The 288,358-nt window shown below is 39.2% G+C and overlaps 4 protein-coding genes across 6 annotated transcripts in view; 3 read left to right on the forward strand and 1 right to left on the reverse strand.

Annotated features, from left to right (window-relative positions):
• The first annotated feature begins 5,337 nt into the window (after window positions 1–5,337).
• LOC126412737 (sodium channel and clathrin linker 1-like) lies at window positions 5,338–124,314 on the forward strand. 3 transcript variants are annotated; one of them, XM_050082468.1, is made up of 11 exons: window positions 5,338–5,839; window positions 14,594–14,642; window positions 51,470–51,634; window positions 65,136–65,258; window positions 65,332–65,521; window positions 84,721–84,969; window positions 119,492–119,634; window positions 123,239–123,474; window positions 123,604–123,729; window positions 123,831–123,935; window positions 124,016–124,314. In XM_050082468.1, exons 1-11 carry the CDS (start codon window positions 5,754–5,756, stop codon window positions 124,182–124,184), a joined length of 1,641 nt encoding a protein of 546 aa, XP_049938425.1. In that variant the 5' UTR covers window positions 5,338–5,753; the 3' UTR covers window positions 124,185–124,314. The 3 variants fall into 3 exon arrangements, with proteins under 3 accessions (XP_049938425.1, XP_049938426.1, XP_049938427.1); XM_050082469.1 differs by lacking the exon at window positions 123,604–123,729; XM_050082470.1 differs by lacking the exon at window positions 84,721–84,969.
• Window positions 124,315–131,612: 7,298 nt separating this feature from the next.
• LOC126412984 (uncharacterized) lies at window positions 131,613–132,242 on the forward strand. Its single transcript, XM_050082876.1, has one exon. The coding sequence runs from the start codon at window positions 131,613–131,615 to the stop codon at window positions 132,240–132,242; it is 630 nt and encodes a 209-aa protein (XP_049938833.1).
• Window positions 132,243–165,253: 33,011 nt separating this feature from the next.
• Window positions 165,254–166,394, reverse strand: LOC126412302 (vacuolar-sorting protein SNF8). Its single transcript, XM_050081823.1, has one exon. The coding sequence runs from the start codon at window positions 166,168–166,170 to the stop codon at window positions 165,418–165,420; it is 753 nt and encodes a 250-aa protein (XP_049937780.1). The 5' UTR covers window positions 166,171–166,394; the 3' UTR covers window positions 165,254–165,417.
• Window positions 166,395–166,529: 135 nt separating this feature from the next.
• The window catches only part of LOC126413339 (probable E3 ubiquitin-protein ligase HERC1), a 722,413-nt gene continuing 600,584 nt past the window's right edge, over window positions 166,530–288,358 (forward strand). The window contains exons 1-11 of the mRNA XM_050083249.1: window positions 166,530–166,997; window positions 187,507–187,678; window positions 187,757–187,933; window positions 198,998–199,263; window positions 217,980–218,180; window positions 235,759–235,984; window positions 236,104–236,280; window positions 247,326–247,597; window positions 257,156–257,475; window positions 261,223–261,357; window positions 288,222–288,350. Of these exons, the coding sequence (XP_049939206.1) occupies window positions 166,626–166,997; window positions 187,507–187,678; window positions 187,757–187,933; window positions 198,998–199,263; window positions 217,980–218,180; window positions 235,759–235,984; window positions 236,104–236,280; window positions 247,326–247,597; window positions 257,156–257,475; window positions 261,223–261,357; window positions 288,222–288,350 (2,447 nt within the window). The 5' untranslated portion in view covers window positions 166,530–166,625. The remainder of the gene's footprint in view (window positions 166,998–187,506; window positions 187,679–187,756; window positions 187,934–198,997; window positions 199,264–217,979; window positions 218,181–235,758; window positions 235,985–236,103; window positions 236,281–247,325; window positions 247,598–257,155; window positions 257,476–261,222; window positions 261,358–288,221; window positions 288,351–288,358) is intronic.

Raw genomic sequence — 288,358 nt, forward strand, 5'->3', positions numbered from 1 at the left:
GATATCAAATTGTTGTAGAATTTTAGAACATATTCTGAACACAGACATAATGAGGTAACTCTAACAGAATGACCTCCTCCATGCTAACCAGTGTGGATTCCAAAAACATCAATCACGCAAAGCTCAACTCATACTTTTCTCACATGACATTCTGAAAGTTTTGCATCAAGGCTATCAGCCAGATGCAGTATTTCTTGGTTTCCAAAAAGCATTTGATTCAGTGCCACATCTATGCTTATTGTCAAAATTATGATCATATAGGGCACCAAGTGAAATTTGTGATTGGATTGAGGGTTTTGCAGTAGGGAGTATGCAGCGTGTTATCTTGGATGAAAGTCATCCTCAGATGTAGGAGTAGCATCAGTGACAGCTTACTTCAAAATTTCAAGGGCCAAAATTAAGTGAAGAATCTAGAGATATTCTTCAGCCCCCTATGTATTGCCCTTATGTATTGCTGTTCATGTTGTATATTAATGACTTTACAGATGATATTAATAGTAACTTCAGACTTTTTGCAGATGACACAGTTATTTGTAGTAAAACACTACCTGAAAGAAACTGCATAAACATTCAGTCAGATCTTAATAAGATTTCAAAATGGTGCAGAGATTGACAACTTGCTTTAAATGTTCTGAAATGTTGAACTGTGTACCCCACAGAATGAAGAAGCATAGTATCCTATGACTATAATATCAATGAGTCACAGTTGGAACCAGCCAACTCCTATAAATTCTTGGGTGTAACATTCCGTAGTGCTATGAAATGGAATGATCACATAGGCTCCATTGTGGGTAAAACAGATGGTAGACTTCGGTTTGTTGGTAGAATACCGGGAAAATGCAATAACAAATCACTCATGAAACCCATTCTGGAATATTGCTGAAATGTACGGGACCCATTCCAAATAGGATTAGCAGGGAATATTGAATGTACACAGAGAAAGGTAACAAAAATGGCCACAGGTTGTTTGACCCATGGGAGAATGTCACAGAGGGGCAAGAAACTGAACTGGAAGACTCTTGAAGCTGGAAGTAAACTATCCTGAGAAAAACTATTTATAAAGTTTCAATAACTGTCTTTAAATGAATCTACTACAACCAACCATCATTCTTATAGACATCATGAGGACAAGGTCAACTAATTACAGCAGACACAGGCATTTAAACAATCATTCTCTACGCTGTCAACATGTGAATGGAATAGGAAGAAACCCTAATAACTGGTAAAGTGGGACGTACACTCTGCCACATACCTCACAGTGATTTGCACAGTACAGAAGTAGATGTAGATGTCAAGAGTTTGTACAGAGAAGGTTGATGTGGGTAGATGGGATGAGTGAGTATTTGTATAGTAGCTTAAATTGAGGTTTGCTGAAGAACAGAATCAATATTAGTTATGTCGTCAGGATTTTAGCTTCTTATCTGTGTGTGGATAATGATGATAATGATGTTTGGTTTGTGGGGCGCTCAACTGCTTGGTTATCAACGCCGATACTAATTCCCAACCTTTGTTCAGTCCAATCTCGCCACTTTCATCAATGATGATGAAATGACGAGGACAATACAAACACCCAGTCATCTCGAGGCAGGTGAAAATCCCTGACCCCACCAGGAATTGAACCCAGGACCCCGTGCTCAGGAAGCAAGAATGCGACTGCGAGACCAAGAGCTGCGGACCATGTGCGGCTGTACTGCTGGTAGGCATTTGAGTTGGCATGATTGTAATTGTGGATTTGTTTGGGAGGGAAGTTATGGGATCAGTTTTGTTCATATGGAGAGCTGCTGAGGATTGAAAGGTGGATTGATTCATGATTACCTCTAATCAGATCAAGGACATCTTCATTTATGTGTCTATTTTTGTTAGCAGATGCTATTACTGTATCAGGTGTGGCAGGGAAGAGATACAAGGTCTTCTGCAAGGAAGGCAGTAAACTGCTAAGTTCAGCTGAGCAGTGACTACTGATTTTGAGGTTGGTGGAAATAATGTAAGGGGGGGGGGGGGGGGGAGGGGGGAAGATATTGGTCAAATTTGAAGTAGAATTTATATAGGATGGGATGGCTCATACAAATATACTGTGTGTGTCTTCTAAAAAGCGACAATCACATTTTCCTAGGAGTTTTGTGAGATAGGCCTATTTGCAATTTTTTTTTTTTTCACAGTATGTATATGTAGTCAACCCAAACAAGTACTGCTCATCTATTGATTTGTTTCTTGTAACAAACAAAAGTTTTTAAAGTGAAATTTTATATTTAGATTTATTTATTACCATATTTAAGCATTAACAAATGCAGTTAATGACATTGTAAGCGTGCACGAGCTCTTACATATACAATTACATAAATAACATATGAGATGTAAAAGATATTTTAGATCATTATTGTCTACCAAAATATGAAATTATCCATCATACTGCACATGATATAGGCCTACCCAATACATTCACATAAATAAGTTGAATTTAAATGAAACTACAATAATGCTTAGTGTCATCTTTAGGGCACATTTTGAACTCTTCTATTGTATAAAATGCTTTTTTCACAAAGCTATTTCTGCATGACACTTCCAAATATACTCAGTGACGCATTGCGTGTCTGTACTGACAACATGTTAAATAGTTTTACCCCCATGTACCTCTAGCTTTCTTGAGTTTCCTTAAGTCTAGTGACTGTGATATCAGTCTGTTACTTTTTGTATATATTATTTTGATGAGCAGTTTGTCATAATTTGTGACTGTGTTGGTATTCTTTTGTATATATTAGACAAATTATTTAAAAAGGGACTTACCTGTTTGTGTGTTTTCAGTTTTTTGAAATGTTGTCGATGAGACTCATTATTTCTGACTCCACAAATGGATTCGACTGCCTTCTTATGCCAACCAAGAACTTTTTTTGAATGCAGGGTAATTCTCCCATAACAAAATGGCATATGTCAGGTGGGTGCATTGTATGCATTCAGCAATAACTTATCACTAACACAAGACCTTAGTTGACCTAACAAATATATTGCAAGTGCTAACTTAGCACAGATGCAATAGGCTCTTCCATGTTAATTTCAAGTCAAGATGGCACCTGAATGGTTTAGCTGAAGCAAAATCACTTCTATTATCATTAATACATACGCTAAAGAAGAAATTTACAGTTTTTCATGATTAATACTCAATTCATTGACTTGGAACTACTTATTGGCTGCTCTGAGATGCTCCCTACTTTCCTGCTTTAATGTTCATAAGTCTTTCCCAGCTGTAACAAAACTGGTATCATCTACATAGAGTATGGATTTACACAACATAGAGCTGGGAAAGTCACTTATACAGGGTGTTACAAAAAGGTACGGCCGTACTTTCAGGAAACATTCCTCATACACAAAGAAAGAAAATATGTTATGTGGACATGTGTCCGGAAACACTTACTTACCATGTTAGAGCTCATTTTATTACTTCTCTTCAAATCACATTAATCATGGAATGGAAACACAGCGCAACAGAACGTACCAGCGTGACTTCAAACACTTTGCTACAGGAAATGTTCAAAATGTCCTCCGTTAGCGAGGATACATGCATCTACCCTCCATCGCATGGAATCCCTGATACGCTGATGCAGCCCTGGAGAATGGCGTATTGTATCACAGCCGTCCACAATACAAGCACGAAGAGTCTCTACATTTGGTACCAGGGTTGCGTAGACAAGAGCTTTCAAATGCCCCCATAAATGAAAGTCAAGAGGGTTGAGGTCAGGAGAGCATGGAGGCCACGGAATATGGTCCGCCTCTACCAATCCATCGGTCACCGAATCTGTTGTTGAGAAGCGTACGAACACTTCGACTGAAATGTGCAGGAGCTCCATCATGCATGAACCACGTTGTGTCGTACTTGTAAAGGCACATGTTCTAGCAGCACAGGTAGAGTATCCCGTGTGAAATCATGATAACGTGCTCCATTGAGCGTAGGTGGACGAAACTAAAATGTCCTCTAACATGGAAATTAAGTGTTTCCGGACACATGTCCACATAACATCTTTTCTTTATTTGTGTGTGAGGAATGTTTCCTGAAAGTTTGGCCGTACCTTTTTGTAACCCCCTGTATATATTACAAAGAGTAAAGTTCCAAAAACAGATCCTTGTGGCACACACTGCATGATATCCAAGACATTTGACCTCATACACCCATTCCATAGAGAAGCCTCATACTCAACAATATGTGTTAATACGCGCTGCAAAACATGAGTAATAACCAACGGAAATGTTGAAAAGACTGAATTGGCAGATTCTTGAAGAAAGAGACAAATTACCCAGTGAGAGCTTACTTCACAATTTCAAAGGCAAATACTAAGTAAAGAATCTAAAGATATTCTTCAGCCCCCTTTGTTTTGCTGCTATAGGAACAGTGAAGATAAAATTAAAATTATTACAGCACTTACAGAGACATTTAACCAGATTTTCCTCCCGCACTCCATACTGAGTGTTTTTCTTATTTAATTTTCATCCGGAAACTGAACACAATTCAATTCTTTCACGGACGATGTTCTCAAGCACACAAAAGGCGTGACATCTCAAATCAAATGTATCACCGAAACTTTTACGGCACTTATGCAGTTTAGCAGGTACGGAAAAAATTTTTCAATTTTTTTCAAAATTTGATCGATTACAGACAAATTTGATACGCTGATTACGAATACGATATTTATTTTCGCCCCAGTCAATTATTTACATCAAAAAAATTGTTTTACATTTTTTTAAATTTTTTTATTTTTCAATATTTTGTCGATATAGTGAATTCTGATGCGCTGATTTCGAATATAACATCCATTTTCATTTTGCCTTGACCGTCGGCGATATCTTCTGCCCGATAAGCGCGGCGCTGCCGATGACGCAACATTGCGTAATACACTAACTAATCAGTATTTTCAAATCATAGGCGGCCGCTGCCGCATTCCAAAAAAAAAACTCCCAACCTAACCTCAAGTGGGCTACGCTACAGATCACTTTATTTATGAAAATACAAAGTACAATCACCAACAAACTTTACATATTCACCCACAAAGCTCTCCAAGCCAGATACATTTGGAATGAAAAATTTTTTCCGTACCTGCTAAACTGCATAAGTGCCACTTTTACGATAAGCGATACTCTAATGTCAAAGAGAAGTTTCGTGAGTCCGTTTAATATGCGACGCACAGGTTTGAAAACCGAAAAACTCAGTACTTTGGACGAAATTCATTTTGAATATTGCCGCTACGAAGTGCCACAGTGCAGTGAGCAGACTGCAGAGACGTCTATTGGTCCGCGCTTGCTGCCTTTCTTTTGTCAATCATCGCTTTTGCCTGTCTTTCTAGGCGGGCGGGTCGTAAGAATTGCGCTGAGTTTGCGCCGCAAATGTCAGTTCTATTTCGAAATACAAAAAGAAATATTTTTTTGACAGGTGGTTGAGCGGTCTGCTTAAGACCAAGACGACCAATCGCTACCATTACCAAATTGATATGAGTTGTTACCGTCATGAAAACAGGTCTTGTCATCCCATATCGTTACCATGGCAACACGAAGTAACTGTTGCGTCTCAAAACACGTAAATTAAATGAAACAGTAGTGTGGTGAAGTACTTTGGGACATGCGACAATGCCCTGTGCTGTTTGGGTGATGTGTGATATTGAGCGCGATTGTAATGTGGTTGATTTGTGAAATTAGAGCTGAACTTTGGAATAAACCAATGAGTTGTCGATATCAACCCGTGCCCAGCTGTGGACTGTTGCTAACGAAAAATGAGTATTTTAACAAAGTATGACAAAGATAACATTAAATCTAAAAATTCAGTGGAAATAACGGATGAAGTGAATGTGAAAGATGAGTACGTTAACAGTGTTATTTTGTCCTGTATCTGTTTCAACACTTCTTAGTTTTGTGTAGACAGAGGGTAATGCAACGATTTTGAGCTCTCGGGAACGTTTATTTATGATCCGTTAATTATCCTCTGCTTGGCTTGTCAAACTATTCCAGTTCTGGCCGTTTTACAGTAGTACTAGCCCTAGAATGAAAAGATAGTGCACGAGTTATTCGTAACATCAATACTTAAATCTGACACTACAACCAAAATTTCAGTCCACGAGGGGGTAGGGCTGTTACATTACTTTATGTTAATATTACATTAGTCGTATTCTATAGATACCATGCAGAGAGTGGCCTTGGGATGTGCAAAGAAAACGGAAATGTACATTTAATTTTATTTCTTTAATTATTTACACAAGTGAAAATTTATTCCAGATTGTGGGATACAGAACAACGCCGTAAAGATACAGATTATTTCAGCGAATACATAAAGTTTTGCATTACCCACAAAAGAGTTTGCACTACTTGCAGTAGCTGCACTGTCTTGTTCTAAGTCTATTGTATCTCAAATGTTCTAAAAATTCTATTTCTAAATAGAAGCAATGATCCAATAAGAATGCCCTTAGGCTTTTACAAAAGGATGTGATTGCCCATACGGTTTTAATCTTATATGAAAGACTATTGTAAATTTGTATACCACTGTTTGTTGTGGAAGTTTTGTAGGCTGATGTCTTTATTGACTGGGTATGAGGCTTTTACTATTGTCTTGTATCATGCTAATGGAGATTAACATTTTCATTTATGTCTTTGAAATTCATTGTGACATATTTCTTGTTTGTACATAGAGAGAAGCTAGAGAATTGTAAACTTATGAATGAGGTGTTTGCAGGGATCTGTTTGTTGAACATGTGGCATTGCTCTTAGTTCTTTTATGGGTTAAGAAAAATGAAAATGAGCATATGGCGTTGTTGGTTAGGAGGCCCCATCCAGGGAACTTAAGCCGCTGAGGGCAAGTCTTAGTACAGTCAACGCCACATTGGGCAACTTGTGTGCCGGTGACGAGGATGACACCCAGTCCATGAGTGGAGAAAGTCTCCAGCCTGGCCGGGAATTGAATCTGGGTCCGTCGCATAGGAGGCAAGCACGTTACCACTGAGCTAAGCAGGTGGACTGGGTTAGGAAAATCAGTGAACTAGGCCTATGTGGTGCATTACCCCAGAATATAATTCTGTAAAGTAGGATGCTAAGGAATTGAGCAAAGTAGGCAATGTGGGCAATGCTTAAACTTGCTTTAACAGAGAGTAATTATAGACTATAACATATTTTATTTAGTGTTCCATTTATTTAGTTTATATGTGTATGCCACTTGAAGTTATTGTGAAGCCATATGCCTAAAAACTTTGTATCCAGAGAAGATAAAATTTGGTTGGAGTTTATTGCCACATTGGTGTTGTATGTGTCACTTCTTGAACAGAAGTTCAGAATTTTTTTGTGTTTATTGGTAGTTTATAGCCCCCAAAAGAACTGTTTAAATGTGCTGTAGTTTTATCTACAACTGCTTGTAGTCGACTTGCGATGGTTCCTGTAATAAGGATGCATGTTTCATCTGCAAAAGCAGTATTTACTTGTGACTCAATGTTTAGGTCTAAATCATTTATATACAGGAGAAAGAGGGTTAGCCCAGGATTGGATCCCTGAGGGACTCTTTTTCTTTTTTCTTCTCTTACTCTCAGAAACATATCCTAGTATTTTCCTGTAGTTCATGTTTTATTTGTATTTTATGTTCCTGCTTGTCAAGTATAATATGAATCATTTTAGCGTTGTACCTCGCCATATACTTGTAGCTTGCTGAACAGTATTTTGTGGTTGAATATGTCAAAGGCTTTACTTAAGCCTGAAAAATGCCATTGGCACTTTGTTTTCTGTTCATTGTTCGCAGGACGTTGTGTATAAAATCATTGATGGCACTAGTTGTTGATTTATTTTTCATGAATCCATTCTGAATATCTGTGAGAGTTTCATTTTTCTCTAAAAATTTCATTAACCTGTTATGCACCACTTTTTCTATTATTTTACTGAAGCCTGATAATAAGGCAATTGGTCTACAGTTTCCTATATTTGATTTGTCTTCTTTCTTATGAATAGGGACCACTTAAGGAATTTGTAAACAGTCTGAAAATGTGCCTGTCAGAAGAGGTGAATTGACTGCATATTCAAAAGGCATTGAAATGTTTGTAATACATTGCTTTACAGTGCAGTTGGGAGTACCGTTAATTCCTGATGACGTTTTCTTAAGAGTTTTACAACATGGATGGTTACGTCTGGAGTTCTTCCACAGACATAGATTGAAGAGGAACATGATCACACTTTGTTTTTCTGTATCTTTCTAGTATCAGGTTTGCCACTATTAAATTATATGTGACATCTGCATAGTAACACCTGAAAAGTTTTGTGCTGTGTTGGGGATTATCATTACTCTCTTATTCTCATGGTTCAGAATGATATGTTCTATTTTAGGGTACACTTTATTTGCTTCCTTTTTATTACTTCCCATACTGCTTGGCTTTTATTTGTGACTCTCTTATGAACTTATCTTTGACCTCCCCACCCCTACGTCACTCTTTTGTAGATTTGACTGTATTTCTGTTGTAGATTTGGATGTATTTCTGAATGTAGCTATTCAGAAGTGGTAGTATGTTATTGTTTTTTCTGTATCTGAGTAATTCTCTTTTCCTTGCTCTTGAGATTTTGTTACTTGTTGGTATCCATCTCTTTTTTGCTTTTGGAGTTTTGCTTGTTATTACTTGTGTTTTGAGAGGGAAAGCAATTTCAAAGTTAACCACTCAAGATTTCAGTACACTTCTCGAACATTTGGTTGGTGTCATACATTCGTAAAACTTCGTAACACATCTCTCCTGATAATAGGGAACTGAATGTTTCTATATTATGTGTGTTGAAATTTCTTGCTGTTACAGTTATTTTGTAGTTCTGGATGGGTAGCAAGTATCTTTGGAGGGTAACAACTGGTAACAACTTGAGTTTCATGATCACTAAGGCTTTACTTATACATCTTACATTATAGTTTGTATCCACAAATATCTGATTCAGGGTTATAGAAGAAATAGGAATAGGACATTTTCAGACAGTGTGGTTTTGAATGTGGAAAACAGGTTTGATCTGCTGTCGCAGTTGGAAACTGATGAGCCACAAATAGATGTAGGGGTAGACAGGACAAAACAAACTTTCAAAAAGTGTTTGACAAGTAAAAAGTCAGAAAAAGCAAGTTAGGTAGTTCACATGATATAGGTCTTGGCCAACTGTTGCAGGATGTACTAGGGTCAGATTACCAGGTCACAAGCTTTTTTAAACCTAATGCAAGTCTGGGTCAGGTGATAGAGGATGTAGGTTCACTTTGTAAAGACTTCACAAAGGGAGACACCGTGGTAATAGTAGGTGGGGCAGGCAACAGCATAGATAGTAACCGAAATTATTCAATTGAGAGTGATCCGGTAAAGGTAGCTTCAGCAACGAGACATACTGGTGTTGGGCTTGTGCCTGTTCTGGTCTCCATGACCGGGCCCTTTTAAACTCTTCTGTTAGGAGAGTTAATTTAGAGGTGGAACTGCTGCTTGGAACAGGCATGAGGTCTCATATCGGTGTGGTTCCTGTTGACTCTATCAGCAGGTTGGACTATACTAGGCATGGCCTTCACCTCAACAGGAAAGGGAAGGGAAAACTGTGTGGGCTAATAGCAAATAACTTATTGGGGGGGGGGGGGGGGGGGGGAGGGTTGCTGTGTCACAAGTGGTAAAGCACCAGTGGTTACAAGTGACAGATCAGCAGTTTTTTAGGGTAGGAAGGGCAGAAACAAAAGTTGTTAAGAAACAGGCTGAAAATGACATTCACATTGATAAAACAGGCAGCCAGAAAGCAAATTTTTATATACACAATTCAGGCAGATAGCCTCTGATTGCAACTAAAGATACTAAAAAATTGGCTGGAAAATTAGGTTCATCCAGTTGTAATTCAGCCAGTGCACAAACTCAGCTATCATTATTGCATCAGAATATCCGAGGACTAAGGGGTAAGCTTAATGAGTTGCTTATTTGTGTTGAAGAATTAGCAAACCAGTTGATATAATCTGCCTCTCTGAACATCATGTGACCACTGGTACAGATATGTTAAAGGATTCAAGTTAGCTTCTAATTTCTGTAGAGGAAATATGGAGACTAGAGTTGTCATATTTGTCAGAAACTGTTTTGATTTCAAGAATATTGATATTAATAAATTTTGCTCAGAGCAGCACTTAGAAGCTTGTGCAACAGAAGTAGTATTTCATAGTAAGTCCTTTATAATAGTAGATACATACAGATCTCCTTCAGGAAATTTTAACCTCTTCATAAAAAAACTGGAAGCTCTGCTATCCCACCTCATGGCAAAAAATAAGGAAATAGTGGTTGCTGGAGATTTCAATGTGGATTTATTGAAAAGCTCTGTCAGTGAACAATTATTTCATTAATGAAGTTGCCTCCACATTTGAGAATTGTTTTCCCTGTTTTCCCCTGAAGGTAACTCAACTCACACACAAGTCAAAAAATAAACCATGGATTACACAAGGAATAAAGATATGTGAGACAAAAATGAGACACTATCTACTATCTAGGAACAGCTCTGAGGTTAGAATTGTAATGCATTACAAAGAATACTGCAAAATATTGAAGCAAATAATCCAGAAATCGAAGCAGCTTTATTATGAGAAAAGGATAATTACATCAGGTAACAAAATAAAAACTGTATGGGATATTGTGAAGACAGAGACAGGTGGGGCCAAAAAGGAAGAGGAACAGATAGCTCTAAAAATAAATGAAACTTTGGTAACAAGTACCGTTAGTGCTGCAAACCTCTTAAACAACTACTTCATTTCTGTTACTGACAGCTTGGGATTATCAGGTTCGGTCAACAGTGCAATGGAGTATCTGAGACCAGTCTTTAAAAGTAACTTAAGTAAAATGGAAATGACACATCTCCCAAAGAAGTAGCATCCATCGTAAAATCCTTAAAAATCTGAGAATTCCAGTGGGTATGATAACATATCAACAAAGCTAATCAAAGAGTGGTCATGAGAATTAAGTTCTATCTTAAGTTATTTGTGTAATCAATCCCTTATCAGCGGAACATTTCCAGACTGGCTAAAATATCCTGAAGTCAAGACTCTATACAAGAAAGGGGATAAAGAGTTACCATCAGACTATTGACCAATTTCACTTTTGCTGGCTTTCTCAAAAGTATTTGAAAAGGTTGTGGTCAAGTGTCTTCCTTAAGCATCTTGACTGCAAATGATATATTGTCCAAGTCACAGTTTGATTTCTGAAGGGTTCTGATATAGAGAAAGCTACTTACAATTACACTGAGAGTGTATGTAATGCATTAGATAATAAATTAGAGGCTACTGGTATTTTCTGTGACCTGTGAAAAGCCTTTGACTGTGTGAAGCCTACCATTCTCTTAAGTAAATTAGAATATTGCCATGTCACTGGCAGTGCTGCAAAATGGTTTGAGTGTTATCTAACTAACAGGAAACAAAGGTTGTTGTTGCGAAATACTGGTGCAGTAAGCAGTCAGTTTTCATCTGACTGGGAATTAATTACATGTAGTGTTCCTCAAGGTTCCATTTTGGGTCCGTTGCTTTTTCTTGTGTATATTAAAGACCTCTAATCTCTTACATTGCCAGATGCTAAGATTGTTTTGTTTGCAGATGATATAAACATTGCAATAAGTAGCAAGCCAAGTACAGATTATAAAAAGAGCTGCTAATCACATTTTCACTGACATTAATAAGTGGTTTAAAGCTAATTCTTTGTCATTAAACTTTGAGAAGACCCACTATATGCAGTTCAGAACCTGTAAGAAATTTCCTTCCAGCCTGAGTATAACGTATGAAGACATGCAGATCAAAGAGGTTGAAAGTGTTAAATTTCTGGGATTACAACTCGATAATAAATTCAGATGGGAAGGGCATACCACAGAATTGCTTAAGCACCTAAACAAGTATGTATTTGCAGCAAGAATGATGTCAGATGTAGGAGATATAAATATGAAAAAAAATATGCACACTTCGCTTACTCTCATTGTATTATGTCATACGGGATCATATTCTGGGGTAACTCATCAAACCGAGCAAAAGTTTTTAGCATCCAAAAGTGTGTAAATTGCCAGATTGCCATCCAGCGTATCTATAACATATGAAGACATGCAGATCCAAAGAGGTCGACAGTGTTAAATCTCTAGGATTACAACTCGATAATAAATTCATTTGGGAAGGGCATACCACAGAATTGCTTAAGCACCTAAACAAGTATGTATTTGCAGCAAGAATGATGTCAGATGTAGGAGTTATAAATATGGAAAAAAATATGCACACTTCGCTTACTCTCATTGTATTATGTCATACGGGATCATATTCTGGGGTAACTCATCAAACCGAGCAAAAGTTTTTAGCATCCAAAAGTGTGTAAGTTCAAGAACATCATGTAGAAACCTGTTGAAGGAACTTTGTTTTCTAACCACTTCTTCTAGGTATATCTGTTCCTTAATTAAATTTGTTGCAAGTAATATATCTCTTTATTTATTTATTTGTCCATATACATCTCTTTTTAAGTACATATATTGTACACAGGATATTGAACAGAAAACCTTTTTAGCTATTGGTTTTTCAAATGTCAAATATACATTTTATAAATTTTTATGACAAATTGGATCCATACAGTTAATAATTACAAATTTTTGAAATACTGTATATTTATAACGTATTACTACAATTAAAGATACAAATTACATTTTTTCTTGTGTAAGATACTGTGAGATTGAATATTTCCAACCAATAGCTTGATACGTAATATCAATACTAGGAATAAGAATAATCTACATAAAGACCTAAAATCACTTACCTTTTCCGAAAAGGGATCCAATATTAAGGAACACACATTTTCAATAAATTACCAGCAGCCATTAAAAACTTGGTTTCAGATAAAGCACAGTTTAAACAGAGTTTGAAAGACATTTTGATGGGAAACTCCTTCTACTCTATAGATGAATATCTTGACAGAGACTGGTAGGCCAGCATCGGCAAAAATGACCGTTAGATTTCTATTTTGACAGCACTTGGTCACAACAGTCAAGATTAGGTATTTTGTGTATGATAAATTTATTAATAGTGCATAACAATATTTCATTCTGACAGCATATTAATTCTGTAAATATTAGCTATTACAGTTTACTGTATTGTAGTCACCTATTTTGACAATGTCCTGACAAATGATCAGGATAGTAAGTATTATATTCTAATGTTTTATGCTTTTTTATGTTATACTTTCTGACATGCTTCACACCCAATGAGCATCATCTAATTTTTTGAGTCTATGGAACGAAAACTGTATCTAATCTAATCGAATAATAGAGAATGGACATATGCAGAATAAATCAGTTTCTTCATTTTTAACTTTCCTACAGCAGTGATCATGCCTACTGCAAACACAGCTGAACCAAGGCGCTTCATTAATTCTAGGCAGTGTATTTATCAGCTGAGGTAGTGATGCGTCTGTAGTTCCTGAAACTTACAGTAATGCTCTCCATTTCTTGAATTTCATTGTTTGAGAAACTCACATTTGCAGTTTGTGGCATTCTGTGTGAAGTACTGGACTGTGTGTATTAAGTCTTGTTAAGATTCAGTGATAATCTGTTTGCCTTAAGCCTTGTAAGATTCCGTGATAGTCCATTTTCCATGAACCATTGTTCACATTTTCAAATATTTCATTACCTGCTTTTTCAGGAAGGGGGTGATATTATTATTATTTTTTTTTTTTTATTTCTGTGCTTGTATCATTTGCAAAATGTGTAAAATTTGCATCTTCTGAAACGGCAAAACAAAGATAAATTATGTTATCAAAAACAACAGTGGACCCAAAAGTGAACTTTATGGCACTTCATATCTGATTGCTTCAAATTCTGAGAGCCTATTATTATGTGATTGACATGGACTATCACATTGTAACCCAAAGGAGCCCATAAGCTGTAAAAAATAGTCTACTCAAATATTGAATACAAGAAGCAGAATATAATTATTTAGAACCACAGATTCTACTACATTTGTAGTACACTTGATTACTGCTATAGATGATTTAAAAATGATGAAACTAGTTTATTCTGTATGTTTCCACTCGATTCAGAATTACATAATAATTTTCGGAAGAAACTCATCTTGATGTTAGTTGTGGACATGACATGGATTAAAATTAGTCTCTACAAAGATTTCAAGGAGAAAACTGTGATGCCTGAAAGAAATCAGATAGATGGATACACATGCGTTCAACTATCAGCCAGGACATATAAAATAATAATAAAATAAAATAAAATGTCTTGTGGATAATGTGATGAACTAAAAATTTGAATTAATAACTTTTATTTTGGGCAATTTTTGCTGCTCCGTCCAAGATTGAACAGTATCATCACACAAACTTTTACAGACAATGTTTTAAGTTTTTTATAATTACCGTCAACATTGTAATACAACAATATTTCATAATTTTATGTCATTACATTATATTCTGCTTTAATAAAATGAACACATTTGACTTCTTTTCACCTCCCAGAGTGTCCTCTCTGTGAGGTCCATGGAAAATGGCTAATGTAAAGTACTGAACGTGTTGGTTTATCTCTGTAAATACAGTAGGAGAAATGAAAGAAGCAACCACTGAAACATTTCTTGTAATTATTACAGATATTATAAAGAATATCTCGAACTGCAGCTGCAAGTGGCTGTGTGTAAGGTAAGGAGCATGCCTTTTGAAACATGCAAACTGTTTAATGGTTTAGTTATTTGCATGTTGCATGGATCATAAATGAGACTCTTGTTATGATGTGGAATGAGTTAGTATTTTAATTGTAGAACGCTTCCTGGTGAATAGAATGGCAACATTCCGACCAGTTGTATGGTTGTCTTAAGCAATTTTTTAAATGTTATTTTAATTTCTTGAATTCTGAAAAGCATTTGACTCAGTACCACACCCACAGCTACTGTCAAAAGCATGATTATATTGGGTATCAAATGAGATTTGTGACTGGACTGAGGACTTTTTGGTAGGAAGGCTGCAGCATGTTTCATGGATGGAGAGTCATCATCAGACATAGAAGTAACTTTGGATGTGCCCCAGGGAATTATGTTGGGATCCTTGCTGTTCATGTCATATGTTAATGACCTTTCCGACACTATTAATAGTAACTTCAGACTTTTTGCAGATGATGCAGTTAACTGTAATGAAGTACTGTCTGAAAGGAGCTGCATAAATAATCAGTCAGAACTTGGTAAGGTTTCAAAGTGGTGCAAAGATTGGCAACTGGCTTTAAATGTGCAAAACTGTAAAATTGTGCACTCCACAAAACAAAAAAAAACATAGTTTCCTATGACTGTAATATCAGTCGCTTACAAAACACTCCTCCAATCAGTTCTAGAATTTGCTCAAGTTAATGTGACCAAATAGGACAAACAGGGGGTTTGAACATATACAGAGAAGGGCAGCACAAATGGGTACAAGTTTGTTTGATCTGTGGGAGTGTGTCATGGAGATACTGAAGAAACTGAACTGAAAGACTTGAAGATAGATGTAAACTATCCTGAGAAGGTCTACTAACAAAATGTCAAGAACCGCCTGTAAAAGATGACTCTAGGGATATTACAACTCCCTACCTATGGCTCATATGGGATTGTGAGGATAAGATTAGAATAATTACAGCACACACAGAGGCATTCAAACAATAATTTTTCCCACACACTGTACGTCAATGGAATGAGAGGAAACCATAATAACTGGTACAACGGGACATACCTTCTGCCATGCACTTCACAGTGGTTTTCAGAGTGTAGATGTAGACGTATATCAGAAGTTTTCTTTTTGAATTCAATCCTGTCCTATCCAGCATAGCCACTTCAAAGTGAAATTGTGTTGGTTGTCATTTTTGCTTTCTGTTTGCAAACACCCAGCACTCGAGTGAAGAAACTCTCAAGTCCTTCTGGGGATCAAACCCGAGACCTTGTGATCTAGAAGCATCAACGCTAACCACTAGTGGATGAGCTGCTGACTGTATCTTAATAAATTGTGGTTAGCGGAAACACCAGCAAAAGTTACATATTGAAACCTCCTTGCATTCTTCAGTATGCCATGGATGTAAACCTCAGGTTTCGCTACTGATCAGTTTCTTTATGACAGCATATATTTGGCTTTTACATCCATTTGCTTCACCAGCTCACAACCAGATTTTCACATTTCAACCTAACCTAGAACTTGGGCTGCACAACACATCAGTCTGTCACCATGACCAAGATTTCAGGCTGGGTCTAGTACCACACTTTAACATAAACACCTTTGTAATTACAATAGTGCTAGTTGGTAAACTCTATGTTCTACAAATCATATTCACAGTAAATATTATGGTGTAAAACATGTGAATGGAGTAAATGTTTGCAGAGACTTAATGTGCTGGTCCTTTACAGGTTTGTATTGAGTTGTTTATAAATATCATCAGAATTTTGGGCCAGGTCAGATGTTTCCCACACTTTTGATTGTTTTTTCCACAGTACTTTTTTCATCATTACAGCATTAAACAATTATTTATTTTTATTTCTATGCAGTTTATTTCTGTGGATGCTTGGTTCATAAGGCTGTGCTTGTTAAGTTAATGTGTACGTAATATCAAATTCATATGATATTACTCATAAAATATTTTGTGAGTAGAGAATTATGTCAACATATACACTCTTCAACCCACTGTGATGTGCATGCCATGCATTAAAAATAATATAAATGTAGGCAGTAGGAAGAATGTTTAAGCATTACAGTAACAGAATTGAAGGTATATGTACCACAGCCTTTGTATTCCCCCACAGGAATGAAGGTATAAGAGCAGAACTATTTGTAACCAGCCATGAAAATAATAAATTAAAAAGGCTTAGATGTGAAGTAATTTTTTAAAAAAGTATTAGTGTTCTTGTATACCTTGGTACAAAAATGGTTGGTGGTCAGACACTTGTCTATGATACATAAATTCAGATTGATCTGCATGTGTGGCCAAGGGCATTAACATGCCACTTCTAGAATTCCAGGAGGTGAACATGTTCTAGATCAAATCCACTTCATGGATTAACAATCAGGGATGGCGAGCCGTCAACTCTGAATGTGGTCTTTACATCATTTCCCACATCCAACTAAGTAAATACTGAGCTGGTACCCACATCCCACCTCAGATACACACTACACAAAGATGTAGAAAACACTCTCCCACTCGAACATGAGATTACTCTAAACGCAGACAGATGGGCTACATAAGATCTATTCTGAGGGGGGAGGGGGGGGGGGAGTGGTGGCATCATGAAGGCATCCAGACACCAGCACTACCATTTACATAACCCATACAACTATGGCAACCCTATAGAGAAATGGAAAAAGGCAAGAAGGAAAAAGAATAAGACACAGATTGAGATTAATAGCATCAAATCAAACTGAAATGTCAAATCTCACATTGAAAGATGTTATTTGAGTAACCATCACTCTAGGACAGAGGAATAGTGAATCTTTTAGAAAGTGGTAGAACAGATTAATTCAATTAGAACATTCCATAAATCATACATCCAGTTTTATTGGTTACAGAGATAAGTTTTCATTATGCATGTTGGTATTCCAGTTGCTATGGGTTTAGCAACTGATTGTCATATTGGATTTGAAGTTCAAATTGCTATGGGTTTAGCAACTGATTGTGATTTTTGATTTGAAGTTCAAATTGTAAATTTGTGTTAGAGTTTAAATAACTGAAATTTTGAACTGTGATTGTGATTATGATTTGTTGGCCAATTCTACTGTATCATTTAACCATATTGCATATATTTACGAATGATAAGTGTGCCAGTGTAGTATTTGTGTAAGAGTTTTGTAATGAAAACACTGCTACAGCTTGTAGGGAATATGGTAGACCAGGGAAAAACAAGAATTTGGCATGTGAGAAAATCTCTGGCTCATGTGCCGTAGCTCACTTGCCTGTCTGCACAATTCCCACACAGCTACGCCATGGAAGATGGGAAACTACAAAAGTGTTGCATTGAAATGGCAATACAGTTGCATTGCATTTGAATTTGTTAATATTTTTGAACAACACAGCTCACAAATGAAACACACTTTCAGTATTATTTAATTATTTTTGGTGTGCTGAAGATGTCTTATAATTTTTGTCTGGTACACATAGTCGGCATATGGACAGCTTTAGACAATTTCACTGATTCTCTCACTCAGTTTGCCATGCACTTGTGATTTATTTAGTGTCATAATTGAAAAAAGCCTTACATGCACATATGTTGATCGAAATATTTTATCATGTTTGCGACCTCATTAAGGAGATGTGGAAATTCTTCCTGAGGAAAACAGTTTTAATGTTAGAGAATTTGTCTTTTAAATGAAAATTACATTTGTAACAATATTGTGAAAAGAAAAGTTACTACTCACCGTATAGTGGAGATGCTGAGTGGCAGATAAGCACAACAAAAAGATTGTCACAAATACAACTTTCGGCCATTAAGGCCAGTAACACACACACACACACACACACACACACACACACACACACACACAAGACTGCAGTCTCAGGCAATTGAGGCCAGTTTTTACGTATTTTGACAATCTCATGACATATGGTCAAGGAAGTGCGTATTTATACAAATGTTTTTTTTGTTATACTTTCTGACAAGTTCCACACCCATGAGAAACTTCTCAATTTTGGATCTCTGGAACGAAGACTGAATCTATTCTAATCTGATCGAAAGTAATTGATCAGTTTCATTTGCTCATGCACAGAAGCACTTTCAACTGAAATGGCAAATTGTCTTAAAAAGAGGTGTAAGATTGGCAGTGCTTTCATTGTCACAATGAATTCTTCAAACATCATGTTTTCTTTAATGCCAGTGAGCTTAGGGAAATGGACATTATCTTTGGTCAGAATTTGTCTCTTCCACTTATTGTCTTTTGTCAGAATTTGTCTCTTCCACATTTCAATTTTCTTTTCAAAGGTATCAGATGAGAAATAAGCTGTTTCTTGTTCTTGCTCTCCTTTTTCCTTTGTAAATGCAACAATAGCAGTTTTTAAATTAAAAAATCATTCCAGGCATGCCTATTGACTTAACCAACACACTTTTCAGTAATATATAAAGTCTCCATGCTCTTTGTTTATTTCCACTGAAAACTGACAGTGGAATATTGCTTGTGACTTCAGAAAATTTGCTATTGATACCACCAATTTCATCATGTGCTCCATGTCTGCAAATTTAGTGCAGAGTCCTTATTGATGAATCCTGTCTGTCAATTATTGTACTTTTCTGCTCTTTCATTGTCAAATAAATCTTGAAATTTATCTACAAGATGCCTCTTTTTTGTACAAATGGCTGCTGGTCGTGTAAACTTCTTTTATGCCACAAATAAATAGTGAAGGGTGATCAGTGCTAACACCATGATTCTGCAGAACTGCAGAAAATCGTGCCAACCAGAAAATGCCGCATTGCGGTGCTAAATGAAATATTACTCCGTATGGGGTACTTGTGAGATGTACCAAGCAAAGATGAGATAGGCTGAGCCTCTGCCCACATCCAACCTGCATTGTGCTCGCATGCAGTTTGGAAAGCAGTGGCTGACCCTGTGGTAGACAATTTCCTAAAGGCAGAGTAACAGATTCAAGAGTGTTCACTCTTGTTTTCACTAAACTGCAAGAGACTGGTACTGTGCTCAGCAGTCATATTTCATCTGAAGGTGCAAATGAATGGAGTATGGATGAAGTAGAAGGCGTCATTCAGGTGACAGAACATAGTCCTCTAACAAGTTCATGCAGATATTTTGCACGTACTGGTGTTCCACATACAAGAATATGGCGAACAACATATACATAGCCTATTTCCTTATCGTTTACAATGGATTTAATATATTTGAGAAGGACAAGAAAGTAAACAACTGGAATTTTGTCATTAGGTATTTGCAAATTGCTGAGTAATCTCATTAATAATGTTTACTGATGAAGCTGCTTTCTTTTCTGATGGTATCAATATCACTAATAATTGAGTGACTGTAGAAGGATACAGTGTGACTTAGAAAGAATCTCAGTCTGGTGTGATGAATGGCAGATTTCTCTAAATATTTAAAAATCTAATTTAATGTAGATGAGTAGGAAAGACAATCCTGTAGTGTATGAATACAGTATCAGTGGACTGAAACTGGACGCAGTCACATTAATTAAGTATCTAGGCACTACGTTGCAAAGTGATATGAAATGGAATGGGCATGTATGTATAATAGTAGGGAATGCAAATGATCGACTTTAGTTAATTAGAAGAATTTTGGGAAATTGTAGCTCATTGATTAAGGAGATGACGTATAAAACACTAGTGCAACTCATTCTTGAATACTGCTTTAGTGTTTGGGATCTCCATCAGTTCAGGTTGAAGTAAGATATCGAAGCAATTCAGGGCCATGCTGCTAGATTTGTTACCGGTACATTCAAACAACAGAAAGTATTACAGAGATGCTTCATGAACTCAAGTGGCAATCTGTGGAGGGAAGATAAGATTCTCTTTGTGAAGAACAGTTGAGAAAATTTAGAGAACCAGCACGTGCAGTTGACTGCAGAATCATTCTATTACAGCCAGTGCACATTTTTTGTAAGGACCGCAAAGACAAGATAAGAGAAATTAGGGGTGTTACAGAGGCTTATAGACAGTCACTTTTCGCTCACTCCATTTATGAGGGGAACAGGAAAGGAAGTGACTAGTAGTGGTACAAGGAATCCTTTGCCATGCACCAGACAATGTCTTATGGAGTAGGTATGTAGATGTATAAACAGATGCAAATAACAATTAGATCGGTGGATATATGAAAACACGCATGCCTCTGTGGAGACATGTTTTCAAGAGCACTTGTCTTAAATGTATGGTGTGTGTGACAGACAATCACTTACCTGGGCCTATTGTGTTACTGCATCATCTTGCAGGGTCCATTATCTAGATTTTCTTGAAAATGAGCTTCCTGAATTATTGGAAGAGGTTCCTTTGGCTACAAGGATGGGTATATTCTTGCAACATGTCAGAGCCGTTGCACATTCCAGTCACTATCTGTCACATCATCTAAATCTAACATTCCTCAGAAAGGAATGGTTACTTTTCTTGACCATTAAGTCCTCTAGAGCTTAGCACTATAGCCTTTTGTCTTTGGGAATAGTTGAAAAGTGAAGTCTACAAAGAAAAATTAAACGCAAGGGGCAGATTGATCGCTCTGATTATGAGTAGTGCTGTCTTCGTGAAAGAACACCAAGACAGCCTCGGAAGAACTGCATGTAATGTTGTCAACATAGTTGGAAAGTTCATTGAAATCAGTGGGAGAATTTATGAAAAACAGCTTTTGACTTAGTCATTTATCTTATCTTAACAGAAAACTGTGTAATAGGTGCAGAATGTGTCATGAATAGGAAGGTAGAGCAGAGAGTAAGTTACTGCAAACAGTTCAGTGAATGGATTATTCTTAAGGGAATCAACAGCAAACCAACACCAACAACAATTGTTCAGGACAAGAAGAAGATGAAGAGAGGAGACAGAATGTGTAATTCAGTATGTAAGTTAGATGAAAATCTAATAATTAAGAGTGGTTGGAGAACTGAGATTTGGAAATCAGGTATTTGATTGTAAGACATGCCCAAGACTAGAACTGTCATAAATTTATGAACATAGACATTCATAAATTTTGCCTAGAACAGCATATGGAAGCATGTGCAACAGAAGTAGAATTTCACAAAAAACCTTCATAATATTAAGTGTATATCGAGCACCTGCAGGTAACTTTAATCTGTTCGTAAACCACCTTGAAGCTGTACTGGCCCATTTAGCAAACAAAAACAAAGAAATAGTGGTTGCTGGTGACTTCAATGTAGATTTCCTTAAAGACTCTCCCAATAAGAACTTATTTGAGTTAGTAACACTATCATTCAACTTAATTCCCACTGTAAAGTTCCACGCTAGGGTAGCCATTGATAATATCAGCCATTGATAATATCTTTATAGAAAAGTCCAATGAACAAAATTATATTACAAAACCAATAGTCAATGGCCTCTCAGACCGTGACATGCAGTTTCTTATGTTAAATGTTAATACTGAACAGGATATAAAATCTGTTAAATCTGAGCTCAAGAGTGTAATCAATAAGCCAAAAATTGATTATTTTAGGACACTCCTCAGAGACATTCACCGGACTGATGTTTACAGTGCTCATGGCATGAATGAAAAATATAACACTTTTGCTAATAAGGTGCTTACCTTATTCGAACACTGTTTCCCCCCAAAACTTACCAAGGTTAGAGCAAAGTCCACAAAGAAGCCATGGATTACTCAATGAATAGGGGTATCTTGTAAAACAAAAAGAAAACTGTATCTCAGTCTGAACCAGTTCCGATGTTGATGCTATAGCACATTACAAGAAATACTGCAAAATATTAAAGACTGTAATACGGACATCAAAGCAAATATATTACAAGGAAAAGACAGTAATATCAGATAACAAAATAAAGACAAATGGGGTATAGTGAAGGAGGAGACCAGTAGAGCCAGACATGAAGAGGAACAAATAGCATCAAGAGTAAATGATACATTGGTGAGAGATGTGAATAGTGTTGCAGAACTTTTTAACAAACATTTTATTACTGTTACTGAAAAGATGGGGTTGTCAGGTTCGGTAGATGCTGCTATGGAATACCTCAGACCAGGCATTTCAAGTAACTTCCATAATATGAATTTGACCCTCACTACCCCAGCAGAAATAATGTCGATCGTAAAATCTTTAAAATCAAAAACATCTAGTGGGTGTGATGAAATATCAACAAAGTTAATTAAAGAATGTGATTCTGAGCTAAGTAACATATTAAGCTATCTGTGTAACCAGTCGTTTATCAGTGGAATATTTCCTGCATGGTTGAAATATGCTGACGTTAAGCCACTGTTTAAGAAGGGAGATAAAGAAATAGCATCAAATTTCCGTCCAATTTCACTGTTGCCAGCATTCTCAAAAATTTTAGAAAAAGTGATGTACAATCGGCTTTATAACCATCTTATCTCAACTAACATAATGTCAAAGTCACAATTTGGATTTCTAAAGGGCTCTGATATTGAGAAGACTATCTACACTTACAGTGAAAATGTGCTTAATTCATTAGACAAAAAATTGCAGGCAACTAGTATATTTTGTGATCTGTCAAAGGCATTTGACTGTGTAAATCACAATATCCTTTTAAGTAAATTAGAATATTATAGTGTAACAGGAAATGCTGCAAAATGGTTCAAATCTTATATCTCTGGCAGGAAACAAAGGGTGTTATTAGGAAAGAGACATGTATCAAGCTATCAAGCATCATCCAATTGGGAACTAATTATATGTGGGGTCCCACAAGGTTCCATTTTGGGGCCCTTACTTTTTCTTGTGTATATCAATGACCTTTCATCAGTAACATTACCAGATGCCAAGTTTGTTTTGTTTGCCAATGAGATAAACATTGCAATAAATAGCAAATCAAGTGTAGTCTTAGAAAGATCAGCTAATAAAATATTTGTGGACATTAATCACAGGTTCCTAGCCAATTCCTTGTCACTAAACTTTGAAAAAACACACTACATGCAGTTCAGAACTTGTAAGGGGTGTCCCACGAGTATATGCCAAACATACAATGACAAACAGATAGAAGAAGTGGACAGTGTTAAATTCTTGGGATTACAGCTTGATAATAAATTCAACTGGGAGGAGCACACCACAGAACTGCTGAAGCGTCTTAACAAATCTCTATTTGCAATGTGAATTATGTCAGACATAGTGGATATAAAAATGAAAAAGCTGGCATGCTATGCTTACTTTCATTCCATAATCTCATATGGAATTATTTTTTGGGGTAATACATCAAGCCAAGCTAAAGCTTTCCGGGCACAAAAACGTGGAGAAAGAGTTATATGTGGTGTGAACTCAAGAACATCCTGCAGAAGCCTGTTTGGGGAACTAGGGACACTAACTACTGCTTCCCAATATATTTATTCCTTAACGAAATTTGTCATTAAAAATATACCACTTTTTCAAACCAACAGCTCAATTCATGGGATCAATACTAGAAATAAGAATAATCTTCACAAGGATTTAAAGTCACTTAGTCTTGTACAAAAAGGCGTGCATCATTCAGGAACACACATTTTCAATAACTTGCCAGCAGCCATGAAAAGCTTAACAACCAATGAAATTCAGTTTAAGAGAAGCCTAAAGGATTTATTGGTGGCCAACTCCTTTACTCTATTGATGAATTTCTCAGTAGAACTAACTGATTTGTGTGTGTGATATTATAACTTCTGCACAATTTCAGTGCAGTAATGTATTCATTGTAAATATATATGTGTGTGTGTGTGTGTGTGTGTGTGTGTGTGTAAGTACAATCTAACTTCTGCACCATTTCAGTGCAGTAATCTGTTCATTATAAATAAGTATTATAGTAGTTGTATTGCACGTTTATTACCTTATAAATAAATAAAAAACTTTTTTATTTTAGATTCAGTGCATTAGTATTTGTAAAATGACTCTTTCATATAGTGTTCATTAAAAAATGTCGATCATTCCACTTGGGACCTGTGGAGTGGTACATTAGCTTATTTGTTTTAGTTGTAAGTATTTGTCATGAATTATTGGTTTTCTGACATGTTCTACATCCTGGAGGACCTCCTCACTACGGATCAATTGAATGAAAGTATATCTAATGTAATCTAATCTAGATATAGACTCAGATCACAGTTTAGTGATAGTGAAGAGTTCACAGAAGTTTAGGAGATTTGTCCAGAAGAATCAGTGTGGAAAGAAGTGGGGTACTGTAATACTGTGAAATGATAAGGTGTGTTTAAATTTCTGTAGATCAGTAGATACTGTGATAATGAATCCTACAGTAGGCAATACAGTTGTATAGAAATGGCTACGACTAAAAAGGGCAGTCACAGAAGCAGAACAGACAAATATATATACAAGGGAGAAATCTGGGAAGAAACCTTGGGTAACAGAAGAAACACTACACCTGACTGATGAAAGAAGGAAGAACAAAAATGTCTGAAAATGAAAGAAACACAACAGTATAGTTTTCATTGCAACCGGGTCTGCAGCTAAACAAATTTGTTGAATGAGTACATGATGCTTTCAGCTGCTGTTCTCCTTATTTCGGTGTAAGGCCATTTTCAATAACCTCAAATGGTAGCACTAAACATTGGATACATGAGTGGTACTTGTGATTTTAAGATAGGAACCAGTCATGTCTCTAGATAAACTAGGCGCATTATAACTTACTTTATGGATGGTTCTTTAGTGGTTTATATGCCATGTACATCCTTGCTCCTATGACTGCATGTAGTTGTTATAAAAGGTTGTTTGCTGTGTTAGGAGCACATTACTTTTGATCAGTTGTTGAAAAGCTCTTATATAAGTGGTTGATGTCTTTAACATACTTGATATGACTTGTTCCTGTGTTAAAATCGAAGATGACACTAATGCACCCATTTCTAATGTTAAGGCCAAAATTGTACCATCTTACATGAAATAAAGAGAATGGCAGCTGAAGGCATCATGAAATCATTAAAAAAAAACAGCAATAGAAATCAACAATGTAGGAAAAGATAGATTGCTACTTATTGTAAAAAAGACACGTCAAGTTGTAGACAGGCACAATTAAAAGACACTCACTTATAATTTTCAGCCACAGCACTTGTCAGTAAAGAGGACACACACGCAATATTCATACACACACAAGCATACCTCATGCACACACAACTGCCGACTCCAGCATCTCGGGCCAGAAAGCTAGCATTCTGGCCTGAGACCATCACAAATGAAAGCAACCTCATTAGTAAACATTATTAATGAGATTACTCAGCAATTTGCAACTAGCTAATGACAAAATTCCATTTGTTTACCTTCCTCTCCTTCTCAAAGATGTTAAATCCATTGTAAACCATAAGGATAGAGACTATGTATAAACAATATTTTCCATATTCTTGTACATGGAACACCAGCATGTGCAGAATTTCTGCATGTACTTGTTAAGGGACAATGTTCTGCCATCTGAATAATGTCTTCTACTTCATCCACACTCCATTCATGTGTACATTCAGATGAAATATGCATAATCGATGGACACCAGTAATTTACTATGGAATGAAAGACACAGGCTTGATTAAAAGACATTCACTGTTAGCTTTTGGCCACAACCTTTGTCAGTAAAGAGGGCACACACACACACACACACACACACACACACACACACACACACACAAGAGCAAGCACATCTCATGCACACACGTCCGCCAATTCCGGCATCTTGGGTCAGAATGCCGGCATTCTGGCCCAAGTTGCTATATTTGGCGGTCGTGTGTGCATATGGTGTGCTTGTTTGTGTGTGTGTGTGTGTGTGTGTGTGTGTTCTTTTTTACTGGTGAAGGCTGTGGCCTAAAGCTATAAGTGAGTATCTTTTAATTGTGCATGTCTGTAATTTGACATGTCTTCTTTACCGAAGTAGCAATCTATCTTTTCCTACATTATTGATATTCCTACCAGGAGTTCCCATTGTTTGATTTTTGCTGAACCATAGAAGCCAATGAGGAATGAAATAAACACACACACACACACACACACACACACACACACACACACAAGAGCAAGCACATCTCATGCACACACGTCCGCCAATTCCGGCATCTTGGGTCAGAATGCCGGCATTCTGGCCCAAGTTGCTATATTTGGCGGTCGTGTGTGCATATGGTGTGCTTGTTTGTGTGTGTGTGTGTGTGTGCGTGTGTGTTCTTTTTTACTGGTGAAGGCTGTGGCCTAAAGCTATAAGTGAGTATCTTTTAATTGTGCATGTCTGTAATTTGACATGTCTTCTTTACCGAAGTAGCAATCTATCTTTTCCTACATTATTGATATTCCTACCAGGAGTTCCCATTGTTTGATTTTTGCTGAACCATAGAAGCCAATTAGGAATGAAATAAATAGGAAATGCAGGGAAGCCAAGACAAAGTGGCAGCCGAAACAATGTGAAGAAATGTAAATATAAAATGGTGCAAGACATTGGAAAGTCTCAGAAGGATTTGTGTAAACTATAGGGGAAGATGTGTTTTCTGCAATACATATAAGAACCAAGAAATCTCAGGAGAGAAATGAAAACTCGGATATGAGTATCAGCTGCTGCCGCTGACGATAAGAACCAAGAAGGTATGATAAGAATGGAAGATGAGTAATGAAGTGCTTGGATTAAAAAGGGCATAAGACAGGGATGTAGTCTGTCTCCTGTATTGTCCAGTCTCTACATCAAAGAAGCAGTGGTGGGAATAAAAGAAATGTCAAGGGCTGGGATTAAAATTCAAGGTGAAAAAATATCAATGGTAAGATCTGCTGTCGATATTACTGTCCACAGTGAAAGCAAGGAAGAATTAAGGGACATAGTGAATTGAATGAACAGTCTGTTGAGCATGGACAGGTTTTGGAGAAAATCAAAAAAAGACAAACATAATGAGGGCTAGGAAAACTGAGATTTGTGACAAGCTTACTGTTCTAACCCATGAACATTTTAAATTTATTATGTAAAAAAGCATAAACACATGAGAGACAAAGTACTTCCAATGGACAACACACAAGTGGCCAGCAGAGCCTGGCGCTCTGGCCTATATAATCTTTAGTTCTAACAGGGGGTGCAGGTGGCAGGCTGCACACACAACTACTGTCGCACTAGCAGGCCAGGCAGCTTCTAGTGGTCAAATCAAGCGCATACTTTATGCATGAACTGTGGAATGGCGCACACGCAAATCTGGTAGTTACAGCAGTCCTCTTCCATTGTGAAGAAGTGAGAACTGTGCTTATGTCCATTTCTTCTGTTTTCAATGTTGGTTGTTGAGTCACGTGACATGCTGCCACCGGTCTGAGGGTCGGAAGTGGCGTGAGTGTGGACGGGTGCTGCAGCTGCCCCACTGTGAGAGACCTTAATGGTAGGATAGTGTACTCTGTAGTGACTTGCATTTTCATGTCCAAGTCCAACCCCGGAGAAGGAGGCTGTGATAAAGGTGACTCAATTTTCCTCCTCGCAGCAGTGCGAATGGTGCTGAGGCATAGGCCACAGTGGCGCTTGATGACCGCTGGCACCCATTTTGGTCAGCAGCCAAAACCACAAACCCAAACATCTGTGCCAGGTTGGAAGCATTGCAGTGCCAGTGTAGGCGTATGTCCTGGAAGGGGGTGTAGCTAACAGCCATGTAACAACTCTGCCAGATTCTAATCTCCAACAGGGGTAAACCTATAAGAACTGAGGAACTGGTCAAGAGCCACTTCTGGTAACACATCTGAAATGTATTTTTTCATCTGAGCCCTGAAGCCATAAAAAGCTTAACAACCAATGAAATTCAGTTTAAGAGAAGCCTAAAGGATTTATTGGTGGCCAACTCCTTCTACTCCATTGATGAATTTCTGAGGAAAACCAACTGATTTGTATATAAGTACAACATAACTTCTGCACAATTTCAGTGCAGTAATGTGTTCACTGAAAATTTGTGTGTGTGTGTGTGTGTGTGTGTGTGTGTGTAAGTATAATCTAACTTCTGCACCATTTCAGTGCAGTAATGTGTTCATTGTAAATAAGTATTACAGTAGTTGTATTACATGTTTCTTACCTTATAAATAAATATAAAACTTTTTTATTTTAAATTCAGTGCAATAGTATTTGTAAAATGACTCTTAGTGTTCATTAAAAAATGACGATCATTCCACTTGGGACCTGTGGAATGGTACATTAGCTTATTTGTTTTAGTTTAAATATTTGTCATGTATTGTTGTTTTTCTGACATGTTCCACATCCTGGAGGACCTCCTCACTACGGATCAATTGGAATGAAAGTAAATCTAATCTAATCTAATCCTACTCATTCTACGTTGCCATTTGACTGAGGGTGGAAAGGAGAAGCCACTTTTCTTACAAAAATCTTCAATTCCTGAGACATGAACCGGCAGCCGTTGTCTGTAACTTAAGTATACAAAAGAGCTTCCATTGCAAAAATTTTTGATAGAGCAAAAATTTTGGTCACTGCAGAAGTAGACTGCACACCAATATGGAAACTTAGAAAATGCATCAATTACACAAATTGCTATTTAACTTTCTAAGCTGTAAAACAGAAAGTAGAACACGAAGGTTCCACAAATGTTCCTCTGTACAGGCAGCAGACACTACTGTGTCATCTAAATAGTTGATGCAGCCTGGAACAGATGCAATAAGTTGCTCTGGAAAGCATTGAAAACTAGCAGGTGCACTTGCCACATCAAAAGTCAAACACTGGTATTGATAAAGGCCAAATGGTACATTGATAACTAGAAGGCATTAAGAATCCCCATCTAGCGGCAGCTGTAAATATACATCTGCTAAGTCAGTCTTTGAAAAATAACGACCCCCTGATAATTTTGCCAACAGCACGTCAGGGTACTGAAAGGATAGGTATGAATGATGGACTGAATATTAATTGCTTTTTTAAAATCTCGAAAGAGGCATAATTTTCCTGTAAGTTTTCTTACTATCACCATTGGTGTTGACCAATAACTGGAAGAAATAGGCTAAATAACACCAAGGAATTGAAGACAATCTGATTCTGCTTTTACTTGATCCCATAAAGTTACCGGTACAGGGTGCCTGGAAAAAACAGGGGTGGGAAGACTTTCATCATCATATGGTGCACAACCCAGTCCTGGAGAAAATAAAGAGGAAAATTCGGGACAGAGTCCATGTAACTGTTGATATGAAACTTAATCAAAAACCAAATGCACTTCGTTATTGATGGAGAACCCAAAAAAATTAAAAATATCCAAACCAAACAGATTTTCAGTGTAAGCATTGTCCACAACTAGGAATGTTAATGATCAAACCACAGCCTTGTAAGTCACAGGTGCAGAAAACTGTCAAAGAATGGGTATCTATCCTAGATAACAGAACGCAGCATGTCATTCTCAATGGAGAGAAGTCTTCCGAAGTAAGAGTGATTTCAGGTGTGCCGCAGGGGAGTGTCATAGGACCGTTGCTATTCACAATATACATAAATGACCTTGTGGATAACATCGGAAGTTCACTGAGGTTTTTTGCAGATGATGCTGTGGTGTATCGAGAGGTTGTAACAATGGAAAATTGTACTGAAATGCAGGAGGATCTGCAGCGAATTGACGCATGGTGCAGGGAATGGCAATTGAATCTCAATGTAGATAAGTGTAATGTGCTGCGAATACATAGGAAGATAGATCCCTTATCATTTAGCTACAAAATAGCAGGTCAGCAACTGGAAGCAGTTAATTCCATAAATTACCTGGGAGTATGCATTAGGAGTGATTTAAAATAGAATGATCATATAAAGTTGATCATTGGTAAAGCAGATGCCAGACTGAGATTCATTGGAAGAATCCTAAGGAAATGCAATCTGAAAACAAAGGAAGTAGGTTACAGTACGCTTGTTTGCCCACTGCTTGAATACTGCTCAGCAGTGTGTGATCTGTACCAGATGGGGTTGATAGAGGAGATAGAGAAGATCCAACGGAGAGCAGTGCGCTTCGTTACAGGATCATTCAGTAATCGCGAAAGCGTTACGGAGATGATAGATAAACTCCAGTGGAAGACTCTGCAGGAGAGACGCTCAGTAGCTCGGTACGGGCTTTTGTTAAAGTTTCGAGAACATACCTTCACCAAAGAGTCAAGCAGTATATTGCTCCCTCCTACGTATATCTCGCGAAGAGACCATGAGGATAAAATCAGAGAGATTAGAGCCCACACAGAAGCATACCGACAATCCTTCTTTCCATGAACAATACGAGACTGGAATAGAAGGGAGAACCGATAGAGGTACTCAGGGTACCCTCCGCCACACACCGTCAGGTGGCTTGCTGAGTATGGATGTAGATGTAGATATTATAACTCACCAGCAACTGTGACACTGGGGTCAGATGGGGAGAATCCAAATCCACTTAAGTTTGAGAATTCACAATGTTGCTCCTGCACCTGTGTCCACCTGCATTCTCAATGGTTTGTTAATCACATACATTTCAATGTATACCTTGCTGGGAGGCACCATTACTGCTGACACACTTTTTACGTTTGTTTCATTGTCACTCAGGTCTGGAAGAACTTGCAAATAGAAGCAATCTGTCCATTTTTATGGCACCTATTACATGCGGCCCAGCCACTTGGGGCACATGGTTCATTCATGTTGAATGAAAAAAACAGTATGGGCATGAAGGCAGTAGAGCATGAGGCTGTTACTGTCGTGACACGGACAGTTGTTATTGCGAATGACGATTACCTGTATGACGCAAGTATCAGTTGGAGTGCTGCAGTAGCTTCTCCATTCCCCTATGAACTGAGTGAAGGCTGGAAGGGGTGAAGAAACTGATTTCTGAAGCTTTGGACCAGGCTTCTGTCTGGATACCTGCAGCCTTTGGTACTGTAAATGGCTGAGCTGTGTTTAATACTTCCAAAAGCACAGCATTTTCACAGTGTAGAGCTCGCTCTCGAACTTCCCTATCAGGAGCAAGACATAAGATTGCATCTTGAACCATCTGATCTGTACATGATTCCATACAAACATTTGTCACAAAATAACGACTTCAACTAAGTCCATGTAATTCTGTTGCCCATGCCCTGTGTGACTGTTTTGGCTGCTTTTGGCAGTGGTAAAACTCCAAACTAGTAGTAGTAATGTGAATACGTTTACAGTGATAGATAGAAACTAACTCGTACATCTGATCAAAAGAAGGACTTGAAGGTTCTTGTAAGGGCGTGAGCTGACGCAAAAACTGATATGCAAGAGGGGAGAGCCACGACAAAAAAACACCCTTGCACACATTTGCGCCTCTTAACCCAAATGTCTTTAAATGTTGTTGCAGTCATTGTTTGTAAGTGTCCTAATCTTCTGCTGTGATATTGTGCACAGGGAATGGTGACGTGGTTAAACTGGAATTAGCTAATGTCAGCACCTGCAGTTGCTTGAGAAGAGATTTAAGCACTGCCTCTATGGAAATTACTCTCAAAGGACCAATGAGGTTAATATTGTACTTGTTGCGGAGGTGTCCTAATCCAAGAACACTGTAACTTTATGACATGGAAAAGCATAAACACATGAAAGACAAAGTAGGCCAGCGGAGCCCTGCTCTCTGGCCTATATACTCATTAGTTCTAACAGGGGGCACAGCTGGCAGACTGCACATGCAACTGCTATCGTATTAGCAGGCCAGGTGGCCTCTAGTGGCTGAATCAAGTACAAACTTCAGCACGAACTATGAAGTGCTGCACACACAAATTTAGTAATTACTGCACTTACTATCATAATTGATCTCCTGAGGTAGACAAATTGAAGGAATTCTGCTACCTTCAAAACAAAACTGTTATAACCAGGAATAACACAATAACCTCGTCAGTCTGATTTATTAAATCACAAGTCACTTTTTAACAATTATGTTAGCCAAGCGTCTACCCAGGCTCACACTCAGAAGTAATGCATAATTAAAGTTTGGTTATACCAATGTCCAAATGTGCATAGTGGGGTGCACGTCCTGTAATTATTCCCAAGTCCAGTGAAGTTCAGTCTCTCCAAGTGAAGTCGCTAGATTTCCGCCGAGCAACCAGGTAACCTCGAGTGGTGCGGCGAGTCATCCACAAGCAGCTAGTTAATGGAGCCGTCGGCTGGGGTTGCTGTTTTCCAGGGAAAACCAATCGCAATGTTTCCTGGCATAGCCAATTGCTGTGTGCTGACAAAGGCGCACGCGCGAAGGCGGCCAGCGATGGTAGCCACGAGCTGCCCGGAGAAGTGCGGCCAGCGATGTATTTCTCGGCCACATAAGGGAGCGTGCGTGTGAAGACGGCCAGCGATGGAAGCAGCGGGCTGCCCAGAGAAGTGCGGCCAGCGATGTATTTGGCGGCCGCGTACTGGAGCGCGTTGTTCGGTGTTTGTTAGAAGTGGTGTATACCACAAAAACAATGCAAGATGGATGGACCAAGGAGGATATAAAAAGCAAACTAGCACAGACAAAGAAGGCATTCGTGGCCAAAAGAAGTGTATGAGTATGAAACATTGGGCTTAATTTGAGGAAGAAATTTCTGAGGATGAGGCTGTACATTTGGAACACTGCCTTGTGTGAAAGTGAATCCTGGACTGTGAGAAAGCCAAAATGAAGAGAATCAAAGCATTTTAAATGTGCCACTATAGAAGGATGTTCAAAATTAGGTGGATGGATGAGATGAGTAGTGAGGAAGTTCTCCACAAAATCAGTGAGAAGTTCATTCCTCTCCAACTATACTGCCTTCTGAGCTATTCCTTATTGTCCTATCTATAGCCTTAGAGAACTTCAAACTTATATCTTCATAGCTTAGCACTTCTGTATACCAGTTCTTTGTGTATTGATTCTTCCTGACTAATCTATTAAACTTCAACCTACTTTTTATCATGACTAAATTGTGATCACAAAATCAGTGAGAAGTCCATTCCTCTTCAACTGTTCTGCCTACTGAACTATTCCTTATTGCCATATCTATAACCGTAGAGTGCTTCAGTTGTATATCTTCATCCCTTAGTACTTCTGTCTCCCACTTTTTTATGTATTGATTCTTCCTGACTAATCTATTAAACTTCAACCCACTCTTCATCACTACTGAATTGTGATCTTAGTCATTATCTGCTCCTGGGTACGTCTTACAGTCCAGTATCGGATTTCGAAATCTCTGTCTGACCATGATGTAATCTAACTGAAGTCTTCCTGTATCTCCCAGCCTTTTCCAAGTATACCTCCTCGTGTGATACTTGAACAGAGTATTTGCTATTACTAGCTGAAATTTATTACAGAACTCAGTTACTCTTTCCCTTGTATCATTCCTAGTATCAAGCTCATATTCTCCTTTAACCCTTTCTTCTACTCCTTCCACTACAACTGCATTATAGTTGCCCATGACTATTAGATTTTAATCTCTCTTTACATACTGCATTATTTGTTCAATATCCTCATATACTTTCTGTATCTCTTCATCTTCAGTTTGTGATGTCAGCATGTATACCTGAACTATCATTGTCAGTACAGTTTTTTCTGCTGTTGATACTACCTCGTACCATCTGACCAGAAATCCTTGTCTTCTTTCCGCTTAACTTCCCTGACACCTAGTTTATCTAGATTGAACCTTTGCATTTCCCTTTCCAGATTTTCTAGTTTCCCTACCATGTTCAAGCTCCTGACATTCCACACCGCGGCTCGTAGAACATTGTCCTTTCATTGGGGATTTAATCTTTTTCTATTGGTCACTTCCCTTTTGGCAATTCTCTCCCGGAGACCCAAATGAGGTACTATTCTAAAATATTTTGCTAATGGAGAGATCGTCATGACAAGTTTCCAATTACAGGTCAAATGTCCTGTGGGTAAACATTATATGTCTTTAATGCAATGATCTCCATTGCCTTCTATGCCCTCATGCCGTTATTCATTGCTAATTCTTCCGCCTTTAGGGACAGTTTCCAATTCCGAGGGCAAGAGAGTGCCCTGAACCTCTGTCCGCTCCTCTGCCCTTTTTGACAAGACCGTTGGCAGAATGAAGATGACTTCTTATGCCAGAAGTCTTTGGCTGCTAATATATCCTACATCCCCCCCCCCCCCCCCGTCCCTCCCTCCCCAACTCACTCCATCTAACCTCCCAACTGCACCTCACTCCCCTACCCACTCTCCACCTCGCCCCTATATGCTTCAACAAGCAGCACTTTACCATCCACCACCCCTGCCTACTGACCTTACCCTTCCCCGCCCCATCCTCCTCCTTATCATCTTACCATCCAGACTGCTTCTCCCATCATGCACTGTTACTCTTAGTCTGGCCTCAGCAGCCAGAGATAGTGGTCATGTGTGTGTGAGTTTTGTTTATGTGAATGTGTATGTGTATGTTTTCTTATTCAGAAGAAGGCCTTTTGTCGGAAGCTTACTTATTTAGCTGTCTTTCTGGTGTGCCTGTCTGCAACTCAACATCTCCATTATATGGTGAGCAGCAGTCTGTCCTTTTCATAATATTGTCATTATTTCTTCCTGGATGGTCCATTGTTTGAATTCTTTTTTATGTCTATATTCTTACATATTGCATGTTCATGGACATTAAGTTACATATTACAGGTTCAGGGACATTATTTGACAATCAAGGGTTATTTTAGACCTTCATTTACAGTGTAATAACTCGTATTTAATAAAATATTTAAGCTTTTAGACAGAATCCTTCTTCTAAAGTAGAAAACAAATTAACATTCTCACAAGCACAACTCTCTCTCTCTCACTCTCTCTCTCTACACACACACGGCCACTGTCTCTGAGCACTGGAGCCTAACTTCAAAAGCATCTCAAGTGAGCATCAACCTGCTGGGCTGGGTGGTGGGAGCAAGGAGGAAGTATATGGTGGGTAAGGGTTAGGATAGCAGGATCTGTGAGGAGGAAGATCCTGTACTGCCTGTGGAAGCGTGCAGGGACAAAGTGATGACAAGATGGGGCTAGGCTAGGTGCAGTGTTGGGAGACGTGCAAAGGGGGGGGGGGGGGGGTGTTAAGGGGGTAGAGGAGAAGTAGTGAAGGTGCTTAGGTGCTTTGTGGGGCTTTGTGGGACAGAAGGCAGAAGGCATTCGTAGTTCTGGAATGGAGAAGGGAAAGGGGCAGGTAGGTGGAGGACAGGGACTAGCAAGGGTTGAGGCCACTCCATGGGGTTACAGGAATGAAGGCTATGTTGTAGGGAGAGTTTCCAACTGCGCAGTTCAGAAGCACTGGTGTTGGCAGGAAGAATCTAGATGGCACAGGCTATGAAGTGGCCATTAAAGCAAAGTAGATTCTGTTGGTTGGCATGTTCAGAAACTGGGTTGTCCAGCTGTCTCTTGGGCGTAATTTGATAGTAGCCATTCATTTGTAGAGACAGTTTGTTAGTTGTAGAAAGTGGCACAGACCGTCGCCTAGTACCTCCCATACACCCAATGTCCAGCCTGAAAGAAACACTCCTCTTGTGAGTCAGTAGCTCCCAGGACTGGAGCAGCTGAATCACATTCTCCACCAGGATTTGACTGCCTCTCATCATGCCCTGAAATGAGCAGTATCCGTATCACAAGACAAAGACATATGGCTCCAGCAGTCTAAAATATTATTTTAATATTCTATTGTTTACATTGTTACGTATTCAGATCATTGGTAGCCATAACTTTATTTCACCAATTTTGTGGACATACCATTGCATTAGGTGGCACTTTCACAAACTGACCTGAAGGGAGAAGCTGAAGGAAGATGTACAGAAATATTCTGGCAATTTGTATGGCTCTTCAGGTTTCCCATCGCATTATGTAAGAAAATTATCTGGATTAACAGCTAGATGATCATGGCAAACATGCACAATATTTCAACAAGAAATCGAGTAGCCATCATTATGCAGACTTATGGATTGATGATGGTAAGCTGGAGCACCAACAACAAAATGGAAAGGGTAATTTTGGGTATGCTGGACAGAATGGAAGAGCCACTCTGCCTGCCCATTGGGGATGCTGGACAGAATGGAGGAGCCACTCCGGCCTCCCTACATCAGTATATTGTGAGGGTTTATGCCAACGAACTGGAATATAAATATCTCTGTGTGTGTGTTTGTGTGTGTGTGTGTCTATTTTCGACAAAGACCTTGTTGGCCGAAAGCTTATATTGTGACAGTCTTTTTGTTGTGCCCATCTGTGACTCATCATCTCCTCTAAATGCTGAGTAGCAGCTTACCTTTTCATAATGTTGTTATATATGTAAGAGATCAGATCAGAACTGCTCATTCACTGGAATGACTCACCACCCACTCCCAAAATAAGTAAAAGGAAGGCACATTGCCTTTTAATCCAGGTTACTAAACCTGTATTTTTATCTGATTTGGTCCTGTTTTGAAAGAACATATCAAGAGGAGTAATAATTTTGTGTTACGTCCCTAGTAATATTGAGATATAAAAGTTTTAAATATTGTCTGCTGTAAAAATTATAAATATTACAACAAAATCCTAAATATTTTTTGTCAAGTGGAAAAATTTTAAGAATGAAGACTGATCTTGTTATATTTTGATACTTTTATTGGAAAAAATACAGTATAAGAATTACAGCATCACTGTAATCAGTGTGTGTTTTCTGTCAGCATTTGCAGTCAGTATTATCAATTATGTACCGAAAGAGGAAAAGTTATTCAGCATTGTGTTTTATAAATAAAATCTGATCCATTTTAGTCAATGTGAGTGTGTTCTCCTCTCAGTGCATATTTGTCGTACTTTTGAAAATATTTGTTCACAGGGCATTGATGTTGTTGTGACTTTTAGAACCAATTGATACAACATTAGCCACAGCAATTTTCTTGTTTTCCCTCAGTTTCTAGGCAAATATCTCTCTGCTAAATATTTGTCCAAAGTCGACAGTTGCCACACTTTTCGGGTCATGACTTGCTTGAAGCTGACCTATAGTTTAATCAAACTCCTCCCAGGTTGAAAAAGTGTCAGGCATTACAGTGGTTACTGGTTAAGAAATGACCTGTGTTTCTTCATGTTGAACAACCAAAGCAGGTAGAAATAAATCAGGACTTAGTCCAGAACCTGATGAGCTGGATGCAGCTTGAGACCCTATTTGCCTTTCTCAGAGGATAACTTCACCCAAGGTGGAAGCAGACGCCAGTGAGGACAATTCACGAGAAATGATTTCTTGAATCTCTGCATTGATTGATGGCAATCTTCATCTGCTTCCTGACCCACATCATTCCAGAGGATGCTTCGATTTTAGATATCCCTTCAGGTTTGATGGTGAGCCAGAAGCCATGGAAATTATCTCCTGACAGTAATGGCATTTTTGTTTTTCTCCCATTTTGGTAAAATGGTACCATACATCACTCATAATTCTTCTAGACGAAGGGGATGTGGCTGGCATATTGTTGTGCATCACTGAAAAGTAGGCTGGAAAAATTAAAATATTTACTGTTAACGTAGATGTTTTAAATTGTAAAAGCTTAAAGTGAAAATAAATATACATGCAGTACATTATATAATCAGAAGTTATAGAGTAGGATGTAGGACGTTATGATCTGCGAAATCTGGAGCCACAGTCATGAAGTTTTTATCATATACAAAAAGGTTTGAAATAGGCACATTAATTAAGGAACTCACGAGACAAGTCTGACAGTATGCGAAGATTTCACTGCTGAAAGATAAAAATTTTGAGTAATATGATATCCATACTTGGACTGCATTGTGTGTGAACAAGAGATGGCCAGATAATGGTGGCGATATAAGCTGGAAAAAAGCAGTGCAAATGAACTTTGAAGACTTCCCTTTAGTAGCTACAAACTTGTCTACTCGTGCAGCCATGGGTTCTGCCAGTGTGTCTGTATTGTTACTGCAGAACATAGTTGGCCATCACCTTCAACTCATTTCAATGAATTCTGCCATATATTTCAGAGTGTTGACATTCATGTCTTTCTTCTAATGAATGTGGACACGTGGTTCAAGCCAAGCATGCCCTCCAGTTCTGTAAATTTAGACTGCATTGTCCTAAGACACCACAGAAGTAACAGATAAGGAGCTGCAGTAGCAGCATACAAATGCTTTGACTTATTACTGCCTGCACTACTCACATCCAATACTAATGAAGACAAACAAGTCAAACAAACATACATAAACATCAAAAGACAAACAAGTCAAATATATGTTTGTAAATTTCAAGTCCCGTAGCAAAATTTGCCTAATCTGCGTCCTCCAAAAGTGAACGAGGTAGCATAATGCTCGTAACACTTAAATATGCTGCATACAAATATTAGCCACGGAATCCAAAAGCAAAGAAATTCGTACCTGTAATCGGCTCACAACATTATTTTCATGACTTACTCTAAAATATCCAAGGAATAAACTGGAAGTGACAGCATGCAGGAACTTACAGTGTGTCATTGTACTTGAATTTGCGTCAGAGATGCAATAGATAATTTGGAAGAGGACTTCCATTCCATTCCTGGACTTGAAAGACAAGCTTCATGGATTTACTACCAAACTAACTCAGTTACACAATAAATATGCTCCCCCAATAACTGGAAACCCGAATGGAAAACCTGCACCTTGCCTAATGGAAGAGCTAAAACAGTTCATAAATCTCGGAGACACTGCACGTCAGACTTATAAACGAACTTCTACTGTTGAAAATAAAATTGATTGCAAGCAAAAAGGAAACAGAGTCAATCAATATGAGAGAAACAATAACTAAGGCATGCCAATACATTCATCTAAAACATAGAGACCAGATGCTCTTTATGGAAAAGCTTGTGTGATCTAGAGAATTATAAGCAAGGTACAAGCTGCAGCTGATCCCTTTGTCCCAACCAAGGAGTTAGACCAGTACTTGACTTTTAGCAATAAGTGTCATTGTCCCATAAACAAAGCAACAAAGCATAGACTTACTGATTATTTCATGGATGTATATGACAGTAGTCGCGAAAAATTCTGTCTTGAGGTGACAACTTCAGATTTTCATTTACTGTACAGGACAGCGTCACAATCCAAATGATGAAACTTACTGTTGGCCCGCTGCTGCTCACAACTGCTGCTCTCTAAACATTGAAGCTCTTGCCTGGACAACACCGCAGAAACACTCAGTCCCATCAAAATACAAGCACTAGAGATCCAATTGCTAAGAAGAATAGCTGGGTACATTTTTGAGTTCTTGAGATGATAGTACTACCCAGAGGGCAGAAGATGTTTAAGCCAGGAAACTACCTCAAATTGGCTTACAATACGTATATACATCCCAGTGCTTACATGTCATGTGAGATTTTCATTATTATCTCTCTTTATGCGAGGTATTAAGTCCTAGAGAAAGAATGAATAGTACTTTTTTTATAGGAAATTTAATGTAGTTTAATTTTAGTCTGTGACACATTTTCGCTACAGGCCATGGATTTTGAGTTTTTCAAGGGAAACATATGAAAGTAACTTTAAATGTGTTCTGTCTCAGAAAACTTTGGAATAGAGCATATGTGCATATTTAGCTTTTTCTTCAAATGATTGTTCCTGTCATATCCCTGAATAATGACCATTCTTCCTGAGGCAATTGGTGTACATGGACTAGCATATACGTTAAAATAAGTATGTGTTACACATACAATTATTTTTATAAAAAGCTTAACTCGGATGGAGAGATGTTCAGTCAGGAAGGCGAGTTGCAAGCTGTATCCCCGTGCCAAGAGTGCAGAGAACAAAGTGACATCTCAAGTCACCATTTGATCTGCTCCGTGTGATCTCATCTGCATGTGAGAGTGGTGGGGAGCAGTAAGCTACCTTGCAATCCGATCTATAAGAGTTGTGGGGAGAATTGAGCAAGTGAACTACCTTGTGATCCAATCCCTGAGAATGGTGGGGAGAAGAGAGGCATTGAGCTACCTTATGATCCAGTCTCTGAGAGTGGTGGGATGCTGTGAGCTAGTGGACAGCTTACGGTCCGATTGGTGAGAGTGTTGAGAGATCCGAGCTATTGGGAGGGGAGTGATGCCTGGGTTGCCTTGTGATATGCTCATACCGCATGGTGGCTGGAGACCACATCTTATATAATCACTGAAAACACATTCCGAATGCGATGCTAAGTCAAAAGATAAGAAGTAACATATCTCTCGAAAGTATGTAAATGCTTATTGAGCTTCTGAAATTTGAGGTTATCTTTTTGAATGAAGCATGGAAACATGATGTGGAAAGAGTTTTCTATCTCAGTATACCATTCTAAAGAAGCAGTCAGTCATTAGGCTATGGTAGCTGCTCAGTCAGGGTGGCGGATTACCAAGTGAAGAGACCCAGGTTCGATTCTCGGCTAGGTCAAAACTTTTTTATTTTTTCCACTTGGGAACTGGGTATTGTATTGTGCTTACTTTCATAGTGTCATAATTGACATTACTATTGAGATGACAGAATGGACACGTCCTTACAGCCAATAAATTGAAAAATAAAAAAAATAAACGGAGCTTTCTGTGTTTCCGGTTGTTTTCGTGGATGAGAAAAGCTTCACATACTAACAAGGTATGCAAATTCACATGTGCATTTGGTCTATAATACATTTTTTTAGCTTGGGAAACATTTTCCTAAGGATGTAGCAAAGGGCAGCATTGCAGCATTTTCATTTTGTCCATTATAGTGATCAGAGATGCATTCTGAAATTAGATGAGCTACCATTTATTTTTTCTGAATCATCTATCACCCCCTCCAGAGAAGGATTTGGCTCTTTGAATCAATTCAGGAGTGGACTGTCCATCTCTCTGTCTCTCTTTATATTTATATGAGTTCATAGGAGTTTTTGGTTTATTTTCACATGTAGAACCACCTCACAAATTATGTGACATTACTGCTGAATCAACCTGTGTGTGTGTGTGTGTGTGGGCACATGTGCACATGCCTATACACAGTGCAATTCAGTAGTAGTGATTCTAAAAGTGAAAATAAACCAAGAAAGTTAAACTGTTTAATGAATACTGCCCAGTGTGTTAACCAACTATGCAAAAGCTTACTTTTAAGTAGAATGCTAATGCACTGTGTTCACTGTGCACGATTGTTTCATGTCCTGCTAATAAGTATCTGAAATTCTTAAGTGACCAAACCACTGCTAGTGTCTCCTTCTTTGTAACTTCACAATTCCTCTCAAGATATGTTAACAATGTACTAGCAAATGTAATTGGGCAGTGTTTCGTTCCATTTGAGTAGGTATTTCACAATGCAGATGGATCCAGTGTCATACTCTGATGCATCGGTAGCCAGATGAGAAGGTGGTTTAAAGTTTGAATGTACTAGCAATGGTGACTCCGCTAAACTATTTTCCTATTATTAAACTCCAACATACAATCTAGCAGCTGCTGCCAAGGTGTGTTCTGCTTTAGAAACGCTTATAAATGATGTGCATTCAAAACCTCTTGTGTTAGAAACTTCCTGTTATAACCCAGCATTCCAAGTTATGATTTTAATTGTTTTTATTAGATAGTTCTGTACATATGCTTATCTACAACCAAATTGCAATAATGAAAGCTTAATAGTTATTCCTTGTGAATATAATATTGTCAAAAGTTGGTCTAATGTTTAAAGGTGTTCATTCCAAGTTTTCAAAGTGACTACACTGTCTTCCATATAAAATAACGCCTTTTTACATAGTTTCTTGCCTGTGGTTTTGTCCAAAAGTCTAATAATTGCAGATCTACCTTCAAAAACAAATGCTTTATACTTCCTGGACTCTGCATGTAACTAAACCTGCCAGTACTCTGAAGTAAGGTCCATTGTGCTTATATATTTCATTTCTGTAAATTTCAGCAGTAAATCTTCAATGACTGGAGACCAATCCCATTCTGGTTCTATGATTTTGTTCATTGTTCTGGCATCTGATAAAACCATACCGATCCATCATATTTTCTTACAACTACCAATGGCTTGTTATAATAACTAGTTGATGATCCTATTACATCCTGTGAGACTATTCTACTAATTTCTTCTTTTACTACATCTTTTGCTGCTATTGCTATGGTATAAGGTTTTACAAAAAGCGGTTTGTGTGGCTTTACCTTCAGTATACCCTCAATTTCTTTAATCATCCCATGTTTTAAAGAAAAAATATCTATGTGTTTAATCCACAGTAACATTAGGTCTGACTTCTCATGTAATGACATTCCCGGAGCTTTGTTAACTATACTTTCACTAATCCTTCCACATATGTCATAACAATAAGTGTCATCACAGTTTTTATTGCGTAACATTGCTTTAATAATACTTTTCAAGTTATTGCCTTTCTGTTTTAAAATAATTTCTTTTCCACTGATCAAAACACCCCTTCCGTTTCTAGGATCTCCTTAACTTTCATATTATAATTATATATAAAATTCTCTATACTGTTCTGCATAACTGTTTCAGCAGTGTATGATATTTTATCGTTACTCAGAACAGTTGTATCTAAATATAATGTCACACTTGTCTTATTTATCTCATAAGGAAATATCAGTACGCCCTCTTACAATCCAATATAATCCTATGTTCTGATAACTAATTTACTCCTATAATTACCAGTACAGTTAAACCTGGTACTAAAAAAATGGGGTATTCAAAGGCATATCTTTGTGGACTAAATTTTACTAATAATTCGGTATAAATTTGCCTACCTGCTGCTCCTGCAATTCTTGCTATTTTTACCCTGTTTACAGGTAGTCTGCGGAACTTGTAGAACATGTTGTGCTGTTCCAAGAAGTATTGATCTGTACCACAGATTTCACTACCAGAATCCACAATGTTAGTCACCAGAATGGTGCCTACAGTTCTATTCAATTTTAAGTGTATATGTCTCTTTGGATTAGTACTTCTGGATTCTGTAGGTCGGAATTTCCTATGATTATTGATGTTGTTATTGTTATCGAGATTACCTGTCCAATGCTGTCTATGCTGTGTATTCCTCTGTTAATTATTTTCAGCTCTAACGTTTCTTGGTCTTTGAGTGTTATTATTATTCCAGTTTTTCTCAGACTGGGGTATGTTCCCATCAGAATGCCGCCACTCCAATTGAGTGTCTGCAATGTCTAATTGTTCAAAGCAGTCTAAAAGAGGATTCACCTTTCCCCAACCTCCGCCCAAGAGTTTATCCCTTACTCGCCAAGGTAGTTGTCCTATAATTACTTCCAGCAAATGTTTTTATCTGATTGGATCAGCTAGATACTTAGCTTTATTGAAGTGGTGCTACACAATGTCTCATTAGCCTTTCCAATTGCCACTATTTTGTGAGTAGCCCAGATGCAAAGCTATTAAATGCATTTTTTTGTCAATTTTGAGTTGAACACACTACTGTATAGATTTTTTCAGTGCCTACACTATGGAATAGGTTTCAGGGTGCAAAACTCATTATGAATCGTTGAAATTGGCTGCAGAAAATCGTGTTCAATTACAAAAGCTGTTAACAGCACACTTGGATGCAAAGCCCGCTAAATGTCCAACATTTGCAAAACCCGCCAAGTTCAACAGGAATTGCAGTCACCGTACCATGTCCAGATGCAAAGCCTCCCAACTAACGGCAGACTTACCAATCTAGAAATTCAAAGCTACTTTTCAATTTAGAAGGGATATTGTAGGGATATTTTTCTTACTCAGAGTTAGGTTGGTTGCACTGCAGCGATCATGTACACAACAATGAAGCTCTCGCTGCCAATGCATTGTCGAAATATACACAAGCACAGTTCAGCTGATCGCTAGAATGTTTGTTGACATATTTGTGTGAGCGTTTTGAAGAAAATAAGTGATTTTGTGGACGGTTTAAATGAAGAAGATGGTACAAACAAAGTTGGAGTAATTGAAATAGTAGGAATTCTGCAAGAAGTCGAACCCAACATTTAAATTGCAAATGGCTAAAACAAGACCAAGGGTGACGTTCCCTCCTAGAAACGGAAGGGGCGTTTTGATCAGTGGAAAAGAAATTATTTTAAAACAGAAAGGCAATAACTTGAAAAGTATTATTAAAGCAATGTTACGCAATAAAAACTGTGATGACACTTATTGTTATGACATATGTGGAAGGATTAGTGAAAGTACAGGTAACTGGGATTTCCAGATTCAAAAAGCCAAACAAATCGTGTTTACAAAAAGCAAAAAACAAGATCTGTCTAGTTCGCGGAGAGCCCTTTTACAACTTTGAAGCTGAAGAGGGGAAGAGCATCCAGGAAATGATCCAACACCAATCGCAAGTGGTATAGAACTTTCAGAAGCCAAACTGGGAGACATCAGAAAGTTTTTGGTGCTGCACTTTGGTGAAGATTGGGCGACCAATGACAAAATCAGATTCTACACAGAGGTGTTAGATGAGCAGGAAGGCACTCCTAGAGTCGCTCCTACCGTTGCTGGAATCAATTTTGAGTTGATGGGCAGTGTTGAGGTTTGTTGTTGTTGTTGTTGTGGTCTTCAGTCCTGAGACTGGTTTGATGCAGCTCTCCATGCTACTCTATCCTGTGCAAGCTTTTTCATCTCCCAGTACCTACTGCAACCTACATCCTTCTGAATCTGCTTAGTGTATTCATCTCTTGGTCTCCCTCTACGATTTTTACCCTCCACGCTGCCCTCCAATACTAAATTGGTGATCCCTTGATGCCTCAGAACATGTCCTACCAACCGATCCCTTCTTCTGGTCAAGTTGTGCCACAAACTTCTCTTCTCCCCAATCCTATTCAATACTTCCTCATTAGTTACGTGATCTACCCATCTAATCTTCGGCATTCTTCTGTAGCACCACATTTCGAAAGCTTCTATTCTCTTCTTGTCCAAACTATTTATCGTCCATGTTTCACTTCCATACATGGCAACATGAGGTTTATGTCACTTAAAAGCAATTTTCAACTAATTTCATTTTCTAGAATTTTTTGTCTTTCTACAATGTCTTGTGATGTAAAAAAATGCAATGGTATATTTTGTTTTAAAAAAAAGTCTTGTGTTGAACTTTCATCTTTGTTCTCTTTTTGAGATTAAGTAAGTGAGTTTTTCGTAGTAAAATAATGTTACCTTCACATTTTTATATGCCAGTTTTGTAGAATTTTCAGGCTTCTCTTTGAAATAAAACGTATTCTGTATATATTCACAATAAGTGAATTCACTTTTCTGTCCTTCCTAGCATCTAACATATCACCAAATAGCGGATTTTGCAAATGAATGTTTATTTTGTAATTGGTTCAATATGTTTGCTAAATCTCCAAACTGCATAAATCGGATGCAAGAGGTGCTGACATAGAGGTAACAAACATAGATTTAGGATTGTCTGACCACAATGCTCTCACCATTGAAATCCCTTTAAGGTCGAAGGAAGATAAAGGTGTAAACAATATTTACAAAAGAAACTTCTCTGTGGACAGCTGTAATCAGTTCATAAGTATCTTAGAAAATGAAAATTGGTTAGATGTTATGAAATAGTCAAGTACAGATGAGGCATATAGTGTATTTGCATCGATTTATATGATGAACTTTGAGATGTGTTTTCCAAAGAAACTGACCAGAATCAAGTCTACTGGATACGTAAAACCAAGTTCATGGATGACTCTTGGAATTAAGGAATCATGTGAAAACATGAAAAAACTGAATTCAGAGTTGAGGGAGTGTACAAATATTGATTTTATAGAATATGTAAAGAGGTATAGGAAAATATACCGCAGAGTAATTGCAAATGCAAAGTTATTAAGTAATAATATGGAAATAAAACAGTCCAGAAATAAAATTAAAATAGCATGGGAAATTGTGAGAAAAGAAACCGGGGTACCTACCAAAGACAAGGAAATTATTCTAAAAGATGAGGAGAATAAAATGGTAGATAAATATGCCATGCCTAATTATATAAATAATTACTTTTTAAATGTACCCCAGACATTAAGCAGGAATCTTGGGGAGCAGATTAAGATTGAAGCACCCAAGGCAGCCAGCAGTATGATGGCAGTTCCAACAAACGAAAAGGAAGTTTTAAAAGTGATTAAAAGTCTGAAGTCCAAGATGTCAGCTGGAGTAGATGAGGTGCCAATAATATTAGTAAAGAAAACAGCTAATCAGATAGTGAAACCATTGGCACACATAGCAAACTTGTCAATGGCTGAGGGCGTGTTTCCACAAAAACTGAAAATTTCTAAAGTCATTCCCCTGTTAAAAAAGGGTGATAAACTTAAAATAGAAAACTACAGACCTGTCTCACTCCTCTCAACTTTCTCTAAAGTTTTAGAGATACTAATGAAATATAGAGTCACACTTTATCTTAATATGCACAACCTGATAAACGGTAATCAGCATGGATTTCAAGCTGGGAGAAGCACCGAAACAGCTGTACTAGAATACACAAAAGAAATAATCACTAAATTGGAAGAGGGAAATAGTGTAGTTGGGATAAATCTAGATTTGTCAAAAGCCTTTGACACTGTTGACCACAGCATACTTTTGAAAAAGCTTGAAGCTATAGGTATCAGAGGACTGGTAAAAAAGTGGTTTGAGTCTTATCTGGAAAAGAGGATGCAGGTGGTTGAAATTACAGCACCAAATATTAATCAAAAAATTAAACTAAGATCAGATCCAAGGGAGGTCACAGTAGGAGTACCCCAAGGAAGTGTATTAGGCCCCTTGCTGTTCCTCATTTACATTAATGATATCAGGTGTCAGAGAGAAAAGCCAGAATCATGTTATTTGCTGATGATACTAGTTTAATAGTTATGATTATAATAGAGGGAAACATTCCACGCAGGAAAAATATATTTAAAAACAAAGATGATGTGACTTACCAAATGAAAGGGTCTTCAAATATGTCTGCTTGTGTCTGTATATGTGTGGATGGATATGTGTGTGTGTGCGAGTGTATACCCGTCCTTTTTTCCCCCTAAGGTAAGTCTTTCCGCTCCCGGGATTGGAATGACTCCTTACCCTCTCCCTTAAAACCCACATCCTTTCATCTTTCCCTCTCCTTCCCTCTTTCCTGATGAGGCAACAGTTTGTTGCGAAAGCTTGAATTTTGTGTGTATGTTTGTGTTTGTTTGTGTGTCTGTCGACCTGCCAGCACTTTCATTTGGTAAGTCACATCATCTTAGTTTAATAGTTAGTGATACGAAGCAGTCATTGCACAGTACTGTGAACCATGTCCTACAAGATATACAAAAATGGTTTAGTGCTAACAAGCTAACACTGAATACAAAAAAAACTAATTATGTGCAATATGGAAAAATAAGTGAACGGGACGACCTGAATCCCACCATGGAGGGCAAACAACTTGAAAGAGTACAGTGTGCAAAATTCCTGGGTATGCACATTGATGAGAAGATTAATTGGAAGGACCATGTGGTGAACTTAGCACTAAAACTAAATTCAGCATGTTTTGTGCTTAGAATAATTTCAAGAGTTTGTAGTAATGACTGTACCAGATTAGTATATTTTGGCTATTTTCAATCCATTGCATCCTATGGGATAGTATTCTGGGGAAAAACAAATTGTCGTCTAAACGAGATTTTCAAATTACAAAAACGTGCTATTCGGATAATGACCCACAGCCCACCTCAAACACATTGTAGGCCCCTTTTTAAAGCACTGAAAATTTTAACAATTCCATCATTATACATTCTGAAATGTCTGTTGGTAATCAAAAGAAATCAGGACAAAATGAAAGCCAATACAGACTTCCATAATCACGATACACGGCAATGTAAAGATCTCCACATACAAGCTGTAACAAGGACCCGAAGCCAGAAACATGTATGTAATCAAGGCATCAAACTTTTTAATGCACTACCAAAACATATCAAAGAGCTGGAAAATGAGGATAAATTTAAAACTGTTCTAAAGAACCACATGCTTGACAAATGCTATTACAGCATAAGCGAATATCTCTGCGCAACTGTATAAAATATATGTTTAAGTTAATGTGACAAATGAAATTACATCAGTGCATAATAAATTATGTTATAAAAACACTTATTAGTTGTATATTGTATTAAACATAAGATAAATTAATATGAATTCAGCACAGATACAAATTTTGTAAAGATATTATATAGTTGTTAAAATGTACCCTGACGAATCCTATATCACAAATGTGATCATTGGGATGATGATAAATAAATAAATAAATAAATAAAGAACTGCTAAGTCAGTATTTAACTTAAGATTTTAAATCATAAAACATAATCACAGATTTCAGCCATTAATTCTGTGCAATTAATTATTTTTACTTATTTTTAGAAAAGAATGAAGTCTTTAAATTTAATAGTTTGAATAGGAAGAGTTTTTCGCGATTATATCAGTTACGTGTGTCATGCAGTTAACGGATTTTGCATCTAGGCTACTCATGTGGTTTGGACCCTAATAATTCCAGAAGTAATTTCATCTGAGCTCTGTCACTCCAATATTTCAAATTTGCACTTTGAGTTGCTGTAAGTTCTAAATTCCTGTAATTTAAGCATGCTTCATTGTGCGCATTTCCTATTAAATGACTGAAGACAAAACATATCTTATTATGCTCACTCCACATATTTGGTTATTTCCCTGTGACAGTTTTCAAGAAAATCTTAGGCTTGTATCACCAGATTGGGGAAACTTTAGAAATTTATGGTTTAATGCCGTACTCAGCACAGTGGAAAAATAATTTTATTTATAATATGGTGACTTATCTTTAATTAAATCAGCATTTTGGTTCTTTCTTTCTTTGTGATGTACAAATTCAGAATTCAGTGTGACATTATTTGTTATCTATATGTGTGCTACTGTTGGTTTCTTTTGAGTTGGCTGGAATCATTTGAATTCCCATCAGTAATGAATTAAAAGCTGTATCTGCCAAGGTTTTTATAATATCCTTGCGTTAAATATACATACAGCTAATCACAAGCTTCCTTTTACATTCTAGCTTCTGTATTCTGTGTTCTAAATCATTAATCGTGTAATTGTATCTACATATCTAGTTGTTACGTTGTGTAAATTAATTTTTGCTTGTAAAAGTTCCTTCTCAAACCTTTCTGTCCTCTTAAGTAAATCATCTTGTGTGCCTTCGTAGCATACACACAGATCAATTTGCTGTCTAGTTTACTGGTATCTCGAACTGTTCATCTATCTCTTCTACTTGATTGAAACCCATATCTAACTTTTGTTCTAAATGATCCATTCTCCCATTTATCTGTGATGTAAAAGTGGACATTTTTTTTCCACGGCTGAAAATATATCATTCATTCACTCTTCAAAATTTATGAATTTGTTATCCATGTGTGTTCTGGTGACCTGTCACTGGAGACAGTTTTGAGTATCAAGCCAACACGGTGTACAAGGATGTATGGATTTTTACAGTTGTGCAGACACACACACACACAAACACACACACACACACACACACACACACACACACACACACACACACACACACACCGCTGTCTTTGCAGCATATTCTGTACGAGCTATGGGGTACTGCTCGAAGAAACAGATTTTACAATAACTGATCATTCCGCCCTATTCAGTTTACTTGCGTGTTGGTATTGTATCTCTGGCATCAAGATGTACTGGCACTTATTTGCACATTTCCACATAGTTTAGTGTTTGTAATTATGTGAACTTGGTGTAACACTGATCTTTTCTGTTCGATAAGCAGACATTGTTGGACCTACAAATGGCAAATCTTTAGCTGTTGCTGTTACAGTATTCTGCACATTCCTGAAGTTTGGATCCATTCTTGGATGTAGAAGTTTTCAAGAATGTTACTGTAAGCATGTTGAAGTGGGTACTAAAGTAAGTCTGTATACACCGGGAGAACAGTGATGACATATTTTTGATTATTTCTGTTACTGTCTTTATAAATGGGCAGGAAAAAAATGTTAATTGTTATCCAAAATTTTTAATAATTGACTGAGACAAAGTGATCAGAAGAAAGTTTGGTGAATATTCATTTTGACACTGAAGAGTTTTTATCCTAGTGTAAGTGCTGGATGTGGCTTTAAATGTATAAAAATTGTGACAAAATTATTTCATGAACACTGTTCAGGTATTATGAACCTCTTGTGGAATAAATCGTACTTTACAGATATTTTGGAGTTACTGTGAGGAACATGTGAAATGAAACGTGCATGTTAACTTAACTGTAGCAAAATGAGATAGGTTCCTTCAGTTTGTTAGTGGTTTGTTCAAAGTAGCAGAGACTTGTTCTGGAGTATGAAGTTATTTATATTTCTTGAGTTCTCAAAAAAAAAGAAAAAAATAAAATAAAATAAAAAAAACCTACAAATCTAAAACACTGGTATATCAGTTACATTCGGAAACAGTGCATCTTTTGTTCAGCTATGATGTGTAAGTATGTCGATACTTACACATCATAGCTGAACAAAAGAACAGCTTTCTCGCTCTTTTATTTATTTATTTATTGTAAAGAGGGGGTAGCTTTTCCTTTAATAAGTATTTTAGGCATACTGAGGTGTAGGTTGTGCTTTGTATAGCCCACCATCCATTAGGACTAACTGATGCTTTGGTTAGTGCTGATTCAGTGTTGAGTCTGCCCTTGCATATTGATAAAAGTATGTAGATACTAATGGAAACATATTTTTGGTATACGTTTACCACCTTTTTTGAAGATAAGCTATATATATTGTGATTGTTCACGTTCAGAATCTCATTTCTCTTTCTCTGTATGGCATGTCTCTCCTGTCACACAGCATATTATGAATACCTTTTCTTTAGCACTTGTTTGTCATAGATCTTAGTCTGTGTTTTCCTTTTCCTAGCTTTTTGGTTTTTTTTTCCCCTGTTTAGTTTTCTGTTCTTCATCCATCTCTTTCAGCTAATGATGGAACGAATTGTGGTTTTTAGCCCTGCTCCTCTTTCAGAAGTTGCAGAAGAAACCTTTTCTGTCTGACTGAAAGGGAACAAGTTTTGTGTGAGCAAAACATTTCTGTCTTTGTCACATGTTTATTGTGTCCCATATTTGTATCTTTTGTCTCACTTACATTGCGTATACTACATCTAACCTTTTCCAGAGAGAACATGCACAGTTGAAGAATGAACTTAAGAAAGTTCTTCATGAAAATGATGTACTGTCTGAAAAGCTGAAAGTGAACCTGGATTCAAAAGTATGTTCCAGAGACCACAAGAATTCAGATCTTGTGTCAAATCTGGAGAAGCAGCTCCAGGCTGCACTTCAGGTACAGTTGAATTAACTAATTTACAGTACATCTCTTAATTACACACAAAATAAAGAAAAGGCAACCATTTGCCTTTAGAACACTAACATGTGCAGCATAGACAATGTAACACGGTATTAACTAGCTTTTGATCTCTAGCTCTTTTTATGGTGGAAAGTACAAAAATTCACACACAAAACAGTACAGACACCCAAATGCTCACTACCATGGCTCCTTGACATTTCTTAACCAATGGTTTAGATATAATTATGTACTCAGATATTGTACTGTCTCATAGGATATATTTTATAGTAACTGAGGTAAGTGACCAGAATGGCTAAAAAGTGCAGAGCTGCTAGGAATGATATATATTGCATTATAATAGTATTGCCGAAATATATCACATGTAGCAGTGATTGATGAATTAAAACCACGACAGTTCTGGTGGAAGTATATTTCCATGTTATCAAAAGCTTTCTGCAGTATTACTATTGGTTGAAGAAGTACTGCATCTATAGTTTTGTAGGAGCAGTCATATTTGATCCCATACTGTAATATTTATTTCTCTAATCTTGATTGGAGGATCATTGATTGTTATCAAAAGGCATCTTATTCAGAGAAAACTAAATCTGAATTTTTGGAATCGCTGCAGTGTAAAAATCAGTCAACATTAAGATTTTTTACTATCTTTATTATAATATTTGTATTACATTTTCAATAATATTAGATTTTGTTCAACAGAGTTGAATCTCAGAATTGTATTTCTTCAGACATTTAACATTGCTAAACATTAACAGATCTATTGATGAGAATCAAAGAGCAGATACTGTGTGACATCTTGAATAAGTTAAAAGTTACATGCCACAAACTCCAATTATCTAAAATCTAGCTATCCAGGTCATCTATTATCCAGATTGCTTTGAGGGAAAAAAATGTACAACTAAAAATGTTGGTTTTCTTTGATATTTATTACAGTATATAGTACACTATAAACTAATTTATTGTTCTGAAATTAATCTGAAGCAAATATATTAAAAGACAAAAATCTTCCAGTGCACAATGAATACAGTGCAAATTGTTGTACACACAATGTGAGCACTGTTGTGTGTATGGCGCTCATCATATTGTGACCTATATCAGTATGTGTCGTGTCCTTAATGTATAGACTGATTTGTCCCTATATATTCCATCTTCTGTGTCTTTTGCTTTGCTTTGTGGACATGGTTTACTTTACCGCCCAGCATATGTCCTCTGGAAGGAAATGAATTGTTTTATTGTTGGCAGACAAAGTAAATGTCCTTGAACAATTAGGCAAAAGCATGAGTGGTAAGCAGTTAGGTGAGATGTTTAATGTGGGAACATCTTCAGTTTCAGACATAAAAAACAAATCCTCAGTTTTAAACTTTGTGTTTGTCCTTGAGAATGAAGATGGGATTTCATCGAGCAAAAGCAATGAAAACAGCAGGGGGAGGGGGGGGGGGGGGGAAGCTTGATCTTGATGAGGCTGTGTTCAAGTGGTATTTGCAGCAGCGAGCATTGGCAAACCCTCTTTCAGTGCCATTTGTTTGCAAAAACCATCTTTTAGCTGAGAAAATTAACAGTTTGTGTTAATTTAAAGTGAGCAATAGCTGGCTACAGAATTTCAAGGCAAGGCACTGTATTAGTAAGTTGGAGTTTAATAGTGAAAAACTATCATACACTTAAAAGCAGCAGAAAATTTTATTGAGAAATTCAAAATTTAAGCAGATCCTTATGACCCTGAATTTTCGTTCAACGAAGATGTGAGGCTTTACTTGGAAGGCCTTGCCTAAAACAACTTTAGCTTCTAAAAGGAAAACTATTGTTTCTGGGCATAAGGTTAGTAAAGACTGTGCTAATTCTATGGGAAATCACAATATACCCCTTCTGTAGATAGGAAAATCGAAAAAAAACACAGGATTTCAAATATGTCAAAAAATTTCCCATCTTTCACAAGAATCAACCAAAGGCCTGAGTGATTCCTACTTTTTTTCGTAAATGGTATGATTCAATTTTTGCAACTGGTGTAAAAAAAAATACCAAAAGACCTACTGCCAAATGTAACGAATTTTCTCCAGCCAATGGGTCAGTTAGTTACCATATTACAAAAGACAACTGTTGAGGAAGCTTTTAATAGAAGTAAATGAAGGTGGCGTTGCGACTCATCACCAACAATTAAATATAAAAGACTGCTCTCAGATGGTGGCAGAAACACGGAGTATGATGAAGACAACCACATTAAAAAGAGCTTGGAATAAATTGAAAGGCATTTCAACCAAAGATGAGGTACAGAAAGACAAAGGTGAAAAGAAGAAGCATGAAAAGGAAGAGGAAGAAACAGAAGTGGTAGAGGATGAAGAATCACTTGAGAAAATAAGAAAGATCCTTTTAAAAATTCCTGGACATTCAGATTGTGGTGCAGAGGATATAGGTGAGTTACTTGGTTGTGATTCTTCGGACCTGGATTCCAAATTCTCATTGATGATGAAATCATTCGGATTGTGAGAGAAGAAACTGATGGCCAGGTGGGTGACAGTGTCGCTGAACCAGATGCACGACCTTTAGCTGGTGAAGCATTTGCGTGTCTAACTTGGGTGAGGTAGCAGCCTGAGTCTGACAATATACAGCTGCTCACCATCAAGTGGATGCGAGACATGGCTGGATGGAAATGACTGAAGACAGCAAAGTAAGTGACTCTCACTGATATGTTCAAGAAGTAATACTGCATAACTACTGTACTGTACAAAATCTAAACAACATTATTTTGCAGTCATTAAATTAATATTACAGTAGTACGTTTATACAAATTTAGCTGTTTTAAAAAGAAATTACCTGAGTTCATGATTTATTCAATTATCTGGATATTTGGTTATCCTTATCAGGTCTGGTACTGAGTCATTTGAATAAGTCGAGTTCTACTGTGGGTTCTTTTGGTATCAGCAGCTTATTCACTAATATATACGTACAGGAGGGCATAAACATTCTTAGACTTGCTAGGTAAATCAGAAGTTAACCCAAGTTTCACAGGTGACATAAGTTTAGCAACACATACTTGACTAAAAAAAAAAACCTGGAGTGAAAGCAAGTGCTGGCTAATGGTTGTGCAGCAACTTATGTACTCCTGTGCAAAGATTTACTTGAGAGTCTCATGAGATGAGGATGCATATCATGTGGCACACAGGAGAAAAGTAATGCTGCATCTGCAGCACTGCAATCAGCTGCATACACTGCTCACTGGCGATGCTGGTGCCTGTTGGGAGGCTGCTGGAGTCTGACACATACACAGAGGGACGTTTATGTTGCTGTTGTCGTCTGGTATGAACACAGCAGGATGTGTGTGACCATAGTTCGGATTGCCGCATGTATCTGGCTTCAGCAGAGGACACTGAAGGTACGGCAGTCCACCTGCCACATGTGTGTTCTGTAGTGGTACATTGCCAGGTGAGTGACCAGAAATCACAGACCCTCTCCCCTTCAAAAGAGATTGCGAAGCCATCGGTCACAGACGGCTGGGAGGGGGAGGGGGAGGAGGAGATGAACGAGAGATGGAGAAGGGGTGCTGAGGGCAATAGAGGCACCAAAAAGTGGAGAACGGGATGAGCACACAGTGAGTTTGGAGGGGGAAGTAGTAATCCATAATGTGAGTGCGCTAGGGAGAAGAAGCCGTTGGAGGCTGTGGCACCGATGATGCAGAAGGAGGAAATGGATTGGAACATGTGAAGGAAAGGCACTGGAGGAAAAGGAAAACCTGTGCACAAAGAAGGCACAGAAGAAAACATTTGCATCAGAGATTCACAAATGGAAAATGGAAGACCCATCCAGAAAAGTTAGTGTCAGACTGGCGAGGAAGTGGAGCAATGCCACGCAGACTATGGGCCAAGTTCCAAATGCAGAAGCAGCAACAGGTGCAAAAGGCTGCAGTATGGTAGTGGACTCGCATGGTGGGGTGTGTAGGAGTGCAGTGCTGCATGTAGGAGTTTGGTGGCGCATGTAGGAGCACAGTGGCATGTGTAGGAGTGCAGTAGGTTACATAGGAACATGGTGGCATGCGTAGGAGTGCAGTGCCAACCCAGATTGTATTGTTGGGAACAATCAAACAAAAACAGTCAATTCAGTTGGTTGTTGAAAAATAATCAACTCTACATATCAGTTGGATTATTCATTCATCCTTTTGAGTGAAACCAGTCTATGGGAGCAACCAAATGGAAAGGCAAAGGTCCCGAGTTCGAGTCTCGGTCTGGCGCACAGTTTTAATCTGCCAAGAAGTTTCAAGTTTCAAATGGAAACAGCTGACACAATCTGGTGGTGTTTTGTGTGCTGACTGAGTTATTCATTGTTCCTTTTCAAATGAAACCAGTCTTTAGTTTTTGTGCTGGTTAAAGCATATATTCTTTTGTTCATTCAACTGAAACCACTGTTTAGTTGTTTAGTTGACTGAATTATCCAGTTATTCTTCTGAGTGAAACCAGGTGAAGTAAAGCAGTGGCATATGATATAAACTGGGGTATGTATACACCCAGAGAGTAGCCCCACACCAGGTATACATGAAGGCATCTCAGTGGACGTGTCAAAGTTAAAATAAGCATACAAGTTCTCATTTAATTGTGTACTGAAAGACTAATTCTTCTTTTCGCAATATAAAATTGATATATAAATGGATGTGAATTACATTTTTCCAGGTGAAATTAACAACACGTAACTAATAAAGCTTTATTGGGAGTACAAACTTGAATGAGCACAGAAGTTCTGTTAGGGGTATGCGAAGAATGCAAGCCAGATTTTTGCAACTGTTTGCAGGCTGTTTTACCGAAAAGGTGCAATGATCCATTAATTATAAAAAGGAGCCTCTGAGCATCCTGCATGCTCCTGTCAGTATTCTGTTGCAGCCATGGCCAGGGCAACAGATGGCAGAAGGAGGTGGCCAATTGCCACTAACGTAGGTCCCGGCAGTGCTGCGCTCGTGCCGGTCACTGCACCACCTCCTCATGCTGGCTGCAACCTCGACCCTGGCATTAGTAGGAGGAGCCTGTGGCGGTTGTGCCACATGCCTGTCCCAATGACCGTTGCCCTCATGGTAAAGGGTAAAAAAGTATGGGAGTGAAATCACTCAAACAGAGACTGAGAGAAAATATTCATATAACTGGTGCAAGTGACAGATACTTGTGGCAGTTGGTTGTCGTAGTTGGTTGTCTCACATCTAAGGAAACCACACAAACTAGACAAGTGAGCAAAAATGTTCTGCAATGGCTGCAGTTGACAGAGAGCCGCAGTCAACAGCGACGTATGTCAGCCGGTTGTCTTGCATGGAATGAAAACATTCAGACCCGTCAGTGAGTGAAAACATTCATATAATGGCCACAACCAATGGAGACTTGTTTCAGTCGGTTGTTGACTGAAACCACTTAAACCCAGTGAGTGAGTGAAAACATTCATATAGCCAACTTTGCCACAGAGAACAGTTTCATTTGGTTCTTTCATTCAACTGAAAAAGTTGACTGAAGAAAAAAGCAGTTGGCTGGCCAGTCATTTGTTGAAAACAGTCAGTCGTCCCATCACTACGATATGGAGGCGCCAGAAGGCACTGAAGCAGGAGGCAACTGAGTAGGAGGCACCAGAGCAGCAGGTACCGGAGCAGCTGGCACCAGAATAGAAGGCACTGGGGCAGCAGGCACAAGAGTAGGAGTCACCGGAGCAGGTGGTACTGGAGCAGGAGGCACCAGAGCTGGTGGCAGTGGAGCTGATGGAACCAGATCTGAAGGTGCCAATGATGCTGAAATTGGCAGGGGCCGTTTTGCAGGAGCTGGCAGGGCCTGCAGAGCTGGAGCTGCTTTGGGGGAGGCTTCTGGGGTGTAGGAATTGGCAGAGCCTGAAGAGACAGGATTGTTGGAGAGGGTGGTGAAGCCAAAGGATTTGCCAGAATTGGAGAAGGCAGCAGAGGCCGAGGAAGTGCTAGAGCAATAGGGAGCAACAAAACCTAAGAAAACAGCAATGTAGGCAGTGATACTGAATACAGAGGAGCTGGGGGCAGCCAGCAAAGGCACATTGAGAAGCCTAGAGACGTTGACAAACAGTTTGAGCCAGTGGGTCATGAATCTGAAGCATTGTCCAGCTGTGGAGGATTGACAATAGCTGCACCGTGTCCTGAGCTGGGGGTGGGCTTCGGAACAGTTGAGACTCTGTCAACGAAGCTCAGTAGTGCACAGGAAGTGCCATTCAGGGTGGAGAAGCCGTGCTGTTCTGTCTGTCCGTCTGTAGTAAGTGGGGCACTTATCACCGAACAGTGGTGAGTCGAGTGAGAAATGCCCTGGGATTGACGGCAGCTGCACTGTGTCCTGACAGTTGCACTGTGTCCTGAACTGGGGAAGGGCATCAGAACAGTTGAGACTCTGTCGAAGAAGCTCAGTGCCGTGCAAGATGGAGGAGCTGTGCTGTTCTGTCTGTCCGTCTGTAACATGTAGGGCACTTGTCATCAAACAGTGATGAGTCAAGTGAGCAATGCCTTGGGTAAGATGTTACAAATGCAGACCCTGTAACTGGGGAAGTTGCAGGAGTGAGCATTCTAATCCAGGACAAGCCTTGGAGATCATGACAATGAGAGAAGTGTCCGTGAAAGAAAAGTCACACATGTAAGACCATTCCTCATTGTCACACGTATAAGACCTTTTTTCATTGCCACCTTTAAGTCTTGGTCTTCACGAGTTGGCGAGGACAGCACGTAATGAAGTTGGTCCACAGGTTACAATGAAAGAACATTTTTATTGGTAACACACAGATGACTAGTTCACAGTTCTGACATTAAATGGACAATAAGAGCCACTTCTGGTAGAATGATGAAGTTCTCACTATAGTCCAAATCAGTGTCCTAGGACAGTGTTTGGTTGATGTCTGGTTGATGTCCTAGATGATGATCTGGCTGGGGTCCTACTCTGTGTCTTGTGCAGACACATTAGAGTGTTGGACAGAGTCCTGGGCCATATTGGGTTAACACCTGGTTAGAGATTGGGTCAACACTAAAGACTGCTAATGAAGATCACTACCAACGGATGAGCTGGTGTTATTCATTGTTTTTCCCATGACTGTGGTGCACTGTTCTATTGCAAGCATTACGATTTTTTCTTGATCTTCAATTAATAATTTGGAACTGTCACTGATTGATTTGAAATAGAAATACTATATGCATACAAGTTACTAAACATAAAAGTACTCTACTCTGTTGCTAAAGATCGTTTGCAGGACACGGCGTAGAAAAAAAGTCTGCTCACTCTATATAGAGCTTCTTGACATATGACTAGGTAACGCTGCACTGAATGTTGCTGGGTTCATGTGTGTTTCACTGTGGACAGTATGCTGCTAGTTGGGTGATGACTTTAGCTGTGGCAGGGAAATTGCACTGGGGCAGCTGCACCGTGTTGTAGAAACCCCTTCTCACATGAAACCTGCTGAACTGTGTTCCAGTTACTGCATCATATTTTTGCTAGGTATTACGTGTTGTCGTGTCGACCTGTGTGATGTGTTTGTTGAAGCAGCCATCATTGTCATAAAATAGGTCCATTAGCCTTTGTATAGAAAACTGCTAGGATAGTTTCCTGTACTTTTCTGTGTGTTTGTCTGCAGTATATACTAAGGATATCTCCTCCTAAAGGTCATTACTGGCTAGCCATTCTTTTTCATAATTTAAATTTTTTTCCAAGTGAACTTTTCTTACGACACAATTAATTTGCTTTTGACTCCATGACTTTGGAAAATTCTTCTTCCTACTGGGATCTGCAGAAACATGTGCTCATATATGTGTGTTGTGTGTGTGTGTGTGTGTGTGTGTGTGTGTGTGTGTGTGAGAAAGAGAGAGAGAGAGAGAGAGAGAAGCAGTTCACTGCCTTTAGTTTTCATGTTGAAGTTATTAGTTGTTTTTTGGTAAGGAGTGTAAGTCATTGGGTTCATTTCAACAGGCTTCAAAACTCTACCACACAGTGTGACTTCACTTGGCTAAATTATTGTTCCAGTTTGGTAAATGTTCCTTATTTCTCATAAATGGTGTTATAACGTTTTCTTTTTTTAAGTAAGGTTTTTGTTTGTCATTCTAAATATCAAGTGATCATCCCATTATATTTAATTTTTAATATATAGAGCATAACTTACTGCTAAATTTGTAGTTTGTCAAAGATTGTTTCATTGGACATTTACTTTATTTTCTGCCTTTACTTGTTGTTGTTGTTGTGGTCTTCAGTCCTGAGACTGGTTTGATACAGCTCTCCATGCTACTCATCTTGTGCAAGCTGCTTCACCTCCCAGTACCTACTGCAACCTACATCCCTCTGAATCTGCTTAGTGTATTCATCTCTTGGTCTCCCTCTACGATTTTTACCCTCCACGCTGCCCTCCAATGCTAAATTTGTGATCTCTTGATGCCTCAGAACGTGTCCTACCAACCGATCCCTTCTTCTAGTCAAGTTGTGCCACAAACTCCTCTTCTCGCCAATTCTATTCAATACCTCCTCATTAGTTATGTGATCTACCCATCTAATCATCAGCATTCTTCTGTAGCTCCACATTTCGAAAGTTTCTATTCTCTTCTTGTCCGAACTATTTATCATCCATGTTTCACTTCCATACATGGCTCCACTCCATACATATACTTTCAGAAACGACTTCCTGACACTTTAATCTACACTCGATGTTAACAAATTTCTCTTCTTCAGAAACGCTTTCCTTGCCATTGGCAGTTTACATTTTATATCCTCTCTACTTCGGCCATCTTCAGTTATTTTGCTACCCAGATAGCAAAACACCTTTACTACTTTAAGTGTCTCATTTCCTAATCTAATTCCCTCAGTATCACCCGACTTAATTCGACTACATTCCATTATCCTCGTTTTGCTTTTGTTGATGTTCATCTTATATCCTCCTTTCAAGACACTATCCATTCCATTCAACTGCTCTTCCAAGTCCTTTGCTGTCTCTGACAGAATTATAATGTCATCGGCGAACCTCAAAGTTTTTATTTCTTCTCCATGGATTTTAATACCTACTCCAAATTTTCTTTTGTTTCCTTCACTGCGTGCTCAATATACAGATTCAATAACATCGGGGAGAGGTTACAACCCTTTCTCACTCCCTTCCCAACCACTGCTTCCCTTTCATGTCCCTCGACTCTTAAAACTGCCATCTGGTTTCTGTACAAATTGTAAATAGCCTTTCGCTCTCTGTATTTTACCCCTGGCACCTTCAGAATTTGAAAGAGAGTACTCCAGTCAACATTGTCAAAAACTTTCTCTAAGTCTGCAAATGCTAGAACGTAGGTTTGCCTTTCCTTAATCTTTCTTCTAAGATAAGTCATAGGGTCAGTATTGCCTCACGTGTTCCAATATTTCTATGGAATCCAAACTGATCTTCCCCGAGGTTGGCTTCTACCAGTTTCTCCATTCATCTGTAAAGAATTCGTGTTAGTATTTTGCAGCTGTGGCTTCTTAAATTGATAGTTTGGTAATTTTCACATCTGTCAACACCTGCTTTCTTTGGGATTGGAATTATTATATTCTTCTTGAAGTCTGAGGGTATTTTGCCTGTCTCATACATCTTGCTCACCAGATGGTAGAGTTTTGTCAGGAGTGGCTCTCCCAAGGCCGTGAGTAGTTCTAATGGAATATTGTCTACTCCTGGGGCCTTGTTTCGACTTAGATCTTTCAGTGCTCTGTCAAGCTCTTCACGCAGTATCATATCTCCCATTTCATCTTCATCTACATCCTCTTCCATTTCCATAATATAGTCCTCAAGTACATCGCCCTTGTATAGACCCTATATATACTCCTTCCACCTTTCTGCTTTCCCTTCTTTGCTTAGAACTTGGTTTCCATCTGAGCTCTTGAAATTCATACAAGTGGTTCTCTTTTCTCCGAAGGTCTCTTTAATTTTCCTGTAGGCAGTATCTATCTTACCGCTAGTGAGATAAGCCTCTACATCCTTACATTTGTCCTCTAGCCACGCCTGCTTAGCCATTTTGCACTTCCTGTCGATCTCATTTTTGAGACGTTTGTATTCCTTTTTGCCTGCTTCATTTACTGCATTTTTATATTTTCTCCTTTCATCAATTACATTCAATATTTCTTCTGTTACCCAAGGATTTCTACTAGCCCTCATCTTTTTACCTACTTGATCATCTGCTGCCTTCACTACTTCATCCCTCAAAGCTACCCATTCTTCTTCTACTGTATTTCTTTCCCCCATCCCTGTCAATTGTTCCCTTATGCTCTCCCTGAAACTCTGTACAACCTTTGGTTTAGTCAGTTTATCCATTTCGCATCTCCTTAAATTCCCACCTTTTTGCAGTTTCTTCAGTTTTAATCTACAGTTCATAACCAATAGATTGTGGTCAGAGTCCATATCTGCCCCTAGAAATGTCTTACAATTTAAAACCTGGTTCCTAAATCTCTGTCTTACCATTATATAATCTATCTGAAACATGTCAGTATCTCCAGGCTTCTTCCATGTATACAACCTTCTTTTATGATCCTTGAACCAAGTGTTAGCTATGAGAAAGTTGTGCTCTGTGCAAAATTCTACCAGGCGGCTTCCTCTTTCATTTCTTACCAGCAATCCATATTCACCTAATACATTTCCTTCTCTCCCTTTTCCTACCGCTGAATTCCAGTCACCCATGACTATTAAATTTTCGTCTCCCTTCACTATCTGAATAATTTCTTTTGTTTCATCATGTTGTTGTTGTTGTGGTCTTCAGTCCTGAGACTGGTTTGATGCAGCTCTCCATGCTACTCTATCCTGTGCAAGCTTTTTCATCTCCCAGTACCTACTGCAACCTACATCCTTCTGAATCTGCTTAGTGTATTCATCTCTTGGTCTCCCTCTACGATTTTTACCCTCCACGCTGCCCTCCAATACTAAATTGGTAATCCCTTGATGCCTCAGAACATGTCCTACCAACCGATCCCTTCTTCTGGTCAAGTTGTGCCACAAACTTCTCTTCTCCTCAATCCTATTCAATACTTCCTCATTAGTTATGTAATCTACCCATCTAATCTTCAGCATTCTTCTGTAGCACCACATTTCGAAAGCTTCTATTCTCTTCTTGTCCAAACTATTTATCGTCCATGTTTCACTTCCATACATGGCTACACTCCATACGAATACTTTCAGAAATGACTTCCTGACACTTAAATCAATACTGGATGTTAACAAATTTCTCTTCTTCAGAAACGCTTTCCTTGCCATTGCCAGCCTACATTTTATATCCTCTCTACTTCGACCATCATCAGTTATTTTGCTCCCCAAATAGCAAAACTCCTTTACTACTTTAAGTGCCTCATTTCCTAATCTAATTCCCTCAGCATCACCCGACTTAATTAGACTACATTCCATTATCCTTGTTTTGCTTTTGTTGATGTTCATCTTATATCCTCCTTTCAAGACACTGTCCATTCCATTCAACTGCTCTTCCAAGTCCTTTGCTGTCTCTGACAGAATTAAAATGTCATCGGCGAACCTCAAAGTTTTCATTTCTTCTCCATGAATTTTAATACCTACTCCGAATTTTTCTTTTGTTTCCTTTACTGCTTGCTCAATATACAGATTGAACAACATCGGGGAGAGGCTACAACCCTGTCTTACTCCCTTCCCAACCACTGCTTCCCTTTCATGTCCCTCGACTCTTATAACTGCCATCTGGTTTCTGTACAAATTGTAAATAGCCTTTCGCTCCCTGTATTTTACCCCTGCCACCTTTAGAATGTGAAAGAGAGTATTCCAGTCAACATTGTCAAAAGCTTTCTCTAAGTCTACAAATGCTAGAAACGTAGGTTTGCCTTTCCTTAATCTTTCTTCTAAGATAAGTCGTAAGGTCAGTATTGCCTCACGTGTTCCAGAATTTCTACGGAATCCAAACTGATCTTCCCCGAGGTTGGCTTCTTCTAGTTTTTCCATTCGTCTGTAAAGAATTCGTGTTAGTATTTTGCAGCTGTGACTTATTAAGCTGATAGTTCGGCAATTTTCACATCTGTCAACACCTGCTTTCTTTGGGATTGGAATTATTATATTCTTCTTGGAGTCTGAGGGTATTTCGCCTGTTTCATACATCTTGCTCACCAGATGGTAGAGTTTTGTCAGGACTGGCTCTCCCACGGCCGTCAGTAGTTCCAATGGAATATTGTCTACTCCGGGGGCCTTGTTTCGACTCAGGTCTTTCAGTGCTCTGTCAAACTCTTCACGCAGTATCATACGTTGCTTCAATTTCTTCGTCATCCACAGAGCTAGTTGGCATATAAACTTGTACTACTGTAGTGGGTGTGGGCTTCGTGTCTATCTTGGCCACAATAATGCGTTCACTATGCTGTTTGTAGTAGCTTACACGCACTCCTATTTTTTTATTCATTATTGAACTTACTCCTGCATTACCCCTATTTGATTTTGTATTTATAACCCCGTATTCGCCTGACCAGAAGTCTTGTTCCTCCTGCCACTGAACTTTACTTATTCCCACTCTATCTAACTTTAACCTATCCATTTCCCTTTTTAAATTTTCTAACCTACCTGTCTGATTAAGGGATCTGACATTCCATGCTCCTATCCGTAGAATGCCGTTTTCTTTCTCCTGACAACGGCATCCTCTTGAGTAGTCCCCACCCAGAGATCTGAATGGGGGACTATTTTACCTCCGGAATATATTACCCAAGAGGATGCTATCATCATTTAACCATACAGTAAAGCTGCATGCCCTCAGGAAAAAGTACGCTGTAGTTTCCCCTTGCTTTCAGCCGTTCGCAGTACCAGCACAGCAAGACCTTTTTGGTTAGTGTCACAAGTCCAGATCAGTCAATCATCCAGGCTGTTGCCCTTGCAAGTACTGAAAAGGCTGCTGCCCCTCTTCAGGAACCACACGTTTGTCTGGCCTCTCAACAGATACCCCTCCGTTGTGGTTGCACCTACGGTAAGGCTATCTCTATCGCTGAGGCACGCATGCCTCCCCACCAACGGCAAGGTCCATGGTTACTTAAATGTACCAAATTTCTGTGAATTTTTTCTAAAATTTATTTTATGGGTTAAAAAAATATTAAATTAGTTAATCAACATTCGTCTTGAAAATGTAGAAATTTGTGAGTGATGATCAGTCCTGCAGAACAGAATTTTGCAGTGTTCAACTGTCACTTATTTTTTATAAGGCTTCAGTGTAAAAGATTCATTGACATACATTTTAAGACCCACATGACAGTCGTGCAATGTTGAGTAGAAATGTGGCTGATGTGTGAGGAAAGAAAATGGGGTGGGCACTGATAAGTGAAGGAAAAGAGCTTTCTTCTATTTCTGTAATGGTGCCTTGCAGGTATTCTGAAAAAGGGAAGCAGTATATGAAAGATGTTATTTCTTTTAGTGAGCATATATACATTTTTATACCAAATAGGTCAGTTCATGTGGTTTGAATTAGTCTTATTTATTTAGTGTGTTGTTATTGCATATTGTATGTCCAGTTTGAACTAAACAGACTTTTTGTTTATAACAGGAGAAGGAAGTAGCTGTTGATATGTGGCAAGTATCTGTTAAAGAAGTTGATATTTTAGAGAAGGAGTTAAAGCTTTATCAAAACAGTACACATGTGGAAACAGCCTACAGGGAGCTTAATAAGGTGACCCACTATTTGTGTAAATGATTTATAGATGTAATCATATGTTATTTGCCTAATTATTGGATGATTGCAGACAAAGGAAGAATACTCTGTTGCTCTGAAATTCTTAGAAGCAAAATTGGTGGAAGTTAGTAGGGATGAAAGCAAAGAAAGGCTTAGAAATAAAATCCTTGAAAAAGATTTAATAGAAGTTAAAAATCAAAAGGAGGCTCTATCAAAAGAAGTACAAGAAAATAATTTACTGCTGAAAGAAGTTTTAGAAAGTAAGTGTAATATTTTTTCCCTTTATCAAAATATCTGGGAAAGTATTCCATAAATCTTTAAACTCCTTTTGTCAACATCCTGAATCTTATTGTCAGTGACTTACAGTCATAAAAAAGTATCTTGTGTGTGAATTTTTAAACTGTTACTGCTGTTATTATCAGTTTCACTGACTAACATAAGACAGCTGACAGTGCAGTTATTAAATTAGTATTTTGTGAATTATGCTTTGTGCTAGTGGATTAACTGCTTCCATTTCTTGATTCTGTGAAGTTTTTTCCTCTGAGTTAAACATATTTTAATTTCCATCATTAAAGAAATAGATTCCATGATTTAAACAATGGAAAATCCAGGATGGAATGTAACAATATAACGAAAAGGGTAGTTGCTACTCACCATATAGCAGAGATGCTGACTCGCTGAAAGGCACAATGAAAACACTGTCAGAAAGTAAGTCATTTTGTTGTGCCTAGGGACTTACTCCTTGCACACTTCCCGTGAGACCCACATTCCCAACTGTCCACAATCTACATACGTAACGTACCTAATAGATATTTGCCCATCCACTCATTACTCGCACACACTAAGGTGACAATTCCCGTAAGAGTTCGAGCAAGCTGTGCGCTTTCACACAGGTTATCCTCGGTGGCTCAGATGGATAAAGCGTCGGCCATGTAAGCAGGAGATCTCGAGTTCGAGTCCCGGTCGGGGCACACTTTTTCAGCTGTCTCGATCGAGGTATATCAACAACACCTGCCGGCAGCTGAGGGTTTAAATTAATTTCATTTATTCTAAAGAAGCTGCATGGTCATCAGTGGTATCTGTTCTTTCGAGAACAGTTACTATCTTCATATATATATAGTTAAAGGCTACCCAGCCATTGACCGTCATCTGTGCGAATGCGCACAGGTTGCCCAAACTCTTACGGGAATCGTCACCTTAGTGTGCACGAGTAATGAGTGGATGGGCAAATATCTATTAGGTACATTACGTATGTAGATTGTGGACAGTTGGGATTGTGAGTCTCACGGGAAGTATGCAAGTGGTAAGTCCCTGCAGTCGCACTATCCATTTGTGTCCTCGGTGGCTCAGATGGATAGAGCATCTGCCATGTAAACAGGAGACCCCGGGTTCAAGTCCCAGTTGGGGCACACAGTTTTAGCTGTTCCCATCGAGGTATATCAACAACACCTGTCGGCAGCTGAGGGTTTCAATTAATTATCATTTATTCTAGAGAAGCTGCACGGTCATCAGTAGTATCTATTCTTTCGAGAACAGTTACTATCTTCATATACTTTTCATTAGATTCCATGATTTGAAATAAATAAGAGCCTAAGCAGAAAAATGTTGCATTCATTTAATGTATTTGTGTCTGTCGCACCCACAATGAAGAACATCTTTAACAAATACACCATTTCATTCAGTTACTCCTAATGTGCAATTCTGTTATAGTTGTACATGCTTGGAACAAGTTAGCTTAGTAATATGAAAAATAATTACGTGCTGTTCATTTAGTTTAACCACACTTTTCACTACTCACCATACATGTTTGAATATGACTTTTGGACACTTCTGTTAAGTCTCCATGTTTTCCCTTTTGCCTGTATGAAAAACTCAACATTCACTCAGAGGGAGTGAGATCTGAGATGCTGAAGTTATGATACTTTAATAGGCACTAATAATGACATCTTTGACACCTATCCTTAGTTCTCTAAGTAATCTTTAATTGAGGAAAATCCAGGATTGAATAATGACAATAGTATGAAAAGGAAAGACTACTACTCGCCATATAATGGAGACGTTGAGTTGCAGACAGGCAGAACAAAAAGACTGCTACACAAGTAAGCTCTTGGCCAAAAGGCCTTTCTGAAGTAGACAACACATGCATACACATTCAAGCAAACACAACGCACACGAACGTGACCACTATCTCTGGCTGCAGAGGCCAGACTGCTAATAGCAGCGTATGATACGAGAAGTGGTCTGATGGCAGGGTAAGGAGGAGGCTGGAGTGGGGAGGCAGAAGGATAGGAGGGTAGGGGTGGGGAACAGTAAAATACTGATTGTCGGAGCGTACAGGGATGAGATGGGAAGGTAGTAGGCCAGCTAGGTGCATTTGGGAGGTTAGACGGAGGGTAGGCGGGAGGGTGGTGGGTGAGGGGAGGAGTGGAGGGGGCAGCAGAAAAGCAGAGAAGTAAAAAGACTGTGTGCATTGGTGACTGTGTAGTGCTGGAATGGGAACAGGGAAGGGGTAGGTGAGTAATGTACAGTGACTAATAAGGTTTAGGCCAGGAGGCTTATGGGACTGTAGGAGACATTGCAGGGAAAGTTCCCACCTGCATTGTTCAGAGAAGCTGGTCTTGATGGGAAGGATCCAGAGGGCACAGGTTGTGAAGCAATTATTGAAATGAAGAAAATCGCCTTGGGTAGCGTGCTCTGCAATACAGTGGTCCAGCTGTTTCTTGGCCACTGTTTGTCGGTGGCATTCATGCAACAGACAGTTTGTTGGTTCTCATGTCCATGTAGAACACAGCACAGTGGTTGCAGCTTTGCTTGTAGATGACGTGACTGCTTTCACAGGTAGCCCTGCCTTTGAAGGGATACATGACGCTTTTGACTGGACTGGAGTGGGTGGTGTTGTGGGAGATCTCTTTTTGTATAAGGTTGAAAGGATAATTTCAGTATGTGTAGGACTCGGTGAGACCATTGGTATATTTTGAAAGGGACTGCTCATCACTACAGATCCAATGGTCAAGGGTAGCTAGGTTCTGTGGAGTGTACTTATTGGAATGTGCAATAATTTGGGTGAAGGTCACGGTTAAAGCAGGCTCAGACATGGTAATTGGATGTCTCTATAGGCCCCCTGGCTCAGCAGCTGTTGTGGCTGAGCACCTGAAGGATAATTTGGAAAATATTTCGAGTAAATTTCCCCACCATGCTATAGTTCTGGGTGGAGATTTTAATTTGCCAGATATAGACTGAGAGTTTCAAACGTTCATAACGGGTGGCAGGGACAAATAATCCAGTGAAAATTTTTTAAGTGCTTTATCTGAAAACTACCTTGAGCAGTTAAACAGAGAACCGACTCATGGCGATAACATATTAGACCTCCTGGTGACGTACAGACCTGAACTATTTGAAACAGTTAACGCAGAACAGGGAATCAGCGATCATAAAGCGGTTACAGCATCGATGATTTCAGCCGTAAATAGAGATATTAAGAAAGGTAGGAAGATTTTTCTGTTTAGCAAAAGTGACAAAAAGCAGATTACAGAGTACCTGACGGCTCAACACAAAAGTTTTGTCTCAAGTACAGATAGTGTAGAGGACCAGTGGACAAAGTTCAATATGCGTTAGATGAGTATGTGCCAAGCAAGATCATAAGAGATGGAAAAGAGCCACCGTGGTACAACAACTGAGTTAGAAAACTGCTGCGGAAGCAAAGGGAACTTCACAGCAAACGTAAACATAGCCAAAGCCTTGCAGACAAAGAAAAATTACGCGAAGCGAAATGTAGTGTGAGGAGGGCTATGCGAGAGGCGTTCAATGAATTCGAAAGTAAAGTTCTATGTACTGACTTGGCAGGAAATCCTAAGAAATTTTGGTCGTATGTCAAAGTGGTAGGCGGATCAAAACAAAATGTCCAGACACTCTGTGACCAAAATTGTGCTGAAACAGAGGATGACAGACTAAAGGCCGAAATACTAAATGTCTTTTTCCAAAGCTGTTTCACAGAGGAAGACTGCACTGTAGTTCCTTCTCTAGATTGTCGCACAGATGACAAAATGGTAGATATCGAAATAGACAACAGAGGGATAGAGAAACAATTAAAATTGCTCAAAAGAGGAAAGGCCGCTGGACCTGATGGGATACCAGTTCGATTTTACACAGAGTACGCGAAGGAACTTGCCCTCTCCTTGCAGTGGTGTACCATAGGTCTCTAGAAGAGCGTAGCGTTCCATAAGGATTGGAAAAGGGCACAGGTCATCCCCATTTTCAAGAAGGGACGTCGAACAGATGTTCAGAACTATAGACCTATATCTCTAACCTCAATCAGTTGCAGAATTTTGGAACACGTATTATGTTTGAGTATAATGACTTTTCTGTAGGAATCAACATGGGTTTCGAAAAAGACGGTCGTGTGAAACCCAGCTCGCACTATTCGTCCACGACACTCAGAGGGCCATAGACACAGGTTCCCAGGTAGATGCCATGTTTCTTGTCTTCCGCAAGGCGTTCAATACAGTTCCCCACAGTCGTTTAATGAACAAAGTAAGAGCATGTGGACTATCAGACCAATAGTGTGATTGGATTGAAGAGTTCCTAGACAACAGAACGCAGCATGTCATTCTCAATGGAGAGAAGTCTTCCGAAGTAAGAGTGATTTCAGGTGTGCCACAGGGGAGTGTCATAGGACCGTTGCTGTTCACAATATACATAAATGACCTTGTGGATGACATCGGAAGTTCACTGAGGCTCTTTGCGGATGATGCTGTAGTATATCGAGAGGTTGTAACAATGGAAAATTGTACTGAAATGCAGGAGGATCTGCAGCGAATTGACGCATGGTGCAGGGAATGGCAATTGAATCTCAATGTAGACAAGTGTAATGTGCTGTGAATACATAGAAAGATAGATCCCTTATCATTTAGCTACAAAATAGCAGGTCAGTAACTGGAAGCAGTTAATTCCATAAATTATCTGGGAGTACGCATTAGGAGTGGTTTAAAATGGAATGATCATATAAAGTTGATCGTTGGTAAAGCAGATGCCAGACTGAGATTCATTGGAAGAATCCTTAGGAAATGCAATCCGAAAACAAAGGAAGTAGGTTACAGTACACTTGTTCGCCCACTGCTTGAATACTGCTCAGCAGTGTGGGATCCGTACCAGATAGGGGTGATAGAAGAGATAGAGAAGATCCAACGGAGAGCAGCGCGCTTCATTACAGGATCATTTAGTAATCGCAAAAGCGTTACGGAGGTGATAGATAAACTCCAGTGGAAGACTCTGCAGGAGAGACGCTCAGTAGCTCGGTACGGGTTTTTGTTGAAGTTTCGAGAACATACCTTCACCGAAGAGTCAAGCAGTATATTGCTCCCTCCTATGTATATCTCGCGAAGAGACCATGAGGTTAAAATCAGAGTGATTAGAGCCCACACAGATACATACCGACAATCTTTTTTTCCACGAACAATACGAGACTGGAATAGAAGGAGAACCGATAGAGGTACTCAAGGTACCCTCCACCACACACCGTCAAATGGCTTGCGGAGTATGGATGTAGATGTAGATGTAGAATGGGTGACAGCTGTGGAGGTATTGCTGGTGGGTGGTAGGTTTGGTTTAATTGCAAAATTTGGCAGATGCTGAGGAAGCAGAGGCTGTTGTAGTCTTGGTTCAAAAGGGAACTCATAAATGATGACAAGCGAAGGTTAGTAGAGATTCATGCATCTGTGAAAAGATCTATGCGTGAAACATACAACAACTACCACTGTCACACTTTAACAAAAGATCTTTCAGAGAACCCAAGAAATTTTGGTCATATTTGAAATCACTAAGCGGGTCTAAGGCTCCCATTCAGTCCCTTGTTGACCAGCTTGGTGAGATAGTTGAAGATAGCAAAACAAAAACCAAAGTCTTAAATTTCATACAGGAGAATCGTTCAAACATACCATCATTTGTCTTTTGGACAGACTCCTGTATGGGTGACATAGTAACAAGCATACTTTGCATGGAGAAATAACTGAAAGACTTGAAAGCAAATAAATCACCTGGTCCAGATGAATTCCTTTTGATTTTAGAAAGAGTAGTCGAAGTAGTCTAAGGCCTTGGCCCCTTACCTAGCTTGAATTTATTGTCTGTGTTCAGTTTCATTCCATTTTTTACTGTAGTGTTTTCTAATCCTTGCAAGTCTTGTACCTTGGACACATATGCGTTTACCCCAATCTTAAGTTCATTGGGACACATGTCTGTTGGGTTTTTCCTTGGTTTCATGACAGACAAAGATTTGAAAGTTACAGTTTTGTTCATTACTGACACATACTGACTTTGGTTTCGTGGTCAAAACCAACTTTTTGACTTTTTAAATTTTAAAAGGAAGCTTAGATGGATCTCTAACACAGGATTTAGCTTCTGCCTTCCAGTCTTGATTGGCCCTCGTTTCCTAAAAGTTTGATTGTTCCATGATTACTAAATTTATCATGGCGCAATGGAAATTGTCAACAAGATCATATTTTTGTTTTGACCTGTACACCAATCTGACACCAGCCGTGCATTATCTTTGCCTTGAAAGTAGGTGGTTGTAGATATATTCAACTTCCTCAAACAATGCAGAGTTTAATTCATTTGATGACTTCTCCACTTAATGCTCTGCCCAAGAATAAATTGCTGCATTCTCTTTACACAGAGCTCACATCCACTAGAACATCCAGTAACCACTGTCAAATCATAGTAGTATAGCTGCCTTGATTAGCATATGCTTTGATCTAGAATCTTTGGTAATGGCTTGTTTTTTGCATGTCATATGACATTGCAGCTACATTATTTTCTACTTCCTTCATAGCATGAAAAAATCCTGATGCAGAACACACTGCTCATTAATATGTCTCTAAAACATGATGAGATTGTGATGTCCCATGACAGAATTAAGCCTTGTGATTGGTGCTTTGTGGAGGTGACTGTTTCTGTCACCAACATAATTTAGGGCTGGCCAGTAGAACCAAGGCAAATATTCAAAAATAATTTTAAAATGGTTCTGGCCATTTTTGTCACTATAGAATGCTACAATTCGATTCCCAGTGGTATGTGCTCTTGAAATCTGTCATTATCTCAAATTGTTAAAGAAATGGAGTTGGCCATCTTTGTATCTAAGCTACAGATGTATTTATTACAGTGTGTCAGTTGTGTGCATTTGAGAGGTTCATTTGCTTCCTCAGCTAGGAGGACTGTAACATTACTGTCAAGCACTGAAATGTTACTTTCATCAGCAAAGATTATTTTTTTCTCCATGTCTCGTATTGTCTGCAAAATCATTGACATCATTCCTAATGTACTCTCCTGAGGAACACCTGTGTTAACGTGTTTTCGGTGTAATTATGGCTTCACTAAAAATTCAGCTTCACCTAGAGTGTGGGCCATCTCTGGCTTTTGACTTTGTTTGCTGTGTATGAGTGGTACCATTCATTAGCTATTCGTTTCACATCTACATCTACATTTGCATCCATACTCTGCAAGTCACCGAGAAGTGCATGGCAGAAGGTATGTGCCATTGCACCATTTATTAGGGTTTCTTCCTGTTCCATTCACATATGGAGCATGGGAAGAATGATTGTAGGCCTCTGTGTGTGCAGTAATTATTCTAATCTTATCCTCACGATTCCTATGTGAGCAATATGTAGGGGATTGTAGTACGTTCCTAGAGTCACCATTTACAGCCGATTCTTGAAATTTCATTAACAGACTTTCTTGGGATAGTTTACGTCTCTTTTCAAAAGTCTTCCAGTTCAGTTCCTTCAGTGTCTGTGACAGTCTTCCATGGATCAAATGAATCTGTGACCGTTTGCGCTTCTGTTTTCTGCATATGTTCAGTATCCTCTGTTAGTCCTATTTGGTATGGATCCCAAACACTTGAGCAGTATTGTAGAACCACTCACATGAGTGCTTTGTAAGCAATCTCCTTTGTAGATTGATTGGATTTACCCAGCAAAGCAAAGTATACCACCTGCTTTACTCATGACAGCCTATGTGATCATTCCACTTCATATCCCTAGACTCTGTTACACCCAAATATTTGAGTTTGTTTAGTAGCATTTTATGGTCAATATGCCCGACTGTGTCAAAAGTCTTCAGCAGTTCGAAAAATACATCTGTAACACAGTCATTCCTATTGATAGCTTGAAGTATTACATTTATAAACTCTGTTATGGCCTATATTGTATATCTGCTTCCTCACAAACTAACCTGTACTCAGTAAGAATATTGTATTTTTTCAGGTAACTCATTACTCTGCCCTTCAATATTGGTTCTATTGCTTTTGAGGCTGATGAGAACAGGGAAACTAGCCTGCACTTAAATTGTTCTCTGCATTACCTTCCTTTAGCTGGAGCACAATTTGTGGGTACTTTAAATATTCCAGAAAAGTACTGAAACTGAAAGAGTAATTTATTGTGCTTATCATCAGGGCAGAGATTGGCACCTCATCCATCCCTCCTGCCTTTTAATTTTTATTTGTTGATTTCTTGCTCTATTGTGGGATACATCATTATGCTGGTTGCATAATTTGTTATGCATGTTACACTTGTTCTACGGAGAGTTTGTTGCAACTTCCCCACAATATCTGAAAATTAGTAATTTACAGAATTTCAACAATATAGAAAGGATAAATTGCTACTCAGGGAGACAATGAATCACAGTCAGTTACAACAAAAGGGAATAGTAGACATATTTAAGGTTTCAAACAAAGTCCTTCCTCAGAAGTAGATCTTTCACACATTCACACAGCAAGAAACCATACACACACGGCTACTGTGCCCGGGTGCTAAGGCCTGACTGCGACTGTGTTGCTCACATCAGATGCAGTCACAGTCAAACCTTAGTGCCAGGAAACAGTAACCGTATGCATGTGACTTCTTGTTGTGGGAATGTGACAAGAGTTCTACTTCTGAGGAAGGACTTTGTCTGAAACCTTAAATATTTTTAGTATTCTTTTTTGTTATGTGTGTCTGTGACTAAGGCCTCCTTTGTGTGGTGAGGAGCAATGTATCCTTTCCATGTTGTTGTTATTTCATCCTAGATTTTTCCATTGTTTCATTTAAAAAATTTCCTAGCACTCATGGATTTTCTATTGATCTATGCCCATCTTTATCTCATTGTAATTGTTTCTCCATTATACAGTTTCTTGTTTATGAAATACCATACTGCTTACTTTCTGTAATTTTTCTGTAATTAAATGATATTTTTGCAGCAAGCCATATCTCCTGCATTCTGCTTTGTAATTGTGATGATACTTTAAAAACTATTGATTAGTACAGAATTTTTGTAAAGAATTGAGGTATTTAAGATCCTCAGAGGATTTAACAATGGAGTATCCAGGATGGAATAATGACAATATTATGAAAAGGATAGATTACTATTTACCATAGAGTGGGGATGTTGAGTTGCAAGCAGGCATAAGAAAAAACTGCCAACCAGAGACAATGGTCATGTGTGTGTGAGTTGCATTAGTGTAAATGTATGTGTGTGTATGTTGCCTCATTCTGAAGAAGGCCTTTTGGCTGGAATTTTTCTTCTACATTGTTTACTGTATAGACTTCATCCCAGGTTTAATTAGCCAATTGTATCTGGCAGTAACAACCTGGGAGGACAAAATGTATTATGTGTGGCATAGAGCGCCATAAATATCGATATTTGTTCAGTGTATAAGGGTGCTATCTTTGAGGAGAGGGCTTTGGGAGGATGTTGGCCGCTAACAGCAGTTAGCCTCCGGACTTGTATCTGTGTAGAAGCGAAGTGCTAATAAATCTGTATCTGAGAGAATTCTAGTTGTTTACCTACAACTATATCCTATTCCCTCACTGGTGACCCCATTTTTTGTGTAATATGCGTCCGAGTTACCGCCCGAAGGTTATTTACGCGCCTACCGCGTCGGGTTTCTTCGCGATCGCGAGGGCTGTTGTTCAGCTTCAGACAATGGTCTTTCAGCACTCACCGCCGCCTGGAGTTCAGCAACATCTCTCCAGCACTTCTGCCGTCATAGTGGACATGCCGCAAGACTCTTCGGAATCCTTCAGCCCGAACATGCAATGGAATTCATCGAGTGCCGCCAGTTTCTTCCAACTGCCAACGGTCGTGGACTCTGGCTTTGTTAGCCTAGACCTTTCCACATGTTCTCCACAGAGTGTTGTTCGGAACATTCCTACTCCTGTGTCGAACGCACAATTCAATGCAGTTTGTGGCGTCGAGCGAAGTTTTGCTACTTTGGAAAATCCAGTAGTAAATTCAAACTCGAATCAGTTCCTGCCACGTGTGTATCCTTCCACCCCAGCTAGTCAACAGGTGCTCAATGCTCGCCAAACAGCAAATATCACACCGAGTGTGCATCCTAGTGGACATGTGTGGAATCCTTGAATTGCTTCTAATCAAGTCAACAATTCTGTGCTGGACAGTAATTACCCGGACATCTACAACCAGCCCCACCACTCACGGTTGAGTGAATACAGTGTGCATAACGGACATTCACCGGTGTACGTAAGTACTTGTGGCTCTCTCTGAGCTACCACGCCAATGAGAATGCACATTTTGACTACGATCCTCACACTGTTCGAGCAGCCATTGCTTCTCAGCCCCCCCCCCCCCCCCCCCCTCCGACGTCAATTGAATTTCACGATACCCGCATTACGGGACGCCAATAATTCGCTATCTTCTGCATGCTCTACTTCTGTCCGAAGAAATAGGCGCACCTCCGCAGTGACTGCAATGTCAAATCTGCCGAAACTACCAGACTTCAAACCCGCTCATCCGGAGTTCAGGTTTAACCTGGTTGAGCAAACATTCAATGTCTGTGCTTTGGATGACGACGCACGCTTTGCCTGCCTCATTTACGTCATAAATACGCCATAAATATCGATATTTGTTCAGTGTATAAGTGTGCTATCTTTGAGGAGAGGGTTTTGGGAGGATGTTGGCCACTAACGGCAGTTAGCCTCTGGACTTGTATCTGTGTAGAAGCGAAGTGCTAATAAATCTGTATCTGAGAGAATTCTAGTTGTTTGCCTACAACTATATCCTATTCACTCATATGCACTGCAGCACATAATATTTTTTCTTTGCAGTTAGAACTAAAATTTTTGGATTCTTTTAAATACTGTGTTGTACGTGAGGCAGACTGCATAGCTATGAGTGAATCTTTGTGTTTCATTATTTCATTGGTTGACCTGCTATGCATTGCTGTTTGGTAACTTTCACTTTGCATGTGTTTTCACTAACAGAATACCTATTGTTGTTAATACCGATAAAAGGTGATGCAGGGGTCTTTTATACCAACACTGTTGCAAAAATATTAGATAGGTGATAAGTTAAAAGGTCTTCAGTTATATTGGCACCATACAGAAATGTGCCGTGTACTGAGCGTAAAAGAGAGACCAGGTCAAGGAGAGAGAAAATAATCTTATATTGGATGCATCTCATATCAGTGTGTCTTGTAACAGGAGGTAATAACCTTTGAGCAAAATAAATCTTGTAACTTAACAGTTTGTGCATTTTATTTTCAATGTTCCATTTTTATCTCTGAAATGTAGGTTGATTATATTAAAAAAATCCACCCGTTCATATTTCCAAAACATGACTTAATGACACATGCTTTGTGCATTCACCATTCAGTTTATAGTCACTGATGTGACATTAAAATTCAATTGCAGAAGTTCTGTTAGGAGGATGAATGATGATTCAGAAATCAGAAGTCCATAGACTGCATAGCATCTTAATCAAACATGTTATTTATTTCTCCTACAATCTTTTTCAGATCTAAGTTGTTTTACTCCATAATGCTTTTTTTCTGCCACACATGGATATTTACAGAAGACAGTAACAATAATTCTAAGAAGTGCATTTGTGCTAATAACAATTAGTCAGTTGACTTTTAACGTCATATTAAATTGTGTATTGTTTCCTCTTTAGTGTTTTGCATTGTATGTATTCTTTATGTCTTCACTGAGTTTTACGTTATCAGAGTCTTGCATAGTGGAATGACAGAATAAAATACTTTTCATACCAGGCTAATCCAAATAAAATTTTTGAGATTTTCACTTCTGTCAGTGTCATTGTGTTCAGATGTAAACTGCTGGCTGCTGTGAATGATACAATGTCCACTTTATACGTACATGAATCACCAGTGTCCATAACTTCCCCGATATACAAAGATGGAGAAGATGATTAAGCACTGTATGGTAGAGCCAGTCCATTGTGCACAGGAGGAAGGAAGGTTAGGGTTCAAGATTCCATTGGCAGTGGGTTCTTTGGAGATGTAGGACAAGTTCAGATTGAGGAAGGAAGTCAACCACTTCCTTTCAAAGGAACCATCCCAGAGTTCACCTGACACGATTTAGGGAACTCATAGAAAATATAAATCTGGATAGGTGGATACAAGTCCATTGTTTTCCAACTGTGTCACCTTGCTTGATCCAACTCATTGTGAGGATATGTAATGTCACATTTTTGTCCCGAGAATCAACTAGCATCATTCTTTGCTTCTGTCCGCTCGCCAAAGACTGCCCTGTGATGTACAAAGTGCATAATTCCCTAATCTTCACTGAATTAATTGTATTGTCTCAGTTAACTCAGTTAGTAATATTATTGTGTTATGAATTAAGTATCATCTTTTCAAACTGTATTTTGTGACTATTCTCTAGGGAAAAATAACAGAATGAATAGACTGGGAGTGGTGTCACTTCTGAATAGGCTGTCCATGTATACTCTTTTAACTCAGGCTGTTCCAACTCTGTCCCGTGAGTCACAGGTGCCTGTGAGCACACATAGCTCATCTGCTGGCAAAGCACCCTGCTCTTTCATGTCTACACAGATTCTCATATTTGTATGATAAATAATTTAAATAAATTATACAAATTGCCCCAGAAATGATGCAATAGATTTTGAGGAACAAACCAAGAATAGGAACCCATGTCCAGAAACATCATCCAATGATGCTACAGAGTGCCAAAGTTTCTGTGCTGGCTCCTGCCGCTAGTCCACCTCTTCAGCAGCGAATATGACTTTGTTTGATGATGGACCGCAGTTAGAACATTTCACAGTGTTGTTTGTTATTCAGTGATTGCGACAGGTTGCCACGATTACCAGTGGAGAAGATGGAACTAGCTGTTGTGTAGAAAGGCCTTGTATCCTATGAATGTGATGCTCTGTTGCTTTGATAGATAACGATTTCAGACATGGGTTTCTGTCTACACTTTATTTTCCTACTGGATCCTCTGAAATCTCCAGCATTTTTCAGTATGCAGGAGAAAAGTAAACTGCAGATGGAAACCTGTGCTCGAAACCATCATCCACCAAGGCAATAGAGCTTTGCATTCATAAGAGACAATACATTTCATGCAGCAGCTGGCTTCATCACCACCACTGGTGATCATGGCAATCAGTCGCGATCATTGAATAACAAACAAGATTGCGAGGTGTTCCACCTACAGTCAGTTCGCCTACAGAGTCAGGTTTGCTGCTGAAGGGGTGCCCTAGTGGCAGGTGCTAGTGCCTATAACTTCAACATTCTGTAGCACTGCTTGATGACATTTCTGGTCTCAGGTTTCTATGCTCAGTTTGTTGCTCAAGACACCCATTACAGTGACTTGAAGTTCGTCACATCATTTCTGGGACACCCTTTATGTGACAATACAAGTGAAAGTTTTGCTGATTATTAATTTTTATGATAAAATGAATGCATTCATGGCTGAACTGCACCTGTTTCAAAGGCAGCTTGGTACAGGAAACACAAATGCCGCTCATTGTTCATGTTACCTCCAGACACATGTTTCATGGTTTATTAACAAAAAATTATGCAGTTTTGTCAGAGGTTTTAGGCAAAGATTCAGGATCTGATTCCCTAATGCCTCAGAATGTGTCCTCTCATCCAATCCCTTTGTTTAGTGTGGTTGTTCCATAAACTTCTTTTTCCCCAATTCAAGTCTGTACCTCCTCATTAGTAATTCAACCAAATTGTAAAACTCATATACTACTTTTAGTTTCTCATTTCTTAATAGAATTCACACAGTACCACTTGACTAATTTGACTATGAGAAGGAAACATAGTAGGTGAATATGGATTGGGGCTAAGAAATAAAAGAGGAAGTCGCCTGGTGGAATTTTGCACAGAGCATAACTTAATCATAGCTAACACTTGGTTCAAGAATCATAAAAGAAGGTTGTATACACGGAAGAATCCTGGAGATACTAAAAGCTATCAGACAGATTATATAATGGTAAGACAGAGATTTAGGAACCAGGTTTTAAATTGTAGGACATTTCCGGGGGCAGATGTGGACTCTGACCACAATCTATTGGTTATGAACTGTAGATTAAAACTGAAGAAATTGCAAAAAGGTCGGAATTTAAGGAGATGGGACCTGGATAAACTGACTAAACCAGAGGTTGCACAGAGTTTCAGGGACAGCATAAGGGAACAATTGACAGGAATGGGGGAAAGAAATACAGTAGAAGACGAATGGGTAGCTCTGAGGGATGAAGTAGTGAAGGCAGCAGAGGATCAAGTAGGTAAAAAGACGAGGGCTAGTAGAAATCCTTGGGTAACAGAAGAAATACTGAATTTAATTGATGAAAGGAGAAAATATAAAAATGCAGTAAATGAAGCAGGCAAAAAGGAATACAAACGTCTCAAAAATGAGATCGACAGGAAGTGCAAAATGGCTAAGCAGGCGTGGCTAGAGGACAAATGTAAGGATGTAGAGGCTTATCTCACTAGCGGTAAGATAGATACAGCCTACAGGAAAATTAAAGAGACATTTGGAGAAAAGAGAGCCACTTGTATGAATATCAAGAGCTCAGATGGAAACACAGTTCTAAGCAAAGAGGGGAAAGCAGAAACGTGGAAGGAGTATATACAGGGTCTATACAAGGGTGATGTACTTGAGGACTATATTATGGAAATGGAAGAGGATGTAGATGAAGATGAAATGGGAGATATGATACTGCATGAAGAGTTTGACAGAGCACTGAAAGACCTGAGTCGAAACAAGGCCCCGGGAGTAGACAACATTCCATTAGAACTACTGACGGCCTTGGGAGAGCCGGTCCTGACAAAACTCTACCATCTGATGAGCAAGATGTACGAGACAGGCGAAATACCCTCAGACTTCAAGAAGAATATAATAATTCCAATCCCAAAGAATGCAGGTGTTGACAGATGTGAAAATTACCGAACTATCAGTTTAATAAGCGAATTATTTACAGACGAATGGAAAAACTGGTAGAAGGCGACCTCGGGGAAGATAAGTTTGGATTCCTTAGAAATGTTGGAACACGTGAGGCAATACTGACCTTATGACTTATCTTAGAAGAAAGATTAAGGAAAGGCAAACCTACGTTTCTAGCATTTGTAGACTTAGAGAAAGCTTTTGACAATGTTGACTGGAATACTCTCTTTCAAATTCTAAAGGTGGCAGGGGTAAAATACACGGAGCGAAAGGCTATTTACGATTTGTACAGAAACCAGATGGCAGTTATAAGTGTTGAGGGGCATGAAAGGGAAGCAGTGTTTGGGAAGGGAGTGAGACAGGGTTGTAGCCTCTCCCCGATGTTATTCAATCTGTATATTGAGCAAGCAGTAAAGGAAACAAAAGAAAAATTCGGAGTAGGTATTAAAATCCAGGGAGAAGAAATAAAAACTTTGAGGTTCGCCGATGACATTGTAATTCTGCCAGAGACAGCAAAGGACTTGGAAGAGCAGTTGAACGGAATGGACAGTGTCTTGAAAGGAGGATATAAGATGAACATCAACAAAAGTAAAACGAGGATAATGGAATGTAGTCGAATTAAATCGGGTGATGCTGAGGGAATTAGATTAGGAAATGAGACACTTAAAGTAGTAAAGGAGTTTTGCTATTTGGGAGCAAAATAACTGATGATGGTCGAAGTAGAGAGGATGTAAAATGTAGACTGGCAATGGCAAGGAAAGCGTTTCTGAAGAAGAGAAATTTGTTAACATCGAGTGTAGATTAAAGTGTCAGGAAGTCGTTTCTGAAAGTATTTGTATGGAGTGGAGCCATGTATGGAAGTGAAACATGGACAATAAATACACTCCTGGAAATTGAAATAAGAACACCGTGAATTCATTGTCCCAGGAAGGGGAAACTTTATTGACACATTCCTGGGGTCAGATACATCACATGATCACACTGACAGAGCCACAGGCACATAGACACAGGCAACAGAGCATGCACAATGTTGGCACTAGTACAGTGTATATCCACCTTTCGCAGCAATGCAGGCTGCTATTCTCCCATGGAGACGATCGTAGAGATGCTGGATGTAGTCCTGTGGAACGGCTTGCCATGCCATTTCCACCTGGCGCCTCAGTTGGACCAGCGTTCGTGCTGGACGTGCAGACCGCGTGAGACGACGCTTCATCCAATCCCAAACATGCTCAATGGGGGACAGATCCGGAGATCTTGCTGGCCAGGGTAGTTGACTTACACCTTCTAGAGCACGTTGGGTGGCACGGGATACATGCGGACGTGCATTGTCCTGTTGGAACAGCAAGTTCCCTTGCCAGTCTAGGAATGGTAGAATGATGGGTTCAATGATGGTTTGGATGTACCGTGCACTATTCAGTGTCCCCTCGACGATCACCAGTGGTGTACGGCCAGTGTAGGAGATCGCTCCCCACACCATGATGCCGGGTGTTGGCCCTGTGTGCCTCGGTCGTATGCAGTCCTGATTGTGGCGCTCACCTGCACGGCGCCAAACACGCATACAACCATCATTAGCACCAAGGCAGAAGCGACTCTCATCGCTGAAGACGACACGTCTCCATTCGTCCCTCCATTCACGCCTGTCGCGACACCACTGGAGGCGGGCTGCACGATGTTGGGGCGTGAGTGGAAGACGGCCTAACGGTGTGCGGGACCGTAGCCCAGCTTCATGGAGACGGTTGCGAATGGTCCTCGCCGATACCCCAGGAGCAACAGTGTCCCTAATTTGCTGGGAAGTGGCGGTGCGGTCCCCTACGGCACTGCGTAGGATCCTACGGTCTTGGCGTGCATCCATGCGTCGCTGCGGTCCGGTCCCAGGTTGACGGGCACGTGCACCTTCCGCCGACCACTGGTGACAACATCGATGTACTGTGGAGACCTCACGCCCCACGTGTTGAGCAATTCGGCGGTACGTCCACCCGGCCTCCCGCATGCCCACTATACGCCCTCGCTCAAAGTCCGTCAACTGCACATACGGTTCACGTCCACGCTGTCGCGGCATTCTACCAGTGTTAAAGACTGCGATGGAGCTCCGTATGCCACGGCAAACTGGCTGACACTGACGGCGGCAGTGCCCAAATGCTGCGCAGCTAGCGCCATTCGACGGCCAACACCGCGGTTCCAGGTGTGTCCGCTGTGCCGTGTGTGTGATCATTGCTTGTACAGCCCTCTCGCAGTGTCCGGAGCAAGTGTGGTGGGTCTGGCACACCGGTGTCAATGTGTTCTTTTTTCCATTTCCAGGAGTGTAGTTTGGACAAGAAGAGAATAGAAGCTTTCGAAATGTGGTGCTACAGAAGAATGTTGAAGATTAGGTGGGTTGATCACGTAACTAATGTGGAGGTATTGAATAGGATTGGGGAGAAGAGAAGTTTGTGGCACAACTTGACTAGGAGAAGGGATCGGTTGGTAGGACATGTCCTGAGGCATCAAGGGATCACAAATTTAGCGTTGGAGGGCAGCATGGAGGGTAAAAATCGTAGAGGGAGACCAAGAGATGAATACACTAAGCAGATTCAGAAGGATGTAGGTTACAGTAGGTACTGGGAGATGAAGGAGCTTGCAAAGGTAGATTAGCATGGAGAGCTGCATCAAACCAGTCTCAGGACTGAAGACCACAACAACAACAACAACAATTTGACTACATTCCATTAGCTTTGTTTTACTTTTTGTTGGTCTCTTTTTGAAATACTATACACTCCATTAAATTGCTCTTCGTAGTCCTTTGCCATCTCTTACAGAATTACAATGTCATTGGCAGACATTAAAGTTTTTATGTCTTTTCTCTAAATTTTAATTCTCTTTCCAAATTTCTCCTTGGTTTCCTTTGCAATTTGCATGAAGTGTAGATTGAACTACATTGAGAAGAAACTACTACTGTGTCTCACTCCGTTCTCATTACTGCTTCCCTTTCATGTCCTTTTACTCTGTGGGTCAATATTTCATTGTGGACATGATAAAAACTGCAGAAACTGCAGGTAGGTCCCAACTTCAAGATCCATCATAGATGAGCATTCTGCATTTTGCGGTAAAATGGAGTCTGGCACAAAATATTTCATCATTTGTAAGTAAAAACATAGATTGTATTCCACAAATGTAAAAAAGTTTCAGTACCTTTGGTTTAGGTTGAATTTCTTTATGTGGTTTAGGTTGAATTTTTTTGTTTAACATGTGCTGTTTCCATAATATTTTTGAAGTTATTGTCAACTGCCTAGTCAGTATTGATGTGTGTAAAGTGTTGACTGCAGGCCATAAGTCGCTTGCCCACCCCTGACTGTTAGCAGGTGGTTGCCTGGCCTAAATGCATGAGCAGTTTGTTCACCTCTGCCTGTGAGCACCTGACTGCCTGCAGGTGAGCACTGAAGCTGGAATAATCTGTTTTAGCTGAACAGTTTCCATGTGCTATCGTCAAAGAGTTCCACGACCCTGTAACCACAACAAACCTCTTGTACAGTGATTAATATTAAAAGAATAGATAATAAGAAAGACAGTTGTTGTGTTGATACTCCTGTCACTGACTGTATGAATTATTCATGAAATATTTTGAACAGTGAGCTGTCAACTGCACATATCGCTTCACAAAATAAGCTTTCAGCCAACAATGCCTTCGTCAAAAATAGCTGACACACACACACACACACACACAAACACAACTCATACACACATGACTGCAGTCTCTGGCAGCTGATGCCACACTGCAGTGTGACAGTCTTTTTGTTGCGCCTGTCTGCAACTCAAAGTCTCCACTACCGCAGTGAGTAACAATTATCCTTTTCATAATATTGTGACATCCTGTCCTGGATTTTCCATTGTTTAATTTTATGAGTGTGACATACAGATGATAGGATCAGTAATGTATAGCTACAAAATTAATGTATAACATTGGAGGAAACTCACTGTCACACAGCAGAAATAAAAATACAGACAATACTCATAGTTATGTAATGCCATTGTGTGAGAACTCCATCATCATAGAACTGTTTATAAAGTACTAATAAATTATGTCACATACTTTTAACTTCTCAGATGACATTGGTGACCATTATTTAAAGGTTGAACATTTTATTTCAACTGACATCTGTTCAAAACAGAGAGAGATTGATTTAATGTGAGCTTTGTTTCATATCTTGTGATTCAGAAATATCTTATTCTATAAAAATATTGTATGGCATTTTACAAAGTGGAATAACTTTCATATTCTTCTGGCTCTACAGGAGAGTGTAAACTTATGGAAAAACTGCACTGTTCAGGAAACAAAGAGATGGAGCTTATTCATAAAACTGAAACATTGAATGCCACATGTAAAGATTTGGAAGCTGCTCTGATGACTTGCCATAAAAATATGGAAGATCTTATAACTCGTGAGTCAGAGGCTCAAGAGAAAGTGAGAGAAGCTATCACTCTCGTTGAAGCAGCTATTGCAGAAAAAGATTCTGCCTTAATGAGGGAAATGCAAATAAATCGTTAAGTATTTACATATATTTACACCGATGAGCCAAAACGTTATGACCACTGCCCACCACGTGAGTGAATGCCACCTGCTGGAATTATGGGCAGGTAATGTAGTAAGGAAAGTAGACAGAGCAGAGGTGAATGGAGAATCATTCTACTGATGATATGGACCATAAATGGGGAAACTCACTGATGTAAGCAACTTTGACAAGGGACTGATTGTTACAGCCCAGCTCCTGGCAACGAACGTGTCGAAAATGGCAAAACTGGTCAGATTTTAGCAGGATACTGTATTAAGCATCTATTAAAAGTGGTTGAAGAACAATGAAACCATGGCAACAATGTGTTGGACATCCGTGCCTCATCACAGAGACTTGCTCACTCTCTAAAGCAAGACAGACAGTGATCTATTGCAGATTTGATGACAGAGTACAATACTGGTGCAGGCATAATTGTTCATAGCACACCAATCAGTGCACATTATTGAGCTTGGAGCTCCACAGCAAACAGCCACTACCCATTCCCATTTTGATCCAATGACAATGTCAGTTATGATTGCAGTGGGCATAGTATCATTAAGATTGGTTGTGGATCCCTAGAAATGTGTCACCTTTTCAGATGAATCACTTTTCTTGTTACACCAGGTCGACAGTTGTTCCCGGATACTTCTCCATCCAGAAATCAGGCCAGTGTGGGCAGGACTATGCTATGTAGGACTTTCACCTGGGCTTTTATGGGACCTTATTAGTAATCGAACGCACCATGACAGTTGTGGACTATGTGACCATTATTGCAGACTGCTTATATCCATTCATACTTAAGGTCTTTCCTCATGGCAGCGGCATTTTGCAACAGGATATCTGTCCCAGTCACAAGGACAGAAGGTTTGAGGGACATTATAGTGAACTCACATTGCTGTCTTGGCCATCAGTTATGCCTGATCTGGACCTAATGGAACATCTTTGGGACACTGTTGGACACCACCTCTGGGTGGAAAACTGCCAGCTCCTAATTTACGGGAGCATAGAAACCTGGTGCCACATACCTCCAAAAAAACTACCAAAGATGCCATCAGGATCACTGATTTATTTCATTCCAAGGGAAGACAAAATGTTACTGAGCAGGTGGTCATAATGTTTTGGCACATCATATGAAATAATGTTATTCTGATGAAGTACCTTAGTAATTTTAAAATATGTTCTCCCCTTCCCCCTTTTCTTCTGTTTATACATTTCCCCCCTAATTTCGTTGTTAAGTAAACAATGGCAACTCATTATTCAAACTGTCACATGCTAATTAATGTATATGTGTATCTTGGAACTTGCACCATTATTATGCATACTTATTAGGATGACCCCTTGAACGGAAGTCAGTCCCTTGCTTTAATATGTTAGAACAAAGAAGGAAACCAAAAACTTCAAACAAAGAGGAAGATGAACAGGAATACAAAAATCCTGAAAAACTGGATTATCTGAGAGGCAAGGCAAGCAAAAGAAATATACTTGACAGTGGAAGATTATATGAAAAATGATGGAGTTGCAGTATTATGGAATCAGAACATAAAGAAACTGTTTATCAACAGCAGACTGTCTTAAATTATTATAAGAAAGAAACAGAAGTAGATGCAGGCTGTATGGGGAATTTGTCTTCAAAGAGGCCCATGGGTTTGACAGAAACCTTGTAATTCCCATCTCTAACAAATGAGGAAACTCCCATCACCTGGACACAAACAGATGAGAACCAAATACACAACTGAAAATCCACACTTACAGGGCTATTACAAATGATTGAAGCGATTTCATAAATTCACTGTAGCTCCATTCATTGACATATGGTCACGACACACTACAGATACGTAGCAAAACTCATAAAGTTTTGTTCGGCTGAAGCCGCACTTCAGGTTTCTGCCGCACAGAGCACTCGAGAGCGCAGTGAGACAAAATGGCGACAGGAGCCGAGAAAGCGTATGTCGTGCTTGAAATGCACTCACATCAGTCAGTCATAACAGTGCAACGACACTTCAGGACGAAGTTCAACAAAGATCCACCAACTGCTAACTCCATTCGGCGATAGTATGCGCAGTTTAAAGCTTCTGGATGCCTCTGTAAGGGGAAATCAACGGGTCGGCCTGCAGTGAGCGAAGAAACGGTTGAACGCGTGCGGGCAAGTTTCACGCGTAGCCCGCGGAAGTCGACGAATAAAGCAAGCAGGGAGCTAAACATACCACAGCCAACGGTTTGGAAAATCTTACGGAAAAGGCTAAAGCAGAAGCCTTACCGTTTACAATTGCTACAAGCCCTGACACCCGATGACAAAGTCAAACGCTTTGAATTTTCGGCGCAGTTGCAACAGCTCATGGAAGAGGATGCGTTCAGTGCGAAACTTGTTTTCAGTGATGAAGCAACATTTTTTCTTAATGGTGAAGTGAACAGACACAATGTGCGAATCTGGGCGGTAGAGAATCCTCACGCATTCGTGCAGCAAATTCGCAATTCACCAAAAGTTAACATGTTTTGTGCAATCTCATGGTTTAAAGTTTACGGCCCCTTTTTCTTCTGCGAGAAAAACGTTACAGGACACGTGTATCTGGACATGCTGGAAAATTGGCTCATGCCACAACTGGAGACCGACAGCGCCGACTTCATCTTTCAACAGGATGGTGCTCCACCACACTTCCATCATGATATTCGGCATTTCTTAAACAGGAGATTGGAAAACCGATGGATCGGTCGTGGTGGAGATCATGATCAGCAATTAATGTCATGGCCTCCACGCTCTCCCGACTTAACCCCATGCAATTTCTTTCTGTGGGGTTATGTGAAAGATTCAGTGTTTAAACCTCCTCTACCAAGAAACGTGCCAGAACTGCAAGCTCGCATCAACGATGCTTTCAAACTCATTGATGGGGACATGCTGGGCCGAGTGTGGGAGGAACTTGATTATCGGCTTGATGTCTGCCGAATCACTAAAGGGGCACATATCGAACATTTGTGAATGCCTAAAAAAACTTTTTGAGTTTTTGTATGTGTGTGCAAAGCATTGTGAAAATATCTCAAATAATAAAGTTATTGCAGAGCTGTGAAATTGCTTCAATCATTTGTAATAACCCTGTACAATGAGGAAACTCCCATCACCTGGACAGAAACAGAGGCAGCCTTAAAATCTATGCCTAAAGGAAAATCTTCAGGTGCAGATGAAGTGAACGCAGACATGATAAAGGCTGCAGGTATCCAAGACACACAGTGGCTGCACCGAGTACTCAGTGCCATATGGGCAGATAACAAAATACCTGTGGATTGGAGCAAGGATGTAATAGTTCCCCTGTTTAAGAAAGGTAGCAGGCAGAAACCCACCAGCTATAGAGGAGTAACCCTATTGTCTCATGGGCTGATGAGTTAAGGAATGAGGAGGTGAGGAAAGAAGCCGGAATAAAGACATCCCTATTAGATGGAATTCAATGTGTGGACAGAGCAATCAGAGAGATAAAGGCCTGTATTGAAGCAGATGGGAGGGAAGGTGTTGAGATTTTGAAGGAATGATAATACGGTGCCTTGACCCCGAGTCCAGATCATGAAGACATCATCAAGGAGACTGAATCAGAAAAGAAATTTGTTGTTTTGGGAGGCTAGCAAGATTTCCTCTAGATGGCTGATAAAAATGTTGGTGTAAGGAGGGTGCCATGCAGGTGGCCTTGGTTAGTTTTCGGGTGGTTGATTGGATGTGTTGGGCAACAAGAATAATTTTATTGCAGTAGGAGTACTATAACCAGCTACAATGGGGCATCCACGATTGTTGGGCTTATGAATTTTGGAAAGACTGTAGAAGTTGTTTGGGTTGGGTGTGTGGGGTGATGGACATGGGGGACATGGTTACAGGATGAGCCTGTGGATTTCATTAGGGATTGGAGGCTGTGTTGAACTTCTGTGATATGATCACTGTGGCAGAGCTTGTAGGTAAAGGAGTGAGGGAGCTGGAGGAAGCCTTCTGTCAGTTAATCACTGTGTTTCACCATGACATGGTGGAGCCTTTGTCTTCAGGCAGTATGATTAGGTCAGAATCTGTTTTGAGGTTGTATATAGCTGTCCTTTCTTCTGCTGAAAGGTTAGTGTTCATAGGAAGGGACCTGAGAAGGATGGTGAGGCCAGGTTGAAGGTAAGAAATTCCTGGAAGGTGACCAGGAGATGGGAAAGGGGGAGGGTCACAGTTGGATGGTGGCATGAACTGGGAGAGGCATGGTTCAATAGTGTGATTATGTTAGCTACAGTTGGAGGGATTTATGGCAAAGAAGCATTTCCACTGTAGGGATCTGGAGAAGGAAAGTAGGTCTTTGACAAATCCAACATGGTTAAAATTGAATGTGGGACTGAAGGTGAGGCCTGAAACTTCTGTGGGATTGAGGTATTTGGTGGAAAGAGTAACATCAGTCTTTTGGGTTTGCCTGGGTTCTGGATTTCATGTAGTGTTGGAAGGGAGATTTGGAAGATGTGGAAGTTTGGAAAGGTCATATACACAGGGCGTGGGTGCTATAAGCGGTTGACAAGGTTATTCACTGTGGTGCTTGAAGGCAGGAGTAGAATCATTTTGTATGTACAGCAAATACATGCAGAATTAACACTTTGAAAAATATTTAATTTTGGTCTTTCCCAGCAAACCTACCCACTTATGAGCAGCTAAGTCAAGCACTTGTTTCAGGACAGACATTTGATGTTGGTCACTTTTATCTCTAGCTTCAAACCATCACAATGCATTACCTAAAGATGTAAATGCTTCAGAAGCAGCTGGTATATTTTTGTCTTCATTTTCTGAACCACTAGTTGAAGAGATGCTGGTGGCATCAGATTTATCAGTGACAAGGTTAAGGTTTCGCTATCCTGAATGATTTTTGTTACATCTGTCAATGTTGACTTACCACCCCAGTATTCATTAGATAACTTGGTTGCAAATTCACTTTCCTACAATCTTTCTTTTATCTTGTATTTATTTCTCGTAGAAAGAACGGCACATTTACTCCACAGCATTTCATATCACAAGTTTACTTTATCCTGCAAAATTTACACAAGTTACTATTTGGTTACTATTCACAACTCAGTGTTGGTGTGTGGTAGGAGGGTGGGGAGGGGGTGGGGCAAGACCATTTGGTGGGGGGATAATGCCATATGCAAGCGTGTATCAGTTTGGATAACTGGTTGCTTGATTGATCAGCATTCAGATAATCAACACTCTGCTGTAGCTGCATTTTTAGTAATCATACACAACCACCTGTTTGACAAAAGGTCCATACCTACAGACTGGAAAGTTGTACAGGATACAGTAATACACAAGAAAGAAAATAAAAGTAATCCTCTGAATTGTAGACACATATCATTCACATCAATTTGCAATAGAATTTTAGAATGTATGCTGTGTTCTAACATTTTGAAATACCTCAAAGAAAAAGATCTATTAACACATAACCAGTGTGAATTCTTGCGAAATACAGCCTGGTTATCAACAGAAGTCATCAAGGTGATTTCATTATTTCTAGATTTCCAGATGGTTTTTGATATGGTTCTTCTTCACAAGTGGCTTGTGATCCAATTGGGTGTCTATAGAGTAATATCTCAGTTTGGATTTGTGATTTGTTACTAGGAAAGTCACAGTTCATACTGACTGATGGAGAAGTCAGCTAATGAAATTGAAATGATACCTGCATTTCCCCAAGGAAGTGTAGTAGGCCTTCCTGTTGTTCGTAATGTATGTATACAATTTAGGAGAAAATCTGAGCAGTGGTATTACATTGTTTGCAGTTGATGCTGTTATTTACTGTCAGTTGAAGTCATCAAAAACAATTGCAAAATGGTGTAGATAAGACATCCACATGGTGAAAAGTGGCAATTGACCCTAAACAATAAAAGTTACGAGGTACCCCACATAAGTACCAAAAGGAATCTGTTATCTTGTCGTTATATGATAAATAATGCAAGTTTAAAGGTTATCTATTTAACTAAATACCTTGGCATTACTGTCAATTGAAGTCATCAAAACCAATTGCAAAATGGTGTAGATAAGATATCCACACGGTGAAAAGTGGCAATTGACCCTAAACAATAAAAGTTACGAGGTACTCCACATGAGTACCAAAAGGAATCTGTTATCTTGTTGTTACACGATAAATAATGCAAGTTTAAAGGTTATCTATTTAACTAAATCCCTTGGCATTACTTTTACAAAGAATTTAAATTGGAACCATCACACAGAAGAAGTTGTGAAGAAGGTGAACAAATGACTCTGTTTTATTGGCAGAACAGTTAGAAGATGTAACAAATCTAGTAGACTGCCTACATTGTGCTTGTCTGTCTTCCTCTGGAGTATAGATGTGCAGTATGGCATCCTTAGCAAATTGGGTTGACATAAAAAAGTTCAAAGAAGGAAAGCTTGTTTTGTATTATGACAAGGTAGGTGAGACAGAGTCTCAGACGTGTTGAACAACTTAGGGTGGTAATCATTGAGACAGCTGGTTTTCATTGTGAAGATATCTTTCACAAAATTTCAGTCATCAGCTGTCTCCTCTGAATGCCAAAATATTCTTTGAACAATAGGAGGATCTGCATCAGCAAACTACCTAGAAGGCCCACTACCAGTCATTTTGACCAGTGAAATTTTTGCTCTCTGTTTCCAGTTTTACTTGTTAAGGTAGTTGAGTACGGTTACAAATGCATGTTGCATAAAATTTTTGTAGAAAGTGTATTTAATTAAATAAGAAAGACCAAAATAAGGAATACATTGTAAATACAAAATCAATTTAAACTAAACTTTAAAATGCAAAGAAACATATAATTTTACAATAACATCTTTTATCTGTGTGATCTGTACTCATTCATAGCCCCAAATAGGTCATTAACATGTATTTAGTCTGAAAAATAAACAAAAATGAACACACATTACTGTAGCAATAATGAGAAAATAACATTTTTTCTCCCTGTGACACCTTTTCAGTCTAAGCCGCCATCTTCATCAAAACACGTTGCACACATACTGAACACTTCCAGCACATGGACGACGTTCAAATTTCTTCCTCTGCACACACTGATTTTTAGTGTTGCTCAAAATTTGCATCCTCCTATCTGGCAGGTCTTCCGTATGATACCTTACATATTTCAGGGGTCACAGTGAATGTATGAAAAGGTCATTTCCTTGAATATACATATGCAGAGGAGAGTTCTTCTGCTAATTTGAAAAGAAATATTCACCGGCTAACTTTTTCTCCTGTTGTCTCTCTGTAAAGGAACCAGGTGTTGATTCCAGCAAGGTCTAGGATGTTGAAAATATGTGCATAGGCCATCTGCGGCAATTAAACTTGACAGTGTACAGACGAGATATCAGGCCCAGAATGTCAACTCCAAATTTAATGGAATTGTAGAAGCTCACAGTTTTAGGGAGTTTCTCCTGTGTTTGTTCATCCACTGCAACTGGCTGCTGCATTGTGCTCAATAGAAGAACATTTTTGTTGGTCTTCCTCTTATGGGAAGTAGCTGTTGTGACACCAGATTTGTATAAAATAGTATCATACAAAGATCCAGCAGTAGACTTTGCTAATGGTGGAACTTTTTTTCGGGTTCTGTTCATTTTACCCATCATGGTTGTGTTCTCCCACTTCAGTGCTCTGCAAGATGTTTGGCTGTGAAGATATTGTCACATGTTACATTTCTTCTATGCTCTGCATCAAGTATGTTAGTGGGTCTTGCACTTTGTTTACCCAAATAAGAAAACCCATTCACAATATATTTACAACTGGCATCTGCTGCAAGCCAGAACTTCAAACCAAATTTGTCTTGTGCATTACTCATGTATCGTGTATAGCGGCACCAAGCTTTGTGTGGATAGAGCTGCTTATCCACGGGTATAAATGCACCTGGTTTATAGTTCTGGATAAAGATAGCTGCAAATGAATTCCAGACTGGAGTAGCTGTTGCAAAGCATCAGTCTTGGGTCTTTCGGCGTGAGTGTGTTTGTCATTGAATCTCAAAAATTCAGGCTGTATACGACCCGGGACAACCAGGAGATCCGGGAAAAACCCGTGAATTTTTTCAGCCGGGAGAAAACCAGGAAAAACCCGGGAATTTTTTAGAATTCCGGGAAGTTTTCATTGTTTTTGTTTTCAGTTAAACTTCTGTAATTTTGACTGGCAGGAACCGATACTGTAACAAAGGCAGTGCTCATACAAGCGTCTGCCAACAGCAAAATGTGTCAAAGGCTTTAGGAAGACTATGCAATGTTCCGTAACAACACATTGCCTCTGATGAATGTGACGTCACAGCTGTTTACATTAGATTCATTTTAGCAGTTACGAACGGGAGCATGTGCACGCGCAATTGAGTAGTACCTTCTCCTGCTTCTGGCTACAGAAATGTGGCTGTTGGCTGTATAATAAGCACTCGCAGCAGGCAGCTAGATGCTACCGGGAACATTTTTACTGGAGCGCCCAAGCTGCTAGATTCTTGCATGCACAGCTGGCCCAGTTCTAGGAGGGGGTAGGGGGCAAATTCATACTATTGAGGGAAAAACCTTGTTTCACAAAGTAGCATCCTGCGCACGTTAGTCTATCGATTATTCATATGACTTTGAAATGCATCCCTGTCAGTTTTTGAACATTTTTGAACACATTCTAAGTTGATTTCTGAATCAGTCGTAAGTTGATTTGTGAACGTGTGCATAGTGTACATGATGTCTCTGTCAGGGGAATCCTCGTCGCATGTAGAAACAAAGTTTCCTACAGACAAAAGGGGCTATATGAGCTGAGTGGAGTAAGGCCAAACGGATGAATGACAACCGCTGTCTGATTGTGTGGTTGATTGGGTTTGCGAATGATGAGTGTTGTTATAATTACTAGCTAAATCCATAGATTCAGACTACAGGAGTGGAAATAAATGAATAACAGGTAACAAAGATTACGTATTACCTGCTCGGTGTATCTAAGAAAATGGAATTTTGACAGAAAATTTTTGGGCAGATTGCTATACTAGTAAGGGCCAGCTGTACAGTCCCCGGCTAGCAGCCGCTTTAAATTCTATTCTGGAAGTAGCGTGGAATACGCGTTGTACGAACATGTAGCAATGCCTAACCGGAGAATAATCGCGGGATAACTAAACCGGTGATTCTGGCAGAGTTAGTGGAGTTAACCTGCGAATAAGCTTTGACATTGGCAGGAACAGTTACAGAACTAGTGCTAACAAGACTGTTTGTTAGAATGAGGAAGGAGAAGAAACAGGGACATCATATAAATTATGGAACAATATGGTGATTCCAAGTTTGTATAAAAATTTCATTTTACTACTTTTCGAGCTCATACTTGAGAAACTGGAGCGTATGAATGAAGTTTGAAACTACTTCCTAACATAAGGCTTTTTGCTTGTAGTAGGCCTAATAGGCACTTGATATTGGTACTTTGTGAATTATATTCTGTCGTTACAAAAAAGACCGTTTGTGCCAAAACAGTCTCGTTTATTTGGTGTGTATTACAATTGCTGCAGTATTAGCAAGGCCTACTTCGTTTTATCAAGCAGAGAGTGACAAAATAGACATAATCAGATTGGGAAACCACACCAGTCTTGGGTCCTATTTGCATTAATGGCTTTTTCAGTATTAGACAACGACATTTCGACTTTTCTTGTAGCAAAATATTTCACGAACTTTGATGAGGTAATAGATTCTTTCGCAGAAAGGAAAGTACGCCACGTAAAGCTATAGCAAGATTAAAGAGAAAAAAATTCTAGGAGCTAAGGATTGAAGAAATGTGTATTGTCTTGCTTGTCTCGTGAATTCACTGGGTTTATGTATCCTATATTTAATTTTATTTCACACAGGGCAGCAAGTTGTTAGCTGATACGGAATAAAGAGTGCAAATTTTCTGAAGAGGGACAAGATTTCAAACCGGCCAATTGTAAGCAGGAGAGGCACCACAGGACATTTTAATTTCCACTGTCCTGAATATGGTTTGATGGCATCCATTACAAAATATACAATTCCACAGAGCGAAGCACACTGACATACGACAGAATAATGCTGTGTGAGGAGGCGAGGCACTGCCCTTCGACACACTTACGACCAAATAACATGTCTTACATTTCCTCAAACACACGTTTTATGCATCAGATTCTTCAGAAAAGTGTGCGCTACAAAATGAACATATTTTTGAAAATACAATTTTTTTAAAAATTTTGACGCCCTATCTCAAACACTCGAGGGAGTGGCGGGGTATTGTACCAGTTCGGAAATATCGTAGATTCGGGGCTGATGCGCAGAGCAGTCTGAGTTACAGTGGGGTAGTGGGTAGTCTCCACGTGACCCGTTTTTACATTTAGTGATTTTGCTGTTTCCTCTTCGTTTACTGCTCTCATGTCAAATGAAAACGAAACAGATTTCTGATTTCCACCTTTCTGACAGTCAAGCATTAATTGCCTTGCAGAATAATGAAGTTATTTTTGTTGGTTTGCTAAAGAAATTTTCTTTTTAATTCCACACACTGTTCGCTGCATTTCAAGTGCACGTTTTCAACTTCTAGCATGTATGGCATTATGCCACAATTATGCCAAACGTGAGATAACACAGTACTGGTACTCCAAGAAAATTTACATCCCAAACACCACATTGAAAAGCTTAATATCTGGTCGTGGCCTACTTAACTGGGAATATGCACATAAAAATATGCACTTTAAATGTGGATATTTTAGTATGGGTCTCAAAATTCCGATGCTCTTGGAGTATCCTCTGATGTTTTGTTTCTTCTATGACATAATGTACAATCTTTTAATGTTTTACACGTACGAACATACAGGCTCCCTGTGACATCGTAGCTGCGCAAGTGCTGTAACACCTGTCATCTGGCGCTCTCTGGCAACTGCGGAAATGAACCTATTTCTAACAGGTCACGGGAAAATATTCCGAATGGTGGTTTGAAATGCGTTACCATCAAAGTACCATTCTGGCAGTTACAACGGAGCTATGTGCGATAATGTACGATGAATTTCTTAAATCACAGAGCGTTTGACTCTCATTTAAAAATCAACTCTTTGATGACGAGCCATTTAGATGAATTTCGAGCCCAGAAGATCAGACATTTAAGTCGTTATTAAAATTTGTACGATCACATTTGTGTGATATATCTTAAATTGTAATACGCGCATAAAAGACCAACATTGTACATGAAAGCTTAGCTTCTCTTGCAGCATATTAATCTTACAGACCAATATTATATGTGAAAGCTTAGCGTTTTGTGTAGCAACACTATGTATATTAATTTAAACCATTAACTTTTTCTGTTTGTGCGTTCGCGCTACTTAACAATGATGCTGCTACTGGCTGACTACATCACGTGTCCTAAGCCGTGAATACCCGCTGTCATCGGCTGGCGAGATCACGTGACATGAGCTATGACTGGCTTACAAAAACGCACCGCAATCTCGATTTCAATGCTTCGGAAAGTAACATGCGGTGTTTGGTGGAATTCGAATTTATACTTTCGTAATACGAAAATATGCAGCGTATATGTTGCTGCACATCAAATATCTTTCCAAAATGCGTTTTCTTCCCTGTGTTTAGTTTTATAAAGCGCCGGGAAATTCTACTCCCGTGTATAAAACCATAATCATACAAAGGACTTATACAGTTCCGAGAGAAGATATACTGTCAGTTAACAGAGAAAAAGTATGTTTTCATCTGGGAGAAAGTGTATTCTTAACCGGGAAATCCGGGAGGAATCCGGGAATTTTTTTTCCTTGTCCACGTATACACCCTGAAATTGCATGACATCTATGAACTTATTTCTTCCCACAGTGCGAGAAAAAATCCCTGGTTCCCACACTTGAGACGGCAGAAGTTTCAGGGGAAAATTCTTTCCTCCATACACTCCACATGCTTACATTGCAGCAATGGCAGCTTCTAATTGGGCAATATCAAATAACCATGAGGCATACTGGAGAAGTTCTCGGCCTCTAATTTCTGTGAAGCTTTTTATATTCTGTAGAATATTATTGTCTATCAACACTCATCATACACTCGAGTAACTGCCTGAGACTACAGGTTAGCTCAGGAGTTTCTACCAACACATTGTGATGCACTAATTTTCCAGGTGCATTCCCTCGTGCAATTCAAGTTCACACTGTTCCGTTGACTGCAGTCTGTGCACTTCCAACTTCCAGATGGTGAGATGGATGCAATTTTTTCTGTCCTTTTCTTCAACTGTGAGTAGGAATTTGTGGTGTCACTGGAATCTAACATCTAAGCACCGGGTTATTCGTATATTGTTGTACAGTTTCTGAATATTCATCTTCCGATCCTAATGATTCGCCTCGTTCTGTTTCATGGGGCTGACATTTCGTATCATCTTTATAATCTTTGTCATCTTTATCATCCAACTCATTACATTCAAAAATAACTACTCTTCCAGAATCCTCTTCTGGTAAACTGTTCATGTAATTCAGTAATTCTTCATCAGAACATAATAATGAAGAGAATGCTGAACTTCTTCAGAGCACAACTGCGTATGACAGAACAGCAACTAAAGTATGTCCACTCTTCTACTAAATAGAGTAAAATGTGAAGAGAGAGTGGGAACGACATCATAACAATGAACAATGGATGAAAAATCAGTTGTTGTGCCTTTACAGACATGAAATGTACACTACTGGCCATTAAAATTGCTACACCATGAAGATGACATGCTACAGACGCAAAATTTAACCGTCAGGAAGAAGATGCTGTGATATGCAAATGATTAGCTTTTCAGAGCATTTACACAAGGTTGGCGTCGGTAGCGATACCTGCAACGTGCTGAAATGAGGAAAGTTTCCAACCGGTTTCTCATACACAAACTGCAGTTGACCAGCGTTGCTTGGTGAAACGTTGTTGTGATGCCTCGTGTAAGGAGGAGAAATGCATCCCATCATGTTTCCGACTTTGATAAAGGTAGGATTGTAGCCTATCACGATTGTGGCTTATCGTGTCGCGACATTGCTGCTTGCGTTGTTCGAGATCCAATGACTGTTAGCAGAATACGGAATTGGTGGGTTCAGGAGGGTAATACAGAATGCTGTGCTGGATCCCGACGGCCTCGTATCACTAGCAGTCGAGATGACAGGCATCTTATCTGCATGGCTGTAACGGATCGTGAAGCCACGTCTCGATACCTGAGTCAACAGAAGGGGACGTTTGCAAGACAACAACCATCTGCACGAACACTCCGAGGACGTTTGCAGTAGCAGCTTGGAGACCATGGCTGCGGTTACCCTTGACGCTGCATCACAGACAGGAGCGCCTGCGATGGTGTACTCAACGACGAACCTGTGTGCACAAATGGCAAAACGTCATTTGTTCGGATGAACCCAGGTTCTGCTTACAGCATCATGATGGTCGCATCCATGCTTGGCGACATCACGGTGAACGCACATTGGAAGCGTGTATTCGTCATCGCCATACTGGCTTATCACCTGGCATGATGGTATGGGGTGCCAATGGTTACACGTCTCGGTCACCTCTTGTTCGCATTGACGGCACTTTGAACAGTGGATGTTACATTTCAGATGTGTTACGACCTGTGGCTCTACTCTTCATTCAATCCCTGCGAAACCCTACATTTCAGCAGGATAATGTGCGGCCGTATGTTGCAGGCCCTGTATGGGCCTTTCTGGATGCAAAAAAATGTTTGACTGCTGCCCTGGCCAGCACATTCTCCACATCTCTCACCAATGGAAAACGTCTGGTCAATGGTGGCCGAGCAACTGGCTCGTCACAATACGCCAGTCACTACTCTTGATGAACTGTCATATCGTGTTGAAGCTGCATGGGCAGTTGTACCTGTACACGCCATCCAAGCTCTGTTTGACTCAATGCCCAGGCATATTAAGGCTGTTATTACGGCCAGAGGTGGTTGTTCTGGGTACTGATTTCTCAGGATCTATGCACCCAAATTTCGTGAAAACATAATTACATGTCAGTTCTAGTGTAATATATTTGTCCAATGAATACCCATTTATCAATTGCATTTCTTCTTGGTGTAGCAATTTTAATGGCCAGTAGTGTAAAAAATATCTCACCAGTCACAATGGCCGACTGCGATCCTTTAAGGTAAAAACATTTATAATTTGTTCAGATTTTGTAACAGACATATAGATGTATGTTTTTTACAGAAATTATAAACTGTCAAGATATATTGAAAGTCATAACAAATAAGGTCCATAAATTAAAACATACACTATTTATTAAATGGTAAACAACATTAACCAGTGTGCTCCCTGCCGCTGTTGGATAAGCAGCTGAGCAGCAAGTCGTATACTCCTAGCTCACTCATTTGTTACATAGTTTAATTCTTAATTTCTTTGCGTGTTTTTGGTACTTGCATTGTTTAATTCATAAATTTCGGGCGTATTATAGTATTTGAGAGTTGTAGCATCGCGTTTTAGTACCTGAATAGTGTAAATTCACGTAGTCGTTTGTCTTCTGTTTTTGTTTTGAACGGCCAGTGTCGGTTGGTCAGTCAGTGTACTCCCTGCCGCCGTTGGATAGCAGCTGCAGCAGCAAGTCGTATACTCCCAGCTCACTCATTTGTTACGTAGTTTAATTCTTAATTTCTTTGCGTGTTTTTGGTACTTGCATTGTTTAATTCATAAATTTCGGGTGTATTATAGTATTTGAGAGTTGTAGCATCGCGTTTTAGTACCTGAATAGTGTAAATTCGCATAGTCGTTTGTCTTCTGTTTTTGTTTTGAACGGCCAGTGTCGGTTAGTCACAGTCAGTGTGCTCCCTGCCGCCGTTGGATAAGCAGCTGAGCAGCAAGTCGTATACTCCTAGCTCACTCATTTGTTACATAGTTTAATTCTTAATTTCTTTGCGTGTTTTTGGTACTTGCATTGTTTAATTCATAAATTTCGGGCGTATTATAGTATTTGAGAGTGTAGCATCGCGTTTTAGTACCTGAATAGTGTAAATTCGCGTAGTTTCCTTCCGCCGCCGAGCAGTGTCAGCAATGCGCAAGTAGCAGCATTACTGCATTTACTAGGCAATCTCGTATTTTAATAACCGTTTAAATTTTGTTGATTTGTTTGCGCTCTCTGTAGATTAGTTCAGACGTTCTTTGCAAAACAGTTTTTAGCATGGATAGGGACTGCAACTGCTGTGTTCGGATGCAGGCTGAGTTGGCATCCCTACGCTCCCAGCTTCAGGCAGTGTTGGCTTCGGTCACACAGCTTGAGACTGTTGCCAATGGGCATAACTGTGGGGGTCCGGATGGGGGTTTGTCGGGGACGGCCAGCACGTCCCACGCATCCCCTGATCGGACTACGACTGTGGTTGCCTGGGATACTGCCCGCATTGAGGCTGATCCCTCACCTGTGGTAGAGTGGGAGGTCGTCTCAAGGTGTGGCAGGGGGCGAAAGACATTCCGGAGGGCTGAACGGAAAGCCTCTCCAGTTTGTCTGACGAACCGGTTTCAGGCTCTGTCTCAGGCTGATACTGATCTTCGGCCTGACATGGCTGCTTGTCCTGTTCCAGAGGTTCCCCTCAGTCGGCAAGATCCGGGCAGTCGCAGAGGGTGGGCTTACTGGTAGTTTGGAGCTCCAACATCAGGCGCGTAATGGGGCCCCTTAGGGAAATGGCAGCAAGAGAGGGGAAGAAAACCAATGTGCACTCCGTGTGCATACCGGGGGGGAGTCATTCCAGATGTGGAAAGGGTCCTTCCGGATGCCATGAAGGGTACAGGGTGCATCCATCTGCAGGTGGTCGCTCATGTCGGCACCAATGATGTGTGTCGCTATGGATCGGAGGAAATCCTCTCTGGCTTCCGGCGGCTATCTGATTTGGTGAAGACTGCCAGTCTCGCTAGCGGGATGAAAGCAGAGCTCACCATCTGCAGCATCGTCGACAGGACTGACTGCAGACCTTTGGTACAGAGCCGAGTGGAGGGTCTGAATCAGAGGCTGAGACGGTTCTGCGACCGTGTGGGCTGCAGAATCCTCGACTTGCGCCATAGGGTGGTGGGTTTTCGGGTTCCGCTGGATAGGTCAGGAGTCCACTACACGCAACAAGAGGCTACACGGGTAGCAGGGGTTGTGTGGCATGGGCTGGGCGGTTTTTTAGGTTAGATGGCCTTGGGCAAGTACAAAAAGGGCAACAGCCTCAACGGGTGCGGGGCAAAGTCAGGACATGCGGGAACCAAGCAGCAATCGGTATTGTAATTGTCAACTGTCGGAGCTGCGTTGGTAAAGTACCAGAACTTCAAGCGCTGATAGAAAGCACCGAAGCTGAAATCGTTATAGGTACAGAAAGCTGGCTTAAGCCAGAGATAAATTCTGCCGAAATTTTTACAAAGGTACAGACGGTGTTTAGAAAGGATAGATTGCATGCAACCGGTGGTGGAGTGTTCGTCGCTGTTAGTAGTAGTTTATCCTGTAGTGAAGTAGAAGTGGATAGATCCTGTGAATTATTATGGGTGGAGGTTACACTCAACAACCGAACTAGGTTAATAATTGGCTCCTTTTACCGACCTCCCGACTCAGCAGCATTAGTGGCAGAACAACTGAGAGAAAATTTGGAATACATTTCACATAAATTTTCTCAGCATGTTATAGTCTTAGGTGGAGATTTCAATTTACCAGATATAGACTGGGACACTCAGATGTTTAGGACGGGTGGTAGGGACAGAGCATCGAGTGACATTATACTGAGTGCACTATCCGAAAATTACCTCGAGCAATTAAACAGAGAACCGACTTGTGGAGATAACATCTTGGACCTACCGATAACAAACAGACCCGAACTTTTCGACTCTGTATGTACAGAACAGGGAATCAGTGATCATAAGGCCGTTGCAGCATCCCTGAATATGGAAGTTAATAGGAATATAAAAAATGGGAGGAAGGTTTATCTGTTTAGCAAGAGTAATAGAAGGCAGATTTCAGACTACCTAACAGATCAAAACGAAAATTTCTGTTCCGACACTGACAATGTTGAGTGTTTATGGAAAAAGTTCAAGGCAATCGTAAAATGCGTTTTAGACAGGTACGTGCCGAGTAAAACTGTGAGGGACGGGAAAAACCCACCGTGGTACAACAACAAAGTTAGGAAACTACTGCGAAAGCAAAGAGAGCTCCACTCCAAGTTTAAACGCAGCCAAAACCTCTCAGACAAACAGAAGCTAAACGATGTCAAAGTTAGCGTAAGGAGGGCTATGCGTGAAGCGTTCAGTGAATTCGAAAGTAAAATTCTATGTACCGACTTGACAGAAAATCCTAGGAAGTTCTGGTCTTACGTTAAATCAGTAAGTGGCTCGAAACAGCATATCCAGACACTACGGGATGATGATGGCATTGAAACAGAGGATGACACGCGTAAAGCTGAAATACTAAACACCTTTTTCCAAAGCTGTTTCACAGAGGAAGACCGCACTGCAGATCCTTCTCTAAATCCTCGCACAAATGAAAAAATGGCTGACATCGAAATACGTGTCCAAGGAATAGAAAAGCTACTGGAATCACTCAATAGAGGAAAGTCCACTGGACCTGACGGGATACCAATTCGATTCTACATAGAGTACGCGAAAGAACTTGCCCCCCTTCTAACAGCCGTGTACCACAAGTCTCTAGAGGAACGGAGGGTTCCAAATGATTGGAAAAGAGCACAGATAGTCCCAGTCTTCAAGAAGGGTCGTCGAGCAGATGCGCAAAACTATAGACCTATATCTCTGACGTCGATCTGTTGTAGAATTTTAGAACATGTTTTTTGCTCGAGTATCATGTCAGTTTTGGAAACCCAGAATCTACTATGTAGGAATCAACATGGATTCCGGAAACAGCGATCGTGTGAGACCCAACTCGCTTTATTTGTTCATGAGACCCAGAAAATATTAGATACAGGCTCCCAGGTAGATGCTATTATTCTTGACTTCCGGAAGGCGTTCGATACAGTTCCGCACTGTCGCCTGATAAACAAAGTAAGAGCCTACGGAATATCAGACCAGCTGTGAGGCTGGATTGAAGAGTTTTTAGTAAACAGAACACAGCATGTTGTTATCAATGGAGAGACGTCTACAGACATTAAAGTAACCTCTGGGGTGCCACAGGGGAGTGTTATGGGACCATTGCTTTTCACAATATATATAAATGACCTAGTAGATAGTGTCGGAAGTTCCATGCGGCTTTTCATGGATGATGCTGTAGTATACAGAGAAGTTGCAGCATTAGAAAATTGTAGCAAAATGCAGGAAGATCTGTAGCGGATAGGCACTTTTAGTGCAGGGAGTGGCAACTGACCCTTAACATAGACAAATGTTATGTATTGCGAATACATAGAAAGAAGGATCCTTTATTGTATGATTATATGATAGCGGAACAAACACTGGTAGCAGTTACTTCTGTAAAATATCTGGGAGTATGCGTGCGGAACGATTTGAAGTGGAATGATCATATAAAATTAATTGTTGGTAAGGCGGGTACCAGGTTGAGATTCATTGGGAGAGTCCTTAGAAAATGTAGTCCATCAACAAAGGAGGTGGCTTACAAAACACTCGTTCGACCTATACTTGAGTAATGTTACTTAAAATCCATCTTGATTGCAAATTTTTTTTTTTTTATTATTCATATGACCGGTTTCGGTTCATTCAGAACCATCTTCAGATCTGTAAAAATAATTATACTAATTTACTATTTCACGGAAGCAAATCTTTTTCATCCTATCTTATCAACATCAAATGTACCAGAACGTACCTGATATTTAAGTTACAGGAGTAACCCGTCCAATTCAGCAACTTTCACATGCTACGTCACATAAAATTGGTTGGCACAGTGCACGTCATTTATATTAATTATAACACTATTACCGACAGGTGGCGTCTGGTACATTTGTTACATTCCATTTGCACATACTGTATTCAGTAGATCTTTTTTATATTAAAAATATTTAATTAAAATATGTAGATGTCAAAGCTAAAATCTGTACTTGTCAGGATTAAAAAACAGTAAAATTATCATTTTTATACGATCTAACAGGCATAGGGCGATTTATATATCTATGGTGCTGGTGTGAACTTGTTTTCTTCTACGGTCTGCTTCCGTGGTTCCCGCCACTTTGGTGTTGTGCCGCGGTCCGCTCAGTCGTCTGCTGTCCATCGCCGCGGGCAAGAGGGCCGCACAGGAGGGCCCCGTCAACGACGCCAGGCGTCGCACGCGTCTTCCGGCTTCTCCACCGCGCACCATCTCTCATCCCTCGGCCGGGATCTCCATACGCAACAGTTGTCATCTTAGTAGGTCGTCATAAATGCTAAAATAGGCGTTATGATTGAATTCGCTTTGTTCGTTGAGGATTAAATCCGGATCTTTATTTTTGTGGGTGTATGTTTCGATCTCTTCTAAAATGTTAAGGAACCGTCCCTTGTGAGCTCTATGCAGGATGTCTAAGTTGTTTTCAATATTCGTGACTGAGTGCTTTGTCGCAGCCATATGCGCCCCAAAAGCTGTTTTGTTTTGATAGTAGGTGTGCTCCCTGAATCTGGCTTCAAAGTTCCTACCAGTCTGCCCTATATATTGCTTACAGCAGTCATTACATTTGATTTTATATACACCTGAATCCTGAAATTTATTCCTACTATTACACATTCTATGCCGGAGCTTCAATTTTAACGTGTTATTTGTTCGGAACCCTATTTTAACGTCGGATTTACGAAAGCATCTTTCAATTTTGTCTGCAATTCTTCCATTGTAAGTGAGAGCTACATATTTTTTCTTGTTGTTCCTCTTAACTGCTACTTGCCTTCCTTCTGTTTGTTCCATTTACCTCTTCTTTATCTTCCTATAAATATTCATCACCTGCTTACACGTATATCCGTTCGCTACGGCCACTTGTTTTAAAATAAAATGAAAGACAAGTTAAATAGAGAAGCTTTTAATCTTCACTTGATTTTAGGTGACATTTTATCTCCATTACAGTTCACATACGTAAGCAGAGAGATTGAAAATAGAATTGGTAGGGAGCGAGAATTAACTCTTAACAGACATCAGAAGAAGCTTTTTAACCTAGGTGTAGATTTTAATACTGATAACGAAACGGCGTATAAAAAGTTGCATATTTTTTGTGAGAGGGTCGTGAACTTAACTGAGATAGAATTAACAAAAGATGAGCAGAATCTTTTAAATAAAGGCCTGCAACATAACCTAAATCCCGCAATTAACTCAAATACAATAAAAAAGACTGTCGCAGAAGTGAAAATTGCATGTGATATCGCAAATATGAATAGATACGAACAGACAAACACGGCAATTAAAGTAAAGAAGTCGATTATAGATGATATGCACTCTGCTCACAAGAACAGAAACGAACTACTAACTCTTAAGGGCTTGAATAAGAAGTTAGAATCACGTAAGGCTATCGTCACAAAGGCAGATAAGGGCGGCACTATGGTTTTAATACACGATACAGACTATATAGAGAAAACTGAAAAGTTCTTTATGGAAAATGGAATAGTAGAAGTCAAGAAAGATCCAACCAAGAAATTTCAAACGGAAATAAGGAAACAAATAGATAACAGTGTGTTTCTATTCACAGAGGAGGAAAAGTTTAAACTGAAAGTAATGAATCCGCGAATCCCCGAATTACGATCACAAATAAAGCTCCATAAAGTTGAAAAATCGATTCGCCCAATCGTTAATAACACCAGCAGCCCAAGTTATAAATTAAATAAAGAGCTAAATAACAGATTGAAGGCGTCATATACATATCGTCGGACTTTCAACATTAGCAACAGCTACGAATTTGCCGAGCAAATTAAAGACGTACTTATACCTCAGAATGCGTCACTAGCTTCATTGGATGTCACCAATCTGTACACAAACATTCCTGTAAAAGAAACGATTGAGATCATTAAGAACAATCTCCTCACTCATGGTAAATTGGCACTGGGGGAAGTGATTGAACTAGTGGAAATGTTGGAACATGTCTTGTCGTTCAATTACTTTACTTTCAATGGTAAAATTTATCAACAGAAAGACGGGCTGGCAATGGGGAACAGTTTAGCTGGGACGCTGGCTGACACTTTTGTAAATCACTTAGAAAACAAATTCTTTGATGAGAATCCTAATATCGCTGAGAAAATTGTATATTACAGGAGATATGTGGACGACTCCATTTTACTATACAAAAGAGATAAAAATGATATCGAAAACTTAGCACAAAAAATGAGCTCTCAACACCCGAAAATTAGATTCACCATGGAATTTGAAGAAAACAACCGTATAGATTACTTAGATTTAACACTAATAAAGAAAAATGGGAAGCATGAATTTAGCATATTCAGAAAACCTACGTGTACAGATCTAGTTATCAACGAGCGCTCTTGTCACCCACCGCGATACAAATGGGCATATTTTACTTCGATGGTATACAGGCTACTAAGATCGCCACTAAGCCAACACGAAATAGAAAAGGAGTTAAGTATTTTAAAACAAGTGGCCGTAGCGAACGGATATACGTGTAAGCAGGTGATGAATATTTATAGGAAGATAAAGAAGAGGTAAATGGAACAAACAGAAGGAAGGCAAGTAGCAGTTAAGAGGAACAACAAGAAAAAATATGTAGCTCTCACTTACAATGGAAGAATTGCAGACAAAATTGAAAGATGCTTTCGTAAATCCGACGTTAAAATAGGGTTCCGAACAAATAACACGTTAAAATTGAAGCTCCGGCATAGAATGTGTAATAGTAGGAATAAATTTCAGGATTCAGGTGTATATAAAATCAAATGTAATGACTGCTGTAAGCAATATATAGGGCAGACTGGTAGGAACTTTGAAACCAGATTCAGGGAGCACACCTACTATCAAAACAAAACAGCTTTTGGGGCGCATATGGCTGCGACAAAGCACTCACTCACGAATATTGAAAACAACTTAGACATCCTGCATAGAGCCCACAAGGGACGGTTCCTTAACATTTTAGAAGAGATCAAAATATACACCCACAAAAATAAAGATCCGGATTTAATCCTCAACGAACAAAGCGAATTCAATCATAACGCCTATTTTAGCATTTATGACGACCTACTAAGATGACAACTGTTGCATATGGAGATCCGGGATGAGAGATGGTGCGCGGTGGAGAAGCCGGAAGACGCGTGCGACGCCTGGCGTCGTTGACGGGGCCCTCCTGTGCGGCCCTCTTGCCCGCGGCGATGGACAGCAGACGACTGAGCGGACCGCGGCACAACACCAAAGTGGCGGGAACCACGGAAGCAGACCGTAGAAGAAAACAAGTTCACACCAGCACCATAGATATATAAATCGCCCTATGCCTGTTAGATCGTATAAAAATGATAATTTTACTGTTTTTTAATCCTGACAAGTACAGATTTTAGCTTTGACATCTACATATTTTAATTAAATATTTTTAATATAAAAAAGATCTACTGAATACAGTATGTGCAAATGGAATGTAACAAATGTACCAGACGCCACCTGTCGGTAATAGTGTTATAATTAATATAAATGACGTGCACTGTGCCAACCAATTTTATGTGACGTAGCATGTGAAAGTTGCTGAATTGGACGGGTTACTCCTGTAACTTAAATATCAGGTACGTTCTGGTACATTTGATGTTGATAAGATAGGATGAAAAAGATTTGCTTTCGTGAAATAGTAAATTAGTATAATTATTTTTACAGATCTGAAGATGGTTCTGAATGAACCGAAACTGGTCATATGAATAATAATAAAAAAAAAAAAAAATTGCAATCAAGATGGATTTTAAGTAACATTATAAAATCACTGATTGCGGTTGTCCCATAAGACATTATGTCTGTTTTTGCAAAACTATACTTGAGTATTGCTCATCAGTGTGGGATCCGTACCAGATCGGTCTGACGGAGGAGATAGAGAAGATCCAAAGAAGAGCGGCGCGCTTCGTCACAGGGTTATTTGGTAACCGTGATAGCGTTACGGAGATGTTTAATAAACTCAAGTGGCAGACTCTGCAAGAGAGGCGCTCTGCATCGCGGTGTAGCTTGCTCGCCAGGTTTCGAGAGGGTTCGTTTCTGGATGAGGTATCGAATATATTGCTTCCGCCTACTTATACCTCCCGAGGAGATCACGAATGTAAAATTAGAGAGGCTTTCAGACAGTCGTTCTTCCCGCGAACCATACGCGACTGGAACAGGAAAGGGAGGTAATGACAGTGGCACGTAAAGTGCCCTCCGCCACACACCGTTGGGTGGCTTGCGGAGTATAAATGTAGATGTAGATGTAGATTGACCATTACAGTCCTTTTTGCCACCTACAGGGGAAAAAATGACCATTGTAATAAAATAAGAGGTTGCACAAGGAGATTTATGTGTTCATTTTTCCCAAACGCTATCCAAGAATGGAATAGTCTATAAATACTAAAATTCTGATAAAAACAGTCTTGATTGCACTTTCATATTTTTATTCTTTAGCAGCCGGTTTGGCCCTTTCCTCAGACCATCTTCAAGGCGCCGTCGAAGTAAGGATGTCACTGCAGTGCCATCCTTACTTCTATGGATCTCGCTCTATCTGCTGCCACCAGCAGCCAAAATGGTGGGGAAAAGTTTGAAGATAGTCTGAGTAAAGGGTTGAAAACATGATCAAGACTGTTTTTATTTGATTTTTAGCATTTTGTACCAATTTCTGCTTCTCTCCAATTACAGAAATGTTTCCAAAACTTTAAAGTCAAGGAATAGTCTGAAAGTTTTCTGCGAACACTCTGCCAAATACTTAAGTCTGAACTGCAGAGTAATTGTGTAAATGCAGATCGTGGACAACCATTTTACTTGTGCAAGTCTGTATGATAAACCCAAGAATTTCATCAATTTAAGTTGATTTTTATTCTTCGTGCTTAATGTAATGTTGTCAGAATTGATTTTCCAAAAGAATGTAGAGGCTGCTGAACATTTTATTTTATTTTTTGTATTGTGTAAGGGTTTAATGATGCTTTGTAGTAGCTTCTTCACAATATTTGCATAGTAAGTATTGAATATATTTTAAATTTACTGTGGGTTTGTGGCACTGAAGTTGTTGAGAATGAAAGCTGTGTTCTTGTGTTCATGAATCAGTTGATTTGTTTTAATTCCTACAACATAGCACATTGCCTTTGGTTTGTAAAATGTAAATTTTCGTGGCTTGGAAGGTCACATTTATTAAAATGTTCCAGGCCATTATGCAGTGGTTGTGTGAGTTGTTTGTTGAAACCTAATGTTTCATCTCCGTATGCGGAGGATGTCTTCAAGGGGATGGAGGGAGGGAGAGGGGGGTGTTGTAGCTTTTTTGAAGGCCTGATGCACATCCTAGCTTGCTATTGACTACTGCTCTCATGTGGATCAGGTGTGGCAGAAATGACTTGTAGCCAGGAGACCACCAGTTCCTGTTTGATAAGACTTAGGTACTGGCAACCACATGTGAGTATTATGAAAGGCAGCACAGAGAAGTCATAGAGATTAATAAACACATTTAAATGTAAGGAGGAGGGTATGGAGCTGAAAGCTATTTGGATTCCAGTACTGAAGAAGATCACCACACGTTGATAGCAGTAGTGGCTAACAGCAATTGATAATGACCAATTGCTCTTGAGTTTTCAAAATGTTTGATGTCATGCAATTTCAAGGGAGCACATGGAAGTGGAATTTTACTTCAGTCAATAGCGAGCTTAAATATTTTAGTAAGTGTGCCTTTGCTTTGTTTCCAGATGTTGCCACATAATTGACATTAACCATGCATTTGGCTTGTACTATAACTTTCTTCTGGATTTTGACACATTGCTTTATGTACTGGTACCTCTCATTTTGGCAGATGATAGATTTTTTTAGTATTTTTTTTAGATTTAGTATTGGAGGGCAGCACGGAGGGTAAAAATTGTAGAGGGAGACCAAGAGATGAATACACCAAACAGATTTGGAAGGATGTAGGATGCAGTAGGTACTGTGACATGAAGAAGCTTGCACAGGACAGAGTAGCATGGAGACCTTCATTAAACCAGTCTCTGGACTGAAGACCACAACAACAACAGATTTTTTCCTTTCACAAGAAATTTGTATGCCATCTGTTAAACGTTTGGCTTCCTTTTACGTTATTTTGATTTAATATGTTTCAGTTTAAAAGGAGAAGCAATATGGAATTAGTAAAGGAATGTATTCAGATCCCACATTTTTGCGCTGTAATACACTTCACACCATTTTTCTATTGGTAGTGAATTGTTGAAGGTTTTTGTACTTTTGCTGCTGTAATTTCTTACTTCAGTTGTCCAGCTCTTATTACAGTTTGAAGGGAGAGATATTTAATGAATGATCCAGTGATTGTTCTACAATGGTGTAATCATACAGTAAAGACTCTTTCTACCTATTCACACGCAATACTTCACACTTGTTTATGTTGAAGGTCAACTGTTAATCCCTGCACAAAGTGTTGATCTTCTGCAGGTCATCCTGTATTTTGCTACAATGTTCTAACATTGCGACTTCTCTGGATAAAACTGCATCATTCATAAAAGCATGTGGTGAAAGTCTACTTACAAGAACCAACTTTAAATGAGTAATCTAGGAATATATTACAACCCCATACAAACTGATCCTGTAGGGACCATGAAGAAAAGATCTACATCTACATCCATACTCCACAAGCCACCTGACGGTGTGTGGCGGAGGGTACCCTGAGTACCTCTATCGGTTCTCCCTTCTATTCCAATCTTGTATTGTTTGTGGAAAGAAGGATTGTCGGTATGCTTCTGTGTGGGCTCTAATCTCTCTAATTTTATCCTCATGGTCTCTTCACAAGATATACGTAGGAGGGAGCAATATACTGCTTGACTCTTCAGTGAAGGTATGTTCTCGAAACTTCAACAAAAGCCTGTACCGAGCTACTAAGTGTCTCTCTTGCAGGGTCTTCCACTGGAGTTTATCTATCATCTCCATAACGCTTTCGCGATTACTAAATTATCCTGTAACGAAGCGCGCTGCTCTCCATTGGATCTTCTCTATCTCTTCTATCAACCTTATCTGGTACGGATCCCACACTGCTGAGCAGTATTCAAGCAGTGGGCAAACAAGCGTACTGTAACCTACTTCCTTTGTTTTCAGATTGCATTTCCTTAGGATTCTTCCAATGAATCTCAGTCTGGCATCTGCTTTACCGACGATCAACTTTATATGATCATTCCATTTTAAACCACTCCTAATGCGTACTCCCAGATAATTTATGGAATTAACTGCTTCCAGTTGCTGACCTGCTATTTTGTAGCTAAATGATAAGGGATCTTTCTTTCTATGTATTCACAGCACATTACACTTGTCTACATTGAGATTCAATTGCCATTCCCTGCACCATGCGTCAAGTCGCTGCAGATCCTCCTGCATTTCAGTACAATTTTCCATTGTTACAACCTCTTGATACACCACAGCATCATCTGCAAAAAGCTTCAGTGAACTTCCGATGTCATCCACAAGGTCATTTATGTATATTGTGAATAGCAACGGTCCTATGACACTCCCCTGCGGCACACCGGAAGACTTCTCTCCATTGAGAATGACATGCTGCGTTCTGTTGTCTAGGAACTCTTCAATCCAATCACACAATTGGTCTGATAGTCCATATGCTCTTACTTTGTTCATTGAATGACTGTGAATAACTGTTCGAACGCCTTGCGGAAGTCAAGAAACACGGCATCTACCTGTGAACCTGTGTCTATGGTCCTTTGAGTCTCGTGGACGAACAGCGCAAGCTGGGTTTCACACGACGGTCTTTTTTGAAACCCATGCTGATTCCTACAGAGTAGATTTCTAGTCTCCAGGAAAGTCATTATACTCGAACATAATACGTGTTCCAATACTCTACAACTGATCAACGTTAGAGATATAGGTCTATAGTTCTGCACATCTGTTCGACGACCCTTCTTGAAAACGGGGATGACCTGTGCCCTTTTCCAATCCTTTGGAACGCTACGCTCTTCTAGAGACCTACGGTACACCGCTGAAAGAAGGGAGGCAAGTTCCTTCACGTACTCTGTGTAAAATCGAACTGTTATCCCATCAGGTCCAGCGGCCTTTCCTCTTTTGAGCGATTTTAATTGTTTCTCTATCCCTCTGTCGTCTATTTCGATATCTACCATTTTGTCATCTGTGCGACAATCTAGAGAAGGAACTACAGTGCAGTCTTCCTCTGTGAAACAGCTTTGGAAAAAGACACTTAGTTTTTCGGCCTTTAGTCTGTCATCCTCTGTTTCAGTACCATTTTGGTCACAGAGTGTCTGGACATTTTGTTTTGATCCACCTACCACTTTGACATAAGACCAAAATTTCTTAGGATTTTCTGTCAAGTCAGTACATAGAACTTTACTTTCGAATTCATTGAATCCCTCTCGCATAGCCCTCATCACACTGCATTTCGCTTCGCGTAATTTTTGTTTGTCTGCAAGGCTTTGGCTATGTTTATGTTTGCTGTGAAGTTCCCTTTGCTTCCGCAGCAGTTTTCTAACTTGGTTGTTGTACCACAGTGGCTCTTTTCCATCTCTTACGATCTTGCTTGGCACATACTCATGTAACGCATATTGTACGATGGTTTTGAACTTTGTCCACTGTTCCTCAACACTATCTGTACTTGAGACAAAACTTAAAAATTGTATTACTTAAAGACATTCAGAGGCATTTAAGACATTATTGTTCCAGTATTCCATATGCAGATGGAATGGGAAGAAGCGCAAATAAGTGTTACAATGGGAACTATCCTTTGCAATGCAGTTCACTGTAGGTTACCAAGTAAAGAAAGTCGATATCTAAAAAACCATTTACAGATAGCTTCTCAAATTAGATATTCCTGAGGTTTTATAAGGAGTAACCAATTGTTGTCCATATCAAACTCTTTGGATCGATCAGGAAATAAACCTAAGCAAACTACATGTGATTTATTAAACTTGCTATTTTGTCAAGAAATTCATAGAGGGCAAGTGTGCTAAACCAATTTTTGTGAATCCAATTATGGAGGTGAAGTAATATTGTTTGTGTTAAACTTTAGCTTTATAGCTCTAGCTTTACAGCCATTAAACATTCACAGATCTTTACAGAAAACTCATTTTACAGCTGTTGGTTGATAATTGGTTGTATTAGTGTTTTCCTCTCTCTTATGCACTGGTATAATTTTTATTACTTTAAACTGGTCATATATATTCTCTTTTGAAGAGATACAATAACAGTATTGAACATAGACTTGCTGAGGTAGCTGACACTTTTCATGGCGGTTGGGGGGGGGGTCAGCGTAGGGACTTATTTTGTGCCCAGCAGGCTTAATTTTCTCGGTATTTTGTCTTCAAATACTTTCAGTATCACAGTCTGTTGAAAGAGATGAAAAAAAAGAAGTGTAAAGGAGTACTGTTGGTGGAATTATAGGTTGCTTATTCATAGAGTCATGCAGGCTGTTACTTGCATTTTGTGAAAATTACTCATTAAATTGACTGGCAATTTTGTGCAAGTTTTCTACCATTTTCCCCTTTTATATTCAATGCAATTTCTTCGTTTTGAAAACATTCCTTCCAATCTGGTCATTTGATACCTGATAATAACTTGCATTCCTTTGAAGAGATTCCAATAATGGAATTATTATGAGCCCTGTTTGCAGCTTTGATCACTTTCTTGTGAAGGTGCTTTTATTTTTTGCAGTATGACTTAAATGCTACAGAGTTGATACAAACTATTTTGCTGATTCTGTTTAGGAATCTCATCTTACAGAAGTACAGAGAAAAATAAAATTTACAGTTGAAAGTAATAATCTGAGTAAGAATGAACATTGCCTGCATTTAAATCTTAGGTAACAGGCTACCAGTAATAAATAAATATCTTCTCATTGATTTGCAGACCACTTTCATTGTGTTTCTATCCACTTTCATAGTTGAACAGTCTTCTCTTTGTGTTGAGTGATATTTTTTGCTTCATTAATAGACTAGTTTTTCTTGCATTGATACTGTTTTTCTGAATTTGGTGGTTTTCTCTCATGCCTTTGAAATCTTATTTGCTTTTCAGTGACGTCAACAGTACATTTAACAACCGTCTCATGTTTCAGTTTTACTGTCTATGTTCTGCATAACCTTACAGCGGTCAGTGAACTCTTTGCAATTGTGCAGGGGAAAATAATATCGACGATTGATAGTAATGAATTCAGTAAGAATGAACATTGCCTGCTTTTAAATCATAAGTGGTGATCTTTTCTCCATTTTCAGTGATTTTCTTCATTTTTGATGGCTTTTCTTCTGCACTTAGCTATCTCTTTTTAACCTGTTTAGTAGTCCACAGCATCTCTTTGTTTGACTATATTTATTCTTTATTTAGCAATCTTTTTTCTTTGTTTGGCGATCTTCTTTCTTTCTTTGGCAATCTTTTATTCTACAACTGGTGATTGCCGTTCTTTGTTTGACACTTTTTAGTTCTTTAATTATCTCATTTCATTGTTTAGCAATGCATTTCTTTGGTTGGCCGTCTTCTCTCTATGTCTTTCGCTCATTTTCCCCTGTTTATCAACAACTTTCCTTATTCGGCTACTGTGTTCTGTATGTTTAACAACTGCCACTTTTCTGTTATATTGTGAGCATTCTTTCAGTGTTGCATTTGTCCTTATTCAGAAACCCTTCTCCTTGCTCTAACTTTTTTTCTAATTTAAGTTTACCATTCCAAGTCATCTCATATTTTTTTCAGTAATCTCACAGATTTCCTAACTCTGTATGTAAATATCTGCATTTCTTCTGGAAACCTGCTGCTTTCACCATAACCTTCGGTACTGTTCCCAACGGCATTACTTTAAAATAATACATTATGATACTATATGATAATATATATTAACAATGTTAACTAATATTTTCCGACATCTGCAACACACTGTGTACCATCAGATCACATGGAATAAATAAATAATATAATTCCCCATCTCTGGCTGCACCTCATATTTCAACAGGCTTTCTTTAAATTGCAGATTGATTGATCTTTAGCTCTTACCCACCTTGTACTTGACCATTAAAGTGCCTGTACCCTCCACCACTCCCAACATCTACTCTCTCTTTTTTTATCTCCTTGAAATCACCAACATCTCATATTATCTTGTTAGTCAAATACATCACAAGTCATGTCTCTTTCTCTCCCACTTTTACAACTAGCATCCCCAACACTGCCACCAACAAAACCCCTCTTCCTGGCGAAGAAGCCCAGCCTGACCTCCTTACTCAACTCCAGCACACCTTCCATCCATGCCCAACTATATCCCTAATCAATCTTCAAAACCTCACAACCCTGGCCCTCATTCAATCCTTAACCTCTCGTCCAGATCATTTACTGATCCTGAGACATTCATTCTTTCCAAAGGCCCCATCTTGAACCCCACATGCAAATGTAATGAGAACCACAACTGGAAATACTACTTCATCACCTAATCCTAACCCAAAATTGCCAGGATGAGCATGAAATCCAGTCTATAAGAGGTCTTCCCAAATCCCAAAGGGATACCTTTTCTCTTCCCCAAAACCATCCACTCCAGGCATTCCATAAGTTTTTCACTTCCAACATTGCCCCTCAGACACTCCTGAGAAATATCACTGGAATTCCAAACCTTTGACCTGAGTCCGTAGCTTTCTATTACCTGAAGGCACACCACTCTGTCATTATTTGCCATATGGATAAGGGCTTGACTACCGTAGTACTTGACTGGGGTAGGTGAAAGAGCAGCACTATCAATTCTTGGACTCCTTCAACATACAAATTTCTTCCTAATGACTCCATTCCTTCCACCCAGGCTGAGCAGCAGGAAATCCTGCAAACCCTAGGTCCCTCACAAGGACTCATAACTGCTTTTTAAAGAACTCCATGCCCATCCTGATCAACACACATCCACTTTCTACCTACTTCCTAAAATACGCAAATACAACCATATTGACCATCTGCAATAGCTGGCATTAAAGACCCCACCAAACACATTTCAGTCCTGGTTGACCAGCACCTCCAACTCATCACACAGAGCCTCCCACCCTACTTATAGGACAACAATAACTTCCCCAAGCATCCATTCCCCTCCTACCTGTAATCCTCCTGGTCACCATCAATTCAATCTCACTTCAATTGAAGCTGACAGACTTACAGAAAATCTTAACTAGCTCTTTGCGAAATTGCTCAGCAATAAATTTCACTGCAGAATCATTAAATATTTAAAGAATAACAATTTCGTCTGCGCTGCATCTACAGTATGCAGCAATACAAAGTATTATACAGCAAAAGGTTTACCAATGTTATGGAAGTAAGCCCTACAACAGAGATACAAGAAATTGTTATTAGTTATGAATAGACATAGAGATATGCAGTAACAACTCCTTATGTCTGCAGATTGCTTGACAATGGCCAAGAAGTTGAAATAAGTTTGTATCACCAGAAAATAAGTCTTTTAAAAAGTCTTTGAATATCTCAGTGGTTTAGCTTACTATGCATAAACTGTAGCACCAAAGAAACTGGTATATACACAGACATTTTAAAATACAGAGAGCTAATGACCACTGTAGTTGTACACCCTAAAACCACCACCACCATCAAATACAGAGATATGTAAACAGGCAGAATATGGCGCTGCAATTGACTATGTCTATGTAAGACAGCAAGTGTCTGGTGTAGTTGTTAGATTGGTTACTGCTGCTACAATTGCAGGTTATCAAGATTTAAGTGGGTTCGAGTGTGATGCTATAGTTGGTGCATGGGCGATGGGACACAGCATCTCCGAGGTAGTGATGGAGTGGGGATTTTCCCATATGACCATTTCACGAGAGTAGCGTGAATATCAGGAATCTGGTAAAACATCAGATTTCTGACATCCTGCAAGAACAGGACCAATGGCAACTGAAGAGAATCATTCAACCTTCTGCAAATTGCTCAGATTTCAGTGGCTGGGCCATCAACAAGTGTCAGCATGTGAACCATTCAACGAAACATCATTGGCATGGGCTGTTGGCGAAAAGGACCACTCATGTACCCTTGATGACTGCATGACACAAAGCTTTACACCCTGCCTGGGCCAGTCAAGAATGAAATTTGACTGTTGATGACTGGAGACACGTTGGCTGGCCGGACGAGTCTTGTTTCAGATTGTATCAAGCAGATGGACGTTTACTGATACAGAGACAATCTCACAAATGCATGGATCCTGCATGTCAGGGGGGGACTGTTCAGGCTGGTGGAGGCTCTGTAATGGTGTGGGGCATGTGCAGTTGGAGTGATATGGACTCCCTGATATATTTAGATACGACTCTGACAGGTGAAATGTAAATACGCATCCAGTATGATCACCTGCATCCTTTCATGTCCATTGTGCTTTCTGATGGTCTTGGGCAATTCCAGCAGGACAATGTGACACCCCACACATCCAGAATTGTTAATGAGTGGCTCCAGGAAAACAGTCCTGAGTTTAAACACTTCCACTGGCCACCAGACTCCCCAGACATGAACATTACTGCGCATATCTGGGATGCTATTCAGAAGAGATCCTCACCCCCTCATACTCTTATTGATTTATGGACAGCCCTGCAGGATTCATGGTGCGAGTTCCCTCCAGCACTACTTCAGACATTCGTCAAGTCTATACCACATTGTGTTGCGGCACTTCCGCTTGCTCGCAGGGGTCCTAAACGATATTAGGCAGGTGTACCAATTTCTTTGGCTCTTCAGTGTATAATGTCCTTACAAGACATCTATAATGCTGCAGATCCAGAAGAATTTAAAGTACCTCCCAGATCTTATTCGAAAACATATCTCTCGAGCTGTATCCTACTCTCACACTCTTGAGTAAAACAGTTCCCACTTCCAAAAAACTGAGAAGCAACCCCCCTTTTCACCTAGTACTGCCAAAGCTTTGACTGCTTCAATAATTTACTCCATCAAGACTAACATTCTCAAATCAAATCCTGAAATGAGACTCTCTCTCACTGTTATTCTCCCCACATTACACACCTAATGTTGCTCTGTTAATATCCTAGTTTAACCATAAGACCATCCCAAACCATTATCCTTACCCCAAGGTTGCTACCCATTCAATCATCCCCCGCCCCCATTCTCCCTGTAGAACTTGCTGCAGTCACCCACTAACCCACTACCATGTAGTCCAGCCCCACCACTGGTAAATCCTCTAATATCAAAGACAGAGCAACTTGCAAAATAATTCATGTATATCAGCTAACGTGTTCACTACATAGCATTTTATAAAGGTATTACCACCACTAAATTGACTGAAGGATGAGTGAAGATAGAAGAGCTGTCCTCATTGGACACCCTGTACCAGCCACTGAACATGCTCTGCAGCATGACTCTTTACTTCTCACTCTGCTCTTATTGTCTCTGGACTGAACCTGACACAGTGGTTACCAATATACCATATCTGGCCACTTTCTCAGAGAGATCCCCCTTCATCTTTGTCTACCCTTCTCCTCACTGCAGTTGAGTCTCCCTCATCTTGGAATACATGTCCTTCCTTTTCAACCTTCTTCAGCCTATCTCTCACTCCTTTCCAATGAAGGAACTACTAGTTCCAAAAGCTAAGTAGAACATCTCGTTTATTTATATACATGTGTGTTGGCAATACTGTACATTACACCTCCTGAAGTTAAGTACTGGCAAACATTTCTCTCTCACTATTTATTTGTTTTCTCAGTTAAATTTCTCTTTGATGCAGTTTCACTGTAACTCAAATATTAGATTATTTCACTAATATTCTAGAAAAATGCTTGGTGGTATAGACTTTAGTAGCTTTTGATGAATACTAGGACGGTTCCTGTGAAAGTGCACAGCCAATTTCCTTCTATATCCTTTCTGAATCTGAACTTGCACTTTGTGTCATCGTCCATACTTTTTTTTTTTTATACTGGGTTTTGCCAACAAGCAGACAGTACTGCCTGCCAGTGAAACTTCCCAAATGCAGTGTAAACACTTTTTAGTTTTACAGTTTACTCCCTCTAATTAGATATCAATCTGGGTATCTCTCTGGTTGTGTTGCAAGTTCTACTCAAACTAAAAACTTAAAAGGTTTCAGTTTGTACGACATTGACACCACATCTGGAAGTAGGCAATAATGCTTCATGTTTGACAGTGAACTGATAAGATTTTCAACAATTTGCATGTCTTTGAAAGTCATATCTGATAATAAAATCGATTTACGTGTAGACAAGAATAACAACCAAACGGTTCAAATGGCTCTGAGCACTATGGGACTTAACATCTATGGTCATCAGTCCCCTAGAACTTAGAACTACTTAAACCTAACTAACCTAAGGACATCACACAACACCCAGTCGAATAACAACCTTTTCAAAGTCACTGCCAATTATTATTTTATTATTATTGTCACTATTACTATTGCTATTGTAATTGTTCACTGTACTTAATTATTATTCATTTAATTTAATGATATGTACCTAGATTGGAGCAATGTTATGCCAATTCTAAGGAATAAAAAATAATGAAAATGCAGTGTTGTTCAATCAGTGACTTTTATTTATCTTTAAAAAACAGAAGAGAATGTTCAGCTCCAGAAAGCTCTGCAAAATGTATCTGAAGAAGTTAACAAGAATGTGAAGAAGGAAACTGACTTAGTGAAAAAGCACTGTAATTCTAAAATGGAAATTTTTCTTCGCGATATGAGAAACCTTGAAATGGTAAGCTGTAATTAGGACCCAGACTTTAATGACAAGTCATATTTTTTTCTGAACTTTAGAGTGAATTTTACAACAATTTATGAATGAATCTGGGTATTATAGTACAGAAAAACATATTTTTATTGTGCATATAAAGTCATATTTAAGCCTTTTTAGTGATAGTTCATATTTCTGCAAACTTTTGCCGTGATAAGCTATATTTTGGCCAATTTTGATCAACGATGCATATATTTGTCATATCCATAAGGATGCAAGAATATAAACATGAAAATGTTGCTCAAGTGACAATCCTTGTAGGATGGAAATAATAAATAAAAATGAGGATAGACAAATTCATTTGTAGCAAATTGATGGGTGGCCTCTCATTGCCCATTACATCAGCACCTCTTGCTTGCCTGGCACATTATACTTCTCAGCTGGGGCAACTGTGCTAAAAGATCAAGGTCACGGTGTTGCAGGTGGTTACATGTGTTTATTATGACTGTGTAGATGTAGGGACAGGAAAATTTCATGAAAATGATAATGCAAAATTAGCAGTTTTTAGCAAAGTAATGCAAAATTGGCAACTTTTATGATATATTGCATAATTTATAGCTTTGCAGTGTATAAAAATATTATAAAAATAAGGTCAGCAATTTTCTAATACTCATAACTGATAGTTACTGAATGTTAAAACTGCATATTGGCTTCTCACCTCTTCAAGGCTGGGGGTTCATATATGATCTTAAAATGAGTTCGGTTTCCTGCATAACAATTTCTGTTTTGGCGGCATATATAGCACAGAAATTAGGAAAAGAACTACCAATTTGCCAGAAAGTGACACCAAATTTGACAAAAAAACTCCACCAAATTGGACAAAAAAAGCACCACTAAGTCCAGCAAAAATGCCATTGAATTTGAAAAAAAATAAATAAATAAATAAATAAATACTGAATTTTGTAAAAAAAAAACCTCTAAGAACTACACAGATTTGGCCAAAACACAGAAATTCACAAAAACACTGAATCATCCCACTGATTCACCAGGTTGAAAATACCCATTTAGTAAAACAGTGAATCCAACTGCGCAAAAACATCCGTAACTGTCTGCTGCACATCCTCATTCAACAGGAATTGTTGACCCTTCGAAGCCTTTTTCAAAGGACTGAAGACATAATAATTGCGCGGGAAGAGAGCGTATGTAGAGCAGGTGTTTGAATGTCTTTCATTTGAGTTGGCTGGCCTCCCACATCAACCGGCATCTTGTGTTGAATTGCAACCAGCATGGAACTCGGCACATCATTCCCTAATAGCAGTTTTCAACAGACATGCTGCACCATACACATTCTTCGTTCTCTGATTGCTGTCTGCTGGTGCTTGTCCTTCAGCAGCCATGAAAATGCTTGGATGCATTTGGTAATAATGTCGTTTTAGTTCACATTTTCCCATTTACTGCACACTTGTTGGAAAGACTCGAATGCCATACCATTCACTTGGCTACAAGTCAGTGCTTATACACATCTACATACATACTCTGCAAGCGACCATATGATGTGTGGCGGAGGGTACCCTGTACCACTACTAGTCATTTCCTTTCATGTTCCACTAGCAAATAGAGTGAGGAAAAACAACTGTGTATATGCCTTTGTATGAGCCCTAATTTCTCATCTCTTATCTTCGTGGCCCTTACACGCAATGTATGTTTTTGGCAGTAGAATTGTTTGGCAGTCAACTTCAAATACCAGTTCTCTAAATGTTCTCAATAGTATTTCTTGGAAAGAACATCACCTCCACTCCAGGGATTCCCATTTGAGTTCCAGAAGCATCTATGTAACACTTATGTGTGGTTTGAACCTACCAGTAACAAATCTAGTGGCCTGCCTCTGAACTGCTTCGATGTCTCCCTTCAGTCTGATCTGGTACGAATACCAAACACTCAAGCAGCACTCAAGAATAGATTGCACCAGCATCCTATATGCGGCCTCTTTTACAGGTAAACCACTCTTTCTTAAAATTCTCCTAATAAACCAAAGTCGAGCATTCACCTTCCCTACCACAGTTTTCACATGCTCATTCCATTTTATATCGCTTTGCAACATTATGCCCAGATATTTAAACGACTCGAATGTGTCAAGCAGGACACCAGTAACACTGTATCCGGACATTATAGGTTTGTTCTTCCTAATCATCTGCATTAACTTACATTTTTCCATGTGTAGAACTATGTTTTATTCATCACAGAAAATAGAAATTTTAGGTCTAAGTCATCTTGTATCTTTTGGCAGTAACTCAACTTCGACCCCTTACCATACGCCACAACATCATCGGTAAACAACTGCAGATTGCAGCCCATCCTGTCTGTCAGATCATTTAAGTGTACAGAGAACAACAGCGGTCCCATAACATTTCCCTGGGGCACTTCTGACGATACCATTGTCTCTGATGAATATTTACCATCGAGGACAACATACTTGGTTCTATGATTAAAGAAGTTTTGGAGCCACTCACATATCTGTGAACTTATTCCATATGCTCATACCTTTGTTAACACCCTGCAATGGGGCGTCATGTCAAATGCTTTCTGGAATTCTAGATCTATGGAATCTGCCTGTTGCACTTCATCCATAATTCACAGAAAAGTGCAAGCTAAGTTTCACAAGAGCGATGCTTTCTTTAACCTTGCTCATTCAAGGACATAAGCTTCTCAGTCTCAAGAAAGTTTAATAAATTCAGACTGAGAATATGTTCAAGGAGTCTGCAGCAAACTGAAGTTAAGGGGCATTGGTCTGTAATTTTGCAGATCCATTCTTTTACTCTTCTTATATGCTGAAGTCAACTGTACTTTTTTCCAGTCGTTTGGGACTTTGTGTTGGGTGGGAGATTCATGGTAAATGAAGGCTAGGTAGGGGGCCAGTTCTGTCGAGTACTCTTTGTAAAACCGAATTGGGATTCCATCCGTACCTGGTGATTTATTTGCTTTCTAATCTTTCAGTTGTCTCATCCATACAGGACTCTGTCTGATGGTCGAATGATGGTGTGTTTACATGTTTCTCCAGTGCAAATGATTTCTTGAATGTCTAATTTAAAACGGCACTGGAGTCGTGATACGTTGCATATACCGCGCATACTGTATTAGGCTTTCAAAAAGTGATCAGTTGGTACAACAGTGTACTTTCCTAAAGTATTTACACATGCAACTGTCTCCTTGTAACATAATTAGGTAAGGATCCATAGAAAATCACTGTAATATTATAGTTATAAATGTATAGATTTTTTTATGACGATACTAACTGCACATGAAAATGTTCAAAGGTGAATAAATATTCTATTCTATTCCTGTTTCTGCAGGAATGTCCTCAAATGGAAACTTTTTGATTGCCACTTATACATACAATATATGTGTGTGTTGGTGTGTGAGAGTTGTGCAGATTATCAAATCCTCACTGGTGTCTCAATAGTATAAACCATGTCTTCTGTCACACCCTTGTTTTTATCTCAAAATCTTATGTTAATAGTGTGGAAAAGCCAATATTTTGATTTTGTTTATGCATTATGTTGCAAAAGCTTAGTACTAAGTAAATGAAAGTGATGTTTATCGTGTATAATGTAGTATGAAATATTAACAGAATCTTAAAGAACAAAGTGAGAAACTTGAAAAGGCTCAGGAGGAATGCAAGAAGCTTGAAGAAGAACTGAGAAAAGTACACACAGAAAAAATGATATTTGCAGTAAATAGCAACAAACACACAGAAGAAAATCTCAAAGCTCTATATCAACAACTACATAAAGCAGAGAAAGATAAGCTGCAGATTTCCAAAGAAAAGGATGAGCTCCTTACAAGAATTCAGCACATCCAAGAGAGGTAATTGAATCTGGCAAAAAAATTTAAAAATGATGGTTTTGTACATAACATGATACGACTTAATGTCTCTCAGAAATCTGATGCCTCTGTGATATCTCATGAACTTTTTCTCTTACTGATGGTAAATAGGCACACATTGGAGATACAGGAACAAATGCAACAGTATTTAAGCTTAGAACAGCATGTTGCAGAACTAACTGTAGCATTATTAAAAGCACAGTCTGGCGAGAACAAAACAGCTCTTCATAGCATTAAGTAAGCTGAATATGGTCAAGTGCTGCTCATTTATATTAATTTGTTGAAATTTATCTATCAATCATTTTCATTCAAAGAACTAATCTCATTTATGCTTACAGGGAAGGCAGTTTATTAACTAGTTTACAGGAACTAAAGAAAAAAGAATTGGTGGCAACTAGTGAACTTCAGCATCACCTCAATGCACAAATATCTTTAAAAAACAAGTAATAAAAATTTATTTTATGAATATGAAAATTCCACAGACAAATAACACTTGATATTCAACTTCAATTAAATCTTTCAGGTGGGAGAACACAGTATTAAGCCTCACCGAGAAATTTGAATCTCGAATAAAGAATCTGCAACGGCAAAGAAATGAACTGAAGATTCGAAATAGATTTTTAGAAAAAGAATTGCAGAGAACATCACGAGAGATGGCTTTTGACCATACTCGGTTAGACAATAGTACCTAATGTTCTTGTGTTGTAAGTGCATTAGTCTTTTATTCTTCCTTATTTTCTCTTTTGACACATAATCTAATGAAAATAATGCAGGGATATGCTATTCTAGTGATTTTCTAATAATTGCATTGTAATTTATGTACTATCATATGTTTTTGTAATAAAATAAATAATCATGAAATTTATTGAATAAAAATGGATTATTAGTTAAATCATCTCTCTGTCTCAGAAATTAGGGGTAGGTGGTGATTTAAGTAAAATTTACTATAGGATAACAGAAGCTAACTTTAGAAACTGGTGAGTCCATTGTGCAAAAAAGAAGAAAAGGCTGTAGAAAACAATACTACTCAAAAATTAAATAAGGAAATTGCCCTTACACTATTGATTGCACTCACTGTTAATACACCTCTTGCCACGCCCAACTGCCTCTCCCAGACCAGTCTAACATCCCCATTTGGCACTTGAAGCCAGTATAAAAACCCTCTACCTTTCATTAATAGCGGGATGTTAAAAGCTCTCTGGTAACTGGTGGACACTGAAAATTGCATCTACAATGCAGGTAGCAACTTAATGATGTCTGAATAAAAGCAGGTGTCAGCTATTTAACTCAACAAAATGGTTTTATTCTTGCAAGCACATACAACAAAAGATATCTCATTGCTGTTCAGAGTTATTTGTCTTATGAGAGAAGTGGGATGTTTTAAGATGGAGGTAACAGTTTTTCCAGAATCAAATTTTAACCTTCTCTCCTAAGGTCAGAAGATTGAACTTAAAATTCCACTTTCAGATACATTGGGTGTACAGGTAATTTACCTAAAAGGGGATGGCTAAGTACAATGCTTCAGAAAATGCATTTGTGTGGAATATTGAAAGAATGGTGTGCTTTATGATTGTCTTAAGTTATCTTTATCCCTCATTCTGTTGACGTGTTATTTTCACTGTGCGTGTGTGTGTGTGTGTGTTCAGTTATTCTCTCTTTAATAGTATACACATTCAACTAGTTACAAGTGGTTTCGTTTCTGATTAGATAAGATTCTTGTGCAAACCATCATTTTCCTGAAGAATCTAATCTTCTGCCCCTTGTATTTTGGTGTCATCTTTCTTCTTATTTATCCAACTCTTGCTTCCATAAACCAAAAAAAGGCATCACTACAGTTTTGTAAAATTACACTTATGCATCTTTTTGGATTTTGAAGGTAAGTGTTCAAAATCAAACAGGAAAACCAAGAATGGAATGTAGCAATGTGTTCTGTTTGTAGTTGTATGCGTTAGTGAAGATCTTAATTGTACGAGTCTGACATCTGACCATCACTGTAGAGTAGGCTGTTCCAACAGAGCTCCAGGGAGCCGGAGCGCTCACTGCGGCAGCTCGGAGCCCACGTGGAGGGGGAAAGCGAACTCACTGCCCCCTGGCCGCATGCAGCCGCAACTGATGCAATAATCCGTGTTCAATGACAGCTATGACTAGCTGCGAAAGCCCTGTACCTCTATTGGAGGATACCTTTCTATTCATTGAGAGGGATAGTCGTCCGCAGTGTCTTGTATGTGATAAAGTATATAATTCTGCGAAGAGGTACAATATACAACGACATTATATACGTCTTCACGCAGCGCTCTACGATCAGGTAGAAGGCGCTGCACACAGAGAATTGGTAGCCAGGCTTAAGAACGACATACCAGGAGACGTACGTTTAAAAACGGTTTCGTAATACGGAGGGTATTAAAACATCCATTACATTCTGTAATGCGTTTATAATTTTCAGGTGAATGGGAGCGGAAAAAACACTACTGAGTCTGCAATTCGAGCAAGCTACAGGGTCGCTATCATCATTGCGACGAGTGGCAAGCCGTTTTCGGTGGGACCACTCGTGAAATCGTGCATGGTAGCGGTTCCAGAATGTTTGTTTCCAAGGGAGGTGCAGGCAGTTGAAAGGGTTTGCCTGTCGAAGCAAACAATATCTCGTCGAATCCTGGACATGACAGCGGATCTAGAGACACAGCTCAGGAAAAAGGCGGACAGCTTTGTTGTATTTTCGCTAGCGCTTGATGAAAGCACTGACATGTCGGACTACTTGCAGTCTTTGAGCGTGGTGTCGACATGGAGCTGCAAGTAACTGAAGAACTCTTGGATGTGGTACCACTCGATCACATCGCAACAGGACGTAACATTTTTGAAGCTGTTTGTAAATCAGTGGACAATATGAATTTTCCGTGGGATAAGCTCCATTCTGTAGCGACAGACGGTGCATCACAAATGATCGGGCGTCACCAGGATTTTGCTTCTCGTTTGAAAAATAAACTCAGGGACGAATTCAGGAAAGACATTTTGACTCTTCATTGCTTTATTCACCAATAGGCACCGTGTGCAGAAACAGTAGAGCTAGGTGGCGTAATGAAAGATGTCGTGAAGTGATGTCGTGAACTGTGTGAATTTTGTGCGGCGTCACAGTATGAATCATCGCCAATTCAAAGGATTCCTGAAAGATATGGAAGCGGAGTATGGGGATATACCTTACCACAGTACAGTTCGTTGGCTGAGTCAGGGAAAAGTTCTTGATGTTTTCTTTGCTGTTCGTGAGGAAATATCCCTTTTTCTTGAAATGAAAGGGGAAGAAATGCGTTGTCTGAAAGATATAAAATGGATATCAGACCTAGCGTTCCTAGCTGACATAAGTATGCATCTGATTAATTTAAATCTGTCATTGCAGGGCAAAGGGCAGCTAATCATTGATGTGCACGACCAGATCAAAGCGTTCATGGAAAAGTTAAGTTTATTTGAGAGGCAGATGAGTAATGGACATTTAACGTTCTGCAATCATCTTGCTTCTTTAAAACTACCTGAAGGTACTACTTTCGGCTATTACCAAACAAAGTTAAAGCAGCTCATCACGTCATTTGAAACATGATTCCGAGACCTCACTAGTTTGGAAATGAAACTTAAGGTGTTCAGCACTCCTTTTTCAGTTTATCCCGATGACTTGTCATCGTCACTTCAATTGGAGATAACTGATTTGCAAAATTCAACTTTGTTGAAAGAGAGGTACTACAACACATTCGATTTGTCATGATGGTATCGTCCATTACAGCAAAAAACATTTCCCAAGCTTCACAACGATGCCGCTCAGATCATGTGCATGTTTGGATCTATGTTTTGTTGTGAGCAGCGTTTCTCAGCAATGAAGAGAGTAAAAAGTAAGGAACGATCGTTTCTTCAGGATGCAACAATGAAGGCCATCCTCCGCACTTACCCTTCGAGCACTTTGACGCCTGATATTTCTGATCTTGTAATGAAAAGAAAATGTCAAGCTACAGAGGCCCAATAAATTTAGTATGCAATTTCTTGTAAAACAGTTGTTTCTTATTTATTTCCTGAACCTTGTATTTCCTGGTGTAGCATGTCACCACGTCTTAGCAGCTAAGAGTATGAGGTTGTGGATCTTATAAGACGCAGGTTGTGGATCTTATAAGACGCAGCTGGTACATCAAAACGCTCGCCTTGCCGCCTGCCTCAGCCAGCCGTGCAACGTGCCGGCCCAATTGAATGGTCACAGCGAGTGACACGGCTCCCTGGAGCAGGGAGCGCTCCGCAGCTCACAACGGAGCCGACGAGCTGGAACAGCCTGCTGTAGAGTGTATTAAGGTGGGATGCACCAATGCACATTTCAGGCACACAGCCTCATGTGTAATTCATGGTTTGGGGCAGCTGCATTTATGGATATCAGACAGTTCTCACTTTTTGCTAGGTAATTTGATGGTTATGTGCTAGTAAAAGAGAATCCTCCTGTTGTCCAGCCCTACCAACATTTTTGCAATTGGAATGTCTTTTAACAGATAATGCTTGTGCACTCCAAGCCTCAGGAATTGACCGAATGGAATAGAATGTGGAATCTACTGACATGAACCATAGTAAATTCACTTGGGACACATTGAAATTTGCTGTATGTCTGCACTGGAACCTTTCTTACACACTGGGTCCCTGCAGGAAAGCTACCACCAAAACTAAGCCAAGCTTGAGATGCAACGATCTTGTGAACAGAATGCTAAGGATGATGTTAGCATGTTACAATGCATATCACACAGTGTGTAGGGAAGCAAGTTATTCAAGGTTATTGGAATGATGTGCACTTTCAGACAGACTGCCTTTCCTTTAGTTATTGTGTTGTCTTTATTTGACAGTGAAGTTAAATTTTGGTGGTTTCATGAAGCTTATTCCTTCTTAACCCCACCCGCCGCCTCATGGAACTGAAGCCCACGAAGTTTACAGATACCAGGGGTTGTCATAAAATTTTGGCTGTTCAGGAAATGTTCCACCTCAAAAATCACTTCATAGCCATTCTTAAAATGTCTGCCACACAGTCGTTTATTGTCTGACTGTCTTGTGCAGGATGACTGGGCATTGTCATGGAATGGAAACATTCCCTTGAGCAGTTTTCTGTGACTCTTAACACCCGCGTGTAACCAAGCCAGATGTCAATAATATGCTCCTGCAACGTTTTGCTACTTACAAGCAAAATCTCAATGATGGTTCAGTCATCTTTTTTGGCAAAGATGAATCCAAAAATTTCCATTGCCTGCTTTACTCCCTTGTGTCAGGGCCATAGTAATGCATCCAGCACTCATCCTTGGTGATTAGGTGACTTACGGAGTCATCTGAATTGCTTGACACAGCTGCAACATTTCGGCTGCTGCATTGGTTCAGCAGGCTTTTTGGTTGTATGAGCAATCACAAAACCTAGCATGTGGAGACCTTCGTTGTGTTCAAAATGTTATGTAAGACGAAAACTGATTCATGATTGATTTTTAATTTTTCCACCTTAACATTGATTATGGTACACAGGTCTTTGAGCACCAGATCCTCCACCTCATTTGTGTTGCCCAATATTTCACAGATATGCACTCTGGCACTTTGTTCTCTGTCTTCACACTTGTTTGCCCACTGTGGAAGTGTGTATGCCAGCTAACCACTGTGGCATATGATGTACATTGTTGTCACGCACTTCCATGCACTCAGCACGGATTGCTGTGGTGTCATTCCCCTTCAAATGCAGATAATGAATTACCGCCAACAATTGACTTTATTGATAGGCTCTGTCGTTTTGTTTTGACTTCTCTTGCAATGTGCTACAGTACAGTGTCATGGAGAGTTTTGTGTATACCAGGTTTGCAGACATGTGCCTGCTAAAAAGCAAAAATTAATTATACAACTTTTTTTTGTGCTGGTAGTTTAACCTTTATGGCAATGCTCATTTGCTGCTGTCATTGACAGCAGGAAGCTCTTAAAAGGCAATCTTCGATGCTCTGTCTCTCACAATAGTGGTTGAATGTTTGAATGACATTGTTGTGGCACACTGTAATTAGGCAGATGACTTGTTGACAATCCTTTGTGCCAAAAAATGCTAATATGTGCACAATCTAAGCTTGAAATCAACTTTTAGGTATGTCAACAGACCAAACAGTGTACCCAAGGCACATTTTATTACTGACTGGAAAGCCAATTGACTAGGATTGAACTGAAAATGCAGGTTTACTTTTCCTGCACTACATGGCTATATAGAGATGTCCTGTGATCAGAAGAATATTGAGTAAGAGGTTTCTGACAGGAAAAAGGAAACACAGACTGTGCTAGTCAAGGGGTTTCAGAACACTTTTCGAGCAATTTATTTAGTTTAGCTATTGTACTGCCAACTGGGATTGTATTCTTTTTCATGTATTGTTTATTTATTATATGCAAATGTCACTGACATTGACACAATTTCATTCTTGTTTAATTGCCCTATTTCCAACTTGATCCAAAGTGTTTTCTAAATCTATAAAATCAAATATGTTTTTTTCAGACTAAATTCCTTGTATTTCAATGTAAAGATGCTTTTGGGAAACTTAAAAAAAAATTAACTTAGATTTTATTCCTTGGAGAATTGCATCAGATGGAACTGTTATTCTATTGTTCAAGATGTTTGAATATACAGCAGACTAACACTTCTAATTTCCTTGAGTAGAACCATGCTTAGTAAAGTGCGGCAGTATTCAAACTGGGATAGTTTTACCTCAGACATCTGAATCTGTTCCATCAGGGACAAGTACTATCAGTAGTGCCTTAGTTTTACCACCATTTGTCAAGCAGTATTGTTATAAGGCAGCAGTGTGTGTTTGTGCATATAATAAGCAAAAGGTACCAAATTTTGAAAATATAGTGCTGTTTTTGATTTGTAATGGTGGTTTCGTATTTTCTCCTTGGTGTTGCTGAGCATATGTTTGTGGGACTTTGTATAACCAGAGAAGCAGCAGCTTTTTTAGAAATTAGCAGCTTTTTGCTCATTTACTTGATTAAATTTAACCATCATATGCATAAACAGACAAAATGCTGGACATTAGAAAACTATTATTTACTGTATTCATTAGAAAATAAATTTAACCATCATATGCATATACAGACAAAATGCTGGACATTAGAAAACTATTATTTACTGCATTCATAGATTAGAAAAGCCTTCAATAATGCAAACTTGAATATGTCTGTTGGCCTACATTTTAGAGCCAGACAAACAGTAAATGAGCAGTGTAAAACCCAAAGAGGCAACATACATACAAACAATGAGGGCCAACAGCAGTCCTATGTTTAAAAAGGAATATGTGAGGTGCATAACTCGTTACAGTTTGTGCAATCTGTGCACTGAGAAAGGCATTGGAGAATGTCAAGAGGATATGGAAGAGTAAAGTGTGATGGAATGGACATCAAAATGATAAGTACTGTTAACTACTTAATGGGCAGTTCAAATGTATGTAGAATAATGGTAGCTGTAGGAGAACCCAAAGTATTGGTATAAGACCCAAAGAAATGTCACTCATGGATGAAATGATTAAAATCATAGTGAACAAATGCTGATACATTTGCAATAAAGTCCCAAATTTTGCAGTAGTCAAAAAGCAGTGTGTGACATAACTAGATGGATTCTTCCCACTTGGTTTATTTTTTTCCGTCCCATAAATATAACCAATTTTGTTGCTAATTTTTTGTTATTTTTAATACATTTATTGATTGGCTTGTAACATTTACATGAAAATCTCAAAATCTCATTTAGACTTAATTTCACATGACTTTATTGTTCAAGAGATCATTTTGGTTGTCAGAGGGGATCTAAATGGTCATGTTGGTGGAAGGAAAGGTGGGGAAGAGAGGTGGCATGGAGGATGCGGGTATGGCAAGAGAAATGAGGAAGGAATAAATATAGTGGAGTTTGCAGTGGCTTTTGATCTAGTGATTATGAATACCTACTTCCAAAGAAAAAGAGAAAAACTAATAACATAAAGGAGTGGCGAAAATAAAAGCCAAATTGATTACGTATTATGTAGAAGGAAAAATAGTGGGAGGTGCAAAATACTAAGGTCATATACGGTGAAGGAATAGCAACACAACTTCAGTTGATTGTAGCGGATTGTGAGATGAAAGTATGTGAAAGACAGAGGCGTATAAATCAGTGTGAAAGGAAAATTAAGTGGTGGAGATTAAAGGACAAAAATTTGAGAGAGGAGTTTAGTGAAAAAGTACTGGGAAAGGTAAAATTGACAGAGAGTGTGCAGGAGTGGTGGAAAATAAATAGTGCTGTTATAAGGAAGACTAGGGACGAAGTGTTTGGGTTAACATCTGGGAGAGGGATGCCAAAAGATAAGGATGTATGGTGGTGGAATGAAGAGGTGCAGAAGGTTGTGAAGGAAAAGAAAGACGCTAAGAGGAAGTGGGATATGTCTGGAAGTGCTGAGGATGGGCAAGCATACAAAAGTGCAAAGAAGGAGGCAAGACGAGCCGTGGCTAAAGCTAAAGCTGAATCAGTATGGGAGGCATACGAACAACTGCAGAAAAATCAGGGTATGAGACAATTGATATGGATAGGCAAATCAAGAGGTAAAGCTTCTAAGGATCTAACAGCAATAAAACAAATGAAAGATGAAACAGGAATAATTCTGCATGACCATGGAAAAATAATCCAAACGTGGTTGAATTATTTTGAGAAATTGCTGAATGAAGAAAATGTAAAAGTGAAAACTGAGGAAGGAGGGCAAACGAAGGATTAACGATGGATATAAGTAGGGATGAAGTCGAACGGGCAGTTGAAAAGATGAAAGATGGGAAGGCAGTTGGCCAAGACCAGATCCCCGTTGTGGCATGGAAGTGCCTCGGTAAAAAAGGGAATTGAGCTCTGTTGGGATTTAATGAAGAAGATTTGGCAACAGGAGGAGATGCCAGACGAGTGTAGAACTAGTGCACTAATCCCAATATTTAAGGGAAAGGTGATGTGCAGGACTGCAGTAACTATAGAGGTATTAAACTGATGACACACACAAGGAAAATTTGGGAAAGAGTTATAGAAGTAAGATTACGCAAGGAGACTGTGGTGTGTCAAGAACAGTTTGGGTTCATGCCTGGAAGAGGAACGACTAATGCAATACGTGATTTAAGGCGGATAGTGGAGAGACACGGGGAGCTGTAAGCCGATCTACATATGGCTTTCATTGATTTGGAGAAAGCATATGACAGAGTCCCAAGGGACGAAATATGGAGAAGCACGAGAGGGCAGTGCGTGCCAGAGAAGTATGTGAGGTTAGTGAAGGAAATGTACAGAGGAGCAATGACACAACGCAGGTGAGAAGTAGTGTGGGCATGACAAAGGAGTTTCCAGTAAAAGTAGGGTTACATCAAGGGTCTGCACGTAGTTCCTACCTCTTTGACCTGATTATGGATGTGCTGGTGAAAGATGTGAAGAAGGAAGTGCCGTGGAATACGAAGTTTGCGGATGATGTGGTTCTTTGTGAGCAGAGCATTGATAGATTTGAGGAAAAGCTGGAGGAGTGGAGGAAGGCACTAGAAGAAAGAGGGATGAAAATTAGCAGGACAAAGTCACAATATTTAGCACTGAAGGATGTGCAGATGAGGTCTTGGAAGATCCAGGGTGATGAGCTGAAATCGGTCTGCAAATTTAAATACCTGGGGTTGTACATACAGAGGGACGGAGGACTGGAAAGTGAGATACAACACTGAATAAATTGCGGCTGGAACAACTGGGGGAAAATGAGTGGGGCGTTGTGTGACAAGAAGGTAAGCATTGGGTTGAAAGGGAAAGTGTAAAAGTCAGTGGTAAGGCCTGCTAAGATATACGGGGCAGAGTCATGGCCAATCACAGTAGCCCAGGAAAGGAAGATGGAAGTGGCGGAAATGAGGATGCTGAAGTGGATGTGTGGGGTAACAAGGAAGGACAGGATTAGAAATGAATTTGTTAGAGGAGCTGTGAAAGTGGGACCCATGGGGTAAAAGATACAAGAGAGCAGACTAAGGTGGTACGGACACTTACAGAGAAAAGGGGAACAGTATATCGGAAACAGAGTTGAAGATATAGAGATTGAAGGAGTGAGAAGGAGAGGAAGACTGAAGATGAAGTGGAAGGATAAGATATCTGGGGACCTAAGGGAGAAAGGAGGGAAGAAGGAAGAGGCAATGGATAGTGTACTTTGGAGGCGAAGGATCTAGAAGAGCAACACCAACCCTATGTGATGTGGGACAAGTCGATGATAAAGAAGAAGAAGAAGAAGAAGAAGAAGAAGAAGAAAGAAGATCATTTTGGTTGTTCAGGGTGTATACGACCCGGGACATCCGGGAAAAACCCGGGAATTTTTTCATCTGGGAGAAAACAGGGAAAAACCCGGGAATTGTTTAGAATTCCGGGAATGTTTCATTGTTTTAGTTTCCAGTTAAATTTTTGAGATTTTGATTGGTAAGAACCAATACTCCAACAAAGGATATTACTGTATCCTGCGTCTGCAGGATAATACTGCAGCAACAAAACATTAACAAGACGAAGAAAAAACGAAAATAAAACTTAAGTCGCAAAGGAAATCCGCCATATACAACAACAAAACATAGTGGTCATACAAGCGTCTGCCAACAGCAAAGTGTGTCAAAGGCTTTAGAAAGACTATGCAACAATTCATAACGACAAATTGCCTCTGATGAGCGTGACGTGACAGCTGCTGACATTAGATTCGTTTGAGCAGTTGCGGGCGGGCTCTTGTGCATGCGCAGTTGAGTCGCGTATGGGTAGTACCTTCTCCCACTTCTGGCTACGAAAGTGTGGCTGGGCGCCACTATCTAGTATTGTCCCGGTTCGGAAATATCGTAAATCAGGGCTGATGCACAGAGCAGTCTGAGTTATGGTGTGGAGGTGGGTAGTCTTCATGTGACCTGTATTTATGGGACCGATGACCATCGCAGTCTGGTCCCTTTAATCCCACAAACCAACCAACCAACCTGTGTTTATGTTTAGTGATTTTGCAGTTTCCTCTTCATTTATTACTCTCACATCAAATGAAAACAAAACGGATTTCTGTGCCCGGGAGCTATCAAATGAATAAAAATACGTTCACATAATTACGGAAGGCTAAAATATGTTATTATTTTCAGGTTTTATTTCCACCTTTCTGACAGTCAAGCATTAATCAACTTGCAGAACAGTGAAGTTATTTTTGTCGCTTTGCTAAAGAGATTGGGCTTTTATTAATCTTTTGGCCCCCCATGAACCATGGACCTTGCTACTGGTGGGGAGGCTTGCGTGCCTCAGCAATACAGATGGCCGTACCGTAGGTGCAACCACAACGTAGGGGTATCTGTTTAGAGTTCAGACAAATGTGTGGTTCCTGAAGAGGGGCAACAGCCTTTTCAGTAGTTGCAGGGGCAACAGTCTGGATGATTGATCTGGCCCTGTAACAATAACCAAAACGGCCTTGCTGTGCTGGTACTGCAAACGGGTGAAAGCAAGGGGAAACTACAGCCGTAATTTTTCTCAAGGGCATGCAGCTTTACGGCATGGTTAAATGATGATGGCGTCCTCTTGGGTAAAATATTCCGGAGGTAAAATAGTCCCCCATTCAGACCTGTGGGCGGGGACTACTCAGGAGGACGTCATTATCACGAGAAAGAAAACTGGTGTTCTACAGATCGGAGCATGGAATGTCAGGTCCCTTAATCGAGCAAGTAGGTTAGAAAATTTAGAAAGGGAAATGGATAGGTTAAAGTTAGATATAGTGGGAATTAGTGAAGTTCGGTGGCAGGAGGAACAAGACTTTTGGTCAGGTGAATACAGGGTTATAAATACAAAATCAAATGGGGTAATGCAGGAGTAGGTTTAATAATGAATAAAAAATAGGAGTGCGGGTAAGCTACTACAAACAGCATAGTGAACGCATTATTGTAGCCAAGATAGACACGAAGCCCACGCCTACTACAGTAGTACTGGTTTGTATGCCAACTAGCTCTGCAGATGATGAAGAAATTGATGAAATGTATGATGAGATAAAAGAAATTATTCAGGTAGTGAAGGGGGACGAAAATTTAATAGTCATGGGTGACTGGAATTCGAGAGTAGGAAAAGGAAGAGAAGGAAACATAGTGGGTGAATATGGATTGGGGGAGAGAAATGAAAGAGGAAGCCGTCTGGTAGAATTTTGCACAGAGCATAACTTACTCATAGCTAACACTTGGTTCAAGAATCATAAAAAAAGGTTGTATATATGGAAGAATCCTGGAGATACTAGAAGGTATCAGATAGATTATATAATGGTAAGACAGAGATTTAGGGACCAGGTTTTAAATTGTGAGACATTTCCAGGGGCAGATGTGGACTCTGACCACAATCTATTGGCTATGAACTGTAGATTAAAACTGAAGAAACTGCAAAAAGGTGGAAATTTAAGGAGATGGGACCTGGATAAACTGACTAAACCAGAGGTTGTACAGAGTTTCAGGGAGAGCATAAGGGAACAATTGACAGCAGTGGGGGAAAGAGGTACAGTAGAAGAAGAATGGGTAGCTCTGAGGGATGAAGTAGTAAAGGCAGTAGAGGATCAAGTAGGTAAAAAGATGAGGGCTAGTAGAAATCCTTGGGTAACAGAAGAAATATTGAATTTAATTGATGAAAGGAGAAAATATAAAAATTCAGTAAATGAAGCAGGCAAAAAGGAATACAAACGTCTCAAAAATGAGATCGACAGGAAGTGCAAAATGGCTAAGCAGGGATGGCTAGAGGACAAATTTAAGGATGTAGAGGCTTATATCACAAGTGGTAAGATAGATACTGCCTACAGGAAAATTAAACAGACCTTTGGAGAAAAGAGAACCACTTGTATGAATATCAAGAGCTCAGATGGAAACCCAGTTGAAACCAAAGAAGGGAAAGCAGAAAGGTGGAAGGAGTATGTAGAGGGTCTATACAAGGGCTATGTACTTGAGGACAATATTATGGAAATGGAAGAGAATGTAGATGAAGATGAAATGGGAGATACGATACTGCGTGAGCACTGAAAGACCTAAGTCGAAACAAGGCCCCGGGAGTAGACAACATTCCATTAGAACTACTGGCGGCCTTGGGAGAGCCAGTCCTGACAAAACTCTACCATCTGGTGAGCAAGATGTATGAGACACGCGAAATACCCTCAGACTTCAAGAAGAATATAATAATTCCAATCCCAAAGAAAGCAGGTGTTGACAGATGTGAAAATTACTGAACTATCAGTTTAATAAGTCACAGCTGCAAAATACTAACACGAATTCTTTAGAGACGAATGGAAAAACTGGTAGAAGCCAACCTCGGGGAAGATCAGTTTGGATTCCGTAGAAATGTTGGAACACGTGAGGCAATACTGACCTTATGGCTCATCTTAGAAGAAGGATTAAGGAAAGGCAAACCTACATTTCTAGCATTTGTAGACTTAGAGAAAGCTTTTGACAATGTTGACTGGAATACTCTCTTTCAAATTCTGAAGGTGGCAGGGGTAAAATACAGGGAGCGAAAGGCTATTTAGAATTTGTACAGAAACCAGATGGCAGTTATAAGAGTCGAGGGACATGAAAGGGAAGCAGCGGTTGGGAAGGGAGTGAGACAGGGTTGTAGCCTCTTCCCGATGTTATTCAATCTGTATATTGAGCAAGCAGTAAAGGAAACAAAAGAAAAATTCGGAGTAGGTATTAAAGTCCATGGAGAAGAAATAAAAACTTTGAGGTTCGCCGACGACACTGTAATTCTGTCAGAGACAGCAAAGGACTTGGAAGAGCAGTTGAACAGAATGGACAGTGTCTTGAAAGGAGGATATAAGATGAACATCAACAAAAGCAAAACGAGGATAATGGAATGTAGTCGAATTAAGTTGGGTGATGCTGAGGGAATTAGATTAGGAAATGAGACACTTAAAGTAGTAAAGGAGTTTTGCTATTTGGGGAGCAAAATAACTGATGATGGTCAAAGTAGAGAAGATATAAAATGTAGACTGGCAATGGCAAGGAAAGCGTTTCTGAAGAAGAGAAATTTGTTGAGATCGAGTATAGATTTAAATGTCAGGAAGTCGTTTATAAAAGTATTCGTATGGAGTGTAGCCATGTACGGAAGTGAAACATGGACGATAAATAGTTTGGACAGGAAGAGAATAGAAGCTTTCTAAATGTGGTGCTACAGAAGAATGCTGAAGATTAGATGGGTAGATCACATAACTAATGAGGAGATATTGAATAGAATTGGGGAGAGGAGGAGTTTGTGGCACAACTTGACTAGTAGAAGGGACTGGTTGGTAGGACATGTTCTGAGGCATCAAGGTATCACAAATTTAGCATTGGAGGGCAGCGTGGAGGGTAAAAATCATAGAGGGAGACCAAGAGATGAATACACTAAGCAGATTCAGAAGGGTGTAGGTTGCAGTAGGTACTGGGAATGAAGGAGCTTGCACAGGATAGATTAGCATGGAGAGCTGCATCAAACCAGTCTCAGGACTGAAGACCACAACAACAAAATAATCTTTTGGGCTGAGGTAGTCAATTTATTTGAAACTAAGTGTTTAATTTTACACTGTTGGCTAGTTTCAACTGTTCGCTGCATGTTTTCCATCTTCTAGCTCACATGGCATTATGCCATAATAGAGAACCAAACATGAGATAATACAGTACTGGTACTCAAGAAAATTTACATCCGAATCTGGACATACGAATGTGCACTATAAGCCCAATTATGCATTTTAGTATGGTTCATGAAATTCCTATGAACTTGAAGTGTCCTCTGATGTCTTGTTTCTTTAGAGACATACGGCCTTCCAGTGTCATCGTAGCTGCGCAAGAGCGGTGGCACCTGTTATCTGGCGCTCTCTGGCAACTGCTGAAACGAATCAGTTTCTAAGAGGTCACGGGAAAACATTGCGGATGGTGGTTTGAAAAGCGTTACTTTCTAAGTAAATTTCCTTTTACACAAGATGAACTGTATGCGAGAATGTACAATGATTTTCTTAAATCACAGAGCGTTTGACTCTCAGTTAAAAATCAACTCTTTAAGGACGACCATCTAGAAGAATTTTGAGCCCAGAAGATCAGACATTTACGTCGTTATTAAAAATTTTACTGGCACATTTGTGTGATGTATCTTCAAGTGTAACACGCACAAAAAAGATCAACATTATATGTGGAAGCTTAGCTCCTCTTGCAGCTTATTAATCTTCAGACTACGATTATATGTGAAACCTCTGTTTTTCTTGTAGCAACACTATGTATATTAATTTAGAACTATCAACTTGTGTGTTCGCGATACTTAAGAGTGATCTTGCTATTGGCTGACTACATCATGTGTCCTATGCTGTCATCAGCTGGTGAGATCACATGACATGAGCTATGACTAGCTTACAAAAGCGCGTCGCAATCTCGATTTCAATGCCTTGGAAAGTAACATGCGTTGTTTGGTGGAATTCGAATTTATATCTTCGTAACACGAAAATATGCAGCTTACATCTTGCTGCTGCACATCAAAGATCTTTCCAGAACGTGTCGTCCCCTCCCCCCCGTTTCGTTGTTTAAAGTGCCAGGAAACATTTTTAATAACCATTTTTAAGTGTTTTAGAGAAAATGGGATCCAGCTATTCATTAGAAAATGCAAGGCAGTATATGGAAGAGACAGTACCTATGCAATTTAATAAAACTGAAATTCAACCGACCTCTACTACTGAAATTAGGAAAATAATAAATTCACTCAAAAGCAAAAGCTCACATGGAATTGATGGCATTTCCAACAGAGTACTAAAAGCTTGTTCCCAACAAATAAGTAGGATTCTCAGCCACATATGTAGTAGCTCACTGAAACAGGGCATTTTTCCAGATAGACTGAAATACTCTATTGTTAAACCATTGCATACAAAATGGGATAGGTCAGATGTTAATAACTACTGCCCAAATCTCATTTCTGACAGCTTTATGCAAAATCCTTGAAAAAGTAATATATTCAAGAGTAGCATCACATATTTTCAAAATGAAGTACTAACAAAATGTCAGTTTGGTTTTCAGAAAGGCTTTTCAACAGAAAATGCTATATATGCTTTCACTGATCAAATATTAAATGCATTGAATAACTGAACATCACCCATTGGGATATTTTGTGATCTCTCAAAGGCTTTTAATAGTCTGAATCATGAAATTCTTCTAGATAAGCTTAAGTAATGTGGTATGAGTGGGACAGTGCACAAATGGTTTGATTCATATTTAACTGGAAGAATGCAGAAGGTTGAAATCAACAGTACAGATAGTTTGCAAAAATCAGCACAGTCCTCTAACTGGGGAGGTATCAAGAATGGTTTCCCACAGGGCCCCTTATTGTTCTTAATATATATTAATGACATGCCACTCTATATTCGTGAAGATGCTAAGCTACTTCTTTTTGCTGATGATACAAGTATAGTATTCACACCCAACGAGCAAAAATCAGCTCAGGAAATTGGGAATAAAGTCTTGCAAAAAATTATTAAGTAGATTTCTGCAAATGGACTCTCACTAAATGTTGAGAAAACACAGTTTATACAATTCTGTACAGTAAATGGCATAACACCATTCATAAATAAATACTATGAACAGAAGTCTGTTGCTAAGGCAAAATATTCAAAATTTCTGAGTGTGTACATTGATGAGAAATTGAATTGGAAGAAACACATAGATGATCTGCTGAAACGGTTAGGTTCAGCTACTTACGCTATTAGGGTTACTGCAAATTTTGGCGTTAAAAATGTCAGCAAATGAGTCTACTATGCCTATTTTCATTCACTGCTTTCATATGGCATCATATTTTGGGGCAATTCATCATTAAAATAGAAAGTATTCATTGCACAAAAGTGTGTAATCAGAATAATAGCTGGGGCCCTCCCAAGATCACCTTGCAGACATTTATTTAAGGAACTCATTATATTCACAGTACTCCCACAATACATATATTGACTTATGAAATTTGTCATTAATAATCCATCCCAATTCAGAAATAACAGCGAAATGCATAGCTACAACACTAGAAGAAAGGCTGATCTTCGTTATTCTGGAATAAATCTCACTTTGGCACAGAATGGGGTGAATTATGCTGCCACAAAAATCTTTGGTCATTTGCCAAATAGCATTAAAAGTCTGACAGGTAGCCAACCAACATTTAAAAGCAAATTAAAAGAATTTCTGAATGACAACTCCTTCTACTCAATAGAAAATAATTTATTATTTTGTGTAAAGAAAACTTACGTTAAAGTGACACGTTCCTCATCATTATGAAATGTCTTATTCATGATCTATGAAACAAGGATTAAGGATTAATGTATGCACGTATGTATGTATGTTTGTACATACTATTGCCTTGGTACATTTGAAAATCTCATCTACTGTGACAAATACACCACCACCATTCTCCATTAGCTTATCTTTTTGACATTAACTCAGATCTTTAAAGTCAGTACCGCCATTAGACTTTTTTCTTTATTTGCAGTATTACATTTACACAATCATGATTTCGGCTTAAAATTCCATTATCAGGTGTTTTAATGTTACACAGTGCCGAAGATGGCATACTGTCGTATTTAAAATACACTATTAGACACATTGAATTTTAAATATGATAGTATGCCATCTTAGGCACTGTATAACATGAAAACACTTGATAATGGCATTTTAAGCCGAAATCATGATCGTGTGAATGTAATACTGCAAATAAAAAACAGTCTAATGGCGGTACTGACTTTAAAGAAATATATTATGACTGTGGCCGCACATTATGAAAAAGCTATTAACTCATATGTACTCCTAAAATCTCACTGTTGTCAATTCTGAGATTTAGCCAGTGTTCTGTATGAGCTCCATTTGTAACATTACTGACCTAGCTTTTGTCCATAATTTGAATTAAGCTAACACAGACATTTAATCCCTGCAAAATTCAATTATTTGTGAAGATCACTATTGGTGCATAAAAACAGATCTGCACCTTCATGTACGTACCAACAGTTCGGTAGTGAAATTAATTATTTTATTTTAGGCACTAAACACTGTTCAGATTTACATGAAAAAGTCGCAGTTCATACTTAGTACTATCCTGCAGTAATTTATCGGAGAAAAGTACACTATGGTAATTCAATTAACTCAGTCCACAATGAGAACCACCATGTTGAACAATAGGTTGCTCTGATGATAATGACATCACATACCTTCTTGGTAATTACAACACAGTTAAGTTCATTCCTCTGACATACAGAAACCACTCGAAAGTTATTAAACATTAATGTTATTGAGTTTTGTGGATGGTGGTGCACATATTTTTGCATGCAGTACAGGCAGAGTAGTGGTGTTAGTTAACACTAGGAGCACACCCAGCATATCTTACTCAAGAGCTTTCAATCCACAAACTGCCAATTTTGGGTTTGTTTTGTTTTAGAGTGCAAAAACAACTTTTGGGTGATGTCTGGCTACTTAAATATGGGTGTATTAATAAATTGTAAATACATAAATTACATTACGCTTTGAAAATTGGCTAGCGTGGATTTTTGTGTTTCCATGAACTACCAGAACTTATGTGATTCTGGCTTATAGGAAATGTTGTTAGTTAGAAATTTAGAAAAATACATGGACGCTATTATTCTTCCACTCATTCCACACAATTATGATTTATCGTGAAAAAGATCCATGGACCGTGAAACGAATTGACTAATTGTGAATCCTCTTGTTTACATGTATGGACACAAACTTGCAAATTAGCATAAATTACATGAAATTATTAATTAGTCAGATAATTAATCAATACTATATGCCATTTTGTACAGAAAAATTAAGTAACAAAAGTATGTAATCAAAGTTCAGAATCCAACAATAGTTACGATAAAATTTGCAATGGAAAATGGCAATAATCTGGAGCTTTGATGTTAACTGTGGATAGACAGATATCCATCAATCACAAGCCCTGCAGACCACATGCTGCTTCCACAAACTGCCTCCATTTTTTCCTGTTTTGTGCCCGGTTCCTCCAGGTGTCTTCAGTCCCTAGGGCTGCTAGGTCCTTCATCATGTCGTCCATCCAGCACTGCGTTGGTCGTCCAATGGGCCGTTTGGTGTTTGGTTTCCCCTCTAGTGCCACCTTTGTCTGTCTTCCATCTGGCGTATAGGCTACATGTCCCACCAATTGTATTCTTTTGCTCTTTATCTCTTATCCTAAGTATTTGAACTGGTGTCCTCTCTTGAACCTCTTGCCATCTATCTCAAGAAATTCTGCCTGCTCTTGTCTTCTTCCTGAGACATGCCTTCTGTGCATAATTGTCCATTTTCCGGTACATTCCTTCCAACTCATGCTTTGATTCACTTAGTAGTACTAAGTCATCTGCATATGCGAGACAATTGAAGTTACCGTCCATATGTACTCCAGCCCATTTCTGTTGCCTACTCTCTTTTATTACTTTCTCTAAGATGACATTGAACAGAACACATGAGAGAGCATCCCCTTGTCTGAGGCCTGTCTGAATCTCGAATGTTTCTGAAGTGCCTACTCAGAAACATACTGCTACCGTTGACCCTTCTATATAAGCTTGCACCACTCTCACTAGTTTCTCAGGGAAAGTCACGCATTGCATTTTATAGGCTATTACTGTGGATGCTGTCATATGCCTGTTGAAAATTGATGAACTGGCTGTAGATATCTTTTATCATATTCCCAGAGTTTTTCAAACAATTGTCTTAGTATGAAAATGTGATGTATTGTCGGTCAGTTTGGTCAAAAGCCAGCTTGGTACTCCTGTATGTTGTTCTCTATAAGTGGTTGCAATTTTCTGAGGATAATGATGGACAGTGCCTTATATGTTACATTCAACAAGCTGATTCCTCTGTAGTTACCACATTCCATTTTGCTTCACTTCTTGTATATTGGGCATATTATAGCCAATTTCCATTCTTCTGGCAGTGTCTCCTTCTCCCATATCAACTGCATCAGTTTATATATCTCTAAGTGTAAGCTCTCACCTCCCTCCTTGATTAATTCTGAAGTTATTCTGTCCTCCCCTGGGTCTTTATTGTTTCTGAGTCCCATTATTGCAGTATTCAAGTCTTCTTCACTAACTTCCCATTCTTCTTCATATTTCCTTTCCTCCATAGTGTCTGCAGGTAACATCTCATCTGGGTCTGGGCAATTCAACAGTTCTGAGAAGTGTTCTTTCCATCTTTCTGCAATTTTTTCCTTGTCATTTATCCAATTGCCTTTCTTATCTCTAATGAAAAAAGTTGGGCTCTAAAATCTACGTTTCCGATTTTTTATCTATTGGAAGAATTGCCTTGAATCTTGTTTTGGCTCTCTGCCTCAACTTTTTCTAGAAAACTGGTTCGTTATATTCTCTTCTCTGCTCTTAAGATTCTTTGCCTCCCTTCTGATGTTGATAAAATTTTCCCTTTTTTTGCTCATTCTCCCCATCAGTTCCCTGTCAACTATTACATATGTTATTTAGTTTCAGATAATTTAAAGTATTTACCCAGGAAACGGGTCTGCCAGACTTTCCGTTTCTTTCTCAAATATACTGATAGCTCATAGGGTTTTGCATGCTGCGAACTGCAGTAGTAACACCAATTAATTATATTTTCAAATTATGAGTACCCTAATGTAATCTAATTACATCAATGCACATAGAACAACAGGGTGTATACATGGACAAGGAAGCAGACATATTTAAAGACCAAATATGTCTGCTTGTGTCTGTATATGTGTGGATGGATATGTGTGTGTGTGCGAGTGTATACCCGTCCTTTTTTCCCCCTAAGGTAAGTCTTTCCGCTCCCGGGATTGGAATGACTCCTTACCCTCTCCCTTAAAACCCACTTCCTTTCGTCTTTCCCTCTCCTTCCCTCTTTTCTGATGAGGTAACAGTTTGTTGCGAATGCTTGAATTTTGTGTGTATGTTTGTTTGTGTGTCTATCGACGTGCCTCCCTTCTGACGTTGATAAAATTTTCCCTTTTCTGCTCGTTCTCCCCGTCGGTTCCCTGTCAACTATTACATATGTTATTTAGTTTCAGATAATTTAAAGTATTTACCCATGAAACGGGTCTGCCAGACTTTCCGTTTCTTTCTCAAATATGCTGATAGCTCATAGGGTTTTGCATGCTGCGAACTGCAGTACTAACACCAATTAATTATATTTTCAAATTATGAGTACCCTAATGTAATCTAATTACATCAATGCACATAGAACAACAGGGTGTATACATGGACAAGGAAAAAAAATTCCCGGATTTTTCCCAGTTGAAAACACACTTTCTCCTTTACCACATTCCATTTTGCTTCACTTCTTGTATATTGGGCATATTATAGCCAATTTCCATTCTTCTGGCAGTGTCTCCTTCTCCCATATCAACTGCATCAGTTTATATATCTCTAAGTGTAAGCTCTCACCTCCCTCCTTGATTAATTCTGAAGTTATTCTGTCCTCCCCTGGGTCTTTATTGTTTCTGAGTCCCATTATTGCAGTATTCAAGTCTTCTTCACTAACTTCCCATTCTTCTTCATATATCCTTTCCTCCATAGTGTCTGCAGGTAACATCTCATCTGGGTCTGGGCAATTCAACAGTTCTGAGAAGTGTTCTTTCCATCTTTCTGCAATTTTTTCCTTGTCATTTATCCAATTGCCTTTCTTATCTCTAATGAAAAAAGTTGGGCTCTAAAATCCACGTTTCCGATTTTTTATCTATTGGAAGAATTGCCTTGAATCTTGTTTTGGCTCTCTGCCTCAACTTTTTCTAGAAAACTGGTTCGTTATATTCTCTTCTCTGCTCTTAAGATTCTTTGCCTCCCTTCTGATGTTGATAAAATTTTCCCTTTTCTGCTCATTCTCCCCGTCAGTTCCCTGTCAACTATTACATATGTTATTTAGTTTCAGATAATTTAAAGTATTTACCCATGAAACGGGTCTGCCAGACTTTCCGTTTCTTTCTCAAATATACTGATAGCTCATAGGGTTTTGCATGCTGTGAACTGCAGTAGTAACACCAATTAATTATATTTTCAAATTATGAGTACCCTAATGTAATCTAATTACATCAATGCACATAGAACAACAGGGTGTATACATGGACAAGGAAGCAGACATATTTAAAGACCAAATATGTCTGCTTGTGTCTGTATATGTGTGGATGGATATGTGTGTGTGTGCGAGTGTATACCCGTCCTTTTTTCCCCCTAAGGTAAGTCTTTCCGCTCCCGGGATTGGAATGACTCCTTACCCTCTCCCTTAAAACCCACTTCCTTTCGTCTTTCCCTCTCCTTCCCTCTTTCCTGATGAGGCAACAGTTTGTTGCGAAAGCTTGAATTTTGTGTGTATGTTTGTTTGTGTGTTTATCGACGTGCCAGCGCTTTCGTTTGGTAAGTCACATCATCTTTGTTTTTAGATATATTTTTCCCATGTGGAATGTTTCCCTCTATTAATTCTTTTCATTTAGTTTGATAGAAATACAGTTTTCCTATGCTCTTGGTTGCCCTATTTCCCTTTTAACAATATTCAAAATTGTGTTAATTTTATTATCAGGTGTGTTAATCTCATACATAATGCACATACTTCTGGATATTTTAATAACTTTTCTTATTACAGTGCAGTAGTTTTTATAATGTTTCACTGTTTTGGGATCATTACTCCTCCTAGCTGTAAGATACATTTTCCATTTCTGTTTACAAGATGTTTTTATCCCTTTAGTAAGCCATGGCTTTTTACGTGGTTTCTTAGAATTATATTTCACTGTTTTCTTAGGGAAACTGTTTTCAAACGTACTCACAAAGATATCATGAAATAGGTTAAATTTTAAATTAGCATCATGTTCCCTGCACACCTCATCCCATTCTAACTGATGCAAGCTTTCCTTAAAATTTTGGATTGTTAAATCGTTAATTGAAAGCACTGTTTTAGAGGACTGTTTTGCATTCCTGTATGGAGCTATATTATATACTGTAACTAGCTGTGCATCATGATCAGACAGATCATTCTTAACAGGAGAAGTTTTTATTTGATTAAATTTATCTTGGTCTAGAAAACATTATCTATCAGTGTGCTGCTTTCCTGTACCAAGTGAGTAACAAAATCAATAACTGATGTCAAATTGAAAGACCAAGTTTTTCAAAAACAGTTGAAAATTTCCCAATGGGGAGCTATACAGGGCTACAATTATAAAAGTGCAATTATTTAGATTAAGCTCACATGCACATGCTTCTATATGTTGCTCTACGCAAAATATTTTGGTTTCCAAATTTTTCACACTAAGACAGATTTGAACATATATGGCAACTCCTCCTCCCTCCGTAGTGTTTCTACTTACGTGTGCTAAAAGCTTACTTCCACCTACATTTACCATTTCCATACCTATGACTATGTGATGTTCAGACAGGCATAGTACGTCTATTCCACCCTCTGTTTCTAAATCTTCTAAACAAACAAGAAGCTCATTTACTTTGTTTTTTAATCCCCTGATATCTTGATGCAATATACTAATATTATTTTTCACTGTGCACTTATGAGAATCTTGTGACATACTAACATTATTTTTCACTGTACTGTTATGAGAATCTTGCAATATTCTAAAATCTCTAGTACTTGCCTGTGTGAACTTCTCATTAAGCTTAATTTCAATCAATGTTGGATGATTGGACACTTATATTAGCCTAAAAAAGTACTCCCATGAGTTTCAGTTCTCTCACCCCGCCCCCCCCCCCCCCCCTTAAAGATTTTGCTATCATCCCAGCCATTTTACCCTTACCTTTCCTATCGAAATGCAGGCCATGTCTTGTGAAGTCCCACATACCAATACCATCAACTAGAACCAAACCTATGCCTGACAAAGTAGCCGCCTGAAGCAGCTGATCTAGCTCCAAATTGACCCTCCTGACAGAGCTGTTCAATTGGGGCCGATCAAACCGCATGAAATCAAGAACTAAACCAACATCTGTATAGTTTGTTGCAGATGCCATTTTTACCAGGTCACACTCAATATTATAGCCCTGATCCCTGTCATTACTATTTCACACTCCACCCACTACCACAAGATGATCCTGCTTTGTAAAACCCTTGCAGAATGATCCTACATCGTCTATCACTTGGCTAAGACATGCACTGAGCTTGAAAATACTTGTGACCTGGTACCTGTCACCTAATTTTTCCTGCAAGGTCTGGCCCACACCTCTTCCATGGCTACTTCCTAACAACAGAACTTTCCTCCTACTGGCTACTTTTTTTTTTTTTTTTTTTTTTTTTTTTTTTTTTTTTTTTTTTTTTTTTTCTTTTTTGAAACAGTTGGTTTCCTAGTGAAAGTCTGCTGAGTGCTGACTACACTTACATCTACTTGAGCCTCTTCCTTAATTGACTGAAGTAACCAGGCAAATCTATTGTTTATGCCAATGATGAAACTGTCAGATACTGTTCTCTTTCTGTGGCCCCTGTTCCTTGCTACTATTTCCCACCTCTCTTCACTCTTCTCCTCCCTTAACCTCATCAGTTCCTACCTAGCACTACCCAGTTTTCCTGAAAGGCTCTAATCTTCCCTTCCTGTTGAAGCTGCATGTGATATTGATTGGCCAAGACTCAGTATCAAGAGCAGGTATAAATTTATATTTGGATAATAACAATACACTCTGATGGTTAATGAAGATAGTTATATTTGGAGCTTTCTATCAGACACCAGGCTCATTCCCTAGACAAGGGCGCCCATACGATAACTGAGGAAGGACAGGCACACAGCAATAGTCGCAATCTCACTAGCTTTTATTACTCTTGAATATCTAGATGTGCCTGTGTGCCTCTACTTCCTTATAGTCTATAGTCGCTTTTCACAACAATTCCTTATGGCATCAAAGCTGGTTAAGAGTCTCCTGAACTGGGCAAGTGCAGTGTATCATAAATACAAAAATGTAAGGATCAGACTTGCTAAATCCATCCAGATTATTGTGTTTAACAAAGAATGTATTGTGAATAAGATAACACCAAGATATGTACTGACAAAATTCAACAGCAAATGCAGAAATAGGAATGTTAAAGTGCAAATGTAAGATGGTAATTACATGAACTGAGATTAGAGACTTATTTATCAAAAAAGAAATAATTAGCTGAGTTTACAGGCTGCATTTTGAAATTTTGAACTAGCAGGGCTACTAACCCCTTTGATGTTTGATATGTTATTTGATGTTGTAAGAGACATTGCTAGAAGAACAGCTAAAGAAACAAGGTTAAGACATAATAAGAAAATTCTAGATCTGATAGATCAATCGGAATGCACTAATATAGACAAGGAACAGATCTTTAACTTCTATCCAAGAGTGGTCAATTTGACGAACATTGAATTAAATGAACAAGAAAAAATAGTTCTACGCAAAGATCTGAAGTACAATTTGAACACAAAAATAGGAAGTAGAGCTATCAGGGACACACTTGTGAATGTGACATAGATACTTCAAAGGTTTCAAAACTTGAACAGTGCAAAACTGCTGTAACAGTAAATAAAATCATTACATGTGAATCCAATAGACCTGCTATATCAAAGAAAAAATGGTTGTAGATCATACTAACCACAAGCTTATTGATGACAATACTATCATTATGAAGTCAGATAAAGGGAACTCGGTGGTGATGCGAGGGTGAGTCAAATGAAAACTTTAAATATTTTTCTTAGATATTATGTATTGCGCAGAAGTGGTACAAAGCTGTATCACTTTTCAACATAATCTCCCCCATGCTCAATGAAAAACCTCCAGCACTTACAAAGTGCATAAATTCTTTTAGAAAAAAGTTCTTTTGGTAGTCCGCACAATCACTCATGCACCACGTGGCGTACCTCTTCATCAGAATGGAACTTTTTCCCTCCCATTGCGCCTTCGAGTGGTCCAAAAATACGGAAATCACTTGGGGCAAGGCCTGGTGAGCATGGTGGATGAGGAAGACACTCAAAATGCAGGTCTGTGATTGTTGCAACTTTTTTACGGGCAGTATCGGTCCTTGCATTATCATGTTGCAGAAGGACACCTGCTGACAGAAATCCATGTCGCTTTGATTTAATTTCAGGGCGCAGATGATTTTTTAGATCTGTGTACGATGCACTGGTGACAGTGGTCCCTCTAGGTGACAGTGGTCCCTCTAGGCCTGTAATGCTCCTAAATGACGTCTTTTTCGTCCCAAAAGATAGTCAGCATAACCGTCCCTGCTGATGGTTCTGTTCGAAACTTCTTTGGTTTTGGTGATCAGGAATGGCGCCATTCCTTGCTTGCTCTCTTCGTTTCCGGTTGGTGGAAGTGAACCCAGGTTTCGTCCCCAGTAACGATTCTTGCAAGGAAGCCATCACCTTCTCGTTCAAAGTGCCGAAGAAGTTCTTCACAAGCATCAACATGTCGTTCTCTCATTTCAGGAGTCAGCTGCCATGGCACCCATCTTGCAGACACTTTTGAAACTGGAGCACATCATGCACAGTGTGGTGTGCTGACCCATGACTAATCTGTAAACATGCTGCAATGTCATGCAGTCTCACTCGGTGGATTTCCTTCACTATGGCTTCAACTGCTGCAATGTTCTGTGGAGTCACAACTCGTTGTGCCTGACCTGGATGAGGAGCATCTTCCACTGAATTCACACCATTTGTGAACTTCCTACTCCATTCGTGGACTTGCTGCTGTGACAAACATGAATCACTGTACTGAACCTTCATTCGTCGATGAATTTCAATAGGTTTCACACCTTCACTACGCAAAAACCGAATAACAGAATGCTGTTCTTCCCTGGTGCAAGTTGCAAGTGAAGCGGCCATCTTTATACTGATACTGCGATGGTATGTGTGCATCTGCACTATGCTGCCACCTACAGGCCATTCTGCATGCTGTTTGTAGCACGCTTACCAACTTACAGGATAACAACACGAAATTTCAATTTTTTATTACAGATTTACGGTTTTCATTTGACTCACCCTCATAGTAGGGAAGGATGAATACATCACAAAGACTAAAAAGCTTTTTGATGAAAACAGTATCAGATGAATAGATAGAGATCTAACATCAGAAGCACATAAAAAACTGGATGATAAGTTACAAACATATAAAGAAATCTTTCACATAGAGAATTACAACAGCTCAAGGTAATGAACCCATGCATCCCTACACTTAGGGCACAGATTAAGATCCATTAAAATTCATTGTCAATAAGGCCAATTATCAATGGAAGGGGGACCTATTCAGTAAAGTTGCCAAGAAATGTCCAAATTTCTTAAAGAAACATTATCATTTGAGTAAGTAATTTTGAATCAAAAGTAGTTATGAACTGACTAAGAATATTAGTAATATATGAATGTAGCAGTTGCCTGTACCATTGGAATCATTATGGAAAATTTGTGCAATTAGAGTAGGCTGTCAAATGATGAAATTAACAAATTTATTGATTTGTTGTCGCAAGCTTTGAAGTACAGTTACTTTAAGTTTGATGGAAACGTGTCTCCAAAATGATGGGCTTAGCATGGGAAGCTCCATATCCGACTTAGTGGTTGACATGTTCATCAACTGTCTAGAAAATCCAGATCTGTCAGTAAAGATAGTGTACTACTTTAGGAACGTTGATGACATAATGCTGCTGGTGAATGGCAATGATGATGTAATTCATACAATTGTAGACAGGTTCGATGGGCTACATCAAAAAATCAAGTTCACCTGCTAGAAAACAATGGTTCCATTGACTTCTGAGACATAAACATAAGGAATGATAATGTGAAAAATAGATTCTGGATTTTCAGAAAAAATACTGATACTGATATTACTATTGACTACCATTCAAATCAAGCAAATCAACATAAGAAGAATGCCTTCTTTTATTTTTCTATTAATCGCCTTCTTAAGCTCCCACTCTCTCCAGCTGAACAGGAAAAAGAATTGGGCACTATTCAACACATTGCCAGGGCAAACAACTGCCCACCTCATTATGTATATAAAGTTTACAAAAAAATTGTAAAAAAATACAAAAATGTAAGAGAAACGGTAGGTAGCAACAAAATGGAAGACAGGGATAAGAAAACATTTGCTTGCCATACTATGACGCCTTTAGTACAGAAACAGTATCAGTTTAAAAAACATAAAGGTTTCCTTCTCAACTACTAACAGGTTTGGCCATATTGTGACTAATGAGGTTGATAAAAGAAACATACACAAAGAATCAGGTGTGTACAGAACATATTGTCCAGGCTGTGACACCTGTTACGTGGAATGATGATGTTTGGATTGTGGGGCACTCAACTGCGCGGTTATCAGCACCGGTACAAATTCCCAACCTTTTCTCAGTCCAATCTTGCCACATCCATGAGTGATGATGAAATGATGAGGACAACGCAAATACCCAGCCATCTCGAGGCGGGTGCAAATCCCTGACCCCACTGGGAATCGAACCCGGGACCCCGTGCTCAGGAAGCAAGAACACGACTGCGAGACCACGAGCTCCGGACTAGAAGACTTGAGATCAAGTCTGGTGAGCATGTAGCTTTGGATAGGTGGGATATAGTTGGGAGATCCAACTTCACTGTCCACCTAGGTGACAGTGGACACACCCTCCTCTCTCTGAGGTGAGGAGTCAAGTTGTTGCACAAGGCTGAGAAAGGCAGATTCATGGACCTCCTGGAGGAGGTGGAGATATACTAACATCTGAGGTCATCTGATGTTCAGCTGCCAAGTGAGCAGATGTTGGTGAAGAGCAGCTGATCTTGGGAGCTCTTTGTTGATCTCCTGCTTTGCGGTAAGAGAGATCGTGAGCCAGGAGGGATACAGTACGGGAAATTTGGCCTGCCTTTAAATAGACAAGACTTGGCATGGTAGTATGTGAGAACATCGCTTATTATTAAGGATCATCATGTCTTTCTTTTTTTCTGGTGCTATTCAATGCTATACCTATTTTACCACCAAACAAGTAAATCACTATTCAGTTTTTGGCCTTAAAGGCAGCATAACATAGTTGGAGCTACACCATATACAGGGCTATTACAAATGATTGAAGCGATTTCATAAATTCGCTGTAGCTCCATTCATTGACATATGGTCACGACACACTACAGATACGTAGAAAAACTCATAAAGTTTTGTTCGGCTGAAGCCGCACTTCAGGTTTCTGCCGCCAGAACGCTCGAGAGCGCAGTGAGACAAAATGGCGACAGGAGCCGAGAAAGCGTATGACGTGCTGGAAATGCACTCACATCAGTCAGTCATAACAGTGCAACGACACTTCAGGACGAAGTTTAACAAAGATCCACCAACTGCTAACTCCATTCGCCGATGGTATGCACAGTTTAAAGCTTCTGGATGCCTCTGTAAGGGGAAATCAACGGGTCGGCCTGCAGTGAGCGAAGAAACGGTTGAACGCGTGTGGGCAAGTTTCACGCGTAGCCCGCGGAAGTCGACGAATAAAGCAAGCAGGGAGCTAAACGTACCACAGCCGACGGTTTGGAAAATCTTACGGATAAGGCTAAAGCAGAAGCCTTACCGTTTACAATCGCTACAAGCCCTGACACCCGATGACAAAGTCAAACGCTTTGAATTTTCGGCGCAGTTGCAACAGCTCATGGAAGAGGATGCGTTCAGTGCGAAACTTGTTTTCAGTGATGAAGCAACATTTTTTCTTAATGGTGAAGTGAACAGACACAATGTGCGAATCTGGGCGGTAGAGAATCCTCATGCATTCGTGCAGCAAATTCGCAATTCACCAAAAGTTAACGTGTTTTGTGCAATCTCACGGTTTAAAGTTTACGGCCCCTTTTTCTTCTGCGAAAAAAACGTTACAGGACACGTGTATCTGGACATGCTGGAAAATTGGCTCATGCCACAACTAGAGACCGACAGCGCCGACTTCATCTTTCAACAGGAATGTGCCCCACCGCACTTCCATCATGATGTTCGGCATTTCTTAAACAGGAGATTGGAAAACCGATGGATCGGTCGTGGTGGAGATCATGATCTGCAATTCATGTCATGGCCTCCACGCTCTCCCGACTTAACCCCATGCGATTTCTTTCTGTGGGGTTATGTGAAAGATTCAGTGTTTAAACCTCCTCTACCAAGAAACGTGCCAGAACTGCGAGCTCGCATCAACGATGCTTTCGAACTCATTGATGGGGACATGCTGGGCCGAGTGTGGGAGGAACTTGATTATCGGCTTGATGTCTGCCGAATCACTAAAGGGGCACATATCGAACATCTGTGAATGCCTAAAAAAACTTTTTGAGTTTTTGTATGTGTGTGCAAAGCATTGTGAAAATATCTCAAATAATAAAGTTATTCTAGAGCTGTGAAATCGCTTCAATCATTTGTAATAACCCTGTATTTATGTATGAAATTTTACGGCAATAGAGGGCATTTGTATGTTTTACTGAATGTACCTGGTTAAATCAGCCTTGTTATGTTGATCTTCATTATTTTACAGTTACGTTAACAGATCTTCATAGAAATTGCTTGTAAGGACTTTTATAATTCTTTTATATTAAATATGTAATGTATCACTTAAGCACTATGATATGAGTGACTACTCTAGGTTTTAGCTTTTGACGAATTTCAGTTTGGTATGTATCTGTATTTTGTCAAGATGATCTTCAACAAAATCTTTTTATTTCTTAATTTTTATTTCTAAAACAATGTAATAATTTTGTGTAAGATTGTTGTATGAACCTATTAATGATTCTTTGCATAGGTTTTGATGGATCACTTCACCTGTAAGATACGAGCAAGCATGCTGTATGTTGGCATTTCTTGAATATGTTAAAGTGATATGGAAATGTGCTTGCTGATTATAGACATTTAAAAGGAGGTTTTTAAACTACTGCATTGAAATGATACACTGTTAGTTAATTCATTACATAGAGGACATTACTTGCACTATATTACGTAAACTAAAACTGTTGTACTTGCTGTAAAGAACCGCTGCAGTTTCCTTCTGTGTAGACATTAGTAAGATCATACGGTGACGTGTACTACCATGAGTGGTATGCTGACCAGAATGGACGGCTGCCATTGAATAACATGGTGTTCTACTTCTTGTTCTATGTAAAGTAAATTAATTCTGATTCTGTAATTTTCCTTGTATTGCAGTGTTGAAGATGGCTATTTGCCAAAATCTAGATACACCAGAGTAATGAAAACTATTGGGATTGCGACTGATTGCTCTGCGCCTCTCCTTCTTTAGAGCCTACGGTCATTGTGCACAACAGTTCCTTATAGAATCAAAGCTTGGCATACAATAGTTTCTGGAAAAAGTAGCCATAAAAAAGTTCCAGCTCTGACCCAGTTAAAAACCCACATAATACTGACTTTTAAATCATTTTCTTGGAAGAAAATGTCTGGCTGCACTATATTTTTTTCTATCCCTGAAAGTTAGGGGAGGGGGAATGTCACATCCCTATTGCCCCTGAGCATGGATGGCCATGTCCCTCGATGTAACGAAGAACTTGAGAGAAAACCTAAGTTTACTATTACATATGTTCCTCAACCATACTATCACAATTGGAGGGAGACATTAATCATCCAGCAATTGAATGGGGAAATTACTGTGTCATAAGTGGTGAGCATGACAAGACACCCTGCAAAATAATATTACATGCTTTCTCTTCTTTTAAAAAAATTGGAACTAATAGTTCAGGAGTCCACTTATGATGAAAATATATTACGTATAATGGCTTAAGTAGACCTGACTTCTTAGTGATGTTCATGTTGAAATAAAGATTATGTAAGTTCAAAGGGTAAATAACACAAGCAGAAAGATTTCTGTGCTCAGTAAGCTAGATAAAAACAAAATCATGACATATATCAAAGAGGAAATCTAAACATTTACCTCAGGGCAAGGCACACAGAGGAAATGCAGCTCTAGTTTAAACGAACAGTTGACCACATATGTACCTAGTAGAGCAGTTCATGATAGGAGGACCCTCCATTCACTGTAAAGAAATGGAACTACTGTGAAATGGGTATAAAACAAGACATAGGGATATAGGCAGAGAAATACTGAGTGAAATTTTTTGGCTGTCAAAAGGGTAAAAATGTGTCAATCCTTCAAAGACTACTGTAGCAGAATCTCATCAAAAGTTTCTCATAAAACCCAAATAAATTATGATCATATATAAATGCTGCAGTTGCACCAAAGTTAGTATCCAGAGAGTCATAGATGATTCAGCAAAAATACTAAATTGTTTTTCTAAATGTTCCTTTACAAAGAAAGATACAGAGTGTTGCTCCAATTTAATTCTCACAACAATGCAAAGGTGAGTGATACAGACATTAGCGTCAATGGCCAATGTTATTGAAAAACAGGTACTGTTGAACAAGGCTCTTATGTCTGAAGGAGTTTCTGTAAGATAATATACAAAATTTTCTGCTCAGATAGCTCCCGTGTTAATCAAAATAGAACATAGATACCACGAACAAAAAGCTATGCCCTGTAGTTGGAAGAAAGCACGGGTCACCCCTGTCCACAAGAAGGGTAGCAGGTCGACTTCTTCGTATATACCGTATCCAGTATTAAGCCTAGTGACCTGTTATAGTCTCATTTCATCTCCATGCTGGTCTTTCTACATCTCTTCTGTGTCTAGGTTGATATTTGAGGATTTTTCAGAGGGTGTGACTGGTCTTCGTCTGTAGCGTGTGGTCTTTCCAAGTTGTTCTGTACCATGATGAAAATGGGTTTTATTTTCAGATCCTAAACAATGGCATCAGATCATTTCCTGTCTCACTGTGCGTAGTCAGCTTTTCGTTTCATGAACTGTGTCTCGGCACTCGTTAATCTCCATTTGTACTCTGTGCGGAATGTACAAGTTTCACTGTGATACAAGAGGGTAAGATTTACCAGAGTGTCGCATAGTTTAAGTCTGGTTTGCTGCTGAACAAGAGGTGGCCTGAAGATGCTATTTAACAGCCCTCTGACTTTTTGTTGCACATTGTTTTGTTGGGTGTACATGGATTTTGCCTTACAATATGGAAAGGATAGATTGCTATACAGCATACAATATGGGAAGGATAGATTGCTATTCAGCATCTAGAGGTGGTGTTGAGTCACAGACAGGTGCAATGAAAAAGAATGCTAGAAATATTGAGACATCAGACTAACTGCAAAGGAGCAGTTCCTCATCACCCAATAGCACTCCAGACTGGAGCAACTGAATTATGTCCTTTGCTAAGTTTTTAATTATCTGTCATCATGCCCAGAAATGTGGGTGTCCTACCAATCATCCTTGCCACCTGTTCAACCTACATAACCTGGTCCATTCCTATGCACTTCCACTTCCACTCCCTTGCCAGAAATGTCATACCCCTGTGGAAGACTCAGGTAAAAGACCTGCCCGATTCACCCACCCAGCACATTCTACTCCAGTCCTGTCACAAGCTTTGTAGTATATCATCAGAGGCAGGGCCACGTGTGAAAGCAGCCATGTCACACAATAGCTCTGCTGCAATATCTGCATAGCATTTTATGCAGGCATGACAATCAACCAAATGGCCACTGCCGAACTGTGGCCAAGAACAGATTTGACCACCTAGTTGCACAGCACACTGCTGAGCACAACATGCTCGAGTTCAATGGCTGCTTCACAACCTGTGCCATTTGGATCCTTCCCTCCAGCACCAGCTTTTCTGAAATTTGTAAATGGGAGTTACTCTTGCAACACATCCTTTGCTTCTTCAGTCCTCCTGGCCTAAATATCTTCTAACCCACTGACTCCACACCATCTATCGCACAGTTCCCCTTCCTCTGTCATGTTATCTCTGCCCCCTCCCCACCCAATTAATTCCAAGTCATCTTCAGTGTGTGGGGGACAAAATCACCAGATCTGGTGCCCATGTGTCTCATGCCTAATGTATCTGCTGTCCCATCCCTCCCTCCTACAATCCTATTCTGCACACCCGCAGCCTCCCTTCGAGCCGCTAGCTACCTGCCTCCAATCCCCCCTCCTACTTCCCATCTCCTCCTCTCTCTACCTACCCCTTTGTTTTTTGTACTCTGGCCCATTAAAGGATTTTTTCTGAAAGTTAGTTTTTATTCTTTATTGAGTGCCTATTTACAACTCAATGCTTTTGCTATTGAGTGAGTGGTCTCCTTTACTCCTAAATTATTTATGGGCTATGTCCTTCATTGGACGTAGAAAATGCTCACACACACAGCCTCCGTCTTCTCTGGGCACCAAGGCCTGACTGCTAGCTGTTGTCTACAGTCATGACAGCACCTGGAGATGACAGTGGCCGTGTGTTTGTGAGTTGTGAATGTGTTTCAGTTGTGTACATCTGATGGACTTAGTCCGACAGCTTAATATTTATAGCATTGTTTTACACTGTGTCTGCCTTGCGACTCAACACTACTTCTACATAGTGAGTAGCAATCTGTCCATTCCATATTGTTGTTATTACATCCTTGATTTTCCATTGTTTGAGGGTGTACCCTAGTTATTTGAATCTGAAACTTACTCTAGAGTTGCATTCTCTGTTGAAATTTTAGTTCTCTTCTGACCTTTCCCCTGAAGACCTTAACTTTGGTTTTATTGAGGGAGCTCTCCATATTGTACATTTTTACTCTGGTGTGCAGGTTATGCACTGATCTGTGTAGATTATTAACAGATCCTGCAAAAAGTACCTGGTCACCTGCAAACAGTAACATATCTAGGTCACTTCATCTACCTGGATTCTGCCAAGAGGTTTTTGTCTCTATTCACTGATGATTTTATTTAAATATGAGGGTTGCGCAGAAAGTAATGCACCGCATTTTTTCTCAGCTGTAAACAATGCTAAGAATGCAAATTGTTACGTATGTAATGTTTGAATTCTCCTGAGTGAGCACGCCAAGTTTCTGTCACTTCCAACAGATACCGTAGCTGCGGAACAGTTCCAAAATGCCGTCTGTAGATGATGTATGTTACAAGCAATGTATCATCATTGAATTTCTCACTGCAGATAAAGAAACTGTGGAGAATATTCACAAACATTTTTGCAAAGTCTAGGGAGCACCTGCTGTTGACGGAAGTACAGTTAGTTGCTGGGCACGGAGGGTGAAGCCATCAGAAGTCGGTTTGGTGGAGCTCCACGATTTGCAGCTGTCGGAGAGACGATCCACGGCTGTCACACCTGACATGTTGTAGCGAGTTAATGTTGTCATTGGTGAGGACAGACGCTTTACAACTCAGCAGTTGGTGCTGCATCTATCAATCAGCGAAGAGGAAGTATGGCTGCAATTATCTGCGTTCTTGAATATTCAAAGTGTGTGCAAGATAGGTCCTGGGGTGTCTAACAGTGGATCACAAATTGCCCAGAAAAAAACATTTGTCTTATATTTGGTGCAACATTTTGAAGCTGAGGGGGAGGCCTTCTTGTTCTGGGTTGTGACAGATGTTGAAATCAGAGTTCACCATTTTAAGCCCGAAACAAAATGACAGTCAATGGAATTGTGCCATTCCCACTGAAGAAAAAAATTCAAAGCAACTGCTTCCACTGGTAAGGTCATGATAACCATGTTCTGGGACTGTGAAGGTGTGATTCTCATTGCTGTGATACCAAGAGGCAGTACCATTAATTCCAAAGCATATGTCAACACATTAACAAAACTCAAGACACACTTCTGGCAACTTTGGCTCTGCAGCAACCCAGAAGATGCTTTGCTGCAACATGATAACGCTCGGCCCAACACAAGTCTGAGGACTCCTGAACACATTGCAAAACATGGTTGGACAGTGTTACACCATCCACCCTACAGCCCTGACCCAGCCCCTCAGACTTCTTCTTGTTTGGGCCATTAAAGGATGCCATTCATAGAAGACATTTTGCGGACAATGAGGAGGTTATTCACACAGTGAAGCACTGGCTCTGCCACCAGGACAAGGAGTGGTACTGACAGGCCCTTGTTTCGTGTTGAGGAAGGCCTTTGAACGGTATGGAGTTGAGGAGGTTATTCACACAGTGAAGCACTGGCTCCACCACCAGGACAAGGATGGTACCGACAGGGCATACAGGCCCTTGTTTTGTGTTGGAGGAAGGCCATTGAACGTGATTGAGATTATGTGAAAAAATAGGGGGTGTAACTAAAACACAACTCTTTCATGTGTGTAATTCTCATTATGTTTAATAAAGAATTGCTGGAGAAGCAAAAAAAAAAAAAAAAAAAAAAAAAAAAAAAAATGTGGTGCATTATGTTCTGGGCAACCCTCATAGATGTTTAATAGAAATGGTGAGAGACAACATCCTCATCTAACTCCATGCTCAATGTGTTTCCATTTTTACACCTATTGTTCAGTTCTGCCTGAAATCAAAGAGTGTATGTGCTCTAAATTCCTTTTATGATGTGTGTTGGAGTACCACTTTCTGTCCAAAATTTCCAAAGTTTTTGCTTGTTAACTGTGTTCTTTAAACCAATCAAGGTCAGATGTGTTTCTAGGTTGAATTCTTTCCTTTTCTCAGTTAGCATCTTGAGTGTGAAATGGCCATCTTCACATGATCTGTCTTTCTGGAATACATCCTACTCTTCTTACAATAGTAGTTCATAAAAATGTTATTAACTTTGATATTATGAATGCTGGAATAAATTTTACCAGTGTTGAGCAAGCTTATTCCATTGCAGGTTCTGATATCACCTTCTTTATGGTTTTGGATGGCAACTGTCTCTGTCATCTTTGTGATTGAGTTTGTTCCCCAGATCACGTTTATGAAGTTCTGCACCTGTTGTTCTAATATTCTATAACTGACTTTAAAAGTTCCACATTAATGCCATCCTCCCCAGGATATCTGCTACTTTTACTGGATTTCATCTGGTGTGTTAGTGTCTATTAGATATATTTCCTCTTGTCGATATCCAGTTTTATTCTAGGTCTATAGCTCTTGAAAATAATGTTGTCAGATCTCTTTATCATATGAATGTCTGACTTGCACCTTACTTTTCTCTTTAGTTTCTTAATGTTTTTGAATGTTGAGGATTCAATCTTTCTATCTCTTTTTCTAGGTGGTTGGTGAAATGGCCCCATTTTTCACAGTGCCTTTTTCCAGTCTCTCTTTTAGCCACTGCTCATTTCCTTTCCCACTCTGTGAAATCTTATGCTTCCTTTGTTGCCAAATATCACTTACAAGCATTTCTGTCATCTTTGATAACTTTCTTCATATCCTTGACCTAGATATTCAATCTTTGTTTTCTACCGCAATGCTTCTTCATTCCTATGCTTTCATTTGCTGCTGCTTTCAAAATTTGTATCAGGTTTCCCATCATATTTCATCTGTTTCTCCTACTTCATACTTCTATTTTTCTTAATCTGCATTGTTACAGCCATTTTATACTTTTGATCTTCTAATAGCTCCATTCTATAGTGCGGTGGGTTTGACCTACGTGGCTCTCTTATCTTTGTGTTGTCTTTTAGTCATCTGTGTGGAAATCTTGCTGCACCTACCAGAAGGTGATGGTTTGTATCAGTTTTATATGCTTTAAAGACTCTTGTGTCAAGCAACATTCTCAACTTGTTGGTTATAATGTAGTCTACGGTTGATGCTTGTCCTCTTGCAGACAAAGCACATTTGTGAGAGTTCTTGTACAGGAATAATGAGTGCAGCAGAACTGCCCCACAACATTGGTGTTCAGTCTCACTGATGGCCATCTGTTGTAGAATACTAGAATATATTCTGAGCCCAAATACGAGGGCTATCCACAAAGTACATTACGTTTTCATTTGTGTCCGTTAGGGGCGGGGCTAACGCGGCCATCTTGGTGTCATGGCATTCCGCCGCTCAGTCGGCATCCTGCTGTGCTAGTGAGAGGTTCGTGCTGTACTCCGTTGAGTTACTGTGACAGTTTGAAATGTCAGCGTTAATTGAAAATTCCGCGAAGTGTGAAGTGCATGCCGTAATAAGGTTTCTGACTGCAAAAAACTGTACACTGATAGAAATCTATCGGCAGCTTTGTGAAGCGTATGGGGACAACATAATCACTGAAGGTGGAGTGAGTCAATGGGTCATAAAATTTAAAAATGGCCGAACTAATGTTCACGACAAAGAGCGAAGTGGAAGACCCAGCATAGTGACTGCCGAACTTGTCGAAACAGTCGATGCCGTGGTCAGTGAAAACCGTAATTTCACAATAACGGAACTCTCTATGAGTTTTCCACAAATTTCACGAAGTTTGTTGCATGAAATCATTACTGAAAAGCTCGGTTACCACAAGTTTTGTGCAAGATGGATACCAAAAATCTTGACAGAGATTCACAAAAATCAGCGAATGGCTGCAGCTTTAACGTTTTTGGACGCTTACGAGAAAGATGGTGACTCATTACTCGATCACATCGTTACTGGTGATAAAACACATATTAAGCATGTGAACTGCGAGACAAAATTGCAGTCAATGCAGTGGGGGCACACAAATTCCGCCCAAAAACCCAAGAAATGCATGCAGACAATGTCGGCAAGGAAGGTGATGGCGACTGTCTTTTGGGACAGAAAAGGTGTGATTTTTGTGGATTTCCTGGAAAGAGGCACTACAATAAACTCTCAAAGGTATTGCCAAACTCTGCACAACCTCAGAAGAGCAATAAAAAACAAGTGCAGGGGAAAGTTGAGCTCAAAGATCTTGCTGATCCATGACAAAGCCCGGGCCCACACGGCAAATGCCACTCGTGAAGTTCTCGAATCTTTTAAGTGGGAGTTGTTTCCTCATCCGCCGTACAGTCCCGACCTGGCACCGAGCGACTTCCACTTATTCCCAGCAATGAAGAAGTGGTTGGCTATGCAGCGTTATGACGACGACGCACAGCTTCAAGAAGAGGTAACCACATGGTTGAAGGCGCAGGCGGCCGAATTTTATGATGAAGGAACTTCCAAGCTCGTCCATCGCTACGATAAGTGCTTTAATTTAAATGGCAACTATGTAGAAAAGTTGTATTTAAGTGCGGCTTTCATCTGTATATAATAAAAAAAATTTCCAATACTTTATTTATTTTTAATTCCAAAACGTAATGTACTTTGTGGATAGCCCTCGTATAATGAGGTTTACACAACATAGTTTCAACCATATTGGATTCCAAAACATTTGTAATGTGAAACCAAACTAGCACTTTTCTCACACGACACGCTGAAAGCCGTGGATCAAGACAACCAGATGAATGAGGTATTTCTTGACTTCTGAAAAGCACTTGACTTGTACCACACTAATTTTTACTAACAAATGTACTATCACATGAAAACAAAATATGTGACCAGATTGAGGATTTCTCGTTAGGAAGGCCACAGCATGTTATTCAGGATGGAGAGTTGTCGACACAAATATGCTCCAGGGAAGTGTACAGGGACTCATGCTGCTCAGTTTACATGTTAATGGTCTGGCAGACAATATTAATAGTAACCTCAGACTTTTTGCCAATTACGCAGTAATATACTATGGAGTACTGCAGGAAAAAAGTTGCACAGTTATTGACGCATATAAGATTTCAAAGTAGTGCATAGGTTGGCAAGTTTCTTTAAATGTACATAAATTAAAACTGCACACTTCACAAAACAATAGGACTAGTGTGTCATGATTGGAATCAATCAACTCAGGCAAATATTTGGGTAGAACAATTTTTATGGTTACGAAATTGAATGCTCACATAGGTTCGGTTGTATGTAAAGCTGCTGGCAATATTCAGTTCATTGATAGGATACTGGGAAAACGCAATCAGTCCATAAAGGGGACTACGCACATTTTGTGGACACACAGAAAAAGGACTAACGGGGGATAGTTAACATATTCAAAGATTCAGATTTGTTGATTCATGGCAGAGCATCCAGGGGGAAAAAAAAGAAGGGGGGGGGGGGGGGGGGAACCACACCTGAATTGGTAGACACTTAAAGATAAAATGCAAATTATCCTGCAGAAGCCAACTTCATGTATCAACCCCTTCTGCATCACTCCCACATACTAATCACAGCAAGCACAAAGGAATTTAAGCAGCCATTCTCCCAGCACTCTATATATGACTTGGATACTGTACCATGCCCTTCACCGTAGTTTGCAGAGCATGTCTGTAGATGCAGAGGTCTGGAATGTGGCCCTGTGTGTGTCGCAGTCATGATATACCAATATATGTCGCAGAACAGAGAAGGGCAGCACAATTGGTCACGGGTTTGTTTAATCTGTGGGAGAGTGTCACAGAGATACTGAAGGAACTGAACAGGAAGACTCTTCAAGATAGATGTAAACTATCACAAGACTGTCTATTAACCAAGTTTCAAGAACCAGTTTTAAATGATTAATCTAGGAATATATTGCAACTCCCCACATAACGCTCACATAGGGATTGTGAGGATAAGATTAGCCTAAGTACTGCATGCACAGAGGCACTCAACAATTATTCTTCCTATGCTCCATATGTGAATGGAACATGAAGAAACCCTAACAAATTGTACAATGGGATTTACCTTCTGCCATGGAACTTACAGTGGTTTGCAGAGTATAGATACAGATGTAGGAAACATCTGGAGGCATTTGAAACATAGTGCTTGAGGTGGATGGAAGAAATCTTGTGGATAGCAAAACGCACAAATGAAGGAACTCTTAAAAGAATGGGGTGGGGGAAATCTCTCTACTGTGAATACAATAGTTTTCTAATTAATTTAATGGTAGGAATGATTCAGGACAAAGTATAGTGCTTTGACAAAGTTCAGCTAAAATTGCCAGGAGGATCTAGACTGCGATACTGAGCAGTTTCATTTTAGAAAATATAAAGACCAGTAGGAAACACAGGAGATTGGAGAAGAATGGCTGCCAGCTAATCTTCAAACTGAGAATTAAGAAGTAGCATTGATAACATTAAGCAGTATAGTGCTAGTTTATAGTTGTGCAGTATATGGATTAAGTTTCTAATATGTGGTTAAAAATATGAAGCAGTCACCAACCTGAAGATAGAACTGAACAAGACAATGCTTTAGTAGGTATGGTGTCCGCCTCGATAGCTGAGTGGTCAGCATGAGGGAATGACATGCTGAGGGGCCCGGGTTCAATTCCCAGCTGGGTCGGAGATTTTCTCCGCTCAGGGACTGGGTGTTATGTTGTTGTCGTCATCGTCATCTCACCCCATCGACGCGCAAGTTGCCAAAGTGACTTCAAATCAAAAGACTTCCACCAGATGACCAGTCTACTTGACAGAAGGCCCTAACCACATGACATTTCCTTTCAGTAGGTATGGTCCTGTGAGAGATGTCATGCTGTTGCCTTTGCCCTTTGAACTGACTTAACCAGTTACAGGGGGGCCTACAGTTTAACATGGATTCTGAAGCAAGATGCAACTTGGCATTTTGCACATTAACAAACACTGACAGAAGTGAAGGAAGTGATAAGTGCTAGATTAAAAACCTAGAAATGACTCGGGATCTAACCCGTGACCTTTGCAGTCTGGCACTTTGCCACTAACACTTATCTTTTGTTAATGTTTATCCTGCCCATTCCACATCCCTGAAGGTTGCCCTCGTTCATATCTACAGATGATGTTAGGTGGACATAAAAATGAATTGGTGTATGCCACAAGAAGGATATTAGTCAAATCATTGCATACTAAAAAATTCTTCCTCGTGACTACATATATTATTAACTGAAGCTAGAATGATTCATGTTACATATGACAAAGTTCAGCTAAAATTGCAATATGCATCAAATAAATCTAATGAGAAGAAAACTTATTACACTAATTCGAATGAAAATACCAAAGTTTTCAATGCTTCTAAACTACAACATGCTGCTTCTACAGCAAAATAAAACATATGTACTTGAACAGCAGTACTGCAATTGTTAAAATAAATGCCTGACAATGGTCATACATTTGCAACAAGAAACACATCACATCATGTACAATATATTTTATTTTCTAACGCCAATAATATTTTATGTAAAGTACATTAATAGTCTGAACAGATGAAATTAGCTTTGCTTCTTGACAATTCTGTATTAAGCAGCAGATACACAGGCAGCAAATAAACTTGGAAACCAATATAACACATCTTTAACATCTTGCGTGTCAATCCAAGCAAGACCTTCTTTGACCATATAATCAAGTGCTTTTTGAGCACGGTTTCTCTCCCACCGCAACTGATCCTGTAAGTCGGATACAGAGACATTTGCTTTCCCACTATTAGCAGCTTGTTGCAGAACAGCTGTATGGTCCATACTGAGTTCACCTGGTACTGACTGAACTAAGTACTGTCCTTTACCAATTGGTACAACAGAAAATCCGTCTCCAAAAATTCTAAGTTTTTTCGCTGCACTTAGAAGGTCGTCTACTGTAATATCCTGATGCTGTTTATTCTTGCCTCTAGCTTGTATCAAACGGTGTCTTAGTTCGTCTAAACTAATAAGACCACCGTTTTTATAGTTGGTTGCTAAACAGACTTCCACTATTTGTACACTTAGTTCATAGTAAAAGTCGCCAATTCCGAGAACCGACCAGAAGCCTTTGCCGGACGCCAAAGGGTCGACGCCAATTGATGCACACATTTCCTGAAATTGTCTTCTGAATTGGGCATTTTTCTTGATTTCTTTTTTATGTTTGGATGCGAATTCTTCAAGATTTGCTCGGAAAACTTCAAGCTGTTTCGTCATTTGCTCCAACTGATTTTCCTGCAGTTCAGTGCCCTTGTCTTTGTATTTCTCTTGTTCCAGTCTTTGCTTTTGTATAGCACCAACTCCAGCCCGCCTCCTCATTATCAGCTAACTTCTTTTACGTAGACAGTTTAGACGTATTTCCTAATTTTTAATTTGATCCCAAACCACTGGATATTAATGTTCATAAGATAAACATACTTCTTTCACACTTAACTTGGGTATCGCACGTCTCTACAGAAACACATCTCAGTCTACACAACACAACTTCCGGAATGAACTATGAAGGAATTGACTGTTAGTGTTCACTGTTGACACTTTCCAGTCCCGAGTCTTCCTTAAAATAAAAAAAACGCAAGTCAAAGAATTTATAAAAACATCTGACTATCTTGCGTGGTTGACAGCTGCAATGCTAGTGGTGTCTTTGGAGGTGTCTTTGATACTTGTAAATACAGTGTGTATAGGGATTATGGAATTCGTAGTAGCGCAATGTATAAGTGTGTCAGATGTATGAAAATAGTGTTAAGCTCGTGTTGTTATTGGGAAACTAATTAACCATGACTTCAAATTTAAGAGAAAAGTGGCTCGACCACCTAAATAGCACTTGGGTGAATGAAAACTGCGAATATGTAGTAACCGGTCATAATTTAGTATCGCTTTTTAGCCGATTGTTAGCAAATAAAGAAGTCATTTTGACACCAGCATCACATATCAAACCTAATCAAGATGCTGGGTTACCTGATTTTGAATGCGAATCACCAACAGCAGCTGAACTCGACCATCACATAACAAGTTTACTGGCGGCTCAATTAGAGCTTGCCCAACATGTTTGTGCAGATTCATCTTTTTCGTTGGTGTTGATGCACAGGCTGCTGGTTTTGCGTCGAATATTTTATGCAATTTGGGCCAAATATCACGACAAGGACAAGGTATGTGAGAATGACAGTTCTCCTAGACACTTTGTTTTATGTGTTTATGATAGAAGTTTGCGCATTGGATCCATAATAAAGAAATGACAGTTGCCAAGAACGTAAGAAACTGTTAATACTTTGTAGACTACAACCGTATGTACATTTAAATGCAATGGTGTTCAAGCAATAGAGTGTTTTCATTGTTTTGTTCAGTATTGGTTTAGCGACAAGTTGATGTGGTACTTGGGGAACACATTGTTCTCCGTTATTTAATGTATTTACGTATGAGGATACATACTGGCCATTTACAAATGTGAATAGCCTGTTCATTGTAGTTCAGCAATAGGAATTTGTAAATCCTTGTCATGCTATTAATTCCCTGGAGCCATAGTAATGATATGTTATACGATGTTGAACATTGCAGAAACACAAAAATAGAACTGATATACCCACATTCATTCAACTTACCGTGAGTGAGCTGGCCTTCAAGAATGTGGAATAAGTATGATTAAAGAAATAAATTTATTATAATTTTTTGTTCAAGCTCACATTGCATTCCATAAATAAGATTCTTTTGTAATATGAACCAACTCAAATTATAGATAAATGGGCAGAAGCATACACTGAAAACTACTTACGCCAAGTGTACTAACAACTAATTGCAACTAATGCTGATCTGCTCATACAGATAATTGTAGGAATTACTTCTAAATTATGTTCTGTATGTTTGGTTTATTAGGAAAAAAGATTACTTTGATAAAAGCCACTGCTTTCTTTTTTTCTATACCTCAGCTGCTGTTTTCTTCTAGTACTCCAAAGCATTTATGTAACTTAACACTGGTCATTGTCTATATATATATTGGCAAAGTCAAATCTGGTTAATATAAACATTAGAGTGATGTGAAATGTACATAGCTCAGCTGTTCCAATAAATTTGTAAATTCTGTGGCTAATGGGATATTCTTTTAATCTGTTTCTGAATATCTGGGCTGTCTGATGGTTGTTGGTAACCTGTTATAGACTTTTACGTCAGAGTGTAAAACTCCATACAGAACTGCATAATTTATGGGCAGTTGTTTTTGCTCCTAGTACTGTGGTTACATAATTCATCCTGAATTCACTCGTATTGTTGACTACAAATATCATTAGACAGAAAGGGCTGTACATTTAAGAATCTCTAGTTTCTGGAAGAGAGTTCTGCCTGGTGTTCAGTTATGAACTTTACACAGCATTCTTGCTGCATGGTTCTGTGCAATAAATAGTTTTTTGATCCTGGATGGATTATCCCTGAATATTACAGCTTAGTGAAGTACTGAGTGAAAGCATCTCATTTGCAGATCAACAGAAATGCTCAGCTCAACTCATGCACATGATGGTACATTTCATTTTATTATCCATCTGTATGCCTACGAATTTCACATATGTTGCTTCATCTAGTGTACTGTTTCTCAAAGTGGGGTCCACGAGACCTAACCAGGGGGTCCGATATGCATAAAAATTGAAATGCATTGTGATAAAATGGAACTCACAGCTGTTGTGCAAGAATTATTTAAGTATGACATCAGTGTGTGTGCAAGTGCTTGCCCACACACACACACACACACACACACACACAAGGGAAAAAGTTTTACTGTAGAAAATAGCTATTAGAGACAGTGTTCGTGGAATGTGAGTGGAGATGAATAAACAGCATATGTATACGTACTGATTATACGTACTGATTTGTCCTCAGCCAATTGTTTCCTGAGCTGCTCAACATTCTTTTGTATGGTGATATTTGTTAAGTTCACACTGGATTGATAATTGTAATCGTCTGCAGTGACATGAAAGACTGTTGATGATGTTAAGTCGGATAATGCTTGTGAAAGTGAGCCTTCACAAGCTGCTAGAAGTGAAGTTGAAGGAAAGAACAGAAAACTAGGCAGGAATTGCGATGACTACTTTCGTTATGGATTTACACACATAGGCAGTGATGACAGCTGGTAGCCTCAGTGTGTGTGGTGTTATGAAATACTGGTCAATGAAAACATGAAACTTGTTAATTTTCGAAGTCAATTGGATAAGAAACATGAGGGACACATTGGTAGGTCAAAAGATTTTTTTATTTTTAAATAAATACCCTCAGGGAGATGAAATGCAGTAAAAATGTAATGTCAGAGACTGCAGTGGTTGGTAATACTAATGTGAAATCTACTTTAGCTTCATATCATGTATCATTGATAATTGATACATCTAGGAATCCCTATACAGTTGTGGAAAATTTAATCTTATCAGCTGCGAAAGTTGTGTGAAATTATGATAAGTGATACAGCTGCTAAGGAAATATACTAAATGCCCCATTCAAATGACACGATTAAAACAATAATTGACAATATGTCTTTCAATGTGAAAGAACAGTTAATTTCAAAAATTCAGTGTAGCTAATGTTATTCATTACAACTTGATGAAAGCAAGATGGAAAAGCAAATCTGTTGATTTTCATCTGTATTGAGTGTAAACAGACAGGAGCTGTTGTTTTCTACAGAGGTTCTTCGAACAATGACAGAAGATGTGTGCTGTGCACTTAATGAGCTTATGATAAACAATGATATTAGGTGGGATAAATGTGTAGTTGTCACTACGGGCAGAGCATGTGCTCTTACAGGTTCGAAGACAGACTTAACGGCTCCAGTGAAACCTTTAGCACCAGAAGTAAAGTGTATTCATTGCTTCATACACAGAGAAGTTTTAGCAGTGAGAAAAATACCTGAGTATTTGAAATGTGTTCTGGTTGAAGTAACAAAACTTGTTAACTTCATTAAATTGCATTCTCTAAACTCCTGTCTTTTCACTGTTTTACATGAAGAAATTGGCAGTAGACACACTCAACTTTTCTTACATACTGAAGTGCATTGGCTGTCATTTTTTTGAGCTGCCTGATGAAGTATGCATGTTTCCTTTAGACAAGAAATCCTCTTTATGAAGCGAGAAATTGTGTGATTTTGATTTGTTGAGAAAACTGGCCTATTTGGTGTGGAACTTCCCCAATGAACTTAGATCTTAACATTTCCCAGGTTGAGAGTAAAGTTCTACATCTACATTTATACTCCGCAAGCCACCCAGCGGAGTGTGGTGGAGGGCACTTTATGTGCCAGTGTCATTACCTCTCTTTCCTGTTCCAGTCGCGTATGGTTCGTGGGAAGAACGACTATCTGAAAGCCTCCGTGCGCGCTCTAATCTCTCTAATTTTACATTTGTGATCTCCTCGGGAGTTATAAGTAGGGGGAAGCAATATATTCAATACCTCATCCAGAAACGCACCTTCTCGAAACCTGGCGAGCAAGCTACACCGCGATGCCGAACGCCTCTCTTGCAGAGTCTGCCACTTGAGTTAGTTAAACATCTCCGTAACGCTATCACGGTTACCAAATAACCCTGTGACGAAACGCGCCGCTCTTCGTTGGATCTTCTCTATCTCCTCCGTCAACCCGATCTGGTACGGATCCCACACTGATGAGCAATACTCAAGTATAGGTCGAACGATTGTTTTGTAAGCCACCTCCTTTGTTGATGGACTACATTTTCAAAGGACTCTCCCAATGAATCTCAACCTGGTACCCGCCTTACCAACAATTAATTTTATATGATCATTCCACTTCAAATCGTTCCGCACGCATACTCCCAGATATTTTACAGAAGTAACTGCTACCAGTGTTTGTTCCACTATCATATAATCATACAATAAAGGATCTTTCTTTCTATGTATTCGCAATACATTACATTTGTCTATGTTAAGGGTCAGTTGCCACTCCCTGCACCAAGTGCCTATCCGTTGCAGATCTTCCTGCATTTCGCTACAATTTTCTAATGCTGCAACTTCTCTGTATACTACAGCATCATCCGTGAAAAGCCGCATGGAACTTCCGACACTATCTACTAGGTCATTTATATATATTGTGAAAAGCAATGGTCCCATAACACTCGCCTGTGGCACGCCAGAGGTTACTTTAACGTCTGTAGACGTCTCTCCATTGATAACAACATGCTGTGTTCTGTTTACTAAAAACTCTTCAATCCAGCCACACAGCTGGTCTGATATTCCGTAGGCTCTTACTTTGTTTATCAGGCGACAGTGCGGAACAGTATCGAACGCCTTCCGGAAGTCAAGAATAATAGCATCTACCTGGGAGCCTGTATCTAATATTTTCTGGGTCTCATGAACAAATAAAGCGAGTTGGGTCTCACATGATTGCTGTTTCCGGAATCCATGTTGATTCCTACATAGTAGATTCTGGGTTTCCAAAAACGACATGATACTCGAGCAAAAAACACTTTCTAAAATTCTACAACAGATCGACGTCAGAGATATAGGTCTATAGTTTTGCGCATCTGCTCGACGACCCTTCTTGAAGACTGGGACTACCTGTGCTCTTTTCCAATCATTTGGAACCTTCCGTTCCTCTAGAGACTTGCCCCCCTTCTAACAGCCGTGTACCGCAAGTTCTTTCGCGTACTCTGTGTAGAATCGAATTGGTATCCCGTCAGGTCCAGTGGACTTTCCTCTATTGAGTGATTCCAGTTGCTTTTCTATTCCTTGGACACTTATTTCGATGTCAGCCATTTTTTCGTTTGTGCGAGGATTTAGAGAAGGAACTGCAGTGCGGTCTTCCTCTGTGAAACAGCTTTGGAAAAAGGTGTTTAGTATTTCAGCTTTACGCGTGTCATCCTCTGTTTCAATGCCATCATCATCCCGGAGTGTCTGGATATGCTGTTTCGAGCCACTTACTGATTTAACGTTAGACCAGAACTTCCTAGGATTTTCTGTCAAGTCGGTACATAGAATTTTACTTTCGAATTCACTGAACGCTTCACGCATAGCCCTCCTTACGCTAACTTTGACATCGTTTAGCTTCTGTTTGTCTGAGACGTTTTGGCTGCATTTAAACTTGGAGTGAAGCTCTCTTTGCTTTAGCAGTAGTTTCCTAACTTTGTTGTTGTACCACGGTGGGTTTTTCCCGTCCCTCGGCACGTACCTGTCTAAAACACATTTTACGATTGCCTTGAACTTTTTCCATAAACACTCAACATTGTCAGTGTCGGAACAGACAATTTCGTTTTGATCTGTTAGGTAGTCTGAAATCTGCCTTCTATTACTCTTGCTAAACAGATAAACCTTCCTCCCTTTTTTTATATTCCTATTAACTTCCATATTCGGGGGTGCTGCAACGGCCTTATGATCACTGATTCCCTGTTCTGCACATACAGAGTCGAAAAGTTCGGGTCTGTTTGTTATCAGTAGGTCCAAGATGTTATCTCCACGAGTCGATTCTCTGTTTAATTGCTCGAGTTAATTTTCGGATAGTGCACTCAGTATAATGTCACTCGATGCTCTGTCCCTACCACCCGTCCTAAACATCTGAGTGTCCCAGTCTATATCTGGTAAATTGAAATCTCCACCTAAGACTATAACATGCTGAGAAAATTTATGTGAAATGTATTCCAAATTTTCTCTCAGTTGTTCTGCCACTAATGCTGCTGAGACGGGAGGTCGGTAAAAGGAGACAATTATTAACCTAGCTCGGTTGTTGAGTGTAACCTCCACCCATAATAATTCACAGGAATTATCCACTTCTACTTCACTACAGGTTGCATGCAATCTATCCTTTCTAAACACCGTCTGTGCCTTTGTAAAAATTTCGGCAGAATTTATCTCTGGCTTCAGCCAGCTTTCTGTACCTATAACGATTTCAGCTTCGGTGCTTTCTATCAGCGCTTGAAGTTCCGGTACTTTACCAATGCAGCTTCGACAGTTTACAATTACAATACCGATTGCTGCTTGGTCCCTGCATGTCCTGACTTTGCCCCGCACCTGTTGAGGCTGTTGCCCTTTCTGTACTTGCCCAAGGCCATCTAACCTAAAAAACCACCCAGCCCACGCCACACGACCCCAGTTACCCGAGTAGCCGCTTGTTGCATGTAGTGGACTCCTGACCTATCCAGCGGAACCCGAAACCCAACCATCGTATGGCGCAAGTCGAGGAATATGCAGCCCACACGGTCGCAGAACCGTCTCAGCCTCTGATTCAGACCCTCCACTCGGCTCTGTACCAAAGGTCTGCAGTCAGTCCTGTCGACGATGCTGCAGATGGTGAGCTCTGCTTTCATCCCGTTAGCGAGACTGGCAGTCTTCACCAAGTCAGATAGCCGCTGGAAGCTAGAGAGGATTTCCTCCGATCCATAGCGACACACATCATTGGTGCCGACATGAGCGACCACCTGCAGGTGGGTGCACCCTGTATCCTTCATGGCATCCGGAAGGACCCTTTCCACATCTGGAATGACTCCCCCCGGTATGCACACGGAGTGCACATTGGTTTTCTTCCCCTCTCTTGCTGCCATATCGCTAAGGTGCCCCATTACGCGCCTGACATTGGAGCTCCCAACTACCAGTAAGCCCACCCTCTGCGACCGCCCGGATCTTGCCGACTGAGGGGCAACCTCTGGAACAGGACAAGCAGCCATGTCAGGCCGAAGATCAATATCAGCCTGAGACAGAGCCTGAAACCGGTTCGTCAGACAAACTGGAGAGGCCTTCCGTTCAGCCCTCCGGAATGTCTTTCGCCCCCTGCCACACCTTTAGACGACCTCCCACTCTAAGCTACAATTGAAGCTACAATTAAGAAACTGCAGCTGTCGACAGTTAGTTAATTAGTATGAGTATGAAATAATAAATATTCATTCTTTCCAGTGCTCAAGGACTTTGTTGACTCTTCAGATGAAAAACTCTCTGCTGAAGTGCATAGAACACTTGTAGGACACTTGAGAGTATTCGCTGCAAGTTTTCGAAACCCTTTCACTGTCCCACAACCTGGTAATTGTTGGACTGAAAATCCTTTCACTAATGTAGAAATCCATGGCATAAAGGTGTGAATCTCTCTGACACAGAAAAAGAACAGCTATTTTAACTATCCTGCGATACTTCATTTAAATAAACTTTGTAACTTTTGGTTGCATGTGCACTGTAAATATGAAGACTGTTCTAAAAAGGCATTGCAACATGTGATACTTTTTCTTACCTCTTACTCATGTGAGCAGACCTTTTCCGCTGTTTGCTGTATTAAAACCCTAGAGCGAAATCACCTTAATGTATAATCAGACCTTAAGATTATGGTGACAAAATTTATTATGGATTTCAGTGAAATTATGGAAAAACACAAAGAATTTCATTATTCCCATTAATAACCCCTCATTTGAGAACATTGTTTATCAAGTGGATTTCCTTAAAAAGAAAAGACACTGATTTCAGTTACTGTACTTACTGTGTTGTTCTGTCTTACTGTGGTTCATATATTAATGTACTGTTACTGTATTGCTCTAAGTTACTGTATTTCCAATCGAAATTTTGATCACTAGGCAACAATCTCTACCTTTAGAATAAATTACTTATTGGATTATTTTTCTTGATTTTTTTCTTGTCAATGGTAATTCTAATTAGTATATTTTTTAATACCATGTGAAGTTTCAGGCAGCATTGCAAGGGGGTCCTCAGATCACTTTCTGAGTAAATAGCGGGTCCGCGTTGTTGGAAAATATGAGAACCGCTGATCTAGTGTATGCTAGTTGGTTTTCCGCTTCTGCTACCTACATATACATGTACATCTGTACTTTGCAAATCAGTGTGAAATGTATGACAGAGGGTACGCCCCATTGAACCATTTATTAGTGTTTCCTCCTGTTCCATTCACATATGAAGTGTGGGAAGAATGTTTGTTGAAATGCCTCTGTATGTGTTTCCTGTATTTATTCTGATCTTATCCTCATGTTCCCTATGTGAGTATCTTGTCCTCATGAACCCTATGTGAGTGATACAAAAGGGTTACAGCAATTCCTATACTCATCATTTAAAGCCAGTTCTTGAAACTTTGTTGGTAGACTTTCTTGGAATAGTTCATGTCTATCTTCAATAGTCTGCGTGATCAGTTTCTTCGGCGACTCCATGACACACTTCCACGGGTAGTGACCTCTGTATATATTCAATATCCCCTATTAGTCCTGTTTGGTATGGCTCACACACACTTGAGCAGTATTCAAGAATAGATTGCACTAGCAATTTGTAGGTAATCTCCTTTGTAGATTGCTTGCACTTCCCCAGTATTCAACCAGTAAACCAAAGTCTACCACCTGCTTCACCCATAACTGGGCCTATGTGATCATCCTGCTGTATATCCCTACAAAGTGCTAACACCCAGGTGTGACTCATTGCTATTACAATCATAGGACACCACATTTTTTTTCATTTTGTGAAGTGCACAGTTTTACATTTCTAAACATTTAAAGAAAGTTGCCAGTCTTTACACCACTTTGAAATCTTATCAATACCAGACAGAATATTTATGCAGCTTGTTTCTGACAGTACTTCATTACAGATAACTACATCATCTGCAAATAGTCTGAAGTTACTATTAATATTGTCTCCCAGGTAATTAATATACAACATGAACAGCAAGGGTCTCGCACACTTTCCTGGGGTACACCCAAAGTTACTTCTACATCTGGTGGTGACTCGCCTTCCAAGATAGCATACTGCATCCTTCCTACCAAAAAGTCTTCAATCCAGTCTCAAATTTCACTTGATACACCATATTAATGTACTTTTAACACTAAGCATAGGTGTGGTGCTGAGTCAAATGCTTTTGGGAAATCAAGAAATACTGCATCTGCCTGGCTGCCTTGGTCAAAAGTTTTTAGTATCAATGGAAAATCCTGGTGGAATGTAACAATATTATGAAAAGGAAAGTTGCTACTCATCATACAGTGGAGATGCTGAGTCGCAGATAGGAACAACCAAAAGACTCACAAGTAAGCTTTTGGCCAGTACGGCTTTCATCAAAAATAGATCACACACACAGACACACGTGCGCGCAATGCAACTCAAGCGCACATGACTGCAGTCTCTCGCAACTGAAGCCACACAGGTTTTTAGTATGAAGTTTTTAGTATGACATGTGAGTAAAGTGTGAGTTGGACTTCACATTATTGATGTTTTCAGAATCCATGTTCATTCTGTTCAAGATATCTCCTTATGTTTGAGCTCAGAATATGTTCTACGATCCTACAACAAATCACTGTCAAAGATATTGTGCAATAGTTTCGTGGATCAACTATTGGGTATGTTTTTTTGTTCGAGGGATCTACAGTGGGTTGTAGTTAGGAGTCGGTTAATTCAGCTGCAAATTCGTTATAGAATCTAACAGGAATTCCATCAGGCCTTGGAGCTTTGTTCAGTTTTAATGATTTCAGCTGTTTCTCAACACCACTGACACTAATACTTATTTCTCTTGTCTTTTCATGGTATGAGGATTAAATTGGGGTAATTCTCATGCGCTTTCCTTTGTAAAGGGACATTAAAAACTGAGTTAAGTATTTCAGCTTTTGCTTCGATGCCCTCAATTTCAGTTCCTGTGTCTTTGGCTAGGGACTGAACACTTAACTTTGATGCCACCAATGGCCTTCACATATGAATAGATCATTGTGTTTTGTGAAAGTTCATTTGAGAATATTCTACTTCAGTAATCATAGAAGACTTCACACATTGCTCTTTTGACAGCCAAATGCATTTTATTTCACATCTATGTACCTATACTCCTATGTTTTGTTTTACACATATTATCCAGTAGCCTTTGTTTCTTTAGAAGTTTCTTTACAGTGACTGTGTACCATGGAGGGTCCACCCATTATGCAATATTCTACTGGGGTACATATCTTTCCTGTGCATGGTCAATTATTCTTTTAAACTTGAGCCATAATTCCTCTACATGCTCTGTCCTGTGCTGAAAGTTTCAAGTTCCTTATTGAGATATGTCATTACTGACTTTTTATCCAGTTTAATGAACTCTTCTCTCTTTCTGCTTATTTTAATTACCCTTAATATTTTGGTAATCATTGTTGCCACAACCACATCATTTTCAATGATGCCTCTTTCATTGTGGACATCTTCAAAGAGTTCAGATCTGTTTGTTGCAATTAGATCCAATATATTTCCATTGTGAGTGGGGTTGCTAACTAACTGTTCTAGGTAGATTTCAGAGAAGGCATTTAGTAATGTTTCTCAGGATGTTTTATCATGTCCACCACCAACAAAACTGTAATTTTCCCAGTAAATTGTTGTCTGATTAATATCTCCACCAATGGTTACAGTGTGACCGGGGAAATTACATATGAGCGAAATGAGGTTTTTTCGAACATTTTCAGTTATATCGGCAGATGAATCTGGTGGGTGACAGAAGAATCCAGTTACCATTTTATACCCACCCCTCATTCTGAGTCTTGCCCAAACAGTCTCAAATGCAGCTTCAATTTTTGTCTCGTTGGATTTGATTTTCTTGTCTCCTGTGACAAATACACCACCTCCATTTCTCATTGCCCAACAGGTCGTCATGATTTGTTGGGAAATGCGTAATATGTGTGTCTGTAAAATTAATACAAAATTTATCACAGGCATTAGAATGTATACATAGTAAATTGTACAAGTTAATTCCCTGGCTACTATAGCCAATGGTTGTGAGAGGAAGATGAACTTGCTTAGTTTATTGTCGCACGGAGGGTTTGCAGGTGTCAGATGTCACATAGTGTTCACATAATGTGACTTGTTAGTATACATCAGTTTATTCTCATGACAGTTTTGTGACTGTAGAAGAGCAGCTTCTTTAGACATCTTTTTAATTGTCTCTTATTAATGACAGATACATACAGCTGCTGGCAAATTTTTGAAAATGTCTGTTCCTGAACAATGGACTTCTTTCTGGATGGCAGTAAATGGCCTCGGACTTTTATGTAGATTGTTCTTATATCAGGCTATCATACCACACATTAAAATGTTGCTTTGAAAAATAAGATATGTAATAATTACAATAAGTATCGTTAAAAAACAAATATAAATAGAAACCTTAGTTGGTATACCCCCAGTTTTCAATAGATTTTTGCAAGACTTATTGAATTCACATCACAAATAATTAATGATACATGTTTTTAGACACAGTAAGCTCAAGTTTGGCTTAGTAAGTTACCCACAAATAGGAGCAAAAGTGAGCATTTTCGTGAAGGTATAATCTTCTGGGTTGTTGGGTCATACCGTATTTCTTCTATAAGATTAGCATTTTGAGACCTCTGCTAGGATCTTCTTCAGGGTTTTGTGGTGTCTACGGTTGACTGTACATTGTCAAGGACTAGTGTTGCATTCCCCTTATAAAGGGGGAGTTTTCCTGTGCTTTTGCTGGAGAAATGGGATTTTTGGGCAAAGTTCCTGTGGCTACATTGGTGTGACATTGTCATTCGATAGTAAATGATGTTTCCCAGGCCATGGTACAGAAGTAAATTTATTGGCTGAAATTCTTGTGACTACCATTGGTGCATCATCGTCATTGGATAGAATGGGATTTTCTGCATTTATGCTAGAGAAGAGTTATTGACTAAAATTCTTCCTGCTGCTATTGGTGGACCACTACCATTGATAGAAGTGAAATGGGCAGAGCAAGAAAGGTGGAATCTTTACCAAAAGTATTGCTGTCTGCAGAGGTGGCTTCCTAGACATTGCTTGTATTGCTCGCACACTGTGGTCTCATATTTGCTTCCTTCGTGGCAGAGAACCACGAAGCTGGAAGTCTACGGCCGTCCTCTCCATTGAAGCTATATTCACTCTTAGAAATTTCAATTGGTTCTCAGACTTTTTTTCTATAAATGTTGGTTTCCTTAGCCAACACACATACACTATTGAAATCAATGTAAAGGCAACAGTACTCATGATGATCCACTGTTACAGATTTTACACATTGTTCTAGCTGCATGTAGCATTCATGTTCGTTAATACGTTCCGAAACAGTCTTGCTGTTTCAGGTACATACATTTTGCTGCAGCAGAACTTCATGTCATAGATGCCTGCATTGTGGAGGTAATGAGATGGATTCATTTTACTCCAGAAAAAGTTCTGAAGAAATATGTGATCAGTAACCCCAGAAACAAATGGTATCTTACCAGAGTGAGAAGGTGGTTTCTCAACATTTTTTTAGCATAATTAATATTCTGTTCAAAAGCCCTGTCTTTGGACAAACTGTCATCATTATTGGCCTTCAGTACCTTCCTTAAGGAATCCAACAACTGCTGTTATCACTGATGTGGAAGACATTTGAAGACAGCGTGTTGAGCACTGATTGCTTCTTGTCTGGATGGTGGTACAAAGTGACATCTAAATACCTATTTGTGTTAATAAGCTTTCTATATACACTTTGTCCTAGGCTGTTCTCAGATCTTCCACCTACCAACACATCTAGGAATGGGAGCTTCCAAGGTAAAGTTGATTTTGAGGTGAATCTCATTCAAGAAATTGTGGAACCTATGTCCGCTTTTTATTTTTACATCATGTTTTGTCCGATATTTCCATTGTAAATTTAATTTATTATTTTATAATTGTGCAAGACTGAAAACAAAGTCATAGTTTTTTTACCATCAAAACTTTCTGCTGTCATTCATGACTTCTTCTCCCACACTAGGAGCTTCACTCTTAAGAGGCAGATCAATTGCCATGCCTGTACACAGCAAATTTCATCAGTCTGTCAACAGAACAAAATGCTTAAGGATTCTATTCCTTAAATAAAGTCCATGAAATGGTTTTTTGGAGGAACTGGGTAGTGCCAACCCACTGGACTACCACCAAATGTTGGGCACTGGCCACTGTCTCTGATAATTGCTGTTATGAAGTGACAGGGCAAGTCAGTTACAGTGCACAACAGTTGTGTAAGTGTGTTCTGTGTCGCCTGCCACATGTGTCTATGGAGGTGGTTGCCATCCTACTCTCTCTCTCTTTCTGCTGCAGTTCTGTGTGCAGTTTACTTCATTACTGAATTCTTTGTAACTGTCTTGCCAGGTGGCACCCTGAACATTGTACTTGTTGTTAAACCTGGTACTCGTGATGAAAAAATATACTTGTTCTAGAGGTGAAGGCGTGTTTTTATGTTGTGTGTGTTACAATGGAATTGGCGACAGTCATGGGTATTTTTCGTGATCATTTCTCAACCATTTACCGTATGCCCCAGGATACCTCACCGAGTGTTTCGATGGAAGTCATACTCCAACACTTACTGTGTCAGCAGTTAGAGGTACAGAAATGTCAGGAAACATTAACCATGTTGCTCTCCCGGCAGTTTGATTTGAATTTGCTGCCATTCCCTCCATACAACAAGCTCAGGAGAGGAGTGAGAGGCATAAGAGAGATGTTTCTGACAGTCTTTCATTGCATTCTCTGTAATGGATCCAACCGTAGTCAGATCCATTTCCAAGTTATGGCTTTTGCCTAGTATGTACAAATTTTGTACAAACTGCCCCTTCTCACAGAACTGACTAATCTGACCTTTGATGAAATGTGTGCTTTGTTATTGACCTCTTTTCACCACCTCTGCCGTGTAATAACATCCTGTGTGGAGTTTTATCAGTGTCGTAGGCAACCTAACCAATCATATCATGCATGGGCAGCTGAACTGCAGGGGCTCAGTAGGAAATATTGTTTTGTGACTTGTTTACATGAGGAGTTGTATGCTGAAGTGATGATTCCGGATGCTATTATTGAGAGGGGGGGGGGGGGGGGGGGGGGGGGGGGGAGGGGGGAGTGCTCCAGATAAGGAAGTGTGTCAGAAAGCTCTACAATTTGAAGACCCTGCTTTGGAGGATGTTTTAAATTACCTCAGTCCTGTGAAGTTTCCTGGACTGTGGGCCATCAGTTAGATTTTGGAGTCAAGGTGGCATTCGTCGCTTCAGAACTGGAAGAGGAATCCAACTTATACGAAGTCTCAAATGTGGCAACCAGAGAGAATAAACACAACACTGCCCTGCGATCGAGTCTCATAAACAAGGAAAGCAAAATCACTACCCCCACACCCAACTGATGCCTATTTCTGTCATACCTGGACTGTTTTCGAAAATATGTCGGAGATGACTGCCCCGATAGATGGGCACAGCGCAAGGCGTACCGGAAGAAAGGCCGTTTCGTGTCAGTCTGTTGTGTTCGGGAGAAACAAAACGCATCACATGAGGGACAACTTCACATTAATATGATTTAATAGAAATCCTCATACACAGAAGTTTCCCCTTGGTAACTGTTCATCACGTTCACTATGTGTGACAAACAAGTTCAGCTACAGGCCAATACAGATACCTCTGCATCCCTGGTAAACTATCAAACATATCTCCAGCTGGGAGCACCTCCATTGAAATTTACAGCTCGCCACTTGGTGGCATATAACATGTAAACCATTCTATATAAATGACAGATCATGACTGCAGCATCTTACAAACAGGTTGTACATCACCTCACCTTCCGTGTGGCTTACAGCTTGGATACAGAGAATTTTTTTGGCTGTGATGTCTTTTCAGTGCTCGGATTTATCATCAAGGACTTAGCCTACATTGTCTTGGAACAAACACCATTTCAAGAATTAGATGACATCAATATGAAGTACTCAGGGGCAGTCTGTGGGGCATCTTGGCAAAGCAAGGAAACTTTTGGTGCACATCACCTTAAAGAAGTCAGCAAGCCCCCACCTCTTCCATACATGACCCAAGCCCCTTGCAGTATGGGATACCGTAAAAAATGAACTAGACAGATTGACAGCCTTGGACATTATTCAATCTGTGTCTATGAGTGAGTGGACAACATTGTTAGTTATTGTAAAAAAACCTTGGGTAAACTGTGCCTATGTAGAGATTTTAAGGTTAAAGTCAATTCCCTGTCAGAGATCGGATAGATCCTATTCCAAAACATGAGAAATTTTTCTCTGCACTCCCGTATTCTTGGGGAAGGTTACATATTACGGGAAATTCATCCCAAATGTGGCATCAGTCGTGTGCTTGCTAAACAGTCTACAGGAAAAGTGTGTCCCTTTTATCTGCTCAGAAGCATGTGAGCAGGCTTTCAAGACTTTGAAGCAGGCCCTCGTATTGGCCCCATGTCTCACAAGTTCCAACCAGATAAACAATCGGTGGTGATGACCGACCTCTCTGAATGGGACCTGTTGGCCATCCTGCCTCATAAAGCCATGGATGGCTCGGAATATTCATTCACTTTCGCATCAAAAACATCCAATGCCACACGAAAGAGGTATCTGCAAATCGAAAAGGAGCCCTTGTGGTTGTCTACACACTGAACAAATTCCATGTTTTCCTATAACAGGACAAAGTTTCACCTCATTACGAATCATATGATGTTACTATCTCACTTCAGTCCAGCAGTGAGGATATCTGAGGGGACTGCCAGTGCTGAGCACTTTTACTCAGCAGGCAACATTATGAAATTCACAAGTGCAAACCACATGAACACGAATGCCTTTTCACATCTCCCAATTGGATCTAACTCAGAGTTCGATCAAGACAAGATCTGGTGTTTCCATTTGGATGAAGTGGCTCAACAGTGGTGGATGTGTTCCTTATCATGGTGACATCTGTGCCTGCAGTGATGATGGAAGACACCATCTTATAACAGGTGCAGTGATACATCCAACAAGGCTAACCCGACTGCATTCCCAGTCAGGACTCCAACTTGTTGCGCCATTATTTTCACCTGCACCAGCAGCTCATCCTGGAGGATTGCATTATCCTCCTCACTAGTCACTATTGACAAGCGATCTCTCTGGTGGTCCTGGGAGAACCTTTGCACCAAATGAAGAACCTTTGCACCAAATGATAGTACAGCTCGTGCACAAAGGTTACTGGGGAGTATTGTGCTCTAAACTGCTCACCTGGCTCCAGTGTACTGACCAAGCATAGATTGGGAGGCGGAGCATCTTGTACACAGCTGTTCTCGGTCAGAACAACAGGAGATGACGCTCCACCATACATTCATTTCCTGGCTGCCACTCCCCCCCCCTTCCCCACTCCCCCCCCCCCCCCCCCCCCCTCCACCTGTGGCAGTGGGCTCACATTGACTTTGTGTGACCTTTCTTTGATACTACCTGCCTTATTGTCATCAATGTGTACTCAGACTTTCCATTTGTGGTTAACTGTTGGTGCATAGTGCGGAAGCTACAGTCGCATGCCCTTGATAAAACCTTCACCACTGAAGGTTTTCCTCCAACGTTGGTGTCAGAATATGTACGGCAATTCTGTTCCAGTTTTCAGGAAGTTCTGCCTCTGTAATGGCATTCACTACCTTCTGTCACTGCTTTTCCATCTCCAGTCAAACAATGAGGCTGAAAAGTTCGTATACATGTTAAAGACACAGATGTGGAAAAATGCAGCCGACACTTGTCTGTATGAGGCCCTTATTCTTTTTTTTAGTTCATACAGGTCAACTCTGATAAGGGAAAAGAGTCCGGCAGAACTCTGTCATGGCTGTCAGCCTTGCATGTTTTTCCACCTCATGCTTCCATTGCCAGTGTGACTGTCCAAGGCACCATCTCCCTGTTTCTAGCCGGGCACCCGCATATGAGCGTGGGCTTTCGGCCGCCAGGAGAGGTTGGATTCAAGCAGTCATCTGGTGGCAGCAGGCCCACTATGTGTTCACTCAGGACATGGGGGACCGGACAGTGATGTGCCATCAAAATCAGCTGCACTTGCGGCAGGGGAGCCAGTTGCCCCTCCTCTGGGATCTCAGGTGTTTGCCAGCTGCAACATCACTGCCGACCTGCATTTCTGTCCCGTCGCATGCTGTGCTTCCTTGCCTCCTGCCCCTGGGCTGTTCCTACCTTTGAGCTTGTCACCTTGTTTGATACCCATGGCTCTGCTCTCATTATCCTGTTTGTAGGCTGCCTGCGATGGACCGGATGCCAGCAGATGACTAGGCTGTGGTACCACTGCTGCACTTCATCACCTCGCTTCCCTTCCATGCTAGGACTCAATATGTACATGGAGTGGCGTTTTCTCCATGCGGTGAAGATGCAGCGACACTGACCGCACTGCTGGGTGGGGACTTCTGGACTGTAGATGCCTGTCCACTCCAACCAGGAGCTGGTGAAGACAGAGAGGCCACCCAGCACCCCCGCTGACGTTGGCCTGGTTCAGTATAGTGCCAGGATGTTCATCCAGATTGGTGTTGCTGCACTGAGACACAGTTTGTCACTCCCCAATAAACAAAGGACAGTGGTAACCCGCCAAACTACCACCTAGCTGTCGAGCACTGGCCAATGTCTCCAACAGCAGCCATTAGGAGGAGACATGGCAGCCGAGGAGTAATGCACAATGATCGTGCAGGCGCATTCATGTGCCACCTGCCATACCTGTTGACATAGGCAATCACTGACCAGTGCTTGCCCTCATTCTGCTCTTGCTCCTCCTGCAGTTCACTTCATTCTTGAACAGTTAATAACTGTCTCTCCTACGTAGTACCCGAAACATTGTACTCATTGATAAACCTGGTGCTTGTGATCAGAAAATATACTTATTCTAGAAGTGATGTGTTTTTATGTTTTGTGTTATGGTGATGGGCGTATCACTGGTTCTGTGTCCAGACCACCACAGTCTTGGGTTTTTTGTCATCCATCCTAATTACAGATGAAGCTACCTGAACAAGGGATGGTATCACAAGCGTCCACAACACCTGTAGGCTGCAGAGAATTACCAGGGTACAATGGCAGTGAATCATCACCTTTGGTTCAGCCTCAGTGTGTTAGTGGAGTTTATTGGTGACCACATTATCGGACCCCTCACCGCTTCCCTCTTGAGCGTGGAAATAAAACACTAGAACAGACAGAACATTCTTGCTTGCCTGGTGTATTCTCATGTGTACTTTCAATAATTGCATCATACACCATCAAAATCTTTCATCTTCACCTTCAGGTGAATGTATACCCCATGGAATGCATTTCTGACTGTATGTGTATATTACCTGTTTTGCTTCTAATCTACTCACAAGTCATTTCCTTCAGTTTGTCTCAATTAACAGAATCAATCAGTAGAAGAAAATAAAATTTTTGATATGCAGATGTGGGGTTTTGCAGGATATCAGTGCAATAAAATATTCTCGAGTTTCATGCTGCATCAATTTGCAATGTGTCTGTGACATTATATTTTTGTCTCAACTTGTGACCAGAAGACGTTCAGCTCTTCCAAAAAGATCCCCTTCATGACATTTACTTAACCAAGGGAGCTCTAAAACATTACAGATCCACAACAAATTTGAACAGCAAGAAATGTGATTAATGATCTTAAGGTGTTATTCATACCTCCTTGTTTGAGTTTTATTTTTGAAATATAATGGATATGTATGTATTTTTGTTTTTTGCACACAAAAGTGAACTTTCAGACTGAGGTGTCACAGTGGTTAGCACACTCAACTCACTTTCGGGACGACGATGGTTCAAACCCGCGTCCGACCAACCTGATTTAGGTTTTCTGTGATTTCCCTAGATCACTTCAGCCAAATGCTGGGATGGTTACTTTGACAAAGGGCATGGCCGATTTCTTTCTCCATCATTCTCTAATCCCACCTTGTGCTTCATCTCTAATGACCTCATGATCTTCCTCCTGCTCCTCCTCCTCCTCCTCCTCCTCCTCCTCCTCCTCGCCCGTCTCCTCCTCCTCCTCCTCCTCCTCCTCCTCCAAAGTGTAAGTGATGATTAGCATGTGTGAGTTTCTACAAAATAGAGTACTCAACATTCCCCAAATAAAACCAGTTTCATATGCCCATATATCTAGGATACAAGAGAACAAGAAAGATAAATTTTCCAGTGATTACATTTCAGTGAGCTTTCCAAAACCAAGTACTACTGTTGCCTCACACGCATGCACAAATGCAAATCACACACTCATGACTACAGTCTCAGGCAACTGAACTGGTAAAAGTTCGATGAAATAAATGTGATGTGAGAATGAATATAATTTCTAGCGAAAATCGATCATGATTGTTGACTGTTACTCAGCCATCTTGTAGCAAATATAAATAAATAAGAATTTTTGTAAATAGTTTTCCTAGTATACTACATAACCATGATTAAAAAAATCTAAGCAGATTCCAGGAAAAGACAAATTTTCCGTTGTAAGAAATTACTCAGTCTTTGATTCATCCTTCCAGTGCTTTCCCAAGCAGGCCTGTCCTATCACCGACACATCCTTTCATGCTCTCACAAGCAGCACTAGTATCATCTCTCACATCTATCCTGCTATCCCTTCCTCTCACTGTCCCACAACTCTTCTGTATTCCCACTGCCCATCCCAGACAGATTGCTGCTCACGGCAGATGCAGCCACAGGTGAGCCTTAGTGCCCAGAGATAGCAGGCCCATGTGTGTGTGCGTCACACTTGCGTGAATGTGTGTGTGTGGGTTTTTTTTTCTACTTCTGGAGAATAACTTTATCTTAAAGCTGAATATTGCTAACGTTCTTTTTTATTATACCTGTCTACGACTCAACTCCTACTCTGTGTGGTGAGTAGCAGTCTGTCCTTTCCATGAAGTTATGTATGTTGTGTTTTGATGTATTATTCTACTGTTGTCACAAAGAATATTAGCCTTAGAGAAACAGTTTTATTTATTTATTCATTAAATAATGTTACATTACTGCATGTATTATGTTAATTCAAAATCATGAACCAAAGACTGAGTTATCTCTTACCTATAAGTGCTCTGTATTGTTGTTAGTCCACCCTAGACTCTTCATTGTTCCATACACAACTTTCCATTTTGTTAATCTTTTAATCAACCTGAAACTTTTTTCTTGTTAACAGTTGTATGAGGGATGCAGCTTTTGTGTTTGTTTTAGAATGACCGTTATTATTCCCCAATTATTGTTGCTCACCTTTGCTATCTCTCAGGTTTCCTGTGTATCATTGATCGATAGTGAGCATCGTTGGATACATCCAATTTGTTGTCTCCATTTTGTGCATTATATTTTGATGACTGAACCACTCGTCTTCTCCATGTGCTGCTAGCTTACTGTTACGTGTACTCACTGCCTGGTTAGAGTCCAGGCAGCAAGTACACATAACAATACAACTTGCAGCATCTGAAGATGATTGCACACAAAATTGAAACAATAACTTGAACGAATACCTGAAAACTCATTATTGATTGTCTTTGCTGCTTAGCTGTAACTCCTTTCCTGAATTGTTGGGGAAGGTTATGTATGCAGAATAAGATAGTCAGTCCCAGTTTGAATTTCTGAAAGGTGTCTTCACACATGATGTTGTTTTTCACCTCACTATCTAGACTATTTAGGTTAGGGAAATATGAATAGAATTGAGTTAACACAATAATTTAGCCAGTGAACATCCATTTTAGAGGAGTTTAGTTAAATCAGTGACAGGGCTTAATGATTTAAGTTTCCTTTGGTTTTACTAAATCATCCCAGACAATACTGGTTGGGTGAAGATTTCATCAACAAGAAATCTTACAGATAATTTTAAGATCACTATTATTTTAAAGTATCTGAATTATGCACATAATTATGTTAGATTTTCGGTCACGTGTAGTTACATGTGTTATCAAGTTGTGTCTGTATATCTTTTCAGAAGGTCAGAAACATAGTGCATGTAACAATATGAAGTTCTAAATTTTTACAAATGGACATTGCAGGTGAAGTGCTTACCACACAGTCGGGATCCTAAAAGCCGGAAGGAAATAAATGACTGTTCTACAGAAAAACCGTGTACAGCCTCACAAGCTTTAATAGAGATGGGTGTTAGAACTGGTCTTAGTTTGTTATTTGCACTATTGCGTCAAACGTGGACTTTTCCTTCTACTACAGGTATTTAAATAACAATTGCTTTTTAATATTTAATTCATTAAAATGAAACAAAACATCACCATTATTTTATCTTTACAGGAGCTCCAAATTTGTGCAACGAAGTTTTGACGACTGCAATATCTGTCGTGAGGAATCTTCCTCCTCTCTCCCTAGCCAATGAAAGCCACATAACGTCCCTCGGCTGCCAGAGCCTACAAGATGTCGTAAATTTTTTGCGGGACTGTACTCTTCCGGCATCTGGGTCAGATGAAACCTGTTAGTATTTACTATTTACTATTCACTAATTTTGGCTTATGCTTTTTAAGGCACTCATTAGAACCTTTAATGCAAAACAGAACTGACAGAGTAATCTACAGGTAGTATTGGCCTGGAAGAAACACATTTATTCCACATACATTACTACAATTATTGTAATATAAAAGTTTGGTTCAAGATATAACAGCATAATAACATTCAGTGTCTTTACAGTTATGTTATTGTAATGCAAAAGATGCTTTAACAATTGGAGTGTGAATTCTAAATTTACACAGTCTCATTACAATCGTGCATGTAAACAACTACAAAATTTTATTCACTATCCGTAACATTGTCGTAGCAGACGATGAGGTGGTTTGCCAGTAGTTTTGTCATTGTGTGTGCCAACATTATACTTGTATGTATTTGCTCTGCTGTGATTTGGGCTGACTCTGTTTCTTCTCTCATAAAATGGTGCTTTTTTTTTTTTTTTTTTTTTTTTTTTTTTTGTGTGTGTGTGTGTGTGTGTGTGTGTGTGTGTGTGTGTGTGTGTGTGTGTGGTGCAACTTCTGCAGTCACTAGTCTTAGAAAAGTTAATTCTGCCTTGTGATTAGTTTGATGGAATCCTTCTTGTGGTTTGTAGATGTTTCTCTGTGTAATCTTGGAAACCATTGAGCCTCCTGACATACTGAGATCAGGGCCATATATTCTGCCTCTGTCGTGGACTGGGCTCCTGTTTACTGTTTCTGACTACTCTGGAATAAAGCAGCTCCTTCAGATTATACAATTGTCAAGTTTGTCCTTTGAATGTCTAACTCAGTTTTCACCACAGTGACATATGGTGTGGATGTTGTCAGCTTTAGAAAAAAGTACCTTCCTGTTCTTGGTATCTTTTAGATATCTAAAGATAATTTTGAATGTTTGCCATTGGCTTATTCCTGGCTTATTCTACGTCTACATACAAAGCCTGCAAGCCTGAACATTCAACATTATAGGGGGTAGCTTTTCCTGTTTCACTTACAAATGGAGTGAGGGAACAAGTGCCTGTATGTTCTGTAAGAGCCCTAATTTCTTGTATCGTGTCTTTTTGGTCCTTATGCAAGACATACACTGGTGGTAGTAGAATTGCTCTGTAGTCAGTTGCGAAAGCTGGTTCATTAAACTTTCTTGATAGTGTTTTGTGAAAAGACTCTCGTCTTCCCTCCAGGGATTCCCATTTGAGTTCACAGAGCATTTCCAAAGCACTTGTGCTGATCAAAAATGCTGGTAACAAATCTAGCAGCCTGCCTCTGAATTGCTGCAATGGTTTCCATCAACCTGACCTTGAGGGGATCCCAATTTCTCAAGCAATACTCAAGAATGGCTCAAGCAATACTCAAGAATGACAAGTGTTGCATATGTGTTCTCCTGTGTCAAGGAAATTTATTATATTTGAACTTAGTATTTGCACAAGAATTCTACAGCAAACCACTGTTAAGCATATTGGTTTGTAATTTTGTGGGTGGATTGTTTTACCATTCTAATATATGGGCGTCACCTGTGCTTTTTCCACTCACTTAGAACTTTTCTCTAGGCAAGAGATTTGCAATAAATATACTTTGCTAAGTAAGTGGCCGATGCCGTAGAGTACTCGTAAAACTGAATTGTGATTCCATCCACACCTGGCAACTTATTTGATTTCAACTCTTTCAAGTGCTTTTAAGTGGCAGGGATGCCTGTTTCAGCATTCTCTGTATGAATATCTTTGTTATGGTCAACCAATGATATGTCTCTACATTCATCTTGCATGAATGATTTTTTTTAAATGCTGACTTAAAAACTTCCAGCTTCCTTTTGCTGTCTCCTATTGCCATACTAGACTGGTCAATAAATGACTGAATAGAGCCCTTTGACCCATGTAGCAACTTTGTTTGAAACCAGAATTTTCTTAGGTTCTTGTAAAGGGTTTTCACTAATGTGTGATGTTGGAAGTTGTATGCTTTGCACATCAATCTTTATATATTCTGAAAAGTATACATTGCTTCTCATCATAAAGATGACACATCAAGTTGCAGACAGACACAATGAATAGACTGTTCCACATTGAGCTTTTGGCCAAAGCCTTCCTCGGAAAAGGAAACATACAGACATTCACACAACCAGGTTCACCTCACGCGCACAAGATGATACATTGAGCTGCAGACGCAGGCATAATGAAAAGACTGTTTGTTACACATTGAGCTTTTGGCCAAAGCCTTCCTCAGAAAACGGAATACACACACACATTCACACAAGCAGGTTCACCTCATGCACACGTGACCACTGTCTCTGGCCACTGCAGACAGAATGCATCTCTTGTATTAAACGAAAGCAGCAATCCTGAGTGGGTGAGGGAAGGGGTAGGGATAGAAGGGTATGAGATGGGTGAGAAAAGAGTACTGTCTGGTAGAGTGTGCAGGTAATAGATGACAGGAAGACAAACCTGCCAGGCTTTGGGGGAGGGAGGAGGTGGGGGGGGGGGGGAGGAGGAGACAGTGGTCGGGAAAGGTGAGGAGCAGAGAAGGGGAAAGATCAGTGGGTGTGTTGGCAGACAGTGGGACACGATGAGGGTGAGGGAATGTGAATTGGGAGGAGGTCATAGGACAGAGGGTGGAAACTGTTTGGTGGTGTGTGTGGGAACAGTGGGTTACTGTAGGTTGAGACTGGAATAATTTTGGGAGTGGCGAATGTGTTGTAAGGATAGCTCACATCTGCGTAGTTAAGAAAAGCTGATTGGCGGGGGGGGGGGGGGGGGGGGTGGAAGAGGGCCAGATGGTCTCGTGAAAATTGAGCATGTTATGTTCAGTTGCAGGTTGTGCCACAGGCTGGTTTACTTGGCTCTTGGCCACAGTTTGGTGGTGGCCATTCATCCTTTTGGGCAGTTGGTTGGTAGTCATATCAATATAAAAGACTGTGTGATGAGTACAGTATTGTTGATATAATAACATGGCTGCTTTCATTTGTGAAAGACCAGTTAATAGACATTTTAGAAGAAATGCAAATCTACATTCACATGATTAAGCGCTCAGAACAAATGCTGAATGAACAAACAGCATTGCAGAGCAAGGAATTCATGTAAATTTTCCATAGCAGTTTAATCAGCATATGAAAGGCATTCTTTGAAATAATCACCAAATATACAACTACAAACGATTCATAGAAATCTTAAATAGCTCCTCAATCAGAGTATGAATTCCACTCCATCCTGTCTTAATCACTCACCAAATACGAGACTAAAAACTATACAATAATAATTATAACAGCACAACAATATTATTGAATGTCGGCTCCCTTGAAGTGTGAGTGAAACAATTTGTTTCTTTTTAAATAGTGCTCAAAAAGAAATGAACATTAATTCTACAACTGTGATGCAGTGGAACACTATGTGTCACACTGAATATAGTCAGTGATTCTAATACAATCACACAGTAAACTGAATACATCAGAGATCGTATATTTGACCTTATAATAAAATCTGTCAAAATTAGGACAACACCTATGCTAAATGATCCAGTGTGACACACAGTGTAATCCAGTGAAAGCAAATTCTCCATTGTATATAAAATATCATTGTCATGTGTATCGTATCATGCTGGATAATGAAGGTACCACAATTTAGAAAAAAAAAAAAAGTTATGCACATACATTAACATAATACTGCAAAGTGTAATTACAACTGTGGCATCTTTTAATGCAGATAGCAGGTACATTTGAGTGTGATGAGTATCCACACCAAACATATCCTAAATGCAAACATGTAAGTGGTTACCATATGAACCATTTTATCATTAGTAACTTTATTATCTACATACAACACACCCACTCATAACAAATGTTGTTCTCTGTAATAGGTGGCTTGTGAAGATTGTCAAAGCCAGAAACAAATAAATAGCATCCTTTGTATTAAACATTTAAAAAGGTTTTCTCTTCAATATTTGAAAGCTGCAAGATCTGAGTTACTGAAAATGTTTATAAAATACTGACTTCATGAAACAGGTCAATGGTAAGTGGAAACATTGCACTAATAACATACACTGATCAGTCAGAACATTGTGACCACCTACCTCTTAGCCGATGTGTTCCCCGTTGGCGCAGATAACAGTGGCGATGCATCATGGCATGGAAGCAATGAGGCCTTCGTAGGTTGCTGGAGGGAGTTGTCACCATATCTGCACATAGATTTCACTTAATTCCTGTAAATTCCAGGGAGGGAGGTGATGAGCTCTGACACCACGTTTAATCACATCCCAGGTGTGTTTGATTGGGACCAGATGTGGTGAGTTGGAGGCCAGAACATCAATTGGAACTCACAACTGTTTCCCTCAAACCACACCATCACACTTCTGGCCTCATGACAGAGTGCACTATTTTGTTGAGAAATGCCACTGCTGTCGGGAAACGTGATCATCATGAAGGGGTGTATATGGTCTGCAACCAGTGTGTGACACTCCTTGGCTGTCACAGTGCTTTTCACAAGCTCCTCTGGACCCATGGATGCCCACATGAATGTTCCCAGAGCGTAGTGGAGCCGCCACTAGCTTGTCTCCATCAGAAATACAAGTGTGAAGAAGGTGCTCCCTTGGAAGACAAAAAATTCGCACTGCCCCCTCCCCACCTCCCCCATCAACATGATGAAGAACGTATTGGGATTCATCAGTCCATACAGTGCTCTGCCACTGTGCTAACATCTCCAGTGCCGATGAATACTTGCCGATTTCAGTCATAGTTACCGATGCCTTACTGTTAACATTGGCACATGCATGGGTCGTTGGCTGTGGAGCAGTGTTGGGTGCACTGTGTACTCAGATGTACTAGTACTCTGCCCATCATTAAAGTCTGATGATAGTTCCACTAAAGTTCACTGTTTTACCAGTCTGTCCAACCTAGGACGTCCGACATCTGTGATGAGTGTTAGCTGCCCAATCCCATAGTGCCTGGATGTGGTTTCACAACATATTGAACACACTCACCAAAACACTCCTCAAACACCTGAGAAGTCGTGCAGTTTCCGAAATGCTCATACTGAGCCTCTGGGCCATCACAGTCTGTCCTCGGTTAAACTCAAATAGATCGTCCACCTTCCCTATTCCACACGCGAACAGCATGCTCACTGATACTACATGCACTGTGCATGTTGCCGGAAGTTTCTAAGAAACATAAAATGATGATATTGTAAGAACTTTGTTGTGGAACTTGGATGTGTTCAAAAATACACAATGTACACTGATTTGTCAAAACATTATGAATACCTGCTGACAATATGTTGGTTCACCTTTGGCACAGAATATAGCTCTAATTCTGTATGGCATGGATTCAACAAGTTCTTAGTAGGTTTATGTAGGCATTTGGCACTAGATGTCAAAGCACAGGTCACACAGTACCTTTAAATTATGGGCTGGTTGTTTGTGAGTGTCGAGCAGACGCCTGATAATTCTCCAGCTGTGTTCCGTCAGGTTCAGATTGGATGTTGGGTCAACATGAGAATACACAGAAGTCACAAGCTGCAGCTCACAGGACTGCTGTCTTGCTCCACATCTGATTTTAAACCAGATAAATACTCACTGGACTTAAAACATTCAAAAGATATTAAGTAAAAAGAGGAAAAATCCAAGGTGAAGGCCATTCCAGTGGCCCCTATGGCACTGGAGTCCCCTAGTTGATATGATTATCAACACATCAGTAGTTATTGTAACATTTTAGCAGGTGGCAAATGGTGATTCTGTGGTGTGGCTTTCCACTTGCGATGGTGCTTACCTACATTGTCCATTAAACCCTTGGAGACTACATGATGAAAGTCTCATAGAACTTCTGTAAATTAATTTCTAGGAATGATACTGATGATGTGCACTACACAGATTTTCAAATAGAATGGCATTTTCCACATTTACTGTTACTATAAACATCAGATGTTTTACGTAAGTAGGCACCACCACTTTACCATACATGGATAAGGCATTAACATTATAAATACACCATGAAATTACAGTCCTTTCTGAACATAATATTAACAGAACACAGCAACTGCGTGGCATAGGAACAGTGGACATGTTAAAAAGAGGTTCATACGAAATCACACAATTTATCAAAGTTAACATGTTGACTCAAACCTATACCTGAGTGAACAATATTGGTGGCTAGTTTTTTATAAAGTGTTACAAACATGGACTCTAGCAAATATGTTATGTAGGTATTATCTGTTTGATATCTGAGCCCAAACTTTAACTTAGCTGTTGCTTGTTTACTAGCTGGACGGGACTTTCACAGAGTTTTTAGTATCTTAAGAATGGTAAGCTGACTTTTTACTTGTGAGAATAATGTGAAGATGTTAGCGTAGTGAATGATTCTAGTTGACTTGTACTGGTCCGAGACTGGCAGTACCCAAGATTGATTGACAACGACAAGCGATCGTACTGTACCAACGTCTCTATGCCGTTACTGCAGAGTATCCTGTTGCGCAAAGTACTTAGGCCACCAGTCGACCACCACACCTTTAATTAGGTACAGTTTCTTATTTTTAACTAGATGTTAAGACTGCAGAACACTATCTAATTGCAGAAGATTCCAGGTGGAGAGGAGCCTCTGATGACGACAAGAATCTAGCTCGCACCGCAATCACACTGGCAATGAACCAATTGGACACGAAATCAGCCTTAGTACAATTAATATTGCAGCCACCTCAACTGCGGACCATGCAAACAGCCTGTCTGCCAAATAATGGGAACAACACCCTGCCTAGACATGACACCAAAATCGTACCAAGCCACGACAGAACTGCGAATAATCACTTAACAATATTCACACGCCAATGATTACTGAAGTTAAGCAGTAGTGAATAAATAGGCCTATTTAATGAACCACTATCGTTGTATATGATACTGATCTCATCAGAGCAACAAATTACTTTAATTTCAGTATCTGATTATCTTGCGTGATGATAAATGCGACATCCAACTAGCAATTGTTATCTTTCGCAACAAGCTTTTCACAACGCAGTACTTACTCTCTGACATAAACTCGGAACTATTTTATTACTTGTACCAAAATACCAATCTGTCTACCGTCTTGAAATGATTATTCTGTTTATGGACACTTGCATCACTACTGTTAGGAATTAAAACATTTTTAAGTATCCCTTAAATGTTTTTCCAATTTGACGCAGCGATAATATGTAAGTGAGACTTCGCATGCGTCACAGAATAACGAATCTTTGTTAGTAGCAAAATCTTTGGCCTTTCCGTAAATAATCCAATTACTTCAATTAAACTTATTCATAATTTAGAAAACTTTTTCCCTTAATTGAAATCTTTTCTTTAATATTGAGAAGATCTACTTTCAGTAACTTATTTATAATTTCATTCGTTCAAGAGTCTTTTACCAAACACATTTAAAAACACCACATTATACGTGATATCGACTCCACTGTATAAATGTCTCTAAATTACACTCTTTTATACTTCCGAAAATGATATAGATATATTCACACTAGATACCAATTGAATAGATTGGGAAGTTTCCTTTAACCCCAATAAAATTGGATTTATTTTCTTTCTAGTTATCTCAATACATGTTGGTTATCACCAGTGAACGAGTGCCAGCAAATATATTAGCAGTCCCCACAATACAGAAACAAGTAATAAAAAAAATCAAACAAAAATCCTAAATGTCACCGCCGCTTTTCAACTAACCTAAATTACAATTTAAAAGCAAATCTTGACCTCTTCAGGCGTTGACCACATGCAACCCGCTAAGTTCCCTAACATTTAAATCGGCCACTTGTCACCTTGATGAATCAAGTTTTGGTTTAGCTACGTGTAGCTCGTTAAATGGTTCCTTCAATTTACTATCGCTTGTCTACTCAGTGGTACGTGCACACCATGACCGTATAGTGAATCAGTTCGTCGTTCTATGAGCCAATTCGCTGTCTGTTGCAAGTTAGTGGTTTTGAAAATACAACTACCAACACGTGTTCGAGGCTTTCCCTTCTCGATACACACACGCACAATACCCAAACCACCACAATAAAAACGACAAGCAACCCAATTACCTCTGGGCACATCGCGACCACTCAACATACAATGCAAACGGGATATCGGTCACACCGATTCCACAAAACTCAGCGTCTAACAAATCAATCTCTCAATTAAATCAGGCTCACGTGGGACTCGCCCCCAGCAAATTTTATGAACGAAACTGTTCCCACAACTATAATCGACAAAATTCCGTGCAATCTCCCATGACTTAGGTGTCAACTGAGTAGCCTCACTACACCATGCAGTGAAACGCTATAAGATCAGACCTGATATACACCACTACCACCACTTGGTCGGTGAGAGATCTATCCGGGAAACTAACCAACCCATTTTGTTGTACAATAGGAACCATGTAAAATGAACAAACACGCAGCGGCACACCAACTTTTAACAATTAATGTAATAATCATCGATGCTGTTGATTCTTCGCAATAGCGGGCAGCTGCTGCGCGTCGCTCAGGCGGCATCTCTGGACGCAGCGGGGGCGATATGGTATATCGCTGCAGTTGCGCCTGCTTGCATGTGATAAATGCTCTCATATCATCTAGAACACAATTTGATTTTGGTTTTACCACATCATACACGTATATTATTGTGACCACCAGATGTTATCATTGATTTATCATGCAGGACGCTCAGCACCAGTAAGGGCGAACGTACCCCGTGCGTTTTGACACAGCACAGACTGATGGTTCAAATGGCTCTGAGCACTATGGGACTTAACATCTATGGTCATCAGTCCCATAGCACAGACTGACTCTTTTCAAAAATCAGGTGTTACATTTCACACTGACTAGTTTGTGATTTTTTATTTTTTTGGTAGGGGGTGTTCTATAAATACCAGAATATGAGCATATTGTGATTTTGGAAACTACATTTTGGTTTGAAAAATGGCTAGGTTAGAGTCTGAATTAGCTTTATAAACATTTCTGCTGTCAAAAGAGGGAGCATGTATTTTTGTTGCAGCATGATGATCCATCCCAACCTGGAGGTCTACCTGGAAACTAACCGTCGACTCAAAGCAAATTTCATGCTGAAGTATCTTAGTCATAAATCTGGGGACATGGATTGCACCACTCTGACTGTGTTGCAGCTAGACTATTGCTGCCAGATATGTAGTTTGGTAATATCATTGGCTTTGCGTACTGTTTACGCATATCTGTCCAGTGGTTCCATCATCAGACCACTGCCTGAGGTTGTGGAATTACACTGATGTGTGTTATGGAGCTTACAGTGGGAAAGTGTTGGCTTTATTTAGCACTCTTCCCCACTAAAAGCTCCATAACACATGTTGGTGCATCTCTGTGATCTTAGCCAGGAGTCTGATGACATCACAAAGCGATTATTGCAGGGATACGTATAAGTAGTTGAGCTTTGTAAGTTTGGAACTTCTATCTGAATCTTTACGATGTCCGATGATGTCTCCAGCATTAGGAAATGAAATTTTAGGCACAGAAAAAGACTTGATACCCATAAAACAAAATTCACCAAGGACTCGAATGCTTTCATATTGGCAGTGTGAATGTGTGTGAGATAATTGACGGCTGTTGAATCCTGCCCCTTTGAACAGAAACAGTTTGATTAATTGCTCCTTATATCTTAACTTAATTGTTGATAACTAGTCATTGTTGAAAGCCATTGAATTCTTACAATATTTTGATAAGTTTTGAAAAGGCACCCAGTGAGTTCCATGACTTCCAGATGTCATTTCCAAAATATTCAGTGAGGTTTCCAAATGAATTTCATTGTATAATTTAGTAGCTCTACATTGCCAAATTTTATATTCAGTAAACAATATGTATGTGTAAAGTTTGACTAATTTATTAGCAGTGTAACATTGTCACTCTTACATGTTTAATTTAGAAAAATAAGTAATTACTGTACCATCAAAATGAATAACACAAGCAAACAAGTGGGTAGAATCTACATAACAGCATTTACCATTTGAATATGTGATGCCTCATGGGATAGCTGAGCTGTCTGAGGCGTCTTGTCACGGTCTGCCCGGTTCCCCCTGTCGGAGGTTCGAGTTATACCTCAGGCATAGGCATGTGTGTGTCATCCTTGGAATAATTTAGTTTAAGTTAGATTAAGTAGTGTGTAAGCTTAGGGACTGATGACCTCAGCAGTTTGGTCCCATAAGACCTTACCACAAATTTCCAATTTTCCAATATGTGATGTAATTATTAAAGATACTACAGATGAAACTGGCTACTTGCTTAAAATTGTAGAGAACTGAGTTGCTGGACACACAACCACAAAGATCACACACTGAAATGTGGCTTAAATCAGGTACACCTAATCCATTGTAGTACAGCAGTAGGTTGTTTCACTTTTGATTCATATCAGACTGCAGCAAGCCTTTCACTCAGGATTAGTTGTATGGTAAGAAAATGTAAAATAGACTCCAATATAATTAACAAGGAAGTTGAAAAAATATGATTCAAATGGCTCTGAGCACTATGGGACTTAACATCTGAGGTCATCAGTCCCCTAGACTTAGAACTATTTAAACCTAACTAACCTAAGGACATCACACACATCCATGCCCGAGGCAGGATTCAAACCTGCGACTGTAGCAGCTGTGCGGTTCTGGACTGAAGCGCCTAGAACCGCTCGGCCACAGCGGCCAGCTAAAAAATAAAAATAAAAAAAAAAGAGAAGGAAACCACTTGGTTGGCACATAAGACATATGTAACAGCTTGGAACATTACCTAACTTTTGCGGAAGTTCTCTTTTCCTAGTTTAAATGTTCTTCTGTTGCCTATTTCTGGACTGTGACAACACAATTTATGATGTGAAAATACTTCACCAGGAACTTTTTTACAGTTTGTTAAATAAAAAACTAGAAGAATGTTGACAAACATAGGTGTTTTTGCATGATTTTAAATTTGTTAAAAGAGAAAAAGTGAAAGCTAAAGATTAATCTTTGGTTCATATATGTTACAACAATTTCTTATACTGTTTGCTACTCTCAGTGAGTGAAGACTTCATTAGAATGAATTCTTGAAATATGTACCTGTATTGTCATTTGCAGGTCAGATCTTATCTTTAGAGCTAGTTCTGGAATTGGCCTTACAGCGTGGTTCTCTCAGCCATCTTCTTCAGTGGATGGATTTGGCACTGACTGCAGCTAGTAAGGAGGAGCCCCCAACTCTACCGGCATCAGTCCTGACACGAGCAATTAAACTGGTCCGGTGCTCTGCTGGAACCATGCGTATGTCTGCTTCAGTCATGGATTACCCTTCATTTGATAGAGAACATGTGCTTCTCTACAAGGCTGTTATGTTGCTGATGCAAGAAGTGAGTAAAGTCAGACTCTTCATATTTTTTTGTTATGTTCTTAACATGTACAGAACTAGTTCATGTTCTTCCAAGAAAATATTACTATAGGAAAGAGAGAAAATAAATACTTACTAATGCTGAAGAAAAGAAAAACTGCTCCAGAATCTTTATCAAAAGAAATGCACAGTCCAGCATAAAGTTTAGAAATAACATTGTGGTTACACATGCGGTTTGTCACTATTAGTATGTGCCCAGGTGTGTGCCTGATGATGAAGCAACACTGTGGCACATTGTATTGAGGTATATGGAAGAGGGTGCTGTTTGGGTACTCAGGCCAATCCAAAAAGGAAGCATTAACAATAATCTTTCATAAGTGGTGCTACTCTGATTTGTGAGGAAAAAAAAAAAATATAAGGGAAAGATATGTCTTGGGACTATTGAAGACAATAATTTTTGATGAAAATGACAAATAATATGTATGTAATAATACCAAAATGAACTGTTTCATTCTTGTAAGTTTTAGCACTTTTTTTCTGGAAAATGGGAACAGTTCATAGGTGCTAATTTTGGTCTAGATTTTTTCACGTAATCATATATTGTAAGTTACGTGATTATTTAAGTGAAGTAAAGTTTGTGTCGTTAGTGTATTCTTACACGCTATCCATTTGATTCTCTAGTAAGTAGCCAAAGTGAAAAGTTCATATAGTGTAGTCTCAGTTCTTTGTTTACGTTTGTTTTGTCTTGTAAACAAGTTTGTTTTGTCTTGTAAACAATACAGATTTAATCATTTCTACTTCTCAACAAGTTTTGAATTAGTATCCAAACTTTATGGCTAAACTTTCTAAGGTATTTAATATATTAATTGAGTAGTCTAGGAAGTTATTCTTGTTTAATTTAGACTAAAACTAAAATAAATTTAGACTAAAACTAAAATAAGTGTATGATTGCCATAGGATTGTTTGTTCCGGGGTGTGGTGTGAGGGTTGTTGCAGTTTATTTATGAAGGTGACTGTAGACACATGGGAATTGGGGAAATAAACAAGACTGATTTGTTGTGTAGGATTTACTGTAAAGATAGGAAGATAGTGGCACAGGAGGAGAACATTGTTGCCGCTCAGGTGGAACTAGATAAGCAAGACACGATCTGGAAAGGTTAAGGGGGGAGAAGGGGAAGGAGATGTGGAAGGTGACAACAGATTATAGAAGACATAGGAGTAGGACTTTCTCAGACAGTTTTGTTGTTAATGTGGAAAACAGGTTTGATCTGTTGTCACAGTTGGAAACTGATGGGCCACAAGTAGATGTAGGAGTGGACAGGACATAACAAACTTTCAATAAGTGTTTGAGAAGTAACATGTCAGAAAAAGTTGTGAAGAAGAAGAAGAAGAAAGTTTTGTTGTTAGTTAGTTCTCATGGTAGAGGAGTTGGCCAACTGTTGCGGGATGAAGTAGGTTCAGGTTACCAGGTCGCAAGCTTTTTAAATGTAATGCAAGTCTGGATCAGGTGATACAGGATGTAGGCCCCCCTTTGCAAAGACTTCACAAAGGAAGACACTGGTGATAGTGGATGGGGCAGCCAGCAGCATAGACAGGGACCCTAAATATTCCGTTGTGGATGACCTCAGAAAGATAGCTTTGGCAATGAGACACACTGCTGTTGGGCTTTTATCTGTTTTGAGGCACCGTGACTGGCTTCATTTAAGCTCTTCTGATTGGAGAGTTAATTGAGAGGTGGAATGTCAGCTTGAATAAAGTGTGGGATCTCATATCGCTATGGTTCCTGTTGATTCTATCTGTAGAGGGGACTATACTAGGCATGGCATGGCCTTCACTTCAACAGGAAAGGGAAGGGAAAACTGTCTGGGCTAATAGCAAATAACTTAAGGGAGGGGGGGGGGGGCACTGTCACAAGTGGTAAAGTACCAGTGGTTACAAGTGACAGATCAGCAGTTTTTTTTAGGGTAGGAAAGGCAGAAACAAAAGATGTTGAGAGGCAGGTTGAAAATGACATTTGCATTGATAAAACAGGCAGCCAGAAAGCAGATTTTAATATACACAGTTCATTCAAATGGCCCCTGATTGAAACTGGAGATATTCAGAAATTGACAGAAAAATTAGGTTTGTGAAGTTGTAATTCAGTCACTTCACAAAATCAGTTATCCTTAATGCATCAGAATGTCTGAGGACTAAACGATAATCTTTATGAGTCAGGATAAAAAAAAAAAAAAAAAAATCTATTAAATCTGAGTAGAGGAGACTAATAAATCAGTCAAAAATTGAGAATTTTAGGAGATTGCCCAAAGACATGAATCAGATAGATGTTTACAATACTTCTGACCCAATGGAAAATACAAAGAATTCATAAATGAAGTTACTTCCTCTTCTGAAAATTGTTTTCCCCTAGAGGTAACTCAAATCAAACAGAAGTCTAAAAATAAACCAAAGATATCATGTAGGATAAAAAGGAGGCTGTATCTAATATCTAGGAACAGCTCTGATATTAGAATTGTAATGCATTACAAAGAAGACTGTAAAGTATTGAAGTAAGTAATCCAGAAATCTAACCAGCTTTCTTATAAGAAAAAGATAACTACACAAGACAACAAAATAAAGATGATATGGGGTATAGTGAAGACAGAAGGCCTTTGTCGTATCACAAAACCAATACTAAATGGGCTATCTGATCATTACATGCTGAATCTTGTGTTAAATGTTGAAACTTGACAAAGGCCTTGTTGGCCGAAAGCTAATTGCGCGACAGTCTCTTTCTTGTGCCTTTCTGCGACTCAGCATCTCCACTATGTAATGAGTAGCAACTATTCTTTTCATTATATTGATACATTCCACTGTGGATTTTCCATTGTTAGAATTGGTAACAAGTGCATGTAGTGTTGCAAACCTCTTAGACAAGTACTTTGTTTCTGTTACTGACAGCTTGGGGTTATCAGGTTCAGTGAATAGTGCAATGGAATATGTCTTTACAAATAACTTCACTAAAATGCAAATGACACCAAAAGAAGTAGCATCCATCATAAAATCCTTAAAACCAAAGTATTCTTGTGGTTATGATAACATATCAATGAAGTTAATCAAAGAGTGCTTGTGTCAGTTGAGTTCTATCGTAAGTTATGTGTGTAATCCCTCATCAGTGGACCATTTCCAGCCTGGCTAAAATGAGTTAAACTTCTTTACAAGAAGGGGAACAAAGAGATACGATCAAACTATTCGCCACTTTGATTTTTGCTAGCTTTTTCATAAATATTGGAAAATATTGTGTTCAAGTGTCTTCTGAAGAATCTGACTGCGAATAATGTATTGTCCAAGTCATGGTTTGGGTTCCCTAAGGGTTCCAATATAGAGAAGTGGATTTACATGTACAATGAGAATGTACTTAATTCAGTGGATAACAAATTGGAGACTCCTGTCATTTTCTGTGACTTGTCAAAAGCCTTTGACTGTGTGAATCACAGTTTTCTCTTAAGTAAATTAGAATATTCTGGTGTCACCAACTCTGCTATGAAGTTGTTCAACTAACTAAAAGGGAACAAAGGGTGTTGTCTTCATCTGAATGGGAATAAATGACATTTGGTATTCCTCAAGGTTCCATCTTGAGTTCGTTGCTTTTTCTTGTGTACATTAATGACCTCTCGTATGTTACATTGCCAAATGCTAAGTTTGTTTTGTTTGCAGATGATCAAACATTGCAGTAAATACCAAGTCAAGTAAAGATTTAGAAATGTCCGTTAATCAAATTTTCACTGACTTTAATGAATGGTTTAAAGCTAATTCCCTGCCATTAAACTTTGAAAAGACCCACCGTATGCGGTTCAGAACCAGTAAGATATTTTCTTCCAGTAAGTATATAACATGGAGACATGCAGATAGAAGAGGGTGACAGTGTTAAATTTTTGGGTTTACTGCTTAAATTTTTGGATTTACTGATTGGTAATAAATTCAGTTGGGAAAGGCATACAACAGAACTGCTGAAGTGCCTAAACAAGTCTGTATTTGCAGTGAGAAAGATTGTGATGTAGGAGATATATGAAAAAAACCTTGCATACTTTGTCTGCTTTCATTCTTTCGTGTCATACAGAATCATATTCTGGGGTAACTCATCAAACCGAGCAGAAGTTTTTAGAGTGCAAAGGCATGAAATAAGACTTATTTGTGGTGTAAATTCAAGAACATCATGTAGGAACTTGTTCAAAGAACTTGGTATTCTAACCACTGCTTCTTGGTATATTTATTCCTTAATGAAATTTGTTGCAAGCAATATGTCTCTATTTCTAACCAATAGCTTAATACGTTGTATCAATACCAGGAATAAGAACAATCCACATAAAGACCGAAAAACATTTACCTTGGCCCAAAAAGGGGTCCAGTATTCAAGGAACACACATTTTCAATAAATTGCCCGCAACTATTAAAAATTTGGTTTCAGGTAAAGCACAGTTTAAACAGAATTTGAAAGACCTTTTTAGAGGCAACTCCTTCTACTCTGTAGATGAATATCTTAACAGGGACTGTCATAGACCAGCTTAAGTAAAAATGTCTGTTACATTTCAGTTTTGCCACCACTTGATCACAACAGTCAAGATTAGGTATTTTGTGTATGATAAATTTATTAGGAGTGCATAACTATGTTTTATTCTGACAGTATATTGATGCTGTAAATATTAGCAGTTCCAGTTTACTGTAATGTATTTATGTATTTTGACAATCTCCTGACAAATGATCATGGTAGTAAGTAACATATTCAGGTGTTGTATATTTTTAATTTTATACTTTCTGACTTGTTCGACACCCACGATTATCATCTCATTTTTGAGTCTATGGAACAAAAACTGAATTTAATCTAATCTAATCTTTGTTGGATGAAAATTGTATGTCTGCTTTTTCCACTAAACAACTTTATGAACACCAGCTAAGTACAAATAAATGACACATAATAATAACCAAATAGAAACAAAGTCTGCAGGTTTACTTAGTGACTCAAATGTTAGGACTGGAGAACACAGACTGTAAGCTTTTATACACTATTGGTGCACTGACATGCCTTCAGTGTAGTCATGGTAGGCATAATATGCAGTTGAACGGAGACACCACTGTATTAGGAAAATAGACCGGTGCAAGTCAAATGTCAATAGCTGGGAATAATGGACGCTACATCAATGCCTAGAAAATAGCCAGCTGTCACAAAGTCATCATAAATAAATCCACCGGAGAGCAAGTAGTACACAAAAGCAAGCTGAGACTAGTGATGCCTTAGCAGTTGTTAAATCAGCCATTGTTGTGTACCCACATGACCTGGCACCGGATATTTAATGATTTCACTTGATCCTTCTATCCATCCAACTGGATTACAAGACATGCAGTTCAAATTGTTCAGCTTAATGGACTATACATTAGTCATGGAAAAACAGTTTGAAAGTGTACTTTGCCACTCCAGTTGCACACCTTGCTTTTCAGTCACTAGTTGGCCATTGAATTAAATTATAGTATTTACAAATTCCAGGAGGAACCTCCTCATAGATTTCCATCCATAAATTACGAAAAATGTAGCAACGTTATTTGCTAAAGTTATACTGCCAGAGTTTCAGGTTTCCAAGTTCTATTACTTTTATTATTTGATGCTGATTGTCCTTCAAATCTATACTCCTTTCTCAATTTTACTGTGTCAACTTTTGTGTATTATATGAGTATAATGTAGTGGCCAGGTTTTATTGAGTATTAATAGTTTTTTTTATCTTATCTCTCTGGACATGTCACATTGTTGAAGTAGTATAGCTGATTTAAAACTATGTGACAGGAAGTAGTAGGCTGTGAATATGCCTTTTTTTTATTACAGTTGCAAATAATTATTTTCTTTGAAAAATACCAGTCTGCTTGTATTAGTATGAAGTTATCAACATGCGATAAAGCAGCAGTATTTTCAAAGTAGTGGCATTCATGCTAATTGAATAGGTTATGTTTAACTGTTATTAACACAAATTGTTTATTGTTTGCATAGTGTACAGATTGTTTTCAAATGTATTCTCTTTTTGGCAAAATCTAACAATGGGAACTCCAGGCAGGAATATCAACAATGCAAGAAAAGATAGATTACTACTTACCCAAAAGAAGACACATTAAGTTGCAGACAGGCACAATTAAAAGACACACACACAGTTTTCAGCAACAGCCTTCATCAGCAAAAGAGAATCACACACTATTCACACATACAAGCAAGCACAGCTGATGCGCACATGACCACCAACTCCAGCAACTTGGGGGAATGCAGCTTTCAAGTGGGACACAAGCAGAAACCTGGAGGGGGTGGGGGAGGGGAAGGGAAAGGGGAAGGGATAGTAGTGTACAGGAGGGGGGGGGGGGGAGACAAACACTGTCTGGTGGAATGTGCAGGGACTAGAATGGCACCAGGCGCAACATCAGGAGGCTGGGGGACAGGGAAATGGGGAAAAAGGTAGTGAAAAGGGGAGGAGTGGGGAAAGATGGGCCAGTGCCTTGGCAGAGGGTGACAAACAAAAAGAATGGGAGATGAGAATGGGAAGGGGATGATAGGACAGAAGATGTGGAAACTGTTGGGTGGAGGGTGTGGGGACAGTATATTACTGCAGGTTGAGGCCGGGATAATTATGGGAGTGGAGAACATGTTGTAAGAGTAACCCCCATCAGCATAGTTCAGAAAAGTGGGTGGTGGAGGGGAAGATCCAGATGGATCGGGTAGTGAAGCAGCCATTGAAATCACACTTGTTATATTCAGCTGCATGTTATGTCACAGGTGGTCTACTTTGCTCTTGGCCACAGTATGGTGGTGACCGTTCATGCTGGTAGACAGCTGGTTGCTAATCACACCAATATAAAAAAGCTGTGCAATGGTTCCAGCAGAGCTGGTAAATGACGTGGCCGCTTTCACAGGTGGCCTGGCCCCTGATGGGGTAGGGTAGACTTGTGACAGGACTGGAAAAGGAAGTGTTGGGTGGATAGATTGGACAGGTCTTACACGTGGGGTCTTCTGCAGGGATATGATTTTTGTGGCAAGGGGTTGGGATTGAGAGTGGCAGAGGGATGGAGTAGGATGTTGTGGAGGCTGGGTGGGCATCAGAACACCACTTTAGGAGGGGTAGGAAGTATCTTGGGTAGGATGTCTCTCATTTCAGGGCTTGAGGATGGGTAACAAAAGACCTGAAGAAGGATGCGGCTCAGTTGGTCCAGTCCGATGTGGTACTGGGTGATGAAGGGGACACTCCTTTTCTGTAAGCATACTAGGTCTGGGGGATAGTGCCTTGATATACTGAGCAATGGGGTACTTGTCACTGCATATACGCCGTCCCTGGGAGGCCAGGTTGTATGGGAGGGGTTTTTTTCGTGTGAAAGAAACAACTGTTAAAAGTCAGGTACTGTTAGTGGGTTTAATATGGCCAGAGGTGCAGATGGAGCCATGTTAGAAGAGGAGGAGGGCAATGTCTTGGAAAGTGGTACGCTGGATTGAGGAGGACCAGGTGAAGTGGATGGGAGAGAAGGTATTGAGGTCATGAATAAACGAAGATAGGGTGTCTTGGCTCTGAGCCCAGATCATAAAGATGTCATCAATGAACAGACTAAGAGTTTGGCATTTTGGGAGATTAGGAAGGTCTTCTCTAGGTGGCCTGTAAACAAGCTAGCATAGGAGGGTGGCATGTGGGTGCCCATGGCTGTGCCATGGATTTGTTCATATACCTTCCCTTCAAAGGAGAAGTAGGTGTGGGTTAGGATAAAGTTAGTAAGGTGTATGAGGAATGAGGTAGTGGGTTTGAAGTCTGAAGGACGTTTGAAAAGGTAGTCTTCAGTATCGGTAAGACCATGGGCATGAGGAATGTTGGTGTATAGGGAGTTTTGTTGCACTGGTAACAAACGGTCCATTGCTTAGGACAATACGGCCTATCATGAGTAACAAAACATGATGGACAAGAGGGAAACATAGAGCACTTGGATTGTTGTTCATTACCGGGCTTGCTGTGCTGCTGCGGCTGTGGCTGTGGCTGTGGCTGTGGCTGCTGCAGTGAGTTGTGCTGGCCTCCATGATATTTTGCTTGCATGCGGTCTGCTGCCTGTGAACCATCCAACAAATGGCAGGGGGGGCGGGATGAATTTCTGCAACTAGGGGCGGGTTGAATTTCTGCAACTCACACCATGATTCAATTTGAGTACCCACAGCCCTCAAAACCTCAAACGATTAGTCAGAATGTTGGAGAGGGAGAGGTTTTCACTTTGAAGGGCCCACTCGTGACCAGGGCCAACTGAGTGATTGCATCATGCACCATTTGGTCAGCATATGACTCCTTATGTACATCAGTGACAAAGTTACGACGATGGCTTAAACTGCATTGCTGAGTCAAGTCTTAAAAGAATGTTCTGGTTTCTTGCGACACCAATAGAACTCAAGTCGAGCGGCAATAACGTGCGTCCGTTTACAGAAGTAATTCGAAAGAAGGTCGTACAAGTAATCAAAAGAGAGTGAAGATAAGTCCTGCAGGGGGGCAAATTGGCAAAGGAGTTGGTACTTGGGAGGCGATAACCAATACAAAAAGAAAGCATGGCATAAGGTAACATCAGTCAATCCAAAAGCTTGAAAATACTACTGCAACCATTTTTTTGTAGGCTTCCCATTCTTCAACAGATTCATCATAAGCCATAAATTGAGGGGGGGAGGAGGGAGGGGTGGAGGAGGTGAAAGGATAAATGACCAGGGTACTGACGGGCAAAACAGGAGGTGCTAGGGATAGCACAGCAGGTGACATAGACTGAGACAGACCCAAACTGGCCAAAACAGAAACAAGCGTTTTCAATACCTGGGTTTGATCGTGTTGCACTGTGGTGAATGCCTTCTGCTGTTGACTGAGACTCTGCAGCACTGCAGTAAGAACCACTAGCTGATCACCTAGCTGGTGTAAAAACTCATCAGTAGCACTGTCAGACATTGTAGACGCAACGGAGGATCAACCAGAGACTGAAAATCGCATGGAGAACAATCTCACACTCATCACCACTTATGTTGTAACTTGGACACACAACGCAATGAAGAATGTTAGTACAACATTATTAGGCTGTGGCATGTACGTTAATCACCATAACATACACTGAACACAATAACATAAGGCAAATGTATGCAAGCAATAATAACATAATAACTGAGCACAAGCGTAGTGCGGCAGGGTTTAAATAGGCACTCGCCTAGTTTGCATTATATTGTGTGTTCACAGTATTGCCTTATCGTGGCACACTCTCGCAGATGACAACGCGCTGCTAGTGTGCACGGCTTTCAAGTGTGTGCACATTACTTCAGTAATGATGAGTGGGAATCCCCATTTTTGAAGATTACACTTGGTTCTTCCGTCTCCAAAGCTTAGGCAGTTGAGAGTATGCCATATAGCCCAATTCTCGTGGTGTCCAGTAGTGAGATTAACAGATAGTTGAGGTCAATGAGGATTCCTTACAGCTTGTACTTTCCACTTTTCCGTTCTTGATTTTGATAGCATCATTCCCAAGATGTTGCCATTTTTCAAGAAACTTTTCCTTGACTTCACTTTCTAGATAGTTACTACATAATTATGTCATATGTGGCTTGGATTGGCAACAAATTTGTTCTTTAACACTGGTAGAAACCTCATGATGATGTCTGGGCAAGCAATATTTACCAACTGATATGCTGTGACAAGTGGTGTAGTCTGCAAACATCCAGTAATAAGCCTGCATGCTGAAATATGGTATCCCGGCTGAGACACAAAGTTGAAATATGGTCTCCCGGCTGAGACACAAAGTTGAAATACGCTCACTATTTTTTATGTACTTAAATTTGGCATATTTTGTGACAGTACCTTTTCCGTTAGATGTTTACAAGGCAATATTGGTCTTGGCTTCAGTTGTCTAGTGGAAGTATGATTCCAGAATGCATCTTTGTCGGCTGCAGAAATGACCTGGTTCAATGTGTTTGCCTCATTTTTGGTGCTTCAAATACCATTTCTTTGAATGTAGTTTCTTCTTAAAGTTTATATAAAAAAATAGTAACATAATTCAAAATTATTTATGATGGCGACCTGCACATCGTTCTACCGTCAACACACACCAAGAGTTAACTGCCGACTGACTATAGTCAGACGACTCTAGCGTCAAAGACATTTTACACAACACACAAGCTTCCACTTGTAATCAGTCTCTTTGCTATTCTTCGACACATTTACTAATAGTAATCAATATGCTTTCACTCATAAAAATATAAGTAAATTAACATATAATAAGGCAAATTATAATAAAAAATTCTGACAAAAAATATAAGAAAACATTAACAATTTGGTATCGACAAATCCGGTAGAAAATAACACAATAACACATCTCCCAGATCCATTACAACTGCTCCCCAGGGCTTTTGTTGTTATGGACATATACAACAAAATCCCGACCACTCTCAGTAATGGATCTGTATTACACAATTAGTACATTAATGAGGCAGTCTGATAACCTCTTCCAAATTTGGACTCTTTGAATCTGTGGATTTGTTACTGGCTGTTGTTGCAATGATTCTTCCCCATCAATCTCATACACAAAAATTTCAAGTAAAGAAATTATTTGACATGACAAATATACATGGTATAAAACATACATGAGAAATATTCTAACATACAGCATACAAATTGAAAATAATAGAAAGGTAAAACTCATTTCCTAGAATAAGATTTAAATTTTTTTTATATTAATGTTAATTTCATTATGCTTACATATTGTACAGTAAAAATGATACTGGACATATGTAGTGTAGTGTTTTTTTTTCTATATATTTGCCTTTTATATATTTTTACTTCTGATTTTCTTTTTTGAATTTTTTTTACTCATGTTTTTTTTTGTATATTTTTTTGCTTATGATTTTCTTTTTTTAGTACAGCTTAAGATACATCAGTATTATCTAAATTTTTTTGCAATTATTTATGTACACTTGCCTCTCTACTACAATATTACTACAAGTCACATTCTTGTGAAGAGTACTTTCGCTCCCCACAACATCAGTATAAACAACAATAAATTGCTCATATATCATGAGGCTTTATCTAAAATTGTTTCTGAAACTTATACCTTTGCATGCATGTCCTCACATGCATGCCTTCACCCACAGGGAAGACTTAGCTTCCAAAAATTAGAAAAATTCAGAAATGCTCACTAGGGACTTTTTTTGTAAAAAAAAGTAAAAATAAATCTTTCTCTCATTTTTTTTTCAAACAGTGTTTTTTTCATCTGTTTCAATTAACATGTGACTTCAAATTATTAATTTATACATGCAAATATACATACTTGGTTTACAGGTAGTTTTGTTCTAACAAGCATATTCCAGTGGAGGACTTTTGTTTTAGATGATAATAGGTTATTTAAATTTTGAAATTATGATTTATGTTTCTATAGTTTCAAAGAGACAACATTCCTGAGACCAAATAATTTCTTTGACTTAGGATACACCAAACGATAAGCATTAGGGTGTGGATTTTCTATGACTTCAAAAGGCCCAATATAGATATCAAAGAATTTTTTAATTTCTGAAGTTAACATTTTTGATTTTTCATGAGATTTGACCAGAACAAGATCACCAATTTTGAAAGTGGTTAATTTTACCCTGTTGTTATGTCTTTTATTCCTCTTTTCCCCTTGTTTCCTCATAGTTTCCCTGACAATATCTTCTCTCTATTGCATAGTTAAAGGTGTACATTTAGGAAATTAAATAAGTTCTGATATAAGATTTGGAGGTCTAATATTAAACATAATCTCATATGGTGAAAATCCTGTGGAACTATGTTGTAGGCTATTCATAATATCTTCAAAATTTCGAATGTGCTCAAACCAGGTTGGATGTTTATGGCTACAATAGGTTCTACAAAGTCTCCCAATTTCCCTCATATATCTTTCTGCAGGATTGGTGGATGGAGAATAAACAGATATAAGTATATGCTTCAATTTTGATCTTTCAATAAACTTTTTCCAAATTTTAGAGGTGAACTGTGAACCATTATCTGATAATATAGCTTTTGGTTTACCCACCTGTGCGAAATAATCTCTTTCAATTTTTATTATAATTTCATGGCTAGTAGCTTTTTTCACTGGATATAGTTTAATTAATTTTGAAAATACATCTACCATAACAAATATGTAACAGTGACCACCTTTACTCTTTGGTAACATTCCATATAAGTCCACTGCGATAAGATCTAAAGGTTTTTCCGGAATAATGTTTTGCATCTCTCCACCACATCTTTGATTGCTCACTTTAACTCTCTGACATTTGTCGCAGGTTGCCAATTCTTTTCTTACCTTCTTTCCAATATTGTAAAAATAAACATTTTCTTGTATCTTTTGAAAGCACTTCTGTATCCCACAATGACCAAAACTTTCATGTATGTAAATGATCAGCTTATCAGCATCTGCCTCTGGCCAACACAGTTTCCAATTATCAGAATCTACATCTGTTCTCCAAAATAAAATCCCCTTATGTAATTTGTAAAATTTATCAAGTTTCTCATACCCCTTCTTGCCTAAACATTCTTTGATTAATTTCCAACTCTGATCCAAATTTTGATTTTTTCTAATTCTGTTACACATAGCTCTAATTGTTTTCTCATTTTCCACCCCTTTCAAGTATCTAATTTTAAATTGTTTTTCCTCCTCTTGTTCAAAAATCTCCTTTTCTCCCCCAATTGGTAACCTTGAAAGTGAATCAGCTACAACATTGTCAGAACCTTTTATGTGTTTGATTTCAAAGTCAAACTGTTGCAGAAATATTGCCCATCTGGTCAATCTACTGTGGTATAAGTTGCACTCTTGTAAGTAACTCAAAGCTTTATGATCCGAAAATACTATGGTTTTATGTCCAATAAGGTAAATTCTAAATTTTGTAAAAGCCCAATGAATTGCCAAAAGTTCCTTCTCTGTGACTGTATAATTTTCTTCATGCTTGAGCAACATTCTGCTTGCAAATGCTATGGTACAATGTATCTTAACTCCATTCTCTACTCTTTGTTGAAATAACTCTGCTCCAAGCCCATAATTACTGCTATCAGTGTTCAAACAAAATGGTAAATTAAAATCAGGTCTGTGCAATAAGTGTTGCTTCCTCAACTCTTGCTTAATTTTATCAAACTCTTCCTGACAACTTTTATCTCAAACCCAAACAGTGTTTTTCTTAAGTAACTGTCTTAAACATGGTGCATTCAGACTCAGATCACTTATATGTTTTCGGTAATAACCGCATAACCCAAAGAACGACTTTAATTGTTTTTTTGTCTTAGGAATAGTAATTTCTGAAATTGCTTTAATTTTTTCTGGATATGCTAAAATTCCCTCGTCTGTGACAACATGACCCAAAAATTTTAATTCAGAAACTGCAAATTTACATTTCTCTAATTTCAATGTCATCCCCCCTTTTCTAAGTTTTTCACAAACTGACTTCAAAATCGAAAAATGTTCCTCCCAATTTTGCCCTGTAACCAAAGAGTCATCTACATAAATTATCAGTTTAGACACAAGCTCTTGCCCCGTACATGATCCAAAGCTCTTATAAATTCAGAAACAGAAGAATTTAACCGAAATGGCACAGCACAATATTGGTAACTCTTACCATTGTACAAGAAAGCAGTGTATTTCCTAGAATTAACCGAAAGTGGTACCTGATGAAAACCCGAAGTTAGATCCAAACTTGACATATATTTTATATCTGTAAATTTATAGAGTAACTCATCAATATTTTCGGGATGGTCTGTCTGTCTGAACAAAATTTTGTTTAAGTGTCTAGAGTCCAAAACGAATCTTACTCCACCATCTTTTTTCGAAACTACTACTAGAGGATTATTATATGCACTGATATTCCTTTCTATTATATTACATCATTCCATCTTTTTCAGCTCTTTCTCAACAGAAGCCTTTTTGATATTGCAATACTGTATGGTTTTATGAAAAATGGTTCATGAGGTTTTACCTGAAGCTCACACTGATATCCCTTTACCCTACCAGGTATGTCACTGAAAACATCACTGTATTCCCACAGCAGATTTTCTAACTGTTGTTTTTGCTCCTCAGATAAATTTTGTGTTTCTGAAATTTTCAAATTTACTAAATTCCCAAATTCAATTTCATCAGTATCAAATCTATGAGTTTCAATATTCTCCAATCTATTTTCTTTTAGTATATTGATACTGTCAAAATTTTCATTACTCTGATCACCAAGTGTGTTCACAGAATTTGTCTGAATGTATTCGCTTTCACTAGTTTCTATCAAAAGTTTTCTTCCAACCCAATCAAATGCTGTATTTACCTTTACTATCCAATTCATGCCCAAAAGAAAATCCTCATTAAATTCCTGAATTACAAAACATCCATGTGTGAACAACTTGCCTTCAATTAAAAATGTCACTAAAGTCTGGCTTTTTACCAATTTACTGCTCTTCCCAGTAGCACCTTTTATCTTTACCCCAACAACTGGCATTTCAACAAAATCTTTCCCCACTTTCAATTTCTTGCTTAACCTTTCAGATATTCCCGAGACCTCACTTCCTGTATCAATTAAACATGTACCAATCCATGAACCAATTTGAACTTTTATATAAGGACTGCAAAGTTGATCACTTTTCTCAGAACCTGTATCCTCATGTAATAAATCACTTTCAATTTCCCCAAACCTATACTTATCAGAATCATATGGTATATCATTACATGTATTATTTGTCACAGTTATAAAATTTGCCCAAGATACAAAATTGTCATTAGTACTCTCTATTATCTCAAATAGCCAAGAATTTTCATCCAAATCACATTGTATACTATTGAAGTACTTATCCTTCAGCTTTTCAAAAATAAAATATCTCATCTTTTTTCACCACTCAGGACATACAGTTTCACATGCTTTAATAAGCATCTTTCTAAAGTTCTTGTCAAAAGAAATAGTTTCACTGTTCAGCCATAGATTCATAAGAAATGTGTGTGTGTCATTAGTATCTGTAAAAGTTTCACTTAGGCTAGAAGTTATACATGTGTCATCATTATTTGTGTAGTCAGATTCTTTACCAACAACATCAAAATTCACACTTTTACATACACCCAGCTTGTGAGCCTTATTCATCCTGGTAACATCCCTGGGAATTTCTATAACATTTTCACTATTTAATCCATTTTCAACCATGTGTATACCCAACTCCCTATTTAAACTAATGAAATACCTTTCCTCAACATCATCATCAATACCATTACCATCATAATCAACTGTATCATCAACATCATTATCATTATACATATTCAGGTCATACACATTCAAATTATCCCCCAAAATATTATTTCCCCTTTCTAAAGTTACCAGATCCCATTCACCAATATTTTCATTCTCACAGCATGCATTCTCTCTTTCATTCACACACGTCTCTGAACTACTACAAATTACATCATCTGACAACGTGTTGTTCTTTTCTGCCCAAGTGTAAAACAGTCAAATTAAATGAATCACAATTACTTTTATCTACTGTATATTCTTGTGTACTGAAAATTTTATCTTTATCAATATCATAATTATTTTCCTCTTGAAATTTCTTCAATAAGTAACAACTAATGACCTCATGTGATAGCTTAGGTTTGGAACTGTCATGTTTGGGTTTATGATAGTCACATCCATTGGTCCTTTCATCATGATCACCTTCTGCCTCAACCTTGCGTACCTTCAAGGGGGCGTCTACTCGTTTTTTATTTCCTGAATTACAACTTGTTCCTGCTTGAACTGCTGATTGTGTTTCTGCCAATGTCTCTGATCAACATTTCTGTTCCCATTCCTATGCCAAACATTACCTGATTGTTGGTAGTTTCTGTTGTACTGATCTCTAGCAAAATTTCTGTGATTTTGATCCCTAAAGTGTTCTCTATTTTGTTGATTATTTCCGCGAAAATGTTGTTCTTGTTTTGGATAAAAATTATGGGCCTTCTTTTGAAAATTGTTATATCCCCGTGAATTTTGACTGACACCATAATAATTGTTTTGTTCCCTTTTTTGAAAGTTGTCATTTCCCCAATTTTGACCATTACCTTTCTGAGTAAACCCACTGTGTGTTCTTGTTGTTACCCTATCCAACTTTTCAATATAATTGAGAAACTGCTCTACATTACTGTCAGGACAATGAACTAAACTCAACTGCATTGCTGATGGCAATCTTCTCTTTAAGGTATCAATTTTGATCAAGTCATCCAAAGGTTTTGTTAAATGAATAAGTTTTTGAAGTTCACTTTTGCAAAATTGTTTCATGTTCCCATCTGATTCTCTATAGTTTCTCCCATTCAAAAATTCACTTTTGATTCTAGTTTGTTTAAGATCATCCCAAAAGTTTTCCAGAAATTTTGATTCAAATTCTGAAAAGGTCATCCCCAAAGTTACAGTCTGGTTTGCCCAAGTCAAAGCTTCCCCTTCCAAGAATTTTTTCACAAATTTAATTTTCATATCATCTGGTGAGTGAGGTAAAAAACAATCCTCACAATACTGTATAAAATCAACGGGATGTAAGGGTCCATCTACCGAAAAGTGCTTCACTGGAATATTAGATACAAGATTGCATGTGTTGACATTGTGATTTTTGCTTTGAAATTCAATATCAAAACTTTCAATTTTTTCGCTAAGTTCTTTGACAGATTTTTTTGTTTTCTAAATCATTGCACTCTACTTTTTTTTCGAGAGCAACCAAACGATTGTCAGTTTCTTGTTGTACATTTTTTACTAAAACTTTTGTGTTCTTCTCCAAATTTTTAATTTCCCCTTTTATCTCATTAAAATCAATTAAATTTCTTTCCCTATCTGCCAGTAACTCATTTTTTACAGTATTAATTTCATCGCTCAATTTAGCATCAAGTTCATTTACTTTTGCTTCCACAGATTCAATTTTTTCCTCAACACTGCCAACTCTGTTCGAAAGATCAGCCACTTGGGTATTGACTGCTTGGACTTGCAACAAAATGTTATCAATTTTTTCATCCCAGTAAGTCTTATTGTCGTCAACTGATTGTGTAATTTCTTTCGTGAAATTTACAAGAAAACTTTTTAAATCAAATTGATTGGTTCTTTCTGTTTCATTTGACCTGTCCTGATTTTCAAAGTCTAATAAATTACTTCTTTCTACTTTAGGCACAATACTCTCGAAAATCTCATAAGTCATTGTGAAGAAAAAAAATTTATACACAACAATACAAAACAAGATAAAAATATTGTTTTAACAATATACGAGGGTTTCGTGACTTATCTGGAACACTCTTCTACTGTTGCAAATCCACGTTTTCCATCCATGTGATTGTTGACCAAAATTCTTGAAATTACTTCTTCTGCCGTGAACAACATTTTTTTGCCGAAACATTACTTCTCCAAAACTTTTACTTCCCATGAACACAAATACTGTAACACACATTCTGAAAAAACTGGTATTAACACCCAAAAGTTTTCTTCCTCGTAGCACTGTTGAAGATCTCGTGAACACAATATCCCGGCTACAGTCCCCAGTTGAAATATGGTATCCCGGCTGAGACACAAAGTTGAAATATGGTCCCCTGGCTGAGACACAAAGTTGAAATATGCTCACTATTTTTTATTTACTTAAATTTGGCATATTTCGTGACAGTACCTTTTCCGTTAGATGTTAACAAGGCGATATTGGTCTTGGCTTCAGTTGTCTAGTGGAAGTATGATTCCAGAATGCATCTTTGTCGGCTGCAGAAATGACCTGGTTCAATGTGTTTGCCTCATTTTTGGTGCTTCAAATACCATTTCTTCGAATGTAGTTTCTTTTTAAAGTTTATATAAAAAAATAGTAACATAATTCAAAATTATTTATGACGGCAACCTGCACATCATTCTACCGTCAACACACACCAAGAGTTAACTGCCAACTGACTATAGTCAAAGATGACTCCAGCGTCAAAGACATTTTACGCAACACACAAGCTTCCACTTGTAATCAGTCTCTTTGCTATTCTTCGACACATTTACTAATAGTAATCAATATGCTTTCACTCACAAAAATATAAGTAAATTAACATATAATAAGGCAAATTATAATAAAAAAATTCTGACAAAAAATATAAGAAAACGTTAACAATTTGGTATCGACAAATCCGGTAGAAAGTAACACATCTCCCAGATCCATTACAATGCCTCATTCAGTACCTTATCAAACTCTTTAATGTGAGCGGACCTTCAGCCTTTTATGGCAGTTCTGCTTGCATGTTAATGTGCAACCCACATTCCAGTGTAACATCTAAATATTTTGCATCCTAATATACTCCCCCTACTGTGAGACACTGCGTTTATAATTTCCCTGTCTGTGGTTTAAAATGGCAAGCACACACTTGGGTTGTGATTGGGTTTCGGAAAAGTTGATTGTTATTGTCATCATCTTATTCCAAATTTTTCCTCTATGAATCTGAGCAATTTCTCCAAGTTTATCAACTCCCGTGTTGCAACAATACCCTTTTTCTATTATCATTAACTTCATAACATTCACATTTAAATTATTATATCTTCCTTCAATATTCATTATGACCCAGATATAGTTTATATTTTAGTTCATGTAATGGATAGCACTGTTCTTGAAACTTGTATATGTTTATTTTTATAAATAGCATTTGCTTACTTTTATTGTGACTTTTGTTAAATAAAACAATTTACCAGTCAATTATAATTTAAAATGCACACATTTCTTTCAGCTTGTGACAATGGCTAGCGAGTATACACGATCATGCCTGGGCACTGACAAATGCGAACGATTTGGGTCCACCCGAGGAAGTGCTATGGAAGCTTGTGAAGTCTATGTTTGTGGAAGCAATTCATCACACCAAGTTGCTGAGGAGAATCAGGAGAAAATTCTTATACCACAACTTGCAAAAGCATTCACCCAAGTACAGCAGGTACCATGATGTTAAAATGTTTTGGAAATTTAAACCCTATATGCCGTTATTTATGAAAAGCAAAAATTGTGATCAGCAGAGGTAATCATTTCATAATTTAATGTTATATTGAACTTGATCTGTTGTATTAGGTGATACACACTGTTTATCAGAACAGGAGGGCCAGAGGACTAGAGGAAAAGAGGAACCAGGAAGGAAAAGATGTACATGTAAGGAAACAGTGCAAGGGAGCATAAGATTTGTACAAGATTAAGGTCAAGTGTCTAATTTGAGATAAACGGCATCCGAGAGACAACTGTGTAGGTTACATAATAAAATAGCGTCAAGGATGGAAACTGTGGCTTGAATGAAGCATAAAGTGTCAGTGCTGGACATCCTGCAAGTACAGGGGGTAATGCATAGCTTCAGAACAAAATTGGCATTTGCAGTGATGGATCCTTTGAAGTTTTCACAATGTGTTGTCATGCAGTCCTCTTTGTAACTGTTAAATCTTTTCATGCGAGCTCAGATTTCTGTTTTTTTCAGAATGATCATTTCCCACACGTAGGTAGGTGTCAGCAACGTATTCTGGCATTCAGAGGAGAAAGCTGGTGATTGAAATTTCTTGAATAGATCTTGCTACAATGGAAAATGGCTTTGTTTTAATGTTTGCCACTTGCAACTTGTATATAATATCTGTAACACTTGCTCTCCTGTTTCGTGATAACATAAAATGAGCCACAGTGTTTGGTTTGCTTCCTCACAGCATTATTGTTCATAATTCAGGGTGTATATGATCTGGGACAACCGGGAGATCCGGGAAAAACCTGGGAATTTTTTCATCCGGGATAAACCCAGGAAACACCCTGGAATTTTTTGGAATTCCGGGAATTTTTAATTGTTTTAGTTTTCAGTTAAATTTTTGTAATTTGGACTGGTAAGAACTGATACTCTAACAAAGAATATTACTGTATCCCGCTACTGCAGAATAATACTTCAACAATAAAACATAAACAATAGAAAAAAAGAAAATTAATTGCAAAGGAAATGCGCCATATACAACAACGACACACAGTGCTCATGCAAGCATCTGCCAACAGCAAAATGTGTCAAAGGCTTTAGGAAGACTATGCTTCATAACAAATTGCCTCCGATGAACATGAAGTCACAACTGTTTACGTTAGATTTGGTTTAGCAGTTACGAGCGGGCCCATGTGGATGCGCAGTTGAGTCGCGTTTGAGCAGTAGTCTCTCCCGCTTCTGGCGACAGGAATGTGGCTGTTGGCTGTCCAAGCAGTCGCAGCAAGCAGCTAGATGCTACCGGGAAAAGGGAGCACCAAATTCATGTTCTTGAGGGAAAAAAACTTGTTTCACAAAGCGCCTTGGTTTTTGAACACATTTTAAGTTGATTTCTGAATGAATCATAAGTTGATTTTTGAATGCGTGGATAGTGTACGTGATGTCTGTCAGGAGAATCCTCGTCACATGTAGAAATAAACTTTCTGCAGACAAAAGGGGATGGGGCTTTACGAGCTGAGCGGAGTAAAGGCGAATGGTAGAATGCCAATCGCTGTCTGATTATGTGGGGGTGCGAATGATCAGCATTGTTATAATTACGAGTGAAATCCGTAGATTCAGACTACGAGAATGGAAGTAAACGATTGACAGGAATGACAGGTGAGAAAGCGTACGTGTGTCCAAGAAAATGAAATTTTGACAGAAAATGTTTGGTCAGATCGCTACACTAGTAAGGAACAGTTGTACAGTCCTCAGCTAGCAGCCACTTAAGTTCTAATCTGGAAGTAATGCAGAAAACGTGTTGTATGAACTCGTACTAACACCTAACTGGAAAATAATCGAGGGATTACTAAACCTGTGATTCTAGCAGGGTTAATGAAGTTAGAAAATCGCCGAACAAGTTTTCACAATGGCAGGTATAGCTACAGAATTGGTGATGACAAGATGTTAGAACGAGGAAGGAGAAGAAACAGGGACCTCACACAAATTATGGAAGACTTACTACGATTCCAAATTCTATAAAAATTTTGTAATACTATTTTTCAATCTCATGCTTGAGAAACTGGTGCGTATGAATGAAATGTGAAACTACTTCATAACATAAAGATTTTTGCTTGTGGTAGGCCTAACAGACATTTGATATTGGTACTACGTGAATTACATTCTGTCGTGTTATAAAAATGGCCCTTTGTGCCAAAACAGTCTCGTTTATTTGGTGTGTGTTACAAAATTGCTGCAATATTAGAAAGGCCTATTTTGTTTTATCCAGCAGACAGTGACAAAATAGTCATAATCAGATCGAGAAACAACACCAGTCTTGGGTATTATTTGTGTTAACAGCTTTTTCAGTATTAGATAACAACATTTCGATTTTTCATGAAAAAAAAGTTTGACGAACTTTGATGAGGTAAAGATTCTTTTGCAGAAAGGAAAGCACGCCATGTAAATCTGTAGCAAAGTTAGAGAGAAATAATTCTAGGAGCTAAGGATTGAAGAAATGTGTACTTTCTTGCTTGTCTCTTGTGTTTATTGATTTTATGTATCCTATATTTAATTTTATGTCATACAAAACAGCAAGTTATTAGGTAATAGGTGCAAATTTTCTGAAGAGTTCTTGTTCTCCCGATTACAAATAATCCCATCCGCTATTAATTGCGAGATTTCTTAAAGAGGGGCAGGCTATCAAACCAGCCGAATGGGAGCAGGATAGGCACCACAGCTTATATGTTGCTGCACATAAAAGATATTTTCCCTGCGTTTCATTTTCTAAAGTGCCGGGAAATTTGATGCCCGTGTATAAAACCATAACAATTCAAAGGATTGATAAGGGAAAATATGCTGTCACTTAACAGGTAAAAGGCGTGTTTTCACCCGGGAGAAAGTGTATTTTTAACTGGGAAATACGGGAATTTTTTTTCTTTGTCCACGTATACACCCTGTAATTGACAAACTGCCTGTTGGCTTCTGTCTTGGGTTTTTTGGCTGACGTTCATCTGATGATTTTTCTGATGTTTCACCAGCATGAGTGGCTGGCATTGTCAAAGTTTCACCCACCATTGCTGGTGGTGGACTTGAGCTGAGCTCATGGGCACAGACTGTGTGTACCTAATGCACCAAGGTCCAAGGGCTTCTCTGCGGTCATGTCCAGTTCTCTTTGCTATCTACAACAGTCATTCACTGCAGCATAGGAAACTGGGATCCATTTACCTTGAGGTTTCCTTCTTTCTTGTTGAAGTTATTCTCATGTGTATGTATTATAGCTTCTCTCAACAAGCAGGTGTGATAGTTCTCAGAATTTACGTGTTGCCAGATTTTACTACAAGATCGATCTCTCACAGCACATGCTATGCCACAGCCGATTTCTCCATCTGCCCCAACCTGCAATGTCGTTTATGTTCCGTGATCCTGGTGTTGATTGATCGTCCAGTCACTCCAAAATAAAATTTTCTGCATGTGCGTGGTATGCGGTATATTCCCAACATTGCAGGTGGGTCCCTTTTCTCCTTTGCTGATCTGAGACATTCTTTGATCGTCTTTGTTGCTTTGTAAATAGTCTTTACACCGTGTTTGCACAATATACAGCCGATTCTGTCCATCACCCTGGGAATGTATTCCAGAATAGCTGTAACCAACATTTCTTTTTCTGATTGTCACTTTGCCAAGTGTTTGGCCCTGTTATACTTCTAATATAACTTGTAGAGTACCCATTTTCCAAGTGTTGTATTTTGTGTCTGAGGCCCTGGGGCTCACGTATTCATCTTGCTCGCATTACAAGCATATTAATCATGCTTGGGTGGTGATTTGATAGTTTGTGCAGGTATTGGTCTGTGTGTCCCAGGTTTTCATCATCCCTTGTAACCAGCATATCTAGAAATGGTAGCTTTTTGTCCTTTTCTACTTCAATGGTAAATTTTATGTTGGCATGGAGGCTGTTAAAGTGTCTTTGGAAGCCACCGAGCTGCTCTTCACCCATGGCTCCACACAACAAAAGTATCATTGCTGTAGCTGTACCACACCTTAGGTTTACAGGATACCAAGCCCAGTGCCTGTGCTTTGAAATGTTCCATGAAGAAGTTGGCCACCACTGGACCAATAGCAGTGCTTTCCAGCTGTTCATAGAAGTTGCAGTTCAATGTGAAATAGCTCATGGTGAGACATGCTTTGTGATGTCTTGTGGGAAAACGGAAGCAATGTGTCAGTTTTCCCCACGTGTGGCTAGAGCAGAGAGGCCAAGTATTTTGGTAGTTCATACGTTGATGAGGCAGGAGAGCTAACTATTGGTCTTAGTGGAAAGTTGTTCTTATGGATCTTAAGTAATCTGAACAGCCAAGGTGGAAGGGTGTCTGTATTGTGCAGGTTGCTCTGTACGTCAACCGGCAGAGAAGATGCCTTGGTTAATCGATTTGTATTCTGTATGATATGCAGTGTTGGATCTGCACGTAGTTTTTGGTACGTTGCCAGATCTAATAGGCCCCAGATCTTGTGCTCATAATCTTCGGTCCTCATTACAACGGTCACATTTCCTTTTTCAGCAGGCAGTACCAATATACTCTTGTTGGCATTAAGATTCTTAATAGCTTGTACCTCTTCTTTCTTTAGGTTGCAAGCTGGTGGTTTTGCTCGGCGCAGTATTCTGGCTGGTTCAGTGCACATTGCTTCCGCTCTTTCACAAGGAAGCGCCCAAATGGCCATTTCGGTATTAGCAATGGTGTCCTCCATATCTATAGTTCTTGGAATGATAATGAAATTCTCTCCTTTTTGAAGGACATAAATTGTGCTCTCTTCTTCCGTCGTGGGTCAAGGTGTCGGTACTGTCTGCATACCTCCTCCCTGTAGAGACCTGTGACGGTCGTTTGCTGCAGCACAGGAAGCCAGGATCCATTTACCTTGAGGTTTCCTATAGTATCTCTGAACAAGTGGGTGTGCTAGTTCTTTTCTACAGCCTGAACTTCCGTGTCGGCAAATTTTACTACATAGCTGGTCTCACACGGAGCATGCTCTGCCATGGCTGATTGCTCCACCTGCCCCAACTTGCAGTGTTGCTTATGTTCTATGATCCTGGTGTTGATTGATTGTCCAGTCATTCCAACATAAACTTTTCCACATGTGCATAGTATGTGGTGTATTCCCAATGTTATAAGTGGATCCCTTTTTCCATTTGCCGATCTAAGACACTCTTTGATCTTTTTTTTTTTTTTTTTCAGTTTATAAATAGTCTTTACCCATGTTTGCATGTCTTCTCTGCTGGCAGACATAGAGAGGAACATGTGCAACACAGAAGCCTTACTACCTTGGCTGAGTGAATTACCTAAGATCCATAAGAATAACTTTCCACTAAGACCAATTGTTGTAGCTCCTGGCAAAATACTTGGTCTCTCTGCTACAGCTGCATGTGAGGGAGACTAGCACATATGTAAAGGACTCGGAATATTTCATTGAGAAGCGGAAGAAACTAAAATTTGCACCAAACGACATCCTGGTCAGCTTTGGTGGTGTTTCTTTATTTACAAAAGTGACACTCAGTGACACTCTGGAGCAAATCACTTCCATTTTACCGCAAGACATCACAAAGCTCTTTCACGTATTTCTCACCATGAGCTATTTCACATGGAATGGCAGTTTCTACGAACAGTTGGAATGCGTTGCCATGGGTAATCCTCGTAGTCCACTGGTAGCCAACTACTTCATGGAACATTTCGAAGCACAGCCACTGGACTTGGCACCTTGTAAATCTAATGTGTGGTACAAATACATCAATGATACCTTTGTTCTGTGGAGCCATGGTGAAGAACAGCTTGGTGACTTCCTAAGACACTTGAACAGCCTCCATGCCAACATAAAATTTACCTTGGAAATGGAAAAGGACAAAAAACCACCATTTGTAGGTGTGCTGGTTACGAGGGAAGGTGAAAATCTGTGACACAGCGTGTATAAAAAACTGAAATACACATACCAATACGTGCACAAATTTTCAGACAGAAAAGAGGCATGATTAATATGCTTGTAACGCAAGCAAGACAAATATATGAGTCACAGCACCTCAGACACGAAATACAACACTTGGAAAGTGTTCTGAAGAGCAATAGGTACTCCGCAAGTTGTATTAGAAGTATAACAGGGCCAAACACGTGGCAAAGTGACAAACTGAAAAAAGAAATGTCGGGTACGACCTTTCTGCCATACATTCCCAGAGTGATGGGCAGGATCGGCCGTGTATTGTGCAAACACGGTGTAAAGACTATTTACAAACCATCGAAGATGATCAAAGAGTGTCTCAGACCAGCAAAGGAAGAAAAGGGACCCACTTGCAATGTCAGGAATACACCACATACCATGCACCTGTGGAAAACTTTGTTGGAATGACTGTATGATCAATCAACATTAGGATCACAGAACATAAGCGACATTGCAGGTTGGGGCAGGTGGAGAAATTGGCCAGGCAAAGCATGTGCAGTAAAATTTGCTGACACGGAAGTTCTGGCTGTAGAGAACAACTATCACACCTGCTTGTCAAGAGAAGCTATAGGAATACATAAACACAAGAATAGCTTCAACAAAGAAGAAGAAAGCCTCAAGGTAAACGGATCCTGGTTTCCCATGCTGCAGCGAAAGACCGTCGCAGGTGGGAAGAGAACCGCACTGGAAATGACCGCAGAGAAGCGCTTGGACATTGGCCCTCCAGGTACATATAATCTGTGTCTGTGAGCTTGGATCCAGTCCAACAATGGGGGGTGAAACTTTGACAATGCCAGACACTCGTGTGGGCGAAACATCAGAGATAATCATCAGACGAATGTTGGCCAATAAACCCGAGACAGATGCCAACAGACAGTTTGTCAACAAGTGGCCATGAAAGCACTAACAATTTTGCTCATAATTGTAATCCTAAGTATTTAGTCGTACGAATATAATAGAGGGAAACATTCCACGTGGGAAAAATATATCTAAAAACAAAGATGATGTGACTTACCAAACGAAAGCGCTGGCAGGTTGATAGATACACAAACAAACACAAACATACACACAAAATCCAAGCTTTCGCAACCATTGGTTGCTTCATCAGGAAAGAGGGAAGGAGAGGGAAAGACGAAAGGATGTTGGTTTTAAGGGAGAGGGTAAGGAGTCATTCCAATCCCGGGAGCGGAAAGACTTACCTTAGGGGGAAAAAAGGACAGGTATACACTTGCGCGCACACACACACACACACACACACACACACACACACACACATATCCATCCGCACATACACAGTCACAAGCAGACATTTGTAAACGCAAAGAGTTTGGGCAGAGATGTCAGTCGAGGTGGAAGTACAGAGGCAAAGATGTTGTTGAAAGACAGGTGAGGTATGAGCGGCGGCAATTTGAAATTAGCGCTCGTTATCCGCCAGGCCTCAACCTCAGCTAATTTCAAGTTGCCGCCACTCATACCTCACCTGTCTTTCAACAACATCTTTGCCTCTGTACTTCCACCTCGACTGACATCTCTGCCCAAACTCTTTGCGTTTACAAATGTCTGCTTGTGACTGTGTATGTGCGGATGGATGTGTGTGTGTGTGTGTGTGTGTGTGTGTGTGTGTGTGTGTGTGTGTGTGTGTGTGTGCGCGCGCGCGCGCGAGTGTATACCTGTCCTTTTTTCCCCCTAAGGTAAGTCTTTCTGCTCCCGGGATTGGAATGACTCCTTACCCTCTCCCTTAAAACCAACATCCTTTCTTCTTTCCCTCTCCTTCCCTCTTTCCTGATGAAGCAACTGTTGGTTGCAAAAGCTTGAATTTTGTGTGTATGTTTCTGTTTGTTTGTGTATCTGTCAACCTGCCAGTGCTTTCGTTTGGTAAGTCACATCATCTTTGTTTTTAGATATAAGTATTTAGTTGTATTCATAGGCTTTAAATTTGTGGATTTATTGTGTATCTGAAATTTAATGGATTGCTTTTCGTGCTTGTATGTCCCCACATTTTTATACTGTTTAGTGTCAATTTCACACCATGCGGATATCTTGTGTGGATCATTTTGCAATTGGTTTTGATCTTTTGACAACTTTACCAGGCAGTAAATGGTAGCGCCATCTGAAAACAATCTAACAGAGCTGTTCAGATTCTCTCCTAATATTTTATATAGATTAGGAACTGCAGAGGTCTTACACCACATGCTTAGGAACACCAGATATCACTTCTGTTTTATTAGCTGACATACTGTCAGTTACTACAAACTGTGACCTTCCTGACAGCAAATCATGAAGCTAGTTGCACAATTGAGACAATTTTATTAGCAGTTTTATTAGAAGCCACTTTCGGGGAACGCTGTCAAAAACCTTTGGGAAATCTAGAAGTATGGAATCAGTGTGACATCTCCTGTTGATAGCATTCATTACTTTGCGAAAATAAAGACATAGTTATGTTTCCCGAGAATGATAATTTTTAAATGCATGCTGATTATACGTCAATAATTTATTTTTTTCAAGCAAATTCATAATGTTAGACCACAATACGTGTTCCAGAATCCTGCTGCAAATTGATGTTAGTGATGGGGAGCTGTAATTTAGTGGATTACTCCTATTTTACAAGAACCACAACAATGAAAATAGGATTCTTCTTTAACATTTAGTGTTTTGAGTGAATCAGTGGAGTTTACAGTGATTTTGCAAACATGATAAATTGGTTGTATTCTGTAAGTGTAATATATAACTGCTCTCAATTATAAGGATGGTTTGAACACTGCAGTGTTTTACTACACATGGTCCTATTGGAGGTGGTGTGCCCTCACCTTCCACTGACTTTGTCAGATTAAATTTCTGTAATCTCTTTGTCTTTTGTTGATGTAGCTCTTTACTCATTTCATGTCTATGAAGCTTTCTCCTTCTCGGTGGGATCCATGGAACATAATGAATGAATGAATTAATTAATGAATGCATGAATGAATGAATGAATGAATGAATGAATTTCATGTGACAGAAATGGTAGGTACAGGCAGTGAACATAAGATTCAAGAAAAGGGCAGTAACTAAGTGGTACTTGTGTTTGACTCAGTATTCACAAAAATGTGGAACCCAAAAAAACTCTCCTTGAAGTAATTATAAATGTCAAGAAGAAATGAACAATATACTACTTGTCCATGAGTAGTTGACGATTCAAGTGGTGGCTGCCAGGAATGGCAGGAGGCATCCTTGCCACTGCATTAGGTCAACCCAAGAGAGAGGAGCAGTGAGGGAAAGGTACTGTTGGCTCGTGGAGCAGTGCTGGCGCCATTAAACATTTCATGCCTTTCAGTGTGTACAGTGATATTTTGCATCTAGGGACAGCTCAATGTTGGCAGTTCTCTGGGACAAATGAATATCTTTCAACTGTGCTGATTTTCTTCTGTTCAGGACAGGACCATTGAAATCATCAAGTTATCATGGATGAGCTTTATCACAATTGGCTAGGAAACAGTAATAACATTGTTGCAGAAACAGGATTTCTTAAGTCAGAAATGTGGCAAGCAGCATGTATTGCATATGCTATTAGAGTTGGAAAATGTACAAAAGTTGTTACTAAGAGAAATACAAGTTGGTATTGTTAAATATAAATGATAGCTTGTTGCATATCCACCCATGTCGGCTACTACCTTAGTAGTGTACTACAGTTTTAGAAATTCAAACCGTTATAGCACATGTAAAACACTTTCATAATGCCTTCCCATGTTTGTGGACCCAAAATAGGAAGACTGATGTCATTCCAAAAATATCAGCATCATTACTGATGGATAGTTCCATTAGTAACAGAATGACACTCAGTGATTGTTTTTGCACATTAAGGATAGAAAAGACCAAGGATCACAATAAAAGACCAAAAATTTAATATTGCATTTTCTACATAAGCAAAGGCACACAAGTTATGTATTTTAAGAGTTGAAGTTTCATTCTTATAAGGAGACTTACTTAAATAAAACTTTCTGGTAATGGAATGACACAATTCAGACATGCATATTGTTTGCATTCATAATGCAACAATTATTCAGCTCGTCCATTTCCTATAAAAATTCACAAAAATTATACAGTGAAGAGGGATAAATGGGAAACAAAATGGTGTAGAACATAAATGCATGAAACTAATATTTTACTAACAAAATAAAAAAAAATGCTGGTAACGAAATGACCCTTAATAATAACGGAATGACACTTTCACTTGAAAATTACCAGTTTTATTCTTCACTGCTGATTGGGCAGGGAAAATGTTAGCTATTCCTCTGATCTATAGTAGGTGCAGCTAGTTTCTCTACAATTTGTCTTTTTCTGTCCAACATTTATCTTCCGTTGAGGGAAATGTAAATATCTTTCCATTTGCATAATTCTTTCTAAGAAATGAAATTTCGTAACCATCTTCAGGATAAATCACCTGCCCCACAAAAAATCTTGATCTGTTTCTTATGGCATAGGAAACCAGAGCAAAATCCCCGTGATACAAAGCTGTATGATTGATCAGTTCTTGTGAATTTTCTTTGGCTGAAAATCGCTTTTTGAAATTCTGCACAAACCTCTTGGGAGATAGCGAGTAATGCTGGTACTCAATAATATATGGAGTGATAGGTGTAACAGCATGGATGGTTTTTATATGGTCTATTGGAACTATTCCTATCCACGTTTGATCTAATTCCTCTGTATTCTCTGTAATTTGCAAGGCAGAGATATAAAAAATGTTTATGCCATGACATCTTTCATGTGCAACTTTTGCAAAGTCCTCAGCAACAGATAGTTTGTGTTTCCCAGCTTTGCAGATATTCCAGACTGCACACTTTACAGTTCCACCAATCCCATCCATGATACCTTTGCCATGTGATGTGGCAAGGAAGTTCCACGAAATATTTATTCTATAACATTCTCTGAAAAATGTCAAGTGGCAAACAGGAAACGCTGCTTAAATCGACTGGCTGCACCATCACCCATGAATGTGACAGATCCTACCTCTGGGTTTGTGGATATAATGTACTGTACAATTTTACTTAGGAAAGCATGCACTGAATATTTATTATGATCAAGTTCATCACTAACAACAGCACAAGCATATCCATCATTTTGTGAGTCCCAAACATATGCTGTAAACAAAGTGATTTGTTGTTTTGACCAATGGGCATTCTGGACTTCATTCTGCAGTTGAACAGTATAATTTTCTGCAAAATCTACTTGCACCAAATGTTCTTCTTGTTTGCAGAATTCTTTTTGTTTTCAAAAAATTTTGATTGTTGTCTTTTAATAAATGTATGTTCTAAGAATTGGGGTAGCATGTTTGAAAGAACATCAAGACTCTGGCCAACAGTTCCATGAATCTCTTTCAGAGTGATTCACCGGTTCACTGTTTGCCATTGGGTCCATTCAATCAGCTTCTTCATTAAGTTCTCATCCAAAGAATACTTATCTTTCAAAGATACATTTGCACACTTTTCACATTTTGACATCATGCAAACGTCTTTCTCTTGATTGCAGACTATTGTGCTAATGAAGTCAGAAAATGTGGTTTTGACTTGTGGAACAAACCTCGTTTATAACTTCCAAAAGTAGCTTTACGTTCTCATGGTAGCAGGAGAGACACACATTGTGCAGTGTATCCTGTAAGAGGCACACAAACTTTTGTCTCAATGAGCAGAACTTGGACAATTTTATTGGTGTTTCAGGGAATTCCTCTTTATCTATAGCATGGTTTTCTTTCAGGATCATGATCATGTATCTCTTCTGGGCTTTGGTTTTTCCACCTTCCTTATCCTTCACTATCAAATAATCTTTCATTCCAGGAGTTTTCCATGAAATGTCATCTCAAACATAAAAAGTAGCAACAGCTTCTTCTGTGCCTGGATTCAACACAGTCTGTGTCGCCTGGCCACCAAGAGCTGTTGCAGGACGATTGATTCACGGATCCAGTTATATGGCTCCTTCCATGTATAGCGACTTTACGACTATGACGAGTAGGGCCTAAAGATGGCATCAGTGTAATGCCGAAACTGGTAGCAGCACATAGAAGTTCATAAAATAAAATAAGCTTCTACAAATTATACGGCTGTTGGTAAATTATTGCATCAAGAAGTTCATGCCAGCCATCGTCCCACAATCGATAATGGATCAACGAAGATTATTTAGTTTCCTTCTGGATAGAATGTCATTGAAAGCAACATATTGCCCTGCAAATGTGACAAGGGCTCTTGTTCAGTGTAAAAAGTGAAGCAGTCATCAATCAAGAGACTGTTTTGAATGCCGCAATCTTTACTAGTCGCAGTTCTGCTGGACCTTTGAACTACCTTACCCACCTTTGTCTTAATGACTGCCACCCCAACTCATGTATCATCTCTGTGACTCTCTCTCCCCTATTTCACAATATTACAAAACGAGCTGCCCGTTGTCAAACATTTTTGGTATTCTCCATCAGTCATATCTGGTAAGGATCCTATACCACACAGCAATACTGCTGATGAGGATGGATAAGTGTAGTGTAAACAGTCTAGTAAATTTGTTGCATCTCTAAGTGTTCTGCCAATGAAACTCAGTCATTGAGTTGTCTTCCCCACAGCATTTTCTATGTGATAATTTCAATTCAAGCTGTACACAACTGTAATCCCTAGATATTTAGTTGAATGGATAGCAGTTTAGATTGGGTCGCAAACCATAGTCCAGCTCAGCACCTTTCACATCAACAAACATTGCCAGAGGTGAAAGAAGTCGCAAGTGACAGATAAAAATCCTGGGATTGACAGGGGTCAAAACTGAGATCTTTGGATCTGTGGTGTGTTACTTTACCACTGACCTCTTGAACTGCACTGAGTAATGTTTAACTGTCTCATCTCAGGAACCTAGAATAATCAAAGGATGTTAATATGCATTACAAATCAGTAGAAACCATTTTGTATCAGACAATGTCTTATTCTTTTGGTCAAGTGATATACTATTGACAAAGAAATCAAAACAGTACTGGGTGCAGAATCATACAACAGTCTGACTGTCCTTACAATGATCCCCTACACATTTTGAGTCAGTATCAGTGTACATTTCATCACTGCTGCCCAACTCGTCTGCAGGATGAAGTAGAAATTTCAGAGAAAAGAACTGAAAATCAGAAAATAAATAAGGAAATAAGAAGATGACTGAAAAGTCCTCCAGAACCCCGGGTCAGTGGATGCTTACTGTCTGGTAAGTCTCCTCTGACCTGGGGTTCTGTGTGACATTTTTGAACTCTACCCCTTTTCCTAAACCTCACCAGTCCTCCAGCACCCCTCTTCCTTCCACTTCAGCCCTTCTGCCAGATGGAGCCAGTGGCTCCAATAGCTTACAAAGTGGGTCTTCTCCAGCCACCACTTGGTGAGTAGATTTTTTTATCTACACAGTTACATTAAATTTTCAAAAAATGATTATTTTTATTTATATGTAAGCAGTAAAAAGTGTGAGGCCCTCCATGTGAGTACCAAGCAGACCACTAAATTTCAGATCCTTTATGCATCATCCAGGTTTAGATGTTATTGATTCAACTAAATACCTAGGGACTACAATTGTGAACAACTTAAATTGAAACTGTCACATAGAAAATGTTGTGAGGAAGAAGACCTAATGATTGTGTTTTATTGGCAGGACACTTAGAAGATGCAACAAATTTACTACACTGCTTACACTTCACGTATCTATCCCCTTCAGGAGCTTTGCTGCATGGTATAGAATCCTTACCAGATAGGTCTGATGGAGGAGACCAAAAAAGTTCGGCAAGGGCAGCTCATTTTGTATTATTGCAAAATAGGGGAGAGAGCTTCACCTAGATAATACATGAGTTGGGATGGCAGCAGTTAGAACAAGGGCAATTTTCATTGTGATAAGATCTTTTCATGAAATTTTGATCAACTTTCTCTCCTGAATATGAAAATATTTTGTGGACTTCTACCTACATAGGAAGCAATGACCATTGTGATAAAATAAGGAGAATCAAGAGCTCATATGGAAATATTTAGGTGTTTGTTTTCTCATGTGGTATTTGAGAGTGGAACAGTTAAGAAATAGTTTGTAAGTAGTTCTTTGAACCCTCCGCCAAGTGTTTAAATATGAATTGCAGAGAAGTTATGTAGATCTAGAAGTAAATGTAGATACGCACTGATGAAAAAAAAATAAAAAAAATCGCAGCACCATGAAGGGATTGTGCGACATAAATGAAAGATGGTAGGTGTGTTTCTACATCTGAAAGATCATGTCAAATTCCATGCCAGCCGCCTAAGAGTGGCGTTAGTAGTTACATTTCAGATTGGACATGATGAGCTGTTGATAGTCAAGAATGCCTTTAAGGTAACAAAGATGACATTTTCAACACCACTATGAGTTTGAACAAGGACATGTAATAGGGCTATGAGAAGCTAGATATTCGTTCTGCAATACTGTAGTAAGACATGTCAAGAATATAGCCACTGTACATGATTGCTGGCAGCAGTGGTCACGAGAATGTACAGTCACCATAAGACCGGCTCCTGATGGCCACATGACCCTAAACATAGGGAAGACCACTGTGTTCGGCTTATGGCTCTGGAACTTTGTACTCCATCTGCAGCAGCGATCTGAGCAACAGGTGGCACCACAGTGACGTAATGAACTGTTACAAATTGGTTATTTCAAGGACAGCTCCAAGTCAGATGCCCTGTAGTGTGCATTCCACTGACCCCAAACCACCACCATTTGTGACTTCAATGGTGTCAAGTGAGAGCTCATTGGCGGGCAGGGTAGAGATCTATTGTGTTTTCTGATGAAAGCTGCTTCTGCCTCAGTGCCAGTAATGGCAGTGTGTTGGTTAGAAGGAAGCCAAGTTGAGAACCTGCAAGCAATGTGTCTGCCTGCCTGCTAGACACACTGGACCTACACTTGGTGGGGGTTATGACTTGTTGTGACAGCAGGAGCACTCCTGCTGTTATCCCATGCACCCTGATTGCCTGTTTGTACATCAATCTGGTGATTCAAGCTGTTGTTCTTGCCATTCATGAATAATATTTCTATATTTCGGGGGGTGGGGGGTGTTTTCGAAAAGGATAACACTTGCCCACGTACTGCTGCTTTAACTAACATGCTCTACAGATTGTCAACATGTTGCCATGCTGTACAGATTGTCAACATGTTGCCTTGACCTGCTCGATCACCAGGTCTGTCTGCAATTGAGCACAAGTGAGACATCATTGGGCAAAAACTTCGGCGTCATCCACAAACAGCAATAACTGTCCCGGTACTGAATGACCAAGTGCAACAAGCATGGAACTCAATCCACAAATCGACATCCAGCACCTGCACACCAATTTGCCTGCAAGTTTGCATGGTTGCAGTGAACATTCTGGCTGTTACACTGGTTATTAATGTATCACCATTTCACATTTGCAATGGCATATCTCGCACGTACATTAACCTATGATTTTGCAGTGTTAATCACTTAAAAATGTTACCTACATAAGTGTATTTCAGAAATTTCATTACTCTACATTAATTACTTTTTAGTTTGTGTTTGGTTTTTCTGTCAGTGTAGAAAAATGAGAACAATGTGAGTGCCCTGCACAGTGCTAAAGTGTTCCAATTTCAGATGCTTAATTGTAGCAGAGGAAAATTCAACTGAGGAAGCTTATAACACAGAAAGCTGGCCAGTGCTGCCTTCATGAAGTGAAAGCGAAATATTTAGTATGCTGATAGACATACATAAAGTAAAGGCGGCAACACTAATATACTTTTTAAAACTATTAATTCCTCCCTTGGGTCAGGGAGAAGGATAGGTTGGCAGATATTAAAAAAGGGCCAGGTCACTCAGACCCCAGGATGAGAGGGACCTACCTATAGGGAGGTCAAGAGCAGACAAAAATGAAGAGGAAGTTATGAGAGCTAACACTCTCTTCTCCACCCCCCCCCCCCCCCCCCCCTGACGAAGAAACTATCAGTTCTAGAGGATGATAAGATACTTCTACTTTTATGTGTGTATGTCAGTACTAAATATTTCATATTTTGAAGGTAAATATTGGCCAGTAGTTTTGTCACTTTATTTATTAGTTTTTCCAATATGAGGTATGTAAGTAGAGTAAGAATGATGTTAAGTGCACTGGTATAATGAATTGAAGTATCTCCTATTGAAGACAACAAATAGCATTTCCGAGAAGGTTTCAGTTGTCCATGAAGGAAATATCTTACAAGACACTTTTGCCACACAATTTGCATTGTTTTCCATATATATGTTAATTTTACCTAATAGAATTTACTAATGTGTCCAAAAACCCCAAAGAAAAGTTGCATCAATTGTCAGAAAATTGTCTTATTCGTTTGACAATGTTAGTGATATGCTCAGCAAACTGGTTAGATTTGTGATAAGGGAAGTATCATGCATCACTTATATAATTCTGCAAGTCTGTCTTTGCAGAGTTGTTTAACAACTTGTTTCATGCTGTCATAGGGCATATTGAGCAAGGACCACAGTGATGAAGAAAGGACCCTTCTTTAACATTTAGTGTTTTGATTGCAATAGGAAAGTTCACAAAGACACTGGAAAGATCATGAAGTGGTAGCATTCTGTAAATGTGTCCGAGCAAGGTGGTGCAGTGGTTAGCATACTAGACTCTCATTTCGGAGGACAATGGTTCAAACCCACATCCAGCAACCCTGATTTAGGTTTTCTGTGATTTCCCTAAATCACTTCAGACAAATGCCAGGGTGGTTCCTTTGAAAGGGCACAGCCAATTTCCTTCCCTATCCTTCCCTAATCCGAGCTTGTGCTCCACCTCTAATGACCTCGTTGTTGATGGGACGTTAAACACTAATCTTCTCCTTCTGTAAATGTAATGTAAAACTGCTTTGAACACTGCAGTATTCTGCTACACATGGTCCTATTGGAGGTGGTGTGCCCTTACCTTCCTCTGATCTTTCAACTGAGCTACCTTTATATTTGTGTGTGTGTGTGTGTGTGTGTGTGTGTGTGAGAGAGAGAGAGAGAGAGAGAGAGAGAGAGAGAGAGAGAGAGAGACCTAATAAAATAGACATTCATGCAGTAGAATAGGTGAGATGCGAGCTTATAATGATACTGTGTTCATTGTCAAATTATTACTTTTTTTAAGTTGTTCCGCAGCTTAACTGTATGCCATTCCCTTTTCTTGTATTAATTCATTGGTATCTAAGGTAATTAATTTTAATTCTCATACAGCTGTAACTGACTGGTGTTCAATAACGTCATAGATAGGTTTCATAAATTAATTATGTTAATTTACTTTAATTAAGAAAACCAAGCATACGGTTATTACTGACTGTGCATAATTTTGTTGTACAATGTTGTGGCAACTGCAGAGGCTTATGATGCAATTTTTCCACTATGCGTCGTGCATTTTTTCATGAAAGAGTTACATGTCCAGCTTAAAAAAGTTAGTTGACAAAAGTGCTTAATCCATATACCGTAAAGATTAAGTACTTATTTTGCTCATATCTTGGGGGAGGTGAACTGCACATTACTTTAATTTTGTGTGTCTGTGTTACTACAACTCATAGTGAAACATAGACAAAATAATTAAGATTACTCAGGAAATATTCACAGTTTAGTCATTTGAAATAACTTGGCTTCTTATCTTACGCTGTACAGGTTGAGGCAGGACAATATTGCTCTTTCATTATCCATACAAATGGCACACTAAGTGCTTGTGGGAAAGGGAGCTATGGACGGCTGGGTCTAGGCGACTCAAACAACCAATGTACACCAAAGAGGGTTGCAATAGATGGGATTGTAAGGAAAGTATCCTCTTCAAAAGGGAGTGACGGACACTCATTGGCCCTTACAGATGATGGAAAAGTGTACAGTTGGGGTGATGGTGAGTCAAAATTATAGTGGAACTGCAATTCTGATATTCTGTCTGTTATTAGTTCTGCATTATGGATTTATATTTGTGTGTCATATCTGTTTCCAATGAATTCCTTTCCTCATCATTAGGTGATTATGGGAAACTTGGGCATGGTAATAGCACCACTCAGAAGCAACCATTACTAATAACCGGACCATTTGCAGCAAAGATTGTGAAGTATATACATGCTGGATATAGACACAGTGCAGCTGTAACAGAGGAAGGGGAGCTATACACATGGGGTGAAGGAGACCATGGGCGCTTGGGTGAGTATGGCATGGTGTGTTCTGTATCACTTGTGGCTATATAATGTTGAGATAAGCATTTCCAACATTATGCTTATAATCACAATCACCACCACCACCACCAGCAGCAGCAGCAGCAGCAGCAGCAGCAGTCACTGGTGGATAAAGGTCTGCTCTAGACTTCTCCTTGCTTCACAGTTTCAGAAATATGTACCTGTGCAGCTCCTATATGTTTTTAATGTCACCTACACAGTTTCCATGGGGTTGACATCATGATCTCTCTTTTTTTTTTTTAATCCCTTGGAATCCATCAAAGAACTTGGTTCATCTACCATCCATATTCCTGGTAACATGTCCTGCTCACCTCCATTTCGGTTCAATTATGGTAGTAATTACATCTTCCACTATTGATCCTTTTTTATTTTTCATCTCTTAATGAATCCCAACATGCATCACCACATTGCTTACTGAGCAACACTCAATTAGTGAATGATTTTTGCATTAAATTCTGTGTCTCACTGGTAAAACACACTAGTTGTAAACGTTCCATTTGATATAGTGCAGTATACAGAGGACATTTTTGTTTAATTGTTTTTTTGTTTTTTTTTCCCAGCATAATTACATAGAGCATATTCCATTACTATGTAGTTTGCATTTGTGTAAGGTAGTGGAAATTGTAATTTGTTTTGTTCAGCAAACTGCTAACCATAGGTGGAAAGGGCCTGGTTTTTCCATTGGGTTCTTATTGGTAATAGAAATGGGAAAGTAAATGAGGATCTTCATTAGTTTTGCATGATATGCTGTATATATAGGAAGCTGGTGAACAAGAAATGATAATTCTGTATTTCAGTCCGAATTAGATGAGCGTATGAAAGATCTGAACAGGTTCAGAGGGGAGAAGGATAAAGCCAGGTAGGAAATTTACAGACATGAGTCTTCATTCAAAAATTCTTTGGTAAATGTGAGAACTAGTTTGACCTGTTGCTTTGGTTAGAAATTGAAGAACTCAGGGAAGTCTAGGCGCAGACAGGAGACAGCAGACTTTAAGTAAGAAATTGAAAAGTAGGAATGCAGGGTAGTCAGTAAAGAGAAACAGTTTTGTGTTAGGTTGTTACTATGCTAGATGTGTAGACCAACTTTTGCAGGATGAACTGGCATCAGAATTGTGTGTCGCCATTTTTGTTTTGGTCTAGTTCTAGTCTGAGTCATGTGACAGAGGATTAGGATCTCTTTGTGAAGAATTCACCAAAGCATACAACACTGACACATACCATTGTTGAATTTTTATCTATTCTGAGCCACCATGATTGACCTAATTTAAATACTTCTGCCAGGAACAGCTGATTTTATCAGTTGCAGGGTTATATATAATTATCAGTAGATGTAATTATACTAGGCATGGCCTCCTCCTCAGCATGAAAGGTAGGGGAAAACTAGCTTGGCTGTTGGTGGAAACCCATTAGGGAGAAGGGGGGGGCACCTTTAAGAGTGGTAGAATACCAGAAGTTACAGGTGTTAGAGGAGCACTTTCTTTTTAGGGCAGGGAGGACAGAAGGAAAAGGTTTGAAACAAACAGCCAGTTTGAAAAAGAAACTGAAGAGCAAGTGTATATTGAGTACCTACACGAAATTTTAATCTGTTCACAAATCACTTCAAAGTCTGTTTGCCTATTTAACAATAAAAAAATAAAAAACTAATGGTTGGTGATGGTTATAACATATAGTTTCTTAAAAACTCTTCCAGGTATGAGAAATTATTGCAGCCAGCATCATTATCTTTCAATTTTATTCCTGCTGTAACTCTCCATCCAGGGTAGCAAATTGTTCTAAAACAGCTGTTGATAATATCTTTATAGCAAAGTCTAATGAACAAAATAATATTACAAAACCAATAGTCAATGACCTCTCAAATTGTGGCTTGCAGTTTGTGTCAGTAAATGTTAATACTGATTGGGTTACAAAATCTACTAAATAAGAGTTCAGGAGGATAGTCAGTAAGCCAGAAATTGATTATTGTGGGAAACTCCTCAAAGACATGAACTGGAGTGATGCAGGCAGTATTTGTGACGTAAATGAAAACTGCAACACATTTATTAACAAAGTCCTTACCTTACATGAAAAATGTCCCCCCCCCCACCCCCCCCACCCCCTCTCCCACCAACAAAAAAAAGTAATCCAGATTACGAACTTGCACCTCTCGTTTTATAATTGAAATAAATGGTTGTAATTCAATCATAAGTTGCACTGAGAAGCATCTTTTTTATTTCTTAATGGTGACTAGTTTCAGACACCTGTGTCCATTTTCAGACCATCAGATGGTAGCCTGTGTACAAAAACTGCCCTGCAGTGTTCAACACAGCGGAGTCACATTCTCTGCCAGGTTCTCGACTACCTCTTGTCATGCACTGAAATGAGGAATGTCCTATACACTGCCCTGCCCATTACTCCCACATGGTATTCCATCGCCCACCAAACCTACACAATATGCTCGTCCACACAGACCCTGCTCCCAACCCCTTGCCTCATGACTCATATCCCTGTAATACACCTAGATGTAAGAAATGTACACTACCAGCTACTCCAATCTAGTCACAAGCATCACCTATCTCATCAAAGGCAGTGCTACCTGTGAAACCAGTCATGTGAAGAACTAGCTAAGTTGCAGTCACTGTGCTTCGTTGTGTGTGGACATGATAACCAACAAGCTGTCTGTCAGCATGAAAGGCCACTGACAAACTGTGGCCAAGAAACAATTGGACCACCTAATTGCTGAGCATGTTGCCCATCACAACATTCTTCATTTTAATTACTGTTTCACAGCCTGTGCCATCTGTATCCTTCCTATCAACACCAGCTTTTCTGAATTGCGCAGGAGGGAATTCTCCCTGCAATATATCCTAAGTTCCCATAACCCTCCTGGCTTTAACCTTCGTTAGTCATTGTCCTTCACTCACCTATTCCTTTCCCTGTTCCCACTCCACAGCCTTCTATTCCCCAACGGCATCCACAGTCTTTTTACTTCCTTCCTTCTCAACTGCACCTAGCTGCTCTACCCTCTCTCCACGTCATCCTAAAACAGCACTTTACCAACCCCCACTCATGCCCGGCTCTCCCTCCCCCTTCCTGCCCCAGCTACCTCCATAACCCCTCTAATGTCCGCATTGTCATCATGGCATTAAACTCTTATTTTCCTTTCTTCTTTACGTCACTAGATAGGTGGTGAAAAATTTTTATCACTGAATACTTCACATGTTTCTTTGCTGTATTAAAGCTGAGTGGATGACAGTGTAAGTCCTTATGGCATTATATTCAGGAATGTTACTGCTATTTTCAAACTTGGACTGATTCTTCACAACAAACCTCATACAGAGGTAAATATACTGCGAGGCCATCAATCTAAAGAGATGTCTACAATTGGCTCTAGAATGGAGACCATATCTTGTCCTTGTTATAAGTTTATAAATCTCTACAAAAAAAAAACCTCAATCTCAAGGTGCGCGGCTCGCTGATGAGATGCATAGCTGTTGAGGTGGAACAGTCATTAGCAGGCAACCTCTGGGGAACCTGCTACACCTCAGTGGTATAAGGCTTACTCAGGCATGTAAGGCTCTGTGTGAGTGGACCCTTGTTTCCCTAGCTGCTTGTGGGACCGAGATGGATCCCTCAAAGTCGCCATCTTCTCCTCCCAGTGGGAAGGGTGTACTGCCTGTGAGTATTCACACCCAATCCTCCAAACGAGTGAGGTTGGCTAGTCCTCCTGGTAACCTGCATCAGTTGAATTATAGTAACAGGGCTCAAGGAGTCATAAATCAAAATGTGTTTTTGGTTATTAGGAGGAAGAAGGGGACATTCGAAAAAGTGTCCCCCTTCTATATCCATACATCCATAAAGACTTGGAAGAACTTGCTGGAAGTCTGAAGTCTCTTAAGCGGCTGCAGAATGATTCCCTACTGGTTGAGACTAAAAGGGCAAAGCAGGTGGAACTACTTACAAAGACCAAAAAATTGTGTGAATATGATGTAACTGTTGAACTGCAACTCCCTTAACTCTAGCAGGGGTGTGGTCACATGCCGAGACATTATGGATATCGACATAGCTGTACTTAAACAGGAATGGGCATTACAGGGGATAGTGGATGTAGAGCAAAGGATGCTTAGGAATAATGGAGAAATTGAGAAGACAGCCACCTTCATTGTGACCTTCAATTCTGCAACGATGCCTGGTCACATCATGGCAGGTTTCCTCCAACTTAGTGCGAGCATTTTGGTTACACAGTGCTGAGTTGCGGGGCTGGGACTTGTGGGAAGTGTGGAAAGGCACCCCATGAAGCTGGGATTCACTGTCCATCTACAGGAGTCTGTGTGAACTGCTCTGGGAGCCAAGACTGCCCTGTTTTTGCAGAGGAACGAAAAATTCAGAACCTAAAAGTTACCAAGCGGATCCCCTATGCTGAGGCCAAAAAGGAATATAAGGCAACGAAACCTTTTCGCGGATGATGCTGTAGTATACAGAGAAGTCGCAGCATTAGAAAATTGTAGCGAAATGCTGGAAGATCTACAGCGGATAGGCACTTGGTGCAGGGAGTGGCAACTGTCCCTTAACATAGACAAATGTAATGTATTGCGAATACATAGAAAGAAGGACCCTTTATTGTACTATTATATGATAGTGGAACAAACACTGGTAGCTGTTACTTCTGTAAAATATCTGAGAGTATACGTACGGAACGATTTGAAGTGGAATGATCATATAAAATTAATTGTTGGTAAGGTGGGTACCAGGTTGAGATTCATTGGGAGAGTCCTTAGAAAATCTAGTCCATCAACAAAGGAGGTGGCTTACAAAACACTCATTCGACCTATACTTGAGTATTGCTCATCAGTGTGGGATCCGTACCAGATCGGGTTGACGGAGGAGATAGAGAAGATCCAAAGAAGAACGGCGCGTTTTGTCACAGGGTTATTTGGTAAACGTGATAGCGTTACAGAGGTGTTTAGCAAACTCAAGTGGCAGACTCTGCAAGAGAGGCGCTCTGCATCGCGGTGTAGCTTGCTGTCCAGGTTTCGAGAGGGTGCGTTTCTGGATGAGGTATTGAATATATTGCTTCCCCCTACTTATACCTCCCGAGGAGATCACGAATGTAAAATTAGAGAGATTCGAGCGCGCACGGAGGCTTTCCAACAGTCGTTCTTCCCGCGAACCATATGCGACTGGAACAGAAAATGGAGGTAATGACAGTGGCACGTAAAGTGCCCTCCGCCACACACCGTTGGGTGAATGTAGATGTAGAACCTCCCATCTTTACCACTTATTATGCTTCCATGGCACAGAAACTTGTTCCTAAGGTCAATGCCTCGATGCAGACTTCGTCCAGTGTACAACCGTCCACCACCAGCACCTTTACTTGCATGTGTACGTGCAAAGGCAAAACAAGTAAGGATATAGCATTCCAAGTAGTCACCGCAGAAAAGACCAGTAACAGATCCGTTGTGAGTGTCAAGAAGGCACACAACAAGCAGTGTCTCTCAACACCCCATTTCCCCCTCATTGTCGAAGAGACAGGGTGCAGGGAAAGGTTCATGATGTTTGGGTCAAAAGCTGTCTTGAGCACCATCAGAGATCATTCGTTCACATATGACTGATGAGGAGGACATCATGGAGTTAGATGGCTTGGATCCAGGGAGCCCCTCCACTCCCCCTCACTCTACATGTGCTTCACCTCCACAGTGCAAAGATAGGGGTAAATTAACACCACGTCGATGAAATGGCTCCCATCCTACAGTGGAACTTGCAGGGGTTCAGGATGCATGTGGAGCAATTCCGTCCCTTATCGCAGGGTAGACCACTGTGTCTATGTCTCCAGGAGATTCATTTCCATCAATCATACAGCCCTGAGCTACAAGGCTATGTACTCCACAAAAAGGAGTGGAGAGAGAGCCAGGGGAGGCGTAGGTATTTTCATCAGTACCGACTACCGCTCCTCGCCTCTCTCACATAAACAGTGACTTTATGAGCAGTTACTGTATCAGTGCACATGCATCATCCATTGACAATGTGGTCCCTTTACTTGCTCCCACATGACGCACTCAATGAAGAGGCCCTAACTGACCTTAGTAACAGCTCCCCCCATCCCTTCGTTCTCTGCGGCGATTTTAATGCAGACAATGTGCTTTGGGGTTCTGCAGCAGCCTGCCCCAGGGGTAGAGTAATTTAGATGCTTCTCGTGTCATGATGCGCATACTTGCTAAATGTGGGACAGAGCACTCACTTCTGCACAGCAACTGGGTCATTCTGTGCCATTGATCTCTCGCTTTTCTCTTCAGCTCTTCCTCACATTGCTCAATGGGAAGTGGTCGATGACTGGAACAGAAGTGATCACTTCCCGATCTGGATTCATGTGCCAGGTGGGGTGGAACCTGAAAGGAAACCACCATGATGGATGCTCGATGGAACCAACTGGACACTTTTATAGCCAGTTGCCCCAGTTCGAACATGGTGCAAATATCAAGACATGGGTGGATTTATTACCAAAATGATCCACCACGCCGCTGAAGCATCCATTCCACAGTCTGCCAGACAACAGAAGAGGCAGCCTGTCCCTTGGTGGAATGCCGAATGCCACTCTGCAATCAGGACCAGGCATGTGGCTCTGTGCAGGTGGAAGTGTCGGCCAACTACAGAGAATCTTTGCAGCGTTTCGGGTGGTGAGGGCAAAGTGTCACTGAATTATTCGAGAGAGCAAGAAGAGGTCGTGGCAACAATTTCTGAACACCATTATATCGTTCCACCATAAGTTCCATTGTGTGGGAGATCATCGAGAGAATTTCTGGGAGAGGAGGCAGTACCCCATGGCTGCTGTAATCGGGAACAGCATTTTCCAAACCAATCTGCAAATCATTGCCCAGACTATGGCAGCGTATTTTGCCACAGTTACTGCAACAGCCAGTCAGGATCAAGGTTTCCAGCACCATAGAGTGGTTGCTGAGAGGTGTAGTTTGGACTTCCGGTCCACCTCTGATACAGATGACAACTGCCCGTTTTCTATGTGGGATCTGGATTCTGCATTGTCTGCAGCTCGTTACACATCGTCTGGTCATGACAGGATCCATTACAATATGCTGCAGCACCTCACAAGGTGAAACAAAGATATCCTCCTTGCACTTTTTAATGCCATTTGGGCATCAGGTCATTTTCCCGGCTTATGGTGTAGGGCAATTTTAATTCCTCTTTTAAAACCTGGGAAAGACCGTACATGCTCAAGTATTTACCATAGTATTGCTCTCACTAGCTGCATGGTAAAGACCTTGGAGTGGAGGGTCAACTGCTGCCTTGTCTGTATCTTAGAATCCAGACAACTCCTTAGTCGCTTTCAGTGTGGGTTCAGGATGTATCGCTCCATCTTTGATAACCTGGCCCTCCTGGAGGTGGCTATCTAACAGGCTTTCCTATGCTGGCATCACCTTCTAGGTATATTTTTTGACATCAAGAAGGCCTACGATACTACTTGGAGGCATCTTATCAAGGAGCAGGTTCATGAATGGGGTTTTCGTGGTTGTATTCCCATTTTTATTCAGTCCTTTCTCCCACCACCGTATTTTAGATACCAAGTCAGTGACATCCTGTTTGATCGCTTTGAGCAGGAGAAAGGTGTCCCTCAGGGTAGCGTTTTAAGTGTGACAGTCTTTGCCATAGCTATTAATAGCGTTATGTCCATAGTGAAAAGTCCTGTCCAGTGTTCTTTGTTTGTGGATGACTTCTCTGTGTTTTGTTCTTCAGGTCTTGCAGCGACAACACGTTAGTTGGAACTAACTCTTCGACATTTGGATGAATGGATGCAGAAGGATGGTTTTTAAGTTTCCCACCAAGAAGTCTGTGTGTGTGTTTTTTAACCATTCTCCTTCCATTTTAAACTTTCCTGAGTTGACGATGAGAAACATGGTCCTTACTTTTAAAGACACAGTAAGGTTTCTGGGCCTCATTTTTGATATTTAAGCTTACATGGTTACCACATCTGAAGGACCTGAAGAAACGGTCACTTAAGGCTTTAAGTATTTTAAAATGTCTTAGCCACAGGACATAGGGAGCAGGACTTGTCTGCTCTGGTTTTACAGGGCATTTGTGTGATCTCAGCTCAATTATAGCTGCACGGTGTAGGAGTCTGCGAGACCCCCTTGTTTACAGATGTTGGATGTGGTGCACCGTGAAGGGATTCAGTTGGCCTCTGGGGCATTCAGAACAAGCCCCATATCAAGCCTCTGTGCACAGGCTATTCAACCGTCAGTTCACGTCAAGCGACGGCTACTTACGGTGTGCCAGATGTATAAAACACTGTCCACACCATACACATCCACCTACTGTACCGTTGCTTAGCCTCCACTGGAAAGGCTTTTTCGTAACCGGCAACAGGCAATGAGGCCCTAAGGGATTCGTGCACAGGATTGTGGCAAGTCTTCATGTTTTACATCGCAGTGGGAGCAGATTTCCACGTTGGCTTCTCCGGAAGCCCAGACTTATTTTAGACTTGACAATTTTTAGGAAGATCGTACGTCAGATTTTATGTTTCAATCTATGTTTTTTTAACATTTTAGGTATGCATCACGGTTTCAGAATAGTGTACACTGATGGCTCCAAGCAAGGGAATTCCCGGGTTTCTCTGTCGTGTTCTCCGACCATATCACCAGGATTTGCCTTCCTGACGAGTATACCATTTTCTCAGCAGAACTCCACACGATCCTGAAGGCACTAGAGCAGATGTGTCATGTTTGGGGCAAAAGGTTTCTCATTTGCTCCAATTCTCTTAGTGCCTTATACAATCGTTACAGAACCTGTACCCAGCTGAGGAGTTGGTCTGACTGATATATGACCAACTGTACTTGCTCCACTGACAGGGTAAGCAGGTGTCATTCTGCTGGGTGCCAGGTCATGTAGGGATATGGAGAAATGGAAAGGCTGATCGGCCTGCCGAGGAGGTCTGCAGAGGACAGGATGGGGCACATTGTCTTATTCATTTGGAGGCTGTTGTTTCTGCACTACACAGGAAGTGCATGCAGTTGTGGGATGAGGAATGGCTGGCAGTGACGGCCAATAAGCTGTGGTTGGTGAAGTCAACAACCTGGCTGTGGCGTTCTTCCTGCCAGTTTCTCAGGCAGGATGAAGTGACCCTCACGCCTCTTAGAACTGGGCACTGCCCTCTTACACACAGCTTTTTACTACAGTGAGAGGATCCCCTGTTTTGTGTGCTTGTGGTGTGCACATCTCTATCTGTCATATTTTAATGGAGTGCATTTTATATTGTGATGCAAGAGCAGAAGCAGATATTGTAGGGCATCTGCCCTCTATTTATTTTAGCTCCTTATACCACTTTCTTCCTGTGTCGTTAATGTTTTACTACTGACGGAATTCTTTGTTCTGTGGTTTTGTGTGGGTATGCACATAGTTTTCTGACTTTTGTTACCTGTGTTTTACTTGCTGTTTTATCTTTCTGTTCTGTATATTTTACTGACACTCATCTCAATCTGTTTTTGTGCAGGTGCTAAAGACCTTGCTGTTGTGCACCCTTACAAATGTGTCTTTGTCCATGTCTAGTGGCTAAGGCTGCGTGAGGGTGGGTTTTGTCATGCAGCATGTACATTCCTCTTGTCAGCATTCCCCTCATTTTGTTTTGAATGCTCCTTTTGAGTTTATTTAGGGTCTCACAAAATCATTGATCCCTTTCAGTCCTAAACACTGAGGCCATGATTTTTTTGCCCTTCATTATGGTTTTCAATTTTTTGGCAGATGGGAATTAGTGTGATGCCACTGTGCTAGCTATCTTTTTGTCTTGAGAATGTAATTAGCCACCCACATTTCATCTCCTGTCACAGTGGAGTTCAGGAAATTCTCACCTTCCAGTTCAAGTCACTCAAGAAAGTTACAGGTGCAATTGACCCAATTTTTCTTGCGCTGCTCAGTCAGCCGTTTTGGGACCCATCTTGTGCACAATTTCTGGCATTCCAGTGTTTGTATGAGTGTCTTGTACAAGTGATTTCTGGAAAGTTGTACTAACATCTTAGAAGTTTCATCCACTGTCAATCAGCAGTCTTCAAGAACAGTTTCCTTGATTTTTGCACCAACTCATCAATCAAAATTGAATCTCTACCACTTCTCTGTTCGTTATGAAAAGTTTTTCTGTTTCCACTAAACGCCCTACACCACTTGAAACATCCTCATCCTGTTCATAACTCCTTCACTGTAAACCATTTTGATTTGCAAAAAATTGGTAGTTGTCATTTGTTTTGCGAGTAGGAAGCAGATCACAGCACGTGGCTCACACTTGGCAGGATTTCTTACCGACCTCTTTCACACAACCGGTCACAGCAATGTGAGTTTACATGCTATGATGTTCCTGCAATGCACAGCCTAGTCAGGAGATCCCCTCCCCTCTACTAATCAATGTTGCCAATCCTCAAAAAACTGCAGCCTGTTATAGTCACAGTACATTTACTTTCTGAACCGCCTCATATGAATAGGATGGAAAAAAATAATAAACAATTTTGAATTTTTTGAAGTGACTGAGCTATTTAGTGGTAATAAAATTCAGACAAATATTATAAATAATCACTGAAGAGGTAACAGTACAAAAACAGATACAGAGCAGTCACAAACCATAGCTACGTGACATTGAAATATTATTTGGTGAAGGCATTGGGCTTTCAAGTACTGGAAAATAAGTGCAACACAATCAGTAACAAATAAACAATTGACACACATGCTCATACTGAAAAGCTGAGGTGATGTCAGTGTGACATCAGCAAACATTTGTGTTCATGTTGGCATTAGTTACAGTGCCTCAATCACAAAAAAATTTTGTACAGACATGTTTGAGTAGCCCAAACAATATTGGTGGGTGAGCACTCAAAAATATTGAACCTGTTTGTTCTGCCTCCTGTTGTAACAGGTTTGTGTATGTTCCACAGAGTTTGGTTCTCATAAATGGTTTTGTTTTGTTTCTTCAATTTCATAAGAATAAAACTGTATTTGCAAATAAATGTGAAATGTTATATCATATTTTGTCACGGTTGTTCACAGGTCATGGTGACTACAATGGTCGCAGTGTCCCTACCTTAGTGAGAGATCTGACTGGTGTTGGACAGGTGGCTTGTGGTAGTGCTCACACAATTGTGCTGTCAGCTGATGGGCGTACAGTGTGGTCCTTTGGTTCAGCAGAAAATGGAAAGTTGGGGCATGGTGACACACAGAAAGTGCCTCGTCCGCGTATCATTGAAGCACTGCAGGGAATGTGCATTCGCAAAGTTGCTGCTGGCAGCCAATTCTCTCTTGCATTGACAGCTAGTGGACAGGTCAGTCTTGAAATTGATGCTTTTTGAACTTTACTGTTGTGGAAATTAATACTACTGCACACTTTTACTAAAGAACCTATAGTCATTCTCTTGATTGATAGTTTTTAAAATTGTTCTTCCACAAATCCCGTACATGTGTTATGAATTTTTTTGATAATGAGCAAATACTTCAAAGTAAAATTTATGTAAATTGTGCTTGAAGACCAATATAAACAAAGCCTATTTTTTTTAAGGTGTACAGCATAAATATATTTTAGAGAATGCGTTTTAACTTTGCTGTACTGAATGTTGAAATAAGTATGTAACGCTCTACACAGCAAAGTTAACACACATTTTCTAAAAAAAAAAAAAAAAAACCGTAGCCAACATAATTTCAATGTATGACACCCATTTAGAATGTTGGATAAAATCCAGGTTGTACAAATTCCAGAAACAGCATTTGGGTGCATAACTCTAAGAGTTGATTTATGAAACTTCATGGAGCCACTGTTGATTTTGAAGAAGAAATCAGGACAGTATAGTGGAGATGGTACTAGCTGCCATCTTCAGAGTTTCACCAGGTACCTGTGTTATGAGTAATGATAAGTGCAACTGAGAAAAATGTTATAACTTTCTTATAATCCATTCACAGAGATGAATTAAATTCCACCCTCGCTACCATGTAAGATATTTTTGAGGTCTAGTAACTATATCTCTCTCTATCAAGTTACCTTCCATTAGGGGTGTGGATGCACTCAATAACTGTGATATGACTTTCAAAGTGATGGAACACAGGAATTAGTCATCCTTTCCTTTCAGGTTTTATTAAAGCAAATCTACATTTCGGCTAGTGCCTAGCCACTATCAGTGCTAAAAAATACATGAAGTACATAGTCAGGTGGGAGTATAAAAAGTTACAACTCGTGGCATAACCTATATTGCTTATACGTTAGATTACTCACCACTATTTCGTAGTTTCAATACATGTCCTAGTGCGTTAGTCCCCTTTTGTTTGGACTTCTGTCGAGGTTCTTTCAAGACTACTGTATAATGAAGGTAGGCTTTGTGGAGAACACCTTGGTTGGCTGTATGGCACGTTCTCCATATGAACTACATAATATGTAACACCCATAGAAAAGCAGTTATGGTCTCTGCTAAAAAGCTTCAAATTTTCATTGGAATAACACAAAATACAATACAAGTAAAATTATTTACATTGCTTTCTGACTTACTGCCATCATTAACAGTAAACATAGAAGATGTAAAAAATGCCAGGTTCACTCCTTGTGAGCCAGGTTCACTCCTAGTGAGCCAATTGGTTTTATATTCTTTAAAACACATTGGAAACAGCAGATTGGCAAAAAAATTAAAAATATATACAAAAGACAAGGATGCACATGCTGTATGCTGTGACTGTTAGAACTGATTTGATTTAAATATTTTTCACTAATCTGTTGTACCAATTTTCTCTTTATTTAATCATCTGAATGAGGTATGTGGTTCCTCTTACTTACTGAATACTTCATAGATGGCGTAAAATGTCAACAAGATGGGTAGTTCGTGTGATCTGCCATTTCATTACGGATCTAAAGAACACTAATCTTTGTGCCACTTCAAATAGATTTTAGTTAAAAATATATTAATACCAACACAATGAATTGCTGTTGTTAATAACGAATCAAACACTGGGAAATCCAGAATGGAATGTAACAATATTATGAAAAGGGAAGTTGCTACTCACCATGTAGTGGAGATGATGAATTGCAGGTAGGCACAGCAAAAAGACTCACAAATAAAGATTTGGTCAGTAAGGCCTTCATAAAACAGATCTCACACACACACACACACACACACACACAAACAAACCTACGCAGATGCAACTCTGACACACAAATGCAGTCTCAAGCAAATAAAACCACACTGTGAGCAGCAGCACCAGTGCATGATGGGAGTGGCTACTGGGTGAGGGTAAGGAGGAGGCTGGGGTGAGGAGGGGAAAGGATAGTAGGGTAGGGGTGGCGGACAGTGAAGTGGTGCAAGTTAGATGGTGAGCAGGGGAGAGGTGGGAGGAGGGTAGTGGAAAAGAAGAGAAGTAAAAAGACTTGATGTGATGACTGAATAAGAGTTGTATATTGCTGGAATGGGAAAAAGGAAGGGTGTGTGTGGGTGAGGACAGTGACTAACAAAGGTTGAGGCCTAGAGGGTTACAGGAATGTAGGATGTATTGCAAGGAATTCAGAAAAGCTGGTGTTGGTGGGAAGGATCCATATGGCACGGGCTGTGAAGCAGTCATCGAAATGAAGGATGTCATGTTTGACAGCATGCTCAGTAGCAGGGTGGTCAACTTGTTTCTTGGCCACAGTTTTTCGGTGGTCATTCATGCGGACAGACAGCTTGTTGGCTGTCATGCCTGCATAGAATGTAGCACATTGGTTGCAGCACAGCTTGTAGATCACATGACTGGTTTCAGGTGGACCTCACTTTGATGGGATAGGTGATGTTTGTGACCAGACTGGAGTAGGTGTTGCTGGGAGGATGTATGGGACACGCATGCATCTAGGTCTGTTACTGGGGTATGAGCCATGAGGTAAGAGGTTGGGAGAAGGAGTTGTGTAGGGATGGATGAGTATATTGTGTTGGTTCAGTGGACGGCAGAATACCACTGTGGGAGGGGTGGGAAGGATAGTAGGCATGGCGTATCTCATCTCAGGGCACAAGGAGAGGTAGTTAAAACCTTGGTGGAAAATGTAATTCAGTTGCTCCTGTTCTGAGTGGTACTGAGTTACAAGGGGAATGCTCGTCTGTGGCCGGACAGTGGAAATTTGGGAGGTGGTGGGAGATTGGAAAGATAAGGCACAGGAGATTCGTTTTTGTACAAGGTTAGGAGGATAATTAGGAACACAATGGATAACGTGGTGCATAAAGTAAAACAAAGACATCATTATAAGATTGTGAGGTTGGAAAATAAGGCAACAGTGATTACTGATGGTTGTGTATCAAGTTTGACTTCTTCTCAAGAGTGCTGAATTTGATTAACTTTCTTCTTCTTTTTTTTTTTTTTTTTTTTTTTTTTTTTTTTTTTTTTTTTTTATCAGAGGTAAATGGAAATGCTTTGTAAGGGTATGAAGCATAAAGTATACAGGAAAATGGTTTGCAGGGCCATAAAAGACACAGTAGTCCATGCTAAGTATGCTGTTGATTCACTGAAAGTGCCAAAACTCGGTCAGAATAAGAGACAAATAAACCTGTCCCCAATTCTATAAAGGACAAGAGGGTTATTGAAAGTATTAATTATATGCTTTCTAAAGTTGATGCCGTAGTAACTAGGGCAGACAAAAGGGGGAACTATTGTGACTGTTGCAAAAGATATCTATGTTGCTAAAACTCTAAAATTATATGAAGGTAATAATATTAAGAAAATCGATAATGGTGTAATGTCCGAAGCTCAGTAGAAATTGCTTATTCATTTAAAAACCTGCAGTGAGATAATATCACCAAAGGAGCTATGAAGGCTGAAAGTGATGAACCCCCGGCACCCACACTTAGGGCACAAATAAAGGTGCACAGAGACGGCTATCCGATATGTCCTGTGTTGGATGGTAGGAGCAGTCCTTTCTATAAAGTAGCTGGAAAATGCCTGCGCTTTCTTAAAACCCACTATAAATTCCACAACCAATTATGTATTAAAAATAGTTTCAAACTTATCAATAAAATTAGAAATACACTAATAACTGATGAAATCAAATTTGTTTCTCTGGATATCATCAACTTATACAGAAATATATCTATTGCCAATCTGTGCAGGTAATTCAGCATAATTTAATGGGACAAAACAAGCTTTCTAATATGGAAGTATAAGAATTCATGCGGCTATTTACCATTATTTTGAAATTTAATTACTTTAAATTTAATGTCTTAGTATGGGGGGCTCAATAAGTGGAAAATTTGCTGATATATAAATTAATTACTTAGAAAGCAGATTCTTTTCTGAAAATCTATCATGGGCACACAAAATTTACACTACTTTAGGTATGTACACTACCCTCCATAAGTTTGGAAACACCTAGTAATTATAGACAATGGAATGGGAATACTGTATAAAAATGCATTTTGTTGTTTTCCAAATGTTTATTAAGCTCAAATAATGCACAGGAAGATGCAACAATTAAATTTTCGATTCCTCAAAATAGCCACCCTTTGCTTTCATTACTTCCATGCTCACCCTTGGCATGCACTGCGTCAGTTTTGCCAAGGTTTCAGTTGGAATTAATCTCCATTCTTGCTGCAGGACCTTCCACAATTGTGACCCACTCATGATTTCCGATTTTCGGATCCTCCTGTCCAATTCATCCCATAGCAGCTCGATTGGGCTACAATCAGGGGACTGGGGTGGCCACTCCATGTTTTTCAATATTTTACAAACCTCTACAGACTTCACATAGTTTTGACACAGTCGTATATTTCGGGTCATTGTCTTGCTGCAAGACAAACCCTTTCATAATCAGATGCAAACCAGATGTCTTAGCATGTCTCTGGAGAATGGCATGACAATCCTTTTGGTTCATTTTTCCATCTGTTTTTACCGAATCTCTGACTTTATTCCCTCCAAAGGATCCCCATACCATCACAGAACCCCCTCCATGCTTTACAGTTGAAATTATACAATGAGGATTCAAGCTTTTATGGGGGTAAACGGAGTACAAATTGACGACATTTACTTCAAAATATTTCAAACTTGGATTCATCAGTGAATAAGACTCTTTCCCAATCCTCTGCTGTTCAATGTTGGTGTGTCTTAGCCCACTTAAGCCTTTTCTTCTTGTTAACAGGGCGCAACATTGGTTTCCTTGTTGCTACATAACCTTGGAGGCATCGTCTCACTGTTGACTCACTCACCGGTGTATCCCTCATTGCATTCAGTTCAGCAGTCAATTCACTGACAGTTTTTAATCTGTTACATTTACCGTCCACTACCAAATACTTTTCCTGGCATTCTGATATTTTCCTGGGTGCTCCTGAGCAAGGACGATCTCCATGGGAGCCTGTTTCTCAATGCAGGTGTATGGTTTTGACAACTCCGCTGATGGAAATCACCAGTTTCTTTGCTGTTTGTTGGACACTATTGCCTTCTTGTTTCAAAGTGATTATCATTACCCGTGATTCATAAGGAATCTGGCACTTTGGGGCCATGTTCAATTACTTTTGTGGCGTGCTATACCTTTATGCAAATGCAACTACAAGTGAACAGAAATGTAAACATCGTACCTCTACATAGACATGCAGTCTACTTGCACAACCTGGCATGTTTAGTAGAACTGCTTTGGCAGGTAACATTGGTTTACATCAATCGTAGCAATACTAGTAGGTTCCAATATGTATGTATATGTACAATAATTAAGTGTACAATACTGTACGTGTAATTATTAACCGTTATTTGAGCTTGCTATTCCATATTTTAATCAATAACTCACATAGATCACCTCCATATTGCTCCATTGTAATATGGGGTTTCCAAACTCATGGTGGGCAGTGTAGATGATACACTACTGTCAATAAAGGGTAAATGTGATGTCATCAACTCTATAGTATCCATTTCTAATAGCTTGCATCAAACGATTAAATTTACATGTGAGATTGAAACAAGTAGATCTGGTACTTTTACAGATCTATCAATTCAGAATGAAAATGGCAGGCACACATTTGGTATCTTTCGCAAAGTAGCTTGTAACGACAGTATTGTGGATTTTACGTCAAAGCACCCAGTTCAACATAAGAAGGCATTTTTCAAGTTTGCTATCTATCGGGTGTTCAAAATTCCGTTGTCAAAAGACGAACGTGATGATAAAATGGCAATAATCAGGCACATTGCAAAAGTGAATAACCATCCACATGAATCTGTAGATAGGACATATATGAACATAGTTAATAAATACAAAAATAATATGACCCCTTACAATAATATGGTCTCTAAAGAAAATACTAAGCATGTTAGGTTATGTTACTATGGAAAAATGAGTACAAGGAATGCAACTGTCTTCACTTAGGATGTTATTACAACATACTTTAGATGCAAAGAATCTGTTTCATGCTTCTGGAGTTTATAAAATTGTTTGCTGGACAGTGGAGCCTATTACGGTGGCTAAACGGGAAGGAGGCTGGATATGAGGCTTGGAGAACACATCACATTGGACAAAGATGCCATAGAGAAATCAAGAACGGCTCCTTACCTACTTACAACAAAACATAAGTTGCCGACTTTGGCATCTAATGTGAAGTTGCTGCATAAGGGTGAGAAGGACAGGTCCTTCGACCTCATAAAATAGCTACAGATCTTCTGCCATCACAAAATGTTAGTTGCAACCTGAGATTAATGATCAGATCATTGTGAAGAGTGCGCAATTTTGGGAATTGTTTGAGGGCTGCTTACTGGTAGGCAGTGAAGTATGTGACCCAGGGAGTACAAAATACCTCCTGCTGTCTTGCCAATCTGTTGCATTCATTAACATATTGCTGTATGAGTATGATTGTTATAACATTGAACCTACAGAACTTTTTCCATGTTACATTAGTTTAGATGCATGTACCTTGTTAATAACACCAATTCAGCACACTTGTTTTATTGTACATATAATTAAAATCGATTTGAAGTGGAACAGAGATTAGTACTCTCTACATCTGTAATGAAATGGCGAGTCATACCAACTATCCATCTTGCTGACATTTTGTGAATCTGTGATATATTCAGTGAATAAGAGAAACCAATATACCTCATTGTGACAATTAAATAAAGAGAAAAATAGTACAAAAGTTAAAAAACATTGTTTTTTGTAAATGTTTTTAAAATTATTTTTACCAATCTGATGTTTCCTAAGTGTTTTAAAGAATAACAAAACAACTGGCTCACGAGGAGTGAAACTGGAATTCTTTTATATCTTCTGTGTTCACTGTTCAATGTGGCAGCAAGTCAGAAGGCAATGTAAATAACTTTACTTGTATTTTATTTTTTGTTATTCCTATGCAAATTTGAAGTTTTTTTAAATAGAGACCATACCTGCTTTTCTATGAGTGTTGTGCATTGTGTAGTTCATATAGGGGGGCCATACAGCCAACTGATGTCTTCTCCGCAAAGCCTACCCTCATTATACAGTAGTCTTGAATGAACTGTGACAGAAGTCCAAACAGCAGGTGGCTGAAGTACTAGGACATGTACTGAAACTATGAAATAGTGGTATGTAATCTAATGTATAAGCGATATAGGTTACGCCACGAGTTGTAACTTTTCTTACTACCACCTGACTAAGTATTTCTTGTATTTTTTAACACTCATAATGGCTAGGCACTAGCCAAAATCTAAATTGCTTTAATAAAACCTGAAAGGAAAGGACAACTGATTGCTGTGCTCCATCATTTTGGAACTATATCTGAGTCACTTATAATGCCAACGCTAACACGTCAGTTGACTGACAGTATAGGCCTCATCAAGCCAATAAAAGCAGTGCTGATGTAGGTGTATGGGTTATTTGAGAGTGTATGTGCTTGCATAGACTAGTAAAAAAACAGTTGGTTGTTCAGAAGCTAGTCCGATTTTTTGAACTCTTACAGATGTCTGTGCGCATATCTCATCAATCAGCTGTTGGCAAATGATTTCTGTTTTGAATTATCCACTATCACAATACTGATTTTCTCTTTGTGTGGTGTGATTTATTTCATCATTTTTTGTGCACTTTTTTTTTCTACATGTGCCTCATATGAATTCTCATTTATTTTACAATAGCTTATTTTTAATGTAGGAATTTCCCTTATTCCTTGTATTTTCCACTGAACTGAGCTGTCATTAGTCATGTATGCCAAAGCATAAATATAAAACCATGTTTATAACTTTGGATGTTATTGTAACATCATCTGCCCATGTATGATATTACCTCCATGTGCAGCCATACACTAACTTGAATATGACTTATTGACCTGATTTGGTAGCTTAATTTTCAGTAAATCTTTGTCATTACTTGCATGCCCCTACAATTAAATTTATTTTAGTTCGTGATAATGTAATTTACAGCAAAAATGTTTTTTTCTTCTGAAAGTTGTCCACCATGTAAATAGTTGGTTATTAGTTGAGGTAAGCATACGAAACTGGAAGTTGTATCATAAACTCCGTAAATCAAAATAGACATTTGTTTTAATGCTTGATAGAAGACAATGCTCAATACAACCATTTCAGTTTCATGATCACCAAAGACTTGTTTATTTGTGCTGTTTGGTGAGAGATCACTAGCCGTAACAATATACTGATGAGCTATAATTCAACTTGTAAAAACACTCCAATGACAAAAAAGGGACTTATTTTTGTGTCATAGATTCATAAAAGACGCTTAGCAGTACCTTCCCCTCTCACATGGCTTCATCCATATCCATCTTCGTACTGAAGTTCACAAAAATATTACTGTGAAACAATGGTAATTTTTAGTTCTTTGAATGAAGAAAACAGTTAATTGTGAGGGAACATTGACAGCAGGAGGAAGTGGTAGTATGATGGAGGACACGTTGGGTGTGCATTGTTGAATAGATACACATTTTGCAAGGCAGAGATGTTAATACATTCCAGATGTTGCCCGCAGAAATTATGGATGCATAGTGACCCTAACAGTCGGCACTTGAAGAATTTCTGAGCATGGCTTTCTTGATTGTTGCTTTATGGTACAATGTTTTCTGAGCAGTGATAGCTTGGAGTTTGTCATTCACTCTTTCAGAGGTTCAGAGAACCGCTTCCAAAATGAATTATGCGACTTGAAAAACATATTAAACATGTGATCAGTTCCTGTACATTAATGTGCTTCTGTAGTTGTTCTGATCACAAAAGTTTGTAGTGGGGTGGGGAACAGTTGACTGATGAAGAAATTCTGGGGCTGCTTGAAGAATCCATTTCCAGAATTGACAGTGATGGTTTCGACATCAATGACAGAATTTCTGAAGCAGATGGTAATCTGCTTTTCTCCTTCATCGTATAAGCACAAGCCACACTAAGAAGTCAAAAAAGTTTCACTTATGGGGGATTGCAGCAGTCACTATGGCCCAACTGGCATGTGTTAAACCTGTTAAACCAAGGAACATCACTAAAGCTGTTAGAAATACTGCTACTGTACAATACCTGAGAATATTTTAGCAAGCTTTTACTAATTCTGTTTGTTTAGTTGACATTGCATCTTTCATATGCTTTCGCAATTAATGTAGCATTGCTGCTGTTGGTATTTTAAGTGTTTTTCTTCTCACTTAGAGTAACTTTTTTTTTTAATTCTAAGAGAAATTATATAAAAGAGGAGAAGCTTTCAGTAATCTGCTCAGCATGGACAAAAAATAATCTATCCCTTTAGGCAGTGGAAGGAAGAAAACATACTAGAGGAGAAAAATAAAATAAAACAAAAAGTATATAGTGAACAGTGACCTTAAAGACAGTCATAACTTCAGTAGTGTGACAAAGGAAGAAAATATTTACTCAAGAATAAGAACAGTGAAAATGCTGGAGGCAGAAAGTGAAAAATGAAAGAAAAATTGAAATTGAATATTTGTTCTTATTTGCAGATTTACACGTGGGGTTTTGGAACGTGTTTAGGTTGTCGATCAGGAGAGACCGTGACAGCCCTGCGACCACAGCTGGTTGAAGACCTTGCACAACTTCGTGTAGTGGATGTTGCAGCAGGTGATTCCCACGTGTTGGCACTCACACATGATTGTGAGGTTTATGCTTGGGGCAACAACAGTATGGGTCAGTGTGGACAAGGTCATACATCCTCACCACTTTCTCGACCAGGACGTGTTCTTGGACTTGACAATGTTCCTGTGCATCAGATTTCAGCTGGAACAAGCCACAGTGTGTTCTGGACAGCTTTACCTACAGACAGGTCTGTTAATTACTGATTTTTTTTGTAAGACACGAGAATGACAACAATGTATATTTCAATTTTATTCATGTAAATACAAAAAATTTGTAAAATCACGGTCAGAAACTTAGTTATTATCACAGAACTCTGATTTTTTATATTTTACTTACTGGTCTACTATGTAAAATAAATGAAAAAAATTACTTACCTATAGCTGACTGATGTGTTGCACATAGAAATATGCAACAGAAAACAGCATTTACACTAGCTTTTGAGCTCTTGCTCTTTCTCTAGTAAAAGTACACACATTCACACGTGCAACCACATAGACACCCAAACACCGCACAGCTGTGGCATATTTTTTATCGTTATTAATTTGAAAGTGGTGTGTATGGAACAGAACAACCTGGCGTGAAGTACGGTATGCTTATTGACAGAAGGAATCTACAGACACTATTTGAATATCCATGATTTCCGTAGTTAACTTTTAAGCATTTTCTGCTGTCATTCTTTTCATTATTGATTCAATTTCGTCTTCTTGAGCAATTGATCCAGCAACTGATCCACTTCCCCTTGTTTAATGACTTCACTTTAATGCAAATATCTTTTTGAGAAATAAGCTTTCCGTTTATATATGTTGTTGTTGTTGTTGTGGTCTTCAGTCCTGAGACTGGTTTGATGTAGCTCTCCATGCTACTCTATCCTGTGCAAGCTTCTTCATCTCCCAGTACCTACTGCAACCTACATCCTTTTGAATCTGCTTAGTGTATTCATCTCTTGGTCTCCCCCTACGATTTTTACCCTCCACGCTGCCCTCCAATACTAAATTGGTGATCCCTTGATGCCTCAGAACATGTCCTACCAACCGATCCCTTCTTCTGGTCAAGTTGTGCCACAAACTTCTTTTCTCCCCAATCCTATTAAATACCTCCTCATTAGTTATGTGATCTACCCATCTAATCTTCAGCATTCTTCTGTAGCACCACATTTCGAAAGCTCCTATTCTCTTCTTGTCCAAACTATTTATCGTCCATGTTTCACTTCCATACATGGCTACGCTCCATACAAATACTTTCAGAAATGACTTCCTGACACTTAAATCTATACTCGATGTTAACAAATTTCTCTTCTTCAGAAACGCTTTCCTTGCCATTGCCAGTCTACATCTTATATCCTCTCTACTTCGACCATCATCAGTTATTTTACTCCCCAAATAGCAAAACTCCTTTACTACTTTAAGTGTCTCATTTCCTAACCTAATTCCCTCAGCATCACCTGACTTAATTCGACTACATTCCATTATCCTCGTTTTGCTTTTGTTTATATATGTATGACTACATAATGCATTGTTCTTATTTTCACCGTTCTGAATCCCATTTTGTACGTCACTCACTGTAGACACTAAGATTTACATGTTACCACATAATCATCAGTTTGTTAAGTTAGCCAATTTATTTCATTTATTCCTTTTTGTCAACTCATTGCCGTCTTGTTTCCTTCTCTCTATAAGCTGTGTAGATTGTGACCACTCAACTTTTCTAAGGGTGTCTTCATAGTATTGTTGTCCTTGTGGGTATTACGAGTCATAGATCAGTAATAACACACTTTTGCAGTTGAATGTTATTTAAACACTGAACAAGGAGAATACAGTGTGGCTGTCCGAACATAGAACACAGAGGGAGCTAGATAGAAGTAGAGCCAAAGATCATCGGGTCCAAAGACATGACACTTCACGCCAGAGGCGCCACAGAGCCACACCCCCACACCCCTCCGGCAGTGCAGAGCACGGCGGGGAGAAGCCAGTTCACTTCAACACAAAATCATGGTGCTAGCGTGGCAGATGACGACGGCATCCAGTGTACGAAGTGGACGCCTCGGAAGCTGCGCAGACAGGGTCATGTGCGTTGGGCTGCTGTGTGGGCAGTGGAGAGTCATTCAAGGTCACGTGAGTGGGCAAGGTGTCGGTGATGGCAGGCTGGCTGGTGCGTTGTAACGTGGCTCGGAGAGAGACCATGCAGGTTTTAATTGCTTAACTGAAACTGTATTCGGTCGTCCATTGAGTAGTATCACGATAGTATTCACTCCATGGCGTAAGACACGTTGCAGAATGGAAGAAGGAGGTTGCAGGGCCGTACGTATGAAGTTGTCTCATAGCATGATGAATTTGCACAATGCCAGGTCTTTGTGTACAAGCATTGGCGGCATGGAATGAGTGCAAGGCAGGGGTGGGTGAAGTTGGGCGACGTGTGCACGCACTCATTCTACAAGGGCAGGAAGGTCGATGGCGTCGGTCGGTGGTGTGTCCTTGACAAATTCAGCTGGCAGGGCAAGTGGTTCTCCATATAAGACCTATGCCAGCGAAGCATTCAGCTCCTCCTTGTGGGCGGAGTGGATGCCGAGTAAGACCCAAGGAAGTGCCTCAGTGGATGATCCACCAATGCGAACCAAGTCCTTAGGTGTAATGACGCGAGGCATGTAAGAATGTGCAACTTCGTGTGCACGAACATTCGAATTAAAGTTCTCGAATGTCATCGGCTCATCAGACCAAACTGAAGGTGACTGCTTAGCTGAGGGATGAAACACAACGTCCTTCACACGATTATTGTTTACAATGTCACTAAGTGGCGTGCACTGTCCGTGTAACAGCCATTGCTGCATAGTAGCATTTGATGGTGGCCATGTTGGGCCGGTTATGGTTAAGTGGCCACCGGTATGACTGGGGCCAGGTAATTGTTCTGTTTTAACCAAACGTACATTAGGAACACTAGTAAAAATGCGAGCACAGTTAATAGGGTGCAAGGCACTGGCACAAAATGACATTGGTAGATCCATTGGTCCAAAGACTCTGTGGACCTGTACATGAAGTCTGTTAGTGAAGAAAAGAAGCACAAAATAATTCCTAAACACATGATGATGATGTTGGGGGTCACCACTGTGGATATTACGAGTCATAGATCGCTAATAACGCACTTTTGCAGTTGAATGAATAGTTGCGTAAACACTGAACAAGGCAAATACAATATGACTGTCCGAACATAGTGTGCAGAGGGAGTTAGTTAGAAGTAGTCAAAGATCATCGGGTCCAAAGACATGACGCTTCACGCCAGAGGCACGACATCCCCACCACTTTTAGACAATGGGATACTAATCTTGATGGAAAAATTTCACTGCAGAATGTTCATTAAAACAGAAGGAGAAGGTTAGTGGCATATTGGTAGCTGCATGTCAGTTTAAGCATTTTATTTATTGCTAGAGTACAACTGTATGTATCCAATTTGAGTTCTAGTTTCAAAAACCATTTTAACCTGCTGAAAATATTTAATAGAAGGACCTCTTAAATTATATGTTGAAAAATTCAGTCCACTGACAACATTAACGTAGAAAATGAGCAGAGTTTCTGCCTCTCCTTTATCACAGTAGTGTTAGTTCTGCAGGATTAGCAGGGGAAACTCTGTATCTATTGCAGTGGAAATAGACAGGCATATTGAGTTGTTTTGTGAGGTGTGCCAAGATGGAGCAATTTGAGGAGTTCTACCCATGATTCAGACCATAGAACTGGGCAGCATAACCAAAATGTTTTAACAGTTTTCTGTTTCCATCCACAGAGATGTTAATTTGCTTCTAGAATTCAGTATATCTAATGGAATGTTTTTCAAATTGCAGTAGCTTTTTTTTTTTTTTTTTTTTTTTTTTAATTTTTTAAAAGTGTTGTTATCTTCTGTTATGCATCTTTTTGACATGCTGATTGAGGAAACTTATATTTTCCAGGCAAGTCATTTCATGGCATCGCCCATTTTGTGTTGACCTTCAGGAAGAAACTTTTGCACTTATTCACCATTTTCTGGAAAAGTATGCTACCGTGTTTGATGAGAAAGACATGCTTAAACCATTTCCAACTCCTGAGTAAGTAATATTTCCCAGGTTGATACTGATTTCTATGTGTAAATTTCTGCTTTAGTTCATAGTTTGTTATAATTAGCTTCATTAAATATGTTGAAGAGGCTTTTCTGGCCACCACTGAGGGAACAGAGTGCAGGGAACTTGCATAATACTAGGTACGGAAAGCTGATTAAAATCAGAAATTGATAGCAGTGATGCTTAAAAGGTAAATCTAAGTGTAAGTCAAAAGGATGGAAATAGTAAATTTGCCACAATACATGTGAGATTCATCATATCTCCTCAGAGAGAAATTCAGCTGCTTGTGAGATTATATGGAAGGGAATCATATCAATAGTGTGCGCATACTTATAATTGGATGTTTATACCAACATTCAGACTGACTCCTAGATGTAACCAGAAACCTTAGAGGAAACTTCAGTTTGCTAGTACATATGTCGCCCAATCATACAGCCATCATTGGAGGAGATTTTAATTATCCAACAAACAATTGAGATATCGACAGATTCGTAAGTGGTGGATGTGACAAAACACTCTACAGAACGATACTAAATGACTTATCTGAAAACTGTTTAGAATATATAGATTGGAAGCCCACTCATGGCTCCTTTAATCATAAGGATTGTTCTAACACAGCTACGAGATTTCACTGCTGTTATCTTTTATTAATACATACACTGGCTCTTTTTCACAATACAGTTATCACTTGTATTCCACATCCCTGAAGGTTCCTCTGTGGAGAAGTTTTTATGGGAGCCAAACTGAGTGTTGTGGAAAGGTTGTTGACAGAAAGGTGTTCCAATATTATTTTGTAAACTAGCTTTTCAGACAATTCTCTGAACATTGTAGGAGAGTCATGAGTGTGTAATTGGAAGTTCATTGCTTATCTCCACTTTTATGACTGAGTGTACATTTCAATCTTTCAGGAAATACTCCTTGGCCTATTGACTGATAACAAGAGCTGTGGGCTTGTAGATTGTAGAGACCACTATCACTTTTCAATTCCTGTTCAGTTACTGTTTAATGAAGAAAGAACAAATGTTCATGATAAGGAAACTCATGGCCACAGTTTTTTGGGACTGAAAAGGTATTCTTCTGTTAGACTTTTTGCCAAGAGGAATGACAATAAATGCTGAGAGGCACTGTGAAACATTATTAAAGCTTAGGCATGCTATTCAAATTTGCCAGCGGGGGCTGCTCTTCAGCAGTGTCGATCTGCTTCACAACAATGCTTGGCCTCACGTTATGGCAAGAACAAAGACACGACAGGACAAGTTTCATTGGGAATTACTGGATCATTCACTGTACAGCTATGACTTAGCACCATCAGACTTCCACCAGTTTCCAAACTGAAGGGATTTCTTGGTGAAAGTGCTTGGAAAATGATGACATGTTGAAAGAAACTGTTGCTAACTGGTTAAATGGTCAGGTGGCAGAGTTCTCTAATGCTGGGACCCAAAAGCTGCTGCCATGACAGGACAAATGTTCAAATGTTCATGGCTACTAGTTTCTCTTACTCCATTACAAATTGGTTCTTATTTTAAAAATGGCTCTTAAATATAGTGAACACAACAGCATCCTAAATTTCTTGGCCCCTTTGCTCTGCCAAAATATGAAGCAAATTGGTGAAGGACTTCCTGAGATTTGTGATAACCATGCTTTCCCTGTATATATTAAATAGTGTGTTGATCATAAACCCATGTAGTGTCATGTAAATATTAAATATGTAGTAGTAAACAAACTGTTGCAACTTAGCTTTCTGTTAATTTTATTACGTCCATTTTTATCTCCTTCATGCACAAATAGCATGTACCAGTTTAAAGATAATTAATGATAAATTAAGTGACAGAATTCCATTTTGAGAGTTCTGTTACTGTTTTTCTTTTTTTCTTCACTTGTACAACAAATGCAATTGAAGGATATAGAACACCAGCATCTGACTGGTATGCTAGAGTTAATGAGTTCATGAGTTTTTGAAACAGATATTATTCTATCATGTAATGGAACTGTATTTCATTTTATTGCATTCAGATATGTGGCTTTATACTGGAGAAACAAGGGAATGAGGTGAAAGAAACCGAGTTTAATTTTATCCATATTTTGTAGCTTAAAACGTGACTGTATTCAAAACATTGTAGGTATGAATTAAATAACACCTTTCATGTTTCATTAACTACACAATGCAGTTCGGACCCTGCAGGTCCTGTGTCAGGTGTAATTTGTCTTAATATATGTTTTATTTCTCCTCCTGATTGGGGTGAAATGCACATTCCTGTCACGAAAAGGTTTAATGTTAGGTTATGAATTTTGTAAGTCGAATGCGGAAAATATGTGCAAAATAGTGGAAAATGAATAGTGTAAACTTACCACATCATCCAAGGAAAGCATTTTTGATGTTTTAGTACTGGCAAACAATTCTTTTCTCCGGCATTTTAGTACATGTCACTTCATTCAGGATGTACATTTGGACACACATGTTTATAAACACTTCTCAGATGTTTTTGTATTTTGTATATGACTTTATTCATAGTGCTAAAGATATAACTATTAAACAATTGACATATGCAAGAAATAACTTAGGAATAGGTCTTTTAAATTACTGAAATAACTATGGCTTGCAAAATCTGTTTGTTCATTTAACATACATTCTGGTTTTTTGATTTTGTGGAGGTATATCTGCAGTTGTTCTAACAGACTTAGGGTCTTACCATTGGCTTCGTTATGTAGTATTACCAAATTGTTTTCTAGACTGTTGATAACATGTTTCATTTCCAATATATGTTGTGCAATGACCGATTTTTCGAAATTCTTGAGCCTGAAAGCATTACATGTTCTTGAAAATGGGTGTTGAAGTTTCTGCCTGTTTTCCCTGCGTAGTAGGCAGGACAACTGGGGCATGGTACATTGTACACTCCGCTGTTGTTGTATGTTTGTGTATTTGATTTTACGTTATGGATGAGTAAGTTTCCGAACTTATTATTGGTTGAGAATGCAACTGTTACATTTGTTTTTCTGAAAAGTTTGGCAGTTTTTTGTGATATGGGCCCCAGGTATGGGATACTGGCAAATATTTTCTCTTCTTTCACAGTGTGCCCATTCGTTGTCTTGCTTTTCTGTATTTGTCTGCTTAAATTGTCAATTGTTTTGGTTGTGTAGCCATTGCTTATGGCAATGCTCTTTATTGAATCTATCTCATTCTTGACAGTGTTTTCTTCTAAATCAAGGGAGTGTACTCTGTGTAGCATGGACGTAAATGCAGCATGTTTCTGTATGGAGGGATGGCATGATGAGTTGTCCAGTGTTATGTCTGTGTATGTGCATTTTCTGTGTATGCTGAACTTGTGTTTTTGTTGGTGGTTGGTGATTTTAAGATCCAGGAAGTTTATGCTTTTGTTGTCCTCATGTAATATTGTGAATTTTATGTTTACACTGTTCATTTTCCACTATTTTGCACACATTTTCGACATTCAACTAACGAAATTCATAACCTAACATTAAACCTTTTCGTGACAGGAATGTGCATTTCACCTCATTCAGGAAAAGAAATAAAACATATATTAAGATAAATTACTACTGACGATGGGCCCACAGGGTCCAAAATGCATCATATAGTAAATAAAATATGAAAAAGTTGTGACTGAAGGCGTTGTTTCATTCATACCTCCAATGTAAAGAAACTGAGGCTTTCACAGTCCAAGTGGCAGATTATCAATCATCCAGATTTGGTAATATGGTACATAATCATAGGACAGCTAAAACACAGGCATTGCCCATATCACCTTTAACTGGATATGAAAAATTCCACCATAACCACAGAAGGAGACATTTCATAGACATTTCAGACAGGCACAAAGAAAAGACTATTACACATGTAGCTATCGGACAGAACCTTCCTCAGCAAAGAAAACATTCACACAGGCAAGTACACCTTACACACACTTGGCTGCCATCACCAACAGCTCCGACCACTTTTCTCCATTTTGCAGAGATGTCAATTATGACATCTATAAGAAGTGATTTGATCCAGTATTTGCTCCTCGGTAAACTTGTATCTGTAACCTGTCCAAGAAATTCCTCATTTATTATTGTGTAACCTGTAACAAATGTATATCCTCTTGCTGACCAGATAAATTTGTGTATCTCTTTCTTTGTAAAGAAACTATTGCTATTTTTTAAATGATTGAAGGCAGCAGGATCTTGAAGTATTTTGATGTTTTCACTACACACAGTTTCTCCAAACATGGCTACTACTTTTGTAATTGGTATTTCTAGTTCTGTTACTGAAATATTCCATGAGCAATATTTGATTTTTATTGTATCTGGTTCATATCATTTTTAATTGATTGTAAAAGACCGTGTACTCGTCAATTTTTCCTTCTTGTGGGTCATACGTTGCTATTATTCATAGGATTCCTCTTGGACCTTTAATTCCGTTTAGTACAGTATGTTCATTTACACATTCATAGTCCACTATTTTCACTTCCTATTTTCTATTGGTGTAGATGACAACACCTTTACTTCCTTATTGTTCCTGTTTTACTCCACTGTACATTATATAGTCATCTACATATTTAGTTCCAGATGATGTCTTCTTTGTTTCTGCAATTTCCAAAAACTCTATTTAATTTGTTTCAAATGTTTAGCTAATTCAACTTCCTTAAGAGCAGTTCCCTAACTTTCCAGGTGGCATTAAATCATTTTCTCTTGTTCGTATTTCTTTCCCACTTTGTATTATTGTCTCTCCATCTTGTTTTGGAGGCTAAGTTAAGTACTACAAGTACATTTATTGTGTCCTTGAATGAGATACTGACCCATCAAAGGCGAGAATGTTGATGGGGTTGCCATCTGTGAGCTTTACCAGCCACAGCTCGAAAAACACCTAGATGAGTACGTTACAGTATTCCCTCTGTACTTAATGTTATGGTTATACCACCATTGGCAGTATAACTATTACATACTGTATTATTAAATATATAATTAATTGTACAAGAAGCAGTCAAATGAAAATGAGACAGGTGGAAAAAAGTAAGAAAACTGTTTACTGTTTGAAATGTAATCACCATAACTGTTAATACATTTACCCCAGTGTGAGACAAGAAGGTCAATGCCTTCATGGAAAAGTGTTTGCAGTTGCCTACGGAACCATGATTGTACCCAAGTGTGCACCTCTTCATCTGAAGCAAATCGTGGGCCACAAATGTCTTTCTACAGAGCTCCAAAAATATGGAAATCAATGGGGAGAGACTGGGATTGTACAGAGGATGTGTGAGGGCTGTGAAACTTCTGCAATGTAGTGAAATCAGCCTTGGAAACATGTAGGTGGGCATTATCGTTCAACAGAATGATGCTGTCTATCAACATTCCTGGGAATTTTGACTTGGTGTTGATGTGGACACTTTGAAAAAATTGAAGTTCTCTTTACACTCCAAATTCTCTAGAATGTTGACAGATGGCACCATTCTTTTGTAAGATAATGCCTGCCCACATATTGTCAAGGTTGTTTAGACTAAGCCACAGAAGTTTCACTGGGAAGCTCTTACACATCCTCCACACAGTCCCGATCTCTCTCGATACAAATTCCACATTTTTGGAGCCCTGAAGAAGACATTCATGGCCGTCTATTTGCCTTGGATGAAGAGGTGACTTCCTGGGTACAATCATAGTTCCATAGGCAACTGCAAACATTTTTCCATGAAGGCTCAATTGTCTTGTCTCACAGTGGGATGAAACAGTTATGGCGATTACTTGTAATAAACTGTATACCTTCTGTTTCTGCATCCGTCTTATTTTCATTTGTCAGTCTCTTATATAATATAGTATTACAATATTAGTCTTTGTTTTGCAGTGCTTTGGCATTTAGCAGTAACTTTGGGTCATAAGTTAAACTAATTTAATAAATAACAACAATGACTTTTTAAATTAAAATATTGTATTAATCTTACCTGTTACTACTAACTTATTTATAATTTCTTTGGATCGTAGCTGCACCACCAGATGTTGATGAACACTGATTAGAGCAAGACCAGTTAGTGTTTCATCTCCTATTTTATTTCTAAAGTAAGTTTTTAGCCCCTTTAGAGTGGATAACCATCTTTCACAAATCACAGAGAACACTGTCAGTGTGGCTAAAAGGGTAAAAAAGTGTTCATCACACTAATTGATACCTTCCACTACAAAGGCAGGCTTTTGCTCTACAGGTTTCAAGTGATTGTGCCACATCCCACATTCTCGCAGAAATATTATTCTTGCATTTTCACCCAGAAATAAATATTTCTGGGTCCCGTATTTATAAGGCTTTCTTTTCTCCTGGAGTTGTTGCAGGTTTCCTTGGATTGAAGGTGCTTCAATAGTTTCTTCATGTGGTTTGAAATGAACATTGAGTTCTGTAATTAAAAGTTCAGTAAAAGAATAGAATATTGTCATGTAGAAGATGGTGTAATTAGATGAATGATGAACACTAACTTCACTTAACGAAGGTTTATTCAGCACTTGCACATACAAGAGTGCAGAGCAAACTGCCTCTGGCCAGAACACATACAGTATATATACAGCTACAGAACATTCCAGTACAATGTTTCTTGACTTTTGTGGATACTTCTAGAATGTACTTGTACCGAATATAGAAATTAAAATTTTACAGTTCAGGTGAGTTTTGAACTCATGACCCTCCATGCAACAGTCTAGTATCATAACCACTACACCGCAGTGACTGTGCTACTCGGCTTCTTCTGTGACATTGCTCCCTCCTTAAGAGAACAGCGTCTCAGTGTTATGTCCTCCTAGTCCAGAACGAGTCATCGGTCCCGCGTACTCCTACTCCTTATGACTGATGTTCGCCCTGGTGGTGATCTTCTCAGAACTTCCTTTGTGCTACGCTCTTCATCATCTTTCCGCTTGTTGCCTGTCGCTGGGGCTTCGAATTTACCCTGGGTTGCAGGATCCTTATAGGGCTTCATTCGAAGGACGTGGACCATATCTCTGATCTTTCGCCGTCTGGTGTCGGGGTCAAAATCTTCAACTTCATAAGTAACATCAGCCAACTATTTTACAACCGTATAAGGTCCAAAGTAGCGTCTGAGGAGCTTCTCAGAGAGACCAACCTTCAGAGCAGGAATGAGCAGATGAGGTCACCAGGCTAGTAGACAACAGGGCGGTGGCTCGTGTCATACCTTCGACGATTGTTTTTTTGAGCCTGCAGCGCCCGGAGTCAATCTAACTGCTGAGCTTCCTCAGCTCTGGTTAACACGTGGCCAATGTAGTCGTCGTCCACGTCGTCAATATGTAACGGAAACACAGTGTCCATCGTTGTAGTCGCCTCACGCCCATGCACCAGGAAAAATGGCGTAAATCCCATGGTGTCTTGTTTGGCGGTGTTGTAGGCAAACGTCACGAAAGGTAGCACCTCATCCCAGTTGCTCTGTTCAACATTGACGATCATTGATAGCATGTTGGCCAAGGTCTTATTAAGGCATTCAGTAAACCCATTAGTTTGTGGATGGTAGGCAGTCGTCATGTGATAAGTAATGTTGCACTAACGGTTTATCTCTTTCAAAATATTTGATTGAAAAACTTTTCCTCGATCCATAATTAATAACCTTGGGGCACCATGTCTTAATACAATGTCTTCCATGATGAATTTGTCTACCTCGGATGCTTCGGCTGTTTTCACGGTTTTTGTAATGGCATAGCATGTCACATAATCAGTGCAAACAATAATCCATCTATTGCTACTAGCAGACGTTGGAAATCATTTGAGGAAGTCAATCCCAACATGCTGGAAAGGCGTTTCAGCTAGTGGAATTGTTATGAGTCAGCCAGGTGGTTTCTGAGGAACTGCCTTTCTCTTCTGGCACTCTCGACAGTGTGACACATAGTGACGGACACTCCTAAATAAATCTCTTGCAGATCCTATCATATGTCTTAATAAATCCTAAATGTCTGGCCTCGGGTGTGTCATGGAATTTCTGTAGAACATCGAAGCGCATGTGTTTAGGAATTACTGGTAGGCCTAGCCACCTCTTTCCAAATGGATCAAAGTTTTTCTTGCACAGTAATCCATTAACTACCTTAAATTGTCCTTTCACATCCTCTGACCAATTTAAGGCGAGCATAATTTGAGATATCGTGGCATCCTCCTTCTGCTCAACAGAGAGATCCTGGAGAGCAGCGAGATACCTCGCTATCTTAATCAAAGTCTTGATGGTCTTGAACAGGGTTTCTTGAGAGACAGTCGGCATCTTGGTGTTTTCTTCCACTTTTGTACACTGTGATAATGTCATACTCTTGAAGATGTAATGCCCACCTACCGAGTCTTCCTGTTGGACCCTTAAGACTTGTCAACCAACAAAGTGAATGATGGTCTGTAACAACTGTGAATGGTCTTCCATAGAGATACTGTCAAATTTGCACATGGCCCGGATCACAGCAAGACATTCTCTTTCTGTAGCTGAGCAGTTTCTCTCGGCTTTTGTAAATGTCCTAGAAGCATAGCCTATAACTTTCTCTTTTCCATCCGAAGTTTGCACCAGAACAGCACCGATCCCGTACCCACTGGCATCTGTGTGTAGTTCTGTAGGTGTTCTCTCATCATACAGAGCAAGTACAGGGTCAGTCGCCAGAGCATTTCGCAGCACATCGAAAGAATCTTGTTGAGCATCACCCCAGATAAATTTAGCATCGGCTTTTAGCAACTCTTGGAATGGCTTGGCTTTGATACAAAAGTCTTTGCTAAAACAATGGTAATAAGAACATAATCTGAGGAAGGTTCTTACATCTCTAATACTTTTAAGAATAGGAAATTCCATTATAGATCTCACCTTTTCTGGGTCTGGCTGCACACCTTCGTTTGACACAAGGTGACCAAGTATTTTGATTTCTTTTGCTCCAAAGATACACTTTCTTGGATTAAGTTTCAATCTGCCTTGTTGGAGACACTTAAGAGCAGCCCTCCGTCTTTTTAAGTGTTCATCAGATATCTCTGAGAACACTATAATGTCTTCTAAATAACAAAGACACATCGTCCACTTCAGGTGACTTAGAAGATTATCCACCATCCGTTCAAAAGTTGCTGGTGCATTACACAAACCAAATAAATGGCATTAACTTAAACTCTTACAGGCCTTCAGGGGTGATGAATGCAGTTTTCTCATGATCAGCCTCATCTACTTTGATTTGCCAGTATCCCAAGTACATGCCCATAGCCCCCTTCAGACAGTCTAGTGGAAGGAGGTAAATGTCCTTTTTAGTTAACTTATTAAGCTTCCTGTAATCAACACAAAAGTTCCAACTGCCATCCTTCTTCCTGACGAGAACCACTGGTGACGACCATGGGCTCTGCAGAGAACTCTTGAAGAATGGCAAGTAGCTGCTTCTCTTGTTCCTTAGTGAGATCTGGTGATAGTCGAGCTAGAACAGGGTGTATACGCCACGGGACAACCGGGAAATCTGGGAAAAACCTGGGGAATTTTTTCATCTGGAAGAAAACCGGGAAAAACCCGGGAATTTTTTAGAATTCTGGGTATTTTTCATTGTTTTATTTTTCAGTTAAATTTTTGAAATTTAGCTGGTAAGAGCTGATACTCTGACAAAGTCTTTTACTGTATCCCACCACTGCAAAACAATAATGTTGCCATAAAAATAAACGAGACAAAAAAATTAAAATAAAACTTAAGTTGCAAAGGAAATGGGCCATTTACAACAAAGAAACACAGTGCACACGCAAGTGTCGGACAACAGCGAAACATGTCAAAGGCTATAGGACGAAGACTACGCAATTCTTCATAACAACAAACTGCTTCCGATGACCGTGACGTCACAACTGTTCACATCAGGTTCGTTTGAAGAGTTGCTAGCGGGCTCTTGCGCATGCGCTGTTGATTCGCGTATGAGCAGTACTTTCTACCTCTTCTGCCCCCTTGAAGTGTGACTCTTATGAGTGTTAGCTGTATCAGCAGTACCAACAAGCAGTCAGATGCTACGTGGAAACATTTTTCTGGTACACCCAAACTGCTAGATTTGCACTGTGCAGAGCAGTCTTAGTTGTAGTGGGGAGGGGGAATAGTCTCCACTTTCAGTGATTTTGCTGTTTACTCTTTATTTACAGCTCTCATGTTAAATGAAAACAAAATATAATTCTGTGGCCGGGAGCTATCAAGTGAATTAAAATAATTCACATATTTACGGAAGGCTAAAATATGTTATTAGTTTCAGTTTTCTGATTTTATTTTATTTCCACATTTTCGGTAGTCAAGCATTAATCGCCTTGCAGAACAATGAAGTTATTTTTGTCGATCTGCTAAAGAAATTTGCATTTTATTATTATTTTTCGCAGAGGCAGTAAATTTATTTGAAACAAAGTGTTTCATTCCACACCATTGGCTAGTTTCAACTATTTGCTAAATTTCAAATGCACTTTTTCATCTTCCGGCATGTATGGCATTATGCCATAATAAAGAACCAAACATGAGATAATTCATTCTGATAGGGGTGACAAAGAAAAAACTCAGACTGAAAATAAAAAGTTTAGGTACCCAGTAAAGGATGCACGTGAAATAATCAAAAACAAAAATGATCTATTGATGCACTGGAATATAATGGCTTAGGGGCAGAACTACCAAATCGTAAATACTAAAAAATTGACAACCTAAAAATTCTGCTTTCAGAATCTGTAAATATTAAAATAATCTGCCTAAACGAACGCTGGTTAACAGAAGATTGTATAAAAGTATTAAATAGTATTAATAATTTTAAGGTTGCTGCTAGCTTCTGTAGAATAACCAAATCTCATGCAGGCTCCTGCATTCTTGTCAATTCTTTTGTAAGTTATACAGTAAGAGACAGTTTTAATTATTTAGACGAAGAGAGCGTGTTTGAATGTTGCTCTGTAGAACTAAGTGATCTGAACACACTGGTTACAGCAAGCTACAGAATTCTGGACGTGCAGTAACAAAAGTGTTCTTAGCCAAATTTGAATGCCTCCTAGAAAAACTCCAGAAAGAAAGTAAGAAAACAGTTGTTATAGCAGCAGACTTCAACTTACATGTCTTAGTTGAAAGCAATGATTCCACAAAATTTCGTGACTTAATTCAGGAATCTGGTTTCAAGCTAAACTTTCCTGAAGGCACTAGGGAAAACAGCGGATCAGTGACCTGCATTGATAATATTATTACCAACTACAAATTTGATTGTGGAAGTAAGCACAAATACTGCTTAGACTTGGGTATTTCAGATCAGTCGGCTCTGTTTATTGAGATCCCAAAAGCAAATAACCTAAAGACTCCAGAAGTGTATATAAAAAGGGATCTCAGTAAAAGTAAAATGGATTTATTCTGCAGTAAATTAAGTATAATAAGCTGGCCTGTAGACCACAATAGTTTAAGCTCGATAAACTATGACAAATTCTTAAATTGTTTCTTAGAGATATTTAATGAATCATTTCCTTGTAGATATAAGCAAAAGAAAGTAAATGGTAAACTCAAATGGATTACAACAGGAATAAAAATTTCTAGTGCCAGAAAGAGAGAGCTCCACAATGAGTTAAAATCAAACAGAAATCCGGATTTTGTTACTTATGTCAAACAATATAAAGCTGTATTTAGGAAAGTTGTAGTGGGAGCTAAAAAAATGGCAAATAATAAATTCATACGAGAACACAGAAATAAGCCAAAAGCAGTGTGGTCAGCTGCTCAGTCTGAATTAGGAGCCAAAGTAAAAATTCATGAGATTTGGAAAATTAGACGTGAAAATGAAATTATAGTAAACGCTGTTCAGATGTCAAGTTGTTTCAATGAATTCTTCCTAAATGTAGTAAGATAAGATGTGGATATGACATTCTATCAAGGCATCACACATTTGGAAAACGGCCAGAACACATCTTTTAAACAATTTGAAAAAATCACCCAAAGGGATATGGAAAGGGAAGTATTGTCTCTAAAAAACAAAACCTCACATGGGTGGGATGAAATAACATCATATGTAATCATGTGTGTGTATGATATTATTTCTCAGTCACTGTCAATTACTATAAATCAGTCTTTTGAACAGGGATGCTTTCCAAATGTATTGAAATATGCTGAGATCAAACCTCTATTCAAAACAGGATTGACAGAAGATATGGGGAAGTACCGCCCTCTCTCTCTTTTGCCGGTCTTCTCTAAAGTGTTTGAAAAGATTGCAGCAAAACAAATTGATAAATTTCTTACTGTAAATGATATAATTTTTAAAAAGCAGTTCAGATTCCAACAGGGTAAAAGCACTGTGAATGCTATAAATGAGTTTATCCAAAAAATATGCTCCAGGTTAGGTAATGGTAGAAAGGTCACAGGAATATTCTGTGATCTAACTAAAGCTTTCGATTCAGTGAGCCATGCATTATTCCTCCACAAATTACAGATGTATGGAATAGGGGACACTGCTTTAAAACGGTTTAGCTCATACCTGTCAGGTAGGACACAGAGAGTAGTTTTAACTTCAGATGGAACCAATTATTCCTCAGACTGGAAAACAGTTCCCCGAGGAGTCCCACAAGGTTCGATATTAGGTCCCTATCTGTTTATTTTTTACAGTCCTATTTGATGATGATACATCAGCTATAATTGAAAATGAGGTATCTGAAAGTATTCCAGAAAAAGTCAAAAATACTTTAGAAGAACTCGAATCTTCACTCTATCTAAAACTGAAATGATGCAATTTGAAGCTAAATCAGTACGAAGGACTGAAATAAAGATAACTTGCAATGATCAGGATATCACAGAAGCAAATCGTGTGAAGTTTTTAGGCCTAAAACTTGACAAAAATTTAAATTGGAAGGTACACATAGATTACTTAGAAAATAAACTGAACAACTTAGCATTTGCAATGTGTATTTTGTCAGGTGTCACAAACATGGATACCAGAAAGATAGTTTATCACTGCTACTTTGAGTCAGTTATTCGTTATGGCATAATCTTATGGGGAAATTCAGCAAATGTCACTAGGCTCCTAGTATTACAAAAGAAAGTAATTAGAAACGTGTCTCGCAAAAAAATGGGAATCCTGTCGACCAGTGTTAAAAAATGTAAAAATACTATCTATCCCCTCACTTTACATATATGAGGCAGTGGTATTCCTATATAAAAATCAACATACACTAGACACTTTCTGTTTTGACTGCAACTACAGCACTCGTCACAGAGATAACTTCAAACTTCCAACACATCATTTAAAACTTTATGCCCAAATTCCAGAGTATATGGGGTTAAAAATTTTCAACAAAATAAAAGGCTGTAATATATTTAAGATGGAGCTTGGTTCACGGAAAAGATTGCTCTTTACTCTTCTGGTGGAAAAGTGTTATTTTTCTGTCGATGAATTCATTGAGGAAAGCTTCACAGTCTGAACACAGGGAGTGTATTATATGTATTACTTAATGTACATGTATAGCTGTAACTTAGAAATGTAAAATATAATGTAAACTTTAGTATTTCTCTTAAAAAAGAGAAAATTTTTTTTTTTTGTAAACCTTGACATATCTCCTGTGCATCAAATAAAATGATTTGAAAATTGTGCGTGATGAGATGAATAAATCACATTTCACATATAGTATCGGTAATCCAAGAAAATTTGCATCCCAAAAACTTTATATCAGGTTGAATCTGGACATACTTTATGCCGGATTATGTATTTTAATACTATTTACGAAATTCCAATGTTTTTGGAGTGTCATGTGATGTCCTGTTTCATTTATGACGTAATGTAAGAGCTATTAATGCTATGCAAGATCTGTAAATGCTATATACATATGAACATATGGGCTTTCTATGTCATTGTAGTTGCACGTTGGCAGTGACATCTGTTTTCTGGTGTTGTCTGATAATTGGTGAAACGAATTCTAACAGGTCGCAGGAAAATATTGCTGAGTGTGGTTTGAAAAGCGTTACTTTCAAAAGTAAATTTAATTTTATGCAAGGTGAATTATTTTATGTACAAGAATGTCCTTTGAATTTCTTAAATTACAGAGTTTTTGGCTCTCGTTTCAAGCTCAACACTTTGGAGATCAGTCATTTACGTCATCATTTAAAATTTCACTGGCACATTTGCATGAAGTATCTTAAAGTGTAACACACACAAAGAAGACAAATACTATGCATGAAAGCTTAGCTTTTCTTGTAGCTGTACTGTGTACATTAATTTAAACCATTAATGTTTCCTATTTGTGTTTTAACGCTTCATAACAGTGATGTTGCTATCGGCTGACTACATCACATGCCCTGTCCTCTGAAGATCTGCTGTCATCGGCTGGTGAGATCACGTGATATGAGCTATGACTGGCTTAAAATCATCGCAATCTTAGTTTCAATAAAGTGCTGTGATTGGCGGAACTCGAATATGTACTTTCCTAATATGAAAATAGGCAGCGTACAAGTTGCTGCACATAGCAGCTTGTCCCAAAATGCTCATGTGGTATGTGTTCGTTTTCTAAAGTGCCCGGAAGTTCTACGCCAGTCTGTAAAATCTAAATCATTCAAAGACTGATGAGTTTTACAATTCTGAGGGAAGTTTACTGTCACTTAAACAGGGAAAATGTCTATTTTCACCCAGGAGAAAGTGTACTTTTAACTGGGAAAAATCTGGTCCCCCCCCCCCCCCCCCCCCCCCTCCCGTATACACCCTGTAGAAGATCTTGTCTCGTAGTGGTAGCACCAATTTCACCCACAGACTTGGCATGGGAGGTTTCTATGATGCTCAGCTGTTTGGCAATTAACGGCTCAGCATTTGCTATGCACATGCGTCTTGGAAGGATCAGCGGTTCTCGGCGACAGCTATCTATCCACAGTTCACTGAATCCATTCTTAAACAAGACGACAGAGGCTGGGATGACCAAGTTATTCTTCAGTGGTATGCTTCTCTTACATTCCACTACAAGATCCATGGGTTGATGCATGGTATGACACATGGCAGTTACCTTTCTAGCACTGACTGCAGAAACGATCACTTCATCCAGCACACCGTAATCTCCACACACTCGGTTGCCCATCTTCCTGTCCACAGTATCTCATCTTGACTAACATAACCTTCGAGCGACCACAATCTATAATTGCCTGAGAAGCTTTCAAAAAGTCCCATCCGAGAATGATGTCATGACTACACTCTTGTAAGAGGATGAATTCTAAGGGCTGTGTATGGCCACTTATAACCACACGAATGACACATCTTTCTGTAGGTTTTACATGTTTCCCATTAGCTACCTTCAGCAGGGATGTTTCGTTGTTGATGAATACGGTTTTCTGCAACTGGCGACGGTACTTCTCCGAAATGACTGAATATCATGCTCCAGAGTCCACAAGAGCTTTGACTGGTTGGCCATCCATGAGGATATCGATGTAGTTTCCTATCATTTTTGTAGTGATCGACGGTGGAGGATATTTCTCTTCGGCGGTCTCACCTCCAAGGAAGGTCGCAACCCCGCACCCTTTAATTTTGCAAGTTGAGGTGGCTAGGAAATTGGCTGGAACTTCTAAATGGTGATGGACACCTTGATTGGCATGTTGGGGAGTGTCCTCTCCAGCAACTAGCTTGCGGCAATGATGACCTACGTCGTTCTGCACCCACATCTTCTTGTTCATCTCCGTCGTCCCGGAGCTGGCATCGGCTAAGATCAATCTGCTGTCTTCTGGTGCAGGCGTCATAAAATATCCGCCGCCTTTCTCGACAATAGCGCACCACATGTCCCAGTCGTCTGCTGTGGAAACATACTGGTTGGTTATCCTGTGTCCTCCAGGTGTCAGTCTTCCTTGGTGCCCAAACAGGTTCCTCATGCGGCATTGTAGGAACGTAACTTTGCTTGTGTTTCGACTTTTTCGCTGTTTTAAAGGGAAATGAAGGACGAGAAATGGGGTTAAATGTCTGTTCCACTTCCTCCCTTATGACGTCTTGAAGCGTCTCGGTTTTTTGCTCGCTGTGAAATCCAAGTGTCTTTTGAACTTCCTCTCTCACTATCTGACGAAGAACACTTGTGAAATCAGTTCCTTCCTCCGTCACAGATGTCGATGTGACGTTTGGAAACCGTTCAAAACATCTTGTGTGTAATTATTTTTTGATGCATTGTCTCGATTACTGGCACCAATCTATGAAATCGTCTGCTGTCGAAACCTCCTTTGGGAGTAGAGCTTGATACACGTCCGCAGCAATGCCCTTCATGAGATGTGCAACCTTATCTTCCTCCTCCATTCTAGGATCCACTATTTTACATAGCTCCAAGATGTCTTGAATGTAGGATGCTGTAGTTTCTCCTGGACGCTGTACCCTGCACTTTTATTTAATTTCAGCCTTGCACTTTTGTCACTGTGTGTCGCCGAAATACTTGTGCAGTTCTGCCTAGAATACTTCCCAGCTTGTTAACTTCTCCTTGTTGTTCTGATACCATTGCTTGGCAGTACCCTCCAAGTAGAAAAATACATTAGCCAAACACACGGTGTCATCCCATTTGTTAAATTTGGCTTTACGCTCATATACGTTCATCCACTTGTTTGGATCATGGCCATTGTCACCAGAGAATTCAGAAGGACGTCTCATGTGTTGGCACACAGTTGCTGTCACCGTAATGTCCTCTTCTTCTTCTGTCTCCGATAGAGTGCAATCTGTCGAATATGGCTTGTACTCGGGTTTCTTGCCACGTAAAAGACAGCTCTGTTGTGGCCTGATGGGAACCACTGTGTCGTCGATAATGTGCGCTATCACAAGTTCCAATACCCGGCGCCTCCACCAGAATAGTATCAGTAATATTAAATGGCTACACTATGATATTGCAATAGGAGGTGATTTGAACGCTGATTTTGATGTTACTAAATGTAAGGGTAGTGTTGCAGATCTGGAAAACTTACTAAGACAATACAATTTACATCATGTCAATAACAGACCCACAAGAAACAAAGCATGTGTAGATAACATCTTTGTAAACTTCAAGACCACTGAAAAGACATGTGAAGTTGTAGTGTTCCCATTCTCTGACCATGACTCCGTTTTCCTAAATTATGCAAGTAAAATTCCCCTCAATAGGAGCAATGCAAACAAACCTGTCTCAACAGTTGTGATTACCAGATCCGTAACTGAGGATAAAATTAACACATTTTGTAATTCCCTTGCTGACGGAGACTGGTTTGGCCATTGTAGTGTCGATGGACATTACACATCAAGTAATGACCTGCCAGCCAAAATAATATTTGATAGATTTTTTAATGCATTCTTGACCCTATTTAACCATGGTATTCTCATAAAGAAAATCAAAATAATGGACAGCAGCCACAAATCCAGATCTCAAAACGGACAAAATATATGGTACATTAAACAGCTGACAGATCTAAAGAAACAAGTTTTGTTACTGTACAACATATACAATAGTATGAAGTCTGACAGTGCCAAATCAGCCTATGTGAAATGGAGGAATGAATACCAAAAAACCATCCTGCAAGCCAACAAAAAACTTAAAATGCCAACAGCATACATAATTCCACCAGTAAATCAAAACCGCTTGAAAAGTAATTAACAGTGCTGCCACAGTTACTAAAAAAGACAAAATTAATATCCCACCTCAAACACTCAATGAGTTTTTTATTAATTCAGTGAAAGAAATAGGGGAAGCAATTATCAAACCAGACATTAGTCCATCAGAGCTACTCTCCCAAAATTGGGGTAGACAGTCACTAAATACAAGCAAGTCTCGCCTAGGTTTGTACAAGTGGTCATAAAACAACTGAAATTATCTGTTAGCTTAGATATATATGGCATATCATGCAACCTGCTAAAATAGGTGTGTGATTGCATTCTGTACCCTTTAACCCATTGCATAAACAGGTGCTTACTTGAGGGATATTTTTCTGATGAGTTAAAACTGTCTAGGATCGTCCCAGTATACAAAAAGGGAGATAAGAAGTCTCCATCTAGTTACAGGCCTATGTCAATAGTACCCGCATTCTCCAAGGAAATAGAATGCATCATGTACCAACAATTATCATCTCAATTTGAGAATCTAGGAATAATTAATGCTACACTATACGGGTTTAGGAAGAATCTGTCGACCATTGATGCAATCAACATGGTAGTCAGCTACATCCTCAAAGTTTTTGAGAACAAAGGCTTTGCTCAGGTCTCATTCTGTGACCTAAACAAGGCCTTCGACTGTGTTGAGCACACGCCACTACTAGAGAAACTAGAATTCTACGGCATCAAAGGAAACAGTCTCAGACTATTAAAAGCTTATCTCAACAACCGTAAACAGGTAGTTTGTGTTGGTAAGGAAATTTCAAACATAGAAAATTTTAAAGTAGGTGTGCCTCAGGGATCTGTACTGGTCCCCTTCCTGTTTCTGATAATGATCAATGACCTCCCCTCGTTTAGTAGATCCACCACTGTATTGTATGCAGATGATATGACTTTTCTTCATAGCAGTAACAATCTTAATGATCTTAAAACCTGTGCTGAAAATACACTCACTCACACAGCATATTGGTTGAGAGCAAATGGTTTCCTGCTAAATGAAAATAAAACTCAGCAGATAATCTTCACTCTAAGAGACAAGCCACTATCTGATGACCCTAGTTCTGTTAAATTCCTGGGAGTTTATTTAAATGAAAAGTTATCCTGGGGCCAACATGTAAACTATATTAGTAGTAAGCTATCTAGAGTAATTTATTTATTAAGACAACTCTGAAATTATGTACCTGAAACATACATCAGATCATCTTATTTTGCATTTTTCCAAAGTATAATATCCTATGGCATTATCTTGTGGGGTAACTGTAGTCATATACATGACATCCTATTATTGCAGAAGAAAGCCATTAGGATAATTACAAATTCTTCACATAAGGCTCACTGCAAACCCTTATTTGCTAAACAAAAAATTATGACAGTAATAAACCTCTATATATACAATGTCTTAATCTTTACGAAGAAGAACCTACAAGATGTGAAATGTAGAGAAAATGTACATTGTTACAACACAAGAAGCATCAAACACATATACACACCTTACCACAGATTATCAAAATCGATAAATAGCTATGATGTCACAGGGCACGAACTATTTAATAAGCTGCCACATGCTATACGGGATCTTCCTGAACATACATTCAAAGAAAGACTGCATGAATAGTTTATTGCCCAACCATTCTATGATATCAATGAATTCTTCAATGGTAAAATTCAGTAATCCAACAGATGACCCACTGTACATTTATTGTAATATAAGCTAAAATATTTCAGTAGTCAATACCTTATCACACTGTATTATAAATTGTATCTTCATTTGACTTTGTCAATTTCTGTAATGGCCTAAAGACAATAAAATCTTTATTATTATTATTATTATTATTATTATTATTAGCAATTCAGTTTATCCGTATACAAGTTATAAGATAAGAGATGTGTTATAATTGTTGTTGCCAGTGCTTGATCTGCAACATGTTCTACATAGATAAATTTAAGAAACTTCTTCCTTCATCACCAGATTTGAGCACAAACAAGAACTAGTATCCTAAAAGTATCATCATTGTGTGTGGATCCTTTTATTCCAATTTCTCTAGAAGCATGGCACCTCTTAGGGCAGTTCCCTGGCTTCATCAGATAATAATTGTTTCCACAATAACTTTTAAATTTTTTTCTGATCTCCTCATCAATTTTCCTTTTTTCCTCGTCAAAGGTACATCATAACATAAGTGCTTCGCCTTCTGGGACCTTTACATGATTTGCTTACTGCTTGGCAATGAATTTATGACATTTATTGTCTACCTTGTGATCTAAGCTCTCTTAAAGCTTTCTTCCAGTTATTAAAAGGCTTACTAACAAAAGCTCAAAGTTCCCTGCATGACATTAGAACATTCAGTCCATGAGTGCCAGTGATATTGGGGGTGGGGGGTAGGAAGGTTCTTCTTCCCAGGAACTGGAAACTTGGAAATATGTGATGGAGTCCAGGGATCTTTTACTTCAGCTATTCCTCATCATTGGTTGGAGGATGACCAATGTATCTCCAGTATCATAATCCATGGACCAGGTGCAAATGTTGTCAGCACTGAGAGAGATCTTCACCCCCACCCACTCACCACAACATTCCACAGGCAGTGGCTCCAAAAGTACTTAACCACTTCCCTCTCCACATGACATGCAGCTTATGCCTCAAGAAAAATTGGGCTGACTATAACTTAACTTTGTCACAGATATTTTTGAACCCGTAGACACTCAGCATTTTGGTTCGGCATATGTGGCACAGAAAGCATGAACCTACATCAGCATGGTCGAACATTCACACAACCCTTCTTAAGTATTACTCTTTATAAAATTGTATCACACTGTGCAATCTCAGTGCTTATAGTTTCAGTTTACTACAGAAGAGAGATTTGAAACAAACCTATGCTTTCTGTTATACTTTTATACTGCATGGAGAGAAAGTTGCTTTAGAAAAATTATAAAATCTTTTTTTAGTCATTTAAAAGTGAGTTGAGATTTACACTACCAGTATATGTGCCTCTAACTATTAAAATTTCATTATCATTGAACTAACATGTTTCAAGAGTTTTAAAATGAGCAGTTCTTAACAAAGTTGCCAAAAACATGGTCAGTTATTACTATGATCATAAAAAATAGTTATTGAACATTAAAAACAAATTGTTTTGTGGCTTAACACAGAATCAAACAAAGAATGTATTGGTACAACAAATTCTGCAATAAGCATGTTGGTTCGCTATTTCGCTTGTAATTAAAGCCTAAACTTGAGTGTTTAATAATAATAATAATAATAATAATAATAATAATGTTTATTCAACATCGAATAATCAAATACAATCCCTAGAAATAATACAGTTTCAGGACATCATACAGATTATTCTTCTGAATAAGTCAGTTTATAAATTACAAACTAAAGATTTGTTTGTATTAATAAATTTTATGTGGTGTCACCACCAGACACCACCCTTGCTAGGTGGTAGCCTTTAAATCAGCCGCGGTCCATTAGTATACGTCGGACCCATGTGTCGTCACTATCAGTGATTGCAGACCGAGCGTCGCCATACGGCAGGTCTAGTCTAGAGAGACTCCCTAGCGCTCACCCAGTTGTACAGCCGACTTTGCTAGCGGTGGTTCACTGCCTACCTACGCTCTCATTTGCAGAGACGATAGTTTAGCATAGCCTTCAGCTACGTCATTTGCTATGACCTAGCAAGGTGCCATATTCTGTAATTAGAATTAATTCTGAGCAGACAATATTGTGAATTGTACCGTCAAGAGCAATGTTCATCATTAATGGATTAAAGTTAAGTATCAAGCTAATTAGGCCGCCTTCTGAATTCTAATTCCTTGTCATGTTCCAGACCTCACGTCAGTATAGTTCTTCCCTCCTCACGCCAGCCTGCGTGAGTTACAACGGGTGCATTTTGGCCTCCTCTAGTAACACGGTGTTGGCACTTCCGCCAACACAACATTTTACATTTTGTTGGATTTTACATTTGGTAGTATACAATCACAATATTACAAATATTGTTTTTATCAACATTATATTAGTTGTAGGTTACTTAAAACTATGAGCTTCACATACTTATGAAGCACTTTTCATACAGATATAATACTCGTCTCGGGAATAAAAAGGTTTTCAATTAGAATTCTTTTTAGCTGATCTTTTAATTTGTTAGTAGGAAGGGTTGTGAGACTTTTTGGTAGGGCATTGGCTTGCTTCAGCCCAGCATGAAGTGCAGTTTTTTCTTATAAAGCTGTTCTGTGGCTATTTTTATGGTATCTGAACTTTTGCCTTGTATCGTACTGGTGCAAGTCACAGTTGAAATTTGGATTTATTCTTTTCACAAGCAATATAACTTTCAATATGTATACACCTATAATGGTAAGCACACCTAATTTTGGAAACAGATTCTGACATGATTCTCGAGGTTTGGCACCACAAGTAATTCTGATAACTTTTTTCTGTAGTATTAATAATGTACTTAGGTTGGCTTGAGTTGTTGCACCCCATATTTCTACAGCATAGTTTACGTTTGATGAGAATAGGGTGTGATAAGCAGTTTTTAGTACACACATGTCCTTACAATATTTGCTAGTCATATTTATAGCAAACACATTCTTCAACAGCTTACATGCTAAGGAATCAATATGCATGTCCCATTTCAGGCTGTCCTGGATTGTAATTCCCAAGAACTTTGTCCATTTTTCCTTTTTTACAATGTCATTTCCTATGGATAATTTCATGTCAAATTCTATTTGTTTCCTTGTGTTATATTCCATCATTGCAGTCTTTGAAGCACTTACATTTAGATGGCTTTCATTAAAATACTTGACTATTTCATTAGTTACACTGTTGCACACTACCTCCAGACTCTCATAGTCTTTGTGTTTACACACTATTGATGTGTTACCTGCATACAATATTTTTGTGCAGTTAGGAGAACAATACTGTATATCATTAACATAAATCAAGAAAAGAAGGGGTCCCAAGACAGAACCTTGAGGCACTCCATATTTGATATCAGTAATTTTAGATTTGTAAGACCCACTGTTTGTTTTAAGCAAGATAAATTGTTTTCTATTGCTCATATATGATTTTATTAGCTCATAGCCAGTTCCTCTGATACCCAGGTTCCACAGCTTGTCAAGTAATATGGTGATGTTGACACAATCAAAAGCTTTTTCTAGATCAAGGAACACTCTAGTTACATACTCCTTGTTCTCTATGGCCATTATTATTTTGTCTATTAATTGTGCTGCTGCTATTGATGTTGACTTGTTTTTCATAAAGCCATTCTGATTTTCAAATATTAAATTGTGTTGACTCAGGAATGTCATTAGTCTAGTATAAATAACTTTCTCAACTACCTTAGAAAATGCAGGTAAGATTGAGATGGGGCGGTAGTTTTCAATTTTAGATTTATCACCTTTCTTGTAAATCGTGGTTACTTGTGCTGTCTTTAGATTATCTGGGAAACAACCCGATGCAATTACATCATTTACTGGTGTGGCCATGGCATCAGATATGTTGTCTATGCATCTTTTCAGTGTACTGATAGACAATTCATCATAGCCTGCAGATTTTGTATTTTTTAATGACATTACTATGTTTTTGACTTCCTTGTTATTGGTTGGGGCCAAGTATATGCTTTGTTTGATTGGAATGCCCCTATATCTATGCTGAAGATTCTTAAAATGCTCATTGACAGATTTTCCAACAGAAGAAAAGTACTCATTAAAAACATTTGCAATCTGACATTGACATTTCATGATATGCCCTTTATGGTTTATAGTAAAATCACTTGTTGATCTGTCCTTACAATCCCTAAAGCTATTTATTACTTTCCAAACAGCTAAACCTGTGTTAGTAGAGTTCCTTAACATTGTGGCTACATATTTACTTTTAGTTTTTAGCAGAAGATCTTTATAGTAATCCTGGTAGTTCTTAAATTCTACCTTTAGTCTATTATTATTGTTATTATTTATCATTGTATATTGGAAAAGTCTAAGTTTCTCTCTTGCTGTTTTTACTTCATGATTTATCCAGTTATTTTTTTATATCTTTTTGCAGTCATTTACTGTAAAGGTCATTTCTGGACATGAGACATTGAAGCAATAATAAAAATCTGATGAAAAATCACTGAAAGTAATGTTGTTTTTTTCACCCCATTGTAAGCTTTTCAGCAAACTGTTGGGATCTTTAACATTGTCGTCATTGGTGATTCTTTTTGTCACATATTGTTTCTCTTTTCTATTGACATGAAGATTTTCAGCTTCTATCAATACCTGTACTGCATGGTGGTCAGAAATGGCAAGCTTCAGAACTGATGCACTGCATGTAAAGTGGGACATGTTAGTTATAATGTTGTCAATGCATGATTTTACACTATTGACCTCTCTAGTGGGCTCATTTATCAGAAATGTTAAGTTAAATTGAGCTGGTATTAGCATTAGTTTTTTAGATACAGAGTCATTGGACAGCAAGTCAATGTATATATCTCCAGTTAGTATTATATTAACCCAGCCATTTTTATTGCAGTGTTTACTGTCAATGACAACAAGCAGGTCATTAAGAACATCAAAGAAACTATCTAGGCTACCAGATGGAGGTCTGTATATGCCTATAATAATTAAGTTCTCTTTCCCCCACTTATAATTAATTGCTGCTAGTTCTATTACACCCTCAGTGCTGAAAGCACTTACATCTATTACTCTATAATTACTACCACTGGCTGCAAAGATAGCTACCCCACCACCACATTTCTCTTTTCTACTGAAGGCAGAGCAAAAGATCATGGAAAGTGGCTTACATACACTAATTAGCTCGTCTGTGTACCAGTGTTCACTTATAACTAAAACATCAGGGTTATCAATTGCTGCAATGGTATCCAACTCGTTGTGCTTATTGCCAAGACTTTGAAAGTTCTGCTGAATTAATTTGAAAGTGAGTCTGGATTGTTGAACGCTTGATGGACGTGTCACCCTACCAGAACCACTTATACATTTATCCAAACTACAAATACAAAGCAAACAAAACTATTGTGATTATGCACAATATTCCATAAATTAGTTATTACAGCTAGCAAAACCTGTAAACTATAAATTATGTTGTCTTTTGAAATGAGTTCTTGTCTTTTTATTTGGTCTTTGTTTTTCAGAAATAAAACCAAAGAGAAATTTATGACTTATCCATTTCATAGTTTTTTTCAAACATGACTATTTAACAATTAAACACATACACACACACACAGTTTAAGCTCACTTGATGCATACTGGCCAAAACTGTTACTTTTAATTGTGGTTAACCTCCCTTCCCCTTATGTATGTCCATACTGTTGTAAGTAGGTGTGAAGTCATTAACTGAAAAGAATGTGAGACTTGAAAGTACTTTCTCAATCTTTTCAGAGTCACATTTGCTTTTGTAAAATTAAAGAATTAATTCAGAATGACGTAACGATGCTGGAATATGTGGAGTTAAAAATTCAAAATATTTTCTTATTTCATTTTGATCTTGAATGAAACTTTTAGTACCTGACATCTGTTGTTCATAAATTACAGTAACATTTTTGCTGTTTGCTGCATTGGATGTGACTGAATTCTTATTTGCCTATGCAGCATAATTTATTGTTTCCATAATCATACCATGTTGCAGCTAACACATTTCTGACAATATTATGGTGAAATTTAATGTACTTCATGTTTACTCTTTCTTTTGCCCAAAAATAATCATTAATGGGGAGGAAGAGGTATGGAAAAGGCAATTTAAGATATTGAAAGCAAGGAATAGTTGCCTATGTCACGAGAAGTACAGGTATTACTGTACAAAAATAAAACTCGGTAATGGAACTGTATGTTATAGAAAGGACAAAATTTCCCCCCATAATTGTAATCCTTCATCACACGATCATGATTTCAGACTATTATGCTGTTCTCAAGTGATAGCTCAGTATGAAATGTTTCAGTGCATAGTGTTCCTTTGAAGATGACACTGTCTTAGAGTCAACCATGTTTACATATTTCCTGTGCATGGCTGACATGAGGATAGTGTCTTCTGTAAAAGGAACAATATGTGTTGATACACTTCATAGTAAGTTGTCAATTGAGAGGTTTTTGTAAGTTTCTGCCTTCTGACTGGTTTGATACGACCAACCTCTTCGTCTCAGAGTAGCACTTGCAACCAACGTCTATACTTATTTGCTGGATGTATTCCAGTCTCTGTCTTCCTCTATAGTTTTTACCCCATACAGCTCCCTCTAGTATCACAGAAGTCATTCCCTGATGTCATAACAGATGGCCTATCATCTTATTCCTTCTTCTTGTCAGTGTTTTCCATATATTCCTTTCCTCTACAATTCTGCGCAGAACCACCTCATTCCTTAACTTATCAGTCCACCTAATTTTCAACATTTGTCTGTTGCTCCACGTCTCAGATGCTGTGATTCTCTCTCTGCCAGTTTTCTCACAGAGTGCCATAATAGGCCAAAATCAAGCATCATGGTAAATAAACACATTCAATAACAATCCAGGAGGGAAATATGATTTCTAAAACATTGATGGACTCTGGATGCAAGTAAACAGAAAATAACTGGAACTGTGTGCACTGCTGTTACAGTCAGATACCTGTCCTATTACCAGAGGAAAAGAGAGGATGGGATGAGAGAGAGAGAGAGAGAGAGAGAGAGAGAGAGAGAGAGAGAGAATGTTTGAGCATCCAGTTAGCAGACCATTGATATAGTAATAGTGTAGATTGAAGTATTAACCTGTGAGAAGAATGGTTTTTTGAGACATATATTAGATAGAAAAAGCAGCACAATACTGTAAAGTGTGTACTGGAGATTTTTCACTTTTGATGCAGTAAATTATTAATAGCATTTTAGAGTAATGAACTGTGAGAAGTCTCATCTTAATAATGGTAAAACAGTCTTTACAGTCTATGTTCATTTTAAAAAAATGTAACAACAAAGAAAGTCGCTAGCCTACACATACATGCAGGCTATGTAAACAATAATAAGAACAACATTTTAGGGTTGGTAATGATCCGTATGTTAAAATGGATGCTGTTTTGATGAGCAACATAATTTGCATGCAGATTTCTAGATTTTGCAAAAACTCCATGTAGTTTTTGTACACTATGAAAGTTAAGTGATGTGTCAGCTAATCTTACCCTTACAGTGTCTTTTGTATTACTACTACTATTACTACTGCTGCTACTACTACTACTACTACTACTACTACTACTTATAATAATAATAATAATAAAATAATAATAATAACAATACATCCATGCATTACGAATTACAGTGCTTGTGTTCAGGCAACAGTAAAACAAAATGAAAATGTACTGCTAAAGTGGTAATATATGATCAGTAGCATGTTAACTCTGTTTACAGAGAGAAGCACTTGTTTGTGAGCCTTAACTTGCGCCTTTTGTGTGCTCACTTGTCTTTGGCTCTTACTGGTGGCTTGGGCAGTGCTGTGCTGGGAAGACAAGCTAAAGCACTACGACAGTTCCTTTTCAGGTATTTAT

This window comes from Schistocerca serialis, chromosome 7 (genome assembly GCF_023864345.2).
Source record: "Schistocerca serialis cubense isolate TAMUIC-IGC-003099 chromosome 7, iqSchSeri2.2, whole genome shotgun sequence".
NCBI classification, from domain to species: Eukaryota; Metazoa; Arthropoda; class Insecta; order Orthoptera; family Acrididae; genus Schistocerca; species Schistocerca serialis.

Bases quoted from the DNA above. Each gene is read 5' to 3' on its own strand.
- LOC126412737 (XM_050082468.1), top strand. From the start codon at position 5,754: ATGAGTATTTTAACAAAGTATGACAAAGATAACATTAAATCTAAAAAT. The intron at 119,635-123,238 runs GTAAGCTGTAAT...AAATATTAACAG, and splicing joins ATATGAGAAACCTTGAAATG to AATCTTAAAGAACAAAGTGA. The intron at 123,730-123,830 runs GTAAGCTGAATA...TTATGCTTACAG, and splicing joins ACAGCTCTTCATAGCATTAA to GGAAGGCAGTTTATTAACTA.
- LOC126412302 (XM_050081823.1), bottom strand. From the start codon at position 166,170: ATGAGGAGGCGGGCTGGAGTTGGTGCTATACAAAAGCAAAGACTGGAA.
- LOC126412984 (XM_050082876.1), top strand. From the start codon at position 131,613: ATGAAAGTATGTGAAAGACAGAGGCGTATAAATCAGTGTGAAAGGAAA.